The sequence below is a fragment of the Neopelma chrysocephalum genome, unplaced genomic scaffold, assembly GCF_003984885.1.
Source record: "Neopelma chrysocephalum unplaced genomic scaffold, ASM398488v2 Primary Assembly neopelma1_25, whole genome shotgun sequence".
Lineage (NCBI taxonomy): Eukaryota > Metazoa > Chordata > Aves > Passeriformes > Pipridae > Neopelma > Neopelma chrysocephalum.
Window position 1 is genome coordinate 34,196,837 of NW_020897694.1, and position 288,358 is coordinate 34,485,194.

At 40.5% G+C, this 288,358-nt stretch overlaps 1 protein-coding gene and 1 long non-coding RNA gene across 5 annotated transcripts in view; one reads left to right on the forward strand and one right to left on the reverse strand.

The window, feature by feature from the left end:
- Positions 1-106,949: 106,949 nt before the first annotated feature.
- Positions 106,950-222,349, forward strand: ATP10A (ATPase phospholipid transporting 10A (putative)). 2 transcript variants are annotated; one of them, XM_027674848.1, is made up of 21 exons: positions 106,950-107,582; positions 153,547-153,751; positions 170,067-170,152; positions 177,166-177,272; positions 177,377-177,508; positions 179,913-180,046; positions 182,409-182,661; positions 193,593-193,810; positions 195,343-195,537; positions 196,973-197,534; positions 202,334-202,437; positions 202,607-202,733; positions 205,102-205,286; positions 206,632-206,953; positions 208,892-208,968; positions 212,776-212,901; positions 217,147-217,347; positions 219,553-219,633; positions 219,724-219,828; positions 220,171-220,358; positions 221,038-222,349. In XM_027674848.1, exons 1-21 carry the CDS (start codon positions 107,143-107,145, stop codon positions 221,741-221,743), a joined length of 4,554 nt encoding a protein of 1,517 aa, XP_027530649.1. In that variant the 5' UTR covers positions 106,950-107,142; the 3' UTR covers positions 221,744-222,349. The 2 variants fall into 2 exon arrangements, with proteins under 2 accessions (XP_027530649.1, XP_027530651.1); XM_027674850.1 differs by lacking the exons at positions 219,553-219,633; positions 219,724-219,828; positions 220,171-220,358; positions 221,038-222,349 and adding an exon at positions 217,962-218,086.
- Positions 222,350-271,465: 49,116 nt separating this feature from the next.
- Positions 271,466-288,358, reverse strand: part of LOC113963584 — a 46,525-nt gene continuing 29,632 nt past the window's right edge. For 2 of the 3 annotated variants that reach the window (XR_003532868.1, XR_003532863.1), the window contains exon 4: positions 272,459-272,648. This is a non-coding gene — a long non-coding RNA (uncharacterized LOC113963584). Of the gene's footprint in view, positions 271,590-272,458; positions 272,649-288,358 lie in introns of those variants that run through there. The other variant, XR_003532865.1, reaches the window with a different exon arrangement.

Below are 288,358 nucleotides of genomic sequence, written 5' to 3' on the forward strand. Positions count from 1 at the left end.
TTGCAACTGTTTGTGCTCTTCACTGCTCAAATCTGAATGTGCCTACGGGACCTTGAAGAAAAATGTTAATCTGAATATCTGAGGCCATGTTGTACAATATGTTGTCTAATTTCAACACTGTGGTACACTGGCTTCCCTAGGAGGCTTTCTTAATGTAGTCTTATTGCTCGATATACTCGGGTGGCTGCAATGCACTTTATTTGCTGGGGATGCGGCAAAGCACAGCTACGTGAAAACAAACACTGTTCATCGTTGACGGGGAGAGGAAGACAAATAAAAACAGCCCATGCTGGCAACGTGTCAGGATGGATCAGGCTTCTCTTTCAAAGGCATTGGCACCCTCCCATTAACCAGGCTGCAAATGCTACCTGGTCCATCCAGCTGTGGCTACACCATTGGGTGCAGTGCGGACAACATCGAACACCTTCTGGGCACCAGCTGAAGGGGGCAGCTGGTGCAAGCATGACTCTTATAGAAATGAGGATCTTTTCTTCTTAAAGAAGGCCAGCATTGTCATAATGGTATCACCCCAAATGTTTTTATCTCATGGAAATAAAAAAAAAGAAAGTATAAAGGTAGACAGGGTTACTCCATAGTGCTGCTGCTGGTTGAAACCACATTTTGAATCAATGTTTCACTGCAGGATATTGCCTCCATAATATATTGCATCAATACATCAACAGAGGAGTGTAAGTCTGATACTTCACTGTTTCATATATCATCCTCCCATCCTCAGTTGTAGAATTTATTGATTAGCAGGATGGATATCTGGCAGGAGAAACACATCTCTCGGGATATTTTCGCCTACTGTTTAAGGAATATGTGGAAAACAAACCTCTAATTTCCTTTTAGAGGAGCATGTGCTGTGTCTGGGAAAGAAGAGTAGCCTCAGATCTTTCTTCTCCGGGTCCCCCTTGTGCTGCCATCTCTGCAGAGGCACATTTCTCATCCCCATGGAAACAGGAGGAGGACCACAACTTGCCTCTCCACAGAGGACCCTCTCAATAAAGCTGTCTAGAGGTTTTGTGTTCTCACAACCCAAACAGTGACACCAGGGTCCCTTTGGGACCTAAGCAGTCCTAGAACGCCTGGACCAACTCCTCCCAGCACAGTTTTCCTTCCCAGAATGCCACTTTTTTCCTCTTGAAAATTACTAAAAGTAATAAAAATCATTTTTACGGCACACTTAAAGGAGAGCCCACCCCTCCTCCCAAGGTAGAAGTGGCAGACAGAGAGGGTAGGGCAGAGGGAGCTGGGCTCCCAGCAGGTGGAGTGTGGGGAGCAAATTACATTCTGGGACAGCTAGGCTGGCTGCAAGGGAGCTTCTTGTGGTGACACACAGCTGAATCGGTGCTAAGGGCTTGGATCTCAAAGCTCCTTCACACCTTTTCTCCCCTCTTTTCTCCCCGCACTTCTAGACACAAAATCTTATTGCCACTCTTTCCATCACTTTCCTTCCACCTTCCAGAAGTCCAATTGCAGGACAGAAAGCAGCTATTATTTTTCCTACGAAGCAAAGATGATACCCGTCTGCAGCCTCTTCTACCAGTCCACCTAACAACATTTTCTCCCTGGATATTTTTGTCCAATCCGGGGTCTGGAAGGGATAATGTTTTTCATCACATCTGAAGGAAATAGCCCAAAACTGTAAAACTTGGATGATACCCTCTAAAAATGTCTCAGAATAAATTAGATTAAATAAACTGGATTACTGAAATCCTGTTTCAGGATTTCATTGTTCAGGAGATGATGGATCCAATGGTCAGTATCTGGCATTTGTGAATGATGAAATCAGTTCTGTGGGAGAAAAAGCAGAGATAATTTACAGTGCAGGAAGAAATAAGGTGATGCAGGTTTCAGACCACTGCTATGCTACAGGGAGATGGACCTTCCTGGTGCAAATGCTGGACTCCAATAGTACAACTTTGTCCTGTTTAAACATGTAAGTAAATCTTAAAAAACAATGAAAACCCCAAGGAAGAAGCCCTTAGTATTACCTGATAATCAGCATCTTATTCAGAGATTTTTAAAATTTCTCCTATGATCACAGATCATTTTAGTACAGAGTACTGCCTTTTGAACTTCTAGTGTCTACACAACTGTTCACAGAAATGGAACGTTCTTTCCTTTAAGAAGAGAGGATATATGTCAACCAGCAGGTTTCTCATCCTGATATCTGGAGTCAAACAGCTCAATATTAAAATCTTTCAGAAACATGAGTTCTGAGTTAAGAAGAGCCAGTCATGATTGCTTCAAAACTCCACTCTCCTCTAGGTGATGTCAGGTTTTAAGATTATTTTCTAGAAGACTGGAGAAGGTTGAAATAGGATATCTTTTCAGATTAGTAAATCAATCTTTTAGTGGATTAAGAAAATTAATAAGAGGAGGCTATTACTGTGGAATAAAAAGACTGTTAATAGAAATTTATAAAAAATATCTAACCCTTCACTATAAATGAAAAGAAACAATGAGAATAATTCTAAAGACACTATATATAAAATAAAAATAAAAAATACTGTCAAAAGTCAACAAAGGAGTAATCAAATTCCAAACAAGTTTTTGATTATTATGGCATTGGTAACTAACAAACGGCAAAATTTATTAAGTTGCTAGATTAAATGTTTTAAATTAAATAATCGAAAGCAGAACCTTACTACCTATTAATTTTCAAAATATTTTGTGCTTCTATATTTAACTTCAAAAGTATCAATTTCAGGCTTTTATGTAGTTTGACATTTTTAATATTTAATGTTCATGATATTTTAATTAACCAAAATTTACTGGAAAAGACATAACTTAGTAAGATAGACAAATTTACAGCTGCTTTCATAACACTTGGTATCTTTTTTATTTTTTATCAGCAAAATATCTGGTCCCATTATATCCTCTTGAAATGTAAATTTAATTTGAAAGAGCAAAAATGTAATGGTCCACTTTTATGTATTTTAATTGTTTCAATTACTAACTTTGCTAAATGGCCATATGGAAAGTACTTTTTCATGTGCTGTTAATTCCCTGATTTTTGTATCATAATACATGTTCTCAGCAAAGAAGAGGAAGTTACATCAGCTTCTATCATCATGTTGCTTTGTTTTACTCAACCATTTTCATTCTAGAGGCACAAAATACATCAGCAGATGTAACTGGACATATTTTGAGGGTCTCAGTAAATATCCAGCTCAAATTCCTATTTTTGTGTCTTTGCAGACCTCAGACAAAGAACAATAAGTAAGTGTACCCCCATCTCTCATCCTCAAACCCTGAGGTTGGCCTGTGGCTCCAGCTCAACCTGTGAAGCAACTGGTCAGCTAAACCTGATCTTTGTTGACAACATCCCCCAGGGAACAGAAAGGGCTTTAAAAACTACTTTTCTGCTTGTTTAGTCTTCACATATACTTCTGAGGAAATGGATGCAGCACTGTGCATGATGGTCACACCAAAGTTAGTTTTGGTTGCTGAGTCATGTCCACTTTCCAATTCTCTTCCAAATATACTTGTGCAACATAAAACACACTTTTCAGTTCATTCAATTCATGCCTGATGAATTTCTTTGAGAATGCGGCCATGAATTTTTAACAACTCTGCAAATATAAAGGGAAATAATATATATTTTTTATTCTTCTCTATGGAATTTGACAAAGAAAGCTGTCCCTGTGCTCCCAAAAGAGGAATCTTCGTTAGCTGAGACACTTGTTGTGTGTGCCAAGGCAGTATTTCATGCTCCTGCCCTGGACAACGCCTCCCACAGAATAGAAGAAAGGTTGATGTCTGCTCTCTGTTTCAGGTCAATTTTTCCTTTTTGATTGTTTGCCAAAGGAGAAGGGAACATTATGACTTTTCTAACTACTCCAGACTACCTGGATTCCTTGTTGCCTTGAGAGCAAAGATCCTTGAAAAACAAAATTTCAGCTGAACTGCTGCTGCTGTGGCTGAGGGACTCACAAGTTGAAGTTTTAGTTAAGTCTCATCTTGCTCATTTTTCTCTCTCCTCTCTTGAGCTACACCTGCAGCTCCCAGTAATCCATCAGATGGCAAATACACTGCCTCAGATTTTATTAGAAGGTGCACAACTGAGTGTGAGGACAAGAGAAGTGTGCAGGAGCTGGTTCTGTTGCTTCATATACGGTCTTTTCGTTTTGTTTAATTTCATCCTATTTCAGGAGTTCCATGAGTTAAAAATAAGCTTAAGGCATCACCTGCTGTGCAAATCTGAAAGCAGCTTTAGCGTAGTCAAGGTCAGAGCTATTATATATAAATATCCTGTGATATTTAACTTCTTTTTCAATCTACATCCTATAGTTTGACCAAAATAAATAAAAAAGATGTCATAAGTGGTTTTCTGACTGTAACCACTACTGCTTTTTCATTAAAGCGGCACATTAATGTTTTCTTCCCAGCAACAGTATCTGAAGAGGACTTATATTTTACCTTCACTTTTCCACAGCACAGAGAGAACTGTCACTGTTTAAGAGCTAAAAATGACAATGCTATAGTAGCCTCCAGCCATTATTACTTTCAGTGGAATGTGTTTATCATTTTTGTTGCCTTCTAAGATATGAGCTATTTCTCTGAATATACATGCACGCACACATTGTCCCAGGGAAAAGAAAACCCAAAACCAACCAAATGCTCAGATCCAACACTTTAACTCAAAGGTGTTTGTTGATTTACTAACTACCAGTTTCTGTTGCTCCAGTCCCATGTGCTGGTCACACTGACTTTCCCCACTGAGCTGCTCTGGTTTTTCCTGGCCATTCTGCTGGGCTCAGTACATAGACCATGGTGTGATGGGAGAAGGCAGTGTGCAAGCTACTTTCCCATGACCATAGCAGGGAAATGTAGAAACTGAGGAGCCAGGACATACTGGTTTCTGCAGCTCCTCCAATGGCGCAGTAATTTCTGACAACGGGCAAGGTCACAGGCAGGGTGGCAGCTTCACCCTTGAACCCCAGAGCATGGCTGCAGACAAAATAGCCTTTTGAGGCTGTTCAAATCCTGGCTTCTGAAAAGAATCTTTCTTCAAGACAGTACTTGAGGTGCACTGAGAATTCACTAGTTAACTTTCCTTTCGTCTCAGCAATATTTTGCTATGACCTCCAGAGAACGAGGTAAGTAGAGCAATTGAAAGGCAGAACAACATTTTGGGTGATGCTGCAAATTACACTTTTTAGCAACCTAGGTTCTGATTAGCAAGTGTCTTAACCTCTAGCACAGAAAAAAATACAGTAAAAAATAATCTGTATGCTGAAGTATCTTACTGAATTTGAGTCTTGGTGACTACTTTCTGTCTATTGATCATCAATATGTATCCTGAAATTTGCTGATCACACTCAATGCAGGACACCAGCACAGAACCCAACCCAGCTCACAAAAGGTTGATGTCCCTTTTCTAATCATCAATGCGTATCAGGGCCACAACAGTGGTTTTATCTGAAAACTTCGTTTATTAATTAATTTCCATATTTATATTTATTGCAGTAAAAGTTCTCAATAGAAATTCTTGTCAATATTTTAAAGCTGTTTGTCAAAGTGTAAACAGGGGTTGATCTTATCCACTCCCACTTACCTACAGACTGGTGTTACTGGGGCACCCAAATAGATGTTGTACCAGCTATTTGCAATCATTCATGGCAATCTTATCAAACTCTGGTCAACTAGAAGCTATTTTGGACATAAGCACAGTTTCATGAGTCAGGCTTAGTAGTCAATCATGGAATGGAAACTCTGTGGAAGTTTCTCTCCCTCCAATGACAACGGAAAGAGTCTAAATACCACTTTAGATACTTTATGTTTAAACAGCATAAACAAAACAAGACTAGGAAGACTGGGAACCACAGTCCCCCCGATGTTATCATTACTGAGTTATATTTCTAAATCACTAAATTTCTATCTTTCTAAATCATGAATTCTGTCTTCCCCCTTCTTAAATAGTAGAATTTTTATTCTGATTTCAATTGAGCTAATCGGAAATTACTCTAATTAAAAGCAAAAAACCCCAAATGTTTGTCTTCCCTTGTTTCATTTGGTGTTACGGTTATGGCTGAAAAACAGCAATCAAGCACAAATCAAGTACATTCATCACCTATTTTTAGACAATAAGGTGTCTACAGTATAGGTATCTACGTGTGAGTTGGTGTTTAAGCTTTTGTTACACTTAGACATTAATTAATACAGATTAAGCAAAACAAGGCTAACATTGGGGTCAGTTGAATATCTGAGCTATGTAATTGTTCAGCCTAGATAATAGGAAGTTTCAATTGCCTAAATATTGATGCCATATTAGGTATATCCAGCTTGTGCTTCAAAAATGGTTGCACGTCCCAGAAGTCCTAGCTGTTTTTGACACCCCAAAATATCCCATACGGCAGTAGATGACACATTTAGGCAAAGAAGTCACACACCGTGACTTGGGCAACATTGGCTGTGATGGAAGTTTAGGCACATATGGACACCCATACACAAACATCTGAACTTCAATGTCTGCAAACTGGAACAGAGTACATCTCTTCTTATATGCATAATAATATGCTGCATCATTAAAACTTGAATTCATCTTTCTTTCGCTGCTGCCTTTAGCCACCCAATGTTTCATTTCTATGCTAGTTACTTAATCAGTGCCACCCATAACTCTCAAGGACAATGTGAGTAAGGTCTCTCCTCCCAAGGACGTGACCGCTGGCAGGCTAACTTCTGAGAGAGGGCTGGTGGAGCCACCCAAGCAAATCTAGTCCAATTATTTGTAAATTCAGAGGGATGGCTTGGATAGATTTGTAGACTTCAAACTTCAACCCAGCACAGACTAGAGAGAAGATAATCAGGAAGCATTATACTTGCTACATCTTCAGGCAAGGATGTTGAAAGAAACAAGCAAAGGAACTCACAGAAACTTTTTTTTCCCCTCACAAGCCGTTTCAGAATATAGAATGTTTCAGATGTTAAAAATGTAGTTTCTTTCTCATCACTGTGGTAACATTAGCTTTGGGTTGATTCCTGCTGCTGTGTGGCAGCTGTTGAACACATCAATTGGAATGTACAGAACATGTTTGTCATATAAGTTTAAGCTAACCAATAACTCATCTTGCTATAAAACCTGACCTGTTCATGTCCTGTGTAATATCTGGCCACTGCAATGTTAAAGCTCCTATGGCAGCACCTTAGCTAATTGCAACCATCAATAAAAACAGATTCTAGACAATGAAAGCATCAATTAAACTATGAAACCACAAAAAAGCAGTCACTTTTAATGCATCACTTATCGCAACAACCTGGTATTCTCATCTACAATTTTTAGAACTCTCGTTGCCATAACAACTGGATGCAGCCTTTACACGGTGTGGGCCAAATCCTGTCCTTGGTGACACAGATGCAAATTCAGAATAACTTTGCTGAAATGCCTGGAAAAAACAGTGGTGCAAATACAATGTAACAGGGCAGAATGAGACCCACTATCTCTTTATGTAATCATTTTCTTCTTCTGCTTTGCCTTGTCAGGAAGATAAGATGTTTTTCTCTTCTACTCTGAATAAGCTCATAATGTATTGGATAATCAGACATAATGACAGGTTAACCCGCAAAGGAGTGTTACATCTTAAACACCATATTAACTAAATTTTAAATTTGTATATTGACAGTTTTTTAAAAAGCCCAAGAAAAGAGTAAATCTGAAATAGGAATATATTCTCTCTGTACAGAGGCTACATCTAAATCATATAATATAATTAATAACTTGTATAATAAGATGTAACAAAGTGTAAATTCAGACTTATTTGGCTAAACAGAAGATACTCTCACAGAAAGAAATGCATTGGAGGGTCCTGGGTCTCATTATAGTAGGGCCCCATGCAGAAAATATTGTTTTATTTGCATGGAACTTATTTCAAATCCATCATCATAAAATATGTCAGACTTGCCACTCTCAAGGAAATCCACAGGAATTTGCTGCCACATCACAGTCTATATGTGGATCAGTACCTCCAAAGAAAGTAGAGTCCGGGAAGAAAGTGTGTATCTCTTTTGTCTGGATTGCTCTATGGAAGCATTTTCCAGGCTAGTAACTAAATAACATTTTAATTAATTATAATAGCAATCGGAAATCCAGTTGAACAACTGCTTTGGAACTTGGTAGAGCTATATCTGTTAAGATTCATATCCTAACAATAGTTCTAACATCCATTCCTGTTATAAAACCAAATTAAGCCATGAGGCAAATTCTGTGGGTAGGCTGGAGAGAGGGATATGCAGAATTTAAAAGGCAAGGAATTCTTTATATGCAGTCCACAGAACTAACCAAACTGCAAAAGTCTATACAATAGAGATACTTTAACCCTATTAAATTCAAAAAGTATGGAGCTGCCATGCTTGACAATTGCTCTTCACATTTTAAGGCTTTGTCTGGATGCAAGGATAGCCAAAGATCTGAAAAACCTAGCAGCAAGAAGGGAGGTGACTTGTTACATTTAGAGCAATATTAGAATGACATCATTTTAGAATGTGATTTTGTAAGCAAACCTAATATCAGGCATTACCAGGGCTCAGAAGTTACTTTGAAGATTTATGCATCAACATTGCACTGAGGCAGAACAAGAGCCTCAGAAAAACAAATTAGCAAGGTTTACTACCCAATGAAAAATGTAAGATTATAAAGTAAAAAAATACACCTGGCCAGGACATCAAGAGGTCAATTACTTTGTCTATCTGTCCAAAGGCAAGATCATCTTTAACTGCATCATTCCAAATAGCTTTTTATTCAGCTTCAATTTAAAGACCTTCAACAAAAGAGGTTTCACAATTTCTAGCCTCTTGATTTCAATGGCCCATTTTCTTAATCATTAGAAGGCTCTATGGTGCACTTGAGAGTGGGATTTAAATATGGATAGGTATTACTGTAATATCTCTACTGCAATCTCAGTAAAGATGAGCAGAAAGAAGAGCAGTGAAACCATATCAACACAGGCTGCATTGGCTAAGCTTTGACTGGATTTCCATCAGTAAAAGCAGAAGCCCACTACAGTTATACTGATATTGATCAAAACCAGCTGATCTGCTGCATTTTACTCCCATCACTTCTCTTACAGTATTGGATTCATTTTATTTTCTTTGAGGCCATGGTGTTTCACAGTTCTCTCTTTCAGCTGCTGTAGCTGCTGTACCATGGTTTCCAAGCACTTATCCAGAATTTTTCAGGTTGATTCAGAATCAACTTGCAGGTAACTGATTGTTGCTGTACTGCCTCGTGTGTGTACTAGCAAGAAGCAGGCAAAGTAATAAGATAAAATAGATTCTCTCATGTTTCATGGCAGATTAATTTCTGTGAGTCTGTGCAATGAGCATCACTATATTGTATAACAAGAAGAAAAATGGGTAATTTCAGAAAAAAGTAAACCTAGATTGAGAATCTTCCTTCAAAACATTAGAAGAGGAATGTTAAAAGGAAACATTCAAGCATAGAATCAAATCTGATAGAGATGTTTGGCTAGAAGTGAAACATCTCCCACAGTGAGACCAGTCCTTCAAATCAAACTCTGGATATCTAAACAATAGTGAAAGATCCACACAACTTTTTATAGTCTAAGAAAATGCCTAATTGATGGCACATTGCTGACAATAACATGGGTATAAGGCCCCACTGGCAGCAAAATCTCTTCTTGGCATGTTATAACTGCATGGTGGTAGAGTGTCCATGCTCCCTGTCTCCAGGGTAATTTTACCAGATCCAAAAGGAATGTACAAAGAGTGAAGGCAAAAGGCAGCGAGTGGAAAGGTTATGATTGAAAATAGTTGCTGCAGAAACATCTGTTGGTAGTACCTTCATGACAGACATAGTAAAAACAAGGTCTACATCTAACATTGCTGATAAAAAATTAGAAACATCATCTGTAAAGAAAGAAGCCACCAAATGTGTTGGAAAAAAATGGAGAAAACATTCTGCTGAGGAAATTTAAAAATTAAATCCATCTAAAAGCCTTCATCCAGGTTGAAATCCCTGGGTTAGGGGTTTTGACATCTGAATTTCCCTACAAACTCAATGAGGGCAGGCAGAAGGCAACACAGAGTTCACAAGCTTTAAACCATGACCTGAAGGTACCTCCCCCTTTCCCCTTATCTAAGGAAGAGATAAGAAGCCAACCATGCTTCAACATAGACATCTCAGTTCAAGTGGGATATGCTCAGGGAACAGAGTCAAACCTGCATCACTGACCAAAAGTACTGATTTTATTACAATGTAACTACTTTTTAGAGGAAGAAAATAGGAAGTGTAACAGAGTTCTTCAAATGGAGCAGAGTGACATCGCATAGACTGTGTGGCATGGGGGTGATGCACCACTTGCACAAACTAGCTAAGGGTTTTTAGCCAAAAGTCTCAGAGACATTGGTCCTCTAATGCTTGCTGAGTACAACACTTAGTGCAGTGGCACCATTCCTCATTGGTCATTAGGCACTGCTATAATAAATGTGATGAATGAGATCTTTATTTTATAATGCCCATAAAACCAAACCAGATGCCAAATAGGAGTCTTTACATTCTGTAAAGCAGCAGTGAGTAAAATTATGAGACCTATAAATTTGGAGAAATCACCACTTCAAAAAAATTAAAATAAAAATGAAAGAAAAGATGGAAGTCTGGAAGGAATTTCAAGAGATTCTGTGGTCTATCTTCCCTTCCCAAGTCGGGATCTGCTGCTGCTTTTGACATTCCTGAAAAATGTTTGTCTAAAATGTACTCTTAAAGACTGCTTTCAGACTTCACAACTTCTGGAGACAAACTGTTTTCCAATTTAACTTGAAATTCCCTTACAGCAATTTAAAATGGTTCCTTCTAGTCCTAAGATTTTGCTCTTTTTATTCTGCTTCTTTTGAACCCAGCTCCCTATTTCAAGGAACACAAATCTGAGTAAGTCAGTAATATACTATTTTATACTCTTCACAGCCATGCTGAAATTAGTTGCTTCCAACAATGCAAAACTCGGCATGTAATTAAACCTGTAAGACTCTATCTTAATGCTGAAATAAAGGTTTCAAAGGTTTCATTCATACAGACCTGTTCTTTGTGCCCATCTTGATATCTGCTATGTAATTCTCTTACAATTTGTTGATATTCTAAAATGTCAAATAGTTTATCACCTTCTAGCTCTTCAATCTAAGTCTTCAGTAATTTTCTATTACAACAGAATTTCTCTTACTTTTTTTTTAACACAAAATGACTTTCAGTTGAACTTCTTTATATGACCATCTGCGTAATTACTATGACTTACTGAACCAGTAGCTTGCAGATTATTAAGTGAATTCTGCTCCTCCTGGTGTCATTGGAAGTTCTGCCATTGACTTCAATGAAACCAGGACTAGACCCCCTGAAAGAGTATTATTATTGGATAACTCAAAGCTCTGGTGAAAATTGACATTGGTAAATTGACAACAGCTTGCTTTTTTAATTTAGAATCTCTTAATTGGATTAACCAGTCACTTCATTTTGTGCCATGATTTTATATCTCTGAATGCAATTTTCTATGATTAAATAGGAAATGTTTCCTTCTTCAATCAAAGTAGAACAAGAACAACAAGCAGCTTTCAATCAAATGTACAAATTCCAACTTGCATCTCTTCATGCACAAAAATCTCTGGATGATAAAGGAAAGGGACTTGATGGAGAAAACTGTGAGGAAGAAGGAATTTGGTTTCAGAACTAGGAGTGCAAGAAGAATTAACCCAGTCTATTTCTCTTTCAGGTTTGTGTCTCAGGCAGAAACAAAAAGGATTCCAAAGGCTGCACCCAAGGTCCCTGCTCTGGGCAGATGCCAACTTCACAGGTTGATTCCTGTGTGATTCAGTGTAATGCTGTTGGCTTACACCAGCCAGGGATGGACAAAGGAAGGCTGGTGAACAGAAAAAAGCATGAAGCTGAGGCAGGGGAGGTTTAGGTTAGATACCAGGAAAAAATTTTTCACCCAGAGGGTGGTTGAGCACTGGAACAGGCTCCTTGGGGAAGTGATCACAGCACCAAGCCTGACAGTTCAAGAAGCATTTGGACAGTGCTGTCAGGCATATGGTGTAATTCTTAGGGTGCCCTATGCAGGGCCAGGAGTTGGGCTCGATGATCCTGATGGGTCCCTTCCAATTCAGCATATTCTATGATTTTAAGACAATTGCTGAGCTGAAGTTCAGGTCCTTCATAGGCAGCAGGTAAGAACTTCTCACTGAGAGTTTCTTGGATAGTCCGTGGATCAGCTGTCATCTGCCTTGAGCTGCTCTGGCTCAGCAGATTTAGGTCCACTTCCCTAAAAGACAAGCCAGCCTTCACCTCTCTCATGAGAACAGAGGGGCAGGCAGGAGAGTGCCCTCTCTATGACATAACTGCAATTTCCTAAGGACTAAGTGGCCCTCTTGAAAAGAGCAGATCCAGGCTGGCTCCACAGGAGCATATTGTCAATGTCCAGATGAGATTCAGTGCAGGTTTAATCTGTCTTTCAAAATCCAGAGAAACCTTTTTTCTTTGGGCTGGGCTCCTGGGCTCAGGTTTCCCCCAGCATTGAACTACAGTAACAAGGGAAATTATATTTATTGGTCTAAAGGTTCTAGGGTGCCTAGTCAACTTTTATTTGTTTTATTAAATGTTACTTTTTTTTGAACTTGATTCATACCGGGGAAAAACATGTTTCAGAGCAATATGAGATCCAGTTTGCATTGTCTTCAGCAAGCCACATACTGGACAAATAGCTTCTAAATCTTCACTATGCTACCTTGTTTTTCCTCTGTAATTTCCTCTGACCAGATTCAGGAATACTTGCCCCACTCATTTCCAAGGCAGTGATCTGACAAGTGATTAATATGCGTTCATGGTCATCATTTATTCACATTACAAACAAAGAAGCAATTTAACATTTGCTCATATCTGGGAATGCTTGAGGCCAGCTTGCTTGGTTTTTTTGCTCTTACTTTGTTCTCCTTTGAAATAGATTCATTCTAGTATTTGTGACACAGGAAAGTAATCATCCCACCAGTCCTGCAACACATAAAAAACTGGAATTCTACATCCCCCTGCTGGAAAGATAATTTGAGTATGCATAAGGCATTACACTGCCACCTGATCCTTGCTAACCTGGCATTTTGGAGAGAAAAACAGACTGATACATATTAAATTCCTCCACTTTCTCAGCTCAGTTACTGTGGAATCCACCTACGGGAATCCCTTTTGAAGAAACATGCTGTTTTTACTTACAAAATATACTTGTCATACAACCGAGCACAGGACTGCTGCAGCTTGTGTTTAGTAGGATCTGACAAATTAATGTCTTTACAGGGTAAAAAAAGTTAAAAATCAGAGCTACTAAATTAGGGTGATAAAATTGCCTTCAAAATCTTTATGATGGAAACAAAATCCTGTGAAGTGACTCCTGTGTGCTTACTCAAACTAAAGTTTACAAATAAGTATTTTTAAATGGCTGCCTGTTAGAAGAATAAGAAAGCTGGGGAGTTGTTTTGGTTTCACCCCTACCCCCCACTCCCTGCTGAAGATACTGCTGCTGCAGGGAATTGTGTTACTGGTTGTGTTAAGCAAGTTGTGACAGCCATCAAGATGAATGTGTTTACGTGCATACCTGGTGACATAGTTAGAAGTGGTATATTGCAGGTATAAAACCCTGATCAAACTTATCTACAGGAAATCTTTGTGCTATAATTGTATTTCTTTGTTCCTTACTAAAATCAGAGCTGCTGCCTGGAAGCATGCAAGTATTTCATTTTGTCACATAATTCCCTCAATTTCAGGCCATGGTAAGTAACACTTTTGATACGTGTCAGCTGTCAATTCCTGTTAGAACATCTCACTATTATATGGTTCAGATGTAGCTGCCTGATGATTACTGCTGGATGTTGTGAATTCATCCCTCCAAAATGGTGGAATAAGTTGAATAGTAAGGATTCTGTATGAATTAACTCAACCTGTGAAGCGATAATTTCTGAAAGCTTTGTCGCTGTGCTTACTTTTGCTGGAGAGGACTGCAGAGCATGCACTGTAGGTAAGAGCCTTGTCTGAGCAGAGATAAGTCTCCTCTGGCCAAGTAAAGGGAGACCTCTACAGGTGTTTGGTTTTTTCAGTCCAAAGACCTTTGGAAATTGTTCCCTGAATCTCTTTAGCAAAAGATGTGTCTGATGTTCAGCTGCCAAGTCAGAGGAGATGGGAGAAGACCCTGGCCATACTTCCCAGGGGAGTTGTGCTGTCCTTGGTCCACCTATAGTGCAGCCCTCCTGGGCTTGTCACTGTGTTTCCCTGGGGACCTCAGCCATGTCACAGAGGATGTACAAGGGGATGTGTAAGCCAGTTGTCCCCAGATCAGCAGCCAGAGGGGTGGAAGCTGTGTTCTTCAAACACGCACAGGGCTGTTTCCTCCTGTACAGGGTTGGGTGTGCTTGGCTCTGTGGAAGAGCTAATTAAAGGTCAGATGTGCTTTTAAACAGTCAGCTTCATTATGTTTCTCTGTGAGGCATACTGGGACTCAAGTTATTTATTATTATAACTGTTTTGGTGTATACACAAAAAATAGAAGGAAGCACACATTCCTACAGTTTTGCAGAACATAATTTCTGATGCTTCTGAAGAGCTTAATCTGTTTCCATAGGTAGCAGCCCCCTGTGTCAATACTCTTTGCTGCTTGAACAGCACAGTAGGGTGTAACTTTGATGCAGCTCTTTTTGTATATTTTGGAAAGCCTACTATCTTTCTCCATAACTGATGCTTATTGACAGCACTAAAGGCAGCCTAATGGAAAGCATGATCATTTATAATCATACTTTCTGCACCAGTCTTCAAACTGTTCTTCTCTCACAGGTATCAATAAGACTTGCATCACTAAAAATTCTGGGAAATAAATGAGGCATGTAAGAGAAGAGAAATGCTAAATGATATTTCTATGACAGATGCAGCGATGGAAAAGTAGAGCTAAAAACTGCTGATTCTACACAGCAGTTCAGCCTCTAAGAATTGTATCAGCCTCCTTTGTAAATTTCATCAGAATCATTATGTTTTAATTTATAGATGCCAATATTTTTCCAGAAGTTGCAACTGGGCACAAGTGCTGCAAAATGTTACAGCCAAATTAGGAGCAGTATTTACTTTTCATAATAACTACTTTTGCCCTGAAAGATCAGGATTCTGAAGTTTCTCATGCACAAACAGGATCGATGGGTTGATATTGGATGCTTTTCAGTCATAGAGTATAAAAACATTTATTGATGGAACTGCATACTGGAGACCATTGAAAACTAAATGTTCTGTTGCAGAGACGAAAGATGGTACTCCAGGAAAAACTAAGAAAAATAAGAAAACAAATGAAACCTAACGAAATAAAAAGAAAAGGGTTCTCTTTTTTCTGAATTTGATTTTCTCATTGGTATCTCCACAGGCTCCACAATGTTGCTATTCCTGTGCACACATGCTGCCCTGGATAATATTTGGAATTGTCGTGTATATTTGTACCTGATTGCTGACTGTCTAGGATATGGTTGCATTGGATAGGAATTCAAAAACTCACAAGCATAGCACTGATGGCCTTGAGCAAGCTGCTCAATCAATTCTCCCCTCATCTGCTCAGCTGTAAAACAGATAAAATAATTCTGCCCTGGCAAATGTCTTCTCTTACATTACCTTAGGCTTTTAGGAAGGGTATTATGAACACTTATATAAAGGTCCTTGCAAACTTCCCACAAATTGAAATACCAATCAGTAAACAAGGACAAAAATATTACCATAACCAGATAATTACATTTGTATACTTCTTGGTCATGGTGCATATATACAGGTATGCTATACTATGTACTACTATGTTCTCACAGGCTGTTTTATTTTTTAATGAGTTTGGCTAAGTAAATTACTCTGCCACACCATCATTAATTCCAGAATCAGCTGGAGAAAGCCAGATCTGCTACTGTGTAGAGCCACATCTAGATGGAAGATGGGGCCTCATGCATATGGACCCAAACAGCCAACCTCAGGGAGCTGCAGGCACAGCTATCCCCTGAAGCACTGCCAGTTAAACTACTACAGGGGATACATCACAGAGGAGTATTCTATGACACATAGTTACGGACATAATAGGATCTTTTTATTTCATATCCTTCAGAGAATGCCAGTTCCCAGTCTCCTTAGCCTTGTAGCTTCTTTGTTGTGCTGCATCCAGATTTCCGACCCCTCTCTCTCAGGCCTTCTTTCCAGTGAGTGCATACACTAAGCCACTGTCAGTATGAAGTGCAGGGATCTGCTGTTTCCCTGCTCACGAAATTTGCATGGCTGTTGTGCCGCCAGACGCTGCCTGTGTTTTCAGAGCTGTGAAAGCTAAATCAAAATAGTCACTGTAGCACACTGTGCTAAGCACAGATATAGCACATTTCATGGTAACAGCTTACCTGGCTGCCTTCAAAAGAGGGCTGAAATTGTCATTTTTAGCAAGTAACTGCTGATTTGGGTCTGTTAGCCCCACCTGAGCACTAACAAACAGCTGTGCTGTCCCACAGTGCTGCTTCAGAGATGCTTGGGGTCAGGCATCACGCTGAGGATAGGTGCTGTGAGGAGGGGGCAAAGGAGCTGCACACCCATTCAGTGCTGGGCCTTTTACAGCACAGTGTAGGTGAGGGCCAGGTGTCTCTCAGGCTTTTGTTTCCACCACCCTAATGATAGGCTGCTGGAGGGTTTGAAACTGCTCCATCACTACAAAGAAAACTGTACTCTGTGTCCCCATCTATTTATGCATGATGTCCCTGCAAGCAGCAGGGGTTTGATCTGCGTGTATACTTCATCATACATCAACACACCTCCAAACCAATGCATTGGCCAGTGGATATTTAGAAGGAAATAATTGCTCATCATTCAGATAGCTTGGTAATTAATCGTACACCTCTTGAAATTCTATTACTTGAAATTCATGTGGGTCCACTCATTCAAGCCTACCTTTTCCATTAGTTTTATTGAAATGCTTGAATTCATACTCAATGCCTTTATATTCTTGTACTTTTTGTTTATGTGCTAAAGGTCAGCAACAAGGTTTTTAGCATTAATGGTGATCTAAATATAGGCTCCTATATTTAAGAGTGTCATTTACAAAAAAAATATTTAAGCATTAAAGTACTTGAAAGATGAGGGACATGAAAGTTTGGCATGGCTTGAGATGTGGTAGGGCTGAGCATCAATCTCAAGACCTGCTTGAAACTAAAACCTATATGGGATACATGCTTGAATCTCCCAGAGCCTATATACCCTGAGAGACCCACTGCAGCGGACACATAAAGTATGTCCAACCATTTTGATAATGTGACATTCAGTTACTTACATTAACTGGTGAGCACTCTTGCTAACAAGCCAGGAGTTACCCTGAATCTGTTTCTCTCTAATTCAAATATATTATCAGTCAGCTATCAGCTAGCTGACTGATTATTTAAATGAATTATACTGTGACATCCTAATATTTATGCATGTACCTAAAATCTTCTCCTTCAGAGGAGCGCAGCAATGACATGAAAGCTGTCATAATTAACCAAGGGAGTCAACAGCTAATAACACATGCCAGAGCATATCTTGTCCTGAAAAGTCATTTCACCCAAAGTACCCAATCCTGTCCAAACCAACTCAGTGGTCATTTTTATTTCCTGAAGGGATTTAGTAATGAGCTGCATTTATAGATATCCCTTATATGGTTGTATAAGGGATATAATTTCCAAAATCTATGCTTTTCAAAGGTTTTACAATTTAAATTGCTCTAGTCAGTTTTCAGAGAAAATGTCTTTTACTGTGGCTAAATGATATGTTTTAAATCCAATTAAATAACAGCCTGGCCATACTGTCTTGTCCAAATCACGGTGAAGAGCAGAATTAATGCTCAAGCAGATATGATACTATAATGTAGAGGATCAGGGGTCTGACCTGTTAAAGCTCATAGTATAAAAGTGTCCGTAGCCCTTAGAAGTTTGACTATTTACATTCTAAGGAAATACCTAAAACAACTTCAACTCCAGGGTGATAATTCTCTGTTATACTATTACACAAAGCGTATGGGAATGCTGTGCCATCCAAATAACCCACGCTCATATTTGTCATACTTTAGCTTTACTGTCATATGTAGAGCCATGACTATAACAAGAAAAGTGTTATAAATCTTGTACATTTCATATCTTATGACAAAATGGATCCATCTATCTGTGGATTGCTATATCTATCTGTTATGTTTTAAGGACTCAGTAAAGAGAACCAAAAAGACTGATACCTAAAGCAAGGTCTTTGCTACCTTACATTTAAAAGAGAAATGGGAATCAGAACTGTAGCCCTCAGAAAGGAGGATAACATGAACTCAGGATTATGTCTGACCATGAGAAAATACAAAAAAAAACTCAAAGAAAATTATATTCTAGCCTGTCTGCTCAACCTCAGCCAGGAGTAGATCCAGCTCTCAAAGCTCCTCAGCACCTGCCAACCCCAGGGCGGGTTGCAGAGGCCAGTTTGGGCTGACCTGGAAAGCCATGACAATGTTGGAGTGGCACAGGACGTTTCTTATATTAAGCATGAACTCAATAACTTTGCTATATTTTTTAAACTTCATTTCATAGTGGCAAATTTGTGTTTTCTAATTAACAAAAAATTTTATCTGGTTTGACATGAAACTCTCTCCCCATTGTTGTAATCATTATTCCAAAGTGGAAAACATTGTCTCTGGCCCACTAAACTATAAGATTCTCAAAAATGTCTGGTGTTACCAACCCTGGAAATACAGATGTTAGCAAATTTTCAAAAAATGTCTTTCTCAGCAGAAGTCAGCTTAAGTCGCTTAAGAGGCAAGGTAATGAAAGAATGAAACATATGAGTCACTCTAAGATGAATCTGTGAAGCTCTGGAGCCTCACAACTCTTACTTTTCTGTGAGTTTATAAAACTCACAGAATCACTAAATGGGTAAGGTTGGAGGGGGCCACAGTGGGTCATCTGGTCCAGCCTTCCTGCTCAAGTGAGGTCATCTTAGAGCAGATGGCACAGGATTGTGTACAGACAGTTCTTGAATATCTCCAGTGAGGGAGACTCCACAACCTCTCTGGGCAACCTATTCCAGTGCTTGGTCACCCACACAATAAAGAAGTTCTTCCTCATATTTTGGTGGAATTTCCTGTGCATCAGTTTCTGCCTGTTGCCTCTTGACCTATTACTTGGCACCACCAAGAAGAGCCTGGCTCTATTGCCTTGACAGCCCCACTTTAGATATTTTGATGTAATGTTGATATATTGATGAGGTTCCCTCTTAGCTATCTCTTCTTGAAACTGAACAGGACCAATTCTCTCAGCCTTTCCTTGTAATGAACTCATTGAAAGTCATTGAAACACTGAGACTCGGATCTCTCCCTAAAATAACTTTAGTTTCCTGGGGAAATGGTTGCAAAACACAGGAGGAAATTAAAAAAAAAAACAAGAAAGTAGTAAATAGTGCCTTCTTTTTGTATAAACATGCAGCCATTACTGAAATATAATGTAAGACAGCCACACACAACACTTTCATCAGCAAACAGGAAACTGGATCCATTAAATTCACGAGGCTTCAGAGAAGAGAAACTCTTTGCTTCTCCTTCCCCCTTGAAACTTAAACAAGACTGAGAAACTCAAAGAATCACAGAGCACATAAAAGAAAAGCAGCTTTTTAATGAAATTCTTCATCAGGGAACTAAGTTTTTACCTTCATTCCCAAGTTAATTAGATGTATTTGATCGCTGCCTGAGTGCCTGCATCTCTCCTGCCTTCCAAACATTGTCTGAACCTTTTAGTCAATTTCAAACAAATCAAATGTTAATTAAAAATTCCCAAAATCTCCGTAGAAGAAGGTGGCCAAGGACTCCTTGAAGTCTTTTCTGAAGAATAACAACAGTGACAGGAAAGGGGATGAGCCAACCCACGCTCAGATTCAGGGGATTCCTTTGTGGGAGCACCATGATGCCAACCTGCTGCACCTCACACCTCTTCAGGTCCCTCCTTGGCCAGTCAGAAAGTGGAAGGGCTACAGAATAAAAGTCTTTGCTGCTACCATTTATAATTCTTTCCTATCCTGGGGTTTCATATTTCCTTATTACCATTATCTTTTACCTGGACTATTTATATCTCTAGCTGTAACCATTTGTTTCCAGTCCCCTGGTTCTTTAAATAAGGCTGTCCAAATGTATTACTGTCATTTTTTGCTATTATTATTACTTTTTTGTGTGTGTGTGTGATGTGAGCTGCAGGTATAGCTCTATCCACTGTATGACTGTTTAATTTGAAGTAGAAATGTACCTCAAATAGTTTCTCATTTCTTTCTTTTGGGACTTATGTGTTTCTTCTAAATTACGAATGCTTCCACCCTGTTTTTCATTTAAGATGTAATTGACTACCTGAATAACCTATCAATTTTCTGTCAGTTGTGTTATAGAGGAGTTCCAAAGTCTTGCAAAGTGTTTATCCAAGGCCTAATTTACCAAGCTGATTTAGATATCATTATATGAAAGTCAATGGTCAATGGAAAAATTCATTGACGGCTCCTACTTTCAGACAGAATTAGATGTTTTTCAGCAAGGGGAAATATTTTACCCTGAATGATATAGCACATGTAAATCATGTTTTTAATAGGCTTGGAAACTCACGTGATTTTCCTTGAAATGTTTCTGCGGTGGATATACGCCAGGGTTACATCATGTTTCAGAAAAGGGGATCCACAACATTTCAAATGAGAATTTCTAGGGAGATGCCTTGGCAGAGGGGTCACAGCTATGGCTGTGTTATTGTTTCTCATCTGTAAAGAAAAAGGAAAGATTCAGGCGGGTGACAAAATCCAAGAGTATGTCCAAAATGGAGGGCAAGTGCAGCCATTTCATGTCAGGGCAAGGAACTCTCCTCCCTCTGTACACCTATCTCATACTGGATGCAACCGAGAGGAAACGTCCTCCCAACTGAATGAAGCCAAACCTGCACATTCCTCACAATGTGCTTCTCCTAAATCTTCTGTGCTTAACTGTAAGACTGCTTCTTAGTAAAATGAAGCAGTTGAGGAGTATAATTTTATTTATATCTGTCCTACTTCATAGTCAAATACACAATTTATTATTCAAATATTCCCTGCTCAAGACAAGGTATAACTGGGAAGGAAGAAATGCTGACTAAATGTCTCCACAACTGCATCTGTTTCTTGTGAGCAGCTGGAGGCAATGAACTGTTATTAATTTTATTATGTATTTTGTAGTTGCCAGAAGCAAGTTGGATGTAAAGCTCTAACTAACAAGGTGTATAGAAATAGAAATTACCTCTCTGTTGTTGGCTGCATCTTCTCAGTAGAAGCTCCTTTTTTTCCTCTCCTCCTTTAATCTCTGTGAACAGCAAGTGAATGTTCCTATCATTCTCAGGATGTCAAAACAGTCTCAACACAGGAATTCTCTCCCATGAACCCGCATGGCTGGGCCATCAAGACCAAACATTAAGTATTGCAAGAGAGGCAACCTACTGCTCCTCCTTTCTGTTCTTGCTTTCCTCACGTAAATTCTGCAGTTATTCCAGTGCCCTTTTTTTATCATCAAGAGCAGGATGTTCATACTTCAGAGACAATCTCTATGGTACTAAAATCTGCTGTGTAAAGCCTTCAGTGATTTCACATATATGACAAATGGCCTTTTAATGCATTACTGGGTCTTCAGAGATATTTAGGATACCCCATTGGCCCTTGAAGTGAAAAGGTGACAGTAAATGCCAATTTCCTTCTGGTTTTATTTCATACCCAATGGACTATGAACTGAATTAGAGTCAATGAAGCATTCTGGAGAATTGTACAAATCATGCTACCTATGCAGAAATAGGACATGTAAAACTTTCTCCTCCTAACAAATTTATAAGCTAAAAACTTCTGGGTTTGTAACTTGTGTGGATCAATCCATTGAAATGAAAAGGAGGAAGACAGTCAATTTGTTCAATAATAGTGTGGAAGCACAGGCTGGCACTTGGATTTGAACACTGGTGTATTAGTCCAGAGTCACAGAACTGAAGACATCAACAAGTGTCCAGTGTGATATCAAGCTCCTACAAAGCACATAGATTCAATCTATTTTTTCTCTATTTTTCTCATAATTGTAGGTGGCTATAGACACACAAAGACACACTTAATCACATTTGTTTGTCTCTTGTGCGTTGAATTCCTACATTTTGTGAGAGAACATATACAAGCAAGAGGAACTCTGAGCCAACATTTTTATAATTTCATCACTGTTTCAATGGAATGAAGCTGCTGGAGTGAGATAATCATAGCACTTTCATCACACTTTGAAAATAGCTATTTTACTTTTAAGTTCTGAACAGCAAAACACGTTGTTCAGACAAGAGCCTATAATCATCAGCAGCATCAGAATTTCAACCTTTCTTGAAACAACAGCAAGAAGTTAGCAGTAGAATCCAGGAAGGTGTCTTGTCATGAAACTTAAATTAATTCAGTTCTCCCTCCACCTCAGCAAGCAGTTTGGGCCTATTGGCAAGTGAGATGAAAGAGATGAAACTGCCAAGCACAGCAGTACTTTTAGGCCAGCAACAGTGACAGCTATAAACACAGCATAGGAAGGCGCAACACTTCTGAAATGAGACTACCAGGGCTAGTGATAGAGGGGTAAGGGTAAAGCAACACCCTGCCCCATTCCTGGAAAAGTGCTTGTAGTAGAGACCAGAAGGTTTAAGATCAGACAATTTTTCTCTGTACAATGTTTCATGTCTAAGACTGAAAAAGTTATTTTGCAAGGAATAGTGCCCTTGATTAACTTATCTATTTTTCCTGTTCACAGAATATCCAGAAATAGCTCACAATCACCTCTAATTTATCCATTGTTGGAATTTACATGGCACATCTTGTTTAAAGTCTTTTTGGTCCTCTTTGGAGGATTTTTGGACTTTGATTCAATCTGATATGGAAAATGCTTTGGTTAGCTGATAATAGTCACAAACCATACAGGATTGCTTTGTCCCTGAGAGTGTTAGCATGACTGATAATGAAGAGAAGGGTTTACAGAAACCTGAAGGACTTCAGGCTTTCAAAGAGCTGTGTAATAAATGTCACATCCTTAGTTGCCTTCATCTTGTGCTGCTTGTGCACAAGGTGCCCTTGTGCTGCTTCTTCAAAGGGCCACTGCCTAGTGCCTGACAAAGAGACATCTCTGTAGCCAGCAAGTAGCAGTATCAGTCTCCAAAGGATCTTTGTCCATCAGTGGAAAACACATCTTTTTCAAGAAGATCTCGGCTTCTTCTACACAGCAGACACCATGTAAGTATGCTTGTGCACTTGCAGAGCAGTTTTCCATTGCAGTGGCTATGCCCTAGCTAGAGCATTCAGAGTGTTTCCAAGCTCCTAGGTCCAGACTAGCCAAAGTCAAGTGGTGTGAAATAAAATGGTCCTTGATTGGGATGAATGGAAGGTAGGATTTGGGATGGACACTGCTGTATGCACCTGTAGCTAAGTATAGGTGCACTCTGTAGGATTTCCTCATTAGAAATCAATATTTAAAGATAAGCTCAATTTAGCCTGCCAAGGCATAGAAATTCCACCGAAAAAATCAAAATTAAGTTATGAAAGGAAAAAGCATCTAATGTATTTTAAAATCATGTTTGATTATCAAATTCATTCTGAGTGTGCAGTTTAAATTTAAACATTATCATCTGAGATGTAAAAATGAATTTGGGTCAGTCCTGTGGTAGAAGGCATTGTCAGAATATGAATGGTTCATTTAATTGTCTACTTGCCTACATTATGGCTGCAAAATCTGACAAAGTTAAAGAATAATTTTGAGAAGTGTATTTATTCAGGAGTTACAGGTATTAAACAACCTGGATTCTATCCTCTACATTTTGTATTTTGGCATAACCATGGACAGAAATTCCCGTTCTTTTTCCATTTGAAACTTGACTTTTTTCAGCCTCTTGCTGACAGCTGGTGGATGAATAATCTCTACAGCACCAGCAATGGCTTCTTCATGGAGATACTTGCCACACTTGATCAAATCATATCTCAAACTACTGTTTAAAAAATAAATAAAATGAACTTCTTAAATCCCTAGCTGTGGGAAGCAGGCTCTCTAGATTTCTGGATTATTCCCTGTGCTCTTTCCTAAGCCCCCTCTAAACTCCTTCCTTCTTTGCCAAAAAGTAATCATGAAACTTGCTTAAATAATGAGATCTTTTATTCCTTCACACCATAGATACAAGTAATACCATTTTTCAGTCAGAAGTGATTTAGTTGAGTCAAATTTTTCTCCTTTTGAAAATCCACAGATTAAAAGTCATCAGTGCATTGAGGTTTAAGTGCTGAAAAATGTAAGAAACTAATTAAAAAAATATTAGAAGGTTGCTATAATTCTAAAACTGGGCTTTGAATTCACTAAAAGAAAGAAATGAAAAAGTAGAAAATTTTGTAAGTTGATACTGGTTCCAGCTTCTTAGACATATTTTAGGCAGCAAAGAATGGATATTTCTCATCTCACTCACTAAGTGAGCCTGCTTCGTCCAGAGGGACTCCTTTCAGTCCTAGGAAAAACTGTGTCAGTTCCCAAATGTTCTCCAAATGTTTGACACAAAAGGGTAAACTGAGGACAGAGATCTTGTTGTAAATTACTTTTTTCTCCCTTTAGTGGATTTAAATTAGATGTTTATTATCGCCTTAACATTCTTGCAGTGGTTTAGTTCTGTATAATAGCAAAGCCAGTACTAAGTTAATTAAAAGAACTATAATGTCTGAAAGAAGCCAGCAGGTTTCTACGGGTTGCTGATCAAAGGGAAAGTGGTTCTTTTTTAATAGTGTTTTTTCTTGGTCTTTTAGGTACACTATGTCTCTCTAATCACCTACAATGTTGCCATGATGACAAAATTACATAAAACCAATAATCTGAAATAAAATAAGTTTGAAAAGAGAATTCACCAAAAAAAAAAGTAAACCATCTACTTAAGAAAATCAGACCAGTAATTTATAAGAGCCATCACTGGTCAATCTAGAACCATAATATTCTGTAATCACAGCACCTCAACGACCTAGTTTAAGAATGGGTAATGAAAGACAGAAATTATATGGATCAATAATGTTCTTTCATGTGAGTGGTAGTAATGTATTCATGTAATAACGTAGTTTGAGCCAATGATATGAAACTATGGCTATACTGTACTTGGAAAACAGAGTGTTGTACGCCAGCGTTATCCCTTGATCAGTTGTCAAGCTAATACACACATTGATATTTTTAATGTCCATATCAGTGAACTATTTGACTCTAACCATACACTTACTTTACTTGCATATAATCAATTTTTGTTTGTGTCTGTAAAGAATGTCAACATTCAATATGATGTATATTCTGAAGGAAAATGAAGCAACATTTTTTTTCCCCCATAGTGCATACAGAAACTTTTTAAAAATACATGTATACTCTGGAAATATCTTTTTACTCTGAAAAAGTGTCAGATCACCTAACTGGTTTTCTTCTATGCTTTAAACTACTCTTCCTGTCCAAGTATAAACAGATTTCTGAAGCAGGAGGATTTTTTGTGGGACAGGAAAAAAGAGAAGGTTGTAATCTGTTGCACGTATTAACAATGGACACAAAGAGGAGGGATATATGGCTAACAAAAGAAATAAGAGAGATTTTTCTTAGCTTCCAGTAACATTTCATGGAAGAAGAATTTATTGTATTTTGAAAGTACCACTAATATGTGTTCCAAGGTAAGCTACAGAAAGAAAACCCACAGACTTCTGAATTTTAATTTTCGTATCTTAAACATAGATATAATATTTTGTCTGTCTCACCTACAAACTGTGGGATGTTACCCTTTTACACAGGTGTTTTAATAAGCACCTATGACATTTCTTAAAAAGTGCTTGTTTCAGGTAAACTAAAACTTTTGTAGAGAAATCTTAATTTGAAAAGTGTTCAGTGGGAAGATTCTGAGGTCAAATTGATCAAAGAAAGAGAGAAAACACTGTTTTAAGTCTATGAATCTGACTTATTTGATTCAAAAAAAAAGACATTTCAGCACACGTCATATTTGGAAAACACTCCAGATGTTTACTGATTTTCTGATAAGAAATTAAGAGAAATATGAAAGTCTGAAAGGTCAGAGCAATAAAAAATTGTCAGCCTTCATGCATATTTTATTTTGCTTTCCTTAGCAATTATAAGATGTTTTGCCGTTAAGACCCCTCAGTGATAAGCATTTTTGATGTGCTATATTGATGGGGCAGGAGAGCTGAAAGGTGATAAATTTGACATTAAAATTACATGGTCTTTTGTATTTTCTGTAAAGAACTTGAGGCAATTTTATTCTAGCACAGTCGTCTTCAAATGTAAACCCATTTTAAGTCGACTGTGAGAAACAGAATTTAGGCAGTGAGAAATTTTGTGAACAATTTTTCCCAGTAAATGTAGCCCTTTCTTTCAGTGATAGAACCTGTCAAATTAGGCTGATTTTTGCTGATCAACTCCATTTCCACAAATATTCACCAAGTTATTTACTCAAAATCAATCAGCCTGTGGTGTCTTTGCACACTGTTCACTTTATTCATTTCCCACACATTGAAATGGGGACAATATGACAAATGCCTCATTGCCTCCACATTGGGATACTTATTAAAAAGCTAAAAAGGTATGATTAACAATAAAAAAGAATAACAAACTATGATTAGGGAACATATTTTTTCTCTGCATGGTTAACTTTGATGGCAAGAGAAAATGGCTTTCATACCAAAAGCAAACCAAATACCTATGCTGAAGATAATTTTAGAAAGCACTTGAAAATAACAAATATTTAATCTGGAGTTATGAAGATGATCTTAAGAATTCATAAATATTCTTAAGGTTGGTAATGGTGTCTTAAATGAGCTTAGAACTGTTAATCTATTTCAGACTTTGCACTGATTAGGAACACTGATTGAAATAATACCTTGTAGCTAGAGTGCACTGGCTGAGTACTAAGTCAGGCTCCTGCCATGAATGACACAGTCTTGAGTATATCTTAAAGCTTTTGGCTGCATCAGGCAGAAAAACACGTGGAGCTATTCTTGAGTAATCTATGAATACTGTATTTTGATCTACATAAAAGAGTGTTCACTGCACGAGTACAAGAGGGCTGTCAGGAGAATCAGGCAGTGAGATAAAAGAATGGCTACTAGTAAGCTACCAGCTTGTGGGCTTTTAAATAATTGACTTCAAAGTTTTTGTTTCCTCAAAGGACAATCTTCGGTAACAGCTTCTCTAGAAAGACCAAATTTTGTAAGGGTCTGGAAGGAAGGAGCTGAGGAAGGAGTGACCCTTACAAGTCACTGCAAGGGAAGGAGCTCTGCTATGGCCAGTAAAGGGTGTCAGGTAAAGGAAATTATTAAGAAAAACTGGGTGAAGAAAGATACCTGTTCATGCTTTAGAAAATTAGCTGATATTTGTAAAATCTCTGGATATTTATCAGTTGTCTAGTATCATATACATAAAATTGTATACCTAGTTACCATCTAAAATCCTTCTCTTTCTAGTTGCTCTCCTGGGTGAGTATGGCTAATGCCTGCACAACTCTGCAGCTCAGAGTAACATCATGTGAATATCCCAAGTACAATAAAGACACACAGCCTGATCTCGAGATGACTCAGAGGAGGCAGAAAAGCAGTTGCCCTGGGTCACAGATACTAGACTATCAAGATGAATAGGGACTTTCTGTCAAATCATACAATTCCTGCTTAAGACCTAAGTTTTGAAAAATGCATGTGTATTCTTGAATTTAGAAATAAGCCTTACAACTTCATTTCTTTGGAGAACTGCAAAGACACTAAAAGTAGCACTACTGAAAGAAAGAATAAGGAACTTTCCATCCAAAGTGGTTGAATTCTACTCCTATGCATACAAGCAACTAACTCTCCTCTATAGCTAAAAGAAGTGGCATTTTGCTATCATGACTTATGTCAGTAGTGGGAACATAGCCAGGGGCAGCATGGAAAATAGTTGCCTAATTTAAAGTTCTCAATACTAATAATAAATAAGTGCTCCATATATTATACCAATGTTCTTTCTGGAAATGTCCACCCCTTTCAGTCAAACTGCACACAAAAATCCTTGCAATAAATATCATAGACCTTTGCTATAAAATCTGTAAGGAAAGTCCCGTCCCCAAGTCTGTCTATGGAGTTTTCAAGAGTAATATTTCTATTATTGTGTAAGGCATATTATACCCAAAGTTTCCAGCAATGGCTGGAATAAATAACTCTTTTTAGACACTCCATAATTAGAGCCAGGAAAACAATATGTGATTAACAACCCACAAGATCCAATAGCAGCAAGGAAGGCAGAGATTGTTGAAGCAGGATCACACAGAGGTCTTGGTTATAGAAAGGTGAAGCAGACCTAAAATCTTCATCATATGCTGCCGCAGTCCAATTACTGTGCATTTTGCTACTAAGCTCAAAACAAAAATTGTAGGCTGTGACAGGAGAACATGGCTAGGAAAAAACCCTCAGGAAATGTAAGCCTTGCAAAGTGTACTGAGGAAAGTGCAGATGAGAACATGCCTTGGCACCCAAACTAATAAATAGGAAGATACCACCACACAAGAAAACACACATCAACACCTGTCCCAGCCTGTTACCTGGCATCTGAAGTATCACCTTCCTGGGCCCGGTTCTGACACTGTTGCACATTGCTGCACTTACGGATTTGTTTTACTTTATGGAGACTTTAATGGGACTGCTCATATGCGGAAACAAAATTAAATCACTAGATCCAAAGATATTTGAAGGTTTATGTTCAATTTGTAGACTGAGCAGGGCATGCTTATAAAAAGAGAAGAATGTTTCTCATCCTGCAGTAAGAAGGTGTAGATTTTCTGCAAGTCAATTAAATGCATCTTACTGTAGCTTTCAGAAGCAATTGTTTTTCCAACAAGGTGTGTTGGGAACTTGGCTCCTTATGCACTTCTTTTCTAAAGATCCATGTTTTAAGGCTTTTGCACGAGAAATTCATTATTCTGTATGCTGTCAGAGTAGCAGCCATATAACGTTTGGAAGCAGCTTTAGTGGGGAAGCAGCTTTTGTGGTGAACAATCGTCCAAAAGCACAAACTCTGGAACATATTGTCTGTCATTTATTTGAATATAGTAATATAGAGAGTTAGAAAGCAGCCAGCTGAATTTTGCAGTTTGGCAGGATATAATGTAGATAGCCTCAGCGCTATATCCAGGAGCTACTGGAAGCCTTTGGGTTGAATGACAAACCTCTTCCACTTGCACACTTTTTTAAACACTTCTAAGTTGCTGCTCATGGTGGCACCTGTTGCTGACTTGAGTCTCCTACAAGCCATCAGTGTAATTTTAGTGCCCACTACATACAGTCTTATACTCAGAGAATCTATGTGCATTTGAAGGAACAGAGAGAGCTGTAGAAGTAGATGGATTTAAAAAAGTGTAAAAATATACCCTTTCTCTATAGAGAGAAGTGAATGCTGTAGCTCCCTTGCCCTCCCTTTTACCACCATTTGCTGCTGAAATGCTGCATTTGTGCCACTGAGATTCAGTGCCAAGATGAACATTTGCCACCTATATAGGAGCCTAAAATAGCACAGAGGCTGACAGAAATACCTTGAAGGCTGACAGAGGAGTGCTTTTCTGATATATTATACTCTGTTGTGGGAAGTTTTTATTTATTTAGAATGGTATAAGCACCCCGGGGAGGAATATGGCTTAGATTTACTCTGGTCTGTCCCAAACACAGTGTGTCTGAAATGCAAAGTTATCATTGAGCACTCCCCAGGGGTCTGGAAATGGTGCAGCCCTAGTGAATGATAGATTTTTAGCAGTTCGCCTGCATGGATCCCACGTGGTTGATGTAATGCTGATTAAAGCAAGCACACTTCCTCTACAGCACTCCCATTCGCTCCTCTAAAGCCACTTACTGCAGAGACCATGCAGGCTTTTAATTATTTTTCTAAACAGGAAACCTTTTTCTTGGAAGTACATCACGAAATTTTAATGAGCATGCTTTTAATTCCGGCAGAAAGACTTCAAATAGCAGTGAGTCCATGTGAAATTCCACATAGGTTTCAGCTTTCTTTCCACAACACCAAGAAGGAGGGAACCCAAGGAGAAGGCAAGAGCCCCAGAGTAATATGTTCTCTCTTATTGTTCTCAAGTCACAAACCCCAAGGCTTTGCTTTCCGTACAGGGAGGCAAAGCCTGTTTTCTGGTGCTGCCACAGCCATGGACACCCATCTCACTGTTTTTAGCTCAAGCACAGTCAGAGAAGAAGCGTGCCCGGACATGGAGGTACCTCTAAGTCTCAGATTTACCAAGAATACAGGTGGAAGGACCTTCTCTAGTCAAACCCTGACAACACATTAACCCTCCTCTCCAAACAAAAGAGCATTGAGGAGCATGATAATTGATTTTTTTTGCCATATATAGAAATGTCAGACACTGTGCTCCAAAGTGTGTTGGTGAACTACATTGTACCCAGTGTAGGACTTAGTATTTAGTAATCTATGTTCTCACTGTGAAAGTTTGCTGACAGGTAGCTGCTTATAGACTGAACTGGGCAGTCATGCTCTGCAAATAGACTGTGCAGTCATATCACTAGCATTTTTTGCACTTTATCAATGAGAAAAGGCCTAAAGATTTAAATATTAATTTTAATATGGATTATTAGTTATAATTTGCTGTTCATTCATGGGTAGGATATGAGTATATTTAATTGACATAGAATTATACCAGTTACTTGCGGTACCTCTTCCATAAAACACGTAGAAAAATCTTACAACTTATTTCAGTTCTCTCTATTTTCAGAAACTTTTCCACAGGCTTAAACTTTCTTTCATTTTCCTCTTTTTCTTCACAAACCTTTCCTTCCCCTCATGCTCTCTGGAAGAGGCTGCATGAAAGTAATCACAGAATCACAGAATCAATTACATTGGAAAAGACCTCTGAGATCATCAAGTCCAACCTTTAACCAAACACTACCATGTCGACTAGACCATGGCACTAAGTGCCACATCCAATCTTTCCTTAAACACCTCCAGGGACAGTGAGTCCACCACCTCCCTGGGCAGTCCATTCCAATGTCTAATCACCCTTTCTATGACAAATTTCTTCCTTATGTCCAACCTAAAGCTCCTCTGGTGCAGCTTAAGACTATGTCCTCTCATCCCATTGCTGGCTGCCTGGGAGAAGAGGTTGACCCCTACCTGGCTACAACCTCCTTTCAGGTGGCTGTAGAGAGTGATAAGGTTACCCCTGACCTCCTTTTCTCCAGGCTAAAGAGTCTCAGTTCCCTCAGCTGCTCCTCGTAGGACATGCACTCCAGACCCTTCACCAGTTTCATTGCCCTTCTCTGAACACACTCCAGCCCCTCAATGCCCTTCTTAATTGAGGAGCCCAGAACTGGACACAGCACTCAAGGTGTGGCCTCAACAGTGCCAAGTACAGAGGAAGAATCACTTCCTTAGTCCTGCTGACACCACTATTTCTGATACAAGCCAGGATGCCTTCTTGGCCACCTGAGCACACTGCTGGCACATGTTTAGTGGCTGTCAACCAGCACCTCCAGGTTCTTTTCTGCTGGGCTGCTTTCCAGCCACTCTGCCCCCAGCCTGTAGCATTGCACGGGGTTGTGGCCGAAGTGTAGAACCTGGCACTTGTCTTGTTGAACCTCATGCCATTGGTCTCAGCCCATGTATTCAGCCTGTTGAGATACCTTTGCTGAGCCTTCGTACCCTCCAGCAGATTGACACTCCAACCCAACTTGGTGTCATCCACAAATGTGTTAATGGTACACTCAATCCCCTCCTCCAGATCATCAATAAATATATTAAACAGGACTGGGCCCAACACTGATCCCTGGGGGACACCACTAGTGACCAAATGTCAACTGGATTCAGCATCATTGCCCATGATGATCTGTTACTGCTCTGAAACTAGTTGCACTTCAGAGCATGACTGAGGAGCAACTTGTATTGAGCAGAAAAGGAAGAAAGGAAGGCAGGAAGGGAGGGAGGGAGGGAGAAAGGAAGGAGTAATATCAGGGTTTCTACCTCTGGCTAATTTCTCTGACAAAAAATGTGTATTTTTTCCATGCTCAGTGATTCAGTAAAAGTCCCTATCCTTCCTCAGTCTGACAAATTTCAGTTAAACTCTCTGAGAAGAGGAAGAGGAGAGAAGAGGAAGGAAAAGGTTCTTTTTTTGCTATCAAACAAGAATGAGGCTCATCGTGGACTTCATTCTCAGAGGTATAATATATCTCCAGTCAAATGCAGCTATCTGGTAAAAAAACAGGTACCTTCACTTTTCTTCACTAATGCAAAAGATTCCCTGGGTAAATTCATCTCAAAGCTGGAATCATTCTGTCAGCAAATTTGCTTCAATAAATCAAGAAATCAGCAAACTCAGAAAGGTTTTCACAAAGATGACCCTGCATAAGAGGTTTTTGCAGTGCTTAGTGGGAGGATACACCTGTGAAGGTGCAATAAATGAGGTGAATTAGCTACCAGCTGAAATGAATTATAGAGAGACCTTGAGAGAAATTCAAGGGAAAAAAATTGACAAATAGAAATCTGAGAATTCACACTTTACTTTATTAAGCAATGAAAATTAAGATGTCCTTGCATCCTTCCTAGGCAGCTTATTCCTTTATTACTAATAAATGATCTTTTATTTAAAGGATTTTCAAGTGGACAGAGAAAACAGTTTAATCATTTTGATGAAAAGCCAAGATTTTTCATCTTCAAACTGCTAAAATATCAGCATACACCACTAATAATGAACCTTGTTAATCATTAGCATCCTTCAAATGTAATTGGAATAACACTTTTCCTAAGAGCGTGTGAAAGAAATGAGAAAAAAGCAGGTGGGTTTTTTTTTAGGTTAGACCTTTTATAACTAACTTTATTCATATTTTAATGAGTAATGTATGAATAAGTGGATTTTTAAGTTAACAAATGAATATTTAAAGGAAAGAGAACAGAATAAATTTGTCAATCAAAAGTCCTCCAAACTCAGGTACATGCTCCAGGCGTGATCTCGAAAACATTTATGCACATGAGTAACTTGTGACTCATGACTCATCTCAGTAAAGTCAAGGGTACTAAATTAACCTTTTAGGAGGAATGCATGTTGGGATGACAGTTTCTATTCCACCCAAGACAGTGGAAAAGATAAACATCTTCAAGGTAGGGGCCTAATATAAGGTCATCATCTAGGCTTTTTCTCCAGAAAAAGGTGGAAGGTCTGGGGAGAAATTCTGTGGGAAAGGCCCTGGGATTGTGGCAAGCAGCAAGCTGAATGTGAGCATGTCATGTGCCCCAGCAGGAAAGCTGGCCAACTGTGTGTATGAGCACGGGCATGGCACACGGACCAAGGAAAAGGATGGTTCCTCTCTTTATGGCACTCATCAAGCCATATCTAGATATGACATCAAGTTTTGGGCCCTGCAATGCAGGAAAGACATGGACAAACTGTAGGGAGCTTTTGGAAGACCCCGAGGCAGTGGGGACTGGAGTCCTTGGCGTATGAGCAGAGGCAGGGGGAGCTGGGCTGCTTCAGCCTGGAGAAGAGATCGCTTAGAGGCACCTCAGTGCCTACAAGGGGTCACCAAGGAGATAGAACTGGACTCCTCACAGCAGTGCAGGATGGGAGAATGAGATATAAATGTGCATAAAAGAAATGAGAGAAAGGAAGGAAAGCTTTTTTCCCATGAGGACAGTCTGACAGTGGAGCAGGTTGTCCAGAGCAGGCTGTGCACTATCCCTCCTTGGAGGTTTTAGAGATCCAACTGAACAAATCCCTGAGCAGCCTTGTCTCATCCCATAGCTTACCCTGCTTTGAGCAGGGGTGTGGACCAGGTCACACCCCCTAGCTCATTTTTTAACTGATCCTATGATCCCACAAATTACCTACTGTTGCTGAAACCATGTAAATGTTGAATTTCCTCATTCCTTATGCTTGGCTGTTAAATGATTCCTTTATTCCTATCTTTCTCAAAAAAATTTTATGTTTTGTTCTTCTAATGAAGTTCCCCAAACCTACATACTACCATGCAGCCTAGTCTTGATCCTTCCATAATAACAAGCACTTACCACAAGTTACTGGTATTACTACTTAAGTTAAAAATTCTGCTGTCCTGATATATCATACCAACAGCAAAATAACACAAACTTATTCAACAGATCTTTATGTCTAAGAATAGATTCAGCTTACTTCATCCACCATCTCACTTCCTTAATTTTCCCAGTAAAATACCATGATAAAATGATTATACACATCACCATATGAAACTGTGTATATGTGACCCCTAACATAATACTTCTGTTTTGATGACTAATTTAGCAGGAAAATGCACCAGAGCATTTGTAGAGAGTGAAGGAAATCAGGATACATGAATCAGGAATATTTTTTTCTTTTCATTTTATATTGTCCCTCTTACACAGAATGCCCAAACACAGGGTATTTTCAGTTACCTGAGGAATTTATGTACAAAGGTCTCATTCCTGTGGGCTAAACACTGAGCTTCATTGTAATTCTAAAAAAATCCCACCTCAAAGTCCTTTATGCATCAGAACTGTCTGCAGGCATGAGCATCTCTGTAAGGGTCTAACTAGAAACTAGAAATGGTCATGGTTATGAAATCTTATAGCCAGCCTGGCTGGGCCCTGTATCACAAATATGACTTCTGTAAGCTGGGAATGGGCAGGGGGTGTAATGGGAAATGGTAATATCTTACATGCAAGGTAAACAATGATTGCTCTTACTCTGCCCACTTTTTAAAAGCAAGGTAGCCACTGAGGCATTCTGTGGAGGACCAGATTTTCTGTGTGCATGCATGATACCATGCAAAGTTCCACAGAGAACTTTCACTCTGCCAAGTGCTTGGCCCCTAGTGGGGTTCAGGCAGGAGAAATGAACACATACACTCTTAGCTGGGGGAGCACATTCAAATCTGAAATACTCAGACTTCAGGGACTTTGGCTTTGAAGTGAAAGAGGGATATGTCCAGTGAGTTTCAGCAGCTCTAAGGTGGCCATTCTTACTTACAAAGATTCTGGGGGGTTATATCCTCTTAAATACTTATGCTTTCTAGATCTGGCCCCAAGTCCATTAAAAATTTTTGCAGCAGATTTTGGGGAAGGAAATGAAACAAAAAATAAATATTAAGAAAAAAAAACTTTCTGAAAGAAATGCTAGACAAATATCTTCTTCAGCTGTTTTCCTGCAAAAAGGCCAAGCTCAAGATCTAGATAATAAAAAGAGCAGGGAACTACCTGAAGAAATTCTCAGCTGGTATCCTGATAGTTATAAATCCTCTTCTCTCCCTTGCAAGATGCTAGCAACTATTATAAACTGCTTCTTCCAAATTAAAGGGTAATAAGAACTACAAAAGAGGACAGATTTAACCAAATTTCACCTGTCCTGGACAGATAGTAAAATGCAGTGCATCTCTGCTCTGGACAACCATCCTAAGTTGTGAGAAGGTCTGGTAAGTAAGGAGAGAGGAGAAGAGGGATATGCTAGGACTATTTCTTCTTACAGTATTGGTATCTTCTGTGCTTTCCAGCTTTTTTTTTTTTTTGTGGACATATTAGGAAAGAAGGAGTTTTATAATCATATTATATATAATCAACATCAGAAAGTCAGCTAAAATAGATGGCTTTCCCACTGCAAATCTCCTTATCTACACAGTAATTTACTATCTACAAAAGTTAATGACATCAGAAGTGATATTTGACATAAGTTTTTAAATCAAGGTGAGGGAATATCTTGCTGACCAAGTCTTTTTTCTGTGGTTAAGTGCCCATGACTCTCCTTTGGAGACCATTCAAGAAATTTTTCTGTGTAGCCCTTCCAGTGTAGATCTATATTAAATGAAGGATTGTAAACCTGTCTCAGTAGATCATATGGAATAGCCAGACCTGTTATGTCTGATTATTCTTGAATCCCTAAAAGCAACCGTAGTAATAATATGGACTTGTCTCCCTCTAATATGATGATGGTTCAGAGGTTTATCTTTTTCCAGATGATACAAATACAACAGTTCTAAGATAATTATGTAGCTGGGAAACATGACAGATGATTAAAGAGTAGCTGCTTGAGCCAAACCTGAATAAGACAGGTGTGTGGAAGGACATTTATTGAAGAACTCCCAAGTCCAGTGTAGGCTCCTTCTTCAAAGTACACACCACATGTAGGCAGGTCATGTTGTATTCCTGAATTGTCCTGGGTGGCTCCCCACTGCTGTATGCTCGCATAGCAGTGCCCCCTCAGTCACCTGCTGAGGCCTGCAGCAGTCTCTTATTTCCACCCTCATGATGATGTGACCTTACCCATCACCAGATACTGGCCAACACACAGCAGGTGATGACCTGCCCCCTGCTAGCAATGAAACATGTTTATGTCTACAGCCTTACTCATTAGGAAGTCTGACACACAAGTGCATTTCCTCAACCACCCTAATACCTCAGAGCTTCTCAAAGAGCATGGAGACATATTTAAAATGACTAGCAGCACCTTTGACACAATACTTAGCTTAGGACTAAGTTATGTTCAAGGCTAGTTCAAGGCACAGAATTATATAATTATATCCTTAGCCAGCTATTTTTTTGTTTGATGAAACTCAAAAATGATGAAGGCCATAAAGAAGACAGTACTTTTGCAGGGGTCAAAAGACTGAAAACAATTTTGGGAGCTAAAGAATATGACTTTTCTTACCAGCTTCTGCTTGAAAGACTGAAAACATGTTCTCTTGAGTGCAGCATTTCTTGGGTTACTATGGAATAATGAGGCATGTGTTACCCCTAAACAGCATGAAAAAAATACAGTGAGCCTTCTGCTGTGGAAACTCAACCTTTTCAAGGTTGTTACTGGTCTATAGACAAAAATATTCTAAGTCGTAAGTCTCTTGCAAAGGTAAAGTCTTCTGAGCACATTCAGGAAACACAAGAAGGCACTGTGGAAAAAAGCCCTTGGAAAGGTCATTATTTAAAAAATATTTCTCATGTGAACCTGCCCTCCTCTTCTTCTCCTCCCCAATTTTACAAGTGTACATTTCAATGAAAATATAAAGAAAAGCAATGGGCTGAAGTTCCAGAATAAGACAAACTTATAGAAAACTATTGACTTTGAGACTCCTGCTGTAAAAGAACAATTAATAATGATGTTGCACATGTACAAAGAATGACAAGTCTTTATTCTCACAAACCTGACTTAGCTAAGATTAGTCTCAAGCCTTGATCAGCACACACAGTGACTCGGATCCCAGTGACTGCAGGGAGGAAGTGCAACAATTGGAGTTTAATAAAGCATAGATGAGGGCTGACTGCATCCGAGGTCTCTGGTTGTGTGTCCCTGCATGGGCCAAAGTAGCATGGGAGGCTTCCCATCCATGCAGAATACTCTTCAGATGTCAGATGATGTTTCTCTTTATGGCTGATCCCACTTTAGAGCTACATTTTAGCAGTAAAAAAGCACCAAGCCTCCACTTTATCTTTCAGAATTGGGCAAGATTCCTTCAGAAGGTTCTTCATAAACAGGAAAAGGGTAGAAAAATCTCTACCAGTTATTGTCCTTGTAGTATATATTTTGGAAACAGTCTGAAGAAAAAGATTGGTCTAGATAAGAAATAAAGATGTCACATCTAAATCATATTTCTTACCTGAAAATCTCTCTCCCTCCAGAGAGTTATAGAAGTCTTACCACAAAGCAGAATAAAAATATATCAAGGTCAGCTTCACCGAGTTTAAATGGCAATTCTTATTTCTCACTCAAGTTTCTTGAAGTTTGAATGTGCTTGTGTTGTAACGAGCAATATAGAAGGATTGAAATGCTTGAAAATTACATGATTGTCACTGTAATTTAGCACTCAGTTAATGAAGGCTTGAACTCTTGTCCATATTGCCATAGCGTAGCTAGCAGGTATCCATACTGAACAGAGTTTACATTTGGAAGAAACTGAGTTGGAAGTAAAGGTTAATCCACTGCCGTATAAACATTTGATCTTGCAATGATCCCATTAACCTTTTTAGTATGCAAGGATTAGGCATAAGCAGCTAGCAAAATAATAACCTTATTTAAAATTGCAGAGCTGTGAGTATCCAATTTTTTTTATTCTTTCACATAGGGACAAAGGTTTAAAGGCTTCCTCTGCTTCCTCTAGAAAATGATCAAGCCCAAAGTCTCACAAATTTTGTTTATATGTTAAAACACTGTTGCAATCAGCAGTTTTGCGAAGCAAACTCAATTTAAAAAAAAAAAAAAAGACCATTTTTCATCCAATTTTTTTGTCTCTGTTGACTTAGTTGGAATCCTACCCTGACTACAAGAGTGAAATGGGGTTTGGAGGTTCCTCTGAGTGGGCTTTCCAGCACATCCTTTCACCAAGAACTCAGGTAAAACTCATCCCGCAGGCAATAACTGAACCTCCCAGCAGTGCCAGTAGCAGAGAGATCCTCTCTTGGCTGGTCCTAAGGGTGGAGCAGTCAGTCATGCCAAGTTTTATTGCATTAACAGGTAGAACTTTCCAATACTCATGTCTTCTCATTAATGAGATCTATGTGCTTCCCAATGGAGGGACTCTGGAGAGTTGCACTGTTGTGAACTTTTCAGCTCTGCAAGATCTCAGTGAAAAATAAATGCAGTCAACAGGTACAGCTGCAACATCCAACTCCGATGCTGAATGCAGTAACTTAGATGTCTACACATGTGATTACAAACTTACTGCTTCCAGGCAGAGGGGAGGTCATTAATCACAAGATCATAGAACAATTTAGGTTAGAATGGGCTTCTGTAGATCATCTGAGCTAACTCCTCCTCAAATAAGGGAGAAGTTCAAAATTAGAGCAGGTTGCCCAGTACCTTTTGCTTCTGTGACACCTTTGTGTGGCAGGGAATGGCCACACAGGGATTAGTAGTGTGACAGTAGGGTAGTGACACTGAGAATTATAGTGGATGATGGCTGTGAAGCATGGACCTAAATTTCTATATGCTACATTGTCCGGTAGTCTATCTTCAAACCCTAGAAGGAAGCTAGCAATAATTTATTTGCATTTTCTTTAAACACAGGCAAATTTTTTGTCATTTTGCCCTAGGAGGTCAGCTTCATTTTTTCAGGAGTAGAACATCCAAGGTTGCTAAGGGATGAATTTAAAAACAACAAATAATTTCAATCCTGATAGTGGATTAACCCATTAAATAATACTGCTATTGTATTCTGAATGATACAGCTAATATTTTAGACAGTTTTTAAAAAATATATATAGATAACATGCATCTATGTTCCACAGATTACCTGAATCAACCTTTTTGACATAAAAATAGAAACTACTTGCAAAAGAGACTTTAAGTCTTCTATGAGTTTGTGCAGCACCTAGCACAGCAGAGTTGCTCCAACAAAAACAAAAAACCCCACACCAAACCATAAATAAATAAATGATTTTTTTTAACAAGTTATTTATTCTGGTGTTTTTGCAGATCTTTTGTCCCATATATTCTCTCAACTTTGGGTTTCAGAAAAAAATAGCTACCATAGGCTATCCTTCAGGAGATGATGGCAACATGAGTTGCTAGGGCACCACTGAGTCCTTGAGTACTTCCAGAAGGAGCCGTGATAAACAAGCAGCAGCTGCTGCCATTCAAGTCCCATTTGGTGCAAGGCCCCCATAGCCATACAAATCCAGTGCTGGAGAAACTGATCCCAGGAATGCCGGGGCCCCCAGATGAAGGCAGCTTGTGCAGCCAACATGGCAGGAGAGCACTCGTGGCTGGTGGCAGAGGTGGTGGAGACTGTTGCCATGGTAGTCCCTCACCACCATGTTGTGACCCCCTGAGCAGCTTATCTGGCAGGCCTTGTCGCCACTCAGAGACTTGAAAGTGCTGCACATCTCTCTGCATGAAAGGAGATGTCCCTCTATATGACAGTTCATTTTGGTCATGCTCTGTCTTCATTTGTAATGGTAGCTGAAGCATATTTAGGATGCCACTTTGCTCAAAGATGGAAATATGCGATTAGGTTTCTTTAATGACAATTATTACCACAGATCATGGTGACAATGCAGATAGAAGTCCTTACCATTCATTGCTATGACTTTGCCAAATGACTCATGTTTATTTCTCCATTATGGCAGCAGAAATGGCAAAAAAGTAAATGCCTGGACATTTTAATGGGCCTGGCATAGATAGCAATATATTTGCACTTGCATCTAGCTAATATGCACTTGCTAGACTGCACACTTTATAATCTGCAACAGAAGTTGGCAGCGTCTCCACCTCTCATCTAAGATTTAATGGAAGGTACTGCAGTCTCCTATTAATAGCATCATTTCTCCTAGCTACAGTGCATGGGCTAGCGAGCATAGCATGAAGAATTGCCTAAGTACAGCAGCTCAAAAACAGAGCATTGTCATAACTAGCAAATCAGGGACAACAACATAAATGCGCTGCACACACCTTTTGACTGATTGCGCATTTCCATTTGCTTATCTACTTGTTAGTTTGCAAAATTAATTATTTTCAAAAGAGTTTCTAATCATTACTGCAAATTAGTGATCTACCATTGCATTACACATTGTTAGACTGACCTGAGTAGTACGAGCACAATTAAATAGCAGAAAATAGTAGAAATTAAAATGGAAAAAGAAATTAAGTTCTTATAACAAGTGTAAGATTACTGCACATTTTTTTGTCATTCAGAAATAACAAACACCAAGAACAGCCTACACTTTAAGGTCTCTTTTGAAGGAACAAATGCCCGTATTTGTCACTCTCCCTTGCCTTTATTCCCCTTTATAGGGAATATGTATACTATGGTGAATGTCAATGCTGACATAATCTACAGCACTTCTCAGGTTGGGAACCACCTGATCCTATGTTCCTTAGTTATCTGGCCTGTGGTCATTTGTTGGTGACATCATGCCATGTTTTTAAGGAAACATTGGTCAAGTCAAAGTCTTGCCAAGATCAAGTGGTCCTTGGTAATACATTATCCAGGCTGTAAGTCTAGTACTGTTTTGCAACTGAAATAGTGTCACATCAGGAGGGCTGACTCTGGGGCATGAGTTAATTCCCAAGCCCTCTTGGCAAAGCCAGGAGACAAGCAGCTTTGCTATGTTCGAATAGAGGTGAGGAGGGCAGACAGCTCCCACCCTGAACACACTGTGTTGTGGCTCACCACAGTGCCCACGACACCCCATACTCATGGTGCACTGGTTTGGGTGGGTCAGGTGCCAAGTTGGGATCGTCTTCAGCCAACGGTCAACCAGGTGGCCACCCCAAATCACCAATGTGCACCATGTTGCTGCACATATTTCACACTGTCACCATAGCCAGTCCTCTGTGGCAGGCACTTTTTTCAAAGAAGGTTATAAAGTGTCCAAAGAAAAATTAGTACATTTCCCCCTCCTTTCTCATTTTTAACTGAATTTTAAGGCAAGCATAGGTAAAGAAAGGAGAATGAGCTTTCACATCCAATTCAGCAGATGATTCATAAAATTAATTCTTGAAGTTACAAAAATAAAGATAAATTTTCTTAAAAAATGAAGCACTGGGTGTCCTTTCACTCTTTTTTTGATCTCATCTGTTTGTCTGGATCAATAGCAAAAGCATCTGAAGAAAGACTATCCAGGAAGGAAATTTTTAATAAAACACTTGTTCCTATGGTGAGTGCTAAGAGGGCTGAGGTGGGAATCATTGATGTTAGCGGCCAGTGTACACAGCGGAGAGAAGCTGCTGACGCAGATGAGAGACAGCCATGCACAGGGATGAGCTGATCTGAACACACCTGAAGCTTGGTCCACAGTCTGTCCTGGTTATATTTAACATGCATTCCCACTGTGTCCTATCTCGGCTGTGTCCTGACTTGTTCACGAGCAAGGTTCATGAAAAAGTGTGATCTTTGAACCAGGGAATCATATTCTGTCCTCACCAGGATTTTATCAGGGAAGAAGTTAGGATAACCTGATTTACACTGCTGCATTTTCTTTCTGCCAAGCAAGGAAGAAGGAGCCTCAGCAAGGCAAACAGCTGATTTCTTCGTCCACCAGCATGTTTGTTCATGAGGCTCCACTCACTGGTGGCCTAAGGCTGATGGAGCTGAGGGGGATCTCCTTGGTAGAAAATGCTTTGATAACTAGATATGGATAAAAGGCTTGTCTAGAAGCAGATCATCATTTGTCCCTTTTGTAGAAAATAAAGATAAACTGAATTTAATTTCATCCGTTAAGCATCGGGGTTTACAGGTGACTGGGTTCTCTGAGGTTGCAGACATGCTGCACTGGAAATATTTCTAGGTAGGTCCAGTTCAATTTAACCTGATTCTTCTACAAGATTCAGAGATTATCTTGGATTCCTTTTTCGAGGGATAAGGTAGGTAAGCCTGGCTCCGTGCGCACATCATTTCCCAGCACCAGAGCCCTTTTCAGCTGTGGGAATCTGAATTGCATTCCTTTTCCTGAACATCACTCTTTTACGTTTTTCTTCTGCTTATTACACCAGATTAAAGAAACAGGCTAATGCTGCAGGATTTCCTGATGCAGCCACTCCATCCAGAGCAGAAGCAAGCTCTGGAGTGCAAAATACTGTCTGAAAATTTCTCTTGGTTTTATGCTATTATTGGGGGCACTCTGCTGCCTAAATTTAAGCACAATACAGGTGACTGAGAAAGGAGCACAGTTTCACTTAGTGCATTAGATAGTCAATAGAGAGATATAGGTACAAATTAGATGTCCTGACTAACCTTTATCTTTCTGCAGACCATACAAAAAAGCCATGGAAATTGGTGACCTAGTTGCTTACATCTAATATGTTAATTACTAACATTGTCCTAATCTTATGCTGAGATCCCATATCACTCCTGACAGACTTTTATTTGAGTTTTAAGGCATCCTTTGACAGACAATCTGTATCTCACAAAAAAGCATCCTTTTTAGCATGACTGTTATAATATTTAAAAAAGCCCCAGTCTCCTCTTCTGATGTTTAACCTTATTTTATTTTCTTTGCTGTAGCCAGTTGTGCTTTGTCATAGAATCATAGAATAGTTTGGGTTGGAAAAGACATTAAAAATCATCTTGTTCCAACACCCTGCCATGGACAGGAACACCTTCCACTAGACCAGGCTGCTCAAAGGCCCATCCAGTCTGGTCTTGAACACCTCCACAGATGGAGCATTTACAACTTCTCTAGTCTTTGTTTTGGTGGTGAGTTGATTTTGTCTATGGAGGTACAGAACTTTTCATCTTTTCTTACCAAGTAGCACCCTATGTATTTTGCACCAGTTTGTTGCATTGCTCAGTTCGCCATGAGCACTTTGGTTATGGTCCCCAACTTCCAGAGCATTTGCTATCCCATTTTCCCTCTCCCCTGCCACTCTGCAAAGGGATGGTGTTTGCCAGCTTCCATCTTGTTCTCACATCTTGAGAACATGATGGAAAATATTCAATTAAATCAGCTCCAAGGCAGACGTTGTAGGTACCAGGTATTTGTTCTTAAAGGTCTAAGTCCCAGACAGTCACATCAGATGGTCTCAGCAAAGTAGTTGTTTACAGAGAGGATTTTACCTGGTCGGTTCCGAACACCTTTCTCCAGACCTGTGAATCCTTTCAGGGGTGTGTGCTGCTCTCCCTTAATTTTGGAGGAGGCCAAGTGAAAGGCTGGTTGCATGACTGTGGCGTACACTTTCTGCCTTCAGGAGCCATAACTACAGGTCCCTTATCACCACATCACCTGACATAAACTCACGAGGTGTATGTGTCCTCAGTCTGTGACTGGCCAGAAAGGCACATCTCCAAGGGCTTTTGGAGATGTGGGAAGCGGATGTCAGGAGCACATGCCACAGCACGTGACACAGATTCCAATTTATGTCCATAAGGGCTGTACCCTGGAGCTCCAGTGAAGCTACTACCTCCTCCCTAGAACTTTGCTTCATAAATTTTAATGTAATTTACCCTTGCTTTTATTTTTTTCTCCTTTCATGTCTTTCAAATTATGTGCCTCATCACTGGCTTATAGCATGTCAGTACTGCTGTTAGGTAACTGCCGAATGAATCTCAAAAGCCTAAAAATGCTTCCAAGAGACTTCATTTTGTTTACAGAGAGGAAGGGGTTGATCAGGTCTTATGGAAAAAAAAGATTTTTGGAAAAAGGAGCTCTATCAAAGTTACTTTAAAACTTATTTGTTTTTTAAACAAAAATAAGCCTTTACATAAACTTGTAAGTTAATACAGTGTGCTGCTTTCAGGCTTGTTTCTTTTCTCAATGTTATTATTAAAGTGGATAAAATTGATGGTTTTTTACCTCAGCAAGAGAGGTGGCTTTTCCTAGAAATGTAGATATATTTTTCCAAAAAGACACAACTTCCAAGCTAAAAATTGTGTACTGACAAGGAATAAAAAATACAAATCATAATGTGAGGAGAACCAAGAGCTTGGTTATTTCTACATTTCTGATGAATATGATGCATACCTTTCTGAACTGCTACACCTGTTTTTTCCCCTGGTAATTTTGGGCTAATTCAAGCCTCTCCATCGAATAATAGAAATTCATAGAACATTTCTTTCAATTAGACATATGAAAAATTCATTTCCAAACCAAGCCACCACATGGAGTTAAGCTTTTAGAGGTGGAGAATGTGTGATCTTAATTCTTCTCACCCTTGTTCATTCAGTTTACATAAATTCAATTCAAAATACCAGCTAATACTGGTCACTGTTCTGCTTCTTCCTGAAAGGACTTTCAGCACAAACACCACACATAGCAGAAGAGGAGGAAGGAGCATGGATTAACACAGGTTTCCATACAAGGGCAGATTTACAGTGCTGCCCTGTGTACAAATCTCATTCCTGCTTTGGGCAGTTTCTCCTACTGAAAACAGGAAATTTCCACAGCTTCACCTCAACAGATGAGTGAGATGCGGCAAGTTGCTTTGGTCCATATAGCAGCTAAGCTGTAAAACCACTGAGGACACATAACACAAGGAGGTGGGACAAATATTTCCCCATTCACTCCTTCTGCCAACAAACATTTAAAAAATCACTAAAAAATGGAAATTTACCTGCTTTCTTGGTTGAGCTTTGACAGCAGATACATGCTGTGAAATAGGCTTTCCTGCCCACAGGAGGTATCCTGATAACAGTTCTCCACTTGTTCCTAAATGAACATAAACCAGACTAGCAACTGCCTGTGGGTTTGCCACTGATATCCGTGGAAGTAGTATCATTCTCCACCTAAAATACCTCTGCTCTGAGATTATCAGGGAAATAGTACTAATGAACATTTCATTGCAGTGGTTTTGCTGTTACTGGTGTTAGTAGTGATTGATTTTGATTATTTCATTAAAGTACTGAATTATAGACAACTATATATAACCTAAGGACTCAAGAGGAGGTTAAATGACCCCTGATAATTAACTGCCACTTTTTTTAAAAGGCCGATGCTTTGATAATCCTTCTGGCAGGGAAGAGATGGATTAAAAAGGCAGCTCTTTATTTTGATAAATTAAAAGGGGATAACAAAAAGAAGGAAGTATAGTTATTGCTGGTTTGCTACAGTGTAAGCATTCATGGGTGTCTAAACCTGTGTCATCATGAAGGATCAGCCTTGAAATTTAGCTTGAGTTAATCCACCTAAAGGAACTGGTGAACACTCTCTTGATCTCTAACGTTTATAGGCTTTTGAGAGGGAAAAACATGGGAGAGATTTAAAGCCTCAGACAAGCAAAACCTTGCAGGTGTACACTTAACCTTGAGCACCCTCTTCTCTTTAGGAAAGTGGCTGAGCATTTTCTTTTAATCTCGTTGACATTTTCTAAATCCTATTGTCTTTCATGGAGCCCACAGGTATTACCTGAGAGCTTTGCTGAAGAGTCTTTGCCCTTCTACAGCCCTGCTGATTTTTGAACTTCTGCTAGCTCCACCACCTAGCTCCACCAGTTCCTGTTGCCATTCCCCTTTCAGTATTTGTATTTATAGTTTCTCAGGAGAGAGGCCACCATTAAATCATATATTGATTGCTTTCTTTTCAGATTACTTTATTTTGACATCTCAGATGCACTCCCCACAATTTTTCTAATACATACAGCAAACCATCCTTTCCACCTCTGATTTATTTTATGTGATATCATTAATGTGTCTCTAATATATGCCTCCTCAGCTGCATTATTCCTGCTCCATCTGAAAAGCAGCTCAGGGCTGATCTCACTCAGCTGAAGGAAACCTAGACTCCCTCTTGTGAGCAAGGGATAACTGAGGCTCCTAAACACCCAAAGCATTTCAAGAAGATGGTTGAAGTCCAAGAAAGTCCAGCAAGGAGTCCAGCAAGTCCACATTTCTTGCCAAGCAGAAAGGCACAGTGTTGAGTCCTGGAAGCTGATTTGCTTGTCCTTCTGTCTCCTGCACATCTTGCTAGAACAAGGGACCAGAGATTCCTAGCTGGGTGACCTGCCTGGACACTTGACTACTGGGGCCTGTTTAGTTTCCAGTTCCCCTTCAGCATGCATGGCAGAGCTATTGTAGCTAAGCTGTATTTTCCATCTTTTTTTTCCGTTTCACACAAAAAAGTTGCATCATCTGTTTTCAAGTCCAAAATCAAGACAAAGCAAAAGCAAAACCCTACATATTGGAGCTCTAAAACTGTCCTCGAAAATATGGTTTCCTCAGCTTCACAAGTAGTAATGAATTATGTTTTTATATCTGTATCCAAAGCCAACACTACTGAAACATTCATTGAAAGGATAGCATGGCAGGGCATTTCAGCCCACCAGGGTATTCCCTTGGCTATGTACTCAAATTACAGATGCACACTATAGCATGCAGAGGGTATGTTCATTTGAGTATCATTCAATTTAAAGAGAACAATGATGGGGGAGAAGCTGACAAGAGAAAAAGATGAGGGCAGTACGTTAATGAACTCTCCTAAATCAGTATGTGTAACCATCTAGCCTCTTCAAAAAGACAGCAATTGGCGCCCAGGAAAATAATTCATTGTAAAAGAGATGTCTCTTTTTTACAGCTGTGGTTATTGCTCTGGCTCCATGGGCATTGAGTGCAGTGTACTTAGAGATAACACCTGACACAATTTTTCTTTTCTGTTAAAGAAATTGTATTTTAAGCAATGGAAATGATTGCTTAAATAAGAAATTGTCATTTAATCAAGATTTCACTTTCAACTCAGAGGTAAAATAATGAGCTATTTTATTGATGTGCTTTTCCTTGTAATAGTTATTAGCAAGCCGTCACTTCAACTGTCCAGAACACACTTTCCTTTATTACTCTTTTTTTAATTACATTTGTTTCATTTTGCAGCAATGAGGTGCTCATGAGTTTCAGTTTTAAAAAACAACAAAACCTAGCACATCCCCAAATATGTGTGAGTCTGTGGTGCACGTAGGAACTGTTTTTCATCCTTCACTTAGAGCAGAAAAAATTATGCTGCAACAAGAATTTCCGTAACTAATTGGTACAAGTGATTTTCACAAATATGCTCCTGCTGTGAGACCTTTTGCTGCAGATTAACTTTTACGTCCACTTCAGCCAAAAAAATAACTAACAAGCAGTTCAATAACCTCTCTCCTCATTCCACTAAGCTGTTCCTGCAATCAAACTTTTTGTTTTTCTACACTCAGCCATTGTGGGAAAATGGACCAGTTGTGAAGGGCTGAGATAAAACCTGATAGAGCATCAGTTTTAATTTTCGATTTGTGTTCTTAAGAAAGATTTTGGCACATCCCTTGACTTTCTGATGTAGATTACTGATTTGTAATGGGACTTCACAGTAAGATGCTGGCTCATTTTCTATGTGGTTAAAATTGCTTCCTGATATTTCTCAAAATGGGGATTAGAAATTGCTGCAACCTCTTATTTTTGGAGACCTGCTGGTGAAGTGTCATTGTTCTGAAGCCATGCATGCCCTCTGCCCAAAAGCCAGATTCTGTATGTTGCATTGAAAAGACATCCATATGCCTGATCTCTGCATGCAAGTGGAGTGTTCCCTTCCCACTGTCTGCAGCTCAGTCGAGGCTGCACAACACTGGGTTCAGTAAATCAGAGGACAAGCAACATCACTTGTGGACCATGTGCTCAAGGGAATGCATATCTGCTCCTTTGGAGCACACACAGAGTACACAGGTGAGGTGAACTTCATCTTTATCATAAACATTACAATATTCTGCTTATCTTAAGGTGTGTTATGCCAGAGAGAGGTGGAGGCTTTTGGGAGCTATTTTGGCAGGATGACATTTTCTAGGCTTTGGAACTGCAGATTAAAGCTCAAAAATGTGAAGTAAGCAAACCCCGGAAGTCCAGAAAGCACTTGCTCATGAAAAAAACCAACAGACCAAGAATCATTTTTAAAACCTTACTAAGCTGCACCCATTAGTTTGTAAGGGGCAGATCATGATTCTGGAATGTCTCAAGAGAACAACACTGACCTTCTGTTAACCACGGCAAGGAAGAGATGGTCTCTTGACCTCCCACCTCTGCATTAGCACAGCCTGGAACATTCCCCATGTTTCCAATGGAGCCAGGATTTCACTCATCTCCCAAGTGTTTCCCTGTGATTCTTGTCTGTGCATTAATCAAAGGGCACAAGTTTATATTCATGGAAAAGAAATCTTTGGTGTAGCTTCTAGTGGTACAAAAACTGATTAGTGACCTAATTAAAAACAAAAAAGAAAATTAATTGAAAGATTCAGACAACACTTCAATGATCTATGTGTACTGTCAACAACATATTTTTATGCAAATTGTTGTTTCAATACTTTTGATTTAGATTGTTATAGGCTGGTTTTTCCCCTTCCCTTCCCTTTTCTTTTTCTTTCTCTTTTCCTTTATGTACTCTCTTTTCCTTTCTTCTCTTTCACCTTAGTATGGTTTTACTTTTGTTGCTTGAATGATAAGACTGTAAAAGCACTAAAAACAATACTTGTTCTGAATTTTCTTCAAACAATGGCTTGTAGATTCAAATTAAAATACCCTCCTTTTCATGTCCAGAAATATGGCCTATGCAGTATGAATGTCAGATACCTGAAGATCTTCTCCTCTCTCATCAGCACAGTTGCTATTCACAAATTGCCAGCAGTACCAGGTTCAAGACAAGCAGAGGTAATGGTTGATCACACTCGCTGCAGTTCAGCTACAGAAATCTGTGCCACAGGATGCCACAGATGCTAAATGCATCAGGGTAAATGCACTGAAGACTACCTGGAGCAAAAATGCCACTCCTGGCTCAAAATTCCTAATTCTTAGATTATTGGAATCTAGGAGAGTACTGAGAATCCATTTGCCTTGTTCTTATTTTCCTAGGCATCTGTTGTGGACCACAAAAAAAGGCAGAATACTGGGCTAGATGGACTATTCTTGTGGGGTTTTTTTACCCTGTAAGTAGATAGGCAAAAAGAAAGATGACAATCCTCAGAATATGAAGTCTTGGAGCTCCTGGCAGCAGAATCATCAGGGTTGATGTTTCCCCAACAGCTTGCCATGCTGTCCATCCATAACCCAATCTCCTTTTAACAGTGTGGAGAATTGCAGGATGCTTAGTTTTAGTTCCAAATGTGAAGGAAAGCAAATATCAAACACCTCCATGAAACAGAATTTCCATTGCCATCCAGCTGCCTTAACTATTCATGACTTTTGGTTGCAGAGAATTTTGTTTCACATTCCTTTAGTGTGCTGCTTTCCAAATTGTGCTAACTGTACCACAAGTGCTACAGAAACAGTCTCAGAGCAGCACGCCTGCACTGCCCAAATATCTTAATGTTTTCTCCTCTGCTTGCCAACATCAACAGCATTGCCAGAACAAGCCCAGTTTGGGGCTTGGTTTTGGTATACCTGCCCTAGGATCTGTCATTCCACACAGTTCCTCATTGTGAAACAGACCTAACCATGAAAGAGCTCACATCAAATAAATGGACCTCTTCTGATGGGTAAATGAGATTGATCTGTGGTTTAAACAACATTTCAAGCCTACTCACAGTCTTGGAGGATATCAGGATTGTCTCCTGGCTCACAAAACAGAATAGGAAATGTATCACATTAAGTGGGCAAGAGCTTCTTTTCCAAGGACCATCCACAGGTAGCAGGTGCAACAATGCAGGAGGAACCCCTTGAGAAATTAAAGGGAGATGGAGATATAGCTGGGACTTATTTCAATTTGATTTTAATTACTATCTTTCATCTCTTCATGAGAATATTTTGCAGCTTCCCTTGTGTAAGACAGACGTCTGCACCTTAAAAAAATGTTGTTAGAAAAGAACACTTTGCTTGAGAGAAACACACTTCCAGTAAATTTTCCGAAAACAAAACTTTCCAAGAGACCGAGGTCTCCTGTCTAAGGTCCATGCTGCAGATGTCCATGCTCTCAACATGAACCTAACAGTGTACTAGAGGTCTGACCTGGGAGTGTCTTACCCTTAGCATAAAATATCCATCTATAACTGACTTCTTTGCTGGGAACAGAAAGCAAGTAAGCCAATTAATCTGTGTTATCATATATTATGAGATGTTTATAGGAATTATTTCTAAACTGCACTGACTGGATGAAAAAACTTTTTATCGGTACCAAACTAGGAGATATCTGAACCATTGGCTGGACTTAAAAGGCTTGGCTCTGTGCAGTTTAATCTGCTTATTTGACTCTCTGCATCCCCTTGGGCATTTCTGGAAGAAGGACAGCTGAGACCATAAACAGATTCTGTCTTCAAGACCAGCTTTCCTCTCTCCTCTATATAACACTAGCTCTGGTGTTTTACTATCGTCTTCTCATTTGTCCTCCTCCCCTTTCTTCACTTTAAAACCTTTCCCTCTAATCCTGCTAGCAGAAGGTTATTCTTCTTTCAGAGGAGCCTCACATCACATGAATCTAACATTTCTTCTGCCAAAAGTTTGTTTTCAAAATCCTGCTTGTTCCTTCTTTGCATTCAGTATTCACAGGTGTCCTAGTTAGAACAGCTGGGACCAGTTCATCACTGTATGAGTATAACCCAAAACCGTGTATTCTATAGCCTTCCATGCCATTTCCCAGAAACTGTTATCAATAGACCATTTACAGCAGCTGCCCAGAGCAGCCTGACTCCTCAGGCTATAAACTGGGTGTTAAGAGGCCTGTGAGATAGGAGGATGCTCCTGTCCTCACACCCATTGTGGACCTCCCCGCCCTGAGGGAGGTACTGGGCATTCCTGCCTGAACTGGAGGATACATATAATCTTGGAGTCTTGGGACTTCTGTACCACTCGTGGGATCCAGAGGAAGACTGCAGACCACCACTCTCAACCAGACTGCAACCACCACTCTCGACCGGACTGCAATCACCACTCTTGACCAGACTGCAACAGCACTCTCACCAACAGGTTTTTCTGTCTCCTTTTACTTTGGACTCAGGGGGCCCAACGAACACCACTCTGCTCACGCCCCAGGGTGCTGGGTTATACATTTGGGTTTTGTGAGTTAAAACCAATTGTTTGTCTGTATAATTGTATTTATTGTATTATTTTATTAAATTGTTATTCTGACTTATAATCTCTCCTTTGAGTTCATTTCCCCTGCCGGTTTACCTTTAAACCAGCACAACAGGACTTGTGAGAAAGTCAGCTGCAGCCCTCTCATCCAGTCTTACTCGTCCTGTGAGGATGCTATTTGTGTCACCAGTGGCAGCTAATGAAAAGTAGACTTTCCTAGGTGGGACTCAAACTGTCCATCATGATGGCCATGTGGTTTTTTGGGTGTTCACTTTTTTTTTTATGTCATGCAGGCAGTCTTGCCCAATTTAGAGTCACCTTTCAGAAGTGGCTCCTTTTTTGCCAACTTTCAGATAGCGTCTCAGATTCTTCTCAGGTATCCTTACCCACTTGCTATTTCTTCAGGGAGCAGCAGCTAGAAACACATAGCACCATCTGTCCATTAGTTCTAGCATCCTTCCCCAAAATCGTGTATTGCTCTGTATGTGCTATGCTCATACCTGAAGCCTCCTCTTGCAGGAACCTTCCAAGTCCAATACTTCCATTTTGCACTTCTAATGAAAGTGTGAAAATTTGCAGCTGAGTCCTTGCGGTCAAGGAAAAGCTGTCCTTCATCACACCAGAGCCAACTTAGTGTTCATAATGACAGCAAGACTGCATCTCTTTTTCTGATCCTTTGGTCTTGGTTCTGCAGGCTTAGGGGACAGTGTACAGCAAGGTGGGCACTAGCAAGATGTGCGAGCAAAGCTGTCAAACAGGAACTGATGGCTCTGTGACCTCTTTGCAAACTGCACCTCAGAGAGTGACACCTGAATTTTGTCTCTCTCACAGAGAGCTTAAAACTACATGTTTTCACTGGGGTTTCAGACTCACAGACAGACAAGTGTCACTTCTTCCATCACACACATGGTGTCCAGATTTTGCACTTGCTCACTGGATGTGGATTATATAACCTGGCTTGTGGCTGTGTCCTCTGCAAACAGGCTTAAACCCATTAAAGTCAACACTGGCAAACAGTAGTTAAAAATTCAAATCCCTCTGTGAATCTAGATTTTAATTACTGCACTCCTTTTGTGATTTACAAAGAAACAGGTGGCAGGAGACCAACGTATGTGTTCCCTTCTCCAGTACATACATGGCTTACAACAATGGATTTATCACTACTGCCTTTTGTACCTTTGATACTTTATACCTGTCTTTGATGCCTTGATATCTGCCACTCCAGGCATTCTGCCTTCTGCTGCTGCTGGCTGGCTTTGCTTTTTGTCCGTAATTCAGTCCCTTTCCTTTTTCCATTTGGGTTTTTCTATTATCCTGTCATTAAAATCCTACTGAACTTTCCTGTTGTGCATTAAGCAACATGACTAACTTTAGCTAATCCCCAGTAGATATTCAGGTATATTTGTCCTAATTCTGTATTAAAAGGACTACCTAATATTCTGACACTATCTAAATATGCCAAATCTAGTGAAGAATGTGGACAACATTTATTCACAGACCATGCACCTCATGTCTGAATTTTCCAGTACCTGCCCACACACCTGCTAAATTCCTCTGCAAGTATAATTTGGTTTGTTGTCATTTTATTTGTTCTGGCTTTTCACAGCCCAGAACAAGAGCTGAAGGCCAGACCAAGTAAGGACTCCTTCATCCACTAAGCAAGTGCTGCTATTTCTAACTTCTTGGTACATCATTCTCAGGGAGTGACATCCAGAAGCAGTTGTTCACTGGGGCTAGTGGGCACCTCAAGCCAGGAACTCAAAAAGTCCACTGTGTGTGCAGACCTAAAGCTAGAATCAGCTTTAGACCTTTCCACAGCTGGGCAGCTGCTAAGGGAGACTGATATAAAGTGAATTTACCTTGTTTTAGGTATTTTAATACTCTTTTTACTGTTATAGTTAAAAAGAAATAGCAACTTACAGTTAATAAGAAATTCTGAAGAGTACCAAAAACAAGCACAGCACTGAAATGGTGCCTCCTCCTAATTTTTTTTTTCCAAAACTTATATTTGGTTTAGGGTTTTGAGTCCTTCCCTGTTCCTGTTCCAGCTTCATGAATGCAGAGGCTTGTATTCCTTCAGGTGCAACAGGAAATAAATGCCAATATTTTCAGCCGTCTTGGTCTTTCAAGCCATAGAACATGTAATTCTACACTTCTGCAATATTATATTTGGCAAGGTCTAAAGCACCATAAACTACACAGCCCATAAACTACAAAAGAAAAAGAATTTGTGATTACACATTTCTGAAGGCAGAACCTCCACACATTTTGGAGGTGCTTAAATTTCACAGCTCTGCCTTTCGAATATTCAGCATAAATTGAGGTCCATTTTACAAAAATATCTGCTCCATTGCACTTCTAATCATTTGGCTAGCTGGAACTAAAAGTAAAATTTGCTGGTTTTCAACAGCAGCATATTGCACTATCATCTCATCTTGGTTTAACTCTCTTGCAACCCAGTACTGTTTCCATTTCTACCACATTCTGTTCATGACATTTTTTACTTCAAAATGGGCAACAATCTTTTCCAACAGTACTTAATGAAGTTGCAAGCAGCAAAATATCCATTTTTGATGAGTAAACCTTTTCTTCTTCAGCTATTTAGGGCATGCCATAGAGGATCCTAATAACTGGAAAACAGACTGTTATGCAAATTTTTGATAACCAGAGCATACTTTGTTGACTTGGATTAGAAATGTTAATTAAATTCACTAGCAAGGTTTCTTTCAAGTGTGAGACCTTTCCATAACACACGTTCATTATGGGGAGGGTGGTGACCTGAGCACCAGACTCTTCATTTACATAGGTTTCTGTTCTGTGGCTATATATAGACACATAGGATGCAGAGGGACCGAGGCTGCCTGTGTGGTCTGTGAACTGTCTGGGCCTGAGCCAGCTGCGCTCCAGAAGATGAAAAGCCACGTTAAAGTAGAACTACATCCAAGCTAGTAAAACCTGCCGGGATCTTTACCATTGCTGCCATATTCTGGACCTGAGTTGGCTTGTATCTGCTTAGTCTGGTGCACAGGCAGAAGTGTCCAAGTCTTGGATGTCTCCTTCCCTCCAAAACAACCCATAATTCATTATGCCTGAAAAAAATCTGCTGCAGAGTTCAAGCAATGCTCAGTACTGTGAGCACAGGGCAAATCCTCATTTCTGACAAACAAATAAGGAGACAGAGATGGCATGTCTTAATTCCCAGTGCAGCCCTCACAGGTGTGCACTGTCCTGGGAAATGACTTGGAAATTTTTAGCCCAGCACAGGGAATCCCAGGAGGAGAGGGAGGGAACAGGTCACTATGCTCCAGCTACGTCTTCCATTAACAGCACAAACGCAAGGGACAGGGTACCAGCAGGTAATGCCACACTTGCCCTGAGCTCCAGCATCCAGCAGGAGCTGCAGCTGTTTCCCCAGGGAAATAGCCTTGCCAGCTTGCTGCAGTGCCCCACTCCAGCCCCACCAGGCTGGTGATGGTCTTCAGAAGGATAGTGTCCAATTAATCCATCCAGATTTCAAACAACAAAGGCTGGAGAGCTTGATGTGATGGAGAGTACAAGGCTGATGGAATACCTGCCTGCCAGGGACAGCTGCCCAGGGGAGCTCTGCAATTTCTGCAGGAACTGCTGGGTAGTAACTAAGAAGCATTTGAATCCCCAGTGTAATCGCCCGACATCCAGCAGAGTAAAATCCAGGTTATTCCCTCTTTCAGAGTACATTTAAGCTGTAAAAACCTGTGGAGGAGATTGCTGCCCAGTGACTTTACACAGCATGCTGATCTACACCTGCCATCACACTCACGATCAGAAATTGCAGGCAGCTGACAGTGAGGGGCTGCTTGCAGCTTCACAGGACTCTCAGAAACAGTCCAACCCTTATGGAAAAGCATTGGTTTCATTACACATTGGCCAGTGCAACGACTGAACGCAGCTGGAAAAGATCAAGTATCAAATCTGACTCCTGCTCTTTCAGATACCTGTCATACAACTCCTTTCAGGACTCATCTTAGGTGTGATTAGGGTTTTGGTCCTCTCTTTTCCTCTTTGTACGGTGAAGGCACATCACACAAACCAGAAGAATCTAGTCTGTTCTTTTAAGACCCCTCTTACCAGCATGACAGCATTTCCAGCACCAGCATGGCATCCCTGTTTTTCTTGAAGTTCCTCTTTCTTGAGTATTGGTGGCCATAGCTGCATCCTCTGTCTCACATAAGGTCACACCAGAGCCCTGTTCAGTGCCTTAATGCTTCCTTCACTCTTCAGCCAAACTGGGATGCCAATATTTTGTTCAAATTATTTTTCAGCTTTTGCTACAATTCTGTCATTTAGTTCTCATGTGAGAAGGTTATCAGAGACCTTCTCAGAACTTGTTCTGAGATATTTTCATTACATACATAATAATTCTGATTCCCTGACTGTACAAAGTCACAGACTTGGATGGTAATACATCCTCAAAGCATACAGCTCCCAGTGTTCTAGAGAAGAATGATTTTGTGTCTTAGGTATTGATGTAAACAAAAGGATTGTAGTCACATCTAGCTGATCTGGGAAATCCTGGGAGTGCCTGAAGCCACAGGGCACACCCAAGACAGCAGTTAATGTTCAGTTGACTCTCCTGCCAGCAAGACAGCCACTACACATTGCACCACCTGTACATCCCCTGAAGGAGGCATTGTTAAGGTCCTTGTAGGGAAGATTCAGACTGCTGTGACCTTGATCATAGGGCAGTGTCACAGAGATAATGACAATGTAAAGATGGGCACAGAACATCAGTGCTACCCTCACTGCAGGCAGCAGCAATGTTGTAAGCCTGGTTCCCCTTAGGGAGTCCTGGGTGCCTGGAGCAGGCAGGAGGGCAGGCTGAATGATGGTGGCCCCTGGGCCAGCCTATAAGGAACAAAGATCACACTGCCACTTCTGCAGCAAGCCTGCCGTGAACATCTGGAGAAGGTTCACAGCAACTGCAGTGAACTCCAGCTGTGATCTAGACAAAACATCCCCCCCAAACACAGAGAAATTGGTTGCTGCTGAGGGTACAAGCCAGGGTACATACCACAGCGGTGGCCAATGGAAAAGCATCTTTCACCTTGATCCACAGGTATTTGTCTTCTTCCACAGAGGCTCATTTCATCTAGCTTTTTCTAAAATACTCAACTTCTTTAAAATGAGAATATGTTTGGGTTTGTGGGGTTTATTTTTTGAGGAACTATTGATATTATACCTGGAGGATGCACTAGACTTGCCCTCGTTCTGCTTGTTTGTTGGAAAGATGCAGTTAGGCAGCAGAAAAAATTCACCAGGTGGATTTCAGGAAAATGTTTTATTGAAAATAAAAACATAGACCTTCAGCATTTAAAAAAGGAGAGAAAAAAAATCGGTCATGGTTCTTTTAGCAGGATTCCTATAACACAGCAGAGATATTATTAGTAAAAGGAAAGTATCAGCAAAAAAATGTTCACAACCTAGTGCTGATGATTTAAGAGTAGTCAGGGATTCAGAAGACATTTTAATGTGCCAGCAGCAGAAGGCTTAAAACTAAAAAAAGAAGTCTGCCATTTAAAGGAGAAGTTATCAATGCTAAAACATCAGTTTGTGTCTCACTCACCTCTCTTTTCTGCTGAGTCTGTCTCTCACCTGTGAAGTCCAGGAGCAAGGGTTTTTTTCCTTTTTCTTTTTTTTTCTTTTTCTTTTCTTTTGATAGAAAATTGATAGAAAGAGCAAGCACTTTCACAGTCAATGTTGAATTCTGTTTCCCACTAGACTCATAGACACACAGAATCATAGACTCATAGAACAGTTTGGGTTGGAAGGGACCTTAAGGACCATCTAGTTTCAACTCTCCTGCCATGGGCAGGGACACCTTCCACTAGACCAGGTTGCTTAGAGCTCCATCCAACCTGGTATTGAATATTTACAAGGATAGGGAACCCACAACTTCTCTGTGCAGCCTGTTCCAGTGTATCACCACCCTCACAGTAAAGAATTTCTTCCTAACATCTGATCTAAATCTCTCCTCTTTTAGTTTTAAACTGTTCCCTCTTGTTCTGTCACTTTCTGCCCATATAAAGCATCCCTCTCCCTCCTTTTTATAAGCCCCCTTTGAGTACTGAAAAGCTGTAATAAGAGACTTCTCCACAGTGAACAACCCCAACTCTCTTACATCTTTCCTGGTGGTGGTTTCCCTGGAAGGGGCAGGCCAGATGTCCTTCACACTGCGATGGCACAGTGGGGTGCTCCTGTTGTCCCTGGACTAGTGGGTAAAGGAAGCCGAAAGAGCCCTTGCTGATGTTCGCCCCTACGCAGCTTGTAAACATGCCAGCACATCCACCCGGAGCACCGCCGGGAGAGCCAGTGGAGCAGCATCGGCCACACGCGGGGTCCACGGGCGTGCGGGATAGCGGCGCCCGCGGGGCCTGCAGGTGGTGCTGTTTAATTGTGGAAGTGACTCCCCTGCTACCACAGTATCCCGCAGGATTTGCCTCGGCGGGAGCAGCGCTGGCATCGCGGAGCTGCAGCCAAGCGGTACGATCCAAGCCACCCACTGGGGCAGGTTGCTCCTGGGGCAGCAGGAGTCGTAAAACACCCGCTGCCCTCTGACAATCCAGTTTCCTCCTAACAGGAAAAAAAACCCCAGTAATAATAAGAAAAAGCCAACAACTACTGATGTGTTGTGAGCATATCTTCCCCTGATTCAGCAGGAATGGGTTGCACTTGTACAGAGAGTGAAGACACAGTTATATTTTATAGAAGCTCTCAGACAGAATTTTGGGTGCCTGCTGGGTTTTGGCAGATGCGCACACTAAGTCCTGAGGTATTGCACTACTGATTGGCAGTACCAGAAGACCACACACATATCCAGCCACAAAAGCAGAAGACAAAACTGGTACAGTGGAATTTGCCCCTGCTCATGGTAGGGGAGCTGGAACTAGATGATCTCTAGGGTCTGTTCCAACCCAAACCATTCTATGATTCTATGATTAATTAGTTTAGATAAAACTTCCAGATTTGTGAAAGCTCAGCATACCTAGCAATACTAGTTTCTTCCACAAATTTTCCAGAATCTGCCCAACTCCCTAGTCACCCAAAAGTAATTTTAAAACCTGGCCTGGTTCAATTCCTTCTGCAGGAACAATCCACCAGCCTGAAAATGATCTCTTGAAGAACTCTAACTTGGTTCCTTGTTCTGTCCTTGGGACACAGCCAAGCTATGCAGCCGCATGAAACACCCATCGTTTACAGAGGTGCAAAGGGCAGTAAGGTCAAAGGATTCTCACAAATTTCAGAGCATAAATTTCCAGCCTCTTTCACTTGGGCTCTGCACCTTTAAACCACACTATCTCTGCTGCAGTGCTTTTCTTCAGCCTTTTAGGAAGAAGAGAGAAGAGGAGAGAGCAGGTAGGATAGCTGAGGAGGGGAGAAGAAAGCAAAAATACCCCAGCAACCTTTGGTATCAAAAGCCTGCCAAGCTGGGGAGGGAGTGGGAAGGAAGGAAAAGAAGAGGAACGAGCAAAAGGACAGAAGAGTTGAAAAGTCCTGCATGGTGAGATAAGGAGACCTGGAGGTAAACTCTGATGAAAGAGTGTCAAAATTCCAGGTGCTTTCTGGCCTTTGTAATCTTATTTGCAGACATGGTTTCATTCTTTCTTTTCAGGACCTCTGGAAGAAATAATTTCCTAAGCAGAAAGACATATTTGGTATCTCTTACAAGGCTTCTCAAACCCAGATGAGCTCAGGATCTCTCAGTCTAGCATCACAGTCTCTTCACTTTGGAGGTCTCCTTGATATTTCCTACAATGTCCCTCTATGTGCTGCATCAGCAAAAGAAATTTAAGGATCTATGATCTCCTACACTATTACTTAACCATCCTCTTTTTAACACTTTTCTGCCTTGCCTTTTGAAACCTTCTACTCTGTATGCACTCCAAGTGGTCATGACCCAACATCTGAGAAACAACTGAGTAGCACAACCACAGTATAAATGCTATTGCAAAAATGTATTTATTTTAAACCTCACCAAAATCTTGATTGAGACATGACTATCCTCTGAAGTAGGTAACAATTTAGATTAGACATGGACCAAGACATTCCACTGATACTTTATGGTATGATAATAAATTCATAATCAATCAAAATAGTGCATCTTAAAAACATGCCACCTGTCAGGTGATCAAAAGAATTAGCTTATAGTAATCCAACTGTAAAGTAAAAATAGTGGAATTTAAGTCACCAAATTTAAGCCCTGTTGATATTGATGCCACAGATCATTCTGTGGTCTGCCACTAGCAGGGATGCAGAAACCCTTTGCTGAGATAATTCATCATTGAGGTGAACAAAACCATTAAGAACCTCAGAAGATCGTAAGTCCTCACTTGAAAACTGTCAGAAGATAATATGAAATATTTATTGACTTAGCCAGTTATGTGACAGTGTGAAGCTTGACACACAAGCACCTTCCACATGATGATGAATGATGAAAATGTAGCTTAGATCTTGAAATGACCAGAGAAAAAAGTAGTTCTACTTCAGGTTAGGTATTCAATTTTTCTGCAATTGGGACAGAGCCAAATATGCTTGCATTATCACTAAAAATGCCTCTTTTGCAAATGTAGGAGGATTTTCAATTCACATACTTTTCTCCCAGAGATGGAGAAAGTCTCCTGAGGGCTGAAATCCAGAGCTGACTGGATCCTCCTTATCTCCATCACCTGTACTTAATGTCCTCTGGGAAAGGTTTTATTTTCTTTCTTTCCCACTGCCAGATTGACCAAAAAGACTTTTTCGAGGACTTTGTGGAGGAAGTGTAGAGCAACCCCAGTGTAAAACAGCGAGACTATGTGATATTAGTGTAGTTGAAGAAATGGGTTATCAGTAAGGTATCTGATACATTTCAAATATTAATGGCAAAGGGGAGAACATTTCCATCCTGAACTTTTAGAATTCCTAGGATTTCCCATATATTCTTGGCACAATGTTATTCATTATGTTTTTTATTAGTACTACTTTCTGGAAGGAATTGTAAAATAATTTCTAGTAAAAATGGTGAAGTGATATATCATGATTAGAGCAGAACGTTTACGTGTGAAAGCTTGCCCACATTCATAAAGGATGCTCAGATAAATAACATAGTCAAATTCAAAAATGTGCCTTTGGAATTACAAATTTTATCCCTGTTACACTCCTATTGTAAAAAAAAAAAATCCATTATCCTGGGATCCTTGAACAATGGCAACATTTTGGGAATGCAGCAGATAATAAAATCACTACAAGCTCCAAGGGCAGCAGAGTGGCAAGGAGTACAGATCTGGAGGCATGAACAATAGATAAAAAGGAACAAGAAGGTAGTGTTCCCCTCTCAAAATACAGCATTGTAAAGCCACCCCAAACTACCGACTGTCCGTGTCTCTGCCAGTAAATTACAAGCACCCGGTGCTACCCACTAGAACTGATGAAGGCTGGCATGAAATGGTCCATATCCACACCTGTAAACTATCTTAATTTCTAAACAACAGTTACTGCAGATCAGCTGCTGGCTTGTGATCACCCAGACATTCTCTGGGCTGAGTGGATCTGCCTCATTGATCCAGGGCAAAACCACACGAGGGTCTCTGCTAACAATTTAACACCAGAGCAATCAAGTTCAAGCACCCAAACAGTCTCCCGCTTAATTTACTATTCTAGATGTAGCCAGTGTGTCTAGGCTTGATAGATGCATCATGAGGACGATGATGAAAAATGGGAAAAGGCTCAGAAGAAGGCCACAAAAGCAATTTGTTGCCTATAAAACCTAGTGGAAGGCTCAAAGAGCTGTAGTTGTTAACTTTATTTGAGGAATCAAAAGGTGTTGATTGTGATCTACAAGAACCCATATAGGAAAAATATTTCCTGCAGACTACTACCCTATATTCCAGGAGTTAAAAACATGCTGATACCCAGGAGTTAGATAAATTCAAGATGTAAATAAGGACCTTTTTAAGCATTAGGACAATTAACTATGGAACAACTTAACAAGTGCTCTGATGGATCCTTCATCATGTGGGATCCTTAATTTAATTTTTTTTTCTAAAAAAGTCTTGCAAATACAACAGATGCTTGGGGGCTCATAAGAAAAGAGTATATGAGTTTCTTTGACTTTGTTATACAAAAACCCAGGGTAGATTATTACACTGGTACCTTCTGATCTTGAATCTATGATTTGATGAAAAAGACACTGTCAGTATCTTTAAAGTGTAAGTGGGCAGACTTCCTGCTAGATCTATAAAAGAAATTAAAATCATTACATGTATAGTTGTAATCCAAGCTATGTAACCAATTTAGCAACTAGCAATGCAGCAATTCAGGCAAAAATTACTGTCCCTTATTGGAGCCAGCCACTAGCTAGAATAAAGCTGCTGTAGAATAAAACTGCTGGGAAAAATGGAAATCATTCTTGACATAGCTGTGCATAAACTACATGGTCTTAGAGATCTGAAAGCATTGCATCTGTCCTTTCTAGCTATCTGAAGAAAGCAAGACCCACTCTAGCTGGCACCTATGTTTCACTAAGAGCACTGGAATTTCCGTGCCAAGGAACTTTGCAGAATTTTTGTCCAAGAGATATTTGCATATCCCAAACAAACCCAAACATAGCATGAGCTAATTGGCATGCTCTACCTTATCTTCAGTTATAAAATATAACCATGATCCATATTATTGCTATGTAAATACAACAGTAGCAGACCTTCGAATAAGTTTTCTGCTTGGATAAGAAACTGATGAAACAGACATATGGGTTTCCTTACAACATCAATTTATTCATGAGGCAAAGATACAGAATAGAGTACACCAGAGGGAGTTGGTAGAGCAGAACTCCTCATATAACCTTTTTCTATTAGTGGTTGTCTTCTCCTTAACACAAAGGGAAACAAGTAGAGACCCTTCTGGCTCAACGACCACCTCCCATTTTCTTGAGCACCCGTGGGAGTAGAGCTACAGGCACCCAGTGTTGTCATTTCCCAGGTCCTCACCCTGACCCATGAGATAAGCCATGGTGATGGCAAAGAGAAAAGCCCAGACCCTCACAACTCCTGGGTCTCACTCAGGTCAGGCAGTGAGGTGTGGGTATTTGCCACACTGCGCAGGTAACTTCTGCTTCCCGTCAAGGACACCATCAAAAACAAGTTTGTGTCAGTGTTCTGTCCAGATTCTTTGCAATGCATAATCTTTCTTGCTAGCTCCCCACATGACATTTTAAGCTTTGTCTTTGTGGGACAGGAGATCTCTGGGCTTTCATGGGACACTGGGCTGCCAGCTAGCACCAGGTGCCAACATCATTTGAAAACAGTGGAGTTGCAAGAAAAAGGCATTTGCAGCTGATTTTGTCATGCGGAGATATTGGCTGAATGCTCCATGGACCTACTTGTTTTGAAAAGGTCTACAATCTTTGTTTTCCAATTCCTTAATAGCAGTCATGTTACAAACTAGGTATCAATCTCCAAAGTTATTTGGAGCAGCAACATGGAAATGTGAATGAGAAACAGTTGAAAACAGGTTAGCAAAAAAGAAGTTTTACAAGTAATTTCCAGATGGAAGCCTGGAAGGAATACAGTTCAGATTCAAAAACCTTAAGATCTAAAGAGGCAGCAGCAAAAGCATGGAGATCACTCTGCCAAAAAGAAAAAGTGAGAGCAGAAAGCCTTTGGACAAGGTATGGATGAGAGATTTATAATATATGTAGTAACGCTGTAGTCTGCGGACTAAAGAAATGCAACTTCAACTGTGTTTCCCTTATAACAAAAACTGACAGCCTGTACCGGGAGAAGTGGCCAAAGCTGTCTTTCCTATTGAGAAATTGCAGTGATGCTGAGTGATAGGGAGCACGTACCCAGATGCAGTCGGTCAAAGCCAGTAGCACTTCAAAGTTTCATACCTTCTGCCCTCACTCGTGGGGCTGACTTCCACTACACATGTCAAATAGACTTACAGTGCCTTGTCCTTCTCACAGTTATGCAGTAACAAAGCTATCTACTCAAAATGTACTATCTTTCCAGTAAAAAGTTGCCTCTATGTGAACCTTTGCTGAGAAGATAGTTAGGTCATTGCAAGACACACATCTCTTTACACAGACAAATCATTTATCCCACTACCCAAAATACCTCCATGCCAGAAATTAGCTGAATATATAAAGATCCTGCCTGCAAAACTTGAAAAATAAAAATGGGGTGTAGAAGAGGGGAGAAATCCCTTCAAATCTTGTGGGTTTGGAATGGTTGAGTTATATTACTTTGGTTATTGGGATTCCTCAGCTTGAAGCAACATCTCTCTGGGAGGAAAGATATCTGTGATGCTGCCTCCTGGCTCTGCACACTTCTTCAGCATGTACCCTCTGTCCAGCACTTCATAATGATGACATTCTCTGCCACCCCCTCCTGAGACTGAAAGGATTTTAATGCTCTAAACAGCTTTATAAAGATGAGATTCCACTGAAAGTTTATATATTCTGTTGGTGGAAGCCATCAGGTTAATGATTAATTTAGAATAACTAAAAGCCATCTCGGATAAAAAATTTTCATCTCCTTTTTTCTGTAGCTGTTATTGCACAGAACTAATTTAGGATTTATTTCTACAAATATTTATCATTTTTGTAGTTGGGTATAATCTACTCAGTCAATAATTAAATATCTCAATTTACACACACAGACATTGTACTCTTCGTATTGTGTGGCAGACTGTATAGGTTGTCTTAATTCTGTTTCTTATTCCTTTATCTAGTTGCAGTAGGTGTCTCAGGATGGCACATTGCCCTCTGATGTTGTATTACGGGCAAAATTATTTTTGATATTTTCTATATAGTTATTTAGATAACATAAAACATATACTGAACAATAAGGAACTAACCTCTTACCACTAACTTAGCATGAAATGGCTAATGTTTACTAGAACCACAACCTGCTTCCTAGGGATTTCATGCACCCATAAACTTTCTTAATCTGCTCTTAGTAAGCAACCATTAAAGGACTCTAATCCCAAGTGGCACAGTAGAAATAGCTTTGCAGCATGTTTTGAAAGGCATTTTTAGTGTAAGTTCCTAATACTCAACAAATCCAACCAAAAACAATATTAAATTACCAGCAGTCAGTTGAGGAACAAGCTCCACCAGCCAGGGCAGTGTGAGTCAGCACCAGAGGAACTTCATCTCTTCCCTGGGGAGCTCCACATCAGCGCAGAGCACCAAACTTCACAGTTCCTTCCAGAAGCAATTTACTTGCATGCAGTAGGACAAGTTGGTGGCCAAAAATCTATATTCCTCAAAAATGTCCCCTTCTCCGGGACATATTACGTGCATTTCAAAGTGTCAGCCATATTGGCTTCTCCGATGCATCTTTCACATGGTCACAGGACCACAGAGTTTGGGTGTTTTGCAGGAGGTGTAACTGCAACCTCCATGGACACCAAGAGCACCCTGCTGCTGTCACAGTTAGCCAGGCACTACTGCTGTCCCCTGTCCCCACCAGCCTGCAACATTCCCCTGCAGGTTGTGTGCCAGTGATGGAAGAGACACCCACTATCTGCATGACCTGAAAGGCAACCTGAAAAGATAGGGTTTGCATAGGGTTTGTGGTACCTCAGGGAATTCTAAGTCAAACTGTGCTCTACTGGCTGAAGCATCTTCCCCAAGAGAACTGGATAAAGAAACTTTGATAGGGCCACACATTCTCGGACTATGCAACATTTTCTTTTATTTGTTTATTGTATTCATAACTAAAGATGCCTCATTAACTGCACAAATGAATTTCCCCTCCAATTATATTCACCTTTTATTATATATTTCAATATAGAAAAGCAAGTAAGCACTGACAGAAAACACTGCACGCTGTTGAACTCTCTGTGTTTATCTAAAGAATTTTTTAGGAAGTCCTTCTTTGTGAAGCCTTAAAACATTCAAGTTTATTCCTCTTCAGCAGCAAATCAGATTTTAAAATCTTCAGCAGACTGAAACATTCATCCTTCTAACTACTGGTAATATAAATTCTGCAAATACAGGACTATTATTCATCACAGAGCTCTCTTAGCTCTGCAAAAATGAAAGAAATAATTTATCAAGCCCCACTTATAACCCATGCAAACCCATGTCTTAGGAAGTCTGTGAGTACATGATATAATATCACAGACTTAGATCTGTTCAGGGTGAAGATGCTATTTGCATTGGTTGATTTCTGGTACCTTAAGAGCAGCAGAGCAATAGGGGGCTAAATTTTCCCCAGATTTCAGGATAGTCTCTTTTCAGTATTTCTAGTACTGTCATAGACAAAATCAGTTAAAGACATGAGAGAAGCAACACTAATAGGGAGAGATAATCTTATTCATTAGAACTCTTGCTATTATGTCATACCTGATTCCCCGTGACAGTGTCCTCAGGAAAACAAGCTGGTAACTCTTTCTGAATGTTGCTTCCATGTATGAAACTATCTATTATGCTTCCGCAGACAGGGACTGGGCTGGGTGGAAAGCGACTTGTTAAAGATGCTGCATTGAGGTATAGAAGGGCTGTCCACATCCAGACCTCCCTCCTGCCTGCTGGTTTAGCAGAAGCCTTTACTGACATCTTTGTAAAATTAAAACTTACAGCCTCATTCTTTCAAGTAGTTACAGCCACTAAACTTCAGGCACAGGAGTGGTCCCACTACAGCCCATATCCATACTTGTATGCTTCATTTTGGACATCTATTTTGCAGAAGCCCCAAACCAGCCTAGACATCAAATCCATGTTTAAGAGATCATACCCAGAGGACTGTCACGAACTATGGATATATATTGTTGTCTCTCTGCTCTGTGCCAACACCTGTGAGATCCGCTGACTGGTTCTGAAGAATTGCCTCTGGCCTAAATGCTATTACTTGGGGGTGCTCCCACCACAGATGTTTGAAAGGCCTTAAAACCTGGAATTGCATTGTGCAAGGGGTAGTGAGGGCTCTGTAGCACAACAGGATGGTGGGATTTGCTCTTCCATCCCCAGGTCTGACAGAAGCCCCACCTCCCCAGCTCTAGAGCCAGCTGCCAAAGGTAATGACCACCGAAGGGTTGGCTAAAAGTCATGGGAGCTGTAGGTTTGAATATGGTGATGGTACAAGCTTGGACACGTCTCTCTGCATTTCTCATGCTTCTGGGTAGCTATTTCCTGCACAGACTGTTATTAAAAAAAAAATAGAGATTTTAGATCTAAAGAGCTGTATTTTTTTTTACTTAAATCTGAAGACATGCAATACATCATTAAATGATGGTTAATGGAGGAGTAGAGAAAGAAAACACATTTAAAGGCATCTGTTGTGTGCCATTAGTGATTATCATTCAAATACAGACATTATGAGCTGAATTTTCCTCAGTTGAACCTGATTGACCATTTTGGTCATGTAAGTTGAAATGTATTCTTGAAACTCAAGTGTTAAGGTGCAAAGTCTTCTCTGGATATGAGTCTCCCTGGGGCAAACACAAATATATTTCTTCATATGTGAGTAGGATGGAATTGATGGATAAAATTCAGATGGACACAAGCTATGCTACCTTATGCCCCAAAGTTTCTAGGAATCTTTTCAGCCACTGTACAACACAGTAGAGGAGAGATTTTGATCTGTTTTCTTTCTTTAAAGACTCAGGACAGTAGAGCTAATTTCACAAGCCAAATCCACCTACCTATTTGTACTATTTTTCTATTCAAGTTATATTTTCTGACACTTTTAAATTTTACAGGTAGAACTCATCTGAAACTGGGAGTTGTACTCGTTTGGGACTTTCTTCATGCTCAATCCACTGATTTAAAGCACTTTGGGTACAGCTTTATTAGCATTCTGTGAATTACTTTGTTGTGTGGCAGACTGCAAAAAGACCGGTCTCAAGGATGCATTCATAATAATAAAGTTTATATCCTGATGTGATAGTAAAAGGTGGTTTAAGCAATGTTATTTGGGGTAATTAGCAGTAGTCATTTAGAGGTTCCAGTGTGTGTTTTGTAAGAGAAGAAATGTTAACCCTAGTGTTTTGGCCAGTTTCCAGCATAAGCAATTACATTCTTCCCACAGTAGTTAACAATCCCTTGCTGCTTCAATTAGATATGGTATTCTTCAGTTTCTCTCTGAGAGCTGTTTAGTTGTATTACTGGTGCTGTTATACGGCTGTTGCGTTACAGCCGAGAGGTCCCAGTATTTTAGTTATAAATGAAGCGTTCTCTGCTTGTAAAAGTCTTCCGGAGTACAGTCTCAGAGCACTGCATAAATCAATAAACAACAGATGAACTTGGTATTTTACAATGACTTGAGGGCAGGAGGAAAAAAACCAAAAGGGAAGAATGGTACTGGCAGAAAGATAACCCCAGGATATGAATAAAACATGCACAGCAATACCCATGTGCAGGGCAGACAGAGCAGGGAAAGGGCAAAGATAGTAACAGTGGGCTTGGTCCTGATGAAGGAAAACAAATAAAGTCTAGAAAAACTGATTTAACATTGAATCAACCACACAGGATCCAAAGGGAGTTTACTCCAGATAATTTTAGGAATGGATATAAGGACAGATAGTCCCCAGTTTCCCTCTGTAAGGAGTGACAGCGAGAAAAGAGATTAAAAAAGCAACATGACCACTGCCAAGTCCTTGTATTTCTACTAGTTTCCTTAAACTGGTTGATTTCTTGCATGGGTAGCTATCAAGGTTAAAAGATCTTTAGAGTTGCAGTTAGGTGGCATGTTCCTCAATTTCCAAAGAAATGTTAGAGGAAATCTTTCCACAAGCTAAGCAATTTCTGCATATCCATTCTATATCCCAAGGGCATTTTATAGCAAAATAATAATGTGACTACATACAAAGAGATCTCTAGACAGCTATTAGTTATAGCCAGGATAAGAATGAATAGCAAGGACAGGGTGTGAGGGCAAAATGTCAACAAGTATCTATTTTGTCTTGGCAACCTGGATCACTCTACTGAATAATCTGAACTCTTGTCCGCTGACCATCTTCTTCTACTTTTCTACTTATTCTTTTTTTGTGTGTGTAGTGTTAAATTTCCATAAATAGTTAAATTTCCATTTATAGTTTTGAACTACATGTAGAAAGAGGAGAGGAACACTGCAAGCACCTCATATGTGAGGTCTAGGTGAGGTTGTCAGGGTGGTGGTAAGGGAGTCACAATGTTTGGAGTTTTTTATAAAATGTCGTGCTTGCAAGAAAGGTGCTGATATGCCTATTAAACTATCCCCATCCTCACAATCTGGTGTTTCTCTGTCTCTTTTGCCCTAATACTCACATCCAAATCAGAGCAGTTTTGAATATTTTGGATAGTTCCTCTTCCCCCATCCTCACAAAAGCTACCTGTTTAACTGTCCCCTCTTGAGTCAGAATTGAAGGGTAAGAAATTGAGCTACAGGTATAGCAGCTTGAGCTTCATGTTGTTGTTTCTTCTTACTAGAAATACTACTGAGAGGACTTTTGAACCAACGGGATTCAGCTGAGGTGTATTTGAAGTGTATAGTATTGTGGCACAAACCCTCCAGACCATGAGGGACAGTTCTGACATGTCCAACTGGAGCCTTCAGACAGACCCAGAGAGATAGAGGTTCAGAAAATAGGTTTCTGTTGACCTCACAAGACAGGCAGTGGGATTCTGATGCAGGATTAGATGTCTTTCTGAAATACAAATTGTCCAAATTCAAACTCATTAGCTTAACTTCTGTGCAGGAAAATCCCCTTTATCACATTTTGTGTGTTTTGAAGACTTCCTCTATGATTCTATTGTTTTCATCTTAATGACACTTCTTAGGACTGTTTGGCAAATTACAGACCAGGATTTTTAACTTGATGAACTAACTATGCCAGCTATGACCACACTTTGTTTCTAGGTGATCTTATTTTGAGTTGGGTCTGATATTTGCCTTCTACCTTGGATATTGAGCATGACCCATTAAACATCCTTGTCTTATGATCCAGATGCATGTCATTGCCCCATTTAGTATTATAACCCCATCTGAAGGAAAAACTGCTACAGAGAACAAGCAGATCTCAAGAAATGAACAGTGTCATCCAGAGAAAGGAAGGCAAGTGATGGAAAGCAGACCTCAAGTTTGTTTATATCTTTTAGCGATGTAGAGAAGATGAAAGTGATTTGCAATAGGCCTGCTTGCTCCTCTCCTGCTAAGGGGAATAAATGGGTCTTAGAAATCTTTCCTCCTTCATTCGTATAGTTGCATAAATAGGGGTTTATTCAGGACTTGAGGAAGATGGAGGGGGCATTAATGCAGACAGAACAGCACACTGATTGTAACATATCCCAGAAGTCCATTTACCTATTAATTCCAATATTTGTAATTTACAGGAAAGATAAACCCTTGTTCCCTGGTCAGTAGAGTGCTGAATGGTATGGAATGAATGATAGATCACCTGTACGATTTCAAAGATATCTTCTCCAAATTATACCCGATCTATACCCAGCAGGGGTAAATTTACTTTAAATTTAGGTAACAGTGGAAAAAAAAGAAAAAAAAAAAAGTAGAGAAATCAGCTGGCAAAGAGCATGGGAAGCAAAAATGGAAACGAATAGTAAGAAACTAATAGCCCTCTCTTTCTATTGCACTGTCATGGCCACAGGTGGTTACTGTGCCTGTAATTTCCCTCTTTGGAAGAGCACAGGCAGAGTTCTGCAACCCCTTTAGCCAACAGACCTGTGTAGGTGGTAATCCATCTCCACCTCAAGAAACAGAAGCAACAGATGTTCCTGGTGTTGTACCTGATGCTGTCACACGCAATGGGGAGTAAAAGCAGGATTTTACATGATATTTGATCTTGGCTGAAAGTTGAAAATCAGGATGAGGAAAGAGGGATGATAATGAATACCTCTGAGGCTGAGGCATTGTGTGAGCTGTGTCATATTCAAATATCTGATTGTTCACAATTCTCTGTGCAATTAGGCAGTAAATACATAGGAAGGGTGTGTCTCTACTGTAGAAAACTTGTGTGGATTAGGGATAAATTATTGCAGCACTGCTATATGCAATAATGAATAAAAAACAGATTTAAAACTAATGAGACAGAAGAATGGTAAGGACTACAACTAGAGAAAAGGTCTTCTATTTTTGAAAGGAAAAAAGCAATGTTCATATTGCCATTCATGTATTACACACACACAAAACTCCAGTAAATTGCAGATCTGTTCTTTAGGTCCTATGCCTCAGATCACAGCAGCCCTAGTGCCAGAGCTTTATATTACTGGACCTTTCAAAAATGCTGGCTTATGCTGCAGTGGTGTGGCTGCTTTGCAAAAAGGTCATTACCAAATTATCAAGATCATGAAACCTTGTCATTTTACACCAGCATGAAGCAGAAGTGTTCCACTTGCTCTCCCACACTGCACCTAACCTCCTCCCCTGCAACCTCATACGCTGCCAGAGCTCTGCTGTTACAATGAATTCCACAGTGTATGTGTGGTTCAGAATGCACTTGGTCATCAGACACAACGGAGGGTCAAATGGGAATTAAATCCCCTCTGTACCAACTGGTTTCCCTTCACCTAAGCAATAGTTCTGAACAATATCTGTGACATCAAGAAGAGAAGACAGCTGGTGTGACTTGAACCAGCTGTCTCTGTACCAACATGCACCACTGTGATATGGGGAAGTCCTGACTAATTACTACTATATCAGACACTTGCTGAGGGTGATGGTTGTAACTCTGAACTGTGTAGAAACAAGAAGGAAGAAATAACAGCCTTTCTGTGTATCCTGCTTTTCTTGCTATGTTCAAATGCAACTTCTTTTTTTCCAGGCTTTCTGCAATCCTTGATATCCCATCCTGAGAAATAATCACCTCAACACTGTTTAAATACAAGCAGAGATTACAAGGATTTAATGAAAAGAAAGTGCAAATCATAGGAAAAAAAAAAGAAAGATCTTTGCACCTGGACACATGGGAAACAGAGAACAGTGACAGAGAAGGGATGGAGGCCATTTAGCAGCTAGGATTAGAAATCCTTACAGTGCTTCTTGGATTGTCTCACCTCTACAACTCCAAGAGAGGGTTAGTGGCAGACCTAGTGGTGCATTACTTACTTGGCCCTAGAATATGTGGCTGGAGAGGATGATTAAAGGTACAGGGGATGCCAGGTACTGAAGTGACAGAGGATGATTTTCCTATGCACAGTTATGCCGCCACCACCTGAAGTATCTCCCAGTGCTCATTGCAATGATGTAATGCATACAGCAGCAAGGGCAGGAACCTCTGCTCTGAACTATGAATACCATTCACCCAGAACATGCTCCCCATGGACAACCAGGCAGCTCCCGCCTCCCCCAGTAAATTTACTGCTCAGCCACCCCAGAGCAGCCAGCCTCCAGGATAAGAGGCACACCTGGGCCTTGCTGTCTGGTTTCAACCACAGGTTTCTATTCTCCTCAAGCTAGAAAATTAAAGCAGCCATCATCCACACCCCAGCTGTGTTCCCATCCTGTGCTATTTTAGGACGATTGCCACTAGCATCTCTCTGTTGCCTGAGCTAGCTCAGTGGGCAGCTGTCCTTCTACAAAGGTCTTGCTGCACTGTGCTTCTGATTCACCAGGGAGACAGGCAGGGATGACACACACCAGCTAGCTCTTGATGCTTTGGGGCAGTCATGTTACCAGTGCAGGCAGAGCTGGTCTCCAGATCAGCTCTCCTGGGCCTGAGTCTCTAGACAGCTGGCCAGGAGGAGACCTTAGCAGCAAAACCATTCCATCCCAGGGCCAGTACAGGGAGCAATACAGTGCTGTGCTGAGTTGCAGTGCAACAGTATGAGCTGTGATACACAGGCTGAAGCTGGATGAATGATTGATGAAGATCGGGAAGAGCTAAGTAGAGGCCCAGGATAGTTTCACTTCATCAAAGCCTTTTTCTGGTCAAACCACCATAATTGCTGTGTACAGGTTTACATGTTTGGGGTCAGAAGAGCATTGTTGTGAAATCCTGGCTCTGGTCAGAGCTGTGCAGGCAGGAGAAGTTGAAGTAGCAGAGGTATCAGTGCTATGCTACTCTTGAAACAAAATGTTCAAAAGAGGGGGAAGGAAACATGGGAAATGAGCATCTTGCCTGGACTGGTGGCTCTGGTTTTGGACCTTTCTGTGGACATATGTGAACTAAGGAAATACCCAACCATTTTCTTCTCTGCCTCAGGACTCTGTTCCTTTTCTTTGGATTTCCCCTTTTGCAGGGTTCAGGGGGACTGGCTCTGTTCCTGAACTCAGGAAACAACTGCTCTTCACCTTCTGGGCTGCAGTCAGGCTTGCTGTAGTACAGGCAAGGTTTCCCTGCCCCGATGCCAGACTCGTCACTGACAACCTCAGCGCTCTTGTAGGTCCTCTAAGGACAGCTGGCCTTGCCTCTGTGCCATTCTCTCACTTCCCCTGTTGAAGCATTTCTGTAACTAGGATTCAGAAAGCGGCATCTTGCTGCAAAACAGCCTTCCTAGCCAGACCCCCAGCAGGACTAATGCATCTACCTCTATCCATCTGGACTCCACTGGATAAGGCTGGATCAGGAAGATAAGAATGTTGTGTATATTGTGTGAGATGGTTTGCATTGGCAATAAGGTGCCCCTGCACTAGGTATTTTGGAAAATCCAAAGTCTTTCAGTGGTGCAGAATTCTAATACAAGACAAGAGGTCTCATTCAAAGAAAAGCAACCAAGGAAAGCCACATTGCAGACACCAGCTGCAAAACAAGGTTCAGGGCAGACAGGCATAGTTAACAAAAACCCAGTGGAGGCAAACAGCAAAAAGAAAGTAGAAGCACAGGGCCCAAAACCCGCAACAAAGGGAGGGCATGATCCTGGGTGGCAAAGAGCATGAGCTAGAAAGAGTAGCAAAAACTGTTGCAATAACTGTGGATGGTTGGATTTGGACAGATAATGCTGATCTAGTGTAAAGTCTACTGACAGAAAGCTAATTATCAAATCGCTTTGAACACATTTGAAACAGGCAGGAGTCTATACACACCTCACATTTCATATTATAGGTTCAAGGTATTTTTCACCGAGAACTAGATGCACTTGAGCTTTAACACATCACCAAACCACATCTGAATTATATGTAATATGCATGTATACATATATACGTGTGTACACATACAATAAAACAGGAGGCATCCCCCCTCCAAAAGCCAGTGGCCTCTGAAAGCAAATACTGCAGCTGTCTAGTAATGCCTGGCAATTATCATCTGCAGATGGAAATACCCTCTCCCAGAAAAAAACAAGCAAACCTACACCCTGCAAGGAAAAAACCCATCTATGGAAATCAGTTTGAAAGGATTTTTTGTAACAAAAGCATTGTAGGCTCCAATGAAATACCTAGAGGCTTCATTAGAAGGTCCTAGATACATGTTTTTCAACTAGTTACTGTAAGGGAATGTGGAGAGCACTAGCAAGTAGGCCCCTGGAGAAGCAAAAGCAACCTTCTGTAGTTTGGATGCTAACTTTGAACTGCAGAAACACAGGCAGCCACAACAGGAAGAAATAAAGCATTTGATTTTACTCTTATTGTATGTATCCTATTTTGACAGATTTCAAGACTGTTTGGGAAAAAGATTTATTTGATCTACCAGGATTCTCTGCCTCCATGTAGCTGTGTCACTATTATTTTTTTCCACTGACAAACGTTTCTGTGTACATTTCTGCTTCTTGCTGTGATCCTGATGTGTAGTGTGTGCACTACAGTCTGAGTTTGAACATATACTGTTCTAGGCTAAAGAAAATAAGGAGCAGGTGGAATGGCTGAGGGGGTTACTAAAGATGATTGAGGAAATACAAGGGCATAAATATGGCAATTTCTTTAAAATGAAAGTTTTCAAGTTTGATTTGTGGACACTTAAATGTTTTCATACATTTAAGTTGCAGAGTCTTGTGAATTGAATGCAAGTGTACTGACAGTAGGCTGGCTTAGTCTGCTCTAGCAGATCCTCTAAGAAGCAGTTTGCATGTTCACAGAGATACCTTGACCACAAATGGAAAACTTATGCTTTACAATATGGCTTCATTATGTTTAAGTGGGACAACATAGGTCAGATGGGAACGTGCATACTGCGAAGTCCAGCTCAAGTTGCCAGATGCCTAATTGCAAGGCAGCTGGGTTAGCTGCAAGACCAAAAGTTGAGTGTCACTGTTTCTCCCTGAAAGGCAAGCATGCTGTATAGGTTAAAGCATAATTTGTCTCAAGGGAGAATCTTTTGTGTGTAGATAGGATGAAGTCTAGGTCAGATGCCCTACTAAAATGAAATCTTGGTGCTTGGAAGGAACTGTGTTTTAAGGCTGATACTGTCATTGCCTACCTTCTGTTTCACATTTTCTTCTACCAGAAACCTACTGAGAGATTGGGGTGAAACTTTTCTGGTTCTCTTTGGCACCAATAATTGTGGTTTCATGTAGCCTCTTTCTCTTCTTTTTTGGTGACGAATGGCAATCCAATTTTTATGTTGCTTCTTCAGTGAAGCTAAGAAAATTATGCATTCAGAAAAAGTAAATCCCCAAGAAGTTCATTTGAAGGGATCAGGACCCTAAATTTATTCATTAGCCTAAATTGTCAACAACCTTCTCTAGCAATTTATTCCTTGGTCCTCAAGTGATCAGGAACTGTCAGCATATGCAATGTGAGGTTAGCACCGAACTACAGCAGTTAGGCTTCCAAAGGGCTTCTTTTTTCTCCTGTGCAGGTGTCCACTGATTTGAGACTTCCTATGGTTTACCAACAATTCCAACTCTAACAAGGTCATTCTGCCTCAAAATGGGAAAGCCAGTAGAACCAGAAGTGTTCTCAAAACAGAAAGATTATTTTCCAGTCTAGGTCACTGATAAAAAGACCTTTAGTTCTTAACGAACATTCACAATGGGAACCGTGAGTCTGAAACCTAAAATTCATGTATGGTGACTTTAAATAGAAAGCAGGAAACATGAGTTCATGTGTCAGCAGCTGAACAGCTGATGAGAATATCCCAAATTTTTTGAAGACATTTGGTAATGACCACTTTATTTAGACAAAAGAGTTGCTGGACAAAAAATTTATTTGTTTTGAAATTGATACTTTTCTTTCTAAGTTCACCCTCATGTGAATGTCAGACAAGGGAAAACTAGACTGTGATTATCAGGATCCACAACAAGACTGATGGACCAATGGACCCATGTCCTGCCTCCTTTAGAAGGCCTTCAAAAGACAGAGCGATACAAGTGGACGTGACTCTTGTCTCATGAGTGAACATGATGAACTCATATTCATTCTCTTCTACCCATCCTCTGAAACTTCTCTGCTCTCTGAAATGCAGTGCTGGTGTAGAAAGGGAATTAATACAAATGTGAGTGCCTTTTCTTCCGCTCAAGTCTGTTGTTCCTTAGGCAATGGAACCACTTTGTATATGGCAATAATAGGCTGCAAACATCACATTTACTCTGACAGCTGTAAAGCCACATTTCAGAGATACAAACTTTTCTTAATTTATATATCTTTTGCCTCCTCCTACATACACGTTTTGCCTTTCTGATAGCAAAATGGGGCCTGCAGTCCATGTAAAAGCATTGTTCATTAATGCTCTGTGGCAGGATACCATATGACACATATTCAGTAAGTACACATATCCACCACCCTGGCACAGAGAAAATCAGGATTCACAGGAAGGGAGAAGGTTAAATTAGTCTAACAGCAAAAGGAAAAACATCTAAAAGGCAACTAAACTAAAGTGATGGTTTTTCTCTTGCACAGTGAGAGGGAAACTTAATTGCTGCACACAGAACTGCATGTTTTTCTGATCCTATAAAAGGAGTAACTTCCTTCTGATCAGAAAAACCCAGAAGTCCTTCCCCAAGTAGGACTCCCACTGAAGCAAACAGTTGCAGAGTGAAGATTTGGTCCTTGCTGCATGAGGCAAATCACCCATCTAATTCTGCAAGCAAGGCAAGCACACATGAAGTAAGTAAGCCTCTCCCTAGAATTTTATTGTTCTCTAAAATTCCTGGAAGTGTTGGTGCTTTGTCATCGTGTCATTGTAAAGCATAAAGATATGCAGATTTTTGAGCAGTGACCACACCTAATGCTGGAAATAAACAGGAGAGCATTATAAAACACCCATATCGTTGCTAATGGTTCCTCTGTAATTTTAGAGAAAGCACCTATCCATATTGTCTCAGTTCTGACTACGTTGTTCATGTATTGATGGACAACGAGAAAATAACAATCATCTCTAGAAAAAAAAGTACTTTGCATACAATATCTTCCTTCACAAAATATCCTTGATTTGTAGATCAAATGGATCAAGCTGCTTATCTCACTTGCATGAGGGCAGTGTTTCCTTAAGGACATTGCTTGGGTAAAAGATTAGGATATGACCTAGTGCAAAGGTTAATATCTAGGACTACATGGTTCTCTTCAAATTGAGATTTTGAACAAGTAAATATATAGTTGATCTCACACAGTCTCACTATGGTCTCCCATGGATGTAAGAAACAAACCCATATATAAAAGTAAGCTTTCACAGTTACAGTCACAAAAAAGTACAGAAAAAAAAAAGAGTTTCACTGATTCTGCACAATAAGAGAGGAGCAGCTGAAGATTAGCAGTATGACTGACAACTGGAGAACAGTTACATTAGCTGATCTTTATGAATCAATGTGTGGCATCACCCCCACACTCACACAAAGTGTAGATGTATATCTGCCACAACTATCGGTGAAACACTCAGTTTAAGGTATTTCTTAAGCACATGAGAACTGACAGGCTGTGTAGCCTTGAGTTGTCCTGGGAGACCTATGGCCTGAAGTTATGTGAGGGGAGGTTTAGGCTGAATGTTAGAAAAAGATTCTTCACCCAGAGGGTGGTTGGCCACTGGAACAGGCTCCCCAAGGAAGTGGTCATAGCACCAAGCCTGACAGAGTTGAAGAAGTGTTTGGATGATACTCTCAGGCACATGTTGTGACTCTTGGGGATGGTCCTGTGCAGGGTTAAGTGTTGGACTCGATGATTCTTGTGGGTCCCTTCCAACTCAGCATATTCTGTCATAGACGGATGGTTCATCTGGGCTAAGCTAAGACATAAAATTTGAGTTTAAGAATTAATTTCAGATTTTCTCTACTTCCATGTGAGATAGTAATTTTCTATTGCATTTCTGGATGCATTAGAAGTTTGAAATGTAAAAATTTGCACTACTCAGCCTGTAAGTGCCTGATTATTAGAACAGACATGTATCACAGGGGCAGCCATCTAAATGAGTCTTCTGGAAGAGAAGGAAAAGGAGGCTGTATTAGAATTTCTCTCTGTCATCCTCATACTAGAAGAGTGTTTCAAAGTAGGGGGATTTTTTTCGTTCACCTCAGAGCAAAATACAGGTCCCTTTCCAAATGTTTTATCCTTCACCATAGGTAGTACACTGCTTCTCCCAGTCCCAGGACTCTGATTGCTTGTTCATCCCCAGTTGCTCAGGTCATACTGTCACTCAGCCAGCAGGTTTTGTGGTAAATCTACCCCTTCTAAAAACTTGCTGAAATATACAAACTCAGAGATAAACCTAGAAAAAATCCTGAATATTTTGCCTTATAAGAGGCTTGGGGAACAGGAATTTTATTTAAGTTGCGTGGAAATAACATAACTAATTTTAGGAACTCTAAACTTGCTTTAAAAGTGTTACAAGATAAAGCTGCACAGTACTTGTTATCATAAGGATTTAGCACTCCTATTAAAATACTCACTAATTTAATCCAACCACCCAGAGTGAACGCTACTGCTTGTTTTGAACATGCGGGGTGGACCCAGCTATAGAAGCTGATTTGCACACAGACTTGAATAGCCTGGTTAGCACCATAGGAGAGCCTAGCTCTGCCCTTGGCAACAAAATGCACAGCTTCCAGGTGCCTGCAACGGGGGATGAAAACAAGAGTCATTTTGAAAAGTAAAAACTAAAAAATCTATTTGCATAGTAAGAAGCAAGAGTTGTGAAAGAAGAGAGAGCAGTAGCAACACTCCACCCTGAGGCACACCAGTTCCTTTCCAGGAAGGCCAGATCCCCCTGCAGTCTCCCTCCCCAGGCTGGGCTGGGTCCCACCTAACTCACTGCTTTGGTGGATGCCTATGGCCAGGCAGGAGCTATCCCAGACCTGAGGCTGGAAGTGGGGTCTGAGCAGTGCCCCTTGTGCCCTGTCACCACAGGCACATTTTGCAGGCACTTGAGGTTATAAGTTGTCAGACTCAATGTGCTGCCAAATCACACCCCAAAGGCATTTTCTGTCACCACAGGCCTTGCAGGGTACATACAATGTCTATGTTTGCTCACATAAAAAATATAGTGGAGCCCAGTTGTTCCCTGGTGGCAGACTTTCTGTTTTGCGTGTAGGTGGCACCAATCTCACCAATAAAATCTTGCCAATAATGCACTGAGTACCTCTCTCCCCATCCCCATCACCCTTGCCATGCTATGGGCACCTGCCCAGTCTGTCACCAAGCTGCATTTGTATCTCCACAGACCTCTTGGTAAGATAAGTGAACCCATGCTGCAGGGATGGCTGAGGATGGCAGGGTTAGAGAGGTTTAGTGACGGTGAAAGACAGATTTTGGTCTGGAGGGTGTCCAGTGCAAAAAGAAGCATATGGCTGCCTGTCCAGAGAGAGCGGAGAGCCGTCCACCCTTCCCCGTCACAGAGGGCTGATTCTTCTGTCACGTGAGGATCTGCAGGCTCATTTTAAATTATATGTGAAATGTGATGAAGAGCAACTTTACCCTTTGGCCCCTGCCAGGACCCCCGATAGCACATTAGCACATGAAAGTAGGAGATTTGCCGAAAGCCAGCAGAGATTGCTTGAGATGCAGCCTTTCCTGAGAGAAACTAATGCAGAAAGATTTTCCCAGCAGATAACAAAGGCAATCTGGCCATAAAAAGGTCCAGTTCCTACACATTAAAAGCAGTTTACAATTGTAGGTAGTTTCACCAGCCCTCCACAGATGCAAGAAGTTGCTCATATACATGAACATGTTCAGAATCAGAGCCCTGTCCACAAACCAAATCATAAGCCAGCTGGCATACACTTATTTTGTCAGGGTTTGCTAGAATTTGGCCAGTACCAAGAAACATTTGGCAGAAAATTCACTTGTCTTCTGTACTCTGCATTGGGTCCCAGTTTCGCTATAAGATTCTTCTTGCCTTTTTCATGCAGCACTGTTCTTAATTTAAGCAAAGAGGTTTTATAAGGAAAGAGAAGCTTTATCTGGAAATCTGAATAAAATCAGTGAAGTAGGGAAAGTGATGGGGGCAGGAAGGCAGGGCAGTTCCTCACTCCTGCAGAGGTGCAGTAGTGAGGTGTAGGGAGGATTGGGCAGCGCTACTTAAAAGATCTGTTGCTCCATCCACTTTTGCCATTCAGAATAAGACTTCTTCACTTCCATGAGTGACTGGGAGAAGCATTCTTCTGGGCAGAAACTCTGGGTCAAAATGCAAAATTCACCAAGAGACTGTCGTCAGTAGGAAATCTACCAGTGTTGTTCCGAAAGGGGCAAGACAAGAGAAACTGCTCAGCCACCACATTCACTCCTGAGCACTCTCTGCTTCCCACTTGTGTTAAATGCACGTCTCAGGCTGTTTCCATGCACTAAGGTGCACAACAGCAAAGCAGAGGGCACAGGCAAGCTGGAGTCTGCCAAGAGAGCTGAGGGTTCCAGTTAGCACTGAAGCCGCACCAGCCTACTGTAAAAAATAACAAGAGCATCCCTTAGCAATGCTCCTAGATCTGGCTTCCCCAAAAAGCAAACCCCTGCTTGGCCAAGCCCTCCCTTATGCAGGGAATAAAGGAGGAATAAGGAACCTTCTAGTAACTCTTCAACTTTTATTTTAATACAGGGAGCTTTTCACATGTGCTTTTAAATAAAACATCTATGGCTGTATATAAGCAATGTATTATCAGGTGCCTGGCAGGCCAGGACAACTCTTTTGTTGCTTTTTAAAAATATATTAAAAGCAGAAGCTCTAATGGAGCTGATTATTGCAAATGCTCAGGCCCTAAAATCCTAACTAAACCACTTGACAATTAAGCAGTTCACACTGAATGATTCTATGGTCTAATTATTTTATTGGGGTTTTATTTCATTTCTACTGAAAATGTTCTTTCAACTGTAAATAATTTTATCTAATCTAAGTTATTTACTGCAAGTGCAATCTTCAGACATGTATAAAGTCAACCTGATACTTATTACTGATTTCATTTGCACTTGTATATGAATATGTTGGGGACCCACTTGAATTTTTCTTAGTAGGATATTTGCACTGATACTGTTAAGCTTAAAGCTTAAAAAGTGATTAAACAGCCTGCCTTTTGAACAGTTCCCCTGGAATAAAGTTTTAAAATCCTTAACGAGACTGTGACACAGTAAAAAGGTTGTAAAATAATCCATTCACAGGTTACAGATGGAGACTGCTACCAAATCACAGTCTCTGTAATTAAAGCCAACAGCTGTGCCTTGTGTTTGCATATTGACTTAAGACAAATAAATATTTCTGTTGAGAATGACTCTCGTTCTATTTTCCTCTGCCACTCTTCCAGGTGCCAGCTCCTTCCCTCTCCTTTCAGTCAGCCTTGCACTTCCCTTTCTTGCCCTCAGCTGGATGATTTTTCAAGCAGTCACCCACAGTGAGGAAAGTCTTTGAGCAATCACTGAAAAAGAGTAGGACTATGTGCTCTTTAGCCTTCAGAGAGGGGAACAAGACATTACTAAAACATAAGGACCAGACAACAGCTATGCGAGCTTATTGTCTCAGGAGGGGATTGGCTTCATCTAAATTTATCCTTTCAGAAGTTGCTGCCTTCTCTAAGAAGGCAGCTGGCATCCGTCTGCAGCCAACAGAGAGAAACAAGGCGTAGTTGTAGAAGGACTCCTCCGCAATCAACATCTAAGACTGGTGGGAAGATCCCCCACTCCCAAGTGTGTTTCTCTCTCCCCACTGATTTAGAAGCAGCCTTGTTTTAGAAAGCCCAGGATATGACTGGACATAAAGCTAGGAGCATTTCTATCATCATGCTGGGTGAGGTTCCCTTCTAGTTTCTCTGACGTATGAGGTTGTGGGACAGGTCCAACCATCCTTCTTAGAGGGTAGTAAAAGAATGGAGGGAGTAGGAAGGGTGGACATTGAACAGTAGGCAGCAGCACTGCACTTTGTACCCATGCAGATGGCAAAAATCACATTGCCTGTAGCCTACTTCAAGACCTACTTCAAGGAAGTCAATGAGCATGCAGCCATTCTGTTGTGGTCTTCTCATGCACCCCGTCCCCTGCAGAACAGGTGGAGGTCACCTGTCAGAGGTGATCACCTCCACCTCGCTCACTGGGGCATGGGCCCGGCAACATTCTGTCAACTCTACATTCTCTGCCCATGTGCTGGAGGACTGTCCAGCAGCAGCTCAGGCCCAAAACATTCCCTCAGCAAGGAACATAGTCCCTCTGCTTGCTAGGCAACTGGCTGCAAGGCTCCCGCCAAAGCTGCCCCTACTTAACCCCACAGCCTAGACCCCAACAGCCTGAAGAGTGGACTGGCACACCCAGCAGGGTCTTCCCTGCCCTTGAGAAATGCTATCAGCCCAATCCAGGTGTAAACAAACACAGGCCAGGCTGAGCACCGTGAAGGGAAGGCCATGGTTGCTGCCAGCATCTCTCCTGGAGCACTTTTAACAGGCTGGCAATCCTGGCAACACCCCATGGCTGCACATGCCAGCAAGTGTTTCAGGCACTTCCTTGGTGGAGCACAAAACCGTTGTCTTGGTGTTCTGCTAACTGCCAGCAGAGCACACAGACAGCTCGACTCAAGGTACAGGACATTTAAAACAACCCTGAGCTATCCTTACTTACCATGGTGCCTGCTTGCTTCCGCAGCTCCTTCTCCAGAAGGACATCGCATGTTGTGCAGCTCTTTACATTAATACGGGCAGAAGAAAAAGCCTGAAATTTCCCTTCAAACTGCTCAAAGGCTGAAAAGGAGTTTGCCATCTAACCATTTGGGAGTTGGAAGGCTGGCAGGCAGAGGTATCTCCTCCTATCCAGTTGTTGTCATGGGGCTGCAGAGGAAGAGTGTTGCGCAACATCCTGACCTAATGTCCCACAAAAGCAAAGTTCTCCTCAAATTAACTCTCTGCTCCTCCATGAAAAGTCAGTGTCATCACTGTAAACAAAGAAGAAATATGGTCTGATTTTCTCAGCATCAAGTTTACTCAGAAAACAACCTGAGAAAATGTCAAGGCTTTTAATCAGTCATCCTGACAGGCCATGTGCTGATCAAAACAAGAGTGTAAAACATCTTCTTCATTGAAATCCTTCTGTGAAGGAGCTATTTATTCATAAAATGTTGCAGCTCAAACATTTGAAGGAAGAAAGGATGTAGTGCTTAACAACCAAATTGTTGTAAATGTTAGGGGACCCCAGAGACCCAAGGACACCAATGATTTGAAAGTGAGGGTGAGTGCAAAAACAACCCCAGGTGACTAGGCCAAACCACAGCCTTCCTGCACGTCTATGGCATCATCACTGGTGCTTCATTTCCCAGGGAATTATTAAGACTTAAGGAGTTGTATCCTACTTTCCTGCACCAGCAGAGATGCTTTTTCCCAGTGAATTGCAGTGCGAATTTCCTCTCTTCCTTAGAAAGACTAGACATGCTCCAAGGGCTGCCTTTGTCCTCACCACAGAGCAAACCATCCAAGCGTAAGCTGTGCTTGGACTTATGCCTGCACTCCCAGAACAAGCCATAGTTTGGCTAAAATAAATGATGATACTTAGCTGCAGGTAAGTATGTGTGGATGGTGCTGTGGGCATAGCAGGGACAGCTGGCAGTTCTGTGCATGCTTATGTTGCATGGTGAAGTTCAGCACAGAGGTCCTTAGGCATAACACAGCCAGAGTGAAATGAGTAAGATTTTTGCATGGTGCTGTGCTATGTCAGGGAGATTTCACTTGGGTTAATCTTGGCTGCTCTTCTCCATGTGGCACTATACAGAGTGTACACTTGCTGTCAGGCATGCCTTCACATTTCTGCCTACCCCAGATGCTCACACTACAGGCTTGAACAGATTTTTTTATAGATTTCTAGGCTGTATAAAGCTCCTTCTCTCAGCTCCTTCCCCACCCAGAATCCAAAGAGGCTGAAGAAACACAGAGGGTCACAGAGTAAAAATTCATATAATATCAGCTACAGTACTTATACTACAGAACTGGTTTAGGAGACCACTGTAGAGACCATGTGCTGTTATGTTTCTTCAGGAGCAGAAAAATCAGAAAAATGCACATGTTTTCCCATATAACCAGTTCCTCAGTACCCAGAGTGGACCATTGCTTCATGGAGACAGTGGGGTCTTCAGGGAGTGAAGCACCAGTTTTGGTCTTGAAGGGAGGGGTCTTGGTTCTGTCCTTGGTTTTATCAGCCAGTGTGTAACACATAGGTCAAGTGCTAGCTTCTCTCTGACTCAGTACCTTCTGTCAGTGAAACATGGATGGTCATGGTTTTTAGGAAAACTCTTACATACTTGTGAACAGCCTTCTCCAAGACCAAGATGTTAATGTGCTAGCTCCGTTCTGGGAGAGAGATTATTCTGGTGATCTCTCTAGAAAGTGTCTGTTTTGGGGAAAAGACTGCTGAGTTTAGGTTTTGTGTGCCCTGTGTAAGGCAGTACGCAGAGAAGAGCAGGGCAAGGGTCCCAGTGTTTCTTCTGAGATAGCTCAACCAGGACCACTTCCTCCTTGGGGCAGTGCCACTGCAGCACTGAACAAAGATGGTAGAGAAGGCTTCCGTCCACTGCAGTCTGCAGCTGCTGAATGATGAGTGATAGACAAGCTAGAACTGCTCCTGAAGTACCTGAACGTAGAGGTGGGGAGAATGATGACATCAGTTCCTTTTTTTCCTCTCCTCTCCCCTCATTCTGCCTGCCATTACTCTGTGCCTGGACATTGAGGTTCTGAATCGGGTGGGATTTTATTTTATTTTTTTAAAGAAATCTGGTTTTTGGACTTCTGCCTCCTTGTTGGCTGATGAAGGCGGATGAAGAGGTATGGGATTCTTTGCAGAACATCAGACAGTGCTGCAAGCCTTTGCTTGGACAGCTGTCACCTGAGGTTGACAATCTGGCAAAGACAGACTTGCATAAACTTCCATATTGTGGTTAAGGCTGTGATGTATTAGAAAAGCTAGATGTTCTCATTTAGTTGGCTTCAGCTTTGCTTACATCCCTGAGATTACACAGATGGCTCTGGCTTGCAATCTGCTCCAGGCTGTATCTGTGAATGAGCTCCCAAAGTGGTATCTGTAGAGCTCCCTGATGACTTTGGCATCTTTGATCACCAGGTGCCATCACCTGTCTACCTTCCCCTGAGCAGGGATGCCTTGCAAGGACAGTTGGGTTTGTTCCTTGGAGAACCCAAAAGGCCATGAGGGATACGACCAGATTTAAAATTTTAAAAGCTAACTAAGATGCTCAGCCAAGCAAACACCATTCATTTCAGCTGGGAGCTGCTATTAAATCCCCAGGTCACACTGAACTGTGAGGGCTTTTTAAGTAATGAATTAGTCAGAAATATACTTTAACCTACTAGGCTCCTAAAATATGATGCAGCTGTTTTTTTTTACTATAACAGGTCCCTGCATCTTCACATAATTGTGTTGGAAGAAATACACAGAAAGAAATCCATACTTGCAGTGCTCAGGTTTTATTTCCACTCTTCGAAACTAACAGCTCTGTTTTAAATACACTTGCGTGCAAATGCAAACACACACAAAGAAATAATATATATGTGTGTGTGCATGTGTGTGTGTGTGTGTTTGTGTGCGCGTATACTGTGTAAAATTGGTTCACCCTGAATTGTAACCAACTCTAAAATGCTGCACCATAGAAAAGCAATTGCTAAGTAGACAAAGCTATAGAAAAAACCCATACAGACACTTAGGGATCAGGTGGCACCAACATGTACAAGTTAAAACTTTAGGTACTCTGCAGCATTAGGAGAAGAGTGGGAATAAAAACACAAGTGATATCTGCAGTTTAAAGATAATGGTGTGTTATTCTTTGATTTTTAACAAAGTAAAGAAGCAATGCCCACATTGGCAGAATGGCAAGTAGATGCACCAACTTTTTGTTTCAGAAATAATTGTTTTCTCAAATGGGGTTAAAGACTCAGATATATGAGTTCTGGTAATATATGTATTAGTGGGCATTGTTTTTACCATGTGCATGATTAGAATTTCTATGGCAATTCTTGCCAAAACAAAAGAAAAAAAAGCCACTAATTTGGAGTGGTTTTGCTGTTTTGATACTTCTAAAGAGAAGGAAAAGAGCATGAATTGAAAGCTGGGGCTCAACACAGTTTAAACCATTCTGACCATTTTCTCCAGAGCCCCACTAGGCTGCTCAGTAATCTCCCTCTAGGCCCCTGTGAAATGGCATTGGCTCTTTCACCCAGAAGTTGACACTTGATTCCTTGTAGGGATTCAAGAGAGCTGAAAAAAACCCAGAGAAGGTGACGCTTATTGCCTGACTTTAAGAGGCACCTCATTTCATATGGTAGTTGTTTCAATGCCCAAGATTGTGGCACACTTCTGTAGGGAGCACACCTACCCAACACAGGGAAACAGCCCACATTACTTTGGCACTTTTCTGGATTCCCCTCTTCCCATGCAGTCACAGTAAATAATTATCAGAGAGCCACACATACCCAGTTTGTAGGAGCAGCGCTGCTACATGCCGTAAGTAACAAGCATCCTTTCCACTACTTTTTCAAAGACGTTCGCATCTGGAAGTATCTCACTCTGATCCCAGAGACTATGCTGTTGCCTTCAATTTCGTATTTTCTTGGATCACCTTTGCATATGAGACACAGGTCAGTCTTGAGATGATGTCCCAAACTTCAGGACTAGCAGAGAACTCAGAATTATTTAACTGAACTCAGAATTATTTAACTATCATAAAAAAAGAAGTGACTGAAACAAAGTAGTTTCTACAGTTTGGCTTCCCACTGCAGACCAACTCAGAAGCAACATTTGTTTCTCATTAAGTTTCTGTGGTTTATTTTTCTTAGCTCAATGGATAAGCAGATGGAGGAGGGTACAGAAGGGAGCTATGGTCTCTGAATGAATCACAGCCTCAGATATCAAATTGTTATCCTGTACTAAGTCTTCTGCTATCCAGACCTCTGCTGTAACAAACTGAAGCCATTGTTTTCAATCTGCAATCCTCCATAGTTATTTCTGTGAAGATGCAATCCCATTTATAAATTTCCCAGATGGACTGCTGTAGAGTTGATATATTCATTTATTTTTCTTTGTAACCAGACCCCTAGGCAGTAAATCTACAAACAAGGACTGAGGTTTCTAAACTGTGAACCAGAACCAGCTGCTTCTGTGGCAGACAGAATACAACCTATAAGAAAGATGGAGAAAGACTATTTACAAGGCCATGTAGTGACAGGACAAGGGGTAATGTTTTTTAACTGAAAGAGATTAAGTTTAGATTAGATATTGGGAAAAACTTCTTTACTTTGAGGGTGAGGAGGCAGTGGAACAGGTTGCCCATAGAAGCTGTGAATGCCCCATCCCTGAAAGTGTTCAAGGCCAGGTTGGATGGGGCTCTGAGAAACTTGGTCTAGTGCAAGGTGATCCTTGGCAGGGAGGTCAGAACTAGATGACATCTAAGGTCCCTTCCAACCCAAACCGTTCTATGATTCTGTGATATCAGAAACCACTCTAAGTCATGGAGACATGCCTTAAAGCAAGGCACAAACATAGTATTTTATCACCCCCAGCCAAAATGTCATTGACTGATTTGATTAAGCTCAGACAGTTTTAAGATCAGAGTTGAAAATTATATTCTTTCTTCCAGGGTCTGTTCTGGCTCTATTAAAGCACTTAACATTCCCTTCCACACTGAAGGGAACCACCCTGTTCACTGCCTCCCTGTGTGGCTGCACTTCACGCTACACAAATTTTCTCTTCCTTGTTTGCTTTGGAAACTCGTTGGCAGGAAGCCATCTCCAACTGTACATGGCATCTGGAGCTTAGGCTTTGATTCAGTGCATTTGTCTCACACTACTCTGGATAAAAAGGGTAGTTCAGTCAAGCAGGTATTTTCTTCTTCAGTTCCCAGTACCATGACATCAGCCTCCTTCTTTTTTTGTTCAAAATATATGCTTTAAAGCTGCACTTTTGGATTTCTATAAGGAACCCAAAGGGGAAGGCAATTAAACTCAGCTTCTTTATCAAACTTTAGAACAAACAACTTAATGCAAAACACTCAAATTTGATGACATGCAGCAGCTGCACATTTTTTAGGTGGTACTCTTAATTTTTCATTCAATCTTGAGTAACTGAACTAAAATGAACAAAAAAAAGCCAAGAATCTAGAAATAATGTTCTTGCAGAGCTTGTTCCTATCTACTTTTTTCAGCCTGGTTTCTAACAGAAAAAAAACTTTTGTGATCTTGTTGTATCAGAGTGTTTGGTCTTGTGTGTCCCCTTGTTCTTTACCTATACCACTACCCCCCATCCCAGATTCTCGAACCATTTAATATTTCAATCAAATTTGATATGAAGATCAAAACATCAGTGATACTAAGACCCAACCTGTTTTTATGGGAGTAGCCTAACAAGTAAAGGAAGAGACTCTTAAAAATGTACTAATCAAGGAGAGGCCCCTGGCATTAGCTCAACCCATCAATCACAGGAAATTGCACATGATAGGTATTATGAATAGCTCACCTGAGAGAAAAAAATTCAGATCACTACTTCTACTTTATTAGACACCTGAGAATCCAGCCATGAGACATAAGTCCCTTGGTGAGGCAGGCTTTGCTGCTTCTTCTGCTGCTGGAGTTGCTGATTTGAAAACAAGTGTTAAGAAGATTTCTCACTTCTTTCGTCCAACCATGTGACTTCTTTGACCTTGCTGAATTCCAGCATTTGCATCCTTCACTCTTTCAGGCTCATTTTTTTACCTGATGTCAGCTGATAATGGTTAGGCTGGTAGCAAACCAGATAAGGCTCATTTCTTTACCCAGTGCTTACCACTCAATGAGGGGCAAACCAGCCAAAAAATGTTCGACATAATCTGTGTTCACAAATCCTGTACTCAGATATCCTATGTAAAGAAAGTGTGCTAAATGTTTTTTAAGGGTAGATAGAGCCTTTCCCATTTAATGTATATTTTCTTTTTTTTTTGCAAGATTTTTCCAAATGAGCACCCCTTTCTGAGGAAAATAACATAATTAGATGTTCAGGAAAATATTTCCTTTGTCTTTAGCTTTTTCCCATACATTTTTCATAATTTCTGAGTACCCTACCTCCTTTTCAGCTAAGACTTGTTTTGCTACCATCTTCTATTTTCTTGCACATTCTTTGGCTGCTTTTCATGCCTGTTATTTACCATCTTGACTTCAAACCGATGGATCTGTCCCACTCCTAATTCCTGGGAAACTCAGTGCAACAGCTGAGCTTCCCATGCAAAGATTTAATTTCTGGGCAGCACCTTGCTCACTGGGCCTCAGGGGTGCACCCACCCTGGCAGTTCAGACTGAAAGTGTGCTTTGGAGCTGATCTCCTGGCCATTCCCACCAACCATGCTTTTCTTGTCATACCACTACAGCCTTTTATGGGCATCCAGACCATAGGACAAAGCTAGAACTAGTCCAAAGTAAAAATTCTCTACAATGTGCCTTGTGTGGGTGTCATTTTCTCAGGACCAAGTGTTTTGCTCTACAAATGCATTTTAACCCAATCTTTCGCAGTGATAGTACATACCATTGAATGCAAGAGTAGAAACTACTGCAGAATTTCTGGGGAGTGTTTCTATAATTTCAATGCATCAGTGTTTAACCCAAGTGCACCCTCAGCATATTTTCTCTTCTCATTTGACTTGTTTGCTTACATGAGGGTGAGTTTGCTGCTGCCTGAGACCATATTGTGACTAAACTACTCTCCAAGTTAAAGTTCATTAATAACAGTCAGATTTAAGATCAATCCAGCTGAACGGGATGCAGTCAGGCTGGGAGGGTTAAAGCTATATTGCCTCCAGGAAAATAAAATGCAGAAAGCAAAATACAGAGAAGTTTTCAAAATTGAGGCTAGCTCTGCAGTTTGAGAATATGAAAATGGCACCCTTGTTCTCTGTATCAAATTGACTTGCTGCAGAAAAGGTTGGACTGGGTTCTGTTGTCTACTTGATCTTGCGGCAACTTGGATGATCACACATACATCAAATTACACAAAATAATTAAAAAAGGGCTGTCAGAAGACCAAGTTATGATACCAGTACACTACTTTGGTGTTACACTTGTGATACATTGAGACTTAAATTTTCTTGACTTCACTGTTACTGATTCTGACACTCATTGGATTATAGTGATAACTAAGTGAATAAAACCAATCTCAGTAATTTCTCTGGGTATTCTTGGTTTTGTTTTGCTTTTAATTTCTCAGTGCTGTGATACTTCTCTGTAATGATATTAATGAAGTTACAAGGCTGAAGACAAGATATGAAGAGATATCGGCATTCCTCAGTGCTATAGCAGAGAAAAAAATCCAACTAACTCCTAAAAACAATTACTGTGGCTACGTCTCTGAGGTTTATTCTCTTTTATATGGAACTAGAGTCTGTAAATAACAATTCAGCATATCAAATTAATGACATTGAAAGGAATTACAAAGTTACATATTCATCCAACCATATATGAGTTCCCCTTAAATGGCAGTTTATGTTTCTGCAAATCGAATTAGACACAATCTCATAGTGTAGATTAGCAGGAATTAAATACTGAACTAGTTCCAGAGAAGCTACATCCACCACATGCTGCCCCTCAAACCATTTTATTGATGAGTATGAAACAGTTTATGTAGGCTCAACAATAGCCCATGCATCTTTATTGAGATGAGTGAATTTTACACGAGAAATTAATCACAATTATAGCAAACATGAATTCTCATCATTATCTGACCTCGTCAGCCTGACCTCCTTGAGGGTTGATGAGGTTAGTTCTGGGTTGCCACTGATATTCACATAATGTAAAAACCGGAAAGAGTTTTTTATTCCTGGCTTCAATCACAACAGCATACAGTTATGGACTGTGAGCCAGGGAGAGAGCTGCGAGACAGAAACGTGCTCCACAGGTCCTCCTCCCCAAAGCCCTGCATGGTCATTCTGGGGCTTATGGTAGCCTGGCACAGTGTTTCTACAGTTAGCTTACACTAACTTGGAGTAGATTCTTTCCCTTGTATCTTTTTTTTTGGTTGATTGGTTGCTCTGGGGGTGCATTTTTGTGTTTGTTTGCTTGTTTTCCAGAAACTATCCATGTAGTCCATGTTTACAACCCTTAACATCCACCAGGCAAGAAGCACGGAAGGACAAGAAGAATATAGCAGCTGACCCCCCCTCCTGCTTTCAACCTCTATTCACATGCTCATGATCACCACACTCCAAAGGTTAAAAAACTACAATTCAGTTTGATAAGACTGTGAATGAACTGAGGTGAGTGCCTGCTTCCCAGCAGATGATGGCTACGAAGACAAGAGTAGTGAATTTTTCTATTCAGAAAGCCATTTGGATATAACTAATGCCCCCTTATATTGAAGTTCACAGTGCCTCTATTCTGCTTTATTTGTTTTGTATCAGTCTGGATTGTGAACATGACCACTGCAAGGAAATACTTATGCTGGAAAAAGAAAGGGCACAGAGAAAAGGCTGCTTCAGTCAAGATGTGCTAGTCAAGGTATTAACTGAAGTGAACTGGAACTGGGAAGTAACAAGAAGCATCTGGCATTTAATGTAGTCATAGCAATTTTGTAATTATAGGAAAATAGTCCTGTGCTGTAAACATCAAGGCACTCTGGCCAACTAATTGTTCTAAATTGCAGACTATTGCCAAGCTGGCAAAGCTATATGGCCTTTAATGATAACAAAATAGCTTGTGTCAGCATCCACTGATTTTGGTAGAGGTGTCTGACAGAAGCGAAGGTGTGGGCAGGAGGCATTACGGCATCGTAGAAGAAAAGACAAACACTGATTTCTTGGCCCTAGTCATCCCCTGTGAGACTATGAGAGCTTGAGGGCTTCCCAAGTGCAATGGTTTGTGCCTCGAACAGCGCTTTTTCCTTCTAGTGTTTCAAGTGAGGATATAAAATGTTTGAAGGAAGGGGGAACTCCAGTAAGGTCCAGTCAGACCTATTTTAAAACCAATGTGGTCGATATTCTGTGGTTAATACCAATCTAAAGGAATTCAAATCAACACAAGGTTGTAAGTAGTTATTAGCTGTCTGACAGCTTTTCCTCCCAAACCTCATTAACAGGAATCTGCTCCAAATGAGGCCATTCATGCTACGCTGCCTCTTACATGGACAGCTTTGATTTTTAAACATTTTATTCTCCATTGCATACTTCCACATTGCAGCCAACATCTTACATGAAACCAGCTATATTCCCTCATTATCAAAGAAGATCCTGGGTGATGTGTCAGAGGAACTGTTAGCTTTGTCTACTTTTGTCAATGGATTAGATTCATATATATGTGTCTCCTGATGGTATTTCTCCATGAAAGTTGCTTTCTGAATGTTTTTTTTTGCCTATCTTTGGATCACCACTGCTGTATATTTCTCTGTTCTCACACTGCTGTTAGCTAAATCACCATGTCCATTACTACTAGTAGTGTACTACTAGTAGTACTACTAGTACTACTTTGAAGCCAGTGGTCCATGCACACACAAGGTGTGTAAAATAGGAAAAAAAGCAGAATCTTTTTGCCTGAAGTATTTGTGGTGGTTTATCTGGATCACTGTGTGAGTTGTGATTCTCTCTGGACTTCGGGGTTCTCATCTGGTTTCTGTACTGTCCTGTCTCTTTCCTCCTTTTGTTTACAGTTGACAAACCACTGGTTTGCGTGTGCCAGAAACCCTTTGTGCAACACGACCTTACACTCATCCACAGTGAGAGGTGGTCCCCATGCCATGCTACACCTAAGGAGCTAATAAGGAAACCAGATAAGTTGAGAACTGGGTGGAACAGGAAGATGACCCAGACCTGATAGACCCTGTCACTAGTGACAGAGTAAGTACATACATCCTCAGAGTGATCCATGATGAAAACATGGAGAAAAACTCCTATAAATTAATCTACAAAATCTTGTTCACTGTGGTGTGTTAGCAGGATTAGGTTCAGAGCCTGAAAGGTAGAGTCCCCATTTGACCTACAGAGCAGGCACAGGTTAAAAGCAGACTTCTTGGAAACTTCCTTGACCAGAATAATACAACCATGATCCAGAATACTCCCTTTCTTGGTGAAGGCCATGCTATATCATGCTGTCCTTGAGACAGGCAGCTAGCTTGCAAAGTTTGATCTGGAAACTGAGTCAGCCTATAAATTGAGTAAGGATTTAGGTTTTTTTAATCCTGTATGCATCTAACTCACCTGGTCACTAAACTGATTTTTAAAAATCATCTACATTTTTTCAAGTGAAGGAAATGTTTTAAAAGGAATCTCAGAAAAATGAGGCAATTTTATTATCAGGTCTGCCACACTGGATCCTAGAAAGATAAGGAAGTTGTACGTTCAATTCTTAGTCTAATATCATTTGCTAATTCTATTCATGTTCACTTTTTGACAGAAAATTGGAGCAAAACTTTAAATATTCATTATACATTATTATTCTCTACATTATTCATTTTCAAAATAATGTGTGTTTGTAGGAATTTATTTCTAGCAACAAATTCAACTATAACTTAACAAATATGCATAAGCAGCCTTTCTAAAATAAGCATATAGTATGCAAGAGCTAATCCTTAAAAACTTATCAAAAGTATGCTGAATTGTCCAAACTTGCCAACAATGGAGTATTAGTAGAAATGGAAACATTTTTTATTACTGAAATCTTTAAAAAGAACAGTCTGCCACAAGAGACACAGGCAATGAGAATGAATGAGCTGTGTGGATGGACAGAGTGCACATCTATTCTGTATAGTTATTTTAAATGGAAAACAGACAATTTAGACTAATTTTCCCCCGATAAAAATCTATTAGCATTAATGGTGTTGTGACTACTTGTACCAAACTCAAATTTGCCCATATCTTTCAAAGATAGAACCATGTAACTGTGGGCTTTAAGGCTTTAAGAAGAATAGGTATATAAGTACAAGCTGTCAGGGTCTTTTTCTTCAGAAAAGGAGGAACAAAGTAAGCTCACTGAGTGCAAGAAAAACAGGAATCATGGGAAAGAAAAGGAGGCCAGGTACTTGTAGCCTTCAGAGAGAAGCAAACTGCCTCATGGCTATGGTTGAATTGATGAGGTTGAGTGAAGTCACTGTGGTAGATGGTAAGTAAAATAAGGGAGCTGGGAGGAACAAATGAAAGAGAAAAAAAGACTGCTTAGGGAAAGCTGGATGTGTTCAGAGCTAGTGGCCATGTCTGTAGCCCTTGGAGACCAGGATACCAGCGCATAAGAGATGGATATCTGGAGAACTTTGGACCAAGGCCAAGCAGCTCCTAGACCAGGCTGTGCTGGCTGAAATACAGAAATGGGTCTGCAATTGGGCATATCCAAGGAAATTTCTCTATGGAACACAATAGGGAGAAAAAAAGTAAATTTAATACAAGCTCTTCCTTCCAAGAAGAGGAAGAAAAATCAACCCAAAGCCAGAAAACCAGTTACCAAATCTGAAACTTGCTAGGGCTGCAGAATTGGTGATGCTTTTGGGGTCCGCACCCAGTTTCCTAAGAGCAGAGGAGAGTGAGGTGAGAGGACTTTCAGAAAGAGGAATGACAGTTTTGAATAAGTATCTTTCAGCTTGACAAGCCCTTCAAACTGTCATACTGTGGCTGGCTGGTTTGGATTCAGACATTTCTAGGACTTTCTCCTAAATTATCAGCAGCTTTGCCCAGGCCATCACAAAATTAAGAATTCAGATATGTAGCAAAAATATGTGTTAGTGTGGATGAATGTTTCATTTTTAATAAAGATAATAGAAGGCCTTCTGGAACAGCTCTGTTAACAGCCCCCTCAGCCACATGTTTGTTAGTGGGCAGTATTTCACAGAATCACAGAATGTTTGGGGTTGGAAGGGACTTCTGGAGATCATCTAGTCATTTGTTCCTTAGCAAAATGACTACAGGCTCTGTAGCAGTTCACTGGAGGCAACTATAAACTCTGATGTTTCTCTTTAATATTATGTGCCAATAATTCTGACAGATTTTCACAATTAACCAAAACCATTTCAGGAAATCCAGTGTTAAATTCCCATTTAGAAAGCATATTTCTTCCATCTGCACATTTTTCTAGTCTTCCGAGGAAATGATGTCTGGAATAAGATAAGTGCATTAACCATTGTGCTACTTAGTGATTTTTCCTATGCCTTTTCCTATGTATGGCTTCTGTCACAGGTAGCACGACCAGCAATGAGACATTTCTATCACAGCACTTTTCCAAGGTAGTTTTTGGCTGTAGTTTTGCTTCCAGCCATTGTCATCTGCATTCAGACACCTTGCACTGTTTTGGAGCAGACAAAGTGGTTCAAGACTGTGGAACTGGTAAATGGCAGTAGACAGGTATAAAGTATATTGTTTTTAAGCAGCTCATTGCTCAGAATGAAAAATGACACTGGCTATTCAAGTGTGAGCCAAAATAAATCCATTTTTAAATGGTGATGTCTCAATGAATAAAAATTGAAGGACCATACTCTGACAATGGAGAACAGCCACCTACTTATGGCATGTCAGGATAGCAATAAGTGACTCACTCGCCCACCTACACTCCAAGGACACCAAGGCCTGATGTCTCCATCACAAAGTTGTCACAACACTGAATTTAGACAAACAGTTTTTCCTACTGCCCACAGTCTGTACAGTACTCACTGCTTGTTCACTTTTCCAGGTCATCAATCCCTAAAATACCTCAAGGTGAAAATGAGTGGGAGTGATATTACACAAACACTTCCCTTTATTAGTAAGCCTGTACTAACATTTGCTTTAAAATCTGTTTGTTGATAAATGCTAATTAAATACCAGCTCAATGGTTTATTTTGACCTTCTCTTGGGATCTTTTGGACTCCTTAATTTGCAGGGCAATCAACAAATCCCACCTAGTGTTTTCTGTAAGGTGATTAAAACCATAACTAGGGGAAAAAAAAAGAAGAGGATTTTATATAGTGGGAAGAAAGTGGAGAGACATCTGGAGTAGAGAGATTATGGGAGTTCCCAGCTGTGCCACAATTTGTTGATGATGTGAAAATAAAGCACAGCAGTGGCTTTTTCATGTAATGGTCAATGAGCTGCAAAGAATATTCCATCTGCAAAGAGATTCAAGAAATGGTTTGTCCAACAAGACATCAGCCAGTGCTTCCTGAGCTTTCTATATTCTTTGAGGAGCAGGTATCTGCCAGGGGCTAGTGCATTACCTAATTCTGCTGTTGCATGGAGATGGGATTTAGGGTTAAGGTTGTCTGAACAAAGAATAAATTTCTTTATTCACTGTGGGGACAAAGAAAACTAGTCAGATGGAGAAGAGAATATAAATGGAAGGGATAAAACTCATGCATTAAATAGAAGTATGAAAGGACAGAAATTCAGCCCCAGAGGCTACTTGGATAATAATAAAATATTCCAGGGCCCAATCTCTGCAGGCTATTCGGAAACTACTGTTGAAGAGCTAAGCTGTTTCCTTCATAACACCCTTCCAAATACCTGATACATATTATGCTCCAAACCACTGGTCAAACATTGTCTGAAAGATTGGTAGGCAGCTCAGATCAAAACAATATTTGGGACCAAAAGCGGAACTAAAAATTAAGCTTTCCAGGTGATCGTATGCTGGTGCTTACTTTATTTCTGCTTTGTTTTTAAGCATGGAGGAGTCAAGGAAGAGAGAGTTCTGCACCAAGGATTGCATCAGTCAAACTGAGTCACTTGATATTTACATAACACATTCTCATGTAAGTTCCCAGTCTCCCAGAAGAACCTCAAGGATTGTTGCAGCCCTTTTGAGGAAAAAAAAAAAAGAGCACTTTTGCTGATATGTCTCAATCCATACTAGGGGTTTCTGCTGGCACAGCTGTGCTGGTTGCAGATCACACTTCAGCACTCCCCTGATTGATGCACGTACCTTGCAACACTTTGTTATACTGATCTGGCCAAAGTCTGTGTTAGGAAAAAGAGAGTTAGAGGAGCAGGCAAGGAGGGTCAGAGAGCAGAAATGGTTTTGTATTGTAACTAAGCAGAGAGTGAATAATAGTGAAAAGAAAATCAACACATTAAGAATAAACAGAATAAACAGTACCCATCAGGGTTTACTGGTTGGAGTCCTAATTCCAGCCATATAAACTTGGAGATTTTTTAGTGTAAAAAAAAAGTTTCTGTTTTTTATTGCTGTGTTAGCTATCTGGTGTTTTGTTGAAAGAGACTTATAAACCGTATCCTTTCTTAATATGAAGATATATTAGCCTGTAAACTTGAAAGGCAGCCTGTGGTTGTTGAATGCATGGATCTTTAAAAATCATGGGCTAGTGCTTCATTACAAGTAAAAATTGCTTTATTTTGATCAAAACATTGTGTTGCCATTGCAATTCTCCTCCACCCTTTAAATTTATTGTGCTGGCTGATCTTGATATTTCTTCTAACTACTGTTTTGATATGCCACCCTTTAACTGTCATTCCTTCTGATTTCCCACATCTTATTTATTTGAAACATTAGTTATCTAAGGCTCAGTGCTTTTCTTGGAAGCAAGGCGTACAAGAGCTTGAGTTGCATTATGAAAGTATAGCTGTAGCTTAATGAATGTAATTGATTTAACAGAGGCAAGCGATGGCCTACTGAAATCTCTCAGATTGCTATATCATAACTACATACTGTAGAGTACTACATCTCTATACACTATGCATAGATAGATCCAGTGTGTGTATGCACAGACTATGTGTATACACAAAACGGGTGCATTTGTGTGGTTTTACTGTGTACATATGGTGGGTGCTGTATAGTATATTTAGCGTGTTTATGGTCATGTAGGGATTAGTAGCGTTACCTGATAATATAAAAACACAGACAATAAAAACCTGTTTAAATTATGACCAGCAGGGACAACTAAATGGAGGAAGGAAAAAAACACGGATCACTGACACTGCTGACAAAGCAGAAGCAGTAATTTCCCAAGTCAGTATGCCAGCACAGCACCATGGAAGTACTATTTGTGAGGAACTTGGCTGGAAGTTTCAGCTTCTGGACAACGGGAAGAAAGAATTATCCATTTTTCCCACCCCTGAGAGTTACTTTCAGATCAGAGGAGAGCCAGCACTAATTTTCTGTTTTTCTAAACACAATAAAAGCTAGTTGATTATAAAAAGTCTCTCCCACTTTAACATACAGTCTTATATACAAGCCCTACACACTCTTAATGTACAAGCTTCTATTTACTGCGTTAGTGAATGCTGCATTAGAAGTCATCTTTCAGCTGTTTCTGTGATGCACATTCCCCACAGGTACCTAGCTGTAACTGATGCTTATATACACTCCACTGCCATACAGCCTTGACTAGCTATTGCTTGCTACACAATAGAGAGGTCTACAGAGCAGTAAGATGAATTGCTATACACCTGGAGGATTACACCAGGAAAAAAACAAACCAAACAAATACAAAAAACCTCAGCTACAACAACAACCAAACAGACAAAACCCCCACAAAATAATGAGTGTTTCTGAAGCTCTGTAGGTTTTTAAACTGTTGGGGAATTCTAGGGAATTTGTGAAACCTCTCAACCCACTTCAGTACAAGTCAGATCAAATATATTTGGCATTGCAGAAATACTGGGTTAAATATTGTTTTTAAAAGCAGGTCTCCACTAAAGTTCATTAGCTTTAGTAGGCTGAAAGTATAACTTATTTCTCATGGTCAATGGCATACAATATAAACAGAGACAATAAGTTTGACATATAACAGTGTTCTTAAAGTATGTAGTCTTTTAGCAGCCTGTGCTTGGAATTTTTAAGGGAGAAACAACCTGTTTGGATGTTTGGATCTTAGCATTCAGCACTGAACTTGGGCATGGGTATTAAAACCAGAAATATTCAGGAGCTTGTGTTGCTCTATTACAAGGAATTTTCTACTTTTGGTTATATTATTTTGTAGGTAGTCTGAGTTGGTCCCAAAGCACTGCTTTACTTAAAATATTTTTCAGAGTGTATGTTACTAAAATACTGCATTTGACAGTTTCTCTGTTGATACTAGCGGACTCATTAAGAAGCCTGCAAGCTGTCCAAGCAGCTAGAAGGGCCCCAGCTACCAGGGTTGTGTGCTGCAGAGTCAGGGATCCCAGACCTTAGGGCATCCCTTGCCGCTGGGGCAGGAGGAAAAGCAGACCGGGCAAACGTCCTCATAAGTAGTATCACAAGTCTCCTGACAAACCCAGCAGGTACCACTGAAAACGTTGCCTTTATTTCAGCAAAAGCTCTTCAGGCTACTAGATTTCCAACAAAGCAGTCAGGCTGAATGAACTAGATTTTTTTCCAATCAGTTCTACTTACAGATGAGTTCCCCAAAGGCAGGAAAGTCACCCTTTCACTCTCCTGCTGTTGAGGTTTTTTTCCTCCTTTTCTTTTCAAATCTCGTTGTTTACAGCCCATTTGCACCATTTTGTACTAAGCCTGGCCATTCCGAGTCAGCTCTAGGCGGGAGACAATCAATCAGTGTTGCCCTAGACCTGCAGCAGACTGAAAGCAGCAGTTGCCTTCCCAGGAGTAAGAGCCTGCAGCCACCTCTTTTCGCTGCATGCCCAGCATCTGAGCTAAATGGAAGTCTTGTTTTTGCACTGCAGAGTCACAAACTACAAACACAAATCTAACTGTAGTGACTAGCCAGCAAGAAAACATTGGTTTGCACAGCCTTCTCTTCAAGAAGTCCTGACTAACAAGCAAATAGCAGAAGAGCCCCAACTTCCCTTTGTTAATTCTCCATGAAGGCATAGCTCCTCTATGACCAATTCCTGTAAAAACTCATTCAAGCATCTCTAATTAGCATTTTTGGCAGTTTATAAGAAACATAGATATAGCAAAATGTAAGTATGATAGGTCATTAAATATCTCTTCATTTGAAGAGACACCCTGAATTGGCATTCAGGAACAATATCCTGAGACAGTATTTTCTTTTTAGGGAGGATTGAAACAGCTTTTGACTCTATGCATACAGGAATTCCTACAGCAGCTTCAATACAAATCGAATAATTTCCAAGTTCTTGGTGTTAAAAATTAATAGGATTAAAAAAACCTCACAGAATTGCGTTAAAAATCACAGTGTTTCCAAAAACATTAACTTATATGTTTTCATATCCTCCTCTTTATTTTTTGATTCTGGGGTTCTCACTTTCAAGTTTTTTCCAACCACGTTTTCTTGCCTTAGCAAGCTGAAATGGTTGCAAGTTCCCATTATACAAGGATATGCAGTTTTAAGAACAGCAACAAATACTGTAAGACTCGCCATGAAATAGCAAGAGTTGGCGCAGTAAGGATATTAACTTCCATGTCCTCCCTAACTGCAGTTTCTATAAATAGCATCTGTCTGCTTTTACTCCTGCAGTTAATTACATAGATTTTCCTGCATTTCCTCTTCTGCAGCGTCCCTGCGAATCAGTATGTTAGCTGGTGGACTAAAGCAATGCTTATAGATGCTCCCCAGTAAACGTCTTTGACATTAAAAATAAAAGTATTTCTACAAGTGGGGAGGTTAACCAGGTAAGGAGCTGCCTTTGACTTCCCACTGCACAAAGGGGGCAACTTGCCACTGTGTATTATCATTTTTGGCAGGTGTGCCAGGCACAGCTGAGCGGCCACAGGATCCTGACAGGGTTAGGGTTTCTCCTGCAAGCATCTTGTACTGTGTGTGCCCCATCCAGTCTTTGACAGTGGAGTGCTGGTTGTTCTGTGCTCTGGACTGGCTTGGGCAAGACATTAGGGGAAAATTTACTTCACCCAGCTTTGGACACCATCAGAGAAATATCTTCCTCTGCACTAATCACTTATGACTTCTACAGTCAGTGAAAAATGATGTGCTTTTGAGCATAGGCTTCACCTGACCTATTTACCTACTGACCCACTTTAGGATGTTCTTGGTGTCCTAGAAGTGTCCTCTCTCCACCAACTGTGGTGGCACTTTTTCAGTTATTTGAGATCATTAGAGGAAATTTCCAGATTTGAAAGCCAAAATGTTGATCAATGGCTCTTCATAGCTATTCCATACAACTCAAATAATCGTTAAGCATTTCCAAAATGGTTTTTTCCATAAGTATCATGCCTAGAAGCTAACTATAGCTATCTGAATGCTTTATTTCTTTATTGTTTCAGCTGTCCTACACCTTGACTAGTTTCTTATCTAGTTTATTATACAGTAGTACAGATTTCCAAATCTGCAGTCCCTGCAGCTCAACGGTTGGCCCATTTGCTAGGAGTGTGCACGCAAACAGGGTTATAGAGTGGACATGGCTCTTCAGGTTGTGGTAGAAAGGACGTGGCACCCCTCTGCTCTCTGGGCAGGCTTCTTTCCACACAAGACACCAATCAAAGGTATGTATTCCATAGTGCTGTAGCCTCCTTCCCACTCCAGTCCCTTACACACATGACACAGCCTCTGTGAATCCCTCATGAGGCTGAACAGCTGGGTCGGGCTCATGGTGTGACGGAGCAGGAGATTCTGCAACACACAGCTGGTAGGATGCAAGATGCAGGTGCCCTTTGGGCACGGTAGATGGGAAAAACCTTTCAATGAAATGCATGCAGACTGTGAGAGGCTTGCTAAGTCTCTGTAGCATTGCTCTCACTTCCAAAAGGCAGAAGCTGTTCCTCAATAATGTCTTACAATTGCACCAAAAAGGTCTAGCAGGGCCCTGCACAAGATCCCCTTCCCTTAATGCTGCAACACTGAATACTCCTCTCTTTCGCACATGGCTCCTGCTCACCTTGGGACTCAAATCTCCCCTCTCTGCCTGTTAAGAAACGAAGGAATGGGATTTCTCTGGATGCAGACAGAGAGCTGTGGTCAATGGCTCTATGTCCAGGTGGAGGTCAGTGATGAGTGGTGCCCCTCAGGGCTCTGTCTTGTAACCAGTGCTCTTCAATATCTTCATCAATTACATGGATAGTGAGATTGAGTGCACCCTCAGCAAGATGACACAAAGCTTGAACAATGCAGTTGACACAACTGAAGGAAGGGATGCCATCCTGAGGGACCTGGAAAACCTTGAGAAGTGGGCCCACAAGAATCTCATGAGGTTCAAAAGACCAAGTGCAAGGTGCTGCACGTGGGTCAGGGCAATCCCAGACATGAGCACAGACTGGGAGAAAGAATTTATTGAAAGCAGCCCTGCAGAGAAGGACTTGGGGGTTCTGGTAGATGAAAAACTGGACATGACCTACCAATGTGCACTTGCAGACCAGAAAGTCAACCACATTAAGGGCTGCACCAAAAGAGGTGTGGTCAGCAGGTCGAGGGAGGTGACATCCCTGCCCATGACAGCGGGATTGGAACTAGATGATCTTTAAGGTTCCTTCCAACCCAAGCCATTCTATGATTCTATGATTTGCAGACTGCTTGTGGGGTGTATATATATATATATATATATGCGTGCATGTGCATGTCTGTGTATATTACGTATCTCCCGGAGACTGGAAGGAAATGAGGAATAATGCCATTTTGGCTACTGTCTCTCCTCAGCAAATTCTGGCATTTTCAGCAGGCTGTTCACACTGAAAGCCTCTTGCCTTCTTTCTGCTAGTTCAAAACGTGTATGCCTGTCTCCTTTACAAAGAGCCAGATGGAATATGTCTCATCTGCAAAGGACAGAACAGATTTTGTCTGATGCATGGTACCATGTCTTTACAGTTGTTTTTATAGTTCTTAAAGTCCCAGACTCTGACCGAGGCCTCAGGGGGGTTCCAGCATATTAAGCATGTTAATACTAAAATAAGTCCAGATTCTTCATGAGAATCAGGACTAACTTGACAGATGTTTCTGGCAATATCCAACATGCAAAGCTTTATTTTAGGATCATATAAATGTTAAAAAAGTGACCTAGTAAATTAGACAATATGTTAAAATTAGATTTGCTTCACTTTCTTATGATAGGAAGAAGTTAATTATTAAAACGGAATAATGATAACTCCAAACATTCAAAAACCATGACAAGTCAAATCAGGAGTTATTACATCATTAACACATTTGGGATTTTTTGTCTTTGTCTATGGGGTTTTCATCCTTAGCATTCAGGTGGATGCCAATTTCAAACCGTTCCATGCAGCCATCAGGCCAAAGGCATCTTCTGGTTGGTGTTATGATTTTTATATACTGACAAAACCTCAAACCATAGAAAATACTTCAAATATAATCAGAGCTGATGAGTCTGAGAAGAGGAAAAAAAATGGATATCTGATCTCTAAGTAACCAGCTTGTTCACATAATTCAATAATGATTTCAAGCTGAAGGGTGTGTGGAATCTAAAAGGCCAAGTTAGCACAGTATCTTGGGCCAGACAATCCCACAGTTCCTACTACCCTTAAAGGCAGTGTCACACCTAAAGATTCAGCTTTTAGTGGCCTAAGATATCAAAGATAAGCTCTTAGGCATATTATCAGCATAATTGATGCTTAGAACCTCAACTTTAGTCCTTGATCTGAAGAAAATGTGCACAGTTGAAGAAAAGAGTCAGTCACTGGGAAAGGCTCAGGGGAAAGCTAGAAATTCAAGAGATATTGGGCACCAAAGGCTGGATTCAGGTTAAGGACAGGAGAAATCAGAGAGCAGATACCCAGCAAAATGAGGGACATGAAGGACAGTCAGAAACAGCCACATGACAACAAAGAAAGAGACATCACTGAGTGGCAGAGAGCAATTGGAGCACAGAGCAATCCTCAGACATTGCTCGTTTTTAACACTTTGCTCTGATGACCCTGAAAAAAATAGTAAAGGGTCCAAATTTTAATTCAGGTTATGCAGTAAATCCAGTCTTTGGTTCTTGGCTCCTCAGGTTTTTTCAGTTAGCTCATGTTTCTTGAGGGTGATACTTTGTAGGGCCTGTGTATCATCTGGACTGTTTTAAAGCCAATCTCCTTTCACCCCCTTTCCTCCAGAAGACCCCATTAACAGAAGATGCAGGTGTACTGCAGTTGACAACAAAAGCAACATACTTGTCATTTTGTAATCCAAAAGTTAGAGCCAGATCTGTGAATGTGTATTTTGTACCAGTTAAAAGTTGAATTTACTGCCTGCCTGCCTCTAATTTGGAACCTCACACACTTGGACTGTGTGGGTAGGAAGAGCTCAGATATGAGTTCAGATACAAATATTCATGCTTTCTCAAATCTTAAGTGCACGGTTTTACTTAGAAATGGAAAGGAAAGACTAAATTCCTGGGAGTGTCTACACTGCCAAATTTTTTGGCTAGAAAAGCCTGGCAAACACTAGATTTTATAGGCTTTTTAAAATAAGGTTAACTCTTTTTTTTATTTATCATGGATTACATGTCCTCAAGTTTTAGCATAAATATCCAGAATTTTGGATTCCTCATGTGACTGCACAGAAAGCAGAGGTGTACCACATCCTTTCCTCATGTCACTGCCTTGCAACATTCTAGCATGCCTGTATTAATAAAAAAGCAGTTTACAAGCAACAGAGGAAGTCCCAGTTAATAACCTGAGGAGAGCTTTTCAGCTTTTTACCAGTGGGGTGTGGCATACTTTCCACTTTTTTTTATAGTGAAGCTTTGCAAGGGTGGCCCTTAACTCTGGCATACTCAAATGCAAAGTTTTAAACTGCTTTGAAATAAACGATTTAGCAAACAAACACGGGAGTCTTCAGAGGCTCCCACCCAATTGTTTGCTATCTTTGTGTTGTTGTATCTGTTTGTAAAACTCTGCTATGTGAGCTGAGGATTACATAAGAACTTTCAGCTTCTGTTTAATATCTTTAAACTAAGTTTCCCTCCTGTTACTCCATTGCAGAAAAAAGCCTGTTAAGGTGAACCCTGAGCGCTCCAAAACTATGCAAGTAAAACAGGTTTTACAGTACAGCCCACTGACTTATGGACTATTTCTTATAACTATGGGGTTGTAACTGACAATTTTGGGATATCTGGTGTCGCAGATTTGGCCAATATCCCTAAGTGTAAGTACAATTCATGCCAGGTTAGGCTCTCCAAACTTCCCAATACACAGGTGTTTTCCTTAAACAAGCAGCTTAAGAGTTACATGAGAATTTATCTTTTCTTACCTTGCCTTGAGCACTGTGATTGAAAGTTTAATGTTACTAGATATCTAATCCTCAATTTACTTTCAGTTACCGTTTGCTGAATATGCAGTGCTAAACTTGATCTATACACCATTTCTTACGTGGCATCAGCATGGGGTGGACTCACCTGTTTCTCAGACACTGAGTAACTGGCTCCCTTCCCCTCTCAGCACAGGTTCACACTATGCCACAACATTGGTGTCTGCAGCATCTTTCCATTCAGATGTGCTGCACTAAAGCCACTCGTGAACCACCTGGCATTAATAAAGACAAAGTTTGCTCTAAGAGGGCCGTCCAGAGAAAAGATGAAGCCTAAACAGTGCTTGAGCTCCTGGGGGCCAGGGGTGAACCAGAGCCCTACAAAACAATGGATCATAGAGGCCAGCAGGCAAGTGTCAAAAAGCCCAGCAACTCACTTTCTGAAGTATTCACTGCTGCCTGCAAGGAGCCCTTGGATGGGTGAAGCTCAATTTGTGGGAATATTGTGGAGTGATAATGTGTCCTTCTCATCCTATTTCAGCATTTCTGAAGCACAGGAAAAGGATTTTTTTTTTTCATTCCAGCTCACTCTTGAAGTTAGCCCCAAGTGTAAGCAAAACAAACAAAAAAAACAAACAAAAAATAAAGACAGAAAATTGAAATCAGAAGGGTCTTTTTAATTTATCTCATTTTTTTCTGTTAATATTTTTGTACTTTTTCCCTTATCAACAAAGGAGCAGACTTAGCAAAGAAACCCAGTCCAATTCTCCCTTTTCCCCTTGCACTAAGTAAAACCTTGTTGTTTCCATATTCCAAGAGCTGAGGAACCCAGGAAATCCCTACTAGGTTTGCAGTAGCATCAGAAGAGTTGACAGCAGGATTGGTAAAGGGTTTGTGACTTCACACAGTACCAATATCAGGTTATGTGCTGAACTAGCACTCACCTAGTGCCTCAGGGTCTGAAAGAGGTTCATAATTATCTGGACTTTAAAAAGCAAACTACAAACATATTGCAAATGGGAGAAGGAAGGATGGAGACACAGTATGACCTCATATCAAGACCAAATGTGCATACTTCATGCCTTTTTTCTGTGATAACAAGAAACATGCTGACAGGTATCAGGGGCTTGCTATTGTACTCAATATAAACCCACCTTAAGATATCACAGGATCAGGACCAATGGTCACACCACAAAATGCATCTGTGCTACCATTTAGAGACATCCTGGCGTGACCTGGTGCAGCCTTTCATGCTGTCTGAGGAATCCCTTATCTAAAGGGTCTGCTCTTAAATCCCAGCCTGAAGTGATGCTGCAAAGACTTATATCACACCTAGTAGAAATAATTTCATTATTTTCATATTATTTGTTCTTTAAACTTCTGCATTTATTTACTACGTTTATTTACTTGTGACTTTAGACTAAGTCTTTCAATCTGGATTATCCTCATCTGTATTTCTTGTCTATCCATCACGCTGTCATCACCCGCAACTGCATCTCTCTCCAGAAAGTGTGGAGTGCAAACCTCAGAGTGAGAGGTTGGCATTTTCCACCCCTTGCTGGAAAGACCTACCCTACTACAAGGGAATAAAAAACTCCAGTAGAGGCGAACACGTGTTAGAGCACACCACTGCCTGGACGTGTGTGGGGCTGGCAGTGGCTAATGCAGTCCATCAGAAACCTCATTTTCGGTTCCCACCTTTGGGATTGTCCCAGGCACCACGTCCACCACCAAGGGAGATGACGTGAGCAGCTGGGAGATGTTGCACTGCATCTCCCAGACCAAGCACAGGGTTGGGTACAAACACAGCACACGGTCTCAGTCAGAAAGTGGAGTATTTTGACGCGAGTCAGATGGTAAAAACTCCCACCAGCTGCTCCTGCAGCACAGTGGATGAACGTCGGTGCAGAGCGCCGACGCTTCAGTAGGAACTTCTAATTTCCTCACTCAAACCCCCTCCTCCTGCTTTCCACACGTAACTAAAAGTCAAAAGCAGCCGACGAAAGTGTCACACCCCGGGTCTGTGCCCCGGGGCGGCGCGGCGCTCGGGGCAGGCTGTTCGCGGAAGCGCCGCTCCCCATTCCCCGCGGGCGGCCCCCGCCGTTCCCCCCGGCTCTGCCCGCGCCCCGACAGCGCCGCGCCGGGGCCACGGCACGGCGGCCCCGCATCCCCCGCATCCCCTGCGCCCGGGACGGGGCGAGGCCCGCGGGAGGAGGGCTCGGCTCGCCGCCTGCCCACGTCCCATCCCCGGCCCACGAGGAGGAGGAGAAAGCGAGAGAGGTCCTGGCAGAGCGGTTGGGAGCGGGTTCGAAAGAGCCCTCCTCCCCCCCGCCCGCGCCCGAAGGGGAAGAGGAAAGGAGAGCCGTGGCGGGCGGCGGAGGATGATAACTTAGGGCCGTGCCTGGCGGTGGGAGCTGCCCGCGCTACCCCGGCGAGGACAACGGGGCGGCAGCGATGTCTCAGGGCACTGCAGGAGGAGAGGGAGCGCCCCAGGTGCTACCGGAGGGGAAGGAGAGGCAGAGGAAGAGGAGGCGGAGGAAGAAGGAGAGTAAGACGCGCCTGGTGCGCTCCAGCCTGCTGTTACCTGAGGCCGAGACGGAGAAGCCCAAGAAGGCAGTCCTGGCCTGCAACCGCCTCAAGACCACGAAGTACACGGCACTGTCTTTCTTGCCCAAGAACCTCTTTGAGCAATTCCACCGCCTGGCCAACGTCTACTTTGTATTTATCGCCCTCCTCAACTTCGTGCCAGCCGTCAATGCCTTCCAGCCGGAGCTGGCCTTGGCCCCCGTGCTCTTCATCTTGGCGGTCACCGCCATCAAGGACCTCTGGGAGGATTACAGCCGCTACCGCTCCGACCAGGAGATCAACCACATGGAGTGCCTGGTGTACGACAGGTGAGGCAGGGAGGGTGAGTGCTGGGGACGACAGTGCTGTGGTGGCAGCCAGCGCTGGGGTCCCGCCGGGCACGAGGACTCAGGCGAGCGGAGATGTGGAAGCAGGGCAGTGAGCAGGTCCGTTGTGGAGGGCTTGCATTTCTACTTCAAGTGCAAAGAAACTTCCAGTTGCCCCTGGAACTGGTGTCTCCCAGCTCTTTACTCACAACTGCGGGAGTTCATACAGTCCTACAGGTGAAAGTGAAGCTTCTCTGACTGGTGGGGTCCCACAGTAAATCACTGATTTATGAGTAAGAAACATTTTTTACATGTCTACACGTAAGCTCTGGACTTGTGTTTTATACTTTAAAGGAAGGACAGTGCATTGCAAAGTGCATGTAAGCATCACAGCAGTGTTTGATTTGCAAGCCTTTATGAAAACACTTCTCGATGTGAGCAGTAAACTACACTTGTGTATAGTTTCAGGCATTAATTTTGTTATAATAATATGACACCTCACTCAATCTGCTATTAAATCTTCAATGAGTGAAGGACGGATAGAGGCCATAGGCTCCTGAATTTCAGTTAGGTATGTGAAGTTTCATGACATGTGAATTAGCAAGTCTAAACTTTGTCTTTCTAAAGAATGAGCCAGTCTTTCCATTGAACATTCACTTTCATTTATCGTCGCAAGTGTCATCATTCCCTGTGACTTTGCTATTTCCCAGTGCTTGTGATGGAGCATTAGGTCATTTATGTCCTTCAGAATTATTATTTTTTTAATGATCCGGGCAGTACATTTAGAGCGCTGCCTTGGTATTTGTGAGTCAGACTGAAAGGACTTTTGCATCAACGTTTATGTGCTCAGAATCCAGCTTTACAGAATTTTTGTTTTGCTTTTCTCTGAATGCTAGACTGTCATCTCCTAGTAGGCTAAGGCTACTGGGGAATGAGAGAAGAATATATTTTCCGAGAAAGCAGATTTTAATTCTTTTTCTGATGCTTTTAAGTTGAACAGAAACAGAACACGTGCCAAGAAGCTTACACTCTAATTCCACAGTCTAGCTGGGAGGGGTCCTCTCTACTGACGTAAGCACTGAGACAGAGAGCAACTATTGCAAGAAAGGCATGTGAAAAAATACACTGAAAAAAACCTCGAAATAGGCTGGGTTTTCTGTGAAAAAAAATGCTGAAAAAGAACTCAGAATAGACTGCGTTTTTTAAGATCAGCAGACTCAGCTTGTTATTTCACAAACTAATATCAGATAAGAAATCTCACCCAGGGATATTCCTTCACCAGTAGATATGCATGCATGAAAACACAAATAAAATGGACTTATTTCTGTACTAAACTGAAAGCAGCCTAGTCAAATTCCACACACAGACATTGCTAACCTATGCCTTTGTCTAGTGCCTTTCTTGCCTGTAGTTGTCTTTAACACTGACCTCTTCTGATGTTGAGGGAGATGGGTGGCAGGAGGTCTTGTAAGGGTCTTCGCGCAGAAAGTAAAATAGTGCTAATGAAGATGCTCAATCTAGCCTTTTCCAAACAAAATCAGTTTAGAAATAAGCTCTTGTGTCTCCTAGGTTGAAAAGAAATAAGTACCTGCTGCAGAAGATGTTCAAAATATTAACGAATACTGGAATTGTGATGTTAATTCTGGAATGTTTTTCTCCCAGCAATTCTCCATATGCCAAAAAAAAGTAAACATGACTATGAGAAAAGGTGTACCTTTAGTGTTAATATCACTTGTGGTCCTTTGGGAATCCCAGCTAAGTACACTGCCCATTGTAACACTTGTGGTGTTGCAGAGTAAAAGTCAGAATTGTGCCTTTTACTGCATAGTTTAGATTGCTGCTGAGCGACACTTACATAATATTAATTTGGGAGTGGTTTTCCTTTGCATTTGCATCAAAGGCACATGTCGGCCAAACCCTTGTGGGGCAGTGAACCTGGAAGTTTAAGAGCTCCGTCACCTATTCAGGCACAGCTTTCTGGCTGGAAGCAGAGCTGAACAATGCATGCTTACAGCCCACTGCAGAAGCCTGGTTGCCAGTAGCAGCTCACCTGTTTTCAGCTTCCAGTAGTCCCTAGGAAAAGCTTCCTTCCCACAACTAAAAAAATTCAATCAAAATATGTGGTTAAAATAATTTGCTTACGTATTTTTAATCTGCCCACTTTTAAAGCTTCAACAAGTCACCTTTTTGAATACCTTTCAGCCCCAATGAGCAAGATGGGACTAGAAACTTGCTACTTTTGCAGATAAAAGCTAAGATTCTTGCTAACTTGAGTGACAGGGTACCAAGAGTGAGAGATTTGTATCCAGGTCATTGAAGGTGCTGGGCGTGAGTTCAGAAAAGCTGTTTTCTCAGAAAGGTGTCATGCCAGGAGAAACACAAGGGATTGATCGTGACTTTTACTTTGTTTCCTTAATCTCTTTGTTTCTGGAAAAATGTTGAAGTATGTTGCATAAGGAAGTAATAAATGACAGCTTTCTCCTCACATCTGTTCAATGTTGATCCTTTATCAGTTTTACTACCTTTTGAGCAAGCTAGACTCTCTCTGTCTCTCCCTCCCCCTGCTTTGCCACTTCCTCTCTGTGAAGGCAGACTTTGATGCAAATGCTGTCCTCGATAGAGATGCCACCGTAGGTAGGGCAGGTTAATGAAAGTGCTGCCCTAGGGCTGTCAGGGCAGCAGAGTCGTACCTCCTAGCTTGTAAAGAGGCCTTCTATGAGATGGCATCTGAGTGCCAGGACTCTGTGCTGTGATGCGCTCCCTCTCCTGCCAGCCTCCCACACAGCTGCAAGAGAGCCACCTCAAACACAGACTACAGCAAAATAACATTGAATTATAACAGTCGGCAAATGGAGACAGGGACTTTTGTTTCACAGTAGCGGAGAAAAGCCCTCTGTCTCATTTTATGTACTGTTTAGTGACCAAAGAAAGATTTGAGTTGGATACTGTGTGTTCTGTCATGTATACTTTTTATATATAATCCATACATGCTTTCCTGGCTGTTGAAGTATCTGTCCCCTGTTAGATACAAGCAGCAATTAATGATGCAAGATCTACAAGACAGAGAATACCGTGATAGGCAGAGCCTACTGCTTCTCAGGGCAGCTCATCAAGAGGAAGTTCAACAGCACACAAGCAAAGTCTACTGCAAGGTCCTCTGGCACAGTAACTGATCTGGGGGAAAATGCTGTTCTCTTGCTATTCTAACTGCTTGACAGCTGGTACAATGACTAGGCCTTCTTCCTCCTGCCTGCCCAGTGGTGTGGACTCAGATGACCCATTCTCGTACAGCCACTGCTGAATTAGTGACTCCATGGCTCATAGTTAGCAACACTTATGAGACAACAGAACAGCAAAGGGTGATGCAACTGTGGTGGGTTGACCTTGGCTGGATGCCACGTGCCCACCCAGCTGCTCTATCACTCCCCTTCCCAGCCAGACAGGGGAGAGAGAAAGGTGGAAAAACAACTCGTGAGTTGGGATAAGGCAGTTTATTTAAAGCGAAAGCAAAGCAGAAGTTTACATGCGCAAAAGCAAAGCAAAGCAAAACGTAACACAGTTTATTCTCTACTTCCCACGAGCAGCGGTGGTTGGCCACCTCTGAGAAGCAGGGCTTCAGCACGCATAATGGTCTCTCAGCAGGCAGCCCTTGGAGACAATGAATGCCTGCCTTCCTGCTCCTTGCCTTAGCTTTTATATCTCAGCTGATGTCATACAGTATGGAATATCCCTTTGGTCAGCTGGCCTGGCTGTGCCCCCTCCCAGAATCTTGCCCTCAACTGAGGAAGGAATGTTACAGTGCTGATGCCGTAGCAGTAGCCAAAACACCGGTGTGTTATCAATGCAAAGCACAGCCCTATGAGGGCTACTATGGGGAAATGAACTCCAGCTCAGCCAGACCCAATACAGCAACCTAAAGTAAAATGTTGAAGAGAGATGCAGCTTCTTTTCACAGAAAGAAGACAGCTTTCCTTTAGAAATTCTGGATGTTGTGGAGAGTCCTTCAGAAGATTATTGCTTTCTAGGGTCAGATGGTGGAAAGGGAAAAGATCTGATTCTTTGAATAAATTGAAATAAGCTGTTGAATTTGAATTGGCAGCATATGTCGAGGAATGAAACATGCAGAAGAATTGCAGACTTGTGTTGCTCTGTGATGGACTTTGCAGGTCTGCCTGTTAGAGCAGTCAGGGTCTTGACAGGGAAAGAGGGAAGATTTCTTAGCCAAAAGTAGTTAATAGGGCCTCTCTGCGGAGGCCTTTAAGGGCACATCTCTCATTTGGCAATACAAAGGAAATGAGGCACTTACTTTAGGAGGACAGTTTTACAGGTCACCTAGAATTTCAATTCTGTACAGGTGCTTATGCTAGGAATGCTGGATTACAGCCAAAACCCTTAGTTGATTTAAATGGAGGGAAGTTAAAAAGGCAGCCCAGCCTGCAGAAAATTGGTTTTGCAAACCTATGATGATCTTAGTCCCCTCTCTTTGTTCCTCTTCCTCATTTCCATCACCCAGGGATGGAGGTTGAAGAATGGAGATTACAGATTTTCTGTCTTAACAGTGAAGTCTTGTTTGGCTAGTTACTTTTCTGCATTGTTATCTTGGACTTGGAGGATAGGATGGTAATTTTTTCTTTGCAGTTACTGTCCTCCAATGCTCACTGGCTCTGGTTGCAGTTGTGGATCACACATGTAAAGGTTTGCTCCAAGTAATTCCAGGTTGCACACTGCTGCTACTCTTAAATATTTTATAGAACTAAATTTGTCACTGGGGCAGAACTCTTCTAACTCTTTGTTTTCATTGTGCTGTTACAAAGTATGGTATACATTTATATGATATGTAAATAGAAGATGAATAGTGATAACTACAATCACAACAAATAATGGCACTTGTCCTTCAAGGAATTACATTTTATTACTGACTCAGTGCTGTGTTGGTGAAATAAACTTCTCTAACATTTTTGTAGGAGCCATATGTTCAACCAAAGAGCTTTGCTTTTTAAATCTACTCTCTAACTCTTGCTGTGTCCATCGAGGAGTATTGCTAAAGACTGTAATGGCCTCTGCATACTGATCAGAGACTGATAACTGCTTCTTGTGTCAACCTGTGACTTAGAAAATCCGTGACAAATTGCAATTTACGACAGGATATTTGACTCCCCTGAGGTGTGGAAAATGTTTAATGGGGCATTCAGGCAGCTATCAAAGCAGACTGTTTTACATTAAATGTTAATTTATTTCTGCAAAACTGAAGAGGAGAGAAGAGAGTTTGACATAGTCAACGTGTTTTCTATAATTTCCAAAATACGCTCTCTTCTTCCTCCCCTCTGTCAACCTGACAGTGAAAGCAATTCCAGCCTTGGAGAACAAGGTACAGCAGTGTTACCAAATCCTTGCAAAGGCACAGCAGATCCCACTCATGGCCTCTAAAATAGCCAGATGATGACTTGCCCTGCAACCACTTCACTTCTTATGTGCCTTATTTTGCTGACAACACCAGTCTCTGAGGAGTACTACCCAAATAGTCCAGAATAGCTTCTTGTCCCAAAATGTCCTGGCAGATAAGACATTTCTCACCAAAAGAAATAAGCTTGTCTCATCTCTCCCAAAACACAAAGGTCACTTGATGTGATTCAAAAGGAAACTACCTGGGATTACTCAGTTTCCTCTGTGAATGAGTTTGGCGCACAGAAAGCTGAAAGCAGAAAGTAGCAGTCTGAATCTGTTGGTGAAGTCAGTGTTCCCTCCTTGAATTTCAGAGAAACGATGCTCTGTTCATCTTACTGTGTCTTTGTCCTTTGCTTCAGTTTTAGCTGGCCTGACAGTGAGTAAACTCAGTGGGAGATGTAGTAGAGGCTTCTCCGTTAGATTGATAGGGAGCAATTTTATTCTGCAGTACAGTTTATCCAAGTAGCAAGGAGTGTCTGTGCTAATCTTCTGAGATGTAGCCAGCTGCAATGCACAGGAGAACCCATCTCTCTGTCCAACTATATGTATGCAGTTTATTTGCTAATCAGTGTAGGGCAAATTTTCTAAGTGCCTGAGCTTCTGTACTGGAAAAGAAAAATGCTTTCCTATTTTTACTAAGCTCTTTCATTTGTATAGGATGTCATGAGAGCCGTTGTAGGCTGTCTCACATGCCTCTGGCTAACTGCCAAAGGAGATGCTATTAATCTCCACTGAAAGACCTGTGATGTCCCTAAATTAATTTTTGCAGTTACACATCCTGCTCCAGAGAGACACCATGATCACAGACCACAGCCCAGAATTATAGGTGGCCACCTTGTGTGCAGATCTACTTCCTGTCATGTATCTTTATTATCTTAAGACCATGATTATTGCTAGAGGGCCAAAAGAATAATAGCTCTACTTGATTCTGTCAGAGGGCATTTCCAGAGAACCTATACAGGAGAAAAGAACTGCATGTATTGTTCAACTCTGCCTGATACTGTGATTCCAGATTCTACCTTTCAAGTGTCATCGAGTCAGCAGAACTGAAAACCAGAATTGAAACCCATGACAACCACGCAAAAATCAACGTTTATGGAACTGTTTACTAGCTAGCATGGCATAACTTAGCCAGGACATTCCTCCCACTTGCAGACCAGTCCTCTAGAGAAATATGAAGGGTCCCTGCCAGTGGGTAGGAGTTTTACAGACCCTCCTCCAGGCTTACAGGCCCTCCTCATTCCTGGATGGACAGGTTGTTTACCTTGACACAGCAACAGGAGAAGTCTGAGTGCCAAATCTCCCCTTGTCACGTAATCCAGCATACTCCCAATTTGCAGGGTAGTTGCTCTGAGCAAGAGCAGCTTTCCTTACAATACCAGGCCTTTTGGGTATGTGAGGCTTTGGTGTTGTGCTGGTTTAAAGGTAAACCAGCAGGGGAAATGAACCCAACTCAAAAGAGATTATAAGTCAGAATAACAATTTAATAAAAATAATACAATAAATACAATTACACAGACAAACAATTGGTTCTAACCCACAAAACCCAGATGTATAACCCAGCACCCTGGGGCATGAACAGAGTGGTGTTTGTTGGGCCCCCCCTCCCCGTGCTGAGCCCCGTGTGGTCCCCCTGAGTCCAAAAAGTAAAAGGAGAGGGAAAACCTGTTGGTGAGAGTGCTGGTTGCAGTCCGGTCAAGGGTGGTGATTACAGTCTGGTCGAGAGTGGTGGTCTCAGTCTGGTTGAGAGTGGTGGTCGCAGTCCAGTCCAAGTTCTGGTCCACTTCTGGATCCCACGAGTGGTACAGAAGTCCCAAGAGCCCCAAGATTATATATCCTCAGGTTCAGGCAGGAATGCCCAGTACCTCCCTCAGGGCGGGTAGTTCCACAATGAGTGTGAGGACAGGAGCATCCTCCTGTCTCACAGGCCTCTTAACACCCAATTTATAGCCTAAGGAGTCAGGCATGCTCTAGGCAGCTGCTGTAAATGGTCTATTGATGGCATAGAATACACAGTTTTGGGTTACACGCACACAGTGATGAACTGGTCCCAGCTGTTCCAACTAGGACAGGTATATATACACAGTATAGTCGATGCAGCTGGCAAGCCAAATGCATGGCTTCGGGGTTATGCTCAGTTTGCCGGATTTATGCTGTGTAGGCTTGGTTTCAGCAATCACATATATTGAAAGCAATTAAGTACATGAAAAGCAGAACAGTTTGTTTCACTTCATATAGTTGGGGAGGTGAACCAGTTTTCATGGCTTACCTTCAGCCTTAGTGTTTTCACCTGGGCGTTGTCACCAATGCAGCTGTGTTAGTGGCCAGTCATGTTTTTACCCAGAAGAGATCCACAGCAAAAACATGATTTGCACCCTGCTGCTACCCATCAGCACTGCCTCACCTTGTCTCGCCAGAAAGTGGAAGCAAGACAGTGGGAGTCTCCATGCAGTGGGCCAGGGAGAGCTTCACTGCAGTGAATGGCATAAACATTAAGTGAGGAGCCACCTTGATGCTAGAACCCAGGACACTCCCCTCTTATGGGTAAATTTGCGTAGTTATGGGCAGCAACTTCCTCTGATGCATATCAAGGACAAAAGTTGACTCACATCCAGAATGCAGCCACAATGCATAAGTGTGAAAGATGCTAGCTAACAGCTTTTCCTAGGTAGGTGCTAATAGTGTTGCACAGGGGAGAGGACATGCAAAGGAGAAGCTTGAATAGTCCCAATATGGAGCTCAACTGAGGAAATGTACATTTACAAATGTATCTTTGCTTCTGAAAGATTAGATAAAGCAAACCTCAGATTTAGTTTTAAGAAGATTGCCTATACATTTCTGAATGAATTGGTTTAATCTTTGTGTGTGTCCAGGAAGTAGAAATGAGAGGGGTTCAAACCTAGAGCTTACAGTGCCTGTAAGATATTGAGCTGAGAGGAATGTGTTTGTCTTTTTTATACTTTCTAGGTTATAGCTACACAGCCTGTCCGCAGAAAGCTGCTAGCCACCCAGCTAATAGAGTGTTCTGTCCTGAGAGCTGCTGGGGATATCTAGCCCTTTTGAGCTGGCAAACTACTATCTGGTTCTTTGCTCCAACAGGAGCAATGTTTTACTCTGTTTCTCAGAACTGTTGCAGGTGAACATCTCTGCAATGGTCAGCCCACATCCTTCAGGCCATGTTGGTTAAAGGACAGTGTTGAAACTGGCAAGGCATGCGTTTTCAAGGGTGGGAAACATCTTCCATCTCCTCTGCTATTTTGTTATAATTTTATTCTTGTCTGACCACAATTTCTCTAGAGTGACAAGTAGGCCACTGTCTTCAGTGCTGTGGCCAACATTTGCATCATGCCCAGTCATTTCATAAACCCAGATTCTGCTGGAGCTTTGCTATGACAGGCATGTTTTTATATTCTGGTTGCCTGGAAATACTGACCTACTTCAAGGAAGAGTTTAAATGTTTGACTGGCAACTGCACTCCAGTTCTTACATATCTGTGCTGATACGTTAACACTGAGGGTGTCAACACTATTGTAGAGTATTTGGTATTTCTGTAGTTTTGATGGAGGTTTTAGCTTGGACCTTTTGGATACAAAGTCCACTGTGAAGTGACAGCATTTGTAAACACAGGTCTTTTACCTTTATATATTCTCTTATGCTTCCTGGGCTTTTTCTGGGTTGCACAGCCATATACCTGTATGCTTGACCCTTGTCTGTTCACCTTTCTGCCTTCCAGTAGCAACCTGAATATGCCTATTTTGTCTATGTTAGCTGATTTTATGTGTTCACTAAGAAGTCATTGGGAAAGTTGTTGTGAAAACTCCCAAAATATTGAGGCCAACACAGGAAGGGCTAAACAGCAGTCACCTAAATACATCTGTGAGCATGTTCTCAAAATCTAAACATAGAGTAAGATGCCTCAGAAGAGATGACAGTGAACAAATTTAGCAGGCAAATTTAGCAGACAAACCCTTATAGATTCAGGAAGTTCAGTAAGTACATTAGAAAAGTATAATGTATAATTCACCTAAGTCTAATCTTTCAGTTGTAGTGCATTATTTTTGCATGGGCCTACACTTACATTTGGAGGTTCAGATGCTTTCTATATTTTCTTTTTCTCCCTTTTTAGGATTCCCATGTTCTAATTGTCAGCTTCTCCTTGCTATACTTCCTTCTGCTGTATACCTGCAGAGCTGTGAACCTAAAGCTGTTTATCAGAATAAATATCTGTATTGATTTTATTTGCATGTTTGAGAGCATCTTGATATTCCTTCCTTCACTGTCATAGGTTCCTGTTTTATCAGAGCAGCTTGGACTGTGGTACCTATGTCCTGATAGAGCCACTGGTTTGCATCTTGACCCTTCTGCATATGCTATTAGTTGTCTTCCCTGTAAACAGTAGTGAGCTGCTGATTGTAGCTCCCTGGCAAGAAGCCCTCTCAAGTGTTAATTAGGTTCTCTCTGACCTGTCGTATTCTTTAGGTGAGATTTATTTCACATGTCTGTTAGCTAAAAGTATATGTCCAGTCTGACCGAGTCATCTATGCTTGTGCCAAAATCAGTGGAGAGCACTGAGTGGTCTGGAGGAGCAGGGGGAAATCTTTCCAGCTTATTTGAGACACCTTAGGAAGTTTGAATCAAGAGGTCCTTCTCTCTCCTGTGATGATACAGATGAAGCTGAACTAGATGATTTGCTTATACAGCTAAGTTCAGGTAAGATGAATCCATCCCATCATTAAACTCAGAAGGGATAGATTTTAATTCCTGTTAATGGTCCATATGATTTTTTTGACTGTAGAAGAGTAAGTAGCCTGTCCTGCTCAATATACTTTACAATTTATTTAAGAACTAAGCTTGGAGAATCACAGATGCAAGTATGTTCACCTGTCAGGTGAAGGGGATAACCCAGTATCCCCTGCTTCATCTTCTGCCACATTCTGCCTTCAGCAATAGACATTAACTTATTGTTCATACTTGTGAAATGTATTTATATCATTTATCTCAGTGCTGGGAAACAATGTAAGAGATGAGTTCTTGTCAGATAATTTTCCTCTTTTAATGGCAGATTGCATTTGCATTTCTCTGGAGTTTTTAAGGCTGTCCTCGTAATGGGAGGAATCTTTGTATTTTGGGATGTTATTTGCTCTTTAATCTCACATGCAGCTTTTGGGGATGAGTGTTGAACAAGGTAGGAGGTTCCTAGTTCTGCTTTCTTCTATTTGTCTGGATGTACCTAAATATTAGGTAACTAAAACCACTTTGTAAGCTGTGTCTCTAAAATGCAGAGGGCAGTTGTGTGCTTGACATAATTGTGGACATTACAAGAGTGAAAGTGGGGCTTCACTGTCAGGTGTGTCACAAATATCACGTAGGGCTACTGGACTTCCATTTTCTGTCCAGTAGGCTCAGATGTTCAGACCTGCAGGTGGTACTGCTAGGTGATCAGGGATTGAATCAGAGAGGTCAATGGTGAGATTATTCTGCTAATTTTGATAATTACTGATTTATCTTTGGTTACCAGTTTATGTGCTGGAATTTTAGTGCCTGTCCATATGGGAGCATAGGCTCATGCAGATATACCATGTAGCCATATAAGAGGTGCAGCATCATAAGATATCATGCCATTGTTTGCTATCTTAAAAGTTCTGAATCCTGTTAATCTAATTGCAGCATTTGACACTCTGCTCTTCCTGATCATTCAGGCTTAAATGTACTGTATCCTATCAGGTTTTGTCTTATAAACATCTCTCACTTATTTTCAGTGCAGTTCCCTGTGTCTGTCTGCTTTTTGTGTTGGAATCATGACTGTGTGGAAGTTCCTCTTTCTGTCAGATCCTGTGGGAGATTTCCAAAATGCAGGTTCAACAGAAAAACTGTACCACAGCCCAGCCAACCATCAGTCTAGTAGTGCTGATGGGCGCACCCATTTTTTGAGAGTCCTGTTTAAAGTCCGTAATAATCCTTGTCATGGACTGTACAATCCATGATATATCTTCAATTTGAGGAATACCACAGTGGACTGATGTCTGCCAGCTCATGCCAGAAAGATGTGTGTAAGACCAGTAAGACCCATCTGCAAAGAAAATTGCAGTACAGGATCCCCAGACTGACAGTGTATCTCTATATGTAGAACTAACAAAAGTAGCGATGAGATGTAGTCTAGGTGGATTTTGTGTGTTTGCAAAGTGTTTTGTTTTTAATGTGTTTTTTATTTTGGTTGGGGGTTTTCTTGTTTGTTTGTTTTCAGGGTTTATTTTTGTTTGAGTTTTTTGATGGGTGTGGGGGTGGGTATGTGTGTGTGTTTGTTTTTTCTTCCAGTTAAAACCCTATTTCAAAACTGTTAAAGAATTCGTCTTATCTTTACCAATTTCTCTAAAGATAAAACTAAAGAGAAAACTTAAGTCCAAAACATTTATTTCTTTTTAAACAGACTTACTGAAGAAGAATCTACCATGATAAAGACAGTACTAGTGTCTTTGAAGAACATACAGTCTTTCTATCTTTCGAAGACTTTGTGCTTCATTTAAGTGTAAGATTTCTCTAAAATTCCCCATGGTTATTCTAAATTCAATCCTCCTTGGAATGCAGGGAGCAGAAGAGGAGGAGGAGGAGAGTTCCTGAGTTTATTTGCAGTGGCATTTAGTTTGGCATGGAGGATTTTTAAAATGCTAATTTGGTCCTCCCATATTAATTCATATTCTTCCTCTGCTGCTCTTAAATTGGAAACTTTCCATTTTACATCTGGCAGTCTTGTCCTCAGTTGTTTAACCTTTATGCTTTATCACTAGAAATAGCTGTTTTGTGTGTGGAATCCAGCCTGTTAGTCATAATAGCATTCCCTTCAGCTGTCCTATCTGGCAACTTCTAGAAAGGTTTCGTGTTTGGGATTTTGTTTGTTCATTTGTTTTGTTTTTAACCAGTATCTGCAATTACAGAAAGCATGCCTGAGTTGATGGTGCTGCACACTATCAAGAAGTTTTAAGCAAAAAAATTACAAAACATTATTTTCACCACTGGCAGAAAGTTTGGAAATGCAGTCAAATCTACAGAGAGAAGTGGTTAAGACCAATGATGCATTGCCCCTGCTAGTTGAGCATTATTCAAACTAGATGCAAATCTGATTGCTGATTTTTTTGGGAGCAGAGTTCTTACTTTTCCATTTACTGAATATATATCCAGATGTCCAAGACTTCTGTGGGATGTGTCCTCATCGATGTCTAACTCCTTTCTGATCTGCTTTTGTAACTCATTAGTTCCAGTTAGATTCCACAGCAGATTATTCCACTGAGATCATACACAATATGAAAATACCATCTGTGCAAGCAGGGTCCCCAGTCAGTGTTTGCTGTAACTTTTATTATGGTGCTACACACCTGCACATATTTAGTGGGAGCTCTAAGGTGATACGAAGTGTGCACCAGGTATCTAGAAAGCTTAGTCTTTCATCTTTTTGCCCAAGTCTAAATCAAATAAGAGACAAAGCTCAGAAAAAGAGAGTTTTTTTTTCTTATGACTTCTCGTGCAGTTGGTTACATGGATGCCAGTCCTTAACACTCCCAACTGTAAAAGGTGTGTTTATACAGCACACATTCAGCATGAAACATGGCTGTCCCAGCTGGTGTATCGAAACACCTTCAGAGCACCATGCAGAGGTGGTCGTTCCTCTGGATGCAATACGGGCCATTACTGCTGTGCTGTCTTGTAAGAGAGTCTGTCAGCTCAAACATGGCCAAGTTCACATGACTAGCAGTTTTCTGTGTGTGGATGGGGCGCAGCTGGTGGGAGCATGGGACCCTGCACCCTGCTCTAATTTACTGTTCTTAGGCTGAAAAAAGACAGTAAGAATGTTCAGTAAATGCATTTACAAATTGGATGACTGTGCTTAATTTTGTGGGGTTATTTCAACTTAATTGAAATGCATAGTAAGCCATCATTCTCACTACTGGCAGTTAATGCAGCATTGTTTCCTTAATAACTTTGGATCAGAAAGTATATTTTAAGAAACAGAACCCTATCAGAACACTCCTTTGTTTTTTTCAGACACATGTGGATAATAGGTGTGACCTACCACATCAGCACAGGTCAAATTATCAGGAGACTCATGATGCAGGGTTGAAAAGGAAATTAAGCAAGTTGAATATAGGCTTAAGATATTCAAGTGAAGTAGAAGTAAACAAGTGCTACTGCAAGTTGCTATCCTTCTGCCATATTTCTGCTGAGTCCATTTTTGCTGAGAACTTAAGTGAAAAGGCTGCCTTTAAATTTTTAGGAAGGGAGCACAATATTTTTAGGAGTTTTATGAAGCTTCGAAAAAGTAGCCTGTTTGTGCCACAGCAGTGTAGGCAGTTCATGTTCCAGAGTAATGTTTACCTTGAAAAAGTCTACAGGAGAACACTTTGAACCATGAGTTTTCACTTGGCTTTCAAAAATAAGACACTTTTTGCAAGTCAGACCTTCCTTTGGTCAATATAATGCCCTCCTTATGATTTTTGGGATCACCTCCCATGGCCTTAAACATCACTGGCTTTCGTACTTGACGTCTGTCTGCATCTCTCTCTGTTATAAGGGCAGTCCTTGGTGATTTGTATGGGGAACTCAAAGGCACATTTATTCCACCCTGCAAGTAGGTCTCTGTCAGCACTGCAGCAGGCTGTTGTGTTGGTGTGGCAAGCCCATCGCAGAATGACTCAGATTAATGTCTCTGAGCTGTTCAGTAAGGCTGGTTAGGTAGCCTGCGTGAGGCATGGAACATTTTGTTACAGTCACACTGCTTTAGGAGGAAAGCTGACTGTGCAGCAGTTGGTTCAAAAGTCTCCAACTTGAATTTCAAGATTATTTTCCACCTCAGAAGACTCTGTGAGCTTGGTTGACATACACATTCTAATCAAGAAGAAATACTGAGGTTACAATGTTTAAAGCTGTAGACACCACCATCAAATGATCAATTCTTGGACTGAGAAAGTTAAAAATACGATCGGCAGTTTAATAAAGTCTTAAAATGGATATGAGTGGAGTCATAGCTGTCTCTTTGTGAGGAAGCACAGAGCATTTTGTAAACATCAGTTGGGCGCTTTGCAGCTGGGGGGTTATAGGAGAAAATGGCCAGGGTGAGAGTTTTGCTGTCTTAGCAGTTTGTATGCCGGGACAGCTCTCTGTTTTGTATAGCTGTGCTGTTTATCAAGAAACCTCTGAGCAATAGACAGCAAACAGCCACTGAATGGGTACCATTACAACAAAACAGTAGAGGTAGATCTTTTTCTGCAGGCCTTCAAAGCTTCCAGGAACTGATGGCCGAAAAAAACAGGTTTTTTATGGTCCTGGGAACAGGCAGTACACAACAGCCAAGAAATTGGAAATCCAATATTTTCATCATGTCCTGGGATTATGCTTTGGCCAGCTCAAACTTTTGGTCCTGGTTTTACATTTCCAGGAGAGGTGCTTTACTTTTGAAGTTGTGCTTTGAACTCTCTTGGTACAGAGAGGGCTGATGGTTGACAAAGAGATCAGTCTGCAAGGGTGGTACAAGCAGTCTTTAAGTCAGCCTGCTAAGAGAAGGAAGAACAGAGTCAGACTTCACACGTGAATAGCACTGACTCGGTCTCCTGTTTCAAGTTATTAAAATAACACTTCAGTGTTTCTTTAAAAGGCATTTTCCTAAATACTCTCTAATATCCATAACAATTTCAGATGCTGGGAAGTAAATATTTTTCTTCTACCACTGTGTTTTGGGTTTTTTTCCCCACTTGGCAAGCACTGGTATTTGGGGGTTTTGTATTTTATTTATTCTTCTACAATATTTAGGATGAAGTAGAGATTAGCTTTCCTACCAACACCTTGCAGATACACACACACGAAATACTTAAACTTGCCAAAACAAGTTATTTTTTACATCAGCATTCTTGAGTTATTTTCTGCTTGCATGTTTTTAGAAACAGAGTGTTTCTTACCAGCTTCTGCAAACAAAACATTGTGTTTGTAAGATGGAAAAACCAATGACTTTTTAATTAGTACTGTAGAGGTCAGCTAGGGAAAAGACAGAGAAAAATATGCAAAATCTGATTATTAGAAGGCCTCTTAAGATAAGACCAATGTTAAGATAAATTAAAAAATAAGGAAAAAGACAAATGTAGTTGTGTTCTCTAATGTCAGAAAAATGAACTCTTAGTGCTTTATAACTGGGCCCTGGGAGAAAACTAAGGCTCTGTGATGGTTTTGCTTTACATCCAACCCTTGATTTCTTTTTTGATGGACACTTTGCTATATCATGACAGACTAATGTGACTTCACAAGCACATGAACTCTCCCTGTAGCACAATGGGAACATCACCTGTGTGAGAAAACCAGCAGTCCCAAGGCAAGCTATATCCTCCCCAAGTCAGGGCTTCAGGGGCATCGGTAAATGAAGATGTGCTTACTGTTCCCTTCCTGTTCATCCAGAACACTGTTAAATATCCCATCTATGCTAGAATCATGTTCCCTCCTGCCCCCTTTTATCTTTTGTTGTTTGATCTAGTGTCTTGCTGAATTGCTCAAAGGCCTTGGCAATCATTTTGGGAAAGAGGACAGTATTGAATCTTAAGGGCACTTACAGGGAATCAGCAGGTCTCCACTAGGGTCTTCAAAAGGATCTTGAGCACATTGCATAATCCTTTCTGTTGTCAAAGTCATAGTCTTCAAAATGGGAAAATCATGGTTTATCTCAGAGATTTTGCAGTTTGAACCACAGCTTTTAAAAGAGGTCTTTGTTGTGATTTGATTCCCCTTAAAACCAAATGGGAGTTCAGTGTCTTGATTTTCTCATTTCAGGGATATTCAAATCAGCCATCTTATGTGGAAAAGCTTGATTTTTAATTTTTTTCTTGGATTTTTGCATTATTAGAGATCTGATTTCACAATCTCTTTAAATGAAGTTGCAAATAGGTTATGGAAAAACTACTGTTATAGGTTATGGAGAAACTATTTAGTTTCAGTTATAAAGAAATCTGCATCGACTGTCTGTAAGGGCCTGATGGATTATAATTACTGTACTTCTTCCACAATTCCCAGGGAAACTGTGAAATAAAAAAGATTTTTAAAGAGCATTGTCAGGCACCCCAGAAAAAAAAAAAAGGTGGGCTAGTTAAGACAAAGCAAAACATTTGGAAGTGCCATATGCAAAAATAACCACTTCAGAAATGCCTGTTTACTGAAAAAATGTCACTGCACAATAACAGTTGCCAGCTGGTAGAGGTTCAACACTTTAGAAGTAAAGGTGCAATACAGAATAAAAACGTATGTGCTGTAACAAATTATGGGCAGAATCACAGAATATGCCAAGTTGGAAGGGACCCACAAGGATCATCAAGTCCAACTACTGGCCCTGCACAGGACCATCCCCAAGAGTCACACCATGTGCCTGAGAGCATTGTCCAAATGCTTTTTGCACTCTGTCAGGCTTGGTGCTGTGACCACTTCCCTGGGGAGCCTGTTCCAGTGCTCAACCACCCTCTGGGTGAAGAACGTCTTTCTAATATCCAACCTAAACCTCCCCTGACACAACTTCAGGCCATTCCCTCTGGTTCTGTCACTGGTCAACACAGAGAAGAGATCAGTGCCTGCCCCTCCTCTTCCCCTGACAAGGAAGTTGTAGACTGGGATGAGGTCTCCCCTCAGTCTCCTCTTCTCCAGGCTAAACAGACCAAGCTACAAATAATCCTGTGAAATATTTGTTCCAAAAGTCAAATAAAGACTTCAAAGCAAAAAGGTTAATACTGAAACTGTCTCTAGCAGGTTTATTCTGAAAATATTTCAGAAGATGACAAAGCTTTCTCATGCAACAGTCTTACAGGTTTTAGCTGTAGGTAATGAGGAGTTCTGCAAACACCTGGGCATGAGGATTAAAAAACCTATGTCATCAAACTGAAAACAAAGGGAGTGTTTTTGGAAAACTTGTTTGGAGGAAGTGCTGATAAGTGAAGGAAACATGAAGCCAAATTCAGTGTTTACTTACCTTCTCTAGGACTGGACTATGCAACAGTTTTAAACTCAAATATTTAGATTGCACATTAAGAAGAAATTCTTTACTTTGGGGGTGATGAGGCACTGGAACAGGTTGCCCAGGGAAGCTGTGGATGCCCCATCCCTGGAAGTGTTCAAGGTCAGTTTGGGTGGGGCTTTGAGCAGCCTGGTTGAGTTGAAGACCTCCCTGCCCATGGTTGAGACGTTGGACTAGATGGTCTTTGAAGATCCCTTCCAGTCTAAACCATTCTGTGATTCTATCCAGCAAAATAAAAGACTTACATGTCTTTTGCTCAAAAGGAAAGTTGGGATTCTCGGAAGGGGTGAGAGTAAGGCATAAATTAGCTTCTGTATCCACCAGCCAAACTTCCTTTAAACTGCTGAAGTTGTTTGGTGTTCTCTGAAACCATCTAGATCAGCATGAGATTTCTCTTGCGTGTCTTCAGCTATTTGGAAATTAGGCATTCAGCCCCACTAAACTCTTGTTCCTACACATTAGCTTGTGCAAAAAGATGGGCATCTCCAGGTAGCTCTTGATCCTATCCATCTTCTGCTAGGAAGAATCACCCACCATAGGTGTCCTCACCCCTCTTGCCATCTGCTGTGGAGACATCTAAGCAAGTAGAGGAGATGAGATCCCTCATATCCGGACAGCTCAAATAAGGTGAAATAAAAACCTTGTCTCACCAGGAGGGTGGATGTGGATGTGCATAAAGATGGTCTTAACAGGACAGTATTTTACCTTTACACTGATGATAAAAAAATTGAGTTATACTAACAGACCCCTCCTCTGTTTGACTTTGTTGTAAATATCGAACTTTGTTACCAGTTTTAACCTAAATGTAACTGAGTTTTAGGCCTAATTACTGCGGTTCTATTGCTTTATACAGGCCAGGATGTGCTCTCTCTAAAGCAGCTCTTCTCATCATGCTGCCTGTATCACTAAGCTGCTTATTAGCACCAAATCTCATGCTCCATTATAGGCCCAGTTTTGTCAAAACTCCTGTAATTTTGTTAGTGCACCTACTGTTTTTCTAGCAATTGTCATGGTTCATTTCTCACTGGAGAGACTTTTCCTATCAAGTGTGATTGAAGGTAGCAAACCCAGCAGCAAGTCCAGACCCAGGCCACCCCCAGCCCTGCATCAGCATGGTGCCGAGGGAGCCCTCCAAAGTCAACCTCGTGTTACTGGTGAATGGAGCCTTTCTGCCCATGTACCTCTGTCACCACTCAACCAAGAAACACAGGCTTTCAAAAACTGTGAGCATATCTAAGTTCACTCATATCTACTGCCAAAGGAAAAATGTTAGGTTAACCCTTTTGTGGTAGTTTGGCCTAGGCCTTCCTTGGTGACCAACTTGTAACCAAGGAAGTGCCCAGATTTACCCGGTATTCCCTACGATTTTTACGTAAACTGGAGTATAAGAAGAAGGGAGGAAAGACCTTTGCTCTCTTTCCTTCCGGCGGTTTTGGAGGTGCAGATCTCCCTGTGTTGAGTCTGCCGGCTTGGAGAGTGAGGCCTGGTAAGGCCTTGTCGACCTTGGGAGGCGGAGGCCGCCGGCAGCCACCAGTCACCCCAGCGTGATTCTGCGTTGTCCCAAGGAGAGTAGTAAGATCTTCTTTGTTAATTCTTTTAGTTGATAGACCTTGGGCTACTGAACGGGATAATATAATATATATATATATATTATTTTGGTTTTTGTTCTTCCCTTCCCCTTTCCCTGTGAAATTATATATATTTATATATTTCAACTGTATATAACTGTAAATAATAATGGCCAGTCTTCGCGAACGAAGATCTGGGGAAAGGTCTTTTACCTTTCCAGCCTGCGCAATGGATTTTTTAGGTGAGACACAGCCTGCGCTGAACTGAGCCCACCCTTTAATCCTAAGGTTCATCTGCCGGGGCCAAGCAAGCTTGGACAATGGCAGTGAGGTCCTCAGGACGTAGGTTTGTTTAGAGTGACCTTCTCATAGATGGATGGCCTCACAGGGCTAACGGGTTCCATCTGCCCGGGAGACCGAGGAATCGAACCCGGGTCGCAGCAGTGAGAGTCCTGCATGCTAACCACTAGGCCACCAGGGGTCTCAACTGTAAATATAAGTGTAAATATATTTATATACATTACTTTGTCTCTCTCTCGTTTTTGGTTCTTTCGGTTTTTTCCCCCTCTTCTCCCTTGGTTTGGGGTAGGGGGGGGACTCCTTGTGGTGAGGTTTGGAGACTTGGCAGGGAGCCAGCTCCAAATCATAACACCCTTTGTAGTATCGTTCTAAAAAATTACTTTGGTGACCTTCTTACATTTCCTGAATATCTCAGGTTTTCTTGTAAAAAATGAGATACTAAAATGCTATTAATGGTCATTTAAAATGAAGAGCTAAAAGCTTTGATGATGCTACAGGAAGCATTCTCGTTTCAGATGCATAGGCATTTTAAATGCATTTTCATTTTCAATAGCATTGACATCTCTGCAGAACGGTATCCTCCATAAAAGGAGGGAAAATGTCACATACCTCAAAGAATCTCCTGATGTGCCCCTGATGTCTTCTGTACATCTATAATAATTTTGTAAACATTAGGCCATTTGGACCAATACTAATGTTCTGCTTTATGTAGAAGGGAAAGAGACATTGTAAAAGAGCTGATAGAGATAAATTGTTCTGTGAAGAAATACATAACAGAAAAATTTAAATCAAATGTGACTTTCACGTGACGCTACATTTCTCTACACTTTTTTGGTCATAGGGGCACATCTTTCTGCTTCTTTCCAAGACTTCTGTTTTGATCTTCACAGGGCAAGAAGGAGAGGGAAAAGAAGGGCAAGTTTTTAAATAAGATGGGAAAAGAAGGAGCAATTTTATTTTTCAGAACAGAATATGCATCCTGAAAAGCACATGTACAAGATCTAAACTTTGGAAATGAAAGACGTCTTTCCTACCAGTCCCATAGAAGGGCTTTGGACTATAGCAGTTCAGGTACAGAATTACTTGAATGCTGGAACTCAGCAGTGTTAAAGTCTGTTCCTTTCCCCAGCTCTGACAATCTGCCTATGTGCTCTTGGACATCTCCTGAAATGCACCCAGCAGTAATTTTCCACCTGCATCTACAAATCCCAGGAGATGCGGGAGGCATTACGCATTGGTTCCATGAAAGATAAAAACAAGCTTGTTGTCAGTAGGCTTAAAATGCTGGATCTGTACTTCACTAGAAAAATGCTTGCACATAAAAAATTAAGAAAAATCACAAAATCCTCTGCTATCACTTAGGCAAGTAAAATGATACATTTTCTGCTGTCGTGTTTTTGGGACCGAAACTGCTTCCAGTTTTGGGACTGAACACTACAAAGACTACAGGACGGTCTGCTTATTTGAACCTATTTGGTTCAGCTATTTTGGTCTATCTCAGCTAAGTTGTTGTCCCAGTACCCTTTTGCGCAATTTTGGAACATTACAAATATAACAAGGGGATAAAATCTAATTTTGCTATATTCTACTGGAAAAAGAACCCAAACCCATACTCAGTTATTCTGCTATCACACTTACTGCTGTCATGCCATTGTTTATTTCCAGACAGTGATATTGAACAAAAGAGGCTTTTCGTGTTTCTATGGGGTGAGAAGCTGTAAGTTTATTCTATAAATACAGCCTAAGCAAACTTGTAAGAAGGGCTGAGGTGCACATTTTCTCTAAGGAGGGCTGTGAGGCATACTTTAAACAGAGAGGTCCTTACTGGACAGGTAAGGATGATGAGTTAAGTCTCTTTCCTCCAGAGAGTACTTAATTGCTTTTTCTTGGGGAAAAAAAAAAATGCCAAGCAAATAAACAGAAAATGGAAGTGTTCCAACTATCTGTAAAAGTTTTGTTTTCACACTGTGCTTCAATCTCATTAGAGCTTTTGCAGAATAACAGTGGTAGTCAGACTTTCATCAGATGGGAAGTGATTAGGGTGCGAATTGCTGTAGAAAAGCACTATTTCCAGTAGTAACACGGCAGGTGTTTTGAAATAAAGCTGCTTTAACCTTTCAGATTGCAAAGGCATCCCAGTAATTCTAAGAATCACAATCTACAAATGCCTAATTTCACTACTGTTTTCCTAATTAAGAGGGGAAAATGGTGTGAGGAAGCTGAATTTTGAAAAGAGTTCTCCTACAAATTAGCAGCTTCCTATTTCTGATCTGTCACTAGAAATAAAATCATTTAATAGTTTCAAGACCTCCATGCTGGAACATAGCATGTTGATGGGCACTTCTGGTACAAAAACTTATGTTTTGATCAAAACTTAAAAAAAGGAAAGGCAATGCACCAAGGAAAACAGATTACAGTTCGTGATACGAAGATAATTGTTGTCTGATAACTATGTTTTCTTCATGACACGGGATGCAACTTTTTTAAAAGATTTTTGCATCATTTGCAGTTTGATGCAGAAAATCTTGTCTTAAAGATTTTATCTGAATGCAAATCCACCACATCCCTTTTGGAATCATCCTGATGTGGTACAATGAAAAACTTGTGCATTGTTTTCCATCTGAACTTTGTTTATATTTAGATCTTAACGAGTGAACCTTATTCTTTCCTTGCCTCATTACCTCCCTCAGAAAGCCTTATTCTGTTAACAAATTTTGATCAGGTCATTTCTCATCCTTTCTTAATTAGTTAAATTGATCCATGGGTTAGAAACTTAGTATTATCCCCATCATTCACAAGGTCACGATTTAGTTAGATTTTCCTCCTACATAGTCTCACATTATCTATTCATATTACAAAGCAAAGTTCTTCATTTAACTGTTAATCTAGTCTTGACAATCCAAATTATAAATAGTACCAAAAGAATCTAGAGGCTTCTCCTACTTGGGCTAAATAGCACAAGTCCCAGTATTTCTAATGGATCTGGAATTAATTTCCTCTTTTTGCATGGTAAAAGTATAAGCTTCAGAAGTAATGGGAACAGTTAAAGTAAATAAAATTATCTATTTATCATATTTTAAGACCATAAATTACATGTTACTTTATCACTTTATCACAGTATTCTGTTTTTCACTACTTACTGAAGACTGTATTTTGCCCAATAGCAAATCAACTATTAATACAGGGGGAAATTTGCAGTGTCAAACATTGTGCACAATATACTGAGCATAGTGAGATCAAATCCCTTCCCACCCATCCTAGCATAGGAGTGTAGGGGTTGGTTCAGAGCCTTTTGCTTGACAGAAATCCGAATGCAGCAGACCTGCTCCAAAGCACACGGAAACACTGCAAAAAACCTCAGTGACTTCAGTGACTTTGGGATAAAGCACTGGGACTTTCCTGAAAGGAAAACAAATGGCAAATATTTCTAATTGTAAGTAATTTTAAAGCAGACCACTTTGTTCTCCAGAATTACTTTTAAGGAGCTGCTAGAGACCAAAAACATGTATAATTTGATTAGTTTGATGTCTAGGATATTTTTTTCCTGCTTATTCTTTTTAGTTGATGGAGAAAAAAAAAGGTATTCTCTTAAAAGCTTACCGCAGATTGATCACAGATAAATTAAAGAGCTTTGATGTGGCCAGCAAAGCATACTTACTAATAATACTTGATCTAATAACAAATACAAATGGTTTTGGAAAAAAGCTCTTGGGCGTATACTGAAATTGCATGTTTGTTTTTCTCCCCTCTTTTGAATAATAAAAATATTAAACTTTTTCTTTTTTTAGGAATGTTTCATCAAGCTGATTGTTCTGCTTCTGCTATACACACTCTATGGCAGAAAGGATAAACAAGTACAGCTTTGTACTTGGTTCAGAACAAGAGACCCTACATTGAAAACTCTCTTAATAAAAGCCACTGAGAGCTTAACCTGACTTAGGTTGCTGTTGCTTGGCTTTTCTTGCGTTAAAGGCTTAGTGATACCAGGCCTATGTGCTTTTACAGTTCCCAGTTTTAGGGAAGAATATATAGAGATGAGAAAATTCTCTTCTTTGTCCTAAAATTCAAAGGTAAACGTTCAAATTTCCATTCCTCAGGTTTTTGTTAGCCTTTCTTCTTTAGAGGGAGGAGCTGTGAATTGCAGCAAAGCCTGGTGATAAGCTCCTATGTGCTCTTTTTGCTGACCATTTTGAAGTTGATGTAGGTGTCAATGCCTTACTGAACTCAGTGGGGACAGAAACTTGTCTGCCAGTAGAAACCCAGGGCTGCCTAGGGTTCACTATAGTGTCAGGGTCTTTATTTTCAGAAAATGTGTTACTGTGTGGCTGAGGCAGAACTGCCTCATGATGCCCTGTCCCTGCTACCTGTGTGCCTCCTTCATGTGTGCACCACATTCTGCCTTAAAGTGCCTGCACTAATTGTGCAGACTACTGCTATGAGAAGGGTGCCCTACCATGCTTTTCTTTGGTCCTTAGAAATCCCGTTCTTTGCAGCCTCCATTTTTTCATGGACAATTTTATACCTACTTGATCTTGTCCAAGGATTTACCCCCTTGTGGTTAAGCATCCATTCTCTTCCTCTCAAGTTTGCTCTCCTGGAAGTAATTGAGCCACTCTCTTGGCTTTGTTTTGTTCACCATGAAAACCAAGCATAGTTAGTTGAAAATAAATGTTTCTTTGATTTACTTTTGGATCATTCTAAAAGCTCAAAATGGATCCAAAAGTTTTTTCATGAACACAAAATGATCACTGAAAACTTTGAAGCTGTTCTTCATTCTGGATAAAGGCCGGGTTCATTCAAGTCCAGGTTGGACGGGGCCCTGAGCAACCTGATCTAGTGAGTGGCGGGGGGGTTGGAACAATGATCTTCAAGGTTCCTTCCAACCCAAACCATTCTATGATTCTATGATGAACTAAAATCATTAGTTAGGGAACAGCAATTTGAAACAAAAATTCTTGTAAACCAGAAAAGCATCTAAGTTCTGAAAATGACAGTCTGTCTGCCATCAGGCATCTTTAATATTCACAGTGTGCTGTGGAATAGCCCTCCCTTTAATTTTTCATTGTCAAGTAATCCCTGTTGAATTTCTGTAGTAGTTCTCTGGGCTCTGTCCTGAGCCCAGGTGACATGCCACCCTGCCATACAGCAGGGCCTTGTGCCCTCGAAACAGTGACTTTGACACAACCGTCTGTTGGAGCCCTGGGCCTTGGAAGGATAAGGCCTCTCTAATATTCAATTTGTAATAAATTATCAGCTGTTTTTGAAAATGCAAACTCCTTCCTTCCAATGTTAAAGTTCCATTTGGAGATTCTTGGGTTTAGTTTGTTCCAGCTGTCATTTTTGTTGGGAAAAAGCTTACCTTAAAATGTGTGCTGCCTAGCTGCTGAATTAACAGGGGCTGTTTTATTGAAAACTAGAAGCCAAGTGGGTTGTTTTGTTATTTTGATGTTCCTTTTTTTTAATCCCTAGAATCTATCTAGTAGATTTCTGTCGTGGCTGACTCCAGAACTCCTAATAAAAACCAGAACAGAACAAAGTTGTTGGGAGACACATAAACCTAATATTAGTTTGGAAGGAGTAAATATTTATCCAGGCAGAAGGAGATGACTTATTTAAAGACTGACCTAATTTATTATTTAGGAAAACCACCTTTCTGTATCCACCCTGCAGCCAAAAATTATCCTCTTTTTTTCCTAGGGAATATTTTAGTTTAAGAAATGAACCACACAACCCAGAATATACTGGCAGGGCAGTCTCCCGGAATGGAACTACTCATTAAACTCACTTATCCTCCTAACAGAGCATTCTGAGCATGTCGCAGTGTTGCAGTGCATTAGGGACAAAGCTGAATCACTGAAAGGTCACAGCTCTCAGACAGTGGCTATAGAGGAAGGCTCTCTGCTCAGGTTTGGGTTTGTACTAGAAGTTTCAGAGATGCTTGTCCATGACAGACATCCTCACTCAGCAGTTCTGTTTAATATCTCATTTTTAAGCTATGTGCCAAGTAACCACCCAGAAAAACGAGTCTTGGAGAGCATGAAGGGGTCAGGGAGGATGTTTTTGTTTTCTTCATGTCATATTCTGTTAAGGTAAAATGCTACATGAGGCAGGGGATCATAAACATGGTAGAGTTTCTTATTTGAGGTTGATTGGTTGGTTTGGTTTTTTTTAAATCCTGTACAGAACTAGTAACAATAAGGAACATTCCATATTTGCTGGTAGCAATTGAGGTGTTGGATAGTTTGTGGTCTTAGGTTAGCAGGCAGTAGACAGGCCACCACAGTTATAGAAACTGTGATGCTTTCTCAGCTGCAAGGACTTGAAAAGGCTCGAAGAAAGAATTGCTTTCCTCCAGCAGAAACATCCTGTCTGACATAAAGCGGGACAGCATTGTGGTTACACAACCTGTTCTAGTTGAAGCTGAGCCTTGCAGATCTGGTTATCCCCAGGACCCCTTCCACTCCCTCAGCTGCTCAGTTTAGCTGCTTTTAAGATCTCTTCCTAGCTTTGTTCAGTCAAAATGATCCAGATGAACTCCAGCACTTCTCATAGCGAGATTCTGTATTTTTCTAACTGTCCTGACCTAAGAAGCAGCTACACCAGCAGTTTTGTCAGCAATTGGTGTGATGATCAGAAACATCTTACAGGAAGGCAGTGGTGAGCAGTCTGTGGTGAACTGCACAGGGTCACCACTCAACTTGGCCCAGTTGTGTTGAGAACATGCAAAGCCCTATCTTCCCAGAGCAAAACAGGGAAAACATGAAGTTCCACTGCCCCTTTTGTGCTAGTGTCTGGGATGAGCTATGGGGCTATCCAGCCTTTCCCTTCTGCAAGTGTGAATAAAATAAGTTTCTGTCAGCATGTGTGGATGTTGTGCTACTTGAGCACAATAGCAGTCCTAGTCTAGTAGCCCCAATCTAATAGTTTATGTTAGTGTATTTGCTGTTCAGATGTAAAACACCTGATGGGTTTTCATTCTTTCACTCTGTACGTCCCCTTTGTAGCACACTTAATATGCTTTCCCTCTTTCACATAACAGCTCCCAGTATTTGTAAGGTTATCACACCTCTGCAGATTATTTGAATGCGCTGTGCAACATACTTAGTTATTTTTATATTTCCTCATAAAGATGTTTGCATGTTTGTGTTCTTTGAACTCTGCCCAGATTCTCATCCCTTTCATTCCAGAGACTGCTGAGGTCCCTGGCAATATTTCAAACTGCAGAGCAGTCAGAGGAGTAGAAATCCCTGCTAAACGATGGAATAATCTCTGTGTTTAGCTACAAATTGTGCCGACCTTCAACTGTTGTGTTTCAAGATAGCATTGCCATCCACACCCTCATCTAGTGTGAGTGGGACTCATGTTCTTCGGCATGTTCTCACGTCTTAATCTCTATGTCATCTTGACCTGTGACATGACGGGCAGATACCACAGCCCTCTTCAATTCACGGACTACAAACCTGGGCTTGTGTTGTTTTTAGTAGCTCACTTCATTTCTTCTTCATACACATAATTTTCAGAGAGTTTTCAGGAGAGGGTTTCTTCAGAGCTGATTACAGGGGTAAGAAATCTTAACCTGAGTATCCTACGTCTTTCTGCAAGCACTGAATTAAGACTCTGAAATGAGGAGCTGTCTTAAAACCTGACTGAATACAGCCTCATGCTAATAAACCCATCAGTTTAATTTAACATGGCTGTGTAATAAAGCAGATAGAAGATAACTTACCTCACTAGGTATTTGATGGGTCTAGTTTACTGTGATGCACACCACTGCCTGCAGACTGTTAGCTTTGACGGTGACTAAAACTGGAGTAATCAAGCACTCCTCTGTGACTCTCTCTACTGCATATGCTGTCATTTATCATTAACCTGCGTCAACAGCCTTTCCAGTAATTTATAAGCCATATTACACCGCTCTTTACACTTGATGCTATTAAAAGTAACGTTTCCAGAAACCTTTTGTGAAATACTATATTGATGGCAGCACTTATAGTCAGATTTCTGTGTGCTCTCTTTTCTTCTTTTAAGCTTTTGGAAATGCAATCACATTTAGAATTACATCCTTGTAGGTGTTTTTCTGCAGCTGTTTATTGCCAGAGAAGCCAGCCAAAAATCTGCAATTGTCATAAGTGAGAATTTTGACATGTAACTCTTTGAGAGGTCTGCGATTCTTTTGACATTGTTATTCATTCTGGCACTTAATGATTTCTTCATGTCTTATACCATCACCCTAAAAATATGATTGTAAGTTTTGAAACTCATAGTACCTAAATCTCTTTTAAAGTTAAAAAACCCCCACCCAAACCCAAAATCAAAAAAGTGGGGATTTTAGAGTGGATCTGTATACCCTGTTACAACTGGTGACAAAATCCAGAGTCACATGGCTCATCATGTCACTTCAATTAATACACAGCACTTCAACCACCATAATAGTCCACACTTTTACATAAACTCCAGAATTTCTCAGAGACTGCAACAGAATATTTTTTTTAGGTAAAAATTGGCTAAATACTATCAAATCATGATCAGTACAATGCAACCAGTAGTTTTATTTGCAGGGAGTTATTCACCCATACAAAGACATAAATGGTGACCTTGCTAAGTCATCTACTTTAGGCGTAGAGTTGAATGAGGCACATTAATAGTTAAAAGTCACAGTCTGCAGACAATTATATCTTTTCTCATTTTTCCACTACACTATTTTAGGGAAAAAAATCAAAACAAATACCAAAACATACGATTCTTCTTGAAGGAAGAATTGTTTGTCTTTGTATAAAAAAGAGCCATAGGTTTTTAGTGTAAAGGAATTAGAGAATTTACCTCCATAGATTGTAGACATTATTATTGAACTTAGGTTAATTTCTTAGATTTGCTCAAATTGATTAACCTCAGAGGAACACCTTTTTGTATTTTCTGATCTATGGGCAATAGGTTTTGTTAGACCAGGAATAATAGATTTAGTGATACTTAGAGATGGTATTACATCTTCTGTTGGAGTACAGACATTGTGTCTATCCTGAGACCTTAAGAAAAGCTTTCATTGAAATCAAAATGACAGCAATGCCATTAAAATGTCCCAGTCTTTTTAGGACAGGGAGATCTGCCACTTGAGAAGAATATGCAAACCAAAAACCTACTTCTGCAGATTTGTTTATAGTGAGATTACATGATTTTAAAATACTTTGTTCCAGTGTTTTATGATCTGGCAACTTTGATTGCTTTCTACTATTTCATACTTGTTTTTAGGAAACAAGGTGTCATCTTTGTTCATTTACTCTGGATTTCGGATGATAATGGTCTTAGGCTTGTGCCAAACACAACCTGTTTGTGTTAAGCTGACCGGTCGGTTCTAACCACAGTCTGTCACTAGTGTGACACTTTTGTAGCTAGTAGATGCTGGAATTTGGCTAAAATTCTCTCAGTTTTAGTGCTTTGCTGGACAAATTCACAGTCTGTGATAAACATAGGATTGTCAGAGTCCCACACCCATATTTAAAACCTTTCATTTTGAAGCTGTTACTGTGCATGGTAGCTCAAGTAAATAATCACTTGATACAACAAACAGGACTTCAAACAGGTTTTGAAGTCCAGTCTGGACTTGTGTGGCTTGGAATGTCTTGTAATGTTTTGCTGGGGAAATACTGAGTCCAGCCTGAGTTCCAAGCACCTGAGTCCAGCTAAATACTGGGTAACTTTAGGGATAGCTGTCAGCAGATAGAGCTCTGCCGAGTTCAGCATTGAAGTTTAAGGTGGTTAAACTGAGTACAGAATATTAATTCCACTGCAAGGCTAAAACATTTGAGGCTTTTTGACTCAAAGATAGCTATCAGTATGTGCATATGAAAAGATAAAGTATTTTCACTGAAAAATTGGATCCTGCTGGATTTCTGCTTTCCTATCTACTGCCTTACTTTACTTACCTCTCTGTTAAGGGTTTAAGGGGCACAGAACTACTGTATCAAGGTAGACCAGCTAGAATGATACATTCTATTCTCAGTTTTGATTGTAGTATTTCTTTGCATAAAATTCACTCTAATAAGAAATAGAGTCTATTGATAAACTGTATTAATCATAAAATCCCAATCTATGGATTATATCATTATACCTCTATCCTTTGGGAAGACTTTTCAGTGTCACTATCCTCAGTTTCCAGATTTATTAAAAAAATAAATTCAGAATAATTCTAAATCAAAGTGTGAAAACTGGATCTATGCTATTTCTGTAATGTTTCCCAAATGAACTCATGTGGAAGTAAAGTGTGATTGATAACGAAGTGTGGTAGGATGTATTGTACATATTGCACATACACAAATATTCCTCTTTCCTTTAGTTTTATATGTCATTAAATGTACAGAACTCAAGATACTTTACCAAATGAACTAAAGCTGGCTGTGAAAGACAAATAAAGAAATTTGTTTTCCCTCACTATATTTCTTGGGAGTAACTGAGCAAGTCTTGCTGCTCAGAGGTGGATCTTTGCAACACTGACAATTTTTCTGTAGCCTCTCTCTAAAAACTAGTATGCCCTGTGTATGAAAATGAAGGTAAAGAGTCCACTGAGATTATTTTTAATGTCTCCTGTCTACTTTCCTGGAAGTCATTTTAGGAGTGCAGCCCTCAATATATATTCAGCATGTGAATTTGACAGATTCATTTGATAGTCTCCAGAGACTAAATATGCCTGTGTATATGTATGTGACAAAAACTTTAACCTTTGCAGAACTCAGTGGTTTCCTTTTACTTTTAGAATTTATCAGGTTGGATTTTTTGAAGGCATGCTCTGTAGGACAGGAACATTTTGGAGCTGCCTACAGCATTGCTGCCCAGATTAAGATGATATCGTTTCTGCTGTGTCATGTTTGAAAAGATGAAGGAAAATGATACTCTCTATGCAGAGTTCTCAAACAAGGCTTTGGGCCAATAGCAATTTTTTTTCTCATCTTAAACAAAAAATTACTAGAGATGCTTTCCAGTGCTCCATAAAACATTTTGCTTATTTTTATGCAGAATAAATGAATATAAGTCTAAAAATGTCAAGGAAACATATTTGTTTGGATTAAGCAAAAAAAAATATTGCAGTAGCTTAACTCTGAAGAATTTATACAACTTTCTCACACCACACTCTTGCTCTAATATCACAGCTTATATGTAAGTCAGGGAGTTCTGAAAGTGCAGTGGTGTGTGGCTGTTGTCTCTATAGACAAACAGAGCTTTAGGCAGCACGCAAGCCAGTAGCATGCTGGTGCAGTGACAAGTGTATGTTGGAAGGTGTCTAGAATGAATTTCTGTTCTGATGACATGAGTAACTCTTGATGTATGTTTGATGGATTGTGTTGAGGATAGTTGGGAAAGCATTTTCAGAATTTGTACTGTGCGTTTACAAAGCAGCTTGGTCTAAATTCATGCCTGCAGATAAGAGATTATTTTCCTTTGATGAGTAAGCCTCGTATCAGAGGGAGATTGCAACCATGACTTTGAGTTTTAGGAGTTTTACAAACTGGGGTGTCTTCCTTACGAAGACTTCTCCTTAGTTAACCTCACAGATATAGAACTAAATGCAATCCACTTAATGTCTGGAAAAGTGTTTCATCCATTAGAGGAATCCTAAAAAAAAGATACATGATCAAGCATGAGGTGCTAACAGGAAAGATCAATGCTTACAGAGGTATAGCAAAGACTAGGTAAGGAGGTGGAAGGTGTTTTGTAGAGGATTTAGCTTTCAACTGGATGCAGCAAAGAGCCATTTATCCTCAGCCACTAATTGCTGAGGATAAAGAAGGAATGTGATTGTAGCAAAACAACTGGGGAAAAAGGATGGAGGCAAGACTGGAAATGAGTGTCTTGATAAGAGTTTGCATTAGGGAGGGAACGAAAGGCACGCATTTATGTTTTTTATGATGGGGAGAGGAATGAAAAATAACCCTCGGTTACTGCTTTGAGTAATAGAGATGAAAATGGTGATGTACGACCTCTAAAAAACTGAGATTCAAATATTTTAATTTCTTTTTAATTTCTTACAGACTTGTGAGGAAGGGTTATGAGTAAAAATTTCTTTCATTAGGTCCACAACTTTTGTCTGCAGGACTAGATTGGTTTCATTTGGAATAGCATATTGTGAGATCAGATTGGAGTTCAGTTTCAAAACTAATATTCTTGCCTTTCTAAGTTAGCTTCCGCCTAGAGGTTGTGGCACAAACATTTTGGTCTGTGTATGCCAGGCTGCTGAGTACTGTTTTTCTCTTCCCACGACCAGGGTGGCTACCACCTACTAAGGTGTTTCAGATCTCACAAGCTCTTTTAGGCTGTTTGTTTCCCCTCTGTGTTTCAAACCCTTTCAGTAAGTAGTCTCTTTGAAATGGCTTGCTCTATGCTCAGTTTCTGGGCATTTCAAAAGCCAGTCACTTTCTTCTTTTGGCTGCAATCAAGACCTTGAAATTTATTTTTTCTAGGGTATTGAATTTCGATGTTTTATCATTTTTCCCCCAAGGAAGGTATGAATGTGAACTACAGAGAATTTCTCTTTCTGGATTTTGGCCAGAAAGAGTGCTTTTCTGCCTGAGTTTAGACATCTGTTTAGATACATTGCTGAATTTGGGCCAAGATTTGTAGCTTGGTTTTGGAGTTCAGTGAACAATAAGTGAAAATCATGCATGAACTTTTTTTTCTGATTGTAAGAACAATATTTGCAAATAATTTATTTAGTAATTTCCAAGGAAGATTGAACTTGATGAGGTAACCCTTTTATGAAAAAAGAATCAAAGCACAATATAGATTCCTGTTAGTTGGCCTGCTTAGATTTTAAAATCTTCAAAATAATTAAAAAAGAGTTTCCGTGAAACAGCATTAACAAATAATGCTACTTCTTTATAATAGGGCAATAGTTAAGAAGAGTTTATATTTGTAAGATGTTGTTTAAATATGTAGTCATATGTACACATCTGACAACTAAAAAGCTCTTGAAAATAATCATGTTATAATCGCCTCAATGTTTTTTTAGAAGTGTGGATAATTATTATGGGAATTATTATGGAAACGTATACTTCATTGTGAAAATGTATTGTCTGGTAAACTGATGGAAACAGGCTATCAAAATTTGTACTGATGGTATGTTGTTCTTTATAAATTAACCTTTTTATTGATGATAGTTCAGTAGCTGTGGTCAAGTGGCAAAGGTGCTTCCCTGCAGAGCTCTGTAATTACAAGGTCATTAACAGGATGAGATGTACTGTCTGCATTAGGTGACTGTAACTCATAATTCCATTGGGCTCACTATAATTCATAGTCATTTTGATTGTAAATCAGTGGGACAGGAAAGGACTGTATTTCTCTCTGTGAAAACATTATTGTGAAAAGTATTATTCTAGCTTAGTATTTCATATTCAACTACACTCATTGACTGGCTTCAGTTAGTTTGGAATATTAATGAGGTGAAGACCAACATCTTTAATTCAAGGGAAGCAACAGATAGCATGACAACATAGTCAAGTTGACACTGAAAGCATTAAGTGAATTCTTCTCCTGAGTTTTTTATATGTAGGTACCTACAGTAGTCAAGTTGTTGAATCTGAACTACTCAAATGTTACTAAAGGCATCCCACATTTCCTTTAAATAGTAGAATTTTGCATTTTCTGTTTCTCACTTCTTCAATATGGATCTCTATTATTTACTTTCACCAAGAATTTTGAATATAAAATTTGCATCTCTAAGCATAATTGTTTTGACTCAAACCTTCAAAGATTCATATCACTGCATATGATTTGCATGAAGCTTGGTCTTCTAACTCTTCTCTGATGGAAGACAGGAACATTTTTATATTCTGTGAATTTCTGTGAAACAGCCTTATACAAGGCTGAATTCAAACTGTTTTAGGACCTAGAGCGTAGCAAATTGAGGCTTACACGCACCCTGGTTTCAATCTAATGCAGGATCCAGCCCAGTCTGTGTGCTTGGACATGAATACTGGGAAGTGCTCCCACATCCCAGTTTAGATGGGGCTTTAATGATTTTCATTAAGAAAGCACCCTTGGGAAACACCTTGTTATTATTTTATAGCAGAATTTTAGAGATTTTCAGATTTTTCAATTTTGTTTTGAGAACAATATGGTAATATAAACATCTCTTATTACTAAGATACAGCCTGAGGCTGTTTGCTTTTCCTGGCATTTGTATCCTTGTCTTGCTGGCAAGTAGTGATCCAGAAACATAAAGACAGGCTCTATAACCTATGAGAGCAGCTAAATATAGAAGAATTGGCTAGATATAGCCTAAGAGAAGTCACTGTGTGTCAAACTTCAGCTGTGCATTTCAGATCAGCCTGAAGAACAAGTTAAAGCCTATTCTTTGCCAGCTACATGGAAATATTAGGATTCTTCTGAGTTGTAGTGCCTTTTACTGCTCCTTCCCTCTTGGGAATGTACTGATGCTGGAGGTGGATGTTTATGCTTGAATTCAGGGAGTCACTCAGGGATTTATCATAGAATCACCGTGTCATTTAGGTTGGAAAAAAATGCTAAGATCATGGAGTCCAACCGTTAATCCAGCGCTGCCAAGTCCACCACTAAACCACTTCCTAAGTGCCACATCTACACATCCTAAATACCTCCAGGGATGGTGTCTCAGCCCCTTCCATGGGCATCCTGTTCCAATGCCTAACCACCCTTTTGGGGAAGAAATTTTTCCTGATATCTGATCTAAACCTCCTGTGGCACAGTTTGGGGCCATTTCCTCTTGTGCTGTTGCTTGTTATGTGGAAGAAGAGACCAACCCCCACCTTGTTACAACCTCTTTTCAAGTAGTTGTAGAGAGTGATAAGGTCACCCCTGAGACTCCTTTTCTCCAGTCTAAACAACTCCAGCTCCCTCAGCTGCTCCTCATAAGACTTGTGCCCTAGACCCTTCACCAGCTCCATTGCCCTCTGGACATGCTCCAGCACCCCAGTGTCTTTCTTCTCACTAAATAGCTGTGGAGATAGACCACAATTTTATCTAGGATAGCACCATAAATCTCCCTTTGTACCTCTTGCTGTTAACAGAGGTGTGCCTGAGTGTGCTTGAGTTTGAGGTTTTCCTGTTTATCTCCATTGAATGCATGTCCTCATACAATGGGAAAGGAATTTCTTAGAAACTCTACAGTTAATTATAATTCATAAGATTACAAACAAGTGCACCAATGCATCCTTCCAATATCCTTGCAAGTCAGTAACCCACATATTATACAGTCTCACACATTAGTTTAGAGTAGAAAAAACTTTTCTGCAAATATACAGTAGCATCCAAATTTGTTTTTCTCTGCAAGATTGTTCCAATAATATTACAGCTAAGAGGTTTTTTCCAATTTTTTTTCTTTTAATCATCACCAGTTCTGTAAGCAGTTTAGTTTTGTGTGGCACTGGAGTAACAAAGTCTGGTGTATGAGCTAAAGCTAATTTCTGGAATTGCAGCCAGAAGAAATTTAGAGGCAACAACATGCAAAACGTAACTTCAGTTGTTCTGAATGTGACCACTGGACCCTGGGACCCACTGAGATCTCAGCTGGTATTCAGTATTTTTCCTGTCCTCAACCTGTGCTTTAGATTGTCCAGATGAGAACAGATGAGAACATCCAAATGAAATGGATGTCATGGATGGATGTTACCCAGACAAGAACAGAACTGGAAGGAAAATGTAAAACTTAATGATTTTAGGGGGAACTGGAGAAAGTTGAACACTTAGATTCAGTCTGAGACATTGATTTTGCCTGTTAAATGTGAAAATGATGAATTACAAATGTTCTTTTCACTAATTATCTTGTTAACATTAAATAGCCAAACTATGCTAACTTCTAGAGCGCTTTACTGCAGTGGTTCGGTAAGATGTGCCCTTTAGAATTTTAAAGGATATGTGCAGTTATGTGCAGAAAAGTAGTTTCCCCAACTGAGTATCAGTGAACAACTCCATCAGGACCATGTATGTAATTAGCAGTAAGTACCTTTTCTGATAAAAAAATCTTTCAGCTGTCTCGTGTTAATCTGAAAGAATTGGAATGATTTTTTCAAATAAAAACTGTTGCACTTCTTCAGAAGTACATTTCTTTAGAAATTCTGTACAAATGGCTTTTTGTGTGTATGTAGTGAATATACTAATGCATTGTTATGTCCTGGGTCAGGTTGTCCTGAGATCAAATGAGGCAGATGTGTAGAACAACAGGAATGAGAAGGAATAAAATTTCCATTGAAATGTCTGATTCTGTTAAAGAATGGTATTTTCCTCAGTGACTGTGCAGAGCCATGCTAAATTTACCTTTTAGGATGTCCCATTAAGATATGAAGAACTCCCTTGGAATGGTCACTGCCTTAAATGCAGTGGGAGAGCACCAAACGGAGGAGTTGGTCCACTGGAGGATTTAGTTCGCTGGATTTGTTCCTCTAGCTAGCACCTGAATGGATGGTATTCTCAAGTGTCCTCATGCTATTAATTATCCATTTAGGGGACAAGGACCCTGGAAGGCTTCTACATAGATCTCATGTCTTACCAAAATTTGGCACCTAGGATCACTGTAGGAAGAGTTCCTGGTTTTCTTTGATTGTTTAGGAAGATGCAGGAGATTTGTGTCATTGCGTATCTACTATTTGAGTGGCTTCCCTTCAGGCAGGGAATTGTTTCTTCTTCCATGTTTTCAGAGTGCCAGGCTCTGCTGAATCTTTTTGCAGTGGCTTGGAGCAGCACTGTAATGTAATCATTCGGTGTTAATGTCTGTGATGGCTCTGGTAATCAGGATGAGAATCTTACCTGGCTGTGAGTGTGATCACATCCAGGCCATTCTTCCACTTCTCCACCTCCTTGTGTGATATCCTTTTAGAAAGCCTCAACACTAAACATTACCTATCTGTCCTGCTGTATATAAAGCAACTGATAGTCGTCTCTCCCAGTATATCTGTTTACTGAAGAGTGATAGGACTTTATTAGCATTTTTGCCAGTAGACATGAGAGTGTTGAGAATCATACCACTTACAGAGATCCTAATACTAGATGTCTCTCTGGAACAGTATTAGTTTTAAAATCAAGTTCTAAAAGGCAGCTTTTTCTTTCTTCAGTTTGTATAAAGTTTCATTACATGTTCTGCTTTTATGTTTTATGTTGTTATTGCAACAACAAGTTTCTTGGCTGAAAAATCATTTATTCTGGGTAGCAAATGTTTCATTATAGTTAACAATAGTGAGGTTTCTTTCAACACGAGGTATAATGGAGATAACACTGCCAAGAGAAGTTAAATTATTACTTCCACATTATAAGCCTGAATCATTGCGGTTTCCTGAGTACTTTTTATTTCATAGCAAGTTTTACTAGTAGCAGAAAAATTAACAATTTTCAGAAAGTGTAAATTTAATTAAAAAATACCTTTATGCCTCATCATTGCTATACATGCATATTTGCTTCTTGCAACTGTAAAATGCATTAGCACATGCTAATCCTCCAAAAAAAGAAAAAAATTATATTTGAAGTCAATGAAAATATATTTTAAGTGCCATTAAAATAATGTGAAGATTACAGAGTCTATTTAGAAACTTCAGTCATGGAGAGATTTCATTCTCTTCAATGTTTCTCTGAAACACACACTATTAATCTGTTTTGTCTGATTAATATCAGATTCAGAGTCTCTTCATGATTTATTTTCATAGAAACAGATGTTATCATGTGTGGTGAAATGGAGACATATTCTGGGCACTATGTAACCTCCTTTGGCATTAACTTATGCTACATGTTTTTCCTTCATTTTACCACAACATTGTAATTGTACACAAATGGTTCACAGCATGTTTCCATAGATACTTGACATGTTCAGACTTTGTGCAGTGTATGCCTTGGTCTCACAGATAGCTTGTTTTTAAACTCTGAGAACTGCTACACCCTTAGTTTTCAAATCATAATTGGTACTGGTTATAAATTACAGCAGTTTTGCTCACATATTTTGGTGCTGTCCACCAGCTCTACTTTTGTAGGCTGTGATGAGTCATGCAAATCTCTGCTTGCCACTGAAGTGTTTTTATCTGGGTGCATTCCTCCCATTGTGGGGTTCCATTTCCGAAGGCTTGAGGTGGATAGGGAAGGGGTTACTCCAGCTCCAGGGGTTTCTTCAGGGTCCTGGACGCATGGAGGGGTTAGGTGCTCACCCCTCCCCCCACCCACGAGGTCCCATGGCTCCCGGAGAGACAGCACACAGCTCGTGGAGAGGAGGCGAGAGAGAGAGTTTATTGTGGTTAGGGGTTTATAAAGCTCTTGGGAGGGTCAAAAGGGACCATGTAAGGTAAGGGGTCTTACAAAACACCAATCAGGCAGGGAACAGCCAAATAAGGAAGGGGTTAATAAGAGACCAATGAGAAGACTTCTTGATATCTTCTCAGGACATTCCTGAGACAGAGATAAGAACTGGCCGTGGGGGATTTTGGGAAGAAGAAACATGAGTTAGCAGAGACCACAAAAAAGCCATTTTAAAACATGCTTAAACCACAGTTTTCCCATATAATGCAGGTTTACTGCTACATTTTTATGAGCTCAATTAGCGTGAACCTTCTTCACATCTACAGGAGTGTGGGAGGTGGAGAGGTGGGGGATTGAAGGTGAAGGCTCCAACCCAGGCAAGGGAAAGAACAGGCAATTTAGGAGAACTGTATGAGCATGAAGTACCTGTTGACAAACAGCTGGATGCTGGAGCCTCCCTAAAGATAGTTTGGGCTGATATGACACTTCCGTATTTGTGTTACAGTTTGAGGTTCTCCTTCAGAAGTTGCTGTTCTGCTTGGGTCCTGCTAATTAGCTTCAAGTGTTTTTTAATTAGCTTTCTTCTAACCAGAAGACTTGTCACGGCACTTGTAGCCAGCTGATTTGAACATATTTTAAGTCACTGAGAGCAGAGATGCACCTGAAACATATTTTGTGCTACCCTAGTTTATTTCTACCTCCTGAGATGAAGGACCTGGCTGACATCAAGAATCAGTCCAAAGTATGCCTTGTACATGCCAACAACTCTTTCACCTGTCTTTTGTGGAGGGCTTTTCCTCTACCACAGACTTAATTTCTTGCTGTGTTTCTTTAAAATCCTACTGGTTCAATGGCCAGCCTCAGCTGGCAGGAAAGGCAAAGGAGTCAGATTTCTTTTGAAGTGCAGACGATTGTTACTTCAAAAGCAGGTCAGCGGATGGGCTTGGACTGGGAAACAAGATTTCACTTGGGTGTTTTGAGAGGCTTGAAAATCTCTGGGTTGTAGCCACAATATATGTAAGAAGAGTTATGCTGTGTAAGCCAGACAGAACAGGCTGAACACCTCGATAGGTACAAGAGAACATCTTCTAATCTTCTCATAAGTATATTCTACAAAACCTGCTAAGATGAATATAGGAGCTTAGTTGGGACTAAGCTAGGGCAGAGTTACATAGAAGCACAGATGCCCCAGTCACTCACTGGATTTGATGGAGAAAATCTGCATCAGCCATCCCACTCATTAACTGTAATTTTTGTCATTGGAAAAGTACAGGAAATGAAGAACAAAAATGATTACCCAGTAGTCCCCATCCTCTCAATTTAATGTATAAAATTTCTAGTATGCAGGCCTCGCACAAGTGGAACAGATTACAGCTGCATGGCCTTCATATTTCTTTACTTATGATACCATGCATTACTTATGATAATTTTCCCAAACTTAAAAAAAAAAAAAAAAGAGAAAGAAGAGGCAAGATGTTTAGTTTTGTTATCTTAAGTAATTTTTAATAATTCCTTATTGTGCCAAAACAGTAAAAAGACATTCAATAGAAGTAAACAATTATTTTTGTAATATTTGAATGGAGATGGTTTGAAAATCTTCAGCCTTGTGTAGATATAAACTGGTATCTACATGTCCAGAAACCAAAATTATGGGCATGATCTTTATCAGCTCACATTGCAAAGGAGACCAGAAGAGGGAAAAGTGTAGTTAATAGGAAAAGAAAATGTAATTTATGAGTTTATGTGTTTTCAAATTATAAACTGACATTTGAAGAAAAAAATCATCAATATTTTTTGATTTGTTCAGTTTTTGCTGAACAAAGTAGCAGTTTTGCTGCTAACCAAAGCCAGTCTCAAATTTGGCACAAACCTGTAGGCTGTTCTGTTTTAAAACAGAGCGTAGGTCAAATATGTGCAGTAGGTAGACTAATACAAATTTTTAATAGCAATAACATATTTTTCTCTGTGTTCATACACTTGAAAGGATCTTTCAGAGTTTCCTTTTAATGTTCAAAAGCAGATATGCTTTATCATGGCAAAATAACATTAACCTCTAGAGGAGTTTGACTCCTGCCTGGGCGACATTTGTTGTCGGCTAACAAGTGTTGATGTCAATGCAGCTGTACCAGCTGACTTTTTAGCTATTTATCTTTACATTTCAGTCAATGTTTACCTGCAACGATATGCTCAGAAAAGTGAAAGCACTGGCAAGTTCTGCTTCCAATTGTGGCAGAGAGAAGCATGAAGATTTACGTGACTGTGGTTTTAAACCACAGATGACAGATAAATTCTTTGCATGCAAATGTATTGATAAAGATTAGGTTGTGTGCAGGAGGATGCACATTTTTAATATGTGAGCTCAACACAACACATTATAGTATCTGGGCATAGCTGGTCTAAAATTAATAGTTCATCATGGTGATTTAACTAGCAAGTAACAACAATATCTATCTATTCCTTTTGCAGAATGTCAGTAGTTCATGGCAGCATATTGATTTGGAGGACTTTTATGTAACTCTCCGGGTTTGAAAGATTTAGTATCTCTGACTTCTTCCTGTGGTTCATCATGGTTTGCAGCATTTGTTTCTTGTAGCATCAGCCTTAAGTATATTATAGGTAATAAAATGTATCTTCAGGCTTGTGATAAATGAGGGCAGGTAGAACTAGAGTTGTGGGCTCTTAGCTTCTGGGCTAAATATCCGTGTCATGGTTTTATGCAACCACTGAAGGGGACTGTGGATTCACTGAGATGGTGCCTCCCATTCCTTGTTCCTGCCAGAATTCTTCAAGCCTTTCAGCAAAATATTTCAGGAGGCTTGATGATGTTTACTTAAACTTGCCGAAAGCTTTTGTTAAAAAGTCCCTTGCAAACAGTGCCTGCAGCTGCCACAAATGAGTGGTTTAGTCCACTTTAATAGTCACCATCAATGGTATTAGCAAAAGCAGGGTTTAATATAAATTTGTGAAAGTGTGACTTAACAGAGTTTGATGTCAAGGTACATTCTATTGCTACATTGATGACGCATACAAGGAAAATAGAATCAATTTTGTGTGATTTACAAAGGGGTCAGGGATGCAAAAGGGTAAGGTCACAAGGGGTAAGGGAGATTTCTCTGTTGAGTCATGAGTTTTGGAGTGGACCCTCTTGCTTTCTAAACTTCTCATGGAACCTAGGTGCAGCTCAATCCAAACTTAGTCTCAGACTTGGTCAACGGGATATCTAAGGGATTTAATAGGGAAATCCTGTTATTGGGTCACAAGATTCAGAATAGACACCCTTGCTTTCTAAAGTCCTGATGGAGCCTAGGTGTGGCTGAGTCCTGGGCAAGAGTTTATGTCTGGAGGATTTAGCAGCACTCAATTATTGACTTAATTTAGTATTTACAAAGTGATTGAATAATATTAACTATAATCACAAGAGTAACTCAGTTTACCTGTAGGGTGTTTAAATCAATTCACACATGCACACACGCAGACACAAAGATGTCATGTGTATAGGTATATGCACAAAGGTACCTGTTAAAAATTCCACTTGAGTGTCAGTGAAATACTCATTTGGTATTTCTCATGGGAAAGACTTGAACCTCAAGGAGTGGGGGATATCAGCCCAGGACCAGTCATCAGCTTTTGGTGACAGTCCTCTGAGTATTGCAGCTTGAGAGCTTGCGACCTCTGAGAGGCATCCCACCCTGATGCTGATGCGGCCTGCTGTGGTTCAGGAGAGCTCAAAGGGCCTCTCTTTATAGGGTTGTAAGATGATTGGCTTCAGTCATTGATCAACTTCCATCCTGACCATAACCCAAGTCAATAATTCCTGAAATTATTCAAAAGTCCAGTAACAATGAGGTACCGTTCCACTGGAGTTATGATACAGATGAGTAATTTTCTAAGGCTATTAGGGGATGACTGATTATTTCTCGTTCCTCTCCTTGATCAGGCAACAGGTGTTCCTGATATAAACAGTGCCACTCTGCCTTAGCCACACAAGAGTTCCTGGTATGGTCAGGGGACACTTCGCCCAAGTCATTACACAAAGGCCAAGGCCTAACAAGAATTACTGAGATTGTAGAACAAACTTGATGAGGTAGAGCAGAGGGGTGGAGGATGCACCACTACAGAGGCCCTGTACTGAGACTGCAGAGGACTGTCATCATTTTGGGCTCCTCTTATAGAAAGTCCATCATTCCTAACTCTCTATATCATAAAACTTTACTGGTGCAGCATAACAGCAAGAATAAACATTTAGTAGGTGATATAAAACTTGGACAACAAAGTCCTGTCTCTGCAGAATCAATGGCAAAATTTTAACTTTATCTCTGGGGTCACTTGTGTTTGCACTGGCTAGAGGTATGATGGTTGTCTCGAGGTGAGCAAACCTGCGTGTTCAGAAGATTAGGCTGATCATGTTAAAAGAATGCTCTTTAAGGACTGATGTATTCGTAGTTCAGCTAGCATGACCCACCCCATCTGAAAACAGTGTTATGCCATACTCTGCAGAGAACACTTGCTGTGACTATTCATTGGCTGCAATGAGACAAGTTCAAAGCTGTGCTAGAGGACATAGAGCAACTCTGTTTGAAGAGGATTAGGAAGCAATTTTCCATGAAGACAGTAATTTTCCATCCATTACCTGACCCTTGTTAGAGCTGATCGAGTGGAATACTGGGCCAAATTGTTCCTGTGTGTCTGATGAAGGCAGTTGTGCCCTGGGGCCCTGGTGCATGTGCAGGAGGTCTTGCATTTGTGAATTCATTGAATCATAGAATGGTTTGGCTTGGAAGGGGCCTTTAAAGATCATAGTACAATACCCCTGCCAGGGGCAGGGCCCCACTTCATTATTATATCAGGTTACTCAAAGCCCCATTTTGAACACTTCCAGGGATGGAGCATTGACAGCTACAGTGGGCAGTGAGTTCTAGGTCCTACCGGCTTCATCATAAGAAATTTCTCCCTTATGTTTCATCTAAACCTACCCTCTTTCAGGTAATACCATTACCTCTTGTCCTATGACTACAGACCCTGGTAAAAATTCTCCGTCTTTATTACAAGCCCCCTTTATATATTGAAAGGCCACAATAAGGTCTCCCTGCAGCCTTCTCTTCTCCAGGCTGAACAACTTCATTTATTCCAGCAGAGCCATTTGGCCTTGTGTTGCTTGATATCCACCCTTCCTGCCACAGTGCATATAGTTGTGGCAGTTGCTAAGCATGTGAGGGATGAGGAAATGCTAAAATAGCAATGCTTTTCAAACAATAGAAATTAAATAAAAATAGTAGTGCTTATAGCATAGTATGGGACTACTTACTGTTTTTAGCCTGATCATGCTTTTGTACTGCTGCTCATTGTACATGCATTTGTACATCAGCCAGTTCCACAATTGAATTAAAAAGAATGAAAAACAACAAAACATGTAAAGGGATTCAGAGTTACAGATTGCAGAGCTAACAAACCCTTCAGATCTGCAGTGCGGTAATTTGTACTGTTATGGTGCACTGGGTTTCAAAGCAATTCATACTCACTAGCAAGACAAGTTAAATGTTTGTTTCAGCCTGATTGTGAAGAAAATGGGTAATTTCAGCACTTAGTATGTGGATTACAGAAGTTCTCCATCAGTCCCCCATCATCCCCACATCACAACTGGCCAATCAGAACTCAAATCAGTCCAGCAGTTTCATTACCTAGGCAGCCTCATCTCCTCGGATGGCAAGATTGACGGAGAGATAGACAACAGGTTAGCAAAGGCATATAGTGCTTTCGGAAGACTCCATAAAAGAGTTTGGCGAAATAAACACCTGAAGAAAAGTACAAAGATCAGTGTTTACAGAGCCATAGTGCTGTCTACTCTGTTATACGGATCTGAATCATGGGTCATCTACCGCCACCACCTGCGTCTCCTAGAACGCTTCCATCAACATTGTCTCCATACAATCCTAAACATCCACTGGTCAGATTATGTGACTAATACATCTGTTCTTGAACAAGCAGCAGTCACAAGTATTGAGGCCATGTTACTGAGAACACAGCTGCGTTGGGCAGGGCACATCTCCAGGATGAAGGACCACCACCTCCCTAAGATCCTGCTTTATGGTGAACTTACCACCGGCTGCCGCAAGAGAGGAGCCCCGAAGAGAAGATACAAGGACTCCCTGAAACAACATCTCAGCCTTGGCCATATTGACCACCATAACTGGTCTACTCTGGCCTCCAATCGGGAGGTCTGGAGACACACCATCTATAACGCTGCTGATGCTTTTGAGAAAGCACGCAGGATCACCCTTGAAGAGAAAAAGACAACACAGAAAGAATCGAGCCTTGCAGAATATACCATCTAAGGAGTCTTTCTGCTGTGCCTTTTGCAACCAGACATGCCTTTCTCATATTGGCCTTTTTAGCCACCAGCGCGCTTGCAACAAACGTGGGTAGAGCCCTTCCCAAATCTTTGTTTGCAAAGCCTAGCCATGATGATGATGTGCATTACCTGCCTTTGTTAGATTATCATGTTTTACACTTAGCTCTTACTAATCCTTTTCAGGCTTTATCAAAATGGAAATCACAGCCATAATTTTCATTCTTCCCCTTATAAACTGGATGTAATGAAAAGACGATGAAAAAATTCTGCGAGGTAAAACCTGATCTGATACATCCTTGTTATACTACCTAACCCTTTATTGTTCAGGATTTGGGCTAAATATGTGAATAAATGGCAATTAAGTTACTAATTCCTGTAACACCAGTGAAGGCATGACTATTAGTAACCCCAAAGTAACAACATTGTTAGGACTTCCGTATTTCCACTTGGTTACAAATCTATTCATATTACTGCTGAAAGTGATGTATTTTAAAATAATATACTTTAAAAAACAAAATAGCTGCCACACCTCACCCTCCCTCAGAATCCCATTCTGCCAGTTAAAATCATAGAATCATGAAATCAGCTGGGTTGGAAAAGACCTCTGAGATCATCAAGTCCAACCCTTGATCCAACACTGTTGTGGTTACTAGACCATGGCACTAAGTGCCACATCCAGTCTCATCTTAAAAACCTCTAGGGACAGTGAATCCACCACCTCCCTGGGCAGACCATTACAATGTCTGATTACTCTCTCTGTAAAAAATTCCTTCCTAATATCCAACCTAACCCTCCCCTGGCACAGCTTAAGACCATGCCCTCTTGTCCTACTGCTGGTTGCCTGGGAGAAGAGACTGACGCCCACCTGGCTACAACCTCCTTTCAGGTAGTTGTAGGGAGTGATGAGATGAAAGTGCTATCCCAGGAGACCGTCTCTGGTTACAGTGGCAGTGACAACCATCTTGATGCTCACACGGCAGAATGCCTTCTGACAGCTTAGAAAAGTGTTAGAATAGCAGCTTCCCATTTTCAGGAGGTATTTTGCCAAGTCAATATTGTGGCTGTTTTGAAATTAATTTCTTTCAAATGCACAACAGAATAAAACAATTTCCACAAATGCCAAGGAAACAGGTGAGTCTGTGCATGCCATAAAACTAAAACCTGAAATTTTAGCTAAAATTAATTAAGCAATCACCTGTTTCTTTTCCCCCTTGCTCTCAAGAAAAAGTTAAAAAATAAAAGAAGTAGCAAACTAGCATGACCTTTAAAACTAGAGAAGTTTAGTGGTTGTATTCCAAAACGAAAGGTTCAGGGTAACTAAGCAAAAATTAGCTATGTAATAGACAGCATTAAGGCTAGAATGGAAATACAGCAGAAATACTTTAAAGAAATGACAGTGTCCTTTCTCAGTAGAGCAGCTGGGACTGCATTTTCACACATGACATGTCCTTGTAATTCTACATTTAGTGATGAATAGTGCAAATTCCTCTCAGTTAGGAACTTTGTCCAGATATCGTGTGCAGCACTATACAGAGTTTGTCCCTGTTGGAAAGAGGTAATAAGTGGAAGCTGTCTGAGGGTGCATCAGAGGGTGGCACATGATGGAGGAGATTCAGGAACCAAGCAGGTGTTCTGCACCCAGACCTGTTCTCATATCCCCCCTTGCCGTAAAAGTGACTCCACACATTATAGACAATGGCTCCCTCCCCTTTACAGGATCAGATGGGTGACTCAGAGCATGGAGGGAGGGAAAGGAGAATATGTGAAGCTCCTGTTTATCCTGCTTAGTCAAGTCTAACATCAGCATGTCCTCTGGGTCTTAAAAGAGTGTCTTGGTAACTCAGACCTGGTTCTGAGTCATTGGGAAGTGACCTCCTGGCACTCTGCATTGGCTTTTCCCAGAGTAATTGGAGAGTTCCTGAGGATCTTCCAAAGGCACTGTACTCCTGATACAAATCTAACCAGATCTATCAGAAGCATCCCAGTCTATGCATTTTTTTTATTTATGTGTCCTGTAAATGTCCTCTTGTTTTTCAGAAATGAGAAGAAATATATAAGCAGATATTGGAAAGAAGTGAAAGTTGGAGACTTTGTGCAGCTTCGTTGTAATGAAATTATACCTGCTGACATATTGCTGCTCTCCTCAAGTGATCCTGATGGGCTGTGCCATATAGAAACAGCTAACCTGGATGGTGAAACTAACTTAAAACAAAGACAGGTGGTGAGGAGGTTCTTAGAGCTGGTAAGTCATCATTTAAGATAAGAATTTCTTTCAAGTAAGTAGCTGTGTACCAATACACTCCACGTCAGCTAAATCTGATTGTTATAGTAGTGCTAATGAATGACTGTTATGGTTGTCATTAAAATGAGAGCACTTGCCAACAACTGACCTCATCATAGTATCAGAATTTTTACCATAATTTTTCCCTGAATCTGAATAGGAATTATTTGGGGCAGTTGTGTGTGGTTGGAAAATGTTGGGGGTTTTTAATGGCTTCTACTGTAGCTTGATTCTTGAAAACACATTTTAACTGCCCAAGGAGAAGATACTTAAATATAAATAAACGCTTTTCCTGCCTGTAAACCAGATCAGTTTCAATTAGGAATTTGCCTGAAACTGTGTTGCAGAATATCCCTCCAGCACTTGGAGCATTAAAGCTTGCAAGATTTAAAGGGACAGCAAGTATGCATTCTGGAGTTGCCTGTGCTCAAAAACTGTTTTACTGCTCTCTCACTGTGCTTATCTCTGCCCAACAGCACTATTTTGAAACAAAACATAATCCAGGTCAGTTACTGTCAGCAGAATTAGAGGAAATTACCTGAAGTTTTACTTGCTTTAATGGTCTTACTGAAATACTATTTATTTGTGTGTCCTCCTCTCCCATCATTCTTACCAGCTAACTCCAGTTTCCTGTATTTGTCAGGAAAAAAAATATATTTTTTAGAATTCCACTACATCTTTTTCCTTGTAGCTCTTCTCATTTGAGAGATTTTGCAAACAATGGGAGCTGCTGTCCTTAATACTGTCATCAAAGGTAACTATGGAAGCCTGGAGTTGTACTGAGGTTCATCGGCATTCATGCAGTTAAAATCCAACCAACAGAATAGAAGTCAGTGTGCCTTCCAAATAATTCTTTATGGTAGGTAGATCTTTTCTCTGAATAGCTTGTAAAAACATGAGATAAAGACCTGTTTAATCTTCAGTGATTTCCACATAGAATTTAGACATGACATGACAGCTACCACCATGGCGAGAAGCTTAATCAGCTGCAAGCCAAATGTTTCAAAAACTCTGATTGTTTCAAAGAAGTTAATTGAATTGCTTCTCAAACGTCCCATCCTGTTCCCGCTGAGAGGAAATTTCTCCCAGTGGATAGAGCTTCAGGGAGGTGCTCAAAGATGTATCACGGTTTTGCGCCAACATAGAGTTCCTTTGTGACTTCAGGTACATTATGTAGGACAAAATCTGTAGATTTTATTTAGGTTACTGAACACAGGCATGTTTTACATTTGTAGGTACAGTTATAAGGTAAGGACACGTCCCAGCTCTGTCTTGCAGAATGACCCAGGAAGGCACCAGGTCCTCCACTCATCCACAGCAGGTGGTTGGATTTCTGTAATCCAAGACCACTGGACACATAGCAGTAGGTGTTGGTAAACATGGAGAAAGGAATTAATGTGTCCAAGTACAAATCATCAGAAGATTAGCTTTCAAGACTCTTGCTGCCCAAAGGAGTCCCTTATGCTGTTTTGGGATCCCAGGCCTCCTGGCAGTAGTATAGTGACCCAGCTCTATTCCTGGAAGCTGGCAGGCTGAGAGGACACCTGCCAACCCTACAGACTCCCCTGCTCCTGTGAGCTGTGGAGCCTAGATGTGTGCCTGAGCCATCCGTTGCGGAGACACTTCTTTGTCTTCAGCCAGTGATTACATGCATACATTAATACAGTAGGAAAAACCAGGAGGGACTACCCCTGCAATGTCATCTTTGGCATACATGATGAGGTTTAAATTGCTGATCCAAACCAGGCAGCTAAAGACTTCAGCTCTGGGTTTTGTACAGTTTGACTGGACCTGTAACCGTTAGACTGTTGTATGGAAGTGAGTGGCAGTGCTGTTTTCTCCTCAAGCAGGTTAAAGGTTATCAAAGATTGAATTGGGTCCTGTTGGGGAAGAAGGCTGAGGAGACAGTTCTTGCCTAGCTAACTTTATGTGCCAAGCACATCAGGGTATGCGTGGCATGGCTTGCTTAGCATACCCTGCTTTATTGAGGAAATCTGTTATCATGGAGATACTTACAGTCAGCTTTGTAGACACCTGGCACACTTTGGATTTCCGGCTCATCCTCTTTCCATATCTTAGTTCTCTCTATTATAAGATGATTATGGAACTTTTCTATCTCAGAAGTGTGCTCTGAAAAATGGGGATAAATGATTTTTTAAATAAATTTCAGATCACAAGATGCCATGCTACAATAGCAGTGAGGTCCATAGTAAATTGTCAGGGGTTAAACTGGGGGCAGTGACAGAATGCTCATTCATTCCAATGAAAACAGGACTGGTCCTCAAGGAGTCAAGTATTGAAAGAGAGCCTGTAAAAAAACCACATGTGACTACCTCCACTCTCTTAAAATAGCCGAGAAAGCAGGAAATATCCAAGCCTGGGTTCCTGCATCAACTAAGTTGTAGCAAAGTGCACACTTGCAAGTACTAAGTCTTCAGCAGCTGCAGCATCACAGAGCCTCTCTGTAACAGCACCCCATAAGTTATCCAGCAGAATACTTGCCATCCTCATTAAACTCCTGGCCAAAACCTGTCTATGCACACTGTTAATTCATGCAGCAACATTAGCTTTCACACTCCGTACTAGTAAGGATAGGCTCATTCTCGTTCTTGAAGATATTGCCCTGCTGAGAGAGCAGTGAGATTGAGGGAGCTGCTTGGGAAATGTTGGATGAATAGTAGGACCATGGCCAAGTAGCATGGAATAACAAGGTGATGCCTGTCTGTTGGATTGAAGATTGAAGTGTAGTTCCTGTCTGGATATGTTTTAAGTTGTGACAACTGGAGAGAACTTATTGTTAGATCTCATAAAATACTTTGGATGACCAAAATTTTCTTGCACCTAGTGCTAACCATCCTTTTGCCAAACCTCAGAGAAGCTCATTCCCAAATCTCTTACAGGACCTGCATCCCAACCTGTTCATGTATTGTCCAAGAATGCTTTTACATTTTTTCATTAATATAGTGCTCAGCAGAACAACTCTCTGTCATGGGCATAGCTGTTTTGTTCTGTGTCATTCTGCAGCCCTGTTGTTCAAGCAGGAAAACAAACAAATAGATTATGTGGTCCTGACCCTCTCTTTCCCACACTGCTAAACACTTTCCCTACCTCCCTTACAGAATGACGTGCCTTGTCATGTGGCTTATCACAGGACAAGAAATAGATTTTTTTTGGGAGCTTCTTCTTAAAACATCAACTGTCAATAGCTGTCTTTGAATAATGTCTCTGTAGCGGTATCTTAAGTATTTAAAAGAAACTTTTACAAAGCTTGGCCTGTCTGTGCTTTGTATATGAGCTAACTGATAACTTCTGAACACATGCCAGTGAAGCAGGTCAACAAAGGATAGCTATTTCTATACCAGTAACTCTGCTGGGCATGGGAATGGAGTGAGGGTGGGAGTAGGAACAGTTGTTTTAAGCTACTTATATGCTTTTCTGATTCTGTTCCTGCCCTGTGTGCACCCATGCAATTTACAGTCCCACAGGTCTGCACCAAGCTCTCATAGAGAGCCTGATAGCCAATTTAGGGTCACTGAAATGGGGTGTGCTCTGCATGGTTTTCTTGCCACCACAGCATTTTCTCTAAATGCCCCCTCCAAAGGCCAGCAAGCCCAGTGCTGTTATGTTGGGTACAGCTGCCCTCTGGAAGGGCCACTGTTCTGCCAACATCCTCTGAAGAATCTCTGTGTGTCTCTTTTCATAATTAACAGCATATAAGGTCCATAGTCTCAGAGAGTAAAAGGTTTTATGGTTTCTCCCTTCCAAATCTTTGTTCACAAAAGTACAATTCTGCTATCTTTTTAGCCTGACTCTTGAAGAAGCAATAAGCAATGATAGAAGCTTTTCTGTATCCTTGTCTCCAATGCTTTGCAGGTATTATTTTACTCTAAACATATGCTCAGAAGATCCAAGATCAGCATTTGCGGGCTTGTGGATTCCAAGAAACTGTTTTCCTTTATAGTGCAAGTGACTAGAAATATTGTTTATTTTAGTGCTGCTTTGAATTGTCTGAGTAATTTATAGTAGACTGGGAACACACTGCTTGTTAGCTTTGCATGTTTGTTAACGAATGGGATATGTCTGACATAAATCTGTATTTTCTGTACAAGATCCTACAATGTATCAGTACACAAGCAGTGAGAAGACTCACTGATATATTCCTCTGTGGCTTCCGTGCCTGAAGACACCAGTTTGAATCAATACCTTGTTGTCGTACACTCAAAATAGTCAAGAAAAAAGAAAATCACTCAGTGAGTAGGTTAAAAAAGAAAAAAGTAAACAGGAGAGTTTTCAAAGGCCTTGACATTTTTTCCTCCAAGGCTTTAAATATTGTGTTCTTGTTATTCTGCTACTACAGCAACAGGATGTGTTAGAAATGCTTAAAATAGTCAGAAACATATTTCTGAATGCTATGTCTTTGAAACCAAAAGGATAGTGCACCATCTTCACCCTGAAATACAAATCAGGTCCATGTGTGCAGCATGACGCATTGGCAAGTGCAGCTAAGGGAAAGCACTGCGCTAAATCTCACCGTGAGTGATCTAACAGTGCTAGCAGTGACCAGTAAACATCTCTTGGAAAAAGAAAAACAAAACAACTGTTTCTTGGTATTCTACCAGTTTCCTTCTAATTTCAAACCCACTCTCACTGCTGCCGAGTCACAGCAGCCATTTCTGGTGTGCTGGGTCTAATAGGAGACACAGTAGGCAGGAGGAATCAATGTGTTTTCTGTGCTACTCTGCAAGCTGCTGTGCCACCACACCCTCCACATTGCTTATGGAATGTTTTCCAGCCATCTGAGACGTCATGTCAGCCGCTCTTCAGAGAGTGGAAAGCAGATACTTTGGACTGTGAGAGCTCAAAACTCCCTTTCAGATTTCATAAACTTGATTTAGGATATTTTGATAGTATGAATCTAGACTCATGAAAAACATTTACATTTCCTTGCTCCACTGTTTTTACTCACTATGCCTTTTAACAAAATCCACAAAAACTCACTGTGGATTCTGGAGCAGCTTATGGTTTATTAACCCAGTGCCCGTGTCCTGGATGTTTATGTGGAAAACTTCAGTTCAGCTGAAAGCTAAGCTAAATGTAGCAGCTGCCATCCCCTGTGAGGAGGTGCATGTGTATCTCTCTCAGAGCTGGTGGAGATAGGGGGTGCATTTTTTTTTCCTCTCATTTTTTCCTAAGAGTAGAACTTAGTTCAAAACAAGCTTATAGTAGCATGATTAAACAAGTTTAGATAAGCCTTGCAAATGACTTCGTGACTGCTTATTTACTTTGTCTAAAAAGCATATCTGAATTTGTTGTCTGCCTGTTTGGGAGGTTCATTTGCATGCAGACTAGCACCAAAATAACTCATGAGTCTCATTTCCTCTCAAGTCAGTTTGCGAACCCTTCTGGAATATGTATAAACGCAGAGCCTGTGCTTACTGCAGGCACATTTGCTCATCTGTCGCAGCCTGGAAGTTGGGCTAAATTGACAGATCCAGCTTTTATTCCAGCCCTACATGTTCCTGCACTGTGCTGGAAATACACTGGGTACAGCTGAACTTAGAGAAAACAGTCCCACAGCTCCCTGTTTTAAGCATTAGACCATTTATACCATTTATTTCTTTCCCTGTGAGTCCTAGGCAGAAGCTGACCCAGAAGAGAAGCAGAAATTGCTTTCTAGAAGGGCTGCCTTGTAAGCCTGACTGTTGGTGGCTCCAGGCTGCTCTGTACTTTGGCAAGGGCAATTCATGCTAATTGCATGTAAACAAATCACAGGGCAGCCTTGGTATCTCAGTGTAGATGTTGCTTTTGCATTCAGTTTTTACTCACTCAAAGAAAAATTAAAATTAAAAAAAAGAGAAAATAAAGTGATTTTCGAATTTTGGTTTAGTCTAAACTGATCTAAGATTTCTTGTGCATCGGTCTGCATTGACTAAACTAGCCCAGTTTGAGAGAACAGCTAAAGCTAAACTAGCTCAACTTCCAGGCAGGCTAGTTTTCGACTTACCTGTTGATATGAGCTTGTTATCTCAAAGAGTCTGATTGGATCTTTTAAAGCAAGACAAGAGCAGGTATAGCTATACTCTCCCTGTTGCTTCCTGTCCTACGAGTACTCTCAGGCTATCATCTACCTGCAATTTTCTGGGAATACTACACTATTATAATCAAGTAGATGTGAACTAATCGGTGTTGTTTGACTCAGTGTTGTTTTGACTGTAAGTACTTTAACAGGGTAGAATCAGGCCACAAGAACAGCCACTGTCTCTCTTTTTGGGGTTATTCCTTGTGCCTTTCTTTTTTGCAGTATTTTGAGAAGGTTCATAAGGTGATGAAAAGTGGCTTGAAAATTCCAGATATGCACATGTTAAAATAGCAGATTAGTGCTCCATCCCACACATGTTGCCAAAATTAGATTTCCCTAAGGGAAAAGAAAGTTTAAAAAAAACAACCCAACAAGCAAAAATAAACAATGGTTTTCCCTATGCTCTACCAGGATATAAAATTAAAACTTTTTTTTTAGTTTTACACTTTAGCTGAAGATAAGTCTTGTAAAAAGGTGTGTTTCTCAGTGCAAAATGCAAGCATATCACACCCTGTGAAGGACTTTTGTTTGAGGTCATGCCTTGAACGTTTGTTTCTTTGATGAGGGGTGAATTGCTTTGAAAATCTGTACACCTATATTGTTATGTCTTTTATTGGATAGTATTGTGTTCAGAGATGACTTGTGTGGAAACCATGAGCATGTCTAGTTAAAGAGGAAGCAATACTGCCTCTCTAACAGAGAAACAAACGTATCACAGATGCATGCAGAACAACCTGATGCAGAATAGGACCGAAGTCAGTACTGTGGCAAACTTTTTGTGAACTAAAAGTCCTAAAGGAAGGTTGAGAACAGTTTTTCACTCCACAGTTTACCATGCCATTTAGTCAGCAGTCTCACACTGGAAGGGATGGAGAAATAAAAACTCAAGAATGATGGTTCACTTCCTCTTTGGTCAGCCTTGAGCAAGGTTAGCATCTCTTTCTAGTTTCCATTGTGCAGGTGTCCAGGCCACAAGTTTGAATTTCGAGAGAGCACCGTTAGAGGGATAAAGAATTTGAATAACTGTAAGCGAAAATTTTGGATAGAATAATGTAAGCATTGGGGGAAGAGGGGGAGGGCAGAGAGAGTCCAGTTCTGAAGAGTGCTGGAGTACTTTTACCATTGCCATTGGTTGTTTGGTTTTGTGTTTAAATATAGGTTAAAGGGGCAAAATTGATGAATCTAAGTTTGAGTGTCATGGTTGTGAAGGACCTCTCATCCCTAGAGTAATCCTTCCAGCACTGGTGGAACAGTGGTAAATCCATGTAAGGAAATGCATTATGCCAGTGCTTGTGCTGCATCTGACCTCTAGAGAGGCAGGATATTTTATTCTCTGTATCAATAGCTCAGCATTTCTCCATTCTGCTGTTTCTCTGAAAACAAGAGAGCATTTCAGGTCCATAGAGAATATAAAATTCTATATGGTTTTCCTGTTATAGAAAAGTAAACATCTACATTTAAAGCAAATTAAGAAGAGATTTTCCAGGGGTTTTTTTTTGTCTTGACTTTTCTGATGTAGCCTAATTCAGTTTTACTGAACAAAAGCTTATTTCTAGAACTGTTTATTCCTTAGCCATACATTGGCCTGAGAACAGGAAATATTTGAAATATGTTCTTGGAAATGAGATTTTCTAATATAACACTGAGAATTCCTGATTTTAGGTATGAGATTTTGAGCTGGAAATACATCATATTACACTTCCCTCTGATACCACCATCCCAGGTGACAGTATTTGTGGTTAGAAAAGGATGGAAAGACCTTTTTTGCCAGAGCAGAAGGGTTCACAGTATTAAACCACATGTAACTCCAGCTATAATAGTATGGTCTCACTTTTCTTTGAAAGTACTGAGGTGGAGAAGGGGTCTGCTTTTCTGCCAGAAAAGGCAGAGCAAAAATATGAGGAACTCCTCTATTTATTTCAGCATCAACGATATGAATCCTCATCCCACTTCTCTTTTCTCCACCTGCTGCTACCCTCCAAGTCTTTTACACAGTTTAGTACTGATAAGGCCATAGAGGTCAGTACAAATTTGCATTAAAATGTTACTTACGTGAGAAGTGGCTGACTGTATGTCTCAAAACTGTTATTTCAATAAAACATGAAAATTTCCATTCTTAGGTTGTACTTGGGTTCATACTTTCAAGCTCTGCTACGACTCTGTGATGGTCAGATACTTTATGTGTATGTGCTCATGAAAGAGCAAACTGTGGTTGTCCTATAGGTGCGTGACTGGACACTGGACTGTTCTCCACACAGAACTGTAGCGGTTATACTTCTTTTTTCATAGGAAAAGTGTTCCAGCCCTCATACCATTTTTGTGGCCCTCCTGTGGATCCACTCTTACCAGTTACGTCTTACTTATACCAGAGCTGGATGCAATACTCCAGGTGGGGTCTCACAAGAGTGGAGTAGAAGGGCAGAATCACCTCCTTCAACATCCTGGCCACGCTTTTTTTGATGCAACCCAGGATACAGCTGGTTTCCTGGGTTGCCAGTACACATTGTCAGCTCATGTTCAGTTTTTCATCCATTGGTATCCCCAGTCCTCATCCCCAGGGCTGCTGTCAATCCATTCATCCCCCGGCCTGTATTGATACTGGAAGTTGCCTTGACCCACGTGCTGGACCTTGCACATAGCCTTGTTGAACTTCATGAAGTTTGCACAGGCCGACCTTTCAAACCTGTCAAGGTCTCTCTGGGTGGCATCGCTTCCCTCCAGTGTGCCAAACACACCACACAGCTTGGTGTCATCTGCAAGCTTGCTGGGAATACGCTCAGTCCCACTGTCTATGTCTCTGATGTCCAGTGGTCCCCAGTACAAACCCTTGACGAACACCACTCACTGATTTCCCCTTGGACATAAAAGCATTGACTACACCTCTTTGGACAAGGCCACCCAGCAAATTCCTTATCCATCTATGAGACCATCCATTAAATCTGTGTCTCTCGGATTTAGTGGCAAGAATGTTGTGGAGGAACATATCAAAGTCCTTGCAGAAGTCCCAAGTAGATGACATATACCCAGAGAATAATTTGTGAGAAAAGCCTGCACAAGAATAATAGACTCCACTGTTCTGCTGTGCTCTGATTGAACAGGTCATATTCATGTATGTCTTATTTCCACACTTACCTGAACAAAGCATATAGACTACTGAAGACAAGACTATGCAGGAACTTTGTAACCATTGTGCATGCCTGAAATATGAGACTGACTAGAGTGCTGAACTGGGAAGTGAACTTCATCTCTACCACAGTGATATGTTTTCATTCCCCTCAGCTCATTTCCCAGTTTTGAAACTGGCAAGGCCATTATGAGTTTCTCTTCATAAAATACATGCAATCAGCTGGTATCTGAAAAAAGTCACTCTTGAATTCCTTGAAAAGGTGTTCTCCACTTTGCTACCAGTGACTTTAGCATGTTGATTGCAAAGGAGCTTGTTCAGTAGAATAGATAGAAGATGAAAATAGGTCAGAGGGGAAGCTCTTAGCCAAAGTATTCTACAGCCATCCCAACATCCCCCATGTATTGTACATGGCAACCACAGCCCTGTTGCCTTCAGACTGACTTAATCTTCACACTGCACTTAATCTTTCCTCCACCCTCTCCACAGGGCTAAGAGGGAAGAACAGAAACAGTTGGGATTAAGTGGAGAAGGTGCACTCTTCTTGCCATGTTTGCAGTAGGGTGATGGTGAATGTTGAAACAAAATACAAATCCAAGTGAAGACATCATGCCAGTGTCCAGCTTGGGGAGTTTTGACATGGTTATAACACCTTCTCACACTGGAAATGCCTGTGGAAAGGCTGAAAAAACTGTGATAGTGCCGATATAAATGCTGCCTTGTAGTATGTGGAATAAAAGGTGTCTTTTCATTAGGACTGCTTCTTTCCCTCTGTGCTCCTCTACCATTGCCAGGGTCTGAAGTCTCTCAGTTCCTTAGGCAATTGCTGTATGTTACAGGTTTCCTTCACATCCTAGAGACGTTTCTTAAACATAACTTGCAAAGCGAAGGTGCTTTTATCTAGATATCCTGTCTTCAGGTTGAAGTGGACTCATCAAGCTCTGGTCTGTTTAACTGCATCCTGACACTACAGCTGCTACTTTTAGATTTTACCATTCATAAGGAAACCCTTGCGTTACCAAACACTCTCTCTCCTTTCAGGACTCTGATATTTTGGGTTTGATTTGTAGAATGATGTAAGAGCAGTGCTTAACGTTTCCTCTTCTGGTTGAAGAGTCTTAGTCCTTCCCACCGCCATTTCTTCTGGCAAAACTTCATCCCACAAGAAGTCAGACTGGCCAGCAGCCTGGACTAGAGCAGGAGTAGGGCAAGGTATATTCAGAAGCTGACCCGAGCAGTTGTGCTTCTCCTTTAAAATGAGTGGGCTATGCTTCTGCCACTAATCAAGTGAAGTTTTCGTCCAGCAGTTACAAAATGCAGCAGAAAGACTGCTGGAAATCTCTCCAGAAAGGGGGAAGAACTGGAGAGTGGGAACAGTTACATCCGTCTGTAACCGTGAAGAGAAAAGCCTCTGCAGGAGCAATGTAGGTTGTACACAGAGTTTTGTGAGCCCTTGAGACGCTTCGTTTGTGGTTTAGTTGAAGCGCTGAGCTAATGCTGAGGTTGGCTCTTACAAGGTGTGAGCCCATTCATTTATTTTAGTGACTGGCTTTTGGAACAGGCAGATACCACTTTCTTAATTGTCCAGATCTGGGTCTGTATTTCAGCCTTGACAAACACTGTTCCCTTACCACTCTCCAGCGCTACTAAGATCCATGAATGAATTCATTCACACCCGTGTAATTTTTGGTGTGTTGCTAAGAGTGGCCATCATCCCAAGAGACATTAGAACTTGCATGTGTGTATTTTCAGCATTGTTGACATTTTTTTTTTGGTACTTTTGTCCCATGATGGAGTAACAGCAGTTTCTTCAGCTGGCTGTCATAGAATTATTGAGGTCGTTCTAGGCCTTGCAAGCAACACTTGCAACATTTTCTCTCCTGCAGGCTGGATATTGTATTATACCTTCATATTATTTTCTACAAAGGGGAAAACTTAGGTCAGCCAGGGGAAGATCAGCCCCCTAATATGTATTTGACTTGCTCAGGTGTTCCAATGCTTACTGAATATGAGTTCCAATAGTCCAATGAATACTGAACATGAGTTACTTTTAAACGATCTTCTTAGTTCCTAAACAGCATAGATCAAACTGTTTCTTCCTTTTCTTGTGAACTAGTGGCACAGATAAATTGTACCAGAGAGACTAATGCAGTTTAGACATTTAAAACATTTCACTCTTTTAGTATATAAACAGTCTGTATGCTTTGGATACATAACATCAGCATGTAATCCCAGTTGCACATTAATAAAAGGTCAGATTAATTTTATATGGTAAATGCAGGGTACTGCTATATAAAGCAGTAATAGGATGGACCAAAGCATTAGGAGCATGAGTTCTCAGTGCACTTAAAAGCTTTTAAGCTGGAAAAGCTATTTTTCTGGCTGAGGCAGATTTCTGTCTATTAAATATTTTCTTGGAGTTGTCTCCATGACTCCATTTCTCCCTTTTTGTTTCCTCCAGACATACACGCCAAAACAAATCCCAGAGCCCTCATCAGCAATTGTACTGCAGGAAGAAGTCTGGATAAGATACCCAGCATAGCCAGTAAACACAATGTGATAAGTGGGTAACTGTCACTGTCACCTAAGGGCGTCCCGGGTACTTACTCATTGCTGTCTTATTGGAAGGAAGGACCGAACATCAAAGTCAGGTTTCTGCAGAAATAAAGTAGGGCAGATGCATAAAGGAAAACATTTTAATAACTATGCATTATTAATATCACTAGCAGACTATTAAATCACTCATACAACAGGCATTTAATGAAGGGAAATATGTTGTTTGAACGTTGTGTAATTGTCAGACTGACTCATCTGGCAGAGCATCATGCTTTGCTCCTTGAGCTATGACAGTTTCGTGAGGTTGCCAGCAGAATCGAAAAGGTTGGCATTTCACTGTAGAGATTCAGAATGATTTTATGGCTGAAGCTACAAAGTCATGTTGGAAAGAGCTAAATTCAGTCTGCTTTTTTTGTGACAAATCTCTATAGTCTCTTCATCTGTCTACCTGTTGATTCTCCACTCTATAGAAGCATTGTAACATTTTCTTCTCCTCAACACTTTGCCTTTTTAGGATATATGACACAGCCCAAGATACTGTTTTAAATGGAACTCTTCATCAGATTTAATAGCTGGAGCATTCTTAAAAGCCTAGCCATGGAACCCTTTGCATCTGCAATTTAATTTGAAATTCAGTTTTGAAGGAATCAGTATTTAGCAGGTTTTTGCTTTTGACTAAGTCTGCTTATGTTAGGAAAATAAGCTTTTCCATTGTTCCACTTAGACTAAAAATTAATTTCCTGAAGTTTTAAGAAAGTATAAGAAGTAGGATTTATGGATAGGATGTTAAACGTTTTCTTTCCAAGAGGCATCCTGAAGAAATAAAATACATTCTGCAGAATCCCTGAGTACATAGAATACCCAATGTTTGAATCTCTCCCAGGTTTGTATCAACCAGAAATGAAGTTGTTCAGATCAGTAGTGTACAAGGCACAAATTTGGGACACCTGCTGAAGTACCAAATAATAAATATGACACATACTTTCAGAAAATAAAAAAAATCCTTCAGCTGCTTTTTGTGAATGGCCTGGCCTTGTTGGTGTGCACAGGGAGACAGTGAGAACAGCACATAAGTCAAGATTTCAGGGAAATTAGGCACTGGAAAGCCTCATTTCAGATTGCAGTCTATCTAGGCATGGAGCTTTTCATCCCTCTTGAGACGGAGACAGCTTTAATGCCCAGTAGTTCTCTAAGTGGGAAGTAAGATAAGGAAAATAAGGCACACCAGATAAGTAGTGCACAAAGATCTGGAGAAGTTCAATATTTGACCATATTTTGATCTTGGTTTTTGTGTCTGAACAGTGATGCAGAAATTCAGTGTAAGAGAAAAATTAGAAGTAGTGGGGGATAATTTTTTATGGACTTTTACAAAGAAAATAGCACAAATAGTGATTTGTGCACTGTGAAAAAAACACTTTTGGCTTTAACTTCTATGTTATGAGAGAGAACATCATTACAGTTATGTTTCAATTGCTGCCGAAGTGTAGGTAGCAGCATAAAAAGGAACAAAACCTTGATCATTGTGAAATCTTGCATTAACTTTGTGCTTCTTTCTAACCACTAAAAGCAGTCACATACAGGCTGTATTTAACATATTTATTCTTTCATATACCAAAAAACGTTTTCACATCAAAACGGTGTCATCAGCTGCAATATACAGTGTAGATCTACCCTTCCATTTCACAGGGAAGAGATGGAGAGATGGAGTGATTTGATTTATTAATAAACCAAAGAGCTTTTGCCATAAATCAGAATTCATCAGCTTTGTTTCCTTATGTAAACTACTATTCTAATTAGTTTTTCTCTCCTCCCAGATATTGTCTGGTTAAAGACCATAATCACATATGTCAAGTTAATTGTAACAGAATACAAATATACAGACAGTTAGATTTAATGATAAAGTACTTTTAGTTCCAAAGCTGAGTAATAAATTAAAAGAATTCAACAAAGGAGGGAGAAAGACAATATATTCCATGGTAGTGATGGGTAAGTTGGGCACACTTAGTCCTCTCTGATCTTTACAAGATCTTTCTTTTTTTGTGAAGACTTTAGAAGCCTCTAGATTTTAAGTACCTTTTTTTTTTTTTGTTAAATATCTGGCCTTACTGGCAGGTTTTCTTAGCAGAAAGGGAATCCAGTCTGCAAGCTTCCAGTTGCTCTAGAAGTTAATGTGTCTGTACTGCACTGAAACCACGCTGTCTCTGCTGAGTTCAGCAGCCATACAAAGCCTGCATTTGATTACATTACATTTTATTATTAGGTGTCTAGGATTCCCTCAGGGCTTTCATCAAAGATGTTAAAATTTCTTTCTTTTCTTTTTTTTTAAGACCACTGAATGAAATTTTGTGCTAAATTAAATGTAATATATATAGTATGTTATAATAAAAAGACAAGAAATTATTCCCATTCCAATCTTTTCCCTCCAATTTACAAATGCAGTTTAAGCTACAGTGGTGAATGTTTGTAGGTTATTTTTTTCTGTACCTTTTTTTTTTTCTGCCAAGGAACATATAGGAGCAAGGAAGGAAAAGATCATCTTCTGGAAGAGCAGAGCAGGCGTTATGTAGAGAAAATAGGCTTTCCCAGCACAGCAAGCTTTGGTGTGACTTGGGAGAACTTCACCTTCTCCAACAAGCTCAAGCAAAGCCAGCTGCCAGATAACCCTGGCTGCTAGTATAGTGTCTCTGTAACATGAGCTTGTGACTGCTGGAGTGTGTACAGTTAGGAGCTGTAGTAGCAGATTTCAGATGTCAAAGCCTGAAAGCTCAGTGATGTCTGTTCTAGCCAGTGGTTGCTTCCTTGTGTCTGCTGGTGTTTGTACCTGTCTGAAGTGAGCAGATAAGGAACAAGGGTTAAAAGGGGTGTGAATGTGTGGCTTTACAATACGCCCGTTCTACAGCCTAATTATGCCTTAGGTATCTCTATAGAACTAGGTACTTCCAAGCATTCTCAGCATCAAACTTCAGTCACCTAGAGAAGTTTAAGGCTGACCAGGAGATACAGCTAATGAGCTGAAATACCAATAGTATTTAGTTCTGAGAAGATCATCTGGATTTCTTAAAATGGCTCAGGTACTTGACTGTCAGCCTTGACATAATTTGGGGAGTCTGATTCTCAGCATAGCAATCTTTGCTCAAAGCTGTCTTTTGGTTTTACTCCTTTTTTTTTCTTCCTTGTTTACAAGCAGAATTCTGCATGTAAAAGTTTTTCTTTCCTCCAGTGGGCTGTAGCTGTCTCTAAGTGACAGCCCATCTTCACAGTTCTCTTTATCATCTTTTGTTTCTTGAAAATACAGAAAAGATTTTCAAAAGTGTCAGGCGTGGGTGGTTTGAATTGTCTCCTGTATACTGTAAGTCTGTCGTTCTTCCAGGTATAAGTGGTAGAAAAATGAAGGAGGGTGCCAGTGGTTATTCTGACATATCCTCTAGTTTCTTTTATCTCTAATTTAAAATCTGGTTTCTTTCACCTCTTCTGAGTAGAGTCAATATCATAAAAACAGACACCTGTATGTTTCAGAGAAGCTGGCAATAAGATTGTGTCTGTCCTTTCGTTAGTGATTCTCAGTCTCACAAGTGTGCTCTAAGAAGTAGTGTTTGGGGTCTACAGCTGCTCAGAAAAACCATTATGAAACGTAAGATATGAAGTGCTAGCACTGTTGAGAGCCTAGTAATATGATAATACACAATTCTTTTATTTAAGTGTGATGCAAAGCAGCTTTATAAAGGTAGTCTTTGTTGATGGAGACAGCCTTCTCCACAGCACCAGGATCAGACATATCTGCTTTCACTGCATAGTTTGTTCGATCTGGCAAAGAAAGGAGAACCTTGATTTTTATTTAACAGAATAAAGTAATTATGCTGTGATATGATGTTTTTCCTCAAACACAACGAGGTGCTAACTATAGGTAAACTTATATAGTCAGCAGAAGTACCAGCTTCAGAATAATGAGCTAGACAATCAAGAATGTTTTTAAGTGATAATTAAGAAAGAGGTATTCTGCTATATGTGTGTAATTTACCGTACTAGATTAATTTATCTCTGTTGGCATAAAGCAATTAAGAAGTCTTGCTAATATTTCAAAAGCTCATATTAGCGCTGCCATAATTGGCAGTATATTGACTTATATTGTCCTAGATTTTTCAGTAGCTTCACTGAACATGAAATATAATGATGCTATTGAATATTTTGAGCTTTCCCAGGTAAATTTCATTTTCCTACTCCAGACCAAATTCATTTGATTGCTGGGCTCGGCATCTTTTATCTAATGCTTATAGAAACTCACGTCTTCCAGTTGCAGAACAAAAAAGTCATCCTTGTAAGGGATATTTTGGAAAGCATCTAAGGAATTTTGTTTCTCAGGTCCCTTTGGTTTTCAGCACCAGTCATCAGTGTCTTTGCTTTGATTGCCTTTGGAAAAAAACTGGACTTTAACATATTACAAAAGGTAGAAAAGAAAGAGATTTTGGATATAATTTGCAAATATTTGCTCTAAGTAATTAACACTTTTATTATTCCAGGACTCAGAGTTTGACCCTTTGAAGTTCACCAGTGTCATTGAATGTGAGAAGCCAAACAATGACTTAAGTAGGTTTCGAGGTTACATGTGAGTATTTCATATAGTATCCTTCAGTATACACTTCTTTTCTCTAATATGGAATAAAATAAATGCTGGTTTATTTTGCACTGACTTATGTAAGTTGCATCATCATCACATCTAAATAGAGCTGCATATTTAAACTCCTTTTAGAGGATCCCCACTTTAGGGTGAGATGAGAGCGTCACGTTTCCATTCCTTAAGATGGATTTAGTTGTTATCTTCAATCAGTTTACACTCTAGAAATGAAGGCATAAACCACTGCAGTTACAGATACTCTTCTCCCTTCCCTCCATGCATCAAAAAAAGCCCATCTGGAAATGGGAAGAAATAGAAAACCAGTCCGAGAGAGGCAACAACAAACACAATCTGTTGGACACTGCTTTTATGAAGATCTGTTGTATGTTTAATATATGTGTCATGGAGGAAAATCATAAGGCGAAACTCATATTTCTCCAGCTATGGCATTATTCTTTTCTTCTCATTCAGACAAAAAAAAATTATTGGCTCACATGATGGGTTTGCTTGCACATTACCACATCATGTATGCCCACTTGACTTAATTATAAACAAACAGAATTGCACTAACAGGGTGCTCATATCTAGCCAATCAGTCCTTCTCCAAAAGAAATGTTTTAGGATGTACAAAGCACTTTGCTTCCAACATAGCTGGTTGTGGTGACTTAGGAGATGGATTCTTGCAAACTTATTTTTCTACACAGTTACCACATGGAGACAGCCCATGTTTGCTTAAATTTTAATTAAGAGAGTTAAGCACACAATAATTGTGTTTCAAATGCAATGGTTTAACACTCATATTGATTAGGAGTGATAAACAGTATTAAATTCTGTAAATGTCACCAGGTAAATTGCTGGAGCTTGGGGAGTTTTTTATAGTAATGCCATTTACCACCTCGGTTACTACTCTCAGATGTCACAGATTGTGTAGGATGTACTGTCAACTGGTGTAAATCGGGACAGTTTCTTTGAAACTACATCAAGTTGTAGTGTGGGAAAACGTGTTCCTTTATTTAGCAGCACAAAGCCCTACAGTTCATGCAAAGATAAAAGTTTAGTATTAGACATTACTGCATGAGGATGTGTAACTGTCTCCATTAATAGAGAGCCTGCTGTACCGCAGAAATGCCATTTCCAGATATAGAAATGGAAAGTGTGGCAGCTTTTCTAGCACACTCTATGTGTGAATCTTAGTCCCCAAAATATTGAGCAGAGGTTGAAAACCATAGAAAATATGCGTAAATTTGTTTTTCATTATATTTTTACTTATTTACTCCATATCGAAAAGGCATGTGGCATGTAAGTTACAGAACCATTTATGTAGCAGAAAACATGGTATTATCTTTTGGGTGGCTATTATTCAATATTGGTTATATTTAATCTTCTTCATATTTTAAGGTTTCACAAATGATGTGAATATATTTTGACACAGCAAAAAATCAAGACATAAATTCTGAATATGACAGAAAGCATCAGGTGATTTCCAGCTCTCATCAGCTATGCTGCAAGAGATTTACAGTTGAAGGACCATGGGCCGTTTGAAGTAAAGAGTGGGCACCAACCCCTTGGCAAATAAATTCTCAGTCTCCTAATTTATCACAGATGGCTTTTCCCCCCCTCTTTTTAGATTTCCTTCATTAGTATAATGAAATCATGGGTCTATTTCAAATCATACAGTAGCAACATATAGCATTGAAACATATAGTTTCCATGTTAAACTCAGATCTTAATTCTTGTTCAATGGTTGCTGCTTGAAAGAATGGTTCAGATAGCTTCCAGCCAATAATAACTCAACTGAAAAGAAATTATACTGTGATATTTAAATAGGAGTGCTATGAAATAATAGACTGCCAAGAAATCCATATGTAAAAGCTATGCTGAGACATTACTGCCAAAGTTTGCTTGAAGCTTTGACCACTTAGTAAGTTTCCAGTTTTGACTAAGACTTTTTTTTTCTGTTTGAAATATGAAATGATCTTTGGTTCTAATGTCTGTGCTGACAAATCTTCTGGGGAACAGAAATGTTTGTGTGTGTGTGCTCTAAACATGTAAAAAACTCTGTTCCCCACAATTTTTCTATCATTATCACTATAGGTAACCAATGTAGCACAGGCAGGCAAGAATAAAAGGAGACACAATATTAAAAAAAAATTTAAAAATACTGCAAAATGCATTGAGATGGGCTTGGCCCTACTCTTTATCTGCAAAAACGTAGCAAGCACATTACTGCATATGACTTCTTCAGTTATATTGCCACGGTCTGCATTGAACACAGTTGGGGTGTGCAGACACACAGACAGAGTACTGGTTTTGCTCAGGTGTTTGCTTTAATACTGCTTTGCAGTGTCTGTACCTTCAGATATCCCGAGCATATTCCCTCACTTTTATTTCCCCTGTAAGAAGTATTCTGTGAAAAAAGAATAGAATAAAACCTAGCATGCCTGTATGGGTCTAGCCAGGTTATGTACAGTATGCACAGCAAAAATTCAAAATCCCATGCCAGCTTCCAAAAATAGCAAAACTGGCCTTAAAATTACGTTTCTACCTTTTTGTGTGTATATGGGCAAGGGAAAAAGATAAGTCGTAGTTGGTATTCTGACTTTTCAGCTTTTCTCTGAAAATAAAAAAAATATTATTAGACAAGAACATAAAACTTTATCTGATCATACCTGAATAGGTATAGCATGGAATTGTAACAATAATGATAATAATTATGATAATAATAATAACAACATGAAGATGAATATGAATCATATGAATACATGTCTGTATTTCTATTTCAAAGCTTGTCATATCAAAACCAAATTGATATAAAATCATGCTATAGTTTCTTTAAGGAAAAACAATTTTATATATATATATATACAATGATGTCTCTAGTGTGCTACAGTAACACCACATCTTCTGGAAAAAAACACAAAACAACCTAGACTACGTTTCATCACAATTTAGAGTCAGGAAGTTTCTGACTGATCACTGAAACTATGTTTAAGATTGTTGAATATTTTCTTTGGGAGTGTCAAGCCTTGGAAAATAATACCAGCCCTATCATTTGCTTTGTAAGATGAGAAAACAAAAAGTGAAAGAAAATACTCTCATTTGAACATAGGTTTGATACGTTTCCTTGTTATTTAATGCTGGTAAACACATAACAAGGAAAAACATAATAGAAGGCTGAAGTGAGCTACCATTGGACTTATTTTTGTGTTGCTGTATTAAACCCAAACTCTTACTTCTATACAAACACTTTCAGAGTACTGTAGCGTGGTAGTAGCTAACTGCATCTGGTCTGCCCATTTCTCCTACTTTGTGGTGCATTTGTATTTTAGATGCTTAGATACTACATATTGCAGTGTCATCCATGTGAGAAATTGTAGAGTAAAAGAGCGTGGCACCTGCACTTGCCAGTGCGTTTCCTCACGGCTTAGCCTTTGCATTCCAGGCATCTGAAAGGCTTTAGCTAGACACTGTTTTAAATAATGACCGAGAAAATTTTCCTTCTTTGCCTATAACTTATACTGACCTGAATCGAGATAGGGGAAAACAGACTGTTCAACTTTTGTAATAAGCTTAAGGTTAATAACTCTACAGGGCTAGAAATGGGATCTAGGCCATCTCTGAACTCAGACATAAAGTTGTAGAACTGGCAGGTTTGTTATCAAAATGAGCAGTTTTATCTAGCTCCAGTTTTCATTATTATTTTAATCCAGATCTTTACGTATGTAATTTTTTCTTCCTTTTAGCATCAGTGCCCAACTGTCTTATATGTATATTCTGTTAGCGAGTCACTGGGCATGACTGTAGACAAGAGGGAAACAAGAGTTTCCTCCAGCCTCTGCCAGCTTCTTTCTCCTAGTTTTTGATTTCATCCGTGTTTTCTAAAGATCTGATGAGCAACAGTTAAGTTGTCTGACTTCATTTGGATATGGAAAAGTAAAAATCAGCACCAAGTGCATGTAAGGATGAGATGTGGTCAGAAGGCTCAGCCTGTGGGTCAGGGCAGTAGATTGGGGTATTGACACCTACAGGTTAAGTTCAGATGTTGTACTATTGCTTTGGAGGAGTTTTGTAAAATGAGATAATAACAAATAAGCAAGTAATTATATATAAAGTTTGCCATGTGCAATATACCTGGCACAGTCCACTGTTACTGTGAAGTGTGAAAACTTGATGAAGGCTATAAAATTATAAGCTAGAGCAATTACTACGTAAGTAGGTTTTATCTTTAAAAAGTCCCATTTATTAACAGAAATCATAACAATCATTTGGAGACTTTATTGGGAATTCAAATATCCTCATGATTTATGAGAAAGGCTAATGTAAATTCAGCTTTATAGAGCACTGGAATAACAGAATCTTGGTAGCACTGTAATTTTGACAGTATGGAATCATTAAGAAATTATTTTGCATAGTTTCGGCCCAGACAAATTGACAGCTATTGGCATACTGTAAGAGGGATGTTGGGCAGCCCCCAGTTTTTGAAGCTTCTTTGGCAAAAGGTGAGGCAGTGGGTTAAGGAGGTTTGCTGAAGAGAACAGAACTAAAACCTCTGTTCTTGTATCTGAGGCTGGCAGGGAAGATGGGCTGAGCAGGGGAAATTCCTGATGAAAAAGCCACCTTTCATTTTTGTGTTAGGATTGCAAACTTGATGTTATCTACTTCTTCCTCCTCCATTTCTGGTCATTTCTAGTCTTATCACTACTGCAGCTACCTCAGCTGTCAAACCTAATGCTTTTTTTCCATCTCTAGAGTGAAAAGTTAAGCATACTTGTTGAAACACCAATGCTTTTAGTATATATATTTTTTGAGCAGAGAGTGAGTATAATATATTGTACTGAACTAAAAAAGACTGTATATGCATGTGTGTATATTTATAAACTTATTTATAAATGTGTGTATATATTACAGGTATATTCTGCTCACTAAAAGCATTGACCATTGAGGTTACATAGCATAATCAGCGTTACAGAATAATCTGGAAGTAGTCCTACTAGATTGGGAACAAGTACAAAGAATTTACCAATGTGAACCTTTTCTTCTTATGTATCTCAGGATATTTGATATAGTTCTTAGGCCTGAGATCCTAGCAGTATGTACTAAAGTTAGAGTTTTGGTCCTCATTTACAAAAGGAGTCTAACAGAGAAAAATATAAATATGTAACCCAGGTGTGAAGGCTTAGAAAATTGGAAGCAAATAAAAAGAACTCAATCTTTACAAAAAAACCACAATTTTAAACCAGTGTGCAGACTTCAGAGGACACACAATTTTAAGTGCTCAAATCCAGGTAGACATAAAATTCAGCGTTGCAGCAGCACAGTATTAATTTTAGTATAGTACATGTGCTTTTCAGGATTTCTCTTGGACTCCCAGCTTTTGCTAGTTTTTTATAGCAGTCCATTTTTTAGACTTTTGATATGGTTTGAAGCTGGCTCCCTGCCAAGTCTCCAAACCTCTCCACAAGAAGTCCCCTACCCCCAAAACCAAGGGAGAAGAGAAAAAAAAAAACCAAGAGAACCGAAACGAGAGACAGCTAAAGCAATATATATAAATATAATTACACTTATATTACAGTTATATACAATTGAAATATATGTACAATTTCAAAAGGAAAAGGGAAAAGGGGAAGGAAAAAAGGAACACAAACAAAATAAAATATACACAATCAATAGCCCAAGATCTAGTAACTAAAAGAATTAGCGAAAGAATATCTTACTACTCTCCTTGGGACAACAGAAAGTCGCTCTGGAACGACCGCCGGCAACCTCCGTCTCCCAAGGTCGGCAAGGCCTTACCAGGCCTCACTCCCCAACATGACAGACTCAACAGCAGGGAAACCCGCACCTCCAAAGCCACCGGAAGGAAAGAGGGGCGAAGGCCTCTCCTCCTTTGTTCTTATACCCCGGCTTACGTAAAAATCGTAGGGAATACCAGGTAAATCTGGGCACTTCCTTGGTTACAAACTGGTCACCAAGGAAGGCCTAGACTAAACTACCACAACTTTGAAAGTGTAATGGTTTTGATGCCTGAAAGTGAGGACATTTAAACATTTCAGACTTTGCTTTAATATTCTCTGAGGTATTGGGATACTGCAGTTGATTACATGAAATTTTATTCATTTAAAAATGGTTTGAAATTATTATTTGGTTTGTCTGTTTTACCTTAAAAATATTCTAATACCATTTTTTGATTGTTATTATTGTTTAGCATTTCCCTATTAAGTCTCGTAAGGCTGTTTTCTGTGTTTCTCTGTCAGTTCATACACAGTATAAAGTGTATAAGTTGTAGTGGAAATGTTGCTTTTTTACATTTTCTTCATGTGTTTTGGTGTTGATCAACAAGAATCACCAGGGTGTAGGTGATTTTGGTTTTTCTTAGATAGTTGGTGAGACAGTTCTGAAAGGAATTTCTGTTGTCCGTGCTGATAAACCCATGGAATATTTTTCCTTTTAACTGAACTGATACATATTATCCCTGGAATATCTTCCTTAGTATTGCTGCTTCTGAAGCAGTCCTTTCCCAATTTCACCATATTTCTTTCTAGGATTTCTTTGGTAAGAACATGTGAATAGTGGGTTAATCATATCCACTACACAGCTGCTTTTAGGTGGACTGGATTAACTGTGATTGCTCAGCCAGTTTGCACATGCACAGGAAGTCCAATGCATTTTCAAAGCATTAGCTAGGCTGCACACATGCTGTCGATTTGGCCTGCATATCTCTAGTGAGCATTTGTCCAGTACATTTGTATATCTAACAGCAACTGGTGCTGCTCCAGCTGGGCGGCTGCGTGTCAGGGATCCTTCAGTAAGTATTCTCAGTTTTCAAAATCTGACAGAGAATCTTCCCAGGAGGAAGATCTAAGGAAATATTTTGCCATCAGATAGAAAAAGACTTCTTAAATTTGAAGATGTTTCCTGGGCTTGCTATATTACAGAGCAGTATGATTTAACAAGCTTAATGTTTTGATATGCTGTGTTTTGTTCTGTTTTTAAACTTTCTGTAGTATACATAAAAGTGGAAAAAAGGATGGACTGTTCAAAGATAATCTTTTGTTACGTGGATGTACCATTAGAAATACAGAAGAAGTTGCAGGAATAGTAATCTATGCAGGTAAAAGCTGTTTTTCTGTTTTAAGAGACATTCTGCCCTTTTATAGTTTCCTTAAAATAATAACAAAATTCCGTATGACACATTTGATGCAATTCCTTTTGCAGGGCATGAGACAAAAGCTTTGTTAAATAATAATGGACCACGTTACAAACGCAGTAAGCTTGAAAGACAGATGAATGCTGATGTCCTTTGGTGTGTCCTCATACTTCTAATCATGTGTCTGTTCTCTGCCATTGGTAAGTGCTCTTTACAAATAGAAATTTAAGTGTCACACTGTCTTAGGATTCATGCACTTAGCTTTATTGAAAACATATGTATCTGCCAAAACATGAAATCCGGAAAGCTACCTCCATGCTAATTTTTGTTGTGTTTTCTTCTTTGAAATCAAAATGTATAGATACATAAGCTGATCTAAATAGCTTCTTAGTGTCAATCGAATATATGCTATTAGCACAGAGATCTGAAGGCTTAGATTCTACTACCCATTCAAGAATGCCAAGTCCAAAAAACCCACTTTATATATACTCCCATCAAAATTACAGGTGGTGGAGTGTAACATGCCATTAATCGGTCAACAATGTAATTTATGAGCACAAAACCACCATAATTAGCACAGTCCTATTACTCAGTACTATTTATTAAATCCAGAGCACAGTGTGCAACATGGAAAAGCTGTCCCTAAGGCTGCAGCTTTAACATAGAAGAAATAAGTAAAAGTGTAAATCTGCATAAATTAGAAGTAGAATACTCTCTAGACTTCTTGGAGTGCTTAAAGGAACTGCTGGAGTTCAGGTTAATTCTCTTCAGACCTTTTTTTTTCTATTCATTTGCACGGAGGAATTGAGTTTTACATTTGGCACACAAAATTACTCTTTATGTATGGCGTATGAATTCCATGTCCTTAATATTTGTGTGTTCTGTAATGTTTGTATGTGAGTCATATGGCATAAACACCAGAATGTTTCCTAACAACCATGGTGTAGTTTAATAACAATCTTATGCCATTTAAATATATCTCTGTGTGCCTTTTTCCAGGTATTGTTAAATACTGTTTAAAGATGAGTATTTCCAGCTGTGAATCACCCAGCATATTTGTTTCCACTGAGTTCATGACACACTTTTGTAGTGTCTCAGTGCCGGGCAGCCAGTCTGCAAGACTGAAGTATCATGATAAGGCTCCAATTGCAGGGAGCCACTGCCTGCAGCTGTCCCCTCTGCCACTGCATCCAAGGTGTTGCCCCTAGAGCAGCAGCAGTGGGGTGTGCCCTGAGAGCGGCTTCAGTTCATCTGAAACTCCTCAGAGGCGAGAATGTCAATGGAAGGGGTTGGCGCACGGTAGGTGACGGGTCCTTCCCTTGTGTCCCGTCTGCTACAAGGCTGGAAGCCACCAGCAGAGGGCCAGAGCAAACTGCTGGAGGTGGTAACAACCACAGACAGCTCGAAAGACATTTACTCGAGTCCTTGGAAACCAGAGATGCCTGGTGCTTCAAGATGTTAAAAGCTGTGTTCTGTAGAAGTCAGGCAATTTTTGTAGCTTCTGTTGAGAAAGTGTAAGTGAAGGTACAACACTTAATTCTTTTGAAAATCTAAGGATATTTATAAAACAAGTCTTTATGTAGGTCATTCTCAGTGGGGAGCTTTTGATTTTTGCTCTCAAGAGTAAAAATATACACGTCAATAAAGACATGATGGTAATCCATTCGTACTGGTCATATAAGGACAAAATAATGTGCTGACTTGGCAGATTTATTTTTCAAGAGTTCATTGCTGGGTTTTGTATCAAGATGTAAGGGATCTTGTCAAAGGTGGTTTACAAAAGATTACTTTTTAAGTAGACCTTTGTCCTTTTTTTCTAATTTCTGACAAATAGTGAAAATAGTTTGAATGCGTCTTATTGTGGCAAAGTTCTTCCTTTTTTAACCTTAAAAGCATCAGGCATACCATTTTAGAATTTTTAGGACTGTAAATCTTAGTGCTGTACTGGAAAAGGCAACGTTCTGTCCCTTTAGCAAGAACGTAATTTTCCTGAAATAATAACAATCTTATCTTTAGTTATCAGCACAATCAATTGAAAAAATGTTTTGAGCACAGCTCAGAATTTCTTCTGTTTTTCATTCCTCAGCTTCCATGCTATTGATTCTGCTGATGCTGTTATTTCATTAGTTCTGTACATGTGGTGGACAAGATTCACACAGTAAAATTAAAGTCTCTTCTGACTTTATCCATCAGAAACTAGTTTAGTAATAGCTGACTAGTGATAGACCTAGTGCAGTCAGTGGAGTTCTTTCATTTAAACACATAGAATATCACTGAAATTAATCACTTTCTGAAGAAATGTAGTTTTCTTTGGTTATTACAGAAATAGTCTAAACTACTAACTCAGACTAGTCAGCTCACTTTATTTGTATAAAGTTATGTGAAATGAGTCTTGCATGCTGTCCTTAAGGCCAGACAAACCCCTTTCTCAAACCCCAAATCCCAAGGCAGAAAAAGACATGGGTTTGCGGCATTTTGGAGAAGTCATGCAGAATAGTAGAAAACAAATACCAATTTCCCACATAGCTCTAAGAAGAAATTCATACCATAAGCACTTTTCCTTGGAGTCAATTTGCTTTTTTCTCTCTTTCAATTCTTCTGCAGGTCATGGTCTATGGGTATGGCAATATGGTGAAAAGAAGAAACCAATTTTTGATGTTCCAGGGCCTGATGGCAAATATTTATCACCTGTTTTAGCTTCATTATATTTATTTCTGACAGTGATCATAGTTTTCCAGGTAATCAAGTTGTGCATGCTGTCACCTCTGTTCATAACTTGTGGTAATAAAGCTACATATGTGCAGTATGTGTAGTATCCCTTTTACCACTAAGGCATGTAAGAAGCAAATCAAGCTCTAAAAAGAAATCCACTGAGACCTGGCTGAACAGCAGATCCTAGGGAGTCGTAATCAGTGGCACAGGGTCTTGTTGAAAGCCTGTCACTAGTGGTATCCCCCCAGGTTCAATACTGGGCTCAGTATTGTTTAACTTAGTCATCAATGACTTGGATGAAGGGGCAGAGGCCACCTCAACAAGTTCACTGATGGCACAAAGCTGGGAGGAGTGGCCAATACCCCAGAGGGCTGTGCAGCCTTTCAGAAGGCCCTTGACAGATTAGAGAGAGAGGCAGAGAAGAACTGTCTGAAATACAACAAAGGCAAGTGCAGGGTCCTGCACGAGGGGAGGAACAACCCCAGGCACCAGAACAGGCTGGGGACCAAGCTGCTGAAAAGCAGCTCTGAAGAGAAAGACCTGGGGGTCCTGCTGAACAACAAAGCTATCCATGAGCCAGCAATGTGCCCTTGGAGCCAAGGCAAATGGTATCCTGGGGTGCATTAGGAAAAGCATTGCCAGCAGGTCAAGTGAGGTGATCCTGCCATTCTACTTAGTCCTAGTGAGTCTGGATTAAGAGTGCTGTGTCCAGTTCCGGGCTTCTCAGTACAAGAGAGACATGAAGTTCCTGGAACAGGTCCAATGGAGGGCTATGAAGATGTTTAGGGGACTTTAGCATCTCCCGTATGAGGAAAGGCTGAGGGAGATGGGCTTGTTCAGCCTCAAGAAGAGACAGCTGAGAGGGACTTCAGTCATAAGTATCTGAAGTGAGAGTGTCAAGAGGATGGAACCAGGCTCTTCTTGGTCGGGCCAAATAACAGGACAAGAGACAACGGGCAGAAACTGAGGCACCTGAATATGAGGAAGAACTTCTTTACTGTGCAAGGGACTGTGCACTGGAACAGATTGCCCAGAAAGGTTGTAACGTCTCCCTCACTGTAGATAATCAAGAACTGTCTGGATACAATCCTGTGCAATGTGCTCTGAGATGGCCCTGCTTGAGCAGGGAGGTTGGACCAGATGACCCACTCTGGTCCTTTCCAAATTTACCCATTCTCTGATTCTGAATTTTATTTTAAACAAATAGGAAGAGAGGATGCAATGAGTCCTGCAGGGGTAAAACAAACTTTATGCTTCCTATCTACCCTCTGTGGAACAACACCTCTAAGACTGTGGATGCCACTTTGGGTACAATGTCCTGGTATGAACAAAAATTTTATCCTTTTTTAACATGTTTCCAAATATACTGCTCTTAGCAAATCCATATCTCAGCCAGATAGCAAACTCTGTTAAAAGTTTTTTGGTCCTATTAAGAAATATCTTGAATGGTAAAGGTGGCAGTAAATTAAGAAAGGTAGTAGAATCTCATGTCACTGGGATATAGGGAAGTTTGCCTAGTGGAACACTCGAAGAAGTTGCTTTACTGGAGGCAGCAACTCCTTTATAAAAGGGAGTGAAAAAGGATGTTAAAGTACTTTTTACTCTGAAGGATTGGTTTATGATATTGGTTAAGAAAATTCACCACAGAATTCTTTAAACATCTACCTTTCACTGTAGTTTCTGTTTAAGTGACCACATTTGCCACTTACATACATGCTATAATTTATCCCTCATATCTAATTCAGCAAACTAAGTAAGGTATGCACTCAGGAACTTCTGTACTGAAAAAACATCTGCAGAGGAAAACTCAGGTACAAATTAGATTATTTCATATGACAGTCCTCATGAAACAGTTGAAAAATTTTCACATCTTTCTGCGGCAATTATGAGATGTGATCTTCATTCAAATAATTTGCAGGCCGAAGAAATTGTTCCTATGGAGAGATTAGCACTTCTCATTTTGTTTCTCCTATTCCTGCAAAGTGAATCTGTAAACAATCTATTATTTATGCAGAACAAATTTATTCAGTCCCTTTACATTTGCAGTATTCTGACTGTATTTTCTGTTTTGGCTTGAGGTTTTTATTTTTCTTTTCCTTTCCCAGCTAGTTTCAAGCTCAGCTTATTAGCCTCAAAAAGATTTGGTTCTGTCCAAGTGTTGATAATCAACCTTCTAGACATAATGCATTCCAACTCTGCAACTCACCACAGATTTTCTTCATCTAACACTGTAAATAAACTCTTTCAAACATGATAGTAACTTTACAGTAGATGCTTAAAGTACATGGCCTCTTTATGTTCTAGTTTAGTACGAAGTTAACAAGCCTTAATAATTTATTGTATCCTTGCTTCTGTTTTCTCCTAATTCTTTCCTTTTGTGTATTCTAGGTTTTGATTCCAATTTCTTTGTATGTATCCATTGAAATAGTTAAAATCTGCCAAGTATACTTTATTCATCAAGATAAAGATTTATATGATGAAGAGACAGACTCTCAACTGCAGTGCCGAGCTTTAAATATCACAGAAGACTTAGGTCAGGTGCAGTTTATCTTTTCCGACAAGACTGGGACACTTACTGAAAACAAGATGGTTTTCCGAAGATGCACTGTTTCTGGAACAGAGTATTCCCATGATGATAACGGTGAGCTCATGGTCTTGTTTTCTATCTAACAATTGTACCTTGGGCAATCTGAAGTAGTTATAAAAGTTGCTGTAATCTTAAATCAAAAAGAAAAACAAAAGAAATTGCACATGTGCACACTCAGCAAACTCCATAACAGCTGTTTTCGGATTAGAGTAATTTGATGGCTCTGTTCAGCTAGCAATGACAATCTTATCAGAGAGTTCTGTAATACCTAGTACAAGTATGTTGTCAAGACAGTTAAAGCTTCTGGCTTTAGCTCTTGATGTAATAAAGCACTTGAGCACATGGCTAATTTAAGCAAATTGAATAGTGCTACTGGTATCACAATCGTTTGCTGTGTTTGAAGTATACAGTGTAAAATAACAGTTTTAAGCATACAGCCAGATCAGCGTCTGATTGAAACATGGAATGAGATTATCTTTTTGTATTGTGAAATAAATGTAAACAAAACTGCAGGTTTACATATTAACAAGAAACATAATCTGATCAAACAGCATATTTTATGTTACCTTTGTCAGATTCTTTTCAGTGCTCCTGTGTGACAGGTGTCTGTCTCAAGGTACCTTCACTGCTGTATGAACACTGCAGTTGAGAGAACATCTATAAGTATCAGGTTCTTGAAATAGTAAAAAGTCACTGTTTGTCACAAGGAAATGTTAGGATTGTCACTGCTGTCAACCCTGTCACCTCATCACCCTTTTAAAATTCTGAAGTAATTTCCAATTTTGTGATTTGTTTGTAGTTTGTGGGTTTTTTCTCTAACATTTTTTTGTTATAATTTTTGAAATAATCAATCTTAACTCTTCAAATCACACTCTGTATTCAGGAATATATTGACAGCTACAATATTGCCTTCCTGTTTGCAAAAAATAAGTTTCTTATTCTACACAACATATAAAGATCACTTATTAGAAAGTTTTCTCAAAGACTGCTACAGAATTTCAGTTTACAAATAAGATACAGAATAAGAGAGATAGTAAAATAGACTGGGAAACCTAAGACATGCTTTAGAAAGGTGATAAGATTTCAAATTGGAACAAGATATTTTGAAGTTTCAGATTATGCAAGGATTGTTCTTTTTCTCTCCTACTTTAAAGTAGTGCTGAGACCTTACAGTTAAGGCACTCTTTTTTAAGAAACTGGATGTTTGGGTAGTGTTACTATCCCAGTGTTACAGAAAAGATGTTAAGCAGGGAGAAGCTGTGACTTCCTACTTCTGCACAGTAGGTAAGAAAGAGAGAAGAATTAGAACCAGGAGTATGTTGCTGTACTCCTGATACTGCTTGTGACACTGATTATTAATTCTTTTTTACTTGTTCCTTGTCATTGATCATTTGCTTGTTCATGCTAATTTCCAAGTGTACTTTGTTCCTTGTGGAAATGATGGTATTGCCAACTGAAACAGTGCAGAAAGATGGTATTTCTGACTGAAAACTGCATTTTTAAGAGCTCGGTATCATCAGCTAATACTGGACTGAACTCAGGCTCCTGAATCTGAGTGTTGAGTTTTCAGATCTTTTTTCTTCAAATGTAATGTATTTAACAGAAATCTTAGTTTGTGCATGCTTTCCTCTTATGATTTCAGATTGCTGTATAAACGTTAATGAAAGAAGAGTGAATTTCACACAAACAGAGGTGTCAAATAAATACATAAACTGATTCTTTTTTCAGTCATTCTTTTCACCTTTGGCTGTGTTTGGGCCTTCTTGTAATTCCAGTCACTATAAAACTTCTGACAAATACAATTTTTTAATCGACACAGCATTTATACACAGTACCTTTACACAGTATTTTATTCTTTTTTTCTCCTATACAGAAAGTATAATTCTATATATAATTCTTTAATTCTATAATTCTTTATATAAATAGTGATAATTTCTATTGATTATGTTTTCTATAATCAGTATTAATAACACAATGAAAACTATTCTTCCTTCAAGTATTTTGTTAGCTCAGTTCTGCAGTCTGATTTTATAACCATAAGTTTTTTTTTCTGCTGATGAAACCTTCTTGTTTAGATACGGTAAAATGTCTATCACAGCTCTTTCTAGTTTTATGGTGTGCATTAACAACATATCATTGCCGTGTGCTTACTTGCAAATGATTTGTCAGCCACTTTTCTGTGTCTTATACCAGAGTTATCTGAATTTTCCTCATATGTTTAGGGGCATATGTTATAACTGACACCATCCTGCTCTGCACCTGAGGTTTTGTTGACGATTTCATGAATTAGAAAATTCTAAAATCTTTCACTTAGCAAGAGACCTAAGGCTGCCATATATGCAAGAAAACCAAGTCAAATACCTCTGTCTTATCTATTTCAAAGATCATCTTTTGTCTTTCTTTGCTAAGTATTTTTTTCAGGAACGGTGGTTTGTTACTTGGAATGAAACTTTGAGCAGTGCTTTAGATTAAGAAATTAGTTTACAATTATTGTACATCGGTCATGATTCAAAAACTGAAGATAATGGGTCATCTTCTACTGTAAAAATAGATAGCTCTGGATGGAAATATCCTTGTTCTGAGCTCCTTGGCCTAAGTTTGTTATTCTGCTATGGCTGGGTAGCAGTGCCTGTTGCTCCAGTTGCTTGGCTCTGCTCATGATAAGATCCTGTTTTCAGTTATGGATAGCTTTACTAAACTTTTAACTGTTTGATTCAAGTTTTCCATGCCAGATGTTTGCCTCAGGCATAAATTCTGGGAGAGAAATTTCAGTTATAACAGCACCATTCAGCCATATCAAACAACAAGGGTAAGATGTAGCACACTTTTTTTCCCCATGGTAAGACTTTCTGGCAAATTTTTCTCTGAAGTCATTTGGAGGCCCTATATTCTGGGGCTGAGCCATGCACACACACAGAGGGGGACAGTTAGGTCTACACTGGCAGATTGAGCTCTGAAATTTCCTCACTTTGGAACTTTTCTTTTGAAGCATTTTTTTCAGCATAATCTAGGACTACGTCATGTCTATTAATTACTCAACCAACAGATTGTGCATAACCTTCATAAATTTTCTCTATGCTGCATTATAAACTTTTCTCCCCCAAATTTATTCACAGTTATGAAAAATTATCCCATTCTTTTGTGTCCTAGGGATTGTTATTATACTGTATTCATCATCAGCATATCTCTGTTCCATCCACTAGTGCATTAAGCAAGGCATGTGACTTCCCTCACATGTAGCTTGGTCCTTCCCCTTCTTCCTCTACCTGTGTGTGCAGTGCACAGTTCTTTGGTTTTGGGAGCTTAAAAGGCATACACTATGCTGTATTAGGTTTGGCATGTTTGAGGTGGCATGTCTTTTTCTTGAGTGGTCTTTGGAAATTTGTACCACAAAGCTGTATAAATTCCCCATGTGAAAGGTGAGCTTTATGATTGTGAGGGAGAGTTCTGTTTTGCATCAGACATGGACATGTTAATTGTGGGTTTCATCACATAAGCTTATACAGACCTTATGCAGGGTTGAAGCAATTGCATTCTTCTAAAATAAAAACTGAAACCCTCAGTGAGACTTAATATTTTAAGTATGGGAAACAAGGGGCAGTTTCATGAATTTGCTGGAGAAAATATCTTCCTCCAGAATTCTCTATTAGCTCTAAGTTTCTTATGAGGCTGATTGTGGTATGCGCAGGAGTATTGCATTGTTTTAGTCTAGACAAGAGGTGACAAAAACATGAATAATAGAGGGCAATAAATTGCACTAGTGTGGGACAGAATCTCTTGGCCAGCTGGAGGTAGTACAAAGTATTACTCATGGGTACTGCTATGCAAGAGCTTAGTGCCGAAGAGGAATCCAGGAATGCTTGTGAAGGCTGTAGGAGAAAGTTTGAGCATACTCACCAACAGTTCCATGATGCAAGCGCTATAAAATATTCATCACTGTTGAAGTCACAGTATTTTGGTGGTGGATTATGCACGTATTTGGATCAAACTACAGGAATTCATGCTGCATGTTTGGGTCCTGTGGAGACTATGTTGATAGGGATGGGATTCTACTGACCTATTTGTAGTTATTTGCATGGAAGATAGTCATCCAATAACCTTACAGGTAGTGGAGAAAATTAAGCATTTGTGGGATGTAATTTATCAGGCTTGTTGTTGTTCATCTGTGATGGTTCTCCAATACATGTCTCTATCTCTGTGGTTTGGAATTCTCAATACAGATGAAGAGAATTCCCACGTCACGTCTGTGTGACCTGAGTTCTTAATTCTGCTCTGTGGTCTCTTCCAAAGATTATTCGTGATTTGCAGTGTTTATTCAGGAGCGAGATATGTCATGGACCACTCCAAGTTGAAGAATGATTGTCCCATTCATAAATGTCCTGGGTATTTATGGAATGCCCATTGGCACTGTTCTCTGGTTAAATCCCAGAATTATTCTTCCAATTAGTACTACCTTCTAGCCCAAATGAATGTTAACACCAAAAAAACCCCACAACAACAGTAATAACAACAACAACAAAAATCCACAAAAAACCTGAAGGAGTTGTTTCCCTATATGGCAAATTGCATGGCCATTCCATTAGCGCTTCCATTCAGGCTAGTAGACAGCTTCTAACAATTCTTGGAACTGGCCATGCCCCAAGTCTGTGTGCTAATTCCAGAGGCAGTAAGTCCAAAAACTGACGGTGCTTCTGAAAGTCGTTACATGATTTAGCTACAAGCAGATGGTCTTGGCCTGACATTTGTCCTAGTTGTTTTCCAAATGCTGAATTAATCACACTCTTGCCTATGGGATGTGATCTCTGTTTTTCTAGTTTTAGATACCCATTGTATGAAACTGTTGACAAAACATGAGTTGAATCTCCATGAATACAACCACACAAATCTAAAAAATCAGAATTTTTCAGTCTTTGAATTCCTCCCCCTTCCTTTCAATGACTGTGAAAAAAAACTCTAGACAACATAGTAATAAGAGAAGTTTATGGGAGTGAAGGCAGATGAAAACCTCAGTGGTTTTCTCTTGCCTAGCAAAGTTTCTTAATCACTAAATCTAAAAAAGAGTTTCTGCTTTCCACCTTTTCTTGAGAAAGATTGGCTAGCAAGTAATTTTCATAGGAAAGTGCATTATGTTAAAAAAATCTCTTCCTTAGTTTGGGGGCCTGTTTTTTAGTGAAGCTTTCTTACTCTTTTTGTGTGTAGTCAAGAGAACATAGACTGCATATTCCAACCATGTTGGAGAATTTGATTTTTTTTTCTTTTAAAGGCATAAAAATCGAAAAAGCCTTTTCCATAAATGCAGCTGTTGCTTCCAAGGGGACTTACCTGCCACCTTTACAATTTAACAATCTTCAGAAATCAGAATAGTCCATTTAGGACTTCCCCAGAAAGCTCAAAACCTTTAGCAGAACTGGGTGCTTCAGGCACTCTGTATAACTTGTTCGTAGTTTCTCTTTATATTTTTTATTGCTTTTTGAAAAATTTTCATTGGTAACTAAGGAGAGAATCAGTATGAGCAGATGTAGAACTCAATACATTAGGAGTGCCCCATTTTAAATCCTATAAAAACCAGAATAACTCATATTTAGAGACAAGTAATACTTTTCTCTAAGCATATACCTACACTGACAATTTTTCTGAAAAATTTCAAGAAAAGAAGGAATTGTCTCCATTTCTAAATGGAGTAAAGAGTTCTTAATGAAGGACTTAAGGTTATTAATGCCAAGAGGTGAGAGGAAGGGAAATCTTGGTGTTTCCTGATCTCAAGACTTGTCCTTACAGGGAAGTTCTTGGAAAGTGAATTAAAATTATGTTAGCACACTTGTACAAATTTATAGCATGCTAGCTGCTTGACTCAATCTTTATGTAGACACTAGAATGCACTTCACAGTGAAATAAACTTGCACTTACAAAATAATTAGGAAATAAAGTGGTGCAGTGGTGTGAATAAGTGCTGCACATCTAGATTTACTTCATGATAGTTTAGTAACAGTTCAATGGTTTGAGGCAAAATGGAATTTTCCCATAGTGAAATAGGGCCCACACACTGACAACTGAATTATTCTGGTTTAGGGGGTCTGCCATTTTATTCTGCTTGAAGGAAAGTTCTTTACAGCTTCCTGATCCTATGTTTCTAGTTAGTGGAACATCTGGCTGTGTGGCAACTGTTGCCTAAAAGATTCAGGGAGAAAAAAAACTCTGGGGCAATTTAAAGAGGAGGTAAGATAAGGGAAGGTTTTAATGAAGCCTCTCAGGCTCTGGGAAGTACAAACCACGCACATACCTCCTGACCCAAGTGCTACAATTTTTGTAATGAAGTCCATCCAATCCCTGTTTGTCCACCCCCTGGCCTTTGCCCCATTCCGCTCCCCCGCCCCGCCCCTCAGGAATTGAGTCTAGGGGCGTTTTGGGACCCTCTCTTCCTCATCTTCATCTTCTTCGGCCTTGGAGGCTTTCCAAAGTTCTGGGTTTGAAGGTTGCTTTGCCTGGGTGATATCTTGTTGTCCAGGCCAGGGGGCAGATGTTCTTAAACAGAATGAAGGCTTACCTTGAAAAAGAGACTAAATATGCTGCTGGAATTTAGGGGGAATTGATATAGAATGGGGTAATAGAGTTGGATATGTGTAGCTACTATGCTAAAAGGTAAGGGATGTAATACAGCTACTTCTAAAACCTACATTCACTACATAACTATTTCTAAAACCTATGAAAATTAAAAATCAAAAATTCCAAGGCAACAGATCCCCATTGTGTCTGTCATAGATGCCTTGTCATAGAACATAGGCATGGAAGATAAAACAGAAAAAAGCAAAATCAAAATGAAAGTAAAGAAATGGGTTTTTAAAATAAAATAATGTATCTTCAAATACTTAGCAGCTATTACAGAAGTGTTACTTATAGCTTCCTGTTGTCTTCAGAAAGATGGAAGACAGTTAATGGAATAAGTATTAATTATTGTTTCTTCTTTATGCCATAAATATAAAACTAACTGGAGCATAGTAAAATTTGACTTTCATGAATTGCATTGCTGTGTTTTCAAAGTTGTCTGTGTCTTTGCCCTTAATAAGAAACTCTATTGAAAAAAAAAGATCAAGAACATCAATTTTCAGTACTGAAACTGAAAAGCATCCCACAACAATGTCTTTCAGGTTATCATGTTCACAGGAAAAGGTTCTGAATTAGAGAGGGCTGAGTGGGTGGAGAGAGCAGCATGTTCCCAAAGAAGCACTCTATGCACAGATGAAGCAATATGAACCTTAGCCGTAGCATAACGATTGAACCGGGTTTCATTATTTCTTTAAACTTCTTAATTCTTGCTGCATAATGTGTAAGACAGCACTTGAGAAAATGTTGAAAGGTGCTCAGGCCTGGTTTTTGTTGTCAAGCTTAATTTGGTATAAACTGAAATAACACCATTTGTATCAAAAGAATTACATTTGACTTGGTTAAATGAGGTTCTAGTTTAGTTCGTACTACCCCTTTTCCTCCTTTTTCTCAATGGCAGGAACAATTAAATCAATGTGGTACAATGAAAACCTATATAGAGAGCAAGAGATAGGTATTATTACATAGACTAAAAAGGACTATGCTGTTGGTATAATTCTAATAAATAAGATGAGTGCTGCATTAGGAAACAGCAGCTGTGTTGTATAAACAAAATATTTTTAGATGTAATGCAAGAAAGAAGAAAGAGCAATGAGGAATCCAGAGATATGGTATGCAAGCATAACAATGTATGGTACGTGAAATACATTCTCTGCTTAACCATAGAGTTTTTATACATGGAATAAAATGATTCAGTTCAGGATCTTTGAGGTCTTATATTTCAATACGTGTTTTCAGAGCAGAAGCTTAAATTAGGTATGATTATTTAAGAAAATATATCCTTTTTTTAAAAACTGTTCAGAAAGAAGTTGGACCAACTGGGTAGCACATTTTGCAAAGCTGAAGTAGGTAATTGTAGCCAGTCCTTTCCCAGGGAATATTACCTGTTATGAGATGCAGCAGCACAACATTCTGTCAGTGTACCATTCAAATGTCCAGCATCCACAGGGAAAAGATAATCCCTAAGGCAAATCTAAGCCTTTTTTATGCTTTTCCTCAGAGTAGCCATGTCCACACACCATGCTGACTCTGCTCAAGACTGGTTTTGCTGCTGAGAGCTTTAGTAAAAATGAGGCACAAAAATGTTTTTCCTATGATTTATTTAAATCTTAAATGTTGGTAAAGTGCAGAAAACATTAGTGATGTGTCATCTTGGGCAATGTTTTTTCAGCCTGGGGTTTGCAGCATGTAACTAGGAGCCTGCAGAAGATAATGAAGGCAGAGCTTGTGCTGTCGGACTGAGCGCTGCCCTCACACAAGCCTCATCCCAGGATGTGCACTCCATTATATCTCCCCAGATGTGCACTCCATTATACCTCCCCAGTGCAGAGAAGGACAAAGCCCTTCAATGTTCTGCTGCATTCTGGTTCTTGAGGCATCATCCTAAAGAAACACACTGTGATGTCCACATGGCTACCTCCTTCCTTTCTTCCTTGAATGCCTGGGTTTTCTTTGAAAGGAACCTGTGATGCTGGGGGGAACAGTGAGCAGTCTGGCTCTCATCTTGATCGAGGGCCTGGATCTGTGCATAGTACATGCTGGAGATCACTTTGGGTCCTTGGTGTAGATTCCTTCTGATACAGACAAACCTATAATCAATTGAATTAAATTCACAGTATAGGGATCTTCATGTCCACTGAGAAAATGAATAGAGGCTTACAGAGCAGAACAAAGTGGAAATTAGTGGGCAAGAGTCCTAGGACAGCTTAGAACTGTGCTAGCCCAAAGCATGTGCAAGAAGTTGCAGCAGCCTGTGCGGGTGGAATGAACTATGGCTATGGCCCTTTCTACCTGCATGGTCTAAATTTTCTGCCAGCAGGAGCCAGAGTGCAGTGGAAGATGTTGCATACCTGGGCATTCAGTTAGAGCAACGACCAGGTGTGTATTCAGGTCCAGCACTGGGAAACTCTCCTGTTTCCCATGTTTCAGACAAAGCCTAACATATTCCAAATGGAGCTGAAAAAAACTCTGATTTACGATACTGTACTGATGAAGCTATCACCATGTACTGTGTGTGGTCTGGTTTCATCTCCTCCAACTGCTGTCTGACAGCTAAAACATGTTTGGAAATTGTAGCGCATGGTAAGGATGGGTTTTTCTTTGATCATAAAGCTACTTTAAAAGTGATCCTGTGCCAAACTCACCCTATGTAATGCAAGATTTTTCTCAGGAAGCATTTTGTTAAATGCCTTAATAATTAACCTACATTCTAGTGATTTATCATTTGTTATTAGCAAAATCTAATTTGTTACACTAGAGAGGGAAAACAAAGCTGAGCCACAAGTATGTAACTTGTACTGTATATCTGGATAGCATGGATTATTTTGAAAGTATAATGAAAAGCCTTTCAATTAATACATAATGAAGGAATAAATAGATACTCGTTAGAGTGGCATTTGTGTGCCTAATGAAGAACCCAGATTATTAAATGCCCATGGTCTTTAGGAATGAAAAAATATGTTATTTATCAGTTAGAGCTAAACAGAGCCTGTCATTAGAGGGGCAGGATTCCACAGCTGTTTCACACGTCTTCTTTCTGTTTTTTTTTTGATTTCTGTATATCAAACTGCCAGGATTGGTTTGTAACATTGTTTTAGTTGGATTCTTGACTGAGGAAGTGTTCATCTAAAATACATCATTTGGAAAAACTCTTTTATTCTGTGTAAGCCATTGCAGCAAATGGCGATAGAAACAAGTGTTGCAGCAGGTGAGAGTACCCTCATTTTCCTACTACATGCTGCATTGTCCTGCCTGTCATGCAGAGAGAAAGGGACAGGGTAGTTTTAACACTAGACTGGGATTCAAGATTGAGGCTGTGCTACTGAGAACACAGCTGCGCTGGGCAGGGCACGTCTCCAGGATGAAGGACCACCGCCTCCCTAAGATCCTACTCTATGGTGAACTTGCCACTGGCTGCCACAAGAGAGGAACCCCGAAGAAAAGATACAAGGACTCCCTGAAACAACAGCTCAGCCTCAGGCATATTGACCACCATAACTGGTCTACTCTGGCCTCCAATCGGGAGGCCTGGAGACACACCATTTATAACGCTGCTGATGCTTTTGAGAAAGCACGCAGGATCACCCTTGAGGAAAAAAGACAACGCAGAAAGAATCGAGCCTTGCAGAATATACCATCCAAGGAGTCTTTCTGCTGTGCCTTTTGCAACCGGACATGCCTTTCTCGTATTGGCCTTTTTAGCCACCAACACGCTTGCAAGAAATGTGGGTAGAGCCCTTCCCAAATCTTCGTTCGCGAAGCCTAGCCATGAATGATGAGGATTCAAGAACCTCTGTTCATGTCTCCACTCTGCAACAGATTGCCCTGACCTTGAACAAGGCTTTTTTCACTCTCTGTAACTCATCTCTGTATATAAAATAAATGCAGTAGTGCTCTGTAGATGTGTTGTTCCGAGGACATTTCAGATATCAGTTAACTGGTACTTGGTAGATGTAACATTTTTGCTGGAAAATACTTTCTGTGAGATTTCTGTATTCTGTTGGAAAGGACAGGAAAATTTTCTGGATTGTTTATTTCCTACTCAGACTGCAAGTGAAGACCAAATTAGTTGGTTGATTTCATCAGGCAGACCTGTGGAATAGTCTGTAGGAATGCAGTGAATTACTGCAAAGCCTAACTGCCTTTCAGAGTGTGATGATAAGGGAGATACTGTATTGTGTTACATTTCTAATTATGCTATCTGTATCCTCCATTAGATACTACCATTCAATTAAGACTACACTTTGTTATCTCCTGATAATGGAATCAATCATTATTACTGTGAAAGCACAGTATTATATTAAAACCAGATCAGTTGAACAAAGTCATCATGTCCCTCTCCCTCCTTCTAAGCCACATTTATTCCTCTTTATTTTTACTGATAGCCAAGCGCTTAGCAATGTACCAAGAACCTGATTCTGAGGAAGATGAGGTAGCCCCAAAAGGAGGAACTCTATCCCAGCGCGATAGTATCTGCAGCCATCAGAGCATCAAAGTAATACACAGAAGCCAGAGCACCAAAACCCACCGGCGCACAGGTAGCAGAGCTGAAGCAAAAAGAGCAAGCATACTCTCAAAGCACACTGCATTCAGTAGCCCAATGGTAAGTCATGAGAAAGAAAGAGCTAAATGCACAATGTCCTGAATCTTTTAATAGAACTATGTTCTAAAAAAAAAAAAAAAGGTAAAGAAATCTGTAACACATTATGTACTTCTTATAGACTTCATTTTGGTGTTTTTGCTTCTGTAGTCACAAATGTTTGTACAAAAACAATCAAACGTTGGCATAGATCTTATCTAAATACCTTTCCTGTGGGAACAAGCTGAAGGTAAAGACAATCTGAAACCTTTGGGTTTGGTTACACCTTGATTTTAGAAAGAAAATTTATACCTTGCTTTTATCTACAGAAGCTGAAAGTAGCGTAAGGTGTGAGGTCAAAGGTTCTAATTGTTCTGCATATGCTTCTTTTCTCTTTTGTCTGAGGATTTTAAAACTAGCAAGTGCTGGGTGGACACCAGGTATTTCAATTCTTAGACACTGTTGACATACACCATAACATAATTTTTAGTGTGTTTCAGTGGTTATCAAACATTTGCATGTGTTGTATTTTAAAAAGTAAAAATCCTTACATTTCAAAATGATGGTGAGTTAATGCCCTTGCAACTTCATTTTACTTATTTTATACTATTGTAATTCTATAGAAGTTTTACATGAGCTGAATGGTAATAAGAGAGGAGGGAAGCCAAATCTTGTCTATCTAGGGGTTTTGCATTGTTGCACTGTTAACACAAATTCACCCTTAAAGCAAATTACAAATATGGACAACAAAAGATGCTGTTTGCACTGCTGGAACTTCTTGATTTCAGTCAAGAGTAAGCTCTTTTGATAAAATTCCAAGCTGCAGTTTTTACACATGGGGTTTTGTGGTTACTCATATTCATGAACTGCTGAGCATCAGGAGATAAAATTCTACTGAGAAAAGAGGATCAGATCAGTTTATCTTTTAATCTTTTGTATCTTTGCCTCTGCCTGTGTTAAGAAGTACTGGAGTTTGCTCTGACAAGAAATATGTTAAGTGAAAAGTACTGATGAAATAAAGTTGAAAGTGCTTTGTGTTTCAATGTAAAAAACCCACATGAATTAACTTCAAATGTGTGGATGGTTGTTGTTCTCTAACAAACAATCAAAGATGGTTTCGTTTTATTGTTCTGATGTAAGGCCAAACTTTAAATGTCATTGCTGTCTATTTTTTCCACACTTTTGGTCTCTGTAGTGTACCATTCTTTAGTAATAGAAAATATATGTCTTGAATTAGACAGGAGAGAGGGAGGAAAAATAGTATGTAACTCTTCTCCTATCCACTCCCCCCAAAGTAGATAAATATTGCTGTTATAATTATCTGTAGAGAAAAAGTTAGTTACACATTACTCACATTTCCATTTCTACCAATAGGCTCACTGTTAACTGTTTATTGTCTAGAATGGGTGTCTTACAGTTCTCCCCACCTCTGCTCTGTGGTGTAAAGCCACCACAAAATTCTTGAGATTGACACTGCTTTGGATGCTTTAATTTCTTGTTGCTGCTTTGGAAATTTGCAGAATCACTGAATATTAAACGCTGCTGTTTATTCTTAGGAGAAGGACATCACACCTGACCCAAGGTTGTTAGAAAAGGTGAATGAATGTGCAAAGCGTCTGGAGGTCATGAGGAGCCATGAACAACCATTATCCCATCTGAGTCCAGAACTATGTGACGTTTTTGACTTCTTCATAGCTTTGACTATATGTAATACAGTTGTAGTTACTGCACCGAATCAGCCCCGACAGAAGGTGGGTTAAAGAAACAGAAAAAGAGAGTTTAAGTTTCTTTTGCCTTGATATTAATTTGTCTTGTAAGCTAGGGAAACTAAAACCTCCTGTTCTAGTGAGAAACAACTAAAACTAGTTGCGAGAAGACTTGAAGAACCACTGTGTGACTCAGAGGGTTTAGTGAAGCAATAGCTGAATAGAGTATGTCAGCTATTTCACTTACATCCATGGTAAGATATGCTTTCATTAACAGTTTCAAGGTACTTCTGAAACTTCTCTGATTTCTTGTACTGTAACGTATTTATTTAATAAGCATAAATATGTGTGTGCGTATGGAAACTAATTTGTAAATGTTCAAGACTTACCAGAAAAGGATATAGGCTGTCAGTGAATATTTCGTATGTATAGATTAAATTAAGAAAAGGCTGAGACATATTTTAAAATGTTTAAAAAGAGAATATACTTGAAAAACATCACTTTAAACTTTCAAATTATATAAAAGATGCATCTGAAGCTCATTATGAGAAATAATGATCATTACTGCTTATACTGGACTAAACCAGTGTCATTGATGAAAGAGAATTTCAAGAATGCAATCCCAAGATGATCTGTAACACAGAACTATAATGGAATGTAATATTAAAGCTCGCCAGCAGCTGGAATTTCCATTCTGGAGAAAATTCTGCAATTTGCTTCTGTTCCAGATTGGAATAAGAAGTGAACTAGTCTGCAAAATGATGTGATTTTGTGCCAAAGAAACATTTGGAGAATGCTCAATTCTGCTGTTTCAGGAATGCTACAGTTATACAATAATATAATGTATATTGCTATGAATATGATATTACTGTTAATACTATAGTATTTGTAGAACAGAATTATGTAAACTGACATGAATGATAAAACTGAAGCAAAATGCTTTGATGCTGAAAAGTAAGACAGGGGACATGATTTTAACATGTGTCTATTGAGAATGTTGTCAACATTGGCATATTTTCATAAAACTTTCCTGATACCACACTTCTCATTAGAAAAATCTTGCAAGAACTTTTATTTTTTTAATACCTTCACTGAATATGCACAAAGAATGACAGTGTTTCATACTAATGGTAGCTTTTTGTATACACTACTGATAGAGGTGGTGCAACATTGATAGACTATCCATCAGTCATAGCTGAGCAGGTGAAAGAAGAAATAACAGTTTTAATAGAAGCATGTGCTTTCACACACAGGTACAATTCCGAAGTTCTAGTAAGTCTGGGTTTTTTTCGTGTTGAGTCAGTTTTGTCCATTTACTTTCCTTTCTCAAAATTCAAATACCATTACTTTTTGCTCTCAGAGAAATTCTGCTCTTTAGCTGGAGATGGTTAGACTGAATATCCGTGTCAGAATTCTTGTATAGCTTTTCTTTGGGGTTTGTTCATTGTTGGTTTTCTTTTTTCTTTTTTAACTTCTCAAGGTTAGAGACCGATTTGAACTAAAATCTCCAGTAAAAACCATTGAAGACTTCATACGAAGATTCACTCCAAGTCGCTTGACCTCTGGATCTAACAGCAGCAGTTCATCTAGTCTAGCTACAAGCAAATCAATGCACAGATTTGGGTTAAGTGTGCTTTCATCTACATCTACGGAGAGCACTTTAATAAAACTTGACGAGAAGCTGGCATACTCTGTGCAGATAAATAACAATGGCTACAGCTCCCAACAAGGCAGGACAGCTGTGGGGAGTGCATCTAAGGAAGGAGAACTCCGTTATGAAGCAGAGAGTCCGGATGAAGCTGCTCTTGTCTATGCAGCAAGGGCATATAACTGTTCTCTGGTTGGAAGGCTGTCTGACCAGGTATCAGTGGAGCTACCTCACCTGGGAACCTTAAGCTTTGAAGTATTACATACATTGGGCTTTGATTCCATCAGGAAGAGGATGTCAGTAGTGGTCAGGCATCCTCTCACAGATGAAATAAATGTTTACACTAAAGGAGCAGATTCAGTTATTATGGATCTTCTTCTACCCTGCTCTTCAGGTACATTTCTTACTTACCTTTGGAGTGGGGTGGGAGGGGGTGAGGCAGTTCTGTTTAACTGCTGAAGATGTCATCGAATCTTATTGCCTTCTCTAGCAAGTAGACCTGCCTGCTTTTGTTGTGAATATGGTGAATGGTAGAATGGCAGCCATCTCTATTCTTTTATAATATTTTGCTATTATAGCAAATTTTCTGCAACAAATTGAGGGTTCCTTACCTCACAAGAATGAGGTAATTTCTGTAGCAGATCTTCTACTAGCAAATTTTATTTTGAAGGAATTTATTGAAACTTTCTAAAGCGTTTTGCATTTGTCAGGAAAACCTGACTGCCAGTGCTTGGACAGTTAAGTATTTTATATGAAACCCAAGCACTTTCCTATTGCAGCTTCCCTCTGTTTCATTTGTGAATCTTTACATTCTTTTGCTGCAATGTGTTGCATAAATAAGCACATTTATGTGGGTTTGACTATGCTACTAAAGGACTACTGAATCAATCAGCCATCAAAACAAAAAGGTTGTGGCAAAAGAAGGAGATGCTGTTTAGACAAGAAATCTTGGCTTCAAATACATAGTTGACTAGCAGTAGATGTGAACACGAAACTTCGCTAAAGCATGGAGAATTCTCCAGCACCCAGATGTCATATGAAACAGGGACAACTTTAAATAGCTACTAATTGTAATCAGTTGGATTCCAGAAGAACTCTGTAAGCTTTCAGAAGTTAGAGGAGACACAGGGGTTTCAGTTTGCATTAATCAGTTTGCATCTAACTTACTGTATTTTCAACCCTGAATTTCATCTAGTGTTTAAAGATTACCCTGGTATGTATGGACAGAGCCCAAAAGTGCTAGAGGTACTTCCCATGTTTGACTAACACATTGACTTTGTGGTTACTTAGACATTAATTGGAATAAACAATTGTGAAAGACTTACACTGTGTAATTTTAGTTCAGTGAAATACAGAAAAGTTTGGCATTAGTGTTCTGTTTACAGCCATATTAATCAAAGCCAAGCCAGAAAAATTAAGAACAACTTGTCCTTAACTAAAAACAAAGTATTCATGAATAATTTTCTAGCAAAGATCTGATATCACAGAAGGCACATAGAGCATCTGTGGAAACTTGTTTCCCTCCAAAGTACTAATACTAATACAGAATTTGTAGCACTGAGAATTTCTAATAACATACCTAGAAAATAATGTTTGGAAATGAGTTCTCAGAATGAGAACTGAATTTTAAAAGGAAAAGAAGAAATTATTTTATGCCACATCTTAAATATTTTGTCACCATATAACAGACTACATTTGAAGCTTCAGTGTCCATTAACAGTAGATTCAATGGATCAAGGAATTTTCAGAGAAATTTCAAGCAGGTCTAGGACCCACCTGGGTGAGAACAATAAAACCAGTCAGAAAAGCAAACAGCAACAACAACATTATCAAAGGTGGTGTACATCAGAGAGGGGGAAGCAGAGTTCCTGAAGGTCAGAGTGGGAATGAGCAATTTCTGTAGCTGGACAAATACAGATTCCACCATCATTACAGGCAAGCAAATTCAAGGTGGCTGTGAAACTGTGTGGGGTTTTTTGTTTGATTTTGGGTTTTTTGTTTGTTTGGGGTTTTTTTTTTGGTTTTGGTTTTTAGCCCAAACTGAACTATAAGTTTTAGTATACTTCGCTTTTGCAAGCAATGTAAAGTGCGGCCACTAGAACATGACAAGCAGTTACCCTTGCTTTCTAGTCCTCTTAAGCCACTGCTGGCTTCAGTAATTCTGTATGTTTCAGCGGATCTGTCTGAAAAACATTTGACATTTGTCTTGAGCAGCTTTCACTCCTGGAACTGAATTCGCAGTCTCTGCCTTCAGTATCCTAATGTCAGTGGATGTGTTGTTTATTCCCTCAGGTATGGCATCTTTTTCCCCTTACAGGGAGATCTTTTCCAGGTGAAAGGAGCCTCAGAAGATTTATGCTGTGGCTATTATCTATATTGTAGGATGTGTCACTGGTTTCATCCATGTTCTCTGGTGACAGTGAAACATGAGTGTGAGAGGAGATGTAATGCTACGAGAATTCAGGCATTTATCATTTCAAGATAATGACCAATAAGTGAACAGACATGACAATCCCACAGCTTGCCCTTTGCTCTTAGTGCTTCAGGGACATGTGAACTCTACACCAGCCAAGCCTGTATCTTCAGACTTTGGAGTATTTGTGCTCTTAGACTAAAGGACCGAGACAACACTGTTTCCATAAATCTCCCAGCTCAAACACCACATAGCATGACTGGGTCCTGTCAGACACAGAAGTCCCTGTTTGGGAGGAAGAGTATATTAAAATATGACATGAGGAAGAGCCCAAAATCAGAAGTATTATGTTTTAGCTTCATTATGTTTTAGCTTTGTGTCTTACAGAAAAGTGTAAATCACTATGAACTTCAGAACTTAGAATGTTTATGAATTGACTCCATTTGCTCTGCCTGTATATCTAGTTAAGACTGTGAACCTGATGTATTCTGATAGCATACAAATATTTCCAAAAGCCTTGAAATGATTCCCAAGAGTGTATTATTTTTACTTTATCTCAACAGACACTGTGTTCATAAATAAGAAAGTTACTGTTTGAGTCAATACCCAGCTCGCACAGGAACTGTGAACATAAGTCATTGAGAAAACAATGACTGGGCTGGCTTTCTGCAGCTTGAGATTATGGAAGGAAATGAAGCAAGCAGAAGGCCACCAGTGCTCCATCATTTTTCTGGAGAAGATTTACTTGCTGTTTTTCACTGACATGGTGCATGTGGTCACACTGCTCAGTACAAACACTGCATCCCAGATAAAAAGGATCTCCACAGCTGGGTTTTGTCTGCAAGAGATTCCTTCCCCCCTAACTTCTAACTTCAGAGCACAAGATAAATCTCAGAGTAGGACTGATGGGGCACACGAGCAGCTAGAAGGGGGTTTAGCTGTCATTGGTATGCTGGTGAAGGAGGGAGATGCAGCCTTCCACACTGGAATTGAGAATTTGCACAGAAAATGGTGTACACATCTCTACTTGTAGAGAATTACTGTCTTTGTTCATTGAAGGAGGTATAAGCATTTGACATTATGATCAATGCATGCATTAGCACCCATGGTATTCAGATGGATCTGAAGTGATTAACACCATGTAACCGTAAAGGGAAAGAAACAACTTCTGATGTGTTTAAGGACCTATTGAAGTTTTCATCATTTGGAATCAGTGAGCCACTGAAATAAGCCACTCCCATATGGGATGTGCAAAAAATATGGCATTTTTCTCTAGAATGGTAAGGTATCACAATAAATTAAGAAGAATGCTTGCCTGCTTTATTGTTCTAAAGTTAAAAAAGATAACTCACTAATACAGGAAGTCTTGAAGAAGGTTTGCTGCAGTACTTCTCCCAGAAAAAAAAGTTTCTTGTATTACACAGCAAAGTCACATATGCCAAAAAGATTATCGTGCACAAACAGAAAAGAAGCTAAATGAAACTGTGTTAGGCTGCTAGTTCTGTATATGCATATTCCACTTTCTGTTGCAGCTGAATCTAGTTGTGAGCTGTTTTAATAGCTTCTGAAAGTAAGCTGGTGGTGTGTGTTGGAGCTGCAAGCTATAGTGTAAGAAAAGGCTTTCCAATTGCAAATAATATTTGTAGGGAGGTTCTTCTGTAATAGCATATCTATATTGTCCCTTTGAGAAAATTAACAGTGATAGCATAGGTAGCATTAATAGATAGATTGACAGACCCATGAGAATATTCCTTTCAGTATTCACCACATGACCTTAATCAGAGATGGAACTGACATGAAGGTATGCAGAAAATAACACAATCTTCACAGAGTCCCTTAGGAACAACTAGTATGTACACTCCCAGCTTTACAGGCCTTGAGAGGATAGGATAGTCCTTAAAGGTGAGAAAATAGCTATACAGTGAGTGAAATGTTCTGATGCATGGCTGATATAAATGGAACAAAAACTAGAATATTGGAATTCCAAGCTCCCAGTTTCCTTCCTTCTACAAAATCAATACACATATGTGTTTGTGCTGAAGCACATTGAACCAGTCCCAGCTAAAGAGAGAAAATAAACAGATGCTCAGTCCTGGTTTTGAGTTCTTACAAATAACTTTAAATGAAGAGTAAAGGGAAGTGGAAGTTGTGCTGATGTATCCAAGGTAGAAACTATCTCTGAGCTCTCTGCATGTAAATTCTCTTCTAAAAATCACAGTCATACCCAGAACTTCTTGCATTGATTCAGGCTGATAGGTAGTATCAGTACAGCACTAATGGACAGAAGGACCTTCATGCACTTAGATATACAAAACAGAGCACTGTTTCCTCTTCTTTTGAGATATTAACCTTGGTGGAAAACTAAGTGCTATTTTTAACTGTCATTTTTCTGCACATTATGAGCTGTGGAAAAGTGTTTGCTAGTAGTGTATATGAAATCATACTTCTATTTCTAACATTATTGTTTGCTGTGAACATTATCATGATTTCTTAAAATATTCAAGCCAAAGAAATACTCAAGGAGTAATAAAAAGAAGGTCTTTCTCACATACATTCACAGTGACTTTTTTGAAGAGGGAAGACAGAAAAGATAGAACTAAAGGATTTTTTTTTCAAATGGAATGTTTTACTTGAGTTTCCCAGGAAACATCAACAGCTCTTTAAAAGTATCAGTCATAAAGTGCTGGTACAACGAGTACTGTATACAAGTTTTTATTCTCTGAGACCATTCATCTGCTGTTATTTTTCAATCAGTAATTTATTTTTTTATTCTTATCTAGATGACCCTCAGGGCAAACATCAAAAAAAAATCCGAAGCAAAACCCAGAATTACCTTAATCTGTATGCTGTAGATGGGCTGCGGACTCTCTGTATTGCAAAAAGAGTAAGTAAATGAAACCTTTTAGTTTACTTTTAAGGAGAGTCTTGACAAAGATTACTGAAGGCACTTATTAATTTATTGTTCTTGATTCATAACTTCTTTTTCATTTTATTCAGTAAAGTATGAATGCCTCTGCATCACATTGACTGTGCCCTCACATACTCTTTAATAGGTTCTCAGCAAAGAAGAGTATGCCTGTTGGTTAAAAACTCATTTAGAAGCAGAATCCTCTATTGAAAATCGCGAAGAGCTTCTGTTTCAGTCTGCACTGCGGATAGAGAAGAATCTGCATCTCTTAGGTAATGAAATGAGAGCTGGACATGAAATTAAAATGTGATAAAATTTCTGGAAGCTTGGCTATGAAATCTGTTCTTTCCCTTAAATTGCTTCTGACAGTACAGAAATTGGCTTCTTTAGGACTTTATCATGGCTGTCATGTGAAGCATCACAAAGGAATGGGATATAATTAACATAGCAGACATACCCTGTTTTCCTTGCTCCTGCCATCATTTTATCACTAGTGAAATGAGTGGAGTATACCAGGGATGAATTTGACATAATATCATAAATGGGAACTGCTGCTCTAAACAAGAGGAGGACTTGGCCCAAACCGTCTACAGAATTTCATTAGCTTAGTGCCACTTCAACATGTCAGAGGCTTCCATGACTCTAGGGACACCAGAGACATGCACAAAGCAAGGCTCATAAACTGCATTTGTGAGAGGCATCAACTCTCATACGCATCATTCTCAGCATATGCACTCAGGGCCTGTGTGTTCTGTGGCAAGGGTTTGCAGTTAAAATCAGTATATATAAAAAGTATTGCTCATACTTTTCTGAGCTGACATATTGAAAGATTCTAAAATGTATGTGTATTCACTATTACTCCATGCATCAACTGCTTTCTCTGGCGAAGAAACTGGGACAGCCACAACACTGTCAAAGAAAACAATCCTCACTAATTGCCAGCATGCCTGTCTCTGGGAGACAGATCCACCTCACCCAACTTTTGATCTATCTACTACAGATCTCTAAGGCTCAACATACAGCCAATGGAAAGACAAAACAAGAAAGTGCAGTTCATTTGATCTGTCTTAGATATCCACTTTAGGATTAGATGAATCATGCCTTGAAGTGTCTGGTTCTCTCTCCTGACTTAAAGGGGGGCATGAGTTGCCTAATTTGGACCACAGTAATCAATGCCAATCAGGCATTGGAATGGGCTTTCAGGCATTGGAATGGGCTGCCCAGGGAAGTGGTGGATTCTCCATCCCCGGAGGTTTTTAAGATAAGACTGGATGTGGCACTTAGTGCCATGGTCAAGCAACCACAGTGGTGTTGGATCAAGGGTTGTTCCTGATGATCTTGGAGGTCCCTTCCAACGCAGCTGATTCTATGATTCTATGATTCTGTGAGAAAGATTGCACCATGGTTGTACCTGTTGGCTCTGGCTGCACTATAGGATGAAAAAAAAAAGTGAAATTGAGCTGCCAGAAAAACAAGTGAGCCAGTAGTAAACTATCATCTCAGTCATTGCCCAAAAACCTCATACTGTGGTTTGCATCTTGCAATGATTAGTTATGATTAGGTTGTGGGAATAAAAAGTGAGTCTGGAAAAGGAATATATTTTCCTTTGTTTGGATAATAACAGCTTTCCCAACATTGCCCTAAGAATGTGCTTTCACATTAATGACTGGTGGACTTCTACTGCTAATTAGTTTTTTTTTTCAAGGAACAACCATAGGAATAATAAAGAGCTGAGAAAAGTTTATTTTGTTTTTCCTCTTGTTCCAGGTAGTTTGCATGTCTGTCACCTCCTCACTCTCTAGTAGCTAGGCTTGCATTTCCTCACATTGAAATCTCTCTGACACTCAGTGGAGCACTGATATATCAGTGGTTACACTGAGCTTAGTCCTGAGTGGCTTTTTGCTGCTTTTCATATATATGAAAATCTTGTCTCTGTCAATTGATTTATGTAAGCATAAAAAAGAGACCCAATCTCTTATAAACAGGTGAAAAGATACAGTGAAAGCATGAAAAAGACACATTTTACTTTCTCATCATGGCTAACAGATTTATGGTTTATTTTCTGCTATATCTCATTTGGCCACCAGCGTCTTTCTGCAAGAGCAAAGAGCAACAAGGCAGGAAAAGGTTTATGTCTGCAGCCTAATATGCTGCTGCCAAAGTGCAGTCCTGCTGTCATTCCCCTTCAAAAGGGAGAAATCTCTAGTGATGCAGCCTCTTCTCGCCGAGAAAAGGGTCTTAAGGACCCTTAAGAACTGAAATATCTCTGAGATCCAGTGCCTTCTCTAGCAACTTCCAGAAGAAATGATGGAGACAGCATAGAGCATAGAGACAATAAGCCTCGTGAACCTCTGGGACTAGAAGTGGCATCAGGTTGCTTTTGAAGTTTTGAATTCTAGATTTGCTGACTCTTGATGCAAGAGTTTACCCCTGCTACTTTCCTCTCCTGTTTCTCCATAGCCCCCAAAAGCTGCCCAAATCTTGCAACTATTGGTAATTTAGCTGTTTCCCAATAAAAATGACTGCTGGTTGTTTTGGTTTTGATTTATTTTTTTAAATTCAAGCTTACAATTTCAGGGGAACTGGGGAACCCTAAGTGTTCATTTAATAGAGAATATTTCACTTTCTTTATATGCTTAGGTGCCACTGGCATTGAAGACCGTTTACAGGATGGTGTTCCAGAAACCATCGCAAACTTGCGCAAAGCTGGGTTGCAGATTTGGGTTCTTACTGGAGACAAGCAAGAAACAGCTGTTAATATTGCATATGCCTGCAAGCTACTAGATCATGATGAAGAAATCATCACTTTGAATGCTGAATCACCAGTAAGCAGATCCAATATACAAGTTTACCAGTGAATTAATTTTGCCTTATTTTCAACTTGTACAACTAAAAATTTGATGGCTTTTTTTCCTTTCCCTCTTTTTTTTCTTCTTTTCCTGCTTCGTCCGTAATTTTCAGGTAGGACACATCTTTGAATACTTTTCAGTGAATCATGCTTCTAAATCATAGTCTCATGTATCATAAATTTACTGAAGATATGTAACTTTTTATAGTGAACTCCACCATGAGTGAAAATATGCCATAGCAGCATAAATGCCTGTCTTTGGTATGCATTCTCAAAACATTTCTAGTTTTGTTTATTGGCACTAATGGGTCTAAAAGGCCTGTTATTAAACATATGTTGAGGAAAAAAGCAGTTGATAACCTCTTGAGAATTTGTGCTTTATTTTTTGCCACTGATATGTAGTATTTAGATAACTCAGTCATTCATGTTTTCTCAGGTGGCTTTTTCTCTGGAGATAGAAGCAATACTTAAATCTCGATGCTAACACTGAGAGGCAGAAAACCACATCTACAGTAATGCCTTGCTTCCTAATATACTTTTTCTAATCCTTCTGAATTACTGATCTTTCTGTGCTCAACTTGTTGCAAGCAGACAGTCACAAATTGGTTACTGATACAGTCTAACATACAAGGAACCAGACTGATAGTGCTATAGTCCTTAAATGAGGTGATAAAATTGGACTACAGATCAGCAGAGGAGAGGTAGGCCATCAGTGTCCAGCTCCAGTTTCTTTCAAAAAGGAAGAAAAGATAACAGCATTTTCCGTTCTTGAGTTATCAACTGAACTGGTAAATTAATTTTCCATGTTTTTTTCTTTTTAGTCATACTTTGCTGTAAGACCAGTAGCATTTCTTTTAAATGTTCATATATTCTCAATAACATCTTTTAGTTAAGTATGGCTAGGAGAGAGAATTAAGCTTAAATAACCTTTAATTGGCCTTTAACAATGCATAACACTTTGATCTGAGTTGTGGGCGTATACATAATGGTGTTCATCACCATACTTAACTTAGTACCAATTATATATCATTTCCCAGCGCTGTTATTCTGAGAAGGAGCTAAAAGAAATAAGTTTAGCATACAATACTGCATGTTAAAGAAGAATTAGATTTTAAGCCTTTCTACTCCTTATTGTTGTCATAACTTCTGCAAGAATTGTGTTTGGAGCAAATAGAAAAGAAAATTATTAGAAATTAAAACTTTAACAGCACAGCAAATAGAACACATTCCCCATATTCATTATGCCTAATCATGCAGCAAACAGAAGCCTTTGAATACATGTTCCTTTCTCTCAAGCATATTTATTTTGAATTTTTTTTCAGGAGACATGTGCTGTCTTGCTGGAACAGTGTCTGCAATGCGTAGAGTCTAAATTTTCACACAACACAATAGACGAAGCTACTGGAAACATGACTGTTGGGTTCACCCCTCTCTATCCACCCTCTGCCTCTGTGCTTTCCAGCTTGGGCCTAGTGATTGATGGAAGGACTCTCGCTTATGCCCTGGAACCTACGCTAGAAGATAAATTTCTTGCACTAGCCAAGCGATGCCGTTCAGTACTGTGTTGTCGCTCTACCCCACTCCAAAAGAGCATGGTAGTGAAACTAGTCAGAGACAAACTCAAAGCAATGACCTTGGCAATAGGTAAATACCTCAGTTTAAACTAGCCTGTCTTGAGAGTTTTGATTTTTTTGACTTGCAGTAGGACCCTTCCAGCTTCCTCACAACTGAAACAGCCTTCCAGTTTTGTCTGAAAACATGTTAGACAGCTCTAACATATTTATTCTAACTTATTTAATGAAAACCAAGACAGAACTCTGAAGTAGTATTTGGGATTTCATCCTACAGAAGTTAGGTAATCAGAACCCAGGTAGGCTATGAGATTTTGACATGTCTGAACACAGCTGTGAAGAACTGGGTTAGCTGATGCTGTGCAAAGCACCATTTTGCAATCACTGTGTTGCACAGAAAAAATGCTATGCTCAGTACTGTTTTGTCCAATCATGCTTAAACTCAAGGTTCTGTGTTTTTCATCACGAATCAGCCATACAGCACAGGCCTTGTTAGTACAGAGAGTGGATTTACGACTGACATCATGCCAACACCTACCCTTCTTCCCAGCTAATCACTCAATTGGCGAAGGGGCAGTCAGCCTGTCTTAAATTTGACAGGGTCTTCCATGTTTCCATGATTTTTACACGAGAAAAGTCAACCAGCTCTTCTTTCCCTATCTGAAATTTAGGCTCTTGTTGCATTAGAAAATATGATTGCAGCATATTTTGTCACAAACACACTTGCTTTCATCTACCTGTATTGGTTAATCATAGCAGGAACACATGTGGGTTGGACCAGCCGATGAGTAACCCTAGGTACATATAATAATTGCCAGACTCGTGTCACACCCTCATCACCAAACATGTGCTGATTATCATAATCCTCATGCTTAATGTATTATATCTAGCTCAATTATGCCTTCCTCCTACTGAATTTATATCTGTGGCTGACTGACTGTGGACATAACCATTTGCATATGTTGTAAAAAACGTCTGGCTCGTTTACTTGAATTATCCAGAATGCTTAAAAACACTAGTGAAGACTGGGCAGCTGGTATTTTCATTCTTTCTGAGCATCTTGAGCCTAGGAATTGAGCAGAAGCTCCTGTTCTGGCCTAAAAGCCTAGCTGTATGCATCTTTCCTTTTAACCAACATGAGTCGGGGCTATGTCACGCAGTCACAAAGACATCAGCTTTGTCAGGCGATCGGATACAGCTCTTATGTGTGCCAACAACAGGGAAACTGTGGGAGAAGTGATGTACACCTCAGCCACTGAAGTTTAAAATCAAGTGTCTTGTCATCAGCTAATAGGGTCTCATTTTCCAGTAGTACATCAGCTGTAAATTTAAGAGGTTCAGAATAGATACATGTCTCATTCTGGTATCCTTTCTATGGCATCTATCATTTGTGGTATCATGATTGGAAGCAGAGCAAGGAGTGGTAACTGTGCAACCATTCCAATTAAATCTACCAGTTAAGGTAGATTTAATGGTAGATCTTGGACTGTAAACCCTAGTCTCTTGACTTTTTCTTTCATTCATCTACTTTTATTTTTTTTTTATTTATTTGTACTGTGTAGACATCCTCATTGGTTTTAGGCCTTCTTGCACATATAATTCTTAGTCATACCTGATTGCAGGCAGACAGTTAACCAGGAAGCAGAAGTATTGAGAAGCTCATTCTCACCCTTCCACTGTTTTACTATTGGTGCAGTTCAGGCCCAATACTTGAACTTTAGGCATTACTAAAAAGAGACAAATTTGGTTTATTTTTACTTTTCTATGATAAAAAGGTCTACAAAGATCACAATGTCTTGGAAACTTTGCCCTTTGAACCTTATATTCCAAAGATATATCCTTTTCTACCCCACATCTCCCTTAATATACCCACCCAACACTTAGTACACACCCCCCTTACTCTATTCAACCATGACTAACAACTCAGTAACAACTGTTTTTCCTTTGCTTTGTTGCTGCTAACTGTTCCTGGTCTACTAGTGACAATGAAACTGTATTTTGTCATTTTTAGGTGATGGTGCTAATGATGTCAGCATGATTCAAGTGGCAGATGTTGGTGTGGGGATCTCTGGCCAAGAAGGCATGCAGGTAATGTTGCTTATTCAGTGGAAGGCACTCATATGAAGCGGTGAAACAGGCACTTCCCACAGGTCAGATTGATCAAGCTGCCTCTGGGATAGTCAGCACAAATAAAGGAAAAGGAGCAAGTTGTGCTGAGGAGTGCCAGTTGTGTTTCATAAGGGTACTTTCAGCTTGGGTTTGAGCTTGTGCTTGTTCTCAGATCTGTGGTGAGTTTGAACACACTATCTCAGAAAATTCAACTTACCAGATCCCTCTAAGCAATATGATTAAAGAAATAATTAGCTAAATACTGGTTTAAAGGAGGAAAAAAGCTCAGCTATGCATTATTTAGGAAATAAAGATTCATCTTGTTCTGGCTTTTATTCTCCTCTCTCCTGTATTGCTTGGGTATACTTCTTCTGTGAAGTGGCTGCACACGACAATACAACTCATGCAGCTTATTTGCATGTGTGGTGGTGGCCTTTAGCCCAGCCACCCACACATCTCACTCACTCAGCCTATTCAGACAGCAAAGCAGTGAAGAAGGAGGAAATTGCAGCCCTTTGCACAACCACTGCTCCCTACACATTATACCAAAGTTGGTTTTCTCTACGTTTCCTATCACAGGGAACAGCAGGATAAGGGGACTTGCCTTGTAGTCTTCTGGATGCATTCTGCCCCTGATTAATGTATTTACCACTGAATAAGAGGCACTTCTCTCATCCCCAGAAGAGAGGATATGTATATATGGAATGTATTATCTATTACCTCCGCCTCCTCTACTGCTAGTGCAGTTCAGTTGCCACATTAGTACCAGACATGGCAGTAAGACAGAGAGAATGAGGAAGATACCTCATTTCCACAACCTACTCTGTATTTGGGCAGACTGATTGCATGAGAAAATAGAGTAGCTGAGTATATGTCAAAGAGCTCTTCAGAAAAAGTGGGAAGTGTTTCCATCCTGAGGACCTGAGCAGATGAGCATGCTCCTTAACTTAGTTACCAGTGGGTGGTTCTCTGACCCACATTGCATTTTTTGCAATGTTGGCTGGATGTTTTGCTCAAAAGAGAAGAGAGGCCTCCTTCACACGGTACACACGTTGGCTATGGAATTTTATTCCATAGGACTGCGTTAATGCTATAATTTATTTATTTGGATCAACACACAAACTTATGAAACAAAAATTTAAGTGAGCTGTGAACTTGGGTGTCAACTTATGCATTTTCTGGCATACAGATCACCAGAAGCTAGGACAGTACACTGGAGAAAAGTCAGTAGAGATTTTTCTTATTTATTCATGCACTCTTTCAGTGTGTATGAATCCTTGAATCCTCTCTTGGCCGTTCTTGAAGCCTGAATACTAGGGAAGACAGGGTTCAGCCTGACCCAGCAGAGCTGTTACACTTGTTTTCCTTCTTCTAATCATCCAGTGAGTTCAGTCAAAGTAATCTCCAGGGACCATAAAAGGCCATCAGTGCACTTCAAACAGACAGTTTTCAGGGCTGTAATGTGTTAAGAATGGTTCTCCAAACATGTTAGCAGCTGTAAATTAGACTCAAAAGAACCCTACTGTAAAAATGTTCAGATACTCATTGTGCATATGGCATCCCAGCCATAGACCTTGTGAGTCTGACTTTGGTGGCTGGAGAGAGCAGGAGAAGAGGAATTCTTGGACTAAGCTGATGCCAAGTGTATTTGTTGTTCCCCAGCCTTCATCAGGCTCTGAGAGTTCTGCATGACTTCTGTAGTATCACTCTCCAGGCAGCACAAATTCCAGAAAGCCCAAAGAAGACTGGTTTTGTGGGGTCCTTGCCAAGCCTATCAGTTAAAAAAAGTCTTCCCCAAACTGCTTGGTCTTATCATCTCTTACGAACTTACCAGCTCTTGCCATCTATGTATTCAGATCGCTTTTTTTGCTAATGCAAACATATAGTGCTTGTATCATTTTTTTGACTCCTTTCCCCTTTATGCCACTTTCAGTTGAGCTCATGCACTTACAACAACCAGTCCTCAAATGCCCCCGGCTTTTGCAGTTATTCAGGTCTGAAAGCTATTTTCTCATTAACTCATTAAACTATCTGTTTTTTCTAAATGAAAGTTCAACAGAGTGGAAAATGTTTATAGATCCCTTCCTTTTCTGCCAGGTTCTAAGGAATCATGCAGAACTCTCTACTATAAACAACTGTCAGATTCGTACACATGCAGGTACTCAGAAGGCGTTGAGCATTGAGATGTCCAAAACAGTAATACTGTCTGATTCATTTTCCTTCCACATTCTATGGAAGCATGTGGAGCATGATTCACTTTTTCCTGTGAAAAAGCTGGTAGAAAAAAATAAAATGTGAAAATCAAGAGGATATTTTGAGACTAAGTAAACATGCAAATGTAATTGGATAACACTATCTTCCTTACTGTGTTCCTCACTGTAATAAAAATGGAATAAAAAAAGAAAGATCCTGACACTTCTCACAGTGTGCTGTGAAGTACTATGTTAGAAGCACAAACGAAGCTAACGGGTTTGTTTTGACATTGGAATAGGCTGAGATGGTGTGGAGGACAAGGAAGCAGACATAGCATAGCTCTGTTCTCCTCAGACTGCAAGATAGCTGTATGTCTGCAAGACAAATCAGACTTCTGTACTGGGTGGTTCTAACAAGTGTGTCTCAGTACCTGAGAAATCCTAGAATGTGTCAACATATTAAAAAATGTCTCAGTGCTTATATACATCTACTGCTTAGATTGCAATGCATTCTTATGCCTTCTCTTGCATACTGTTTTAAAGTTTATTTTAATAGCTTATACAAGCACTTACTTGGGAAAACAGAGCCCTTATGATGATTTACCAAGAAAGGGAATTAGGAAAACTTAAAAGGAAAGATGTCTCATTTAAAAATACAGTCAAAATATACCCAGCAGAGTGTGAGGAAGATATTGCCCCTTTGGATGTTTTCACCTTTCCTCATGTTTTTGCCAAACTGTGAGAAGAAAGGTGATACCAAAATAGGAAATTAAATGTAAAACAGTATTAAATGAAATCCTAGTGTGATCCTCGTCATCATCATCATCTAGGGCTAAGGAAAATCATGAAATAGCTGTGATAACACAAGAAGGTCTCATCTAGATGTACAGTACCTTGAAATTTAGTCAGAATTAGAGAGAAACTGGGTGATTCATTTTGTCAGTGTGATCTGACAGTCTGCACAGTCCCCTGGTAGTCTCATCTAGTGTAATTTTTTTCATATACAGTTATAGAAAACGTGCAATTTTAAAAATCCCTCAAAATCCTGATATCTCAGGACAACCCAGTAAACTTCATAAACCAGCATAGCAAATGTAATTAAAACTAATCTTTTTATTGTTTTGTCTTTTAATGTCGAGTAATTATGATGCAACCACTTAATCGTACTTTTCTATTTAATTCTTTGGAAATTCCTTTTGCCCTGTAAGTATACTGTAGTTTTCACAGAGAAAGATGTTACAGCCACCAAGATGTTCACACATAGACCTGAGTCTTCATGCTCAGGCAATTGCCATTGCCAGCCTTTCTCCCACCTCTCGCCTTTTGCTGTTGCTTTTTACCATCTGGAATGTAGATTGTAATCTCCTTTGGGCGACGACCAGGTCGCATCGCGTGTTCTGCCAAGCTGCTGGGTTCGCTCACGGGTATTTCAAATCAAAGGAGCAATAGCTGCATTTCATGTGCGCTGTAATGGATTTCATTCCTCATGAGTACAGTTTCTGTTGACTGTATGAGTCGAGAAGATGAGTAAATTCATTGTTGTTGTTGAAAGTAATGCTTTACAATAAGGATTCCAACTTTTCTTTCATTTAAGGCGGTGATGGCAAGTGACTTTGCAATCCCAAGGTTCAGGCATTTGGAGAAGCTTTTGCTTGTTCATGGCCACTGGTGTTATTCTCGACTCGCCAACATGGTGCTGTATTTCTTCTACAAAAATGCAGTAAGTGTTTGACTTGGAACCTTTGTGGCACCACGTTTCCAGGGTTTATTTTGTGCTAAGTGAGCATTAGGTCAGCCTTCAAATGGTTTATAAATAAGCTGCAAAGAAATTTGCAGAGTTGAAAGACAGCTGGCTGCCATTTGCAGAAATACGGGACCCACTCCATAACAGCTACAGTGTGCTGCTGAATGTGCAAATTAGGTAACAGAAATAACAAGCACTGCTTCAGAGAAGTTTCTTAATAAAGTAGTTTTGCAGAATTTAGTTGGCTAGATATAGGAGTCTGTAATGCCAAAGCCACCAGCATTGGTCCAAAGTAGCGGTTGAGTGTGTTTTCTCTTTCTGACCATATCTCATCATTGCTTATGAATCGCTGTACATATTCCCTAGTGATGAGATAATTTGAGTCTTTTCTATGTCTCAGATGCAGAAACTGGGAAGTTGTTTTCCTGATTTATCTTACACCCAACTAAGCAAAAGAGTGCATTAGCAAGGAAGCACACCATGGTAAAGAACAGACGATGGGTCTGTATTTCCTCCCTGGTGTATGAAACAGGAGTGAATCCAGTACTGGGCATTAAGCCACTGGCAGCTGAACTCCTTCACCTCAACAAAGGCCCTTTGCATTGATCTTGAAGTACAAAGATGATTGATTGAAAACTGCCTAACAAGACAACTAAGAACTCCACCAGCTGGGTGGCAGTCACTGACAGACACATAGATTTGCTCACTTGCAACAGCTGCAAATCACCTTGGGAGCAAGGCATATGAAGAAGCAGGAAAAAGAGGAGAACTAGAGCTCTCACACCTCTGTTTGCTCTAGAGGGCAATATATGAGTTGTGTGCAGGAGACTGGATTTTATCCTCAGTATCAGGAAAAAAAAGGTAGCTTTCAGTTTTGTAAAAGTTGCTTTCCAATTTTAATCTAATCCTCAGTTTTTATCAGGAGAAAACTATAATTTGCTCAAAATTTTGAACATCACAGGAGTACCTAAGGGTGTTAAAGAATTAATAAAGCATCTTTGTGTTAAAACAAGCGTGTTAGAATGCCTTCTGTGGTCAGACCAGAAACTGCATGCAAATGTCCTTCCAGACACAGAAGAAAGAAGGGACTTTGCGGTCTGAGGTGCTGCCTGAGTCAGAAGTAGCAAGCAGATTCAAGTAATGCTACACTGAGTGGAGAGACACCAGCTGAAGTACAGCAGTAAAATATGTGCCAGTGTTCAAAGGCCTGAATTTTAAGGCTTGATCCTGAATGATGCCGAACATCTGTACTCCCACCCCCAGTGCTGGATATTTCCAAGATACCAACTGATGGTATCAAATCTGAACTTCCAAGAAGTGTATACATAGCCATCTTATATCAAAATAGCTAAAAAAACCCAGAAGTAAAAAACAGAAGACATTCAGCAATAAGCAGTCAGAGATGCCCTTTATACATCTACATTTTTGTTCAGTTTTTTAAAATCTTCCATTTTCTTTGGTACGACTGTCCTTGATTACAAGTATTATTTCTTATGCCAGTTTTAGTAAGGCATTTTCAGACGCTCCTGCCTCAAGGGTAGAAAAAGCTGAGGAAATCTCTTTGTGTTGGCTCTGTTTTGACACCCTTTAGAACTTTCTGAGAAATACTTGTTGCTACTGACTCTAAAGCTGTAATTGGGTATCCAGCATATGGACATGAATATATCTGACACAGTCCCTGCCCTGAAGGAAAGATTATTAAAAAAGGAAATGTAGGAGCACCTGATCCTTTTGCAAGGAGACTATTCTGGATGATTCTCCACAGAGACTTGAGATATAGCTACAATGCAAATGTTCTGCAAGTTTTCTGTTTCTTCAAGTGTGTTTTTCGCCATTTGCTCATACTATGAAGTTCTCCGTTCTCCACTAGAACCTACTTAACTCAAAGTTTAAACTCCACATTGCTGCAAAAGCCATTTGGAAACTTCGATGACTTATACAAAAAGGTGTTTGGTTTGGTGGAGATGATAAAAATACAAGTAAAATATAAACTAAAACATAGAATGACTAGAAATATACGAGCTTGATGAAAAGGGATTTCATGTAAACAAAATTCACTTGCACAAGCATGCACATCTTCCTTTTTAGATATTATCTCTGCAAGACAGCACTGAACATTTTTTGACATCCTCTTCATTCACTGAGAGATTCTGTCTGGGACCACATTCATAAAACAGTCTCATCTGACAGGGAAAGAAAGGAAACTTTTTATTTAAAACCTTTATCTAAATTTGTTTTGTCTTATTCAGGGGGGTAATGCACAGAAGCAAAAGAGAACATTTTATCTGAAATTGAATTTGTTTAATACAAAATAAAATTTCAGGGGAAAAAAGTCTGATTTAAGCTTGGCTACTGAAATTTCATTTGTTTGTACAGCTTTCTTCAACAGTACTGCTGAGACCCATACTAGAGGTGCTAGTAAAATTTTCAGCTGACTGTATTTTAATCAAACTACCCATTTTTGCCAGAACCAAACTGTTTCCAAGAGAGGTTACTTTTAGCAAGGCTCTAGAGAGAAAATGTCTTAGTTCCTGGATTAGCTGCATTTTCTTTTATTTTAAATGAGTGAGAGAAAGGTATCTAAATTTACATATTTATTGCAATTTCTTTTTGAGAAATAACGCAAGGAATTTTATTTGGTTTTGGGTGTGGAAAGGAAATAATTTTCTAAATACGTTCAATTTTGGAATGAAATTGCCATGTCCCAGCCAACTGTACTGAAGCTTTGGTAACTCAGTTTGGGCCAGAGGAAGATATTTTTCTTGAAAGGTATTTACAGAAACATTTCTAGAGATGATCCTTAAAAAAATACTACCATTTAACTTTTAATAGGTTAATTTATAGTATGGGCTTGCAAACAGTGAGATGTATGTTGCTGCTGATATACAAGCCACTTCAATATAGTATGCAAACATTGCCTGAGCATATGTCTACTATATATATATACACAAATATATATATATTTATGTACTGCAGGACTGACCCTCTTACGGTGTGGCAATTTCACTTAACAAGATAGGCTTACTTTCTTTACAGCAGCATTCACTGACTAAGCAGACCATAGAAATTTTTTCCTGCTGTGTTTAAATTTCAACCACATTTTGGCACACAGATAGAACAGATCTATATTTTCCTCTGTATATCTAAAATTCATGAAGGGTTAACGTTCTCCAGCTGGCTGAAAGCTTTTTGAGAACAGAATGCAAAAAGAGGAGGAAGTGAAAGGAGAGGTCATGTCATTTCCCTTCTTCATGGTTAAAATGAGGAATACCCTTGAGGAACAGTTTCCAACATTTTTCTGGTTGCCTTTCATTTAGTGTTAATCACTTCAGAGAGAATAATAAAAATTGTAGTTTTAGGAGAACCAAGCCTGGGAGTTTATTTCCTTTTCTTGGAAGCTGCCTGTCTTTTCCTAGGTCTCAAATCCTCCATCAACAGGTGAGGTTAGCACCTCTCCTGAGCCCTAAAACCCTCAGGATTCTTCATGCTGAAGAGAGTGTAGAAGAAATCAGTTGTGTGGTTTGTTTCTTTTTGGGTGATTCCAGCCCAACTACATGAACCATCCCCCTGCATCTGTGTATGCAGCTGATTTCTTTATAGAGCTGAAGAGTAAGGGAGACTGAGAAATCTTTACAGCACTGCTAATTTGCTGAATGTCAAAGTACAGAGACAGAATAGTTAAGACAACTTTTCTAGACCTTACAGTTTCACCTTCCTTGCTGCTGCTGGTCTCATGTTGGCTTTGCTAAAAAGCTTTTCATTTATCTATTGTAGACCAGAAAAGCCTCCCAAAACATCTCAAGCCAGCAGAGGATATTATTATGGAAATATTTGTTCTTATAATAGTAATGTGAGTGCTATGACATCAGTATTCATATACCTAGAAGTCAGTGGTCGTTGGGAGAGCTTTTTACAGTTAGTTAAATTGCACCTCAGCATTTCACTTGAACCGAAAGTTAATTTTATGTGAAGTCATCCCTGATGCCTGAAATCTGAGGTTCCAGCAGCACAAAGGCTTGCAGGCATGCCAAATGTTTGCAGCTTAGCTAAGAGGTCCATACATCAGGGAGTTAGACTAGGTATCCTCAGAAGGATTGTTCATAAGTTTAGCATTCATAGATAAGTCCTTGCAGAAACTGAAATTGAAATCTTTTCAGAACACAATGGGATGATGATCCTCCTTATCTTGTTGTATTTACAGCATTATTCATTTTGTTTCAGATGTTTGTGGCCCTTCTCTTCTGGTACCAGTTCTACTGTGGGTTCTCTGGCTCATCAATGATTGACCAGTGGTATCTCATCTTCTTTAATTTACTCTTCTCTTCTCTTCCACAACTGATCACTGGTGTTCTGGATAAGGATGTGCCAGCTGAAGTGTTAATTGCTGTACCTCAGCTTTATAAAAGTGGACAGAATATGGAGGTAAAAACTTCTTGCTTATTGTAATTTCTTTACTGAACATCTTTAGTTTCAACTGAAAACCAACCCTGGTCCCAAAGGGTAGATGACTGATAAAAACAGTCTGAGAAGTCAGTATTATTATTTTGTGATATTTCTTATCTGAGTCAAAATGTCAAAAGTACACCTAAACAAAAAATAAAACCAAAACATGAACGAACACTGCCCCCCCCAAACAAATGAACAAAAAACCCCCAACCAGCTATATTTTTAATATGTGACAAGAGAGAAGGCTGGATGCTTTAATTCAGTCTAAGCTGAACACCTCCCAGGCTCACAAATAACCATAAAGGTAAAACAGATTGCACCTTGTAGCCTAGTGCTTTTGCAGAGTAACCTCAAAGTACTTACTCAAAACTTCAGGCCCCAGCCCTTTACAAACAGTCTGAAGAGAAAGATGGCTTTGGGAGTAAGCATGGTCGATAGACTTAGTCTCTGAGGGAGGTAGTCACCAGCAGATGACAGATTCAGCTGAAATATCTGTTGAAAACACGTCATCCTCACCTGCTTGAATTGTACAATGAAAACAGAAGGAATTCCAGGAGGGATTCAAGCCAAACCATTTCTGGTAATTACAGGTACAGTGTACTGTGGGAAATCTTGCTGCTTGGCAAAACTATCCATACAGAGACATTCCTTCCAAGGAAAAGCCTTCTTAAAAGTGTCTGACATTGTGTCTTCTGAGAGGAGACAGTGAGTGTTTTTTACCTCTAAGTGTACACCTGCATTTGGTACCCCACACATGTAGTGGCATTGCTAGACACTGTCCTGGAAACATGAAAAGAGCATTTTAGTGTAACTTATTTTTAGTCTGTTAGTCCAAGTTTTGTCTTTTTCATCTGTTGTTTTCCATTTTCTACATTTCTTCTGTTCCAGTGCATTGCACTTTAAAAATCTGTAATATTAATACCTTCCTTTCTTGCATATTTTTAAGGCGATAGAAATCTTATAATGGCTTAAGCTTGTTGGGAGGTTGTGTCTATCTTCAGCTGGCAAACTGAAAACTCTCCCAGGTTCACAGTACAATTATTTCTCATAGACAAGCCCAGAGATTATTCTAAGGTTTTTTGGAATCTATTGGTCGTATTCTTTGCATAATTACCTAAAAAGGCATTTTAAAAACTTAAAAATCCTGCTTCAGGTAGGATCTCTTTGAAAAAAACATCACCAATTCAAAGCCTATAGAATTACAGAATAATTTAAATGGCTCTGGAGGCCATCTGATCCAGACCCCTGGTCAAAACAGCTTCAAACCTAGATGAAGTTTCTCAGGTCTTTAACTAGTCTAGTTTTGAATGTCTCCAACAGTGGTAATTCCATAGTCCCTCTGAGCAACCTGATGCAGTAATTAACTGTGTGTTAGTTCAGTAAGACAAATATCACCATAATTTTTTCCAAGCATTTTTCAATTCCCATTTTTAGGCTGCAGTGATATTCTCTATAAAGGGAAGGAGCCCTGATGAACCTAGTGGTTTGAGATGTAGACTATATCCCAAAATTAAATAAAACTTTTGCCACTTTCAAACTATTTTTTCTTGTGTCTGGGTACTTCATATGACCATCCATACCTCTGCAATTGTATAGTTCTTTAAACCAAAATGTTAGTTTAATATTGGTTTTAGCAAGCAATTTTCTGCACGTGCGTAGAGATATATGTATGTATGTTTTATGTACATATTTGTAACATATCATACATTGATGCATGAATTACCACTAAAGCTTGACATTTTGGATCTTCTTCTTTAAGAATGTGTGAATTTTCTGTTTTCTCTTTTGAGAATAAATACTCTGTGCTTGTATGTATGTGATGTAGAAGCCATTTATTCATGTTCTTAAAACTCTCAGAGCTCCTCCTGAAATCAGCCGTCTAACTGTAGTGCATAAAGTTGGGCACATTTGTAAATGTTTCCTGGCCTGAGCATCAATTTACACCCTCTGCCAGGAAAAAAAAATGAAGAAAAGAGGCAAATGACTTTTATCCCAGAGCAGAGTGACTTGCAGGTAGACTCTTCAGGCTTCATCCCCCAGGTTAGCTAAGTGATTGGCGAAGTTATGAAGGTATTTGCCCAAGCCCTTAAAACTGCCCATTGAAATACACCCCTCAAAATAACTATCCTGGCAAATAGCATTTTCATTATGATCTGATTTTCTTTTTTTTTAATGGCACAGGAGTACCAACCACACATGTTTTGGATGAACATGATTGATGCTATGTACCAAAGTCTGGTTTGCTTCTTCATTCCCTATTTTGTAAGTGTTTGGTTTAAGCCTTTCTATTTTAAGCATTTTGAGGAGAACTGGCAGTGCAGCTTAGGCTAAGTTCTGTCTCCTTTCTTACAGACTTACTATGATTCGGAGGTGGACATCTTCTCCTGGGGAACTCCCATCACCACAATAGCTCTTTTCACCATCATACTGCATTTGGCTATTGAAACCAAAACTTGGGTAAGGTACCCACAGCCTACACAGAAACTCACTGGCATGTACATAATTCTTCTCTTAGTACTATCTTTAAAAAACAGAAGATTGTTGTTTCTTTCCCTCAGCATATTCTCTTTTTAGTAAGCATTTTAAACAAACATGAAAAAGGTTTTAAACTGTGATCTGCAAATAGCTTTGTAGAGTTTTATCTATAGTAAGATTTTTTAAGTATACAAGGTTCTAAACTCTTTGCTGTACATGGATTTGACTCCAGAAATTAAGTTTTAATTAAGAGTCACAGCAAATTTCTCAGAATATAAAGATTCATTATACTTTTGTTGTTGGTTTTTCTTTGTTTTGGTCTAGACTTTTCTCCACTGGTCATCTTGCATCTTTAGTATCATTTTATTTTTCTTTGTGGCTCTGGTTTACAATGCTTCCTGCCCAGTCTGCCATCCTCCATCCAATCCCTACTGGACTATGGAAAGGCTGATGGGAGACCCTATATTCTATTTCACTTGCATTATATCACCAGTCGTTGCATTGCTGCCCAGGTATTGTTATCTTCTCTCATATCTTTTCTCATATATAAAGGCACTTTATGCATGTGATTGGGAGGGCGAGAAACATTTCTTTTTCCACTCCCTCTCTTTCATTTTGCCTTACCAGCCAAATCAGTTTTTTTCAGCGGCTGATTTTAAGTCAGGTTGTCTAACCTATTCTGTGCTCCTGACCACAAGAAAAGACCACAGCTCATGGCCATAGACCACAGGATCAGAATAATTATAGACTGTTGGTCGAAATTCCTGGCCATGCAGAGATTTGCTACCCTGTGAGGTTTTCTGTGATGCTTCCGGATTCAATCCATCCTCACATAAAGTGCACAGTACAGAATTTCTGATAGTGTGTTGTAAACCTATTTGGCTGTTTGTGGATGTAGGAGGCCAATCCCCATTGCCTTTGATTCCTCACCAGGAAGGATGAAAGACTGTGTGTAATCGGAAGGTGGATCATTGGCTAAAGACATAGATTTATTACTCTGCTTGTTATTAAAATATTAGCATAGCACTCAGAGCTTTCCATCTGCAAGCTTGCTTGTGTCAAGCATAAGAAAAACACATAGAACATTCTTATTTTTCTGTGTAGTACTTTTGTCTTGAATATTTTCTCTTAATAACATATTGGGTATTTCCTTCTTTCATTTCTTTTCACATGCACATTCTCCTCTTGCAGATTCCTGTACAGAACCCTTCAGGGAACACTATTCCCAACCCAGCTTCAGCTTGGACGCCAGTTGAGTAAACTGGCCCCAGAGATTCGCACCCAACTTCTGACCAAGTTGAATGTAAAGGAGACAATACGTCAGACACAACCCCTTGCAGACAGTTTCTCACTAAGCCTTGGCTCAAATGCTAGTGATTGTTATAAGGCTGATAACCAAAGCACACCTTTGCCAACATCTCCTCAAACAAGTGAGTCACTTTTCCAAGAGCAAACAAAGGCAGAGCATAAAACAGATCAGACTGTGGGTGTCTCTCCCCAGGGTGCTGTGTTGTATGGGGAAAACAAGCTCCCCTCATCAGCAAGTGGTCTGGAAAGGTCCATGGGATTTCATGAAGTGAGATGCGGCACTTCAGAGATGGAGTCATTGCCTGTGGCAACAACATTCCCATGGAGCTCAGCAGTTGACCAAGCAGACTTCAGTTTGTTGAAGTGGATCACATCAACTCCACTGTTCAGTCATATTGGGACTGTTTTACAGGCGTCATCAAGCAGTTTACAAAATGAAACACAGGACAGTATGTGTGTGCTTGGCTCTTCTCTGCATGTGGACTTCAAAGGCTTAAAAGAACAGAGCTCAAATGACTTGCAGGACAAAATGAAAGCAACCCCAACTGATCACTGTAAAAATGACAATTCCGAGATCACCTTTTTATGACATGGGCCATAAATATATTTATATATTTTCTATTTGCACACATTTATAGTGAGATTACTCTATTTGTTTCCAAAGGTGAAACAGAAGATCAAAGGTACAGAATGATTATTTAAGAATGTTTAAATACAGTATATTGAAATAAGAGCTTTAAATATGAAAAGAAACACTTGAAAGTTCCATATATTGTTTTATTTTTTCATCTCATTTTGTAAGGAAATGCTATCTCCTTATTTTTCAGATGCTTCTCTTTTATTCTGACACATACTGTAAAAGCAAAGGATCTATCTACCATATTCAAAAGGATTAGATTCAGCAACAATTATTGATATCGTTATAGGTCATTCAGTAATTAAGGAGGAAAACCATGATAATAAAGAGTTACTGTATTCCATCCATCATGTGCTTGCCAGGGTGTTTTGTAACTGAAGCAACCCATTAAGCAAAGCTATGGAATTATTATACACCTCTCTGTAAATGTTAACAGTATCTTACCAATGCATTAATAATACTGGTATTTTATAAATGACACCATGTTCTGATATTGCAGCCATAGTATTTTATGTGTCATGATAAAACAATAAATAAATAAGCATCCATATTGCAAAATGACTTCCCAGTCTGGTGTTAAGTGTAAGTCAGCCCTTCACTTGGAGTAGGTAGCATTTGGCTGGGCATAGCCTTGCATCAGGCTGTTCAACTTCAAACAAAAAGCTGCTGCTTGTTTATGAGGGAGGATTTGGTGGCAAAGAACTGGTATATTGTGTCTGCTGTAGCATTTGAGGTGGGAAACCTGTGATCTGTGCTGGAGCACTACCATGAGTAGGCTGCTGTTGCTTAAGAGGTCTGTCCTGCTTGCTGCTGGGGTGGAGGACTGGCAGGGTGGAATTTTGTTAGGCACCTTCGCTGTTGTTTCAGCCAGGTTAAATCGAGTCCTTGGGGATGGTGAAGGGGAATGACCAGCTGCAAGGGTGCAGTGCTATGCAGAGTATTTGAGCCTGGTCTAAAGCAGGCTAGCTCCAGTCCCAAAAGCAGGGAGCTGCTTTCTGAGCTTATGACTGAGCCGTTGGTTGTGAATCACAAACTGCCACTGGTACGTGGGTGTGCAGCTGCACTGTGCCAGCCCGGTGGATCCTGGGGGGTTTAGCCTTGGAAAGTTGGTTCGTTTTTGCATACCTGGTCACCATGACTGTGTATGAAGTAGCTGCTGCACTTTTCCTCATCACAGGGTTTTGGATGGCCTTTGCCTTGCTTGCCATCAGTTGTGTAAGGCCAGAACTTGTTCATGGCATGCTCTGTGCCTGGCAATCTGCCTCCCATGTGGATTGCCTCAGCATGGTAAGACACGGTGCCTACCATCTGTCACTTGCTAATCCACTCAGGATCTTTTTTTTCTAAAGATTTATACACTGGCCTCTTTCCCAAAGGCTGAATTGATGATATGATACTGTAAAATGCCAATGAAAGGGAGAGATGAAAGCAATGTAAATAAGAGCAGTCAGTCTGTAAATGTGTTACCCTGATGAAACACGACACATCCACATGTAGCTAAACTGCATTTTGGGATTAGAATTGACTAGAGACAGGGCAAAGACACTAAGGGACTCGCTATTGCAGTCTCCTGTGAATAGCTTTTAGCACATGATTGAGTTGAAAAAAATGAATGTGAAGCAGAACTTCTTCCTTTTACGCTTGAGTCAAAGAGGAACATGGGTTTATGTGTGTAGATTTTAGCGGAGGAAGGCACACCTATTGACTAATTTGTTACTGACTGAAAACTCTTGACGTTGCTCTGCTTTATATTAATTGTGATAAAAATGGGACAGTTGATGGGCACATGGTTTCCACAAAGGTAGGTGGGCAGATGCCAACGCAAGCCAGGAACCTCTGGGGTATGGGTGTTGACACACACTCTCCAGTCACTGGGAAGGGAGCCTGCAGGACTCGGCTCAGCTGTAGACCGCCTTTGCAAAGGTCTCTAGTTGGGTGAGATAGGTCCAGACATCTCTACTTGCTCTACCATACTTCTCAGTCTTGATAGGAACTCTGTTGGGATGACTTTGTAGGTAATTTTTTGCAAGGTTAGCTGGCTGTATTTAACACAGACTGTGCAAAGATTGCCATTGTAAATAACTTGTCTGTGTGGCACTTCAGTGTCTTTTAATGTCAGAGGGGAAATTGAATGACACTTTGAAATGTGTAAATGTTGCCATCTGGTTAGAAACCTTCATCTGCTTGTAAAACAGGATATCACAGAAGGACACAGTATCCAATATGACGTGGGCAGAATTCATAGGTTTGCAGGGCGTTAAATTCAGTCATAGCAGGAGCTTACCAGGGATGTCACATGTGTGTGCCCTCTATCAGTTACTGCAGCAGCCCCAACAGCCTGGTGAGGCTCTCTCAAGCTTTTTAACTCCTGCATCTTTCCACAAGCAGGGTTGGTGTCCCACAGGCCTTCATGGGACTTGCCTTGTGCTGGCAGCGGAAAGGGCTGGAGCATCACTGGGCTTTGGCTCAGAGCTCTGTGTCATAGTATTCTTTTCAAAAAGAACCTAAATTCCTCTCTGATCATGCCTTTGTGATACAAAATTCAGTTTAGTTGTTGTGCTTTCAGTGTTTCAAAGACTATTTGTGTACGTGAGGTGTAAAAGGGTTCCTTTGGGACTCCGAGGTGCTCCTGCATTGCCGGATTGATTTGTTAAGTTGCCACTGTGAATGTAAAAGTTGTACATCTGCATCATATATTTAGGGAAACTGTAGATCTAGAACCTCAGCTGCTACAACCATCATAGCCCCTCCAATGTCTGCAAGCTGATCTACCCCAGATGGGAATCAGGCCTCAATAATTGGTCTATTTTGTTGCAAAATAATAAAAAAAATTTCCTTAAAGGTATGAAATGCCTTGAAATGCCTAAGGTGTAAATATTCCCTTCATACTAAAAAATAAAATATCTTTATTATGGCAGCAATCCTCAAAAAATGTATGAATTTAATCTTAAATAAACTAAGTAATCCTGCTGACCTTAATGGAGAAGTGGCCTCAGCAGGATTGCTTGTGTGCCTACAGATAAATAGGAAAATGTGCCACACTGAGGCCAACATGTGCCAAATCTAAACAGCGAGTTACCTAGAGGCACAGAACTAAGTCAGTAGGATGTCAGGAAGCAAGTTGAATCCATTTTCTTTTGGGAGACACATTGTAAAATCATATAAATAAAATGTAATTTAAACCACAATTTTGAGGGGAAAAAAACCAAACAGATTTCACATTTTGAAAGAAAATATTAAGCAAACTAATTATTTACATTTTAAATCAGTTCTCTCTTCAGCTGCCAGAAGACAAACACATCAAAGCATGTTACTTGCTGGGCTTTAGTGCTTGTCAACATTTTGAAGCTGCAATTAATATTTGAAACATTTTAGCTAAATAAATACTAATTGCCTTCTGAAGCTGTATACATTGATTTTAATAAAATAGAAAAAGTTATTCCTGTTGGTGCAGTTGAGCAGTTGTTATATCAGGCAAAACAAAACTTTAAATTTGTGAGGCCAGTCCACAAAAGGCATGCAGCTATTTATTAAAAGATTCCACAAGGCAATTAAAGCAATACCTGTGTTTGGTCTTTTACCAACAACAGCCCCCTGTACACTGTTTCAAATATTTGCAGTGAACTCAGCAAGCACTTCTACATCTGCTCGACATTGCTGGCTGAAGTAGTCCAGATGAAATTGATGACTGAGAAGAAGCGAGTTGTGAATTGAGCATCACAGTGTTCCATATTTCTTACTCTTATTTATGTGAACCAACTTCTTGGTGATTTAACCATTTTAAAATTTCTTCTGAATATGTTTTACAAACAGCCAGAACTCTTCTATCAGGTTGGCACTCTAATCTCAGAAATCATACCTCCCACATATACCAGGGCACTAGAACTGGGCACATAAATGTCAAAATAGGAGCAAAACAATGCACCAATATGTTTCTCAAGGTTTTCCAGCTATACATCACTGCTCTGGGTGCCCAGACAGTCATGAACCTGCTTGTCACCCTCCTGCACAGGCTGGGGAACCACAGCCCTACCCTCTGATTAAAATTTCCTCAGACCCTTTCAAATTATTCAGAGACTGCTCTTGCTTCTATTATATAACTTCCTCAACTACCTTGCACAGAAGCTTGACTTGTCATTTATTCACACCCAATTCACTGCCAAGGGCAGCAGTCCATGCTTGCTCCCAGTACATCTCCTGAAGGCTCTACCCACTTAATCAGCAAGTACTGCTTTGTTATGCCTTGAGCCACCTTTCTAGTGTCATGATCACTTTTTGCTCTACTCCAGGCTTATACATCCTAAACATTATAAGCTGACCACCTGATCCACATACAGCAGATAGGTAGGATTTGAGGTTTATCCATTAAAGTTGCTTTATGAAAGGGTTTTGTGCAAATACTGGTTTCAGTACGTGGAGATGTTCAACTTAAACTGTCAGAAGTGTGTGCGGTTGAATCATCTGGGATTGACAATTCATAAAACAAACATAAAATCTGCATCAAAATTTGAACTAAATAAATGAATTTTTAAAAGCCTCATGTTTTTGCAGCAGTTAGTTCTTGATTCAGACTGATTTGTGTCTTGGGCATTGTTCAGTCCAGCATTAAATTCAACACTGTGCTTTTGTAACAGTGCAAGTGGCAGTTCCAGAAAATGATTCTGATACAAGCCATGAGCTGTGATGGAGCAGTAGCAAGTATATGCCAAAGACACTGCAGAACCTTCTAGAGAAAGGATCATGCAGATATAGCAAAGTGGAGAAGGAAAGGTTCTGTTGGATGCTATTCACAAGTCCCAAGGCTGTTGGAGAGATGAGGGGATCTTCAGAGTTTTTCAACCACATTGGTTTTGCCTTTGCGAAGGTTCTGCACATCTTCCTTTCTGCCTGCTGGTGGACTTTACTCCATCAGGCTTAAATTTCACTAGAGCTGCACCACAAGCGAATTTGACGTTACTTGCAGCTGAGAATGGATAATGGGATTGGTCGCCAAACTAATGATGACTCAGATGGAGGTAGGTTGGCACTTGCTTTGCAAACAGGAACATGCTGGCTGTGCCCTGGTCAGGAGCTTTCCCAAACCAGGGACCAGGGCAGGTCCCAGTACTAATTCCAGTGTTCCTCCCTGAGGCAAAAACCAGGGCAGGAGCCAGAGCAGGGGGGACCCCAGTTCCCTCCCATGCACACAGGATGCAAGCAGCCCTCCACTGCTCACTAGGCTGAGACCACAAAGGTCCTTGCAGTGTCCAGGACAACTTTGGGCTGCTAGTGACTGGGAAGAGAAGAAGCAGATAACATGGCAGGCAAACTATCTGCTCCATGAGGAATCTCCTGTATATTGCATAAATGACTCCATGTTTCTCTCCCATGCTAATATAAATCCTGAGCATTGGAAAGCCCCTGGGATGACTGCACTTCTGGCAGTTAAAGACACTATGGGGAGTCCTCTGCTGCCATCTGAAGGGGCCCCTTGAAGCACATATACATGATGTTGCTGCACTGTGGGTACAGGCACCTTTTCCATTAGCAATAGCTCCAGTGGTCATCTCATGTGCCTCTCATGAGGGTTCTTCATGCTGAAGGAGACTGCATGATCACAGCCCATGTATCTTTAGTTGAAAAAAACCCAGCATAATGTTTTGCCCTGGCTTAAGAAGTTCAACAGGGAAAGATGTAGAAGTGTCTCTAGGTCTGGAAAACCATATCAAAATGAGTGTTTTCCAGCTGTCCTGGGCTGCGCAACTCTGTAGTGTACCACCCATTCAGAGGGATCACTGTGCTTCAAAATTTCCTGGAGTTTCCTGGGGGGGTGGCCACCCCTAAATCTCAAAATATAGAATTAGAAGCAGTTGTTGAAAATGGTAAGTGCCATGAAGAGTGTGCTTAATTTACATGGGAAAAGAGCAGTTAAAAGAAAGGACTAACTTTTAAGGAAGGTTTTTCACATAGCTGCATGAGGAATTATCTCTATTTGGAACAGCAGCTTCCGTGTGGCTTTAAGTACAGCTTTTTGCTCTGTGCAGTAATGTCTCCCCTGATACATGAAGTCCAGCACTACATAAATCCTTCCAAGAGGAGGTTTAGCATATTATAGCCAGGGCAGACAAAGACAGCCAGGTCCTGCAGCCAGCTCTGCTGGTAGAAGGACTTTAGTTGGGTCACCTATAATAGTCCTGTTTCATCAGCCTATCTTGCATAGCGCCTGCCTGTGATGTAGCACTGTGCAAGGTATGACTAAAGAAGAACCTTCTTAAAAGGTGGTTAAAGACATCAACATTTAGCTTGATCATGGCTGTTGATGCAGCATACCTGGAAATATACAATGCATGGAAATACACCATGCATGGAAATAGTCTCTTAGTGAACACAAAATGCTTGGAAGAGCCCTCTGAGAGACTGGAAAAGGTGTCAGTGAAGAGCTGGCACAAGGCAAATAAAAACCTCTCAAACTGGGTGGAGTGCCCGTTCCCTCTGCAGGGAGACGTGTTGGGACTGTAACTCCTCTTTATTATCTGGGCAGTTGCCCTAGCCAGGACAGGGTGTGGGTTTCCAGAGGCAGTGTTGACTCAAAACTGGACCAAGAGGCCTCTCACTCTGGCCCTGCAACCCTTTGACACAGCACTGCTGTAGCTAAAGTTAGCGTTTCCTGGCTCAAAATTCCCAGTGGCAAATTATTTGTGCTTATTCATCACATTTTCCAAAAGCCGTAGGTTTTAAAGTTTCTGGTTTATTCCTGGACAACCTGTTTTACGTGCACAAAGGCACTGAACTGTCCTTGCAGCCAGACTTGCTTGGATGCAGTTCCCACCTTTCCACCCTTCCTGACTTTCCTCCCCAAAACGCAATGCCCACAAAAAGCCACTTGGACTTTCAGAAACTCAAACCATGACAGAGATATTGCTCACCATTTACATACCTAGAAACAAAACAGGAGTGTGTTAATGGAAGCAGCACAGATGCCTCTAGTTTAAGTAGTGTCTTGTCCAGCACGTCCTTCACAATCCCCCCAGCTGCCTGCTGAAGGGACTGACACTGCTTCTTGTCCTATTCGTTATGTGCAAATGCTTCAACATTTCAGAGCAAGAAGGGGGATATTGAGCTTTTCACCTTAAAAACCTGAAAATGCAAAGCTCTTCTTTTTTTTTAATCAAAATACTGATGAAAATGTGGGGGTTGTGTTTACTAAAAACCCAAATTACCCAAAAACTCTTTCAATCAGCCGTGTGTACTGTTAAAGCTCCATGAACTAATTTTATCCCGAGTGGGCTGGGTGTTTGCAGTTTGTAAGATCCCTGTCATTTCGCAGACACAATTAACTTCGTAGCTGGTTTGTTGTACTAAACACCCAGGAACTCAATAAAACCATTATAGCTGAAAGAAATTCAATATTGGGCTCCTTGTAAGATGATGTAAATAGAAAGTTTGAGTTAGCGCCATCCGGAAACCAAGGGCAAACGATGACACTACTGGAGGCACTGCAGGCAAAGACTGTCTCCCCTGGGTCCCTGTGGAAATTATCAAAATCAGTGAAGGTACCAAGAGCTGCAGATTATCTGAATTTTTCTGAGTTTTGAAGATTAAGAGTGAACTAATTCATGTATCTACAACCATCAAAACCAGGTGGATCATTTTCTGCCCGTTAAATGTTGCTTTAAGCAAGGCCCACAATGCAAGGAAGCCAGGGTCTTGGATTATTCTGTGCTAAGGAGAGAAAGAAATATGTTGGATTTTCCAAAAATACTCCATATGGTTTTATCACATTCAGTTGGCTGCTCTTGTAGCCCACCAGCAACCACCACCTTGCCAGATCATCCAAGACTGAAGTCAAATGATGTCTCCTGTCATGAGGTTTTGGGGGCACATCAAATACCAAGAGGTTTCAGTGGACACCTCTGCTCCCACCTACCCCCACTGGGAAGAGGTGACAGTGGAGGTGGGGAACCATCCCAGCCCTCTCCCAGCCTCTGGCAAATCTGCACCTTCCCTATTGCACGGGGCACCTCCAGCCCCTGCACATCTCCCTCCAGGGGCAGCAGCACAAGCAGAGGAAACACACAGAATCATAGAATCATAGAATCAGTTGGGTTGGACAGGACCTCTGAAATCATCAAGTCCAAGCCTTGATCCACTACCACCATGTTTATTAGACCATGGCACTGAGTGTCACATCCAGTCTCATCTTAAAAACCTCCAGGGACGGAGAATCCACCACTTCCCTGGGCAGCCCATTCCAATGCCTGATTACCCTCTCTATAAAGAATTTCTTCCTAATATCCAACCTAAGCCTCGTCCAAATTCATTCCAAACAAGCATCCATGGACTCTTCTTCTCCCCCCAGCTCCCTGTTCTCTTCTCAGTCTGATATAAACATTCACTCAGATCTTGTTCCAGCCAATTTTACTTCTCTACGTAGCACTACAGCAATTTCATCCCATGTACTGCAGCCAGGGTTTGTTCTTTGTCCCAGAGGTCCTTTATAAAAGTAAAATACAAAATATCACATTTTTATGAGTAGAAGGGTGGTTGACAAGGGACAGCTCGGGCACAGAAGCCCTCCTAAGCCTGTGTACACCAGGAGGTGCTTTACCACATAAATTTTTATGCATAGGTGCACCACCAATATTTTCCATCCCCTGGCACCACAGAATGGAGAGAAAGGCTGCTAAAAAATAATAAAAATCAGCCTGTCTTCTTCTCTCTTCCAGCACTGCTCTCTGAGTGTGAAATTTCTCCTGCCCGGCAGCTCTGTGCCAGCAACAGTTCTTCAGCTCATCATCCTCATCCATCCTCAAGGATGGGTCCACAGCACAGCCCAGAGGCCACTGTTTCCAGCTGGGTCAGGCCAGGGGCAGCTCTCCTCTCCGGAGCCATTGGACCCCACCGGTGGGTTTTGAAGAGACACTTTTATTTTTCAAGGCAAGCAGAAGGGAGCATGCAGACTTCTACAGTTCTAAATAATAGGCTCTTAAACACTACTTAGAGGTAATTTAGTCCTGTCTGAAGAAAGAGGCAATTTACATTTCCTGGTGTTTGGAGCAGGTAAAAAAAAAAACAAAAACAAAAACAGGAAAAATATGAGTGACTATATTACCACAGAGTGGGCTTTTTTATTTTTATTTTTTATTTATCACCTCCTTTAAGTCCAAAAAAGCCCTTGTATCCCTTTATTCCCAGTACTGGTCTTCCTTTCCAGCCACTTGTTATCTACAAACAGAAAGTGCTTCTACACAGAGGGAGAAAAAAAAGTTAGTTAAAAAAAAACCTGTTCCATTAATTTGAAAGTAGTGTGGATATTTTAAACCTGTAACAAGGTGCCTCCAAGTAGGAAAATCACATTTTGCTCCTTACAAAGTTAAAATCTGTAATATTTTCAATTATATTTGGTTCAGATTTATGTGCGACTTATCCTTAAGAAACCAATTTGAGACAGGTTTGTGAAGACCATGTAAAAGGTCGGGATATTTTTACATGACCGCTAATATGGAAAAGTGCCATACTATATTGAAATTGTTTTCCAAGCTTCCCAAAAAAGCACATGCACTGCTAGCTAACCCTATACCTAATTACTACATTTGTCTCCTCTCCCCATTTTTCAAGGGTCTGGGTTTCTGGGAAAGCTGTCCTCAGCCCAAAGGCACCAAGGGCCCCAAGGGGACAGGGCATACGAGTACACCAGGGGCATGGGCACAGCAGGTGTTCATCTGTGTCAGGCTGTGACAAACCTCCAAAATAAACTTCCAAAATAAACCATCACACAAAGGCAAACTTGTCCGCTGCCTCTCACAGGTCATTAGGAGCTTCCCATGCAGGGCTGGTTCTAGAGCTTTTCCCTGGTAGTGCAGGGCAAGCAGACAGGCTTTAGAGCAAACAAAGAAATAACACACAAGCCAGCAGAGAAAGAGTAATAGTAGGGGGAATTAATTTTGTTTCTAGCATTACAAAACAAAAGAAGCCACGATGCTGATCAGTTTTAGTAAGATGTTTTGTTTCTTTTCCTCTCCTTGATAACACGTGTGGCTCCACAAATCTTGGCATTCAGAGTCCCTCCCTCCAGTCCTTTAAAGACCAGCTGAGGAGCGAGCCATCTCCCTTGCCTAAATTACCTCAGTGACAGGTATTCAGTCAACGGGCACAGCTGAATAAACCATCCCACTCACGTTTAGCTGCCATCTCTGTACTAACCAAGGAGGGCTGGTTGGGAAGGCAGCACCTTTCCCCTGCACCAGCACAGCCAGAAAGAGTAAATGACCAAATGACCCCTGCTTCGGCGTCAGGGCAGCAGGCTGTAGAGGGACATGACAGGATGCAGCAGAGTGCTGTTGGGTGCCACAGGATGCAGCAGAGCCTGGCAGGGTACAAGATGTGTGTGTGCTGCAGGTGCTGCCATGGGCTCTCCGGGCTACTGGTAGGGACAGGATGTCACCCCTGCAGAGGCAGTTGCCATCTTCCCTGTGCAAATTCCTGGTGTGCAGATAAAAGCCCAGTGAATGAGCAGAGGAGCTGGGTATGCCTGTATTTGAGAGCCTGCTCAATGTACAGATGTCAGGTTTACTCCCTTGTACAAAAACCTGCAGGGTTTGCAGGCAGGCCTCCGAGATATTTGTGTTCATGTCTGAGGTATATTTCTCATCTCGCTGAAAAGGGCAGCGCAACTTGACATCTCATTTTGGCACCCAGCATGGTTGTATCTTGTATTCGCAGGCCAGAGCAAATTGCCTCAAGGCCCGTGTAAGAGTTATAGACTGAACTGATCATCTATCAGACTACCAGGACAGAGGTTCCTTGCTTGTTTCAGCCACGTGCCCAGGAGGAAAACTGACTGATGACTCCCATTCAAACCGTGAAATGAAACCCAGCAGGAACAGAGCAACTCTCCTGACTCTCATGCCCCTCTCACCAACCACCTCTGCATCCAAAAGTTCCCCTTCAGGAAGCACCTGCTGGCAGCCCCTTTTTGTGTCTTCCACATGTGCTTGCTCTGAGAAGGTAAGAAGGTTATATCAAAGCAGAACCTGAACCTGCCATCGACCATCACCTTGGGATTTAGCACAGTTTAAGAAAGGAGAAAAAAAAAAAGCTTAGACTATCCTAAAATTGAAGCTTTTATGCTCAGCATCCAGCCTTTGCATCTGTGGAGATACACCCTCTCTTTTTATACCCCTGTTTTCACAATTATCCATCTCTTTCCACCAACCTGAGAAAGCACATTGTTTAAACGATGCAGCTGAAGGTAGCTGGGAAAAACTTGACCCTTTTTTTCCTGTTACTCCATAGGCTGCCTTAACTTGGGGACACTCTCCAATTTTTTTCCACAACCCAAAAAATTTGTATGATTTTTTTGTTATTAAACTACCAGCACTTCAGTTTGTTTCCCCTCAATGTATGAATTAATTTGGGCTTGTCTAGGAATATTCAGGTTTCTTTTTTTATTTCATATTGGGTTTTACATGGCAAGGTTTTGGTAATGGGGGGGCTGCAGGGGTGGCTTCTGTGAGAAGATGCCAAAAGCTTCCCCTGTGTCCAGTGGAGCCAATGCCAGCCAGCTCCAATAAAGACCTGCTGCTGGCCAAGGCTGAGCCCATCAGTGACAGTGGGAGGCCTCTGGCATAACAGATTTAAGAAGGCGCAAAAACCCCTGTGCAATAGCAGCTGAAAGAGAGGAATGAGAACATGTAACAGCAACAACCCTGAAGAAACTGAGGTCAGTATAGAAGCAGGGTGGAGGTGCTCCAGGCACTGGAGCAGAGATTCCCCTGCAACCCATGGTGAACCACAGGATCACAGAATATGCTGAGTAGGAAGGGACCCACAAGGATCATCAAGTCCAACTCTCAGCCCTGCACAGAAGACTGTGGTGAGGCAGCCTGTTCCCCTGCAGCCCAAGGAGGACCCTACGCTGGAGCAGAATGATGCCCAAAGGAGGTTGTGACCCCATGGGAAGCCCACACTGGAGGAGGCTCCTGGCAGGAAAGGACCTGTGGTATGGATTCCCCCTGGGGTCAGAGGTCCTGCCAGCAAACCTGCTCCAGCGTTGGATCCACTCTGGAGTAACCTTTTCATAAAGGACTGCACCCCATGGAAGGGACTCACACTGGAGCAGTTTATGAAGAACTGCAGCCTGTGGGAAGGGCTCACATTGGAGAAGTTCATGGAAGATTGTCTCCCATGGAAGGGACCCCACATAGGAGCAGGGGAAGAGTGTGAGGAGTCCTCCACCTGAGGAGGAGGGATCAACAGAGATGATGCGTGATGTACTGATCCCAGTCTCCATTCCCTGTCCCCCTGTGTAGGTGGTGGGGAGGACGCAGAGGAAAGCAGGAGTAAGGTTGAACATGGGAAGAAGGTAGGGTTGAGGGGAAGGTGTTTTAAGATTTGGTTTTGTTGGTCGTTACCCTACTCTTGTTTGATTGGTAATAATTAATTTCCTCAAGTTAAGTCTGTTTTGCCAGTGACAATAACCGGTGAGTGATCTTTCCCCATCCTTATCTCCACCCACGAGTCTTTTCTTATATTTTCTTTCCCCTGTCAGCTGAGGAGGAGAGTGATCCTGGTGTCCAGTCAGGATCAGCCCACCATATATTTTTTCATCTACTCGGTAAAATACCATCAGGTTTTTAAAGTGCTTGTTTCCCTAAAAATATCAAAAGGCAAACAAAATCAAGTACTTTTTCTTTCCCATAATTTGATTGCTATGATCTGAATTGATTTAGGAAGGTGCTAGCTGATTACTGTGCATTTTTTTATTATTATTATTTTCTAACTGAAGCACATCTAGAGTTACTGGCCATAACACATCTGTGAGGTAGATCAAGAATCTAGAACATGGCTGTGCATGACTACAAAGCATTCCACCCCAAATATTGCTTTTAAGCCTGACCACTACCTTGTTTTTTCCCTTTTCAATTTTTTAGGGGGCCTGTTTTCATACTCAGTTATTGAAGGAAAACCTCTTCCTGAGGAGTGGGTCCTTCCTCACGCTCTCAAAAAATGAGGGCCCTGTTTTATTCTCTCCCCTCATGGTAGGAAGCTATAGTACAAGCCTTGCTCCATGGGAAAATTCCTATCACTCTGAGCAGCACTCTGGATGTCCATGGAAGTATTTAGTGAAATTTCAGATCTTTTTTGCATTCCCTCACCAGAGCTGCCATTACTCTCATGCATCTCACATCCTCCTGGGCACCATCACTGCTGGCAGCATGAAAAAGGCCAGCATGGCCTGACGTCAAGTACGTTTAAGAGGAATTTTGCTATCAGAAATTTTGACAAGAAGGGTTTTTCAAAGTATGGTCACTTGTGGCAGTCAGATCATCCAACAAAAGATAAAGGATTTAGGAGGCTCAAGCTGAAGCACTGCCACTTCTGAGTCAGGATTTGTCCTATTTCCTTCAGCCACTGCTTGAGAAGGCTCCTTTGTGCCAAGAAAAATCCTTTAATTAGCCAAGTGAGGTGCTGCCCTGGGTATTTTAACCACAATTACATCATGCAGGTGAGGAGATCTGTGGGAAACACTGCATTTTCCTTTTTTTTTTTTTTTTTAGTGCTCCAGTGAGACAAGACAGCCAGGAATTACGTTTGCAAGGAGGATGAGGTGCCAGGATAGGCTGAGAACTGCTCCCATCCAGTGAGGAGATAGAGGCTGCTCCAAGGCTATGGGAGAGAGGCAAAGTCTTTGTCTCCTGCAGAGCTGCCATGGGCCATAAGAGCAGAGGAGCTGCACAGCCTTGGAGAAAACTCACCAAAAAAATCTTCCTTGGGAAATATCAGAGTCTGAGCTCACCTTGGGCAGCTGCAGAGAGAGGGATGCCAGGACTCCCACAGCCAGACTAATAAATCTCCTTCCTTTCCTTCCCTTCTCCTGAACCTGAACCTCAAAAAAACCCCCATCTATTGTATTGTGTCACATTGAGTATCGCACTGTATCACTTTTGTTTCCATGCAAGTAGCAGCCTGAGATGGGGAGCCTGGAGAGGCAGGGGCTGCACCAGGCTGACAGGTTCAAAAAGCATGACCTGCATCAGGAAGCGTGTGAGGGTGGCTGCTCTGCACCCGAGAGAAAGTCCTGCAGAGTCCAGCAACATCCAAGGGCCTGGAGCTGTGCCTGCTTCCACCACCACGAGCTTGTCACAAAGGACTGGGGAATCAGCAAAAGTTTGGTATCTCATTTTATTGTGCTTTTTTAAGATGGAGAACTACCTGTCTTGGATGAAGTTATGACCAGTGGTGGGGAACCTGCTGGGTCTCTGGGCCTCACCCAAGTTGCTCCTGCCCTGAAGGTTTGGTTCGTGTCTTGGCAAAGAGTCAGCTGCTGAGGACACCAACAATGGCACAGGAATTTTTTCTATATAATACTTGTCCAGAAACTGCATACAGCCTTTTCACTGTTCACCTTTCTTCAACTCTATATCCTCCCAATCTCTCCTTGGGAAAATATCTCCACCGACACGACTTTTATGTATTTTCATTCCTGGGAATCACTTTCTTCTTGCTGGCAAAATGTGGGAAAATGGAGCTGCCTTTCCTGAGAGCAGAAACATCCCAAAACACCACCCTGGCAATGCTTCAGCAGCCATGTCTGAACACAGGGCTGAGGGTGCTCTCCAGAGCCCTGTGCGAGCATAGCCATTTCAGTTCACTCCATGGGAGAAGTGCAGGATGAGGCCAGAAGCTGAACACCAGGCAGAAAGCCTGAAGCTGAACCAAGGAAGGAGACTCTGCTTTCTGTAGAGCAGCACCTCACACACACCCCACCCCACACCCAACTGAAAGTCTCTTCCTGGCAGAAATTTTCCTGGATTTCTTTTCATGATATGGTACAGACAGGGCCTATAGAGCCATTTATTCTTGAGGTTAGCAACAGAAACAATCCTGCACTTTAATTTGTGCTAAAAAAGAAGATTTTTTTTTCCACGTTTCACAACTTTCTGGTTGAAGATTTGGACTGAGGCATCAATGCTATCACTCAGGTGTGAGGAGGCCCAGCTGTACCCATACAACTTGTCAGTAGTATCAGATAGCAGTTGCCCTGTAAGGTTGTTGCCATGCCCTGAAGTGGCTGGAGTGCCAGTGAAACACCAAAACAGACAATCCTTGTCTTGTTTATGCTAATGGACAGCACACATTCCCCTCCTGCACAAGGAGCTAGGCAGAGTTTGACTCCACACCTTCAGGTTTCATCCCTGCCCATCCAAAGTACATCCACTCTGTGTCATCTTTACCAGAGCAGAAACACTATGTCCCTTGCTTTTGCTGCTCAACCCTCCTCAAAAAACTGCTAAGGGGACAACAGTAGAAAACCTCTGCATTCCCTTTTCTCCCTTTTGCATTAAATAGTACACAAACAAGAAAACAGATTAAATAACATGCCTTTCAGGGCATATGTTGTGTAATACTATAGAGAATACAAGCTTTTAAAACAAATCTCTCCACTAAAATTAAAACAAACTGCTCTAAATAGCATTTGCTAGGCTCAATAGGGCAGAGGGATGTTGATTTCCACGCTACTCCTCTACAGCTTGTTAGCAGGCATTGTGAAACATATGCACTTTCCTTAAAAACGCAGTTAGGAAGTTATTATCCATCCTTCAAATTCTTTGACAATGTGTGCACTTGCATCATCATGGCAAGGATATTCTGCATCTGCTTGCATGCAGGTGTATAGAAAAACAGTAAATCAGTTTTATCTCTTTTTTTTGTCTCAGCTTCCAGTGTCTGGCTCTTGGCCCAAGGTACAGATGGGGAGGTTGGTCCAGAAGCTGCACTTTCGTGGTGCATGTAGTTATTTGTCAGTGAGGCTTGTTTTCATCTCTGTAAGGGCAATAATATAAAAAGCCACATCAAGACCAGGATGAGATAAGAAACTGCAGAGGGCTTGGAGTCTTAGGGAGGCAGATGGGACGTTAACAGTTAGAAATTACATGGGTTTTTCCAATATCCACATGTTCCTACTAGATTTTTGCAAACCATGCACATCTGTCAGAAGAACCATTCCCACTGAAAAAAAAATAAAGACCTTAAAAGTTTACAGTGTTAAAGTGCTGTTAAACACTTCCTTCTGTTTTTTTTCTTTCTGAAAAGTTGATGGTAGCACAAATCCAAGTACAAGTATCCCAAGGAGAAAAGAAAATCATAATTAATGAATGTTACTTTCAAAAAACAACCTGCTTTTAGGGCTCAGTAACATCATAGCTTTATAACCCTGTGTCTTGCAACTTAGCAGGGCCTGAAGGAAATGCTATGCCTGACTTCCATTTCCTTATATCCCTTGGTCAGAAAACACCAAAGAAAATCTGAAGGACTTTCAGAGGTATCCCAGTACCCTCAGCATCAGCATTTCTCTAACCTCTCCCTCAATTAGAGAGCAAACAAAGCCCAGTGTGAAATCCTAGACAGAGTAATTTTTATTGCAGTCATCTTCCAGCAGAGACCCCATGTGATTTCAAATATTGATCTGGATATATTTTGATAACAAAAGTATGCATTATGTTTGCCCAACTAAAGCACTTTTGGAACCCATCTGCTTTAAATTGTATTTTGACTACTGTATTTTTACCCCAGTGGCATTTTGTTCTATAGCAATCCTTTAACATTGTTAGTAACATTTAACTCAGCATGGAGCATAATCATAACAGCCATCCATTTATTTAACGGAGCTGGTAAACTGGAAGAAACCCGTATACACAAAAGAAAGGAGAAGAAAGGGGCTGAGCCCAGAGAGGTACAGGGGCTGCATTCATTTCAGCTGCATTCTGAAATCACAGACCTTTGCTGGTAAAACGTAAAAAGCAGGATACAGGATTTCAGGGACAAAAATATGACTAAGAGATTTGTTTTTTGATCTACAAGCCCTGAAAAGATGTAGAGATGATTGCCTTCAGCAACAAGCAGCAGAAATCTTTCATGTAAAAGCTCAGCAGGAATTCCTTTTGGTACCTGTTAGGTTTGTAGACATAATTCAGACACTTTCAACATGGTTAAACTAGAGACACTTGCTCTATTAAAAATAATTAAAAATGGTCCTAAATATCATCTGGTGCTCTGGGGACCATTCAGACCTCCCCAGCCTGCCATGTTTGCAGACCAAGCTCCATTAGATGGATTTTCATTCATTGCATAATCTTTAAGGTGGACAAGAAGAGACATGAGAAGGCAGCACGCTGATGAGGGGGTGAGTGCTGGTGGTCAGCACATTGGTTCTCAGCCCTGGATTTCCTGAAGGGCTGCAAATGTCCAGCCTCCAGCACACTGCTGTCTGGACCTGCTGGCTGAGCAACCAAAAGCATGTACAAGGCAGGCACTCAGTAGGACCAAGGTTTCTTATTTTAAGTGCACCCTTCCAATTCCAGGCAGAGCTCTTCACCCTTTCTAGCAGGATCTACATGAAGAGTATTATTCCAAATCGTGAGATCAGAGGTTTTCCTGGGGAGGGTTTATTTGTTAGGGAAATGAGATCACCACAGGCTTCTCCAGAAGGCTGGAGGATATCCCTTGGGCTGGTTGTGAGGTGCTTTCAGGTTCTGCTCCAGAGGGCTATCAAGAGTCCCTGAAGGGCTTTGGAGGAAAATGCTGCACCCCCAGGAGACCACCACAGCAGTAACAGACATATGTTATGTCTTTGCCAGGCAGTATGGATACTGGAAAAAGCTAGACATTACCCTATTCATTTTAAAGGAAGCCTCCAGTGATCCTATAGAAGGATAAAGTGAAGCTTAAAGGAAAACTCTGGATTTTCTAAGGGGTTTTCCCTTCATTTAAAAAGTTAGTGATGTGAGGGCCAACAGCCTAGAGCAATCTGGTTGTGCTTGGGAACTGCAGAGGTCAGCATGTCTATCCTGGGAAATCTAAACTCTTGTGTAGGCTTGGAAACAAGACAGTCAGAAATGCCTTTTTTTTTTTTTTTCAAGGTAGTGGCTTGTGCCCCAGTGTAATGGCTGTCATACCTTACCCTGATTCCACTTGGTTATAATTAACACCAGCAAGAACACAGTTCCCCATGGGCTTTGACCCAGTAGCTTTACACTCTTGGAAGGTGCTTCATTGCCACATAAAACACAACAGCGAAAGTGTTGCTCCTTCAGCAAATATGCTGCAGTGCTGTGCTCGCTGCCACCACAAAAGTGACACGAGCTGTTCTTCCCTCTCACAGGGCATGTGCTTAGCTTGGCTGCAGTGCCCTCAGAGCAAGGAGCTGCACCTGCAACCTTGGGTATTTTGGTGGCTTTTTGGCATTTGTGGTGCAGAACTCTTGACAGCAAAGGATGGATTCTAGGTTTGTTCATTTTGCTTATTGTTTCTATGTTACCTTTTTCTTTTTTTTTTTTGTTACCAATTAGCACAAAAAGGGGAACAAATAGTCAAAGGAGAACTGAAGTGCCCCTTCCTTCTTCACTCCATCACAAGGACTTTTTCTCCTGGCATCACACCTCACCACAGAAGGAGCTCTTCTGCTTTACCCATGCAGAGTTCAGTTGCAAATTAAATAGGTATATAAATGGTCTCTGTGGTCATTTACATCGGAGGGATGTTTGGAGGCAGAGGCAGCTGCAGGGCAGGTGTAAGAGAGCAGTTGCCCTGGGCAAGCATCTCCCTTAGGAAGTGATTGCTGCCACCGCTCCCTTACATGGCCTGTGGATACAGATATAAGGACTTGAGCTGCAACAACAACCTCCAGGGACATGTTTTTTAAGCTTCCTTGAACTCACTCACTCTTGTTTTTGGCCTGCTGCAGCATTTGCCAAGTAATGATACCCTGCCGCTGTTGTTGATGCTGCTGCTGTCGCCAGACCCAGGCTGTCCATTCATCCACGCTGCCAAGCAATCCCTGTTTGCTGGTTCTAATACAGATTTTTGAAGTTCTGAAGAGGGTTATTACTATATAATGCACTCAGCCTAATCAAAGGAACATGGTAGAGCTGAACAGCAGCTGATGGAGCATCCCCAGGGGAAAGCCACCTGCTTGGACCTGGCCTTACAAGCAAGGAGTGATATTTATTCACTCTATTACAAGCCAAGAATAAGCTGTCTGGAACAGATCCAAGATGACCTGTTTCAGTACTGAAGAAAATGCATCAAATCAAACTGTTGCTCATGCCTCTGCTCTCAACCATTAGCGGGAATTAGTATTTCTCATACAACCTCCTCCTGGCATTTTATCTTCAGACACCAGCACTGGCTAGTGAGCTGATCCTGATAGCTGGGCTGAAGGTTGCTTCCCTTGGCTTATTTTACACTGTGGGAGTGCTCTCTTGAAAGTGTGGGAAGAGGGTACCACTTCCTAATGACAGAGTGAACTAACTAAAGGAGGCAGATAGTGCATCACAACACCTGCTCTTTGGCTTTCCTTCACTTTTTTACAACTATTCTTGCAACACTTTCCCTCCTCAAATGTCCTATATTGCATCCAGGTGAGCAGTCACAGAGGTGAGTCACACATATTGGAGGAAAGCAGGCAGTGTGTTTTTTGTAACTTACACCTCTGATTCTGTTACAGGAGAGAAAAGTTCTTTCATTGCCCAATTCTCAGTAGTCTGGCACATGGCTTTCTTGCCTGTTGTTTTCACCAAACACATTTTTTCAGTGTGCTGAGTCTCACATACATCAAACCATAAAGACAGTTAAAGTGTGTTTCACAAAATATGCTTTTCCTACTGCTCACAAAAAAATGGGAAAGGGTTAGTGTTGTCCTGGCATATAATAAAAAATATCGATATTTTTCCTCGAAAATTACAAATCAAACTTGTTTTCCAGTCAACATTCCTTCCTGAAGATCAAAAGCCTTCCTTTTTCATAAGAAATTCAAGACCACTAAACCCTGGTATATTTTAAGTTGAAACTAATATTTCCCATAAGGACTTGAAAGCTAGTCACAAGGCATACAACCCTTCTTTCTTCTGGGGTATTTATAGAACTATGTACAACATACATTTTAGGAGCAGGTAACCAGAAAACTACACTGCATAACACATTTGTGGACATGCCTGCAACAATATAGACTGGGCTCATAATTTCCCTCTGAGCATTTCTAAGCTGCAGAAGGCTTGAGTCCATGTAAGACTATCTGAGGCAAGGATCCCACTGTTGCTTTGCATGAGCAAATCAGAGCCCTCAATGATTTAACTTCAAATACAGGAATAAACATTGGGGGGTTGTCTATTTCACACATTTATTTCTATTTTTTCTTTGTGTGTGGAAACGGAGATCATCCAGCTCTGGGAATATCTGGGCTATCACCCATCACAGGAAGAACGTTGACCAGAGAAGGGTTACCAAATTGATTAGAGCAGCTCTCCTATGAGGAAAGGCTAAGAGATTTGGGATTATTCAGCCTGGAAAAGAAACAGTTTCGTTGTGACCTACTTGCAGCCTCCCAGTACCTGAAGGGAGCCTACAAGAAAGACAGAGAGGGATTTTTCACAAGGGCATGTAGCGACAGGACAAGGGGGAATGGCTTTAAACAGAAAGAGAGTAGGTTTAGATTTGATATTAGGAAGAAATTCTTTACTGTGAGGGTGGTGGGGCACTGGAACAGGTTGCCGGAGAAGTTGTGGATGCCCCATCCCTGGCAGTGTTCAAAGCCAGGTTGAATTGGAACTCTGAGGAACCTGGTCTAGTGAAAGGTGTCCCTGTGCACAGAACAGGAGTTGGAACTAGACAATCTTCAAGGTCCCTTCCAACCCAAGCCATTCTTTGATTCTATGATATAGATATAGGTATAGGTATATAGATAAACATAAACTTTTTTTATAGGCAGATACACTTTTCTCCTTAGGAGATATATAAAGGTATCCAGGGATGCCTGACTACCAGTCGCCAGAGAAATATATATGTATTCACACATACACTCACACATGTGTGTAATATAACAGGAAGATTAGTTTCAAGCTTCCTCAGTTTGTTTCATAAGTGCCTCAGCAGAACTGCATAAACAAGCATAATATAAGGATATAAAGGGTGTGGGAGTAATTTTTTATAACAGACGGTAGCACAAGTAGCTGATAACAGCAAAAAAGAAGTGATTGCCTCAGAAACTGGAAGTCTCTATAGCTGAATGGTGCATTTTCTCCCTTTTGACCTCAAGAGCATTCAGGAGTAAAAGATGATTTTCCTACTTTGCTGTGTCATTCAGATCTGGTGCTGCAGCTGAATTTGAGCACCAAACATGTGCTCAAGGATGCATTTCTCTCCCATTTCTTCTCTTGTTGCAGGCACTCACAGAGTACCAAATATTACAAAAAAGGATGCCAAAATTAAATTCTCAGAGAAAGGTATTTTTCAAAAATTTCTCATCATTGATAATAATTTTGTCCACTAATATTCAGGGAAAAAAAATCAGAAGCTTTTCAGCTGGTACCTGAGTGCCATGAATATTCAAATTAGGAAGCTCGGAACTAAAAGGTACATTATCAATAGTAATCATGTTACTAGATATGATTGCTGATGGGTGTGGCTGATGGTCTTGCAAATATTGAGTACAATGCCCTTCTTTTCCTTTTGGTTTTTTTTTATGCATTGCTTGGCACAGCCATCACTCTCATTTTTCCGAACAGATTTCAGGGCAAAGTGGTCTCTGTGATGTTGCTGTGGTGTAATAAGGCCAATATAGTTTCAACAGACCACGTTGGCTCTCATTAAAGCAACCTCCCACAGAACATCTTGCAGTGCTGCACCTAATACCCCTTACTAATGACTGATCCACCCCAAGAGAGCTGCCCACCAGATGCTATCTGTTCCAAATGCTGATACAGCCCATGCTAAACTGGTTATAGGATTTGGGTCTGGTCTCCTATTCAAAATGTCACAAGAACATAGGTAACAAGTGTGCAGGGGACGAGAAATTGCCCCTTTGCCTGCGTGAAGGGGTAGGGCCATCAGCAGCACTCAGATAACTAGGAACAAGAAGCAAGGTCAGCTCCACATTCCGGTACACATGCAATGAGCTGAGTCTGTTCGTTAGTTTCTAAGGGACTCCAGATGACTGTGCAAGATCTGAACTTAATGAGATTAATCCCACCCTCGGGAAATCCAGTGCTTTTTCTGGATTGCAATTTCTTAAGTTTATGACTCACAGGTTTTGTGTTACAAATGTAGCATACTCTACTCTAGCACCTGGTTCCCCATGTTCTGCCGTGGGTGCTCCACCTGCAAAGAGTATATGCCCCACCCTCCCCCCTGAATCTGTCTTGTTCAAATATTTTGTTTTATAATGCATCGAAGTGCCACTTACAAACAACTTGTGAGTTATGCTATTGGCAGGATCTTATCTGAAGTCATTTTAACATACAACTAAATATATCTTTTCACTTTCCAAAAAAATATACACTTAAGAAAATAATTATTCCTCCCCAGCTCTGAAGTGTGATAACACAAATTGTAACATTGCAAACTGAACTAATTTCATTAGGAAGATAAGCCATATCCATCTCCCTTTTTTCAGCACTCTGAATGACTTCAGCACAGCAAAGAGGTACTTCTCTCCCTCCCTCCTCCACTCCAGTCACCAAGTATTCAACAGACTTCCAGCTAGATCAAAGACAGCCAGATGATTCAAAGATTTATAGTATTACTTAGTAAGGGCAAGTGCTAAAGTCAAATGGTAACTTCCCAAGAGAGACTGATTACTCTGAACTCCAGCTAATACAATTCACTGACAGAGAGTTATGAATACATTAGTTCACACGAGGGCAAAGGGAAACTGCCATGTGGGCTCCAGTGTTCCTACCAAACCCGTACCTACAGTGCTGGCAAGTTACCATGCAGAAATACAGCTGTTTCTAGCACCAGTGGACCCCAGTAAAGTCCATCTGAAGTTTCTAGAAAATTGTGGTTTCGGCTGTATTTTGTTTATTGGCATTGTGTTTTCACAACTTGAGATTGTGAAGGGCTCTGTTTGGCATTGTGTGGCCATTTTACCCCTTCAAATTCCTTATGCAGTTTCATTGTTTACAACTCCATCTAATTGCTGCAGGGGCAAGCTTACTCCATGTTTCCATGAAGCCAATGTACCTCTGTGGCATTTTTCTTCATTGCACCATGGCCAGAGTCAACCTGAGTGCTTCTTCTGTCAGTAAATGGCAGTGGTTACAGTACAGTGCTAATAATGCCAGAGTTGTGGGTTTGATCCCCAGAGGGGCCATTCACTTATGAGTTGGACTCCATGATTCTTGTGGGCCTCTTCCAACTCAGAATAATATTCTGTGATTTGTGATTCTGAACTAAAGCCTTTCCTCAAGTTGCTGGTTGTTGACATGTTGCCTGCACAGAGGTCTCCACCTAGGGGTGGCCTAGGAGAGTGCTCCAAGAAGGAGACACATGCCTCATTCCCCGTTGTCCATCAGCTATTCCTGGGGCTCAGCATCCCTAACACCCACTTCTGAGGCTGCTTGTCCCTTCTTGGTCAGTCCCAGTTGAAGGCTTGGATGGATGGTCTCACTGTTCGCACCATGGTTCAGCTTGGCCTTTCCCTTTAGTTAGCAGAACAGGAAACTCCTACCTTTTTCTATTTCAGTTTTAGGATTTTTTTGATTTTCTTTAACAGGCCAACTGGAGAGGGAAATAACAGGAAAGGGTTGAACATTTGTTTCGATTTAATGAGTTTTGCACTTGCCCTGAGAATCTGCTCAGGAGAAAAACCCTTGCAAGCTTTAATTTATACAGCAGCAATGAAGGAAGTTATGGGGGTGGGGATAGGATGAATAATTCTGTTGTAACCTTTCTTCCACTTACAGAAATAAAATGTATTTAGGCCATGGGAATGGCCGTTGTCTTCTGGGAGTTTTAATTCTCTGCAGTCAGTCCCGGGAAGACTAATAGCTGAAAGAGTCCTCCACAGATCACCTCATTGCCCTCTAAAGACTATCAAGGGAATAAGAACCTCTGGAGGAGTGTGAACCACCATTTCTAGAGAGGCATGGGGAGTTTCATTTCCCTGCTGTGCAGGTTTTCTAATTTTTTAGAATAAAAATAAAGAGGCTGGATTTGCAGAGACATCCCTGGAGTTCTCTTCGCAAGAACTGCAGGTGCTCCTCTCAGCACAAACCCACTTTGGTCTGTGTTCATGTCTCCTCATTTATTCTGGCCACTTCTTGCTGTGCATCAAATCCTTCCTGCTCAAGCTTAGAGCAGTGATTTTTACACCCAGTGATGAGACAAAAAAAGGAGACTTATCACTGAATATGTTTGCTCTAGCCCTATCTCCCTGGATAACAGCTATGCAAAACAGAAACCTATTTATTCCCTGTTGCTGCTCTACAGTCTTTACCCTACTTTGCATCTTGCCTGAGAGAGTGAGTCACAAAGATGGCACCTCCCATTGATTCCCAAATGCCCTCACAAGTCAGACCCCATTTTCTGAAGCAGAAGCAGATTTCCACCTTGGCAAACCAGACAATTTAGTGTCCTGAGGTGCTGGTTGGCATTCACACAGAGCTGGCACAAGAACAAAGGATCCCCTTGAGCCTTCAGAATGGCCTTAAGAAGGACTTGGACTGTTAGAAGAAAAAGCTGTTGGAAATAAGGGCTGGGGCTTTTTCCACATATCCAAGACATGAAGCTTGCATCTTATCTCACGAGTCCTTTTGCCAGAGGAAAGGAATGAGCCCTGAGGAGTTCAGTTAAGGAAACCCTTCCATTTAATCCTGAACTTACTGAGCAGAGATAGGCCATAAATGAAGACCCAATTATTAATGGATTGGGTAACAATGATAAAGAGAGGACCAACAGCTTTTTTTGTGGTCTTCCAAGGTTAGCTGTGTTGTTTTACATACAGGAACAGAGTCACAGTGACAAAAAGCCCCGTATCTGTGACATTCACACTGAAAGACAGTAGCATGTCACAGGAACATTCATACAGCAGGGGTAACCTTGCGGAAAGAAATGGGAAAAATAAATGAATGTGCAAAGCACAAGCAAAAATTAAGGAATAGTTTGTAAGCACCAGGTTGTATACCATTTCTTTCTGTTAGACAGTCAACAGTGACTTCTCAATGTGACCTCAGTCAAAGACATACATTGCAAAACACAGGCAGGAGTACCAATTTTTCAGAGCCTACTCTTCATGACAGGTCAAGTCATAATTTTGTTGTAACTCATTCCATCGCTGAAGTTGCTGACATTTATGGCTGTGCTTTGAAACGTTGATAAGCCCAAGGATTTTGCAACATTAGCTTTGACATGCCAAATTAGTCCATTGGCTCTTTCCAAAGTGAATCTATGATGCAGTGTATGAGGACACAGCACTGAGGGCTGTGTGACACCAAAAAAGAGCTGCCCTAAAAGCCTCTTGGAGCCTCGTTTTCTGTTAGCAGTGTATTGGGAACCCCCTCTTTAGCAGTTCCCCATGCATTAAAGGAGGAAAAACGTTGTCTGCCGTTCATCAAAAGTGACATCTAACTGTAACAGAGCAGAGATGTGGCAAGTGTAAGGCATCAGCATTAATATTACTTCCCAAAAGGAAGAGAGACTGAAAAACGTGATGAGTGTGGATTCATACTTGCTGGCCTTTTGCCAGAGAGCAGTCCTAAGTGTGTTTAATTCAGGTGTAACATCAATGCCCTACTCTGTTATGAATATCAGATTATGAATATCAGTGACATGCAAGCGTTGAGTCTGAGTGTTGAGAATTTATCCTGATGTGCCTCTGCTGAATGAGGAGGTCTTTAGAAAAATAAACTACAGGGCATGCTGCAAACTCTTTGTGTACTTTCACTGTAGCTTTAATGGGATAATTTAAAACATCATGAGTGAGGGTTTATGTGCCCTGAATCTGGTTTTGCATTTCTTAATCAGCATCTTGAACCCTATATTTCTCCGATGAGCCCAGTGAACTCAGACGAACAGTAATACTGTTGGGTAATGTCATTGATAAAGTCTTTATTGGACCTGCAATTAGCCCTCAAGTGAAAATGAAGCTTTCCCAGTGTTCCCCAATATAAATTACAAAGTTACATTTTATTCAGGACAGAAGAAAACACAGAGGATTACCCTGGTAAACTCATCTCGCTTTATCAGCAGTAAATTTGTTGTTCAAGCCATTTAGGTCTAGTTACTGTAAATTCCTGTTTAATTATAATCCAGATGTTCTTAAGACCCTCTTACCCTCCGGTATGACTTAACAAGTGCTGTGCAGAGGAAATGCAGCTCTGCAGTTTTTAGAGTCAAGATGCTCTTTGGAGAACACACCAGGAAGCTGCTCTGCACAGAGGGAGGGTGGGGCAGATCCTAGGTGATCCAGGGGGACACTTTAATCAAGGCAAGCTTTAATCCTGGGCCAAGTGGTAATTGCCAGAAGGGGAAGAACAGGTAGCTTCCCAGCCCCTCACTATGGTTTGCCCCGTGAGCTGCTGCTGCTGCTTGCTGAAGTGCTGCTCGCTGAAGTGCTGCTCCAGCACAACACCTGCCAATACATGGGAAAGAAGAGAGTGAAAATAACATGAACAAAGACTTCTGAAGGCATACTCTGTACAAAGCATATAATGAAGCCATTGAACTCATTGCCACAGGATGCTGCAGAAGTCAAAGATACGAAGTGAATGTTTCATATACTGAAACAACTTTGTTTTTGTCACAGCTTGGTTTTTGTCCCTTCTTATCTGTACACAAACTTTTTGTTTTCTATATAATGGCTAACCATTTGTGGAAATTTTGTCATTTGAACATTTTAAAAAGTTCTCTTAAAACAAGGATTGCAAAATGTTGCAAGATTTATTTTGAATGTTACTCAGACCTCTGTGAAAACCTTCACATAGATATTCCCATGGAAGTAGAATTTAGAAAAGAATCAGAGTTTTAGATTCTTAACAATACTCAGAATTGCTTAATGGTCTCTGCTAATAGAGACTAATAGTCTCTGCTTGATAGAAACTAATTCTAAACCCTCTGAAGTTAAGCACGAAGTTTGTCTTCCCACTTGGCAACAGTGAAGTCTTAACTCATTTCCATGTTCTCCTTTTGCTCAGGCACAGTCCAATAAAGCTGCTCAGTGTATGCTATAAGTAAAAGAAGCAATGATGAATTTAGACATTTTTTTCCCCTATTTAAAAGAAACTCCTGAAAAGTTCCAATCAAGATTTAAAAATATCACATCCTCTCAATCTCTATTCAAAATATATTTTTCTTTTATAATATTGCCATGACTGGTCTAATTACTATATTACTCGAGCTTTAGCACCTGTGCCTACTATTGCTTGTGTTTTTAAGAGGTTATAATATTAACAACTATAGCATCTTCCTAAATACATCTTCCAAGTATGTAGTGATTTCTGTAATTCAGACATTTAGTTGTGACACAATATGGGATGTAAGAGAAAAAAATACTCATTGTAGACCTAAGCACCACATTGGCAAGGTGAGTAATGTTGGGGGACACTGACAAATCTTCAGAAGAACAAGTGCCCAGTAATTCATGTGAACAGGACAGATATTGAAAGGTCAGATGCTATAGTCAGAAAGAAGTTTCTAAAAAATGTAACTTTTCCCTCTGCAATTACATTTCCAGTAGATCCTTCCGCTTTGATCAGACACCGGATTGATTATGACAGTCCCAATTTCTCTTTAATTTTAGCAAATCGTTCTGCTATTAGATTGTTAGATCAGAGGAACATTCTGCCATCCAGTGGTGAAAAACTGGTCTTTTAGTTTTAAGGCCAGAGTTTATATCAAAAACATATATCTTTAATAAAATGGGCATCTTTGGGGGACTGTAAAAACTTTCTCTTTTGTTCCTGGAAGGACAAAGATAACAAATTTTACAGGGAAGTTCACATACACTGGTAAAACTCATGGGGATGTAAAGTGTACAGACCCTTGTTGATAAATTGGGTTTGTTCTTTCATTAATGCATTTGGTCTTGTTACTCAGCACAGCTTAGGATACTTGTCTGACAGCAGGGCATGTTTGGATGAGTCCTGGGCTAGAATAGTCCTGCCACCAATGTGTGTCGTAGGCTCCAGGACAGAGAGGAGATCATGTATGAAAATGCTTTCTCCCCAGGCAAGGGAGAATGAAGCAATGTGCTTGGCCTGGGTCAGTTCTGCCTGAGGCCATTAGTTGACTGACCATGCTCATCATCTTTCTACGACAGCAGGCAATGTCAGGAATCCGTTTTGGACCATTTAACAACATGCAAATGCATATCACAGTTTCCCAATAATTTACTACTATATCCCCATTTAGTAACCTCCATGATCAAAGGTAGAGTTGGACCTGCTTTGGGTGCTGGAGGGGTGGACACATGGTGACTCCAGCCCTTTCACACCCTACACCCCCCTTGTGCCACTTCTGGGAGCTGCACAGTGCTGCATCAGGAGTGTGGATCCCTGTGCAGCCTGTGCTGAAGGTCATGGAGACTTTACTATTCAAACTACAGTATTTATGGAAATAGCGATTTTCAGAAAGTAGTGAGCAGCCTCTGAAGGTGACCACAGACCCCCCTGTGGTGCCTGCAGTGGGTGAACCACCCCAGACCATGTGGGGTGGGTGCCCAGCAGAGTGGTAAGACAGCCGTGATGAATCCTGGGGTGAAACATGTGGCAAAACACTGCATGCGACTCCAGCCCACCACAGATCACTCTGTGGAGGAGATCATGGCTAGGTAGGTCGTGTTTTTCATGTGAGAGGAATGGGAGCTTTCTTGCAGAGCAGCCCATTCCTGAAGCAGGCCAGGCAGGACAAATGGAGAAGAGCCGAAAGGATAAATGCAGGATGTGACAAGAGCATTAATCAGAGCTGCCATTGTACCCAATGTCAGGAGAAGACACAGATCTCAGCTTGATCTTGTCAGCCATAGGAAACCAGGAGAGGGATGCCATCCCACTCCACGAGCACAGCACAGCCCTTCCAGGGGGCTGCTGTGCATGCTTTCCTTGGCAGTAAACATGGTTAATTACTCCTCCAATTAGTCCCAAGTCTGCCACCCCAACAGGAGCTGCCAGAGCAGCTGGACTTTTCTTTGAGCTTCAGAGCGGACAGGTTTACCCAAATCCTCTTAGGACACAGACAAGGGACACACAGAAGACTAGTGAGACCATGTTATAACAGCAATGGTGGCAGATCAGGACTGTCTGCCTAGTATCAGAATTGTCATGGCCCTAAAAGCACTTACCAGGTCTGGAAAAGCAGTTTGTTTTACAAGATTTGGCCTAGCAGTGTCACACATTTTGGATATTCCCAAGACCTAGGTGAGCTAGCCCTGGGCCTAATGCTTTTGAGCAAAGGATTGACAGGAAAAACACATTTAATACCCTTAAACGTATGAACCTTTAGTATTTTGAATATTGCATTCATTTATCTTTTGTTTTCATTCTAAGAACAATGAGAAGGCAGTAGCACCATTCTGCCTGCCTACATGTAATAAATAGCTTTCAGTATCCTCTTGATGACCATAATTATGTTGGAAAAGTACTCAGAAGCATTTTGGGTGGAAGAAAACAGCAGCACAGGTGCATGGACTGCTCAAAAATCTTCCCTCTGGAGGGACAGGGACCTGCACCAGTTCCTGTGAGAAGAGGCAGTCCTGGTGTCCCTGAACTGGGAGGAGGAGGAGGAGTGGTGGCAGCAGCCTGCCCTTTACCAGCGTCACCACAGCCAGGACATACCTCAGAGATTAAGACACCTAAATTTAGTTGTTTTCATATAGTTTTGAAGAACAGGTGCACCGATCAGACACGTCTCTTTTAGGGTGTGCTGGACAGTCCTCAGACTGCCTTGAGGAGAATATTGCCAAAAATTAAGTTTGTTACGCAGGACTTTCCCCTTGTGAACTGCCAGCACAGGTTCATGAGGAGAAAGTCCTGGTAATAAACTTAATTTCCTTTTACAATAAGGTTACGTAGTTGATAAAGGGGAGTCAGATGATAGTAAAACTTTCAAAGCAGTCCCTCGCAGAATCCTTCTAGACAAAATGTCCAGCATACAGTAGGATAAACATCATGTGATGGGTGAACAACTGGTGACAAGTTGGGCGCAAATGGTTATAGTAAAAGAGTCTACATCAGGCTGGTGGCCAGTCACTAGTGGGATTCTGCGGGGCTCCATTTTAGGGCCAGTGCTTCTTCAACACCTTTCTGACTGGGACCCCAACAGCCAATGGGGATGGAGTTCACAAATGCATCAGACATCCCTCCAGTTTCAGGGATCCAAGGGGCAAGCCCATCAAGTGGTTGAGACATAAGCAATACAGGACTATTCAGCCCTTCCAAGGCAGGGCTGAGAGGCAGCCTCCATCTGGACAGTGTCTATGGACTTGTTAAATCTCCATGTTAAGACCCCATGCTCCATTTTGCAAGAGCTTTTTAAGGCTTTCTTTTCACATGCAACCTCTTGAAACTTCGATTGGGGGAGTGCTGAATTTGCTCACCTGTCAGTAGGAGAGCTGTAGGTGGGTGGACTGAAGACTGCTTGGCACTCTCAGGCAATACCTGTCAAAGAAACTATTTTTCAAGCCCAAATCAAACATTCATGATGACTTTTACATGTACTGAATTTGACTTCAGAGATGGTGAAGTGCCCTGGCAGAAAACTGATAGCATTTAAATTAAAAGAATGAGATTGTGTAACTTCAGCATGGCACAGGTTTTCTCCTTCTAATGTATTGTATCCAAGAGTTTGGTTTTATTTTGTATTCAGAGTTCAGCCAGTATCTTCATTGCAGGGAGAAAAAATATTGTGAACAAAGATGTAACTAGATGAAAAGATGGTTGACCCATCTTTCCCATCCATTATCCAGTGAGATAGACAATAAATTTATGAAGAAATTAATTTTTAGATAGATAAATCCTTGCTTCTACCATGCTTACTTGGGAAACAGTTTCTTTTACAGAAAGAGAGGCAAGCATAAGCTCTTTCTCTGCACAGAAGCAAATCTTTCTGCAGAAAATATGATTTAAAAGTGAACTGCATTTCCTGAAGGCATTTTTGGCTGTAGGATTCATATTTTCCACATGGTGCTGTTCTTACTGAGCCTTAATCCTGCAACTTTATGCTCACAAGACAGGTTCTTTTGACTAAAGTTATACACGTGCTTAATCAAATACAGAATAAGACCGCATTTATTCACTATTTTTATAAAGCAATTGTGAATGACTCACTTGCATGTGAGTTGTTCAGTAAGAATTATGAGACTTTTACCTCTCTTCTGGTAACATGAGAGCGCTTTACTTTTTGATTTATAATCATTATCTTGGGAGGATTGATTCCATAGGAAAATGATCAAATACTTGTGTTTTTCCATACCAAACATTTTCAAGGACTGGCCTCTCCCTCATCTGTGAGTGATGACTCCACTAACCAGAGTAGTTCAGCCGCTGTCAGACCAGCATCAGATCTGCCTGAGTGCTGAGCACAGCCTGTAAAAAGCACAGCAAAAGATACTTGTGGCTGGGTTTGGACCTACTTCATGAAGCTTTCCTTATCAAGAAAAGGGCAATGCAGCTCACAGAAGAAACTGCAGAAACAAAGTTTCTCTTGGCAGATGCCATCAATGTCAGCAGAATTACACCCCAAGGGAACTTAAACCTTTCAAAGTGGCAGATATTTTCAAGGCTATTTTGAGGAGATTTCAAAGGGGAACATTACTCAGAACACTTGATACTCTCTGTTTCCAAGAAGTCAGGCAAATCTGAATTCCAGAAGTGGGTTATTTCCTCTTTGAGGAAAAATGAGCTGGCAAAGATGCTGGATACCAGCAAGGGAAAGCAGACAAAACTTGGTATTATTTTGTCTGAATAACATTCATGCCCCAAGGAATTGCTTTATTTCTGGAGTACTAGCAGTGGAGTTAGATCAAATGGAATTTTTTAAGGATCCAATAGGAAATGTGAAACAATGGCCTGCTTAATACTCTAACAAAAGCTCAAAGCCTCATCCGGTTAGCTTTGGTGATATTGCTGTTTTACTGAGGGTGAGATCCTGGAGATCAAAGCATCCTCATTCATTCTAAAAACTGTCTTGCCGGGAGCAAGTAGGAGACTGATGTCATCGTGAGGCCTCTCTCAATAATTTTTCAATGATCTTGGGAATCTGGAGAGGTCCCAGTTGACTGAAAGCTGGCTAATGGTGTCCCAGTTTTCAAGAAGGGCAAAAAGGATGACCTTGGATACTACAGGCCTGTCAATCTCACTTCAGTGCCTGGTAAAATTATTGAGAAGATTATTTTGGGAATTGCTGAAAAACACCTGAAGGACAATGCAGTCATCAGTCACAACCAGCATGGCTTCATGAGGGGGAAGTCCTGCTTGTCAAACTTAATTTCTTTTTATGACAAGGTAGTCCACCTAGTTGATCAAGGGAAGCCAGTTGATGTAATCTATTCAGATTTTAGTAAAGCTTTCGATGCTGTCTCTCACAGGATCCTTCCGGACAAAATATCCAGCACACAGCTGGATAAACACATCACGTGGTGGGTGAGCAATTGGCTCAAGGGTCGAGCACAGAGGGTAACAGTGAATGGGGTGACATCAGACTGGTGAGCAGTCGCTAGTGGAGTTCCACAGGGTTCCATCTTAGGCCCTGTGCTCTTCAATATCTTCATAAATTACTTGGGTGCAGGACTGGAAGGGATACTAAGGCGGTTTGCAGATGACACAAAACTGTGGGGAGCTGTTCACTCCCTCGAAGGCGGGGAGGCCCTGCAGAGAAACCTTGACAAATTGGAGGGCTAGACAATCACCAACCATATGAAGTTTAAAAAACAAGTGTCGGATTTTGCTTCTGGGACCTCCACCACAGAAAGCGACCAGGGGGTCCTAGCTGATGGAAAGTTGAACGTGAGTCAGCAGTGCCCTGGCAGCCAGGAGGGCCAACCATGTCCTGGGGGACGTCAAGTAAATTCATCAGCTGGTCAAGGGAGGGGATTGTCCTGCTGTGCTCTGCACTGATGTGGCCTCACCTTGAATATTGTGTGCAGTTTTGGGCACCACAATATAAGAAAGATATTAAGTTGTTAGAGAGCATCCAAAGGTAGGCAACAAAGATAGCAAAGGGCCTTGAGGAGAAGCCATATGAGGAGCTGCTGTGGTCACTTGGTCTGTTCAGCCTGAAGAAGAGGAGACTGAGGGGAGACCTCATTGCAGTTCAGAACTCCTCATGAGGGGAAGAGGAGGGGCCGGCACTGATCTCTTCTCTGTGGTGACCAGTGACAAGACCCAAGGAAATGGCATGAAGTTGTGTCAGGGCACGTTTAGGTTAGATATTAGGAAAAGGTTCTTCATCTAGAAGGTGGTTGGACTCTGGAAGAGACTCCCCGGGGAAGTGGTGGTCATGGCCCCAGCTCTACCAGAATTAAAGGAGCATTTGGACAATTCTCTCAAGCACATGATGTGATTCTTGAGGTGCCCTGTGCAGAGCCAGGAGTTGGACTTTGATAACCCCTGTGGGTCCCTGCCAGCTGAGGATATTCTATAATTCTATCAGCTGTCAGTGGGGCTGCTCTACCAGTGGTCTAAATGAAGTCACTGAGATTTCTGTTGAAGTAATAGTCTGCTCATTGCTAATAAGGATAAAAATACTACTAGCTGCTGTACAGCTAAATGACATTTGGTTGTCACTCATTAACAGTATAAAATGATATATACAGTCATAACAAAAATTATCACCAAAGTTTAAAAAGAAAAGCAGGAGGAAGTTTGTTCTTCCAGAAGTACACTCAGAGGCAATGCAGAATTACATGCCAGTGTCTGGAGGCTGCCCTTTCCCTGCACACTAGTAACTAGTTCACCTGGAAATGTGGGGTGGTGTATAACACAGAATGACAAGTGTTTGCACCTTGCTGAACTTTTCAGGATATGTATCAATAGATGGACACAAATGCTGCTGCTGCTGCTTTCGCATTAGAAAGAGTTAGTTACAGTTTATACAGAAAACCAGTCTCAGCACTGTTACAACAGGCATCCTTTGAAAGAAATGTTTTTTCTCATGACTGTAACACATAAGTCTGTTCTGAGAATTGAACACTTCTGCAACCTTCTTTGTCATCAGTGAGAGGTCTGAATTGCAAATTCCAAATTGGATCTAAGTATCCACAAAATCTGAAGGTGCTTAAATCTGATATTTTGTTCAAGTCACTTTCATATAGCAAATTTCAGATCAGCTAGTCAATACAGTTTTTCCTAGCTGGAGAATGGTGTTTTCATTTGGACTCATCCATTACCTGGCAAGTAGTTGTACCACTCTGTCCTTTGTCAGGAGTAATGTACATCCATAAAAAAAAAACACCCTGTGTCTCCTATTGCTTTCAAGTTGATTACAGAGGCAGATAATGTGAAGTCTCTTCAAGTTGTTCTGCTTAAGCTTGGCATACAAGCTAAAAAATACAGTGAAACAACCAATGAATTCTTCCCTCCAAATCCAATGACATGTGGACATGAAGATGTCTAGAAAAATAAACATCGTGCAGACCCAAGTAACTCATATGAGTTATTGATAGCACTAGTGACCACAAAGGAAAGGCCCCTCTCTTGTATGTGACCCTGCACATCTTTGCTTTATTATTTATCCACCCCAAATTTTCACTGATTGAAGGACTTATTCCTGTACAGGCAAAAATAGAAGAGGCCTTGGTGTAAAGAAGCAGATTTGCTATCCAACATCAGTATTCTTAAGGATAGAGAATTCTGGCAAACAAAACGTTCTCTACATACTTCTTGACCATTTGAACCAAAAGGAAAGAACATTTTATCTGCAAGTGGAGAAAATGCTGACACACCAGCTACACAGCAACAAGAATAACTAAAATTTAGCTCTTCCATCTAACATAAGGGAACTCACTCTGGTTAGCCTTCAGGATAAGAGGAGGAAGTTATTTGTTTAACAGTATGAGCTGATCAGTTATGAGAAGAGCTTGGATGTGAGAATACTCTTTCCAGAGCCAAAAGATGTGTATTACAGTTACAATAAACTCACCACAGAAGTGGGCAAAATATTGTGACAGTAAAAGTAATTACCCATTGAAAAAAAAAAACAACAAAATAAACAACAATGACAAAAAAATCCCAGACTGTGTATTTAAATCCTGAATTGTTGAAGTGAGACCAGTTATCTTTACAAAATTATTTGGTTTAGTTAAGGTGGGTGAGAATTTGTAAGTAAAAATCTATGAATTATGTTATACAGGAGGTCATGTTATGCAATCACAATGTCCTTTCTGGATTTAAAATCTATAAATTTCTATTAGGACCATTGGTTTTCACAGGCTGCTGACTTTATTATAAACTCTCTGCTGGGCCTCAAATTCTTCATCTTTGGTCTCAGGGGACAACATTGTCCATATATTAATTTTGAAAGAAAACTTTCAGCTGACTATAAATTGAAGTAATAAAAAATTATTTGAGCTTTAAAAAAAAAACAAGTATCACACACAGAAAGGAGTAATTCAGTTTCTTGTGTTGAGACTATTGCTCAGCAAAAAGACACCGGACAAAAAATGGCTAATTCATGTAGCAGAGACTGGGTCACCACAGAGAGTCAGACTATTCCTTTCTGGAAGAGAAGATACCTCAAGCAAGGAAGTTAGGTAAGAAGAGCTAAGCACTCTGGATATATCCAGAGTATCCTGGTGCAGCTACACTACACAGGTTGTCGTGGGACCCCACCTCTCTAATTTTCATCCTGATTTTCACAAACTTTCATCAGTTGCAGCCCCTGACCACAAATAGAAGGTCACCAGTGGCGTTATCCACCAGCATTTCCTAGTGTACAGAGAGAATGGGAAAATCCAAGCCATAAACCAGACCCCTGAGATGGCTGTGTCCCAGTCTCAGGATGGTTGCCAAAACAGACAAGTTGGTCCCAGCAGGAACAGACCACCAAGAAAGGGGGATGCTGAAGCCACAGAGAAAACCTGGCAATACTGCACCCCTTTGGGCACAACAGAGCTATGAGAGATCTGAAATTCTGAATGCAGGTTTGTCACCAGACTGCACCTATGCCAGGTAGGTACTTTGTGGTGAATGATGAACACCATCCACCCTTCCCTTCAGACGCATTGCAGCAGGTGAAACATAAAAAAACATTAGTTAGTGAAAACATATCCATTGCTAAAACAGTAATGCCAAACAGTGCAGCATAGCCTGCTTTAACCTTCTCTTCTCAAATGTTCTTCATTTATTAGGTCTTTGCTTTTTCATTTTCATGAGAAATATCCCCATCTGTTTAGTGGCAATAATTCTAAGTTTCAGTGTTTCACTCCAAGGTGAAGGAAAAAAGCAAATTATTACTCTGTTCACTGAAGACTAGAAAAATGGCAAATCTTGTAAGAGACCCTAAGATTGAGATGGGACAAAATCAGTTTCCCTCCACATAAAAGATCAATTGGAGAAATAATCTCCTTAAAAGATCATGTCTGGCACTTGCTTTTTTCATTTTCTGCAATTCTCTTCAGAGACTTATCGAGACTGTGATTTCTTAAGGTAAAGGACAGTGACCTTTGCCACAGCATACTAACCCCTTTTATTCTGTAGAGGAAATTCAGTCTGCATAAATGTATATATCTCCTTTTTTCTTATTTTTTTCCTGCTACCAACATGGCTGCTTACTGCTAGATTGCACTTGATGCTTTGTCTTTATGAGGCCACTTCTTGGCTGATTGCCTAGGATATTATGTACACATTAAAAAAGCCATTTCATTTTATATGGGTTACCTGGGAATGTCCAGATGGGAATTGAACTCCTTCTTAGCCATCATCTACTGGCAGCTTCTCTTTTTTTATTTTCTCCCAACTCTGTTGCCCACAACATTTAACATCAAAAATGACTGCCCATTTCACCAAACACTCTACAAGTACATAGAAAGTCCTTATGTCCACGATTCCCCCAGTATTTATAAGGTTAAGAAGATGCACAGGGAGATGAAGAGGCCTCTCCAGCACAACAAGGCTGGAAAATGCATGCAGTGATCCATCTCCCTGGCTCCCTTGTCCTCTAGCTCCACAGACAAAGTGAATTATGGAGTCTACTGGTTAGGTTCTTCAAGACCTGGCTGCAGTGGGAGATTGATTTTTTTTCAAGTGATTTGGGGAAGATTTATTCAGGATTGCTGCAAAGTTGTCTCCCAGTTGTTCAGGATTAGAGATGTTTCGGTACCTCAAATATCTGAACAATTTATGTGTTGGTTGGAAGTGTTTAATGGAAATTTGAACCTGATATTCCAGGACTAGGCTGGTCCTGATAGACACAGGATAAGAAATTGCATTGTAGCAATTGCCTTGTTGTCCATCATGTTGGGTTTCCATTACCTATAATTTGTAGAGATAGATATAAGGAAGATGCAGACATTTTATAAATAATGACAGCAGTTCTTCTGAAGCCAGACAGGTGCAGATAATTCTTCAGGACCCAGGAAAAAGAAAATGAGAGGTGATCACCATGAATACTAACATACAAGAGCAGGAGCACATGCGCTATATCTCACAATGGTATATATTTAAACACTAAATATAATTTGGGGCCAAGTTTGTTGTTTTTTTTTAAATAGAAGACGCTCCTTTCCAAAATCTAGAAAAGAGCAACCACTTGAAATTGAAGTTACCAATATGGTATCTCAAAATTTTCTGAAAAAAAAAAATTACTGCTGTAAGGAATTGTTCTTATTTCTATATTTCTTCTGATGAAAGCAAGGTTAGCAGTTACGTATTTGCAGTGTATAAAAAGTATACGCTTCCTTTTGTTCTAGTTCAGTCAGCAATCATCTTTTTTTCCTTTAATTTCTTTACATAAATTTTCTCAAAGTGGCATCTGTTTTGCCTTTTAAAAGTTAACTGTATAAGGATAACAAAATCAGAGAGATGTCAAAGCTGTGGAATTTTCCCTTGCAACCACACAAAGCCAAGTTTTGGATGACTCTGTTGTGAGACAATGAATCATCTCAAGTTATGGGATTTGGGTTCAGGTTCACTAAGGTAGCTATTACGAAGCTCAGCAAATCTATATCCACCTCTGATCTGTTGTTGTTGTGCTTTCTGGGTTTGGAGGGGGAGGGTTGTATAGGAACTTCTAATATCATTATCCAAACTTAAACTTTGCCAGCTACATATTTTGAAGCATTTCTTAAATGAACCAGAAGTCCTGTCCTAAACTTTTGACAAATCTGATCAACAAACCCAAACACAGCAAACCAAATAATTTAGGGAAAAATGTTCTCAAAGATTGATTGCAGTCAGCAAAAGAGCTCTTAGATACAGTTCTCTGGGTAAATCCTGACAGATGAACTTAATTAAAAGAGAAAAACAATTGAATAGCAATGTGTGACAAAAATTGGCTAAACTAAAATTCTCTGTGAAATCTCCTTATTAGGAAACAAGAGAATTATCGTTCTACTGTTTTCCACAGAAGGAAGGATGGCCTCTTTCTGTCTGTGCTCATGGGGCAGTGTCAGCCTCTATTCACAGTGGTCCAGCTGGCAGCCCGCAGATAAGGGATATTCCCATGTGGCCCCAGCCTTCTCCCAAGAGCCTGACAATGTTCAGCAGCCAACACATTAGCCTGCATATGCAGTGCCAGGAATGGAGCTGGCCAGGAGCTATTGCCCTGACTCCTGCGGGAAAAGGGGTGCAGGACTCATGGCTCAGCACAGAGACCATCATTAGCTGCTTCTGTCAATCCTGAACATGGGAAAAGAGTATCTCAAATGCAGCTCCAGCCACCACATCCCATCAGCTTTTGACCAGCTCATGACTCATCGGCTGGCAGGCAGATGTGTAGCAAGAAACAAAGCCCCAATTTATTCTACTCCATTTTCCTCCAGCATGACTGCACCAGAGAAATCAAGAAATATGCATGTATTCTGATCCACACCATGCAATGACTCCTGGCTTTCATTTTGGAAAGGATGCTAGCTTTCAAACATAAATTAGATAGAAGAGTCCTCCTGAAAACTTCAGATATGAGTTTTTTGGAGGATTTCTAGGTTTAGGACAGTCCTGAGCCATGTCCTCCTCAGAGAGTTGGTGACCAAGAAACCATGATGGGGAGTCATCATGGCTAGGCTTCGTGAATGAAGATTTGAGTAGTATCCCCGTAGGAAACCCCTCAGTTATGAGTGTTGAAGATCAGATAAAATGTCCAATATATCCTGATCCTCCTCCCAAGTCATCCAGGATTAACACTGTTGGGGAATAATTGCTTTCTGTGAAAGTAAGTCTGATACAAAATGGTCATTTTTCTAATGTTCTTAAAGCAATTAAGTGGTCAGTGGTCACCAAAATGGCTTACTAAAATGGCCAATAGTAATTCAAATAGACTCCTGTGACTATAGGGTGGTCTTATGATTCCTTGCAATTATCATTCCAGTCTTATTGAGATGGGAAATAATTTTTAAAAATCAGAGAACTTAAACGTTCCAGAAATAGAAGTGAGAAGTATCCTTGAAAAAATAAACCATTGGTTTTAAAATATCTTTGCAGTTGTTGTCATAGTTTTTAAATCTGAGAATTCAAGACATAGTGTCCAATACACTGATTCAGAGCAAAAAAAATTCAGAAGCTGCAAGAATATGAAAACTTTGAGGTGTTAATGTTTAAAGGAAGATAAGGAATACTCTGGCTCTCTCCACATACCCTCCCCTAACCCTCACTCCCCCAAAAAAGATAGTTTATACCAAGCAATCTTTTTGGCTCTCAAATCTTGAGGTAGGATGTATAATAGGATTAAATTATATTGCTTCCAGCCTATATCTAAAGATGAGGAACAGGATGCCAGCTGGTTAGAATAGAGCTACTTGACCAGTCATTATCTATTAAAAAACTGTCTGGCTCACGCACCAATTGCACATAAATAGGGTACTTCTTGAGGTTAACTTTTTTACCTTATCTGCTGTCCTAGCATTTCATAGACCTCTGTTATAACCAGAAGATGTGCTCAGGTTATTTCTTCCTCTTGTTTGGGACTGTGTCCTGCAGGATCTGGGGTGATTTGCTCTTGCATTGTGCCTGTGGAAGTGCTTGACAATACAGACACAGTTAGATCCATGGTTTTCAAAGTGGAAGCCACAGTGGTTCAGTGCCAGACTACTAAGCATCTCTCAGAACTGCTCTTTTTGTTGAATCTTTGCCACTTTTTCACTGAATTATCTCTTCCTCCACAAAGGTGTCTATTTGTTTCAACTGGGCTGCTTTTGTTGTTAAATACTGCTCAGATTAGCAGATAGCAAAACTACACTTTAGCCCATACATAGTGGGCTAACCAAAGAGAAAAGTAAATCTAGGGAATGAGTTCTCTTAGCCTGAAACTGTTCTCTTTGCTGGAAAATATTTAAAGGAATAAAAAACTGTGGATTGCAAATGGGTAACATTTTCTGCTGCTGAAAATGACCTTATAAAAGGTCCTTTTTTCTCCCGGATGAACACCAACCTTACATATACCATAGAATATTCATCCTTCTTAGAGTAATTTCTTTCTCAAAAAAAATTATTTTTTAATATTGCACTAGAGATTCCTTTTCAGTAATAGAATTGCTGGATTATTTTTTTTTAACTAGCAATAGATTGCAATTCATTCCACTGCTTTTATTTTTTCTGCTTTTCTCCAAAAGTCTTTTAGACCACAGATGCTGCTTCTATCTTAAAAACAAAAAAAAACCAAACAAACAAAAACAAAACAAACCACCCAAAAGAAAACAACAAAAAGTTACTAAGAAATACGGGAACTATCAGCGTGCAGTCCAGCGAGTTACTGCAGTGGATATATAAGCAGAGCCTTTCTAGGCGTGAGCAATGATCTCTTTGCTCAGTTGGCACAGCAGCATTGGATATTGCCTTCTGCTCTCTGCAGCTCTGAAAGATGCAAATTGTTGCCTCATGTTGGAATAATGGTTCGGCAGCCCTCTGCACCACTCAGGCATCTCCTAGCAGGGTGAAACAACCCAGCTTCCCAGTTGCAGCTGAAGCCGTCATGCAGAGCAGCTGATGGGGAAAGAAACATTTTAGGACTTGCAGGGATCCTCAGGAATCTCCAGGAGCAGAGTGTATCACATTTTTTCACAGCATGATGCATCCTGTGATTGCCTTTCTACCCCACCTGCAAAGCAACTCTTCAGGAGTAAGCAAATTCACACGCCACAATGGGATCATAGTCTGGCTCCGGAGTTTCTATACGAGGGAATGAATTCCCGTGGATTTGTATCGTGAGCTTGCCCCAAGCAGCTCTCATACCAATACCACATCAATGCAAAACCAAGACATTTCTGCAGTCTGGAACACAGTTCACCTCTGGTACCTGGGTAAATGATGTAGTGATGCAAGATACAAGTTGAGAGCATGTTAGGGGAATTTGGCAATGTTATTATGGAAGTAACACGTGTATTGGTAGTAAGCATTGCAGCTATATTTGAAATTCTAGCAAGGTTCAAGAAAATGGGATTCTCAGCTTGGATGAGAACACTAATGGCACACACAGACCTCTCTCACGCTCTCTTACAGGTGCCAATAGATGAGTTCTCCACAAGAATGCTTCTCTTGCATTCTGCAGAGCTCTCATGCAGAATGTGAATTTGAAATATGGCTCCTTCTCCCAAAACTACACTGTTCATTGTAATCTTCCTGTTTAACTTGAGGATGGGAGGGTGCTTAACTAGCACCTAAAGAGGTTTCAGCTGGACACCATGAAAGCATGAAGGCAGAAGAAAAGTAGGAATGTAAGTGAGCCAGCCCTAGGCAAATACAAATGTTTCACTCAGGTTGCAGGCATTCACAAAGCACAGGAGATGCTGTGGTATCCTGCACATTCCCCGGCAGTACAGGGAGGAAACCTCTGCAGAATGATGAGGAGATACAGAAAGAGAGCATTGAGGGATCACTCCTGAAAGACTTGACCAATCAAAATATTGTAAGTCATGGCAAAACAGTGACCAGACCACAAACTGCATATGTTAAAAAGCTGAAGCAAAGCTTATATATTCAGAACCTAAGAGCTCTTGTGGTCTGGATGGATTCTAGGGCAAAAGGGGTGAGAGGTATGTAGATATCTCTGCCCAATTTAGTATTTCTAGCTGCCTCAAGAGAAAAAAAAATAAAATAAAAAAAAGAACAGCTCTAGATAATGATTCACTTTATCCTAAAGCAGATGTTAAGATATGTCAGATGAGTCACAGCCTAAAATTGCCTATTTCGTTCTATTGATTATAAAAGGGAGCCCAGAGTGATTAGTTCAGATGAAGACACCTACAATTACGAATCTGTTAGATGAGCTGAATCTCCCCCGAAAAGTTCTCAGTAAGGGTGCAGGCATGGACACAGGCTTTGCTAGACAACAGCAGTGATGAGATACCCTAAGGTGGCTTTACCCTGAGAGCTATCCAGGAAAGGCCTTGAAAAGCAGAATTTGTACTTGTTCAACATCATCTTCTCATTTAAACACTGAATCTTAAATCTATTCTATCAGTTATTCAGAGAGTTCTTATCTCTGAGAGAAAACGTGATTTCTGAGTTAAAAAACACTCCTGACATTAGTCATGTAGGCTTACGGATCACATTTTCCCCTTGAGGCTTTGTGGGGTCTACTATTTGAACATCCAAGTCTGTACTTGGATACACAAACTGGATTTCTACTGTGAACTGAGCTAATGCAGAAGTAGGAGTGGTATGTCTTTCTATTACACAGATATTTGAAATTTGACCTAATTGCTACTAATACAATAGAATTTGTGAGAACAGGAATGATCCAACTGGTATTCTCTAGTGTAATGTGCTTGATGGAAGACTAAGAAAAAGCTACAGCCTGGCAGAGGATCAGAGGGAAGATAGGGCACAGGGGCAAGAAGTAGGTATATCACTCCAGAGAAGAAGTTGGCTCTGTGTCTATACCAGGACGTCCTCTGATCTGAGCTGCCCTTTCAGACCTCTGCAGATAGGGTGTGTTAGGAGAAACTGCTTCCACAACCTTTCCTCCAGGCCAGCTCTGGGAGAAGGAAAAAAAAGGCATGAGAACAGGCACCCTGCCAGGGGGACCAAAGCACTAAAAGCAAATTTTTCAGCAAATTTTTGTAATTTTTTAATTACACAACATGATTTGTACAGATAGGTTTCCATTATACACAGGTAGCTTATCTGGCTTACAGAGAAGCAACACCAATGGGTAGAAATACCCATTCTGCTCTCCTCAACAGTCCCTCCCATGCCTGGCAACACATACTCATTTTTATGCTGCACCTGCCCGAGATACTTTCATGAACCTACCTGGGCATGCAAAAACAAAGTATCCTAAATCAGGGAGCTTTGTGCAGAAACCCCCAACCATCACTGAAGGAAACAGCTAAGGGCCAGTAGTACCATTCTGGAAGTGAACTGCTGCTTCCTGACCCATCACCCCCGATGGTGATGAGCTGGCTGCATGGACGGAAAGCTGCCTACAGCTACATAGACTTATGCAAGTCTATGGCAGGTTTATTTGCATACTCTGAAGGAGTATTTTGTGCAGAGAGGGTCCAGCCCTTGGATCCTCGCAAAGTTACAGATCTGCTTTCAGACCTCAATACCTTGTTATACCCAGCTGTTCAGATGCGAAGAGCTAGAGCCAGCAAAGAAAGGTGATTTAAAGTCTGAAAGTACTTTAGCAAGAATTTCTTCTCACATTTTCAGCTAATTGGAGATAATCATGTAAGCTTCCCCCCATCCCCAATTAACAGACTGCCGACATTTACGTGTCTGGCTTGTGGCAGCCTTATGGGGCTTGACATCTGTGCATGGCAAAAGCATTCAGCTTCAGAGCTATGTTCCCAAAGAGTGCTATCAGCATGCAACAAATTCTGTTCACTTAATAAATGTGCTTTGTAGTCTTGGGGGCTCTATAATAATTGAAAAAGAGGGAGAGCAATGCTACCCTCAGAAGCATCAGAAGAGCAGTCAAAGTGGGGCTTGGCACAGGTGGCTCCCACAACCATGAACCACGCGTTGGTTAATATGAAACAGCTGTGCAGATGCTCTTACATGCAGGTGAAATAAAAACATTAGGTCAATAAGCCACAGGCCTGAGACGCAGAGATGGCCAAAACACACTGCAGTGTGAGGAGGTGGGCAGTGTGACTCTCTGAAGGAAGGCAGCAGCTCAACAGAAGATGTTAACATGCATTTCTCAGCACTGTGCTGCAAGTGCCAGGCTAATTCCCCCGAGGCGTGCTGTTCCGTCTGCACCATGCCCTTCAGTAGGGCACTGTGTGTCTCAAGTGTGATAGCTGGCTTGGTTCAGGATATGACCCATCCTGGTAGGATTTCAGCTGTCTCATGCTCTGGGGCATGACACTGCCTTTGGGGGTGAACATAACCAAGGATTCTATTTTTCTCAGTGAAAATGTAACTCAGAAGTAGTATCCAATAGCAAATGAATATCTTTCTTTGGTCTTTCATGTTCCTTCTGTGGCTTATTTGTAACAAGAAGTTGGAACAGAGAGAGAGATCAGGAAATGTTTAATAACCTCCTAGTTATTTAATCTGTAAATACCAAGCTTTGAGAGGACTTTGATGTGAAAGTACATCAAAAGATAGGGTTAGAATTCAAAATTATCTCAACAAACAGAAGATGAAGGCTGAAAAATAGCACAAAATTCAGTGACATAAATGCAAGTTGGATCAGGCATACAAAAATATTCAACTAGGGACCTACTGTGTTAGGAAAAACCCAATAAGAGTAGTACAGGAAAGGATGTAGGGGTTGTACTGCATCCATCATAGGCTGAACATGAGGCAGAACTGTTATATGAAGATAATACTGAGGTACATGAACAGGATTATAAAACATCCAAAATAACTTTTGTTCAAAGCCAAACTGTAGTTCAATGTCTGTGTATGTACACTGTGTTTCAGGAAAGATGGAAACTGTCTGGGAAGAATCCCCTGCAGAAAAAGATAGCTTAACTTGGAAATTTAGCTTGAAGGGAATTTCTAGAGGTCATCTAGTCCAAAATGATGCTCCAAACAAGGTAACTTCAACACATTGTTTAAGATCTTGTCCAGATCAGTTTTGAAAATTTCCAAAAGTAATGTCTCTCTGGAATATGAGAAAGACTCAAGAAATGGGATTTTGTCTCTGAAGGGCTCAAGTTCAGTGAGATTCATTTGTGATTTGAAGGATTTAGATTAAGTCTTAGGAGAAGCTTGGGTCTTCAGGCAGGCTAGCATCCCTATAATCTTCAGACATTTGCATTTTCTCACCCCACAGAAAACACATGGGATGGAAGTCTTACCTTCTATCTCTACCTCAGGAATAGTTAATTTGCTGTTGTAGCCAGTCCATGCCATTGGAAAGTTCTGAAGCAGCCTGGTCCTGACTTGCTCGAGAATTTAGTTCTAAAGATATATTTGCTAGAATCTCTAAGAGAAAAAGGCTTATGAATACATGTATTTTAATATCATATTATCTAAGCACATTTAAAATATAGGATAACCAGAAAGCATAAGAATTGCTCTTGAGGGCAAGAGGATTATTTTAGAATCCTTTTCCACCTTTAGCCTGATCATATGTCTTCACTGCAGATTCAGCCTGGATGACCACAACAAGCCTTGCCAGAGTCTGGGTTTTTCCATTGCAAATACTGTGTCCTTACTTTAGTCATGCATCTAGCCATGTGTATTTGGGTCCTTTCTGCAAGGACCTTTACCCTTTCCTGGACAGAACTAACAGAGCTCACCTGCCCAGGACAAATGGTGGTCAGGATCCAAAAGACCACCAACATCTGACTGGGCTTTTAGTGCCTCCTTGTATATTTATAGAACAGAGGGGTACCACTAGGAAAAGAGTCAAAGTAGTAGACTGAACATATACTTTCTTTTGATGGCTAGTACACCCTAATGCCCTGCAACACACATAAACACACCCACATCTCTTTTTGAAGTGGTGAATTCACCACCATATAGCAATTATCCAATTCCAAAATTAATTACCAGAAGAGCAAAATCTGTCCACGCAGTAACTTCTGGCATAATAAATCTCTTTCAAGAACTTCCTGTTGGACTATTTCTTTATGCCTTTTAGGGGAATGTGGAGTGGTTGGTTCAGTTCAGGAATACAGAGGCTAGCCATGCAAGGACAGGCAAGAGGCAGGTGATCCAGGCAGAACCAAATTCAAGTGAGGTCTCAAAACCTGCTAATGTAAATTTCAGCTTAGTGCTGGAACCCAGTGAAACCTTCAAACTCATTGTTATTCATTAAGCAGATTGAAGGAGTGAAATGAAATTCAGCAATTTGTCCGCCTCTGCAGAGTACAATATGTTCACTTTGAAGGGAAACTGGTGTATGGATGGGAGGTGAAGCGTAAGCCACGCTTACCTCGGGGGGAGAAGTGGGGAGTCAAATGTTTTAAAAAAACCCATGTCTCTCTCTCAGTGCACTTGCACATCCCTCACTGGCCTGTCTGGCCCATTCAATATGCACTGGTGAAAAAGTCCAAATGTCTGTCTTCGACTGCTGCATGCGCTGATGCCAGAGCACCAAAGGTTCACAAGTGACAGCTCCTCCGAGCCCCAACCAAACTCTTGACTGATCCTTTATTAAGACTAACCTCTGCTTCAGCCCTGCTCCTGTGGCATTTTGTGGGAGTTAATTCAAAGCCGTGTGGCCTGCTTCATTAAAATACAGAGCTAAAGATGCGTAGGGAAGATTCTTCCTTCAGCCTTTGAGCATCCTGTTGTTGCCTAAAGATCAGGAGCAAAAAACCTGAATTTAGTATAGATAAGACATAGTACAGGTCTTTAACAAAGGCCTTCTGGCATAAGGAGTACAAAGGCATGGGCACCTGTCCAGTGGTTCTACGATTTTATAGTACTATCCATCCAATCCGAGAACTATCCGCCCCGCAGATCCTCCCCAAATCTGCCCGCTTGGCACGCCTCCCCTGAATTGAGTTGGAGGGCCTAAGACCCCTTTCTTCCTTATCTTCCTCTTCTTCACCTGTGTACTGTCTTTGGAGCTTCTCCAAGGTTCTAGGCTTGAAGGTTGCTTTGACTATGGTATCTTTTTGTTCAGGCCTGGGGTGCATATGTTCTTAAACAGAATGTGTTTACTATAGTCCTAGTTGAAAGGAGCCTAAACAAGCCTAAAGAATTTAGAAAATTTGATATCAAATGGGGCAATAGGGTTTGGTAAGTGTTAACTACAATTCTGAAGTATAAGAGACTATACAACTATACTAAAAACCTGTATTTACTACGCAGCTACTTTAAAATGTACAAGAAGCTAAAAATCCTAAAAATTCTGACACATCACTGCCGTACAATGGATTGATTTTGTTATAATTACCCAAACAGAGCAGTTTATTATTTGCTCTGTGACAGTCTCTGTGAGACACTAGAAGAATTTTTTTCGTGGAGACCCACAGAAAGAAACAGTACTGCACGAAGTACTGTGTTACTAGACAGGACTAACGCAGCAGGAAAAGAACCAGAAACATTTTCTCCTGTGTGGTGGGGGAGCTGGGATAGCTTGCTCAGGTAGTCAGAGCTCAGCACCCTCTGCCCCCACTTACTCCTTTTGTTTATCTCATGCTATGCTACCACAAGCATTCAAGCACAACCTTCCTTCAAGGAAACATGGTAAGCATGGCTGGACTTCAGCCTTGCCTGACTATCTGCCACACTGCTTCTCTGCTGATCTGGAGGGTGAGATCTGTCTTTCATTTCTAAGCTTAGAAATGGGGCATATCTAAGTTTAAAAATGCCCAGTGCAGACTGTCCCCATCCCCAGTGGCACCAGTTCCACCTGGGAAACAGGGAGAGAAAAATGCACTTGTCAGGTTCATCAGATGAAGGTTAGATGTCTGCCTCAAGATGAGAGGAATGACTGTGTCTCTCCACCAACCAGAAAGGAACCTGGGAAAAGTAGCTGAAATGAACATGCTAAGTGAGATGCAGACACTGACATTAAATTGCATGACTCTCACTCAAGATAATTAGAGGTTAACAGAGTTAGGAGTATGTAGTTTAAAGCAGAAGAGTTTTTCCACCATCCATTCTTTATTTTCTGAAGTAGAAATTTTAAGAAAGCCAGTTCTTCAAGGTCTTAGAGGCTAAAGATTGTAGCATGCTGCTTCAGAACTTGCTTGATTAGTATTTAGTTCATTCAGTCATTTCTCCTAATGAAATGTCTCACCTATAACATTTCTGTGAGCTTTGGGTTTATTTTCCATAGAAAATTATCTTTTAACAAGAATAACACTTTGTGCAACTGAAGTTCCTTTCTTCCAGTGAGTGCACAGAACTCTGCAGTTGTTAGCTGCACCTCCCACCACATTATAACCCTCTCTCATTGCCAGAAGTACACCGATAAACAGGGATTTCTCTTGAGGTCTCTCTTAGTGTATGCAATGCCTGGCAGGATGGGGCGCCAATTAAGATCAATCTGTCATATCCTCCTATGTGGTAGTCTCATAGCAAAGCAGCAGCTGAGCCACTGGTGCTCATTACACCACACACACTTCCTAACTTGTTAATTGTGTTTGAACAATGAAAAGTCATTCTGGAATTAAATTTGTGATGAAGTCCTCAGCCAAAATGTTCATTTGCTTGGGACATTTGTGAAATGAGGTGTTGGGGCTAGATTGCCTAATGGCCCCTGGGCACTCTGTGGTGGATTTGGACCACCTACAAGGGTAACTTGTGAATATTTAGGCACCAGAAGGCACCAGCGAATTTCAGGGAAATGATGAGTGCTTTAAAAAGCCTACAGCTGCCTAACCATGACCCATATGTCTGGCTACAGGAGGGGACAGGCTGCAAGGAGGGGCAGCCCCACTACAGCACAAGGCATCAGGGCAGCCTTGGCAGGCAGGGCCCCAAAGGCACGCTCAGCTTCTGCAGACCTGTGCATCCCGAACCAGGGGCAAGCAGCCCAAACACAATCCACTGGCAAGAAGATTCCCAGCCAGCATCATTTGCTCAATGGAAGCTCATTCCAAAATTGTTTAAAAAGTTAAATTACCCATCTTTTGGATGGGAAAACAGTGAGGCAAAGTCCTGAGCCACCTAGCAGCCCCCAGCAGACCACACTTCCTGCTGTGTTTGTTCTGTACATACTCCTGGGGCTTTGCTGCTCCAATGTAAGTGCGAAGTTCAATTGCCATAGCAACAGCATCTGGCAGGTGCAAAACACTGTGTTCTCTCTGCTAGATATAAGGGAAAACCTTTCTGCTCTAGGGAAGGGAACTGTCAGTTGTAATGAAGATTGTCCTCTCTTCTCATACCTGGAAACATAGCAAGGAAAACTCTTTATTGATTTTTTCATAAGAGGACTGGGGCTCCAGCGTTAATTACTTCCACTGTTTTTCTTTGCTACACAATAGGCATCCATATAAGCAGAGGTAATAAGTGTTTGGGCTATATATAACACCATCTACAAAGTAGCCAAGTGAATTTCTCTCCACAGCAGACAGAGGCAATGAGAAGGAGGTGAAATTGCATGGAAAATGATGCTGCTTTTCACAGCGTCCTCATGATTGTCCTACCTAACTAGAACACAGGTCATCTCTGAAAAGGCAGAGGTGGCCCAGAGCACTTCCCACCTCCTTTTCAAGGTTGTCGTAGGCTGGTACTTGGGCCAGGTGTGTAGGACATGCCTCCCCGTTTGAGACAAACCTAATTTCCCTCTGCTGTGCCCCAGGAGCAATTTTTTCACATAGAGATGCTGTTGGGATGCACCAAGGGCTTGGGGCTAGGCCAGCAGGAGGTGGCACAGCATCCACTGAGTCATCCTCCATCACCTTACCTTTAAACCTTGGACACCATGGGAAAGCTGGAGGAGAGAGATGCCCAAAACCACAAGAAGTGTACCCAAAAGTGTGTTTTCATTGCACCTGGAACATCAATGATGGGGTCACCCAGCACAGGGAGACTGTGCCCTAAAGAGAGGGAAGTGTTTGTCCACGTGTCCACACAACCATCAGCTAGTGCATTTTTTCATTTGTTGTTCAGTGTAACTATTTGAGGCTGCCTCTCATTATTTTTAAGTGGCCCCTATTCTACAAAAATGCTCTATTTTACTGTTGAAAATACCAGAACTAAATAACCCTGGAACAGAGGTCAGAGAAAAGTTAATTATTAAAGGGCCAAATCCCACAGCATCCTAAGTTTCTAAATGATTTCGTGCCCTCCACTTTGTGTTTTGTCACAATTTTTGTCCTGTTGTTGTTCCTCTTAGTTTGAAAGACATTACTCCTAGTTCCCACTAACTTTGGAGCCACAATTACACTATCAGAGGGGAGCCTGGCATGCAGACATCATCCCTTTCAAGTGACAGCCTTTGTCCCCTACCCAAAACACCACCTGACCTACAGCTGACAGATACAGCCACCTGGTGGCATTTGTGTGGGAAATTAGGAGCATGCTTTTATGGTCAACAAAGCAGTAGAACACGGGAGGGTATGTGTCCCACCAGGTTGAAGAAGAGTATTAAACAAACAGGCCCTCTATAATAGCTTCTCAATTCTTTCCACTTTTTTTTTCCTAAACAAACATAACTCAAAATTAATTGTGATTTGGAGAATGAGGTCTAGGAATGAGCTGGCATCACAGCTTTACAGACACATTTTTATTGTAGCATTATCACTCAAGTAACAAAATGTACAGGTTAACCATGAGGCATGAGCAGTGTCAGTGTGCATTCTGACAATGAATGGCTCTGTGTTGCTGCATAATAAGTACTAATTATTAAACGTGTATTTCCATGTAACACAGTATTTGCTTCTGTTTTAAAGGGAGTCAAATCCAGGCTAATAATTTTGTTTATTTAGCAGTGTTATAAACAATATCAAATATGTTACAGATCAAAAGTGGCCAAACCTAAGATTGTTTCATTGGCAGAGATAACTTTCATCTGTCAAGGCAGTCCATAAAAAAGCAACAGAAGAGCAGCAAGGCCATCTCCTTCAAAGGCACCGAAGGCTGCAGTTATTTGTATTCTGAAACATAAAAAGCACAAATTCAAAGTAACAAGTGCTAGCAGCCTTTTCTGTTGCAACCTTCTAGCTAGAAACAATACATCTAAAAATACATCTGCTGATGAGGTCAGTGGGTTTATCCCTGGCGAGAGTCAAAAGGGCAGGAACTAAATAATAATGCAAAATCAGGAAAAAAAGGTTCCAGCAGAGGGAAAAGATCAAGCTCTTTATTTGTAGTTTCAGCTTTCCTGATCAGCGCCAGTATGAGATCTCTTTTGTGCTGTTGAAACTTCAAGTTCAAATTATCGCTGCCCACAATGCAGCATAATTACTAAATAAAAAAGTGTTGAAAACAAACACAAACAGCTACTAAATAAAAAATAGGTCGCAGTAGAAGATGCCCCCCCATTCCACAATCCTGTGTAAAGACACAGATGGAGTGTGTCTATGGCTGACAGTGACTAATTTACTCATCAGTAGACAACACTGTCCACTAGGTTCTGTATGTGTAGGTGAAGATGGGATAGAATCCTCTTCTCCTGCAGTTATGGGTTTCCTGAGAGCCCGGTTCATGCATGACACATGCATGATATTTCCCTGGTCCTACAGAGAATAAGTGTGAAGAAGAAAATGTGGTGGCTTTTAGTCCTGTGAGCATGCTCTTCAAGTCAGCATCATAACCAAGCTGCCAGAAACTTCCAGATATAGCAAGAGGTGGCAGAGCTTTAGGGTTGTCAAGAATTTTTCTAATGAAAATGAAAGGCAAAAATTAATGAAAGGCAAAAGTTAAAATCTGCAACTGCTTTGAGGAGAAACAAAATAGTTTCATGAATAGCCTGACACAGGACTACTGAGGCCACTGCAGAACAGCAAGCAGAGGTGGAAAAAAGCCGTGGCCAGCCCAGTAGCTACCAACATTGACAGTGCTATGCCTTCCTATGAAGAAGTGCAAACCAATTTGGGCTTAAAAGCAGTAGCCTGTTTTAAAAGACTTATGTGAAGAAGAAGGAAACAAAAGAAAGGGGGAAAAATTTAAAAATAAAAACCTTTGCTTTTTATTTGTGCCACACTGTCTGCTTGCTGCTAAGGCACAACCTGCAGATGTGTGCCAGGCTTGCAAATCATACTAAAGCATCTGCGCCTGGCGACTAGTCCTGCTCCTAAGTCAGCATTTTGTCACCAGATGTCCCAGAATGACATGAGTTGACCTTACTGACACTGCTGCTCTAGAAGAAATAGAAGACACCATTTGCATCACTAAAGCAACTCCACTGAGGCAAAAGCACCACGGCAGCCAAGGCAAGCCCTGCTGAACTGTGAGGTCCACAAACAGAACCCTCTGCAAGTCTGCATCTGCTCCCATCACAATGAGTGCCAAAAATGCCCTTGACTTCAGCTAGATCAGGATGAGGTGCTCTCTTATGGGAATGGCAGAGCCATCCTAACAGAGAGAATCAGAGCCTATCAAACAGAATAATTATAGAAATTGTAAAGGAATATTTCAGGGGGATTTTTTTGGCGGGAAAACACACCTGTATTTCAATTACTGCTGCTAGAATCCCTTGATGAGGCAGAGGTGGCTGTGAAATTCCAAGTCTGCCTTGTACAGTCAGGGCTGGCAGGTTAAGACACAGTTACTTTACAGCCCAAGTGGTTGTTCTGGTTTTTAAGTTCCCTGAATCCCTTTAGATAGATGAGAAAAACTGACAAGGTTAATAAATCCAGGCAATTAAGAGGCAGCTGTGACAGTGCTGTATGAGGGAAATCAAAACCAAGAGGCCAAGCACTCTGATTTCAGCCATGTTACACTCGGGATAAGTGGGACCCATGAGGTTTTTGCTCCATTCACAACTTCCCAACAGCACAGTGTTTAAAAGTTCAGGGTCTCTTAGCACTGGTACCCTCACCTACTGAGCACACTCCTGCACTGCTTTCAGTCCAGCACCTGTGCTTTGACGAGCCGCAACATCCAGGGACTGCTCCAGGCTTGTCTTTCCAGGCTCACTCGGGAGTGCACTGGGCTGTCCTATAACCCAGCAAAGGGTTCACACTCCAGCAGCGCTGACCAGGCCCCAGGCACATCCCTGCCGACCTCCAGCACACCTCAGGGCCATCTTTTCATGTAACACAGTCTTCATGGGGCTGCGTGAGTGGTTCATGGCTTAACCCTCCTGGTACCTTTACTTGCACCCCACAGAGCCCATAACACACAACTCCTGCCACAGTGGGGGTTTTAGTCCTCTTCATTTTTAAGTCATTTGCTTTAGACCACACAAGAAATTCACAGATCCAGCTCAAAGAAGAAATCATCTATATGCTGTGCCATACTCACTTTGCCTCACCACCCTAAATTGTTTTTTGAAATTGAGGGAAATTCATCTCAGGAGAGAAGCATCTGTTAGCTCTCCAGAGATCAGGAGCACAGCTGACCTTTGGAGAATGGACGCTCTCTGATTTGGTTCTCTATGTCTTTCAAATGGGCCCATGAGACAGTTATACTCTCTTTTTTCTACCATGAAGTAACCCCATGTCTGCTTTTGTGAGGTGATCAAGTTTCCTCACAACACAAGCTGATTCTTAGGGAATAAAATGTCTTTTCCAAATAATCACATACAACATCAACAAAATAAAGCTTGTTTAAAGCATACGCTAGCAAATTGGTATTTACCCTTGGAATTGTTTTCGCAGACAGAAATTTTATTTGAATCAATCATTATCGTAGATAAGGGGTACAAGGCTGTATTTGTTCGAGAAAAAAATCCCACTATATAAATACTAAAATGGAGTTGCAAATGCAGAGGAAATTTCTTGATTGATAAAACAAAAATTAAATATTTTTGTAATATGTCTTATTCTAATCTGAAGATTTTGACCTGAGTACTATATATAGTATTCCAGTTTAAGCCTACGTATCATCAGCTGTTTAAAAGAAACTGCAAAGTTCACCTCTCAAAGATAGACCACCCTTTGTAGAGCAAAGAGCAAATGTGTACCAGGTTCTGCAAAGTCCTTGTCCTCTGCTTATCGTTAGACACAAAAACATTCATCAAGTGCACAGCATTAATCATACATGTAAGTATTTGCAGCACAGAGACACCATTTGCTCCAGCTTTTACACTGCCAAAGATAGCCAGGAAACAAATGACAAAGTCAGGGCATCCTCTTTCAGCTGTATATGCTCAAAAAAAACTCTGCTTGGAGATGGCTGGAGTCCTGCCTAATTAGGCAGACTGGACTAGACATGGCATCCGATGAGCCTTTTCAGGGAAACTGGTTCTGGGGATTCATGTGATTACATGTTTCTGACACTGGCTGCTGCTGGAGGGAGAACACCAGATGAGATGTACTGCTCCAGCAAGTGCTAAGTTCTTAATTTAGGCATTTTATGGAAATTGTTGAAAAACATTCTAATTGGAAGGAACTTTTGCTTCTCCAGCATATAATTTTCCGTGTTTTTTAGCACTGAGGCATTTGCATGAAAACAAGCTCTTTGTTTTTAAAATTCCACTGCTCTTGCTGTTTATTCCCCACTGGAATTCATAATCCTGTGTTTGCACAAAGCACTGTAATTGGTTGCTGTGGAAGTGTTTCTATCAAAAGGAAATGATTATTAATGATCAAGAATGAACAGTTGCATAATAGAGATTAGTAAAATAAGCACCATTCTAATAATTATGCTAATCTGCATGAAACCAATCTCTTCAAATGCTTTGAAATAAACATATCTCAGTGACAAAAACCATCTTTAAACACGAAGAGCAGTAAGAATCATAGGAGCAAGTATGGGTGGAGGTTGCCTCTATCAACAAGAGTGATGCATTTTGCAGCTGGCAAGTTTAAAATTCTTCCATGAGCTACACTGGGTTTTCTTGGCCAGGTTTTTGTAGCAGAGGGGCTACAGGAGCGGCTTCTGTGAGAATTTGCCAGAAGCTTCCCCTATGTCCAGCAGAGCCAATGACAGCCAGCTCCAGGATGGACCGGCTCCTGGCTAAGGCTGAGCCAATCGGGAATGATAGGAACGCCTCCGTGATAACATATTTAAGAAGGGAAAAAAGTTATTGCCCAGTAATTGCAGCCAGACAAGAACAGAGTAAAAACATATGAACAACAATGTGGACACCAAGGTTAGTGGAGAAGGAGGGGGAGGAGGTGCTCCAGGCATCAGAGCTGAGGTTCCCCTGCAGTCCGTGGTGCAGACCATGGTGAAGCAGCTGTGCCCCTGCAGCCCATGGAGGACCATGCAGGTGCAGAGATTCACCTGCAGCCTGTGGAGGAGCCCATGCCAGAGCAGGTGGATGCCTGAAAGGAGGCTGTGAATTCATGGGAAGCCTAAGCTGGACCAGGGTCCTGGCACGGACCCATAAGGAGAGGAGCCCGCACTGGAGCCAGTTTACTGTTAGAACTTGTGACCCGTGGGGGACCCACACTGGAGCAGCTTGTGCCGGAAGGACTGCACCCCATGGAAAAGTGACCCATGTTGGAACACTTCGTAAAGAACTATTGTCTATGGGAAGGACTCACATTAGAGAAGTCCGTAGAGGATATTTCCCTTGGGAGGGACGCCACACTGAAGCAGGGGAAGGACTCTTCTCCCTGAGAAGCAGTAGGAACAACGTGTGATGAATTGACCGTAACTTCCATTCCCTGTCTCCCTGCAGCACTGGGGGGAGAGGCGGTAGAGCCCGGGAAAGAGGGAGTGATGGGGGAAGATATTTTTAAGATTTATTTTACTTCTCATTATCCCGCTCTTCTTTTAGTAATAAATTCAGTTAGTATCCCCAAGCTGAGTTTGTTTTGCCTGTGATGGTATTTGGTGGATGATATGTCCCGGTCCTTATCTCTCATGAACCTCTCGTTATATTTTCTCTCCCTTGCCCACTTGCAGAAGTGAGTAATAGAGCAGCTCTGGTGAGTGCCTGGCACCTAGCCACGGTCAACACACTGCAGTGTCCCAGACTAAAATTTTTAAGGTTCAACAGGCAATTAATGACTTCATATAGGCAATTCCTCTTGGCCCAAAATACATGTAATAATGAACTAATACAAGCCCTTGAGAGAAGGAGAGGCTTTTCTGGTAGTTTACATTATTTCTGATATGGTTACTGCAAACATAGAAGATTTTGTTTTCTTGTTCCTGAGACTCAGAAGCCTGGCATGGGTATTCTGTTTCTAAATATCCTGGGAATCACTGAAGACAGTCCTCCAAAGAGCTTTTGATCTGAGGTGAGTTTTGAAGTCCACGAGAGTCTGCTGATACATTACTAACTCCCTGCAGACCTTCAGGGCTGAAGCATCTTCTTCCTTAGAAAAGAACTTCCTAGTTTTCCCTTGTAAGACACATTTCTTCTTTTCCAGCCTATGGATCTCATCTTTTAACTCACACCCATGCTACCTCAATGGCAGTAGGAACAACCCTTTTTTTGGAGCAATGCACAGAGACCTCGATGCTTAGTCAGGGCTCACAGTCCCTGGGTTTGCCTGCACCAGACCTCCAGAGGAGTGATATGCTGCCAGCCAAATCACTCAGAGTCAAGGTTTAACACAAGTCAGGATTTAAGAATAAAATGTTTACTTTAAAACATTGATAGACAATCATGGAATTATGTCATAAAAAGATAAAATAAATTGTCTTAACAAGGACATGTTTAACAATAGAGATCCTCCTCCATAGCATCTGGTGTCTACCTTCTTTTTATTCTAGGTTAAACAATAATATCTCCAAAATAATTGAGTTATTTTTTCTTTTGAGATTGTTTCTGATTCCTCTTGCATCTTTTCCTCAGTCATCCCACCTGCCCTCTCCCAGGTAAGCACTGAAAGAAGAGGCACAGGAGAGTGCTCAGATCATTCCTTCACACCAGCCACAGCCAAGACATTAAAAGCTCGCTTGCTTCTCCCCTGTGAAACCTCCCTCCTTGTTGCCTGTGCATGGGAATTAGACACCACTTGGTGCTCTATGTCCAGTAAGGAGATTAAAAAGTTGCTTCTTTCCATTCCTTTTCTTCTACAGATGGTTTTTGGCTTCAGGTTGCTTGTCTGTTACAATATCTTGAGGAAACATTGACAAATCTTGTGGATGATATTATGATAAGTATTAACATTGTATCTCCTTTCTGTATTCACAACTAGCTTTATTTTGTGAGTCTCATGTAAGTTTAAACATGCTACTTCAGAGATCACAAGTGGGAATGTCTGTTTTATCACACTCAGCCCTCTAAGATACAGTCTCAGTTAACAAGAGCCCTTGTGGGTAACATTAGGAAAGCAACCTGACAGCCTGAACACCTGGTCCACGATTGCAATGGAAAATGGGTTAGAGTAACAAGGGTATGTCACCTCTTCACCAGAGCCAAAGGTGAATTTCTCAGTGAATTACACATTTGCATAATAGGAAAAATGGAGAATCAATGGACAAGCAAAAAGTCTTTATAGTAGCAGTCATCCCCAATTGCCTTCCTGTCAGGCTCTTGTCAGACAAAGGGTTATCTGAGTTTTTTAGCTCTGGCATAGAGGTATTTCCAAAGCCAACATCATTCTGACACATGAAGATGAAAATATAGTCCTTACTATAGACTCTAAATTACTCTATGCATGCATGACAAAGATGAAACTGAAATATTTATATAATCTCTTTTTGTTACAAGGTTTGCCAAAGTCTGCAATCTGCCCTGTTATTAAGTGAAAGGACTGTGTCTTGTCTGCTCATAGTGACATCTTTGGCATGGGCTGGAGGTGATTATATCTCTATTTTGACAGACAGAGAGTTCAAGGTCCATGTACCAGTTCTTCAGGTGCAGCCTTTGTCACTAAGTGAATTGTTCAGTGGCAATATGACACAGGAGGGCTTGGAAATATCCTTTGTCCTGCTTTCTTCATCAAGAAACTACCTCTCTGATAAAGCACACATTGTCAGGCAATGAAGAAGAAGTGTATCTCTTCCCTCAGCTAAATAAACTGCAATGATGTAAGTAAATAAATTCAAAGCCAATTTTGTGAGTTAAACTTACTGAGTAAATAGAAATGTAGGTGTAGTTACTCTTTGCCAATGATCTTCTCTGGCATTTATACATGAGTAATGGCCCTCAAACCCTACACATGCATGCAGGAAAATCTTTCAAGAGCTCATGTAAGATGAGAGGTATTCAGTTCAAACCAAAGAAATGAGACATTACTATGCAAGCAAAAGGTTGGTGCCTTGGAGGTGTACATGTTTGGATATTCAAAAGGCTTTGAACAAGTTCCTCACCAAAGGCTGTTAAGCACTTGAGTTGTCATGATATACGTGAGAATACACTCTTTTGAATTGGTGACTAGTGACTAGTGAGAAGAAGTAACACAAAGGACATGGATATGGTTCAAGTTCACAATGAAGTGAATTTCACAGCAGGATCCAGTGAGGATACAGAGACCCGTATTAAATAGCGTATCTGTGTATCACCTGGAAAGGAAAATGGGAGTAACTGAAGTGACAAGTTCACAGGGGTTGCAGAGTGATTCAGAGCAGTCAGGCTCAACTGCAGGGAAAAGCTGGAGGCAAGCTGATGGTGCAGAGCTGCAGAAGGGTTGCACAACATGGAGATAATGACAGGCAAATTTCAGTGTCAGTAACTGCAAAGTAATGCACATGGGGAAAAAAACAAACCTGAAACTATATCTGATGGAGTCTAAAGAAGGTATAATCAGTCAGGAAAGAAATCTTGAAACCATGTGTTACTTCTCTGGAAGTAACTCCATGTTCAACAGTGGTTTAAAAGGCATTTAAGGAATTACTAGCAAAAGAATAGAGGGAAAAAAACAGACAATACTATTATGCCATTGTATAAATCCCCAGAGTATATATTCATTGAATATTGAGTACCACTCTGGTCATGCCATCTCAAAAGGAATGCAACACAATTGGAAGTGGTGCTGGTGGGACAACAGGATGGTACGACTTCTGAATGAGGCAATGACTAAAGAGACTAGGAATTCACTTTGGAAATTGTATGATTGAAGAGGCATATAATACAGGGCTCCACAATCAACACACTGTTGCTAAAACAAATAGGGAAAGTCTGTTCCCTACTTGCTATTTTGTCTGGGAAGAGTGACATTGTCTAGTAGAAGGTTTAAAACAAAGAATAGGAAGAACTTTTTAACCTAGCACACAACTGTGTCACTGAACTCAGTGACACAAGACAATGAGATGTGAAGAAGTAGTAATCATTTTGAAGGGGGATAGATCAGTTTATGAAACTTCATCAAAGGCTGTTAAACATGATGATCTGTCTGCAGCTACTTACTGAGGAAAATCCCTGAAGAAGAGAGAGTGAAGCTGTAAAAGCATGCCAGATAATACCCCATATATCCTCTCTACCTGCCCTTGGGATTGGTTGCTGGATGCTGGAAAGAACATGCACAGGGCACTTTGTCTAACCTGTTGTGGTAACTCTCACCCTAATGTGTTTACAATGATTACAGTTTCCATACTGGTAGTTTGGGGTCCAGTTCACAGCTCACTGGAGTTAGAAATTCAGTTTTCTGATGTTCAGTTACACGAAATTCAGTGAATGTTAGCTTATCAAATCATTATGTGTAAGTTCATTTCATCTCTACCAGAGAAGGAGGCAAATGAACAAATATTATTTTGTTCCTCGCGTTTCCTTTGGAGGCAGTTGGTTATTTTCTTCTGAAACAAAGCCACAGTAATCTCATAGGGTTACTGCACTCCAGATTTTGCTGAAAAAAGACAGAAAGGACAAAGCAATCCCAGGTCTGTTTCTCCCCAGCTCATACAGCCCTCTTGCACTACCCCAGCTGCCTTTGCACCTGCAAGTCTTGTGCTGTTCCCCCGAGGCTGCAACACATGCACCAATTTCCCACTCTAAAAGCATCAATCTGGTGGGCTTCAGCACGGCTTCTGCTTCCTGAGAAACTGTAAAAGCAAGAGGGACACCCACACACAAGCACAGGCACAGGAGTACCCCAAGTGGCTCAAAAAACCCCAGAGTCAGATAGTATATAATGAGAACAGAAGCAGCTGCTCTAACAGAGGGCATCAACACTGAGTTAGGTTGGCACACGTTTGTTTTGCACTGCTGGAAAATTGATCCCGAGGTCTCTCAGTTGAAAGCTGGGGAATCTGAGGGGACAAAATGAAAGAGTTTATGATGGGAAGGGTGCTGAGAAACAGAGAGCAGGTCCACATAAGGTGGATGGCTTTAGGCCATCCTGTGGGTTGCTCTGCCTGTGTGAAATTAAGTGAAAGACTGTGAAACTTCAAAAAAGCACCAGGGAGCTTTGGGGCCAGAGAAATCACTACCAGCAACTACTCTCACCAGAATTTTCCCTGCAAACACTTCCACGTCTCTGATCGCCAAATGAAGATTTCTGCTTTGCTGCTTCAGCTTATCTGGGAGTCCTTATCCCAGCCAATGCACTTACATTATTTTTAGCATACACAGTAAAATTCCATTTTGTTTATGAAACATCCAGTTTTCCCAGACTTCACTACTGTGCTTTTGCTGAGGCCACACTGTTTTACAGGCTTATAACCTCCACAGTTTAGCAGAGTCAGATTTATCAGATACCATGATGGGTAAAACTGCAGAGTCCAAAGGAAATTATTAAAATCTCCATCAAAATAAGATACTGCAGTTAACATAGGAGTTGGGTTTTTTTTCCCAGCTTAAGCAACCCAGATAAGCACCTGAGCATATAGGCTTTAGAAGAGGTAGAAGCCAGGTTTACCACTAAGTCTGACAGTACATCATCAAACTGAAAGAGGGCAGAATTAGATTAGATATTAGAAAGAAATTCTTCACTACAAGGGTCATGAGACACTGGAACAGGTTGCCCAGAGAAGTTGTGGAATCCCCATCCCTAGAAGTGTTCAAGGCCAGGTTGGATGGAGCTCTGAGCAACCTGGTCTAGTGGAAAGTGTCCCTGCCCATGGCAGGGGGGTTGGAACTAGATGACCTTTAAGGTCCCTTCCAACCAAACCATTCTATGGTTCTATGGTGTAGAGTAACTGAGTATGTAACTATGTGGGAGTAACTGAGTTACTGCAAATTGCACCTTCTACTTATGTGACACTTCATGTATCATCTGATACATAGGAAGTTTTCAGGAGAAATCATGGGATTATGTGGCTAATAAACCCTAGGAACAAAACACAGATATGTATTTTTACTAGTCTTAAAAGCCTGAAAAAAAATCACAGAACCTCATGATGTTAAATTAATGAAGCATTGTAAGCATCAAAACAGTTACCTGGGCAATATATTTACGAACAATTTTAAGAAATTAAAAACCTTGGATATTCGTCATATCATGAGGAAGAAAATCACATGAAAGACAATAAAGTGCTGACACTGCACACTTCTGTCAGTAGAATAAAAATATAAAGCCCACCGAAAACTGGCACTTTTTTGAGAAAAAAATATGGCCCCAAGGGTAGTACTCTGAGACAGCAGCTAGAATGTGCCATCTGAGGTCAGCTTAATGAAGGTGAGAGTTGACTAGACCTGTAAGTTCCGTAGCTTTATACTTTTATATGACTCTTTCTCATTGGTTGAATATTCTTAAAATTCAAATTGTACTTTATAAGTCTGAGAATTTGTTCTGATTTTCTTTCTTTGTTTTATCATCACAGTTTTTAGACTGAAAGCAGTTTTTGTAGCTAAACAAGTGAATGCAAAACTGAGCTTTGAAAGTTGTACAAATATTGCTAATTTATTGCAGTTACGTTAGTATCTCCCTAAGGGATGGGGTACCAGGTTATTTTCCCTCCTTCGGAAAACTAGCACATCTCTCATCTACTAATCCCCCTGGGAAGGTCCCTCTGGGACAGTGGTGTCATGGAAGGGTCTCTTCACCACACCCCCTACTTTGCCTAAGAAAGATTCATCAGGAAGAGAGGTGACAAGAGAAGGTTTGACTTTATGTCCTAGCAGCTAGATGCTTATCTTGGACATGAAAGTCATAAGCCTGCTCCAGAAATAGGTAGATGATATATAAATAGATAGATAGATAGACAGATAGATAGATAGATCCATGCTCCAGAACTATATGTATTTTTTATACAGTCATTTCTTAAAAGCTTGAAATGCATAAAATCCATTAAAATAAAGGGAGCAGAAGTGCCTTATCTTGCCTTGCCTTGCCTTACACTGAATCCCTTGCCCCAAGCTGTGGAGCCAGACTTCTTTACGGTGTGTGTTTGAGGCAAGCAGGACCCCCAAACCTACAACACTCAAAAAAGGGCATAGCAAAGCACAAGTCCTCATGCTAAGGGCATGGCCACCAACCAGCACTTCTCTCAGCATAGCCAAGTGCCTGGACATGTGGCTTCTGCCTGCAGTGCTGAACAGCCTCACCTCCCAGCCTGATGCTGCTCGGAGTTCAGGAGCAGTGGTTGTCAGCTCCTCTGGCTCCCCTGGAGTAAGACCCTCCTGCTGCAGGATCCACTCCTGCAGCCACTTGCAGCAGTGGTCTGGATACAGGGCACCTATGATCTCATCCTGTTCAGGAATTTTGCTAAATCCCCAAAGGCACTGGTGGCATGTTTAGACGCTTAAACAGCCTTATTAATCAGATCAATGACTAAGGACAGCTTGCTGTCTGTACTAATAACATAAAGGAATCATGTCTATTAGCACGTTAAGAACTGAGTGTTCCTTGTCCTAACATCTGAAATGCCCAATAAGAAAACCTGATGGGGACAGGTTCACCCACCCAATTCCAGCTATCTCTGGCCTTGTCCTGGAAAGGGACAAGGAAAAGACCAGGTTTCTGAGGTCAAACACAAGGGATATTGGAGGAGGAAAATTTTCAAGTGAGTCACTGAGGTTCTGTGAAAACTAAGAAAGGAAAAAGAATGTAATAGCAAATCCCTTCAAGAATACGTTTAATGATCTCATTTCTCAGGCTATTCATAGACTGTGTCATTAAAAAACCCAGCTTGAGGCTCTGTTCCCCCAGCCCTCTCCTGGAGGATCTCCTCTGCTTTCTGGTTTTTGTGTAAGTAGTATATATTTTGGTCAGGGATAGTGCTGACACAGGGGCACCTACCAGCTGTCCAAATGCTGGCATGGGCAGCTGGGTAAGCCAAAAGCCCTCAAGCTGTGCAGCTTCATCTGGGGGTCTGGCACAAGTGGAGATGCAGAGTAACTAGCATTGGTTTAAAGGAGAAAAAGTTCTTCTGAACCGATTCCCTGTTGTTTTTCATCACAAACAGCATTTGCCTTTGTTTTTGCTTTCTCTGCCTTATCCCATTTTAAGGCTCCTCCCGGTCTTACTGTCATCATGGCCCCCACTGAAACTCAGCATAGTTCACAGTAAAACTTAACCTTTCAATTCGTTACTGGCAATACGGTGGTTAAAATCTCAAACACCCAGTTGGGAAGTCACACAAAAGCTGAAAGCTTTTGTAGTCCTTGGCAGAATGCTGTGCTGGTAAGATGTGGTGGGTTCACCTCAGCTGGCTGCCAGATGCCCACTCAGATGCTCTCTCACTCCAGAGGGAGAAAATAAGATAGAGAAGCTCATGGGTTGAGTAAGAAAATCAAAATCTGTGCGTGGAAACAAAACAAAAAGATAATTTTATTCACTACTTCCCATCAGCAGGCAGATGTCCAGGCACTCCCTAGAAAACATGGCCTCAGTACATATAGCAGTTTCTTAGGAATATAAACATCATAACTGTGATGTCTCCTCATTCTCCCCCTTTATTTCCTCATTATCCCCCTTTTATTGCTGAGTACAATGTCACATGGTATGGAATATCCCTTTGGTCACCTGTCTCGTCCAGCCCCTTGCCCAGACTAGCCTTTTTTGTGGTGAGAGGATCGTCAAGACAGCCTTGATGCTGTACAGTCATTGCTCAGCAGTAGCCAGAACAGTGGTATCTTCTCAGTACTGTTCTAGCTACAAATGCATAGCCCAGGACTATACAGGTTGGTGTGAAGAAAACTAACTTCATCCCAGCCAGAGCCAGTAAGAGCTGAAAGAATCTAATTGTCTATATTATGAAAGAAAAGGAAAAACAAACAAACAAACAAACCCAAACCCTGAGTACTTGGCTAGTACAGACAATGACTGTTCTACAACTAATCCAACTTCATAGATGGCTACAATTCCAGCACCAATTAATTAACTTGCAATACAGAAGAACTAGCTCCAAAGTTGGGATTTATACATCCTCTGTCATGGACACATGGAAGTTCAAAAAGATCTTTTATTTGTCTGTAGGATTGTGGTTCTTCTTGTCTCATGTAGTACACTCAAAAAATAGGTGGATTGTTTTGTCATTTCTTTTTGCAACAAGAATTAAAAACTGATTATACATTCATTTTGGAAAGGATGTTCAATCGGATAAATTATATGGAAAGGCTTAAACCCTACAGACTAACTCTGATTCTTTCTTCACTCGGGAAGCACGAGTACCTGCAGAGCTGCATGAGCTGTGAAGGCGATTGGATGCTGTGCCTTGGCTGTAGTCAGCTTGCCAGATGAGACCTCAGGAGCACTACTTCTGCTCTGCATGCTCAGATGTGATTTTGCACTGGGAAGCCACAGGTAGGAAAAAATCCCCTGGAAAGGGGCAAAAAAAAAATCTCTTCTCAGATGTTGTAAGCACTGAGGACTTTGGTCTTAATATAAACTTAACAAAGATTGGCTCTATTTTCTAAACAGCAAAGCCTAGCTGGAGTCAGATGGAGTACCAATAACCAGGAAAAAAGGCTGAAGAGGGAATGGGTCTGAAAACCATGGGAAGCAAGGCATGGTTTCACCTCACATAACACCATCATGCTGGAAACACAGCGTGCCTAGGTCCCACTGCAGCCACCAGAGAGGCACTTTTGAAGGCCATTCAGACATCACGTTGGCTTATTTCCCTTTGGGTTTGCCTACTACTCTCCATTGATGCTGGAATCACTTTATATAATTTTAAGGCATGGAGAGCCAGAGCTAGTCCTCTGAGCATTTTTTTTCCTTGTGCTTAATTTCATCTTGATGACTAACAAGTGAAAGCATAAGAGTCTTAAATTACAGCTACTCTCCTTTGAACTTGTCTAATACTGGGGTCTGCAATGGAGCAAAGAAATTACATGTGGATGGACAGAGGCAAAGCAGCAGATCAAATTGAGGGCACTGCACCGAAGGCACACTGCATTGCTACAACATTCACACACCAGAAGCTAATCATGAAAATTCATCATAATCATATGTCTTTTGTGGTCCTCTCAAAACTGAATAAATGTTCATTCACTACCTGGTAATAGCTGACAAAGTCCTGGATACTGGAACAAAGCATTCAGCCCTATTTAGTCGTATTCTGGAAAGCCATTTATGTCTTTTTTTTTTTTAATTAGTATTAACACTGCACCATTAAGAGTCATGATCATCGTTTGCAAACTAAAGAAGTGGTAAATATGTCTGGGTGCAAAATTTATTACTGAGAAGTTATTGCCTGATGTGAGAGAGGGTGCAGTAATTCCTGATTTTTCACACAAAACCTCACTTCCAATAGAGAATTGTTGAAAATGTTAATAAATCATTGCTATGATATATTTAAAGGCTGCTGGTGAACACTGCAAGATATAAATCACAGAAGGTGGCATTTTAAACTAGTAAATAAAAAGTAAATGAAAATATCATCACATAGATTTAGAGGATGTTTGGCAACACAGACCTCTGAGTGATTTTTTTTTTTTAAGTGCTCTAAATGGGAAGTAGCAAATACTGGAAGTCTACAGTATGACTCGGCATTTCTAAGGCAACACCCTGTCACCAAAACTTGAATTATGACCATCTTCAGCTGAGAAGAATGACAGAATCTAGCCCACTGTGTGTATCAGTATCGACTCTGCTCAATTGTAAAAGAATCTGGAGGACAAAGTACGAAGTGGTTTGGAGGAATGGAATCAAACAGATCCATTCATAGGGCTTAGAGTTTGTCCTAAGTAAGGGATAAATCTTACACTTGTGTGGACAAAAGAAAACAAAGCAAATGGATACAAAGCCAGGGATGTGCTGGCTGGAAAATGCCAGACTCAAGTTGCAGACAAAAATAATAAGAAGCTGCAATTTGCCACTATCATTGAGTAGTGCCTATGTTATTTTTGAATGTGCAGGGTGAGAATTATCTAATCTGGAATTTCCCCTCACACCAGTAAGATGTAGATAGCACTCCACGTGTGACTAGTCTTCGCGAACGAAGATTTGGGAAAGGCTCTAACCACATTTGTTACAAGCACGCTGATGGCTAATAAGGCCAATATGAGATAGACATGTCCGGTTGCAAAAGGCACAGCAGAAAGGCTCCTTAGGTGGTATATTCTTCAAGACACAGTTCTTTCTCTGTTGTCTTTTCTCCTTGAGAGTGATCCTGCGTGCATTCTCAAAGGAAGGAGCAGCATTATAGATGGTGTGTCTCCAGGCCTCCTGATTGGAGGCCAGAGTAGACCAGTTATGCTGGTCAATATGGTCAAGGCTGAGATGTTGTTTCAGGGAGTCCTTGTATCTTTTCTTCGGGGCTCCTCTTTTGCGGCAGCCAGTGGCAAGTTCACCATAGAGCAAGATCTTAGGGAGGCGGTGGTCCTTCATCCTTGAGACGTGCCCTGCCCAACGCAGCTGTGTTCTCAGCAACATGGCCTCAATACTTGTGACTGCTGCTTGTTCTAGAACAGATGTATTGGTCACATAATCTGACCAGTGGATGTTTAGGATTGTATGGAGACAGCATTGAT

Coding starts and splice junctions, on each gene's coding strand:
- ATP10A (XM_027674848.1), top strand. CDS start 107,143: ATGTCTCAGGGCACTGCAGGAGGAGAGGGAGCGCCCCAGGTGCTACCG. Junction 208,969..212,775: donor CTGGCCAAGAAGGCATGCAG/GTAATGTTGCTT, acceptor CTTTCATTTAAG/GCGGTGATGGCAAGTGACTT. Junction 217,348..219,552: donor AAAGTGGACAGAATATGGAG/GTAAAAACTTCT, acceptor TTAATGGCACAG/GAGTACCAACCACACATGTT.